Here is a 227,355-nt window from a genome sequence, read left to right as displayed (position 1 = left end):
GAGACCCAAAAGAGTCTTAAAAAGCATGCACATATTTTTATTATTTACCCCTTTATAATTCTATACCCTTTAATTTATCATTTTGCATAATAACCAGAATGTATTGAAATACTACTGTATAATAGGAAAGGCAGCATATCTCATAAAATGCAGGCATGTAATATATATAACCGCAACAAAAAGTAAGGGTCCAAACAGCCTTTCAATATGTTTCTAAAAATGTAATGTTTAACCCCCCAAACCCCAATACATACCTGAAATCTACTTTGTTGTTTATGCATTAAAAGAAATAATTTTGCAATCAAAGATTAATTAGCAGCCAATTTATCAGCAGAATCAGAATTATTGATGTTTTTAATTAGCATATATAAAGAACATGGGCTGGAATGGACAGCTGATAAAAATATATTGAAGTATTCTCAAAGTATAGCCAATGAAAATCCAATGCCTTGAGGTTTTCATGATAACACAACAAAAACACCAGCATCTGACATCTTTAAGATATGTTGAATATATTGATTTAATTAACCATAATTAACCAAAAAATCTCAAGCTTTCAAAGTCTGAACAAAGCCTTTAATGTTTTATATGAAACAGATACGTGTACCAGTATTCAATCAAAATACCTGCTTAATCTATATCAATCTAAAGTTCATCAAAAGCTCTTAGAGGATTTAATTATAAAATTGGAGGTTAAAAACATTTCATACATACTGTGAGGTAGAGAAATAACTAATCTATCAAAATATCCAATTTGGGGTGGGTAGGTGGACCCAGTATTAGAGAAGAAGAATCAAGTGTGAAAATTGAAAAACAAGACTGGAATGCCTGTACCATAATACAGATTCTCACTTGAACAATCTTCAAAGTACAATGATGGAAATCATCAGATAGGCAGAATCCTCTGTTGTTACTCAAACTACATATGATCAAGAGTTATTGCTCACATGGGTCTCTGAAAGAATAAGAAAGTTATCATCATGAGGAGTGCAAGATTTCCATCTGTAAGTACCACGACATATAAATCATAAAAGAAGAATAACAGACATTCACAGGAATATATGAAAGAACATCTAAATACTGTGAAATCATGAATTTTCCTGGGAGGTTAATTTTTGTTGTTTTCAAGGTATGGAGAGACCCACGAATTTACGACCACCACGAAATGTAAAAATTTTACATGCATTATCGCTTAACATTCTCCAACCAGGAAATCAAATCTTCACAAACCAATATTTTATCCTCAAACCTGGAAAATTTGACCCCACAAAAATACATACATATTTTACAGTTAACGTCAGAAAGAAATGCATGCTGAATGTTTACGTGTTTTTGCAAAGCCATGTCTCAAGCCACTGTCTGTAGTCTGCATGTACCCTCGTCACAATGGAAAAGGATCATACATTTAGTGTTGTGAGTTGCATTGACATTGATTATAAATATAGAGAAGATATATTTTAAGTGCACATAAATACAGTATAACATGCTTATAAAGAAATGCCAAGAATGGGCAATTTAATGTTTCGTTATGAATGTTTTTCATTAATTCTGTTCTAAATATACATGTATAGAGAATATTACATACATGTACTAAAATCCATACGATACGTCATATCAGCCCGAGTGGCGCCATATCAGCCCAAGGGCCGAAGGCCCAAGGGTTGATATGGTGCCCGAGGTCTGATATGACATATGATATGGATTTTAGTATGTAGTATTCAATTTATCATATATTTAAAATACTTAATATGCGAGTTCACATCGAAGAATAGAAGAATATTTCGTAGATGTTTGATCTTCTTCTTTAAAATTCAATAGAGACAATTTTAGGTAATTGAAAAAAAATTAAATTCCACAAATGTTATTAAAGAATTATTTTTTATGTATATATTTGAATAAAATCAATTTAATTAACCTTTAAACTTTATACAAGCATTACTTCCGGTCTGATATGTGATATGGATTTTCGGACCAGTCCAGGATATGGGGTATTGTGATGTCACCGGTTTCACATCGTGCAGAATCGGTGTATTTACTACTAAGTATATAAATATTTTTAAGACATTGGCAATTCATAATACATGGGGTCATAATCATAAGCAATGTTTTGTAACTGCTCTTTGCCAGTGGACAATGCAATATCCTGTTTTGTTTTTTTTTTGTTTATCTTTTTTGTTTTTCGAATGGGAAAGACAACTTTATAATCGTATTTTGTGATATAGCCTTTGAAAAAAAAAAAAAAAAAATTCTAACACTTCCTAGGAAACTTTTACCATTTTTCTATTTCTGGCCTAATAATTTCATAAAGATCTAATTTTTTTCTCCCCATCCCCTTCTTTGGAAAAGGAGAATTAATCTTCACTTTCACAAATTTTCATGTGTTCATTCAGGAAGAAAAAGATATTAAGTAAACATTTATGACATGTTAAATAGGTGACACAATTTTAATGTAAATTCCATTCCTATTACAGGAATGTAGAGTACTTGGTCATTGTGTCACTGTGTACGGTCGGTAGACCTGAATTATAGGAGGTAATTTGTACAGTGTCATCTTACTCTCACTACTACCTCTCCTCACTGTAATGGAGTCATGGGAGAACTTCTAAAAAGCCTTATAAAATACATTTGCTGCCATGTAAAGTCACAGATGGTTATAAAAGAGACTTAATACTTTTGGGCTGTCAAACTAATTACAAGAACTACAACCAACTAGAACCTGGATAAATTTTTTTTTTAAGTTTGTTTTTCAGTGTTAAGTCAGCTGACACCTTGTGAATATCTCAAAAATGTGGAAAATTTGATATCATAAAGTTTCTGAGAATGCCCATTAATAAAAACACAAGAGGAACATGGGCCACGATGCTCACCGGTGAGAGGAATTTTGGCCATGCTGACCTAAAACCATTTTTTTTCCCCAATAAACATACTTGTGAAAAAGATTTTTTAACTTTTCTGGATTATCTCCCCTTGGAAGGAAAATTGACCTTTATTTTAACAACAGACTGTCCTTAACCCAGGAATGTTTAATTTACCAACTTTGAGTAACATTGGCCCAGCATGTGGTTCTGCAATCTTGAGAAGTTAAAAAATGTTAAAAGTTTACCAACAAACAGACAGACAGACAAGGGGATGGCACTGAACAACTGTGATCAAAAAAGAATGATTGAGCTTTCAGTCTAAGGCTGCAAAACCATGAACTGAAAACAAACTTAAGTCAAAATTTTAAATCAAAATAACCTTTGAAATGTTAAATGGTTATGAAACCAAAAATTCCTTCATATGTTAGGTTTAAATGCTATACAAAACTGCATATGTTTTAACAAATACATTAAGTAAAACTTATGATATTGAAAATTAAAAAAAAAATGATACAAGTCTGTTCTCATTTTATGGTCTTATTATTCTGTCATAAAAACAGTGAATTGATCGTGCACTGTTGTAAGATTGATAAATCTGATATTGAAAATTGATGGCTTACATTATAAATTTAAAATAACATAGAAAATTTAAACCTTGATTTGTCTATTTCACCAATACACAGAGTTTAAGGGTTTAATGAAAATCTCAATCTGTATTTAATGCAAATGTAATCAAATGTAACTCTTTTTATTTTTAGTATTTTAATCCATATAATTACAAATTTTAGGTTCAGTGCTGAATTTCAATAACAACCTATCCTTTAAATCTTAATTACACCAACTAGCCCTTGTTAAAATGTTAATTTTATTCATAGACATGTATTGAGTGGTGTGTAATTCTATCTTTTTTCAGGAAAACTATTTGTAACACAGGTGTAACATCTTACAGAAAAAGAGGTCAACACATGAAATAATCAACTAGGTAAAATTGTATTCCATGAGGGATAAATCTGAAAACCATTACAGAAATCAAAATTATTTAAAATAATGATTTTGTAAATTTCAATTCACATAGCAGTGTTATAAAATACTTGCATATCACATGACACTTGATGAATAAGGCAGAACTGTACATTTACAAGTCTTTGATGCCTTCCTTTATCACATTAGGGTTAAAAACAAATTGAGTGAAAAACAAAAATTATCATATGCAGATTATGAAGATGAGGCCCATTGGCAATAAGGCTCACCTGAGTATCAGGTACTTTAGTTCTCTTTAGGTCCTGTATGTATAAAAAAACAAAAACAAAAAACAATGTTGCTCATATGATGCAACCCTATGGTAAATTGTTTTATGTATTAAAAAAATAAAACAAAACTTTTAAACAACTCAAAAACTCATTACCACGTCTGATATATCCCTTGATCATATTTCACTGCTGCTGTGAAAGATTTTGTGTCACAAACTTTGTATGTGTCAGTATCTAATTTTCCTCCATTATGTAGTTAGCAGCAAGTTAAAATGTGTGAAACATGTAAATTTGCAGACATATTCACTATGATTCATCAATGACAACTGCAGGTCACTAATAATGTCTGTGGGGTGATTGCATGGGTACAAGCATATATAATAAAAAAATCTTGAAAAAAAAATCCCTGGCACCAATTTTTCAAAAGCTATGGACAAAGTTAGTTTTTAAAAAGTAGGTCAACCTCTAAAGTCATATTGCCAATCAGAAAATACACTGGTACCCAGAGGTTTGTCCCAAGAAATATACAAGTACTTGTGAAATAAGAAAACCACAGCTGCAACAAGTCAAAAGTTACTGGCAAGGTTAAAAATCTAGTGTACAAACAGACAGATGGACAGGACAACTATATGCCCTCTAAAAAATATTTTAAAAATGTTTACAAATGACTGTTGACATCCGCTACATGCAAGACACTCACTAGAAAAACTCTCTTGAGCATCAAACTAGAAAAACTCTCTTGAGCATCAACTCAGGTGACCATTGGTACCTGTTTAACTTAAAACTTTCAAATTACAGAGAGACCTTTTTGGAGAAAAAATAAACAATGTACACTAACATTTCACTTATTGTTGATCAATGATAACTTCCTCCGATCATAATCAAGTGAGTTCTTTTCCGTTATCTACATGGATCCACTCTAAATCCCTGGAAAATTTGAGAAAATGACAAGTCATGATTAATGTTTGGTAGGATACAATAGAACCAATGTCTTTCCGAACTTCAAATTAAGGTATAAACTCCACTGGCTAGTAAAATACTTGATGAAAAAATAAATAGATATTTCAATCAGCTTACAGACTTCAATAGTGAATACAACAGTCAAGGTCATCGGTAATAAATCAATATGTAAGACAATATAAACAGCTGATTCTTGAATGGGTAAATTAGTCTAAGAACATACTATAGGAAACTGTGAACATGTTAAGAAAGTCTAGCTATAACAGTATTTGCCTATTTATGATATTTTCTTTAGGTGAAAAAAATCCCCTTCAACAAAATATGCTGTACAAAATATGTCAATCTGAAAAAAAAGTCTTTCCACAAAAAACTAAGAGAAGGAGAGAGGAAGTTTTAATTTGATGAATTTCTGACAGGTGCTTAAAATAATGACTTTCCATACTACAACACTATCGTAATTCAAAATCTGGGAATTAATCAAGACTAAGTTTATATTCATGGACTCAGGTGTGGAAAAAAACCTGTCGTTACAAAACCAAGTATACACAGTTACTTTATACAAACCAACAGAGAATGAAAACAAAGCATTCAAAATCACTTTTCTGCTTCAATTTTATTTTTCTTAACGAAATAATGGTTTTGAAAACAGAAATCAACAAAGCGAGGCTATGAAAAGCTGCATAAAATGGTTCAAGGCATATCACCTCTGTCTGAGGACATTAGGACAGTGTAAATATCAAGCATGGTTTGGTATATAATAAAACTAAACTCTTGTATATAGATAAAATTGAGTTCTACAAAACTATACCAACAATCAAGATCTCTACTGTAAAATTACAAAAGAATACTGTATACAACAAAATTTTCGCGCCTGTTTTATTTTCACCCCTTTCACCATGATCTAGGTTAAGGCGAATGTAAAAGGGGCAAATTCAAAGAATATAGTATAATTTATTAAACAGATCTGTGACTGGGCAAATTTAAAATGGGTCAAAATTGTTTGCAAGTGTGAAAGGGCGAATATAAAGCGGGGCGAAAATAACCCTGTATACAGTATATATACATCAACATTTATTAATCAGGACTGTGATTTAACATAATCAGTCCTTGGTATATATCATCCCAGGGTACAGAATTCATCCTAAACCATAACAGATATTTTTAAATTCAAAAATATAACCCTTCTTGTTCTAAAACCACTATTTCTTTGTTAAAAGTAAAAAGTTTACCCTATTATGCCACCTAAAATCTAAGTAATTTCTAATGAAAAGAAATGTTTATTATGTCTTTTAACAATTTGTCACATCATTAACTTATTTCATTATTCAGTAAATGAAGCCAATTGAGTATAATTTTTGAAATTCTTCCAAGTTCATAAAACTATAAAGTGTAGCAGGAGGGAAGATTCTTAAACTAACTACATGTACTGTACATGTATGATTTGTAGCTTATGTTAAAATTAACGTAAAGAAAATGGAGGGGCAACAAGAAGAGTGATTCAGAATTCATTTTTAGTACCTAAATTTAGATTGTTCCAGAATATGTAAAAACATTACCACTTCCACTACCTAAAATAGGTCACAAAATAGGTCACCAATTCTTTTGCCATTTTTCAAGTAAAAATGTAAAATAAAAAACAAAAACTCAAACAAAGATATTAACAACAAGGTGAGCTTCTTCTTTGCATCCACAAGAAACAATGCACCAAAGTCAACAAATCCAGACAAACTTAACAGGTTCACTAACAAAGACCATTAATTATCCTAGTATTTATACAAGTGTATACATATATATACATTTATACACTAACAATATGGAAAAATTCTTCACAAGCTTGTATAAAAAAAACTGACATATTTGTCCACATTTTAAAATAAATGTGAAACTAGCTTCACTTTCTTTATATTTTTTTTTCTGAAACTCGTGATTTTGAGCAATGCAGTGACAAGATAGATGTACAAAGAACACAGTCCCCTAGGCTATACGTCATTATAAGCGACCCTCCCCCTAATTTCTCCAGCTTAAGAAAAACACAATAAGCTTAGGCAGTAGGAAAGGCTGAGATCACAGTGAGATTTAGAACCGTAAGACAGAACCCCTATCTCAGCACATTTGTTCCACAACTAGTGAATACATGTATATTTTCTTGAATTGAAAGGCAACGGGTCGCCACATAAAGTGTGAAATTTTTCTACATAAAACATCACAAGAAAACAAGCCATAAAACTAAATATAAATATATATATACATATATATCTATAATATTTACAAGGTTATAACACTATACAGAATCTTGAATATTTATAGAAGGCAGACACTTTGTATTCATGTGACGATAGCTGAAAGAGAGTACATGTAGTAAGTTTTAAAATAGTGTATAATAACTAGGTGCTCCATTGCAGTACCCCATTTACATGCTGTCAAGTGTCAAGGCATATAAAAGAAACAAAGAAGCAACTTTTAACAAAAAAGGTTTCTAAAAATAGACAATTCTAGTTTATATTAACAGACAAAATAAAATGGTTCACAAACAGTCACAACTTAAAATCTTTTGTAGCAACATACATGGAATGTGAACTGTACATAAACCAATGGGCATCTGTTACCAAGCAATATTTGTATTACCAAGCCGTTAACTACACATACCAAACCACACATATCAAGCTCTCTCGTTTTCTTTTCCTGATGACCAAAAATTACAAGTACTAGTAACAAATGTACACCAGAAATAGTTGAATTGTTTAAAAATTTTATGGCACAAACGTAATTTCATAAGAACAACACATTTCTGGCCTCCCCACTTTGTGGCAGTGTTACATGTAGAGGTGTGGAGATCATTCCGACTTGAATAATAAATATGTCATTCCATGTACTGACCATAAAAATATCATACTGAATTTGACATATCCAAGGTATACATATTTACATATTCCAATGCATGATCTCTATAATTGATGCTGACAAAGAAAAATTGCATTCAGGGAGTTTTGGCAGAACCTGGTCACAACAGAATGAAGTCCCAGTGGTAGCATTGACATACTGAGAACTGATTAAGCTGAGGTGACAGACCACTGCAGTGAGTTTGTGTATTCACTAGGAACCACCAGACAAGTGAGCAAAATTCCCATCAGTTGATGCAGACTTAATTCTTCTCAGAAGTTCCACAAAACATATTCTCTCACTCACTTTTAACTGGAAAAGAGGAATCATTTACAATTAACATGTCATATCTCTTCTTTTCTTTTGAAAGTAATATTCCAATTTGTATCATGTGTAAATGATATCATAATACTGCAGCATGCCAATATCTGTCTGACTGGGGACCTACCTTAAAACATTCCTTAAGTAGTGCTAACAGCGATGTGTCTTTGATTTTAACTTCCTCTGAGGTGAAAGGGGAGCAGCCTGATCTAACCTACAATGTTAAGCAATTGTCAAAATCTCTGACAAAGAACGTTCTCAAAAAGTATTTTAAACGAGAGGCCCCTGGGCAACAATGCTCACTGGAGTCAATGTAGCCCTGCTGTTTTATCGACAGAAGATTTTTTATTATTACATACAATCATAACCTGACATTATAATGTACTTGTTCACCTATTAGTCGCTAACTTACCTTTTCCCACAATTCCTCTCTGGAGTCATGACGATGACTGTACCAGATCTGATGACCTGATAACAGGTGAACCATAACGCATGCCGCGCCCCAGCAGTCACTGTCATGGGTCAACGATTCACCCTCAAACATCTGAATTAAAAAGCAATTTGTTTTATATTTAGTCTCAAGTTTTACACCTTTGATATCAAGATATGACTCCGAGCTGTGCTTTTTCAATGATGCATTTTTAATACTTTTTGAAGAAAGTGCTGCAATTTGAGAGGCAGCTTTAAAATTCACGCAATTTGAATCTCTGTCCTTTATTTTCAATAAGCCATATGTCAAAGATAAAGGACTGATTTAATTCATTTCTTTTTGTTGTTTTCTCTGAACTATATATTTACTCTTGAGTTTGAAACTATCATATATTACCAGTTATATGAAAATTCATATTGAAGGTTAAGTATAAGCAACTCCTGTTCCAAATAACAGTATGTTAAAGAAGTGTGAGGTTTATCACTTTCAGTTTTCCTCTCAGGTGGTATCACCCTAGGTGTGTCTAAAGCCATTATTGGCATTTGGTGACTACAATGTCACAAGAAAAAGAGACAAAAAGGAATCTACAGAGAATTGACTACAAGCATGTGAGTATTACCTCTGGAGGGACCAGACTTGGGGGTAGGGACTGTTTGGTGTACCCCTCATCATAAAGTCCATCATCAGTCACGGACAGGGTCAGGTTGTTAATGATGAGTCGTCTGTGTAAACTGTCCAGTAAAATGTTACCCACTGAAATAAAGACATCAGAATTTTGTTGTACCTATCATGACTGTTTAAAAGAGGTCAAATTAAAATGCCCACAATTTCACATATTGTGGGAAAACAATTTAACAAAAGTGGGCCTTTAACTTGAAAATTTCTTAAAAGAATAAAGCATCCTAATCAGAGTTTTCTCCCTTGACATTCATAGGGGGAGCCATAATAATTTGAGAAATATCATTCAAGGTATTTTTTTTATCAAGTGTCTTAATTTGTCTCTGATTATCTGTGAAGCATAATGATTAATTTATTAATATAAGACTTACATGACCAGTAGAGGTAGATAATTCCATTCCTATGGAGGAAATCCACAGCGTCTAACACTTCTCTCATCATCTGTAGAACCATGTGTGGGGCGAATAACATACGTCGCTGTAGTTCGGTCTCCAGTGTATCACCTGTAAAACACCGAATTATTACATAATACTGTAAACTAACTTTTATTCGTGTGTGAGAAATTTTCATGAAGTTCGTGAGAGCCTTAACATCACGAATATATCTCGCTGTGAACTGGTCCTTAAAGTCTCTGTGTCCATTAATAACAGATCCAAAATCGGCTGGATCACAAAAATTAATCATTGCGTATTAGTTTACCCCTGGTAAATAGTGAAATAAAGTCATCGCAAATAAAAGTTGGTTTACAGTATTCTGTAAACCAACTTTTACTGTCGCATCAGAAAATAGCAATGATCACACTGAGTTAAGATTCTACTGTTACGTTAGAAAATAGCATAATATGTAAATAAACCCTTTTCTTTTTAATGACCGAAAACCTAATCCACAGAAACCTGGTGCCCCTCATACCAAAGAACGACAACTAAGAATGAAATTTAACTATGCTTTTTAATATCTAATTTAATTTAAAGATGGCTTTATCTCATAATGAAGAATTTACAATTAATTTTTATGCTAGTATTTTGAAACAGAATCATTAAACTGAAGTTTTTGATCTTAGTCATTAGTTCTTTTGTAAAATGGGTTCTTTAGTTTTAACAATGTTTCACTTTTTTTCATGCAAAACCAATTGATTTTTTTACCGACTGCAGCAGGCATTATTTTGTGTATGAGCAAGACTGTGAATTCTTAAATTATCAATACTGTTGAAGTACTTTTTTCCGTGTGGTATTAATTTACGCTATGTACACCGTCACAAATTTTCCACGGAAATTTGTCCAAGCATACTTAATATAAATGTAAGGCATATAGTGACAATCTAGAAAATCCGCGTAATTTTCTTTCTGTGGATTAAACCAATTGATTTTTTAGATTCCACAGAATTATTTTGTGTGGAAAAAAGTATGTCTAAAGTAACTTACAGGGTAACCAAACAATTGGGTGAATAAATGGGGATAAAATTAGCCTACCTTGTATGTACTGTAGACAGATGTTGGTGTGACTTTGATAGACAGCAATCCAGTAGTGGTGAATCAAATTGGGGTGTTCTAGATCTCTCAGTCTCTCAAATACCCGTGTTTCATCAGTATCAGATTCATCATTACTGATCTACAAAATATAAAAAACAGGCGACTCTAAATTATGTTTAAAGATACATACCACCAATGAATTTTCTAATCTCCCAAACAGACTTTTGTACTTTTCACCAAATTATGTGGCTTTGCCGTACATAAAGATGACAATGTTTAACAAAGCAAATACCACTTCTCAAGTGAGAAAGGCATATATTCCAGCAAAGATATTTGAAATTTGCAAGCAGAGTGTTTGTGTTGTTTATCCTTATTCAGTGATTTTCATCCTTCAGTGATCCAATAATTCAGACCTACTTGTTTTACACCATAATTAATAACAGTGATCAGTACTTCAGTGATGATGTGACACCTACTTGTTTTATTACGTAGAGGGGGTCAGTTGTGGACATCTCGGAATCAAACGAGGCCAGAGGAGGGGTCACCTCGGACACCAGGGCCACATTTCCGTAGTGACCAGGCAGTTCAATCCGAGATATGACCTCAAACGACGTCGAATCCGTGTGGTGATGTGAAGACTGAAGCTAAAAGAGAAACGACAGGAAGATTTTATAATTGCGCCTCAACAATAAGTCTGTTGAATCATGTTATAGCTCTACTCCCATTTCATAGGATGATAACTGACAAATACCACTTGCTATAATAAAGAAAGATGTTACCTTAAGATATCACTACTGTAGATTGGAAAATAATCATGATGGTTTTAATTTCACTATATTTAGCGATTTATCATTTTCCTGCGAAATTAAACCCATCATGAATGCTTTTATTAGTTTTTAAAAATGTTTTAATGCTTACACAAAATTTGAATTAATTTCTTGCAGTGTGAAATTAAAATCATCGCAATGGGTACTTTTTGAGATATCGTGAAATTTTAACCTTGTGGAATTTAAACGACTTACAGTATAATCCTATATTGTTTTACCTTAATGAACTGTTCTAGATCCTCTTCAGGAAAGATGTCCTCATCACAGACCGGCGTGTCAAACTGACGCTTAATCCAGAAAAACGCAGCATAACTTGTGACACCCTCCTCCTCAGAAAATCTATAAAGTAGGCCAAATACACTTTTGCATAGATGATAATGGTTTTCCAAGTGAAATCTTAATTATGATAAAAGTTTATATCATTTCATTTTCAGCATTCTTTGCAGTAAATTATAATTTATTTGCAAACACATTCAGCATACCCTGTACCGTTATACCCTTTGATTTTGTTACACTCGAAAGCACACTAGAAACTTGTGGCCAAGGTATAGTATTTCTTTCCTGGTCTTATATTTTGTACGTATATTCCTTGTTTTTATGATTGTAAATTATGTATTGACTTGTATTTTTCCTGGCTCAGAAAAAGTTTTTAAAATTTGATAATTTCATTGCAAACGAGTAAAACAGTACTGTAAGACATGCATCTATACTCGTCAGACCACTACAACAAAACACATGTACCTTGAACACTTAAGAGGCCTGCAGCTTATATAGGGGTTGTAAGAGATAGCAGTAATGAACAAGAAATACAATGGACAATGCTTTTCACTAGTAGTGATCTGTTTTAAATCCTAAAAAAAGAAGTTTGATTAGGGCATTGTGTACCTCAATTGTTATCTAAGGAGTTGCTTGCATGGCACAATGGTTAGAGCATTGGCTCTAGAGTCGGGGAGTAAGAAAGTTGAACTAAATGTCGTGAAATGGGACGTGAAGACTGGTCCTTCAGATGAGACCATATAAACAGAGGTCCCGTTTTGCAGTAAGAGATCCCTCATTATTTAATGGGCCAGAGTGCTGAGTATAGAGTATAAATTTGCAGCCCTCCACCGATAATTGGTAGCATCTTCATATTTGGTTAAAAATTCCCAAGAGGGACGTTAAACAACAAACCAACCCACCTTCTGAGGAGGTAACACCAGGGTATAGTGCACCTAACGGGCGGCTCCTCGCAGTTTTTGGCATGTTCGTAGAGTCGGAGACACAGATTTTGGACGTCCGGGGAGGCCGAAATCTCCAGGAACCCGTCCAAGGTGTGCTGTAGACCAATCAGGGCTGCCTTCATCTGGAAACATTACAAATAAAATCAGATGTAAAAGGTTCTCTGTCAGGGACTGTTATTTTGACTTACAATCTGTTAATTAATTTTCTTGTCTTACCATTTGACACTTGCGTAGTGAGCAGTCTCTATCTTTGCATCGTGACGCGATCTCTACACAAGGCACAGAGACATCAGAGGCAAGGGAGCCCTCTACAAAAAATTAAACAACATGATACATTACTAATATCTTAGAAATATGAAACAACATTAAACCAAAATATTGTACAACTCTTAATAGTACAGTTATTGACCTCTAATTTTAGTCTACTCGGTCTGATCCCTAATTTTGATGTTGGTGTTTCCAAAAGCCTTCATTAAAATCCATCATGCTGTTCCCAATAGCCTTAAAAATCACCCTCTGATCTGTAGTCCTGAGGCCTGTTCAACAGAGTGAATGCTGGCAAGCCCTCGGGAACATTTCTGTTGGAGTAGAAATGAATTTGGCAAGTTCTTGCGAACATTTGCTCTGTTGACCAGGCCTCTGATGTTTGGTGTTCCCACCACTTACCTCTGATCCCAATTCCTGACGTTGGTGTTCCAATGATCCGTAAAATGTTCTGTAGATTTTCTACTTCAAAATTAAATATCTGTGGATTCTTAAGAAAAGCACTGGTGATATTGGAAATTCCATAGCTGGAGTGTCCGGTGGAGGGGGGTTGTCTGGGGAGAGGGACATCGGGGGTGGCCGGGAGTCGGTCCGGGATTTGTAGATTTACTGGTACCCCTGCTGACGAGGGCAAGGACGGCTGACGAGCATTACCATACTGAGCCAGAATTTTTATCGCCTCCTCCTTGGACAATCTGAGACTGGGTGAAACAATGTTAGCAATGTCTGGAGTTTTTGGATCTAAAATTTGTTCAAAATCAGGCAGCTGGACAGAACTATCATGATGGCTCAGATCATCAGCACCACCTCCTTCTGTTGGAGAACTGTTTGATCCACCCTCTTGGCTGCTGGCATTTGGATCCACTCCCCCATGTGACAAATTGCTGGATCCTTCCTCCTGGTTTGGTATAGGAGAATCCTCAACATTTGATGGTTGCATTATGCTGAGAAGTGGTAAGAGGTCATTTGGTGGTGTGTCCTCTATAGAGGGTTGGTTAAGTATAGAAGTCACAACCTCTGGAATAAGGTTTGATATCTGTGTGGTCTGGTCTTCTTCATCTCTTGAAGTAAAGCTGAAACACACACTCAAAATCAAAAGTGATCCTTATATTTACATCTTCTTTTCATTTCTGACTTTGTCAAACATTCTTTCATTTTACAATCCATGCAGTCTAAAATATGCAGGGTATTTAAATTGAAATCAGGGAAAAAAACTGGTTGGCTGTTTACAAAAATGAAAGTAGAAAAGGTGTTTCCTGTAGTTACAATACTAAGTACTGAAAAACAATCTGGTTTTCCCCAAGATTTCAAGTACTAAGGTATAGAATCTAACAGTCTTTTGTCAAAGATCTACAGAATGATAATCAATGATTTGTATTAAAGGGCAGACCGCAAAGACAGAGATATTGTCCTTATATATACCTCCGGGTTTAAATCAAAATCTGAGCTTTGTTTAAGGAATGTGAATTAAAGGATATAATTTCAGTGTGTTACATAATGAAACTGATATGTGTTTACAATTTCCTTCATGTATAGTGTGACTATTTCTGAACTCCGTAAATAATCTACGCTCTGCTGGGTCATTTTGTGGTAACAAGGATGTTAAATATAAAACATGTAAACAAGGATGTTGATTAAACCAGGTAAATGAGATCAAAGGGACTTTTAACTTAATATATTGTTATAAATAAAAGTACTAGTATGAACAACAGTCAGTCCGGCAATTCAAAAGTATATAAAGAGGCATTAAAAGAGATCCATGCAGGGCAGGAATAGCTGCAGAACTGTAGCTCTCCAAATAAATATAGACAGACCGCAGAGCTACAGTGTTAAGGATCCGTCATAAAACTGTATATATTTTATTGCACACAACAAGTTGCAATAAGCTGAGTTAGTTCTGGATTAATTCTTCCAAATTCTTACCTCAATTGCAAAAAAAGATAGATTAAAAAAAAATCTTTACTCCTCTATCTATCAAGTACTCTCATGGTTGACATCTGCACTTAGTGCGTTGGACAGAATTATCTTGCAAACCAAAAAGGCAGTATAAATAGACAAAGTTTTCGATGATCTTAATTTCTGGGCCAGCTATTAACAACAATTTTAAGGAATGTTTTGCTTGTGGAAACAATGAAAAAAATATGCACACAGTTAGTAATATTTTGAGATGACAGTTTAAAAACGTGGAGAAATAAATCGAGAAAAGCATACTTTTTTATGCGCAATAAATATACAGTTTTTTTTAGGGATGTCAACGAGTACCCGGTTAACCGGGTACTCGATCGAACGTCCGAGTATCGAATACTAATATCGGTACTCGGTTACTCGGATGTATATTTTTGAATATTCTCAAGCTTAATTATTAATGCATTAAACAATCTGTTTTAAAATGTAAAATACTCATTGCACTTGTACATACAGTAATTAGGGTTTCCTACTCCTCTAAATGACCGTTATCGCCTGTGGCAGTGTTTATACAGTAATTATCGTGACCAAGCACCTGTTACCTGGCTTTTCTCACCTTCGGCTGTCTTCTACCCTTATTTTTTGATTTTCTTTAATTATTTGTTTTCACTGAACATCTTTTAATGTCTGTTATGATTAAATAAATTAGATAATTTTGTCATTTCTCTGAGAAGCCGTGAATTCTCGGGAATAGAGACAGATGATATTACATGCGCAACTGTTAATATGGTTGTGTTTCATTACATGCCAATACATGTACAAATAGTTGACGGCAAAGGCTTAAAAAAATGATGTCAATCATAGCACCAAACTACAAAATACCGTCCCGTGATACTACAAAATCTAGGATCGAAAAGTATACGAAAATGGTAAATCGGCTCTGTTAGAACTTGATCAAGTTCAAGTCAAACTGTACGACTGTCTGATATATACCTTGACGTCAAATGCAACAAAGAGTTACATTACAATTACGTAGTGGATTATTTTTTTTTTAACAAAAACACCATGAACCACTTACGATTTTATTTCTTGTGTTTATCTGATAAATAAATTGAAAGTAAATAAAGGTTGTATAAAATTTCATCGGGCACGAAGTTCTAATCATTGTTACAACAGAAATGCATTAATTTTACGTTTAAACCTCCTATCAGAGCAAGTGGTTTTATTTATACGTCAAGTGCATGTTTACAATGTTTTACATTCATCAATTTACTTGTTCATATTTATTTACACTTTTACCGAGTACCCGGGTACTCGATCGGAAAAACGTCCGAGTAACCGAGTATCAAAAATTGACCGATTTGACATCCCTAGTTTTTTTCAATGGGTGGCACTGTCGCTCTCCAGTCTGTCAATATATATTTTTCGGAGAGCTACAGTTCTGAAGCTATTGCGGAAATAACACAGCAGTACTTAATGTGTGCATGTTGAATTATTAGATGAAGAACTGCAAACTTAGGTCTTTTAAAATCATCATTGTGATAAATTAACAAATAAATAAAGAATTGAAAAATAATCAAACACAAGTCCAGAAACTATAGGTATGAATCACAATGATTTAAGGTAAAACTGCTATATGTTTTTCATATTGATATTTACAGTATAATCATGGTAATTATTGTCTGGAATTCCTAAGTTGTTTTTTACTTTAATTACACTTAAAAACTAAACTTGAAAATTTGCAGAAAATCTTATTTAGATCAACAAAGAATTTTGTACATTTTTACATTGGCTATTTAAAAAGAGGTTTGCTAAAAGACACTAGAGGATTGTATTTAAATGCAGATTCTTTCTGTGCTTAAAAATCTATTTATTATATAATGCCAGAATGGAAAAAAAAAACTCCAAAAACAAATGATCACAAGTTGCAACAAGTGCATGCAAAACTTTTTGCCTTCTCTGGTCTACTGGGTATGTCTTTTTTTCAAACACCAGTGGTAACCCTTTGAGACATCACACATTATTTAGCATCAATGAACATAGAAAAAATTCCAAGAAATGTACTTAGTTACCATGATTATAGATTATAATTCCTGTATATACCAGCTATGATATCTTATAACAGCTGAAGTAAACACGATAGTGAAAAAAGAATTAGTATAGAAATATGCTCCAAAATTTTTTACAAATACTGTAAATAACTTTTTATTTGCGAAAAGTTTTCGCATAATTGCACAAGACAGTGTGCTCGCAGAATTTGATTCTTGCATAAATAAGTATTTCTTAAGATTATATAGAGCAAAGTCCACATTTTATGAAACTTTTGTCTCACTAATAAAGAACTAATGACTTTCCCATGAAAATAAGGGGTCACGAAAATTAGATGATCTAAAGTATACCGTATAATCCCTATTAACCACCCCTGCCCTTATAAATGCCCCCTTAGGTCTTTTTCAATTGTCAGGAAATAAGGGCCCCCTGTACAGTGATTAAAATCAAGAAGAATCGTATCAAAAAATCAAACAAAGTGAAAATGAAACGTGTCTATATTATCTTATTTTGCAGTGGAAAATGAATAATTTATAGGGATGTCAACGAGTACCCGGTTAAGCGTACTTGATAGAACGTCCGAGTATCGAATACTAAAATCGGTACTTTGTTACTCGAATGTATATTTTTGAATATTTCTAAGCTTACTTTTAATGCATTAAAACATTGATTTTAAAACGTAAAATGTTCATTTCACTTATACATACAGTAATTAGGGTTTCCTATGCCTCTAAATGATCGTTATCGCCTCTGGCAGCATTTATATGTACAGTAATTATCGTGACCAAGCACCTGTTACCTGGCTTTTCTCACCTTCGGTGTTTTCTACCCTTATTTTTGCTTTGATTTATTGATTTGTTTTAAAATTTTACTGAAAATTGTTTATTGTTTATAGTTTATCTTGCTTAATAGATCGCACAGACTAGATAAAATGCCACCTGAAGATTCAAAATATGTAAAATGTCAGCTGTGCGAAGTCAACTTATCCTGTACGATGGAGCGACAAACATGTTATATCACATTCGTCTTAAACATAAGGAGGAATTCGACAGGCCAGAAATTTCAGAAAAACAACCGACTTTGTCAATTTTCTCTGTTAATTCTCGGGCAACGAGACAGATGATTGTTGATATGGTTGAGTTGATTACATACCAATACAAAGGGTACTACTAAACAGAGTACGCTAGAGTACGATAGAGTAGTAAGAGTACTTTAGAGTACGCTAGAAAAATTGTGCAATTCAATATAATTAGACTGTTTACTTATGAATATACAACTTGATTAAACAGTATTTTAAAATAATATTGCAATATTTGTCTCAAATTTTTGTTTTTTTAGCGATAGTTTGACAAGAAAGCAACATTAATGATTCAATGCATTAAAGGTTATTAACACCCCGATCTTAACTACTATTTTGTTGCACACTTATGAATTTCAACTTAATTTTATGTATTAAAAATTAAATTAATTATATTACGTAAACTTCAATATTTTTCACATTAACCATGTGTTAACAATGAAACATTTCAAGTTAAATAAGATCGGGAACGGGATCAAACGATAAACCGTAACATGAAATCAACAAGAGGCCCATGGGCCTTATAGGTCATCTGAGCATCATGCAACATCTTTACAACGATTGACTTTGGTTCATGTTTTAAACTAGATGTCATGGCATTCACAATTTTGAAAGAGGCACCATTGCTAATCATAACTATACACTTAGCATGTTTAGTTTGGTTACTTAATACCCATAGGCAGGGTAGGGGAACAAAAAAATGCATTTCAACTAATCAGTATCATTCAGCAATAATCAGTAAAGTGCCCCTACCACACATGAACCCCTTGGCCCACACATATCACTATTTTGGAAAAGGCACCCTTGCTTATCAAAAATATTTGATTAATACAAAGGAGAAGATTTCAATCAATTAATTCATTTCCAGTATATAAGTAGAGCCCCCCCCCCCCCTATGGTACCCCTGACCTAGGGGCATTGAAATTCACAATTCAGGAAGAATGGCCCTTGCTCATCATAGCTATATAGGTAGTTCATCTGCTTAATACCCAGGAGCAGACAAGAAGTTTTTAAACAATTTCTGCATTTTCTATATAACCAATAGAGCCCCGCCCTAACAACAGAACCCCTGACCCTGGGGTCATAAAAATCACAAAGGTATTCTTCCACATCATAACTTTGTACTTAGTTTATTTAATACCCAGGAACAGAGAAGAAGATTTTTAAAGAAATAATCTATTTTCACTATATAAACAATAGAGCCCCGCCCTAACACCAGAACCCCTGACCCTGGGGTCATAAAATTCACAAGGGTATTCTTCCACATCATAATTATGTGCTTAGTTTATTTAATACCCAGGAACAGAGAAGAAGATTTTTAAAGAAATAATCTATTTTCACTATATAATCAATAGAGCCCCGCCCTAACACCAGAACCCCTGACCCTGGGGCCATAAAAATTCACAATTTTGGAAGAAGCATTCTTGCTCATCATAGGTATATACTTACTAGTTAGTTAATTTAATACTCAGTAGCAGAGAAGAAGATTTTCAAAGAATTAATGTATTTTCACTATATAATCAATAGAGCCCCACCCTAACACCAAAACCCCTGACCCTGGGGCCATAAAATTCACAATTTTGGAAAAGGCATTCTTGCTCATCATAACTATATACTTAGTTCATTCGTTGAATATCCAGGAGCAGAGAAGAAGATTTTCAAACAATTTCTGCATTTTCTCTGTATAATCAAACACCAGAACCCCTGACTCTGGGGTTATAAAATTCACAATTTTGGAAAAGGCATTCTTGCTCATCATAACTATATACTTAGTTCATTAGTTGAATACCCCTTTTCAAACAATTTCTGCATTTTCTCTGGGGTTATAAAAATTCACAATTTTGGAAAAGGCATTTTTCTTCTGCATTTTCATATAATCATAACTATTTTGCATGCATTTTCACTATATAATCAATATAGCCCCACCCTAGCACTAGAACCCCTGACCCTGGGGCCATGATTTTCAAAATTTTGGTAGAGGACTCAATTGTCATTACATTCATTCTAACAGTTTGACTGCTTGATGTCCAGGAGTAAAGAAGAAGATTTTTAAAGATTGCACTAATTTTAGTGGTTTTGGCCCCACCCCTCAGGCCCCAGGGGGGCAGGGACCATGAAAATCAGAATTTTTGTTCCCCTTCATCCATAGATGCTTTATGGCAAAATTGGTTGAAATTGGTTGAGTGGTTGCAGAGAAGAAGCTGAAAATGTTCAAATGTTAACACACGACGAACGACGACGGACGAAAACAGATAGCAATAGGTCACCTGAGTTTACTCAGGTGACTTAAAAATTAAAATAACTTCTAATATAAGGAAAACATACAAATTTCCTTTTAGATATATTTTTATTGCGTTAAACTAATGTAGAAAAAAAAGTAGTTTTATTTCATTAAATTATAAAATTTTATAAGCGTACTCTAAAGTACTCTATCGTACTAGCGTACTCTGTTTAGTAGGACTGCCAATACAAATGGTTGAAGGCAAAGGCTTAAAAAAAACTGATGTCCATCGTTGCACCAAACTACAATATACCATCCGTAAAACTATGAAATCTAGGATTGAAAAAGTGTACGACCAAGGAAGGTCCTAAATCCGCTCTGTTAATAGGAGAACTTGATAAATTTGATATAGTAACTGTAGATCTGACGACTGATACTTGGACATCAAACGCAACAAAAAGATACAATTACGAAGCTGAATATTTTTCAAACAAAACACTGAACCCTTTATGATTTTATTTCTTGTGTTGTGGGGGGGGGGGGGGGGGGAGCATGTGGTTTTATTTCTACAAAAGTTTTACAATGTTTAACATTTATCAATGTACTTGTTATATTTTTGTACACTTTTAACGAGTACCCGGGTACTCGATCGGAAAAATGTCCGAGTAACCGAGTATTAAAAAATGACTAATTTGACATCTCTAATAATTTAGCATACCGTAATTTGGGTGGATTGTCTTCACTTTAAGCATGTTCAGTAAAGTTAGACATTTAATTTTAAGTTAATTTAGTGGTTCCTTGTATTTATTTTTTTTCAAAAGATTTTTGAGGTTAAAATTTGACATTAAATATCACAAAGAGAATACCAAAATAACCGCCCCCTTTTTGCAATTTTCTAAGCGCCCGGGGCAGTTAATAGGGATTATACGGTTTATCAGAAAATATGCATTTATGTGCGACTTCACACTTAAAAAACATGTTAACTGAATTCTACATTTCAAAGAGCTATTTCAAGCTCATATTATTATCATTGTGGACATTTGAGTCAAAGTCATATAAATGCTTGACTTACCAATCATCAACATTGTCTGGAGACTGAAAGTTTCTGACAGGTGACACTATGCCATCTGGCTGGGGTCCTCTTCTGGAAATAATTCTAACCCCGGTCTTATCCCCCTCATACATTAATGGTAACACAGATCCCCTAGATTCAATCCTCTTGCTCATTTCTATCAGCTCACCATTCCTGCTTATTCCTGAAGGTTCTAATTTCTTAGCTAGGACTACAGGATCTAAGCCCTTGCCTATTAATACAAAGGGATTATTTAACTCTGTCATTTTCTGAGAAGCCTTAGGTTGGACGTCCATCTTTGACCCTTGACTAGGATCCAGGCTCTTGTCTGTTGATACAGCGGGATTATTTAACTCTGTCAGCTTCTGAGTACCCTGTTGTTGGACGTCTCCCTCGGTGTCTTGACTCGTGTTCGACATGTTACTCATCTGAGACTGCAGCGACGTATTACTCCCACCTGTGCCATATCCACTCGACTTCCGATATTCTTTCCTCCGACTTTCAGTGTCCATGTTTGATTTGCTGTCTTTTCTATCTTTAACTTGGTCTTGAAAACTTACAGATCTCCTGAACTTTGGTGAGGACTTGTCTTTTGTTGCTGGCAGAGGGCCTACAATACTCTGATTCTCTTCCCCCTGGCTTCCGTCCTTAGTTTCCCCATCCCGCCCAGACCCTGCCGGTGAGATTTTTCTTATCACCACGTCTGGAGACTCTTCAGAGTTAAGCCTCGCCTCTTTGTTCCCTTCTGACTGAGTACTAGCACTGCTCAGGACAAGATCGGGGAGATTCGAGTCACTCTTACTCCTCTCCGTTCTCACCTCGGTTGGGATCTGCACGCCGACAAACACGTCATCGTCGTTCTCTCTGTCAGAGTCCTCCTCAAACTCTTTGTCATTTTTGGAGGTCCGGAATTCTTGTTGTCTTTTCTTGCCTTCTCGGCTGATTGTACGCCGCAGCTGTTCTTTAAGCCCTGTGTCAGGTTCCTCGGGACCATTTCCAAACAGCTCCTCGTCAGTGACCGAGGGCCTGGTTCTGATCTCTGTCGCCATTGTCAGCTTACTCTCAAATCATTCTTTTTCTTGCATTTTATTTCCAGGATGATCACAATTTTCCCTACTGTAACAAAAAAAATTACATTTTTTTCCATAAAAAAATACTTCATAAACATTTCATATAAAGATTTCTATTTTAAATGAAATTAAGCAAAGAGGCCCTGAGGCCTTGATTGTGCTTCTGTTTTAAACTTAGCATGAGTAATCATGCCTTTGCTGAGGATGCTTCAATATAAATATAAATGCATTTGCAGTTCTTGATAAGAGATGTTTCTTTTGCTTATTAAAACTCTGACTGCCCATTGTGGGCAATTTATGGCCCTGTCTAACCAAAATGGCTCCTAATTTGAACAGATTTGAACATACTGAGGATGCTTCCATATCATTGTGACTAATCATGACTTTGCTCCTCTAGATAGGAAAATTTTTCGGATCTTCCCTTTATTCCTATGTAAAACTTTGATTGCCTTATCTCCATTTGCCCTGATTTGAAAAGATTTGAACCTGTACACTACCTGATAATGCTTCCATGTGGCAATAAACATGCAATCATTGCTTATGTTCTGGATAAGATGATTTTCAAAGATTTTCCGTAAGTAAAGCAGAAAGTAGGTAAAAATAGCTACTTTGGGTAGGTTTAAAAACCTACGTAGCTATTAATAGCTACGTAGGTAGAAATAGTCTTTACCAGGTCCAGCACAATCGCTTGATTAAGCTATATAGCTTGATTTAGCTATAAAGCTTTATTAAGCTATTCAGAATAGCTTGATATCTTATCAGACTTTTTTCTCAAATGTGCTATTTTTTCAATGTGTGTAAAAAGTTGCATCATGGTGCAGTAGAAATATTAAACTTTGAACTCTTCTGAATACAATGCATGTAAAAATCACTCACTAAATTGCGTCTCCTTGAGAGACTTTGTACTCAAAGTTTTGGGGCTGTTGATGAGTGACCACACAGTTATTTCTTGAATGAAATTATAAAGGAGGTCAGTTATGGTCAACAGGATAATTGATTGGTAACAGTTCAGCACAATGAGAAGCAAACATACTTATCCACGCCTCATTGCACCCAAAGTAATATACAGATACTCAAACAATGGAAATTCATATTTTGCTTTAAAGTATTCAACATCAGTAATGTTAGAATTTCTATGATTAGGTTGTATTTTTGACAGTCCATAGTACATATATGAATAGTCAAATACTTGCGACTTTTTGTTTATTTCTTGCAAAAAATGTTTTTTGTGTTCAAAAACAGCATATAAATAACTTTATCAAGCTATTTTGAATAGCTTAATAAAGCTATATAGCTTTTTAAAGCTATATAGCTTAATGAAGAGATTGTGCTGGACCTGTTTACCATGTTTACTGGACCTGTTTATTCTAAAAAAATGTGATGGGTAAATTTTGGACCTACACTGCCTTGGAAGGACTCATGAAGACCCCTTTTTTTGTTGGTCCTTTGGTCCCATAGGAAATAATTTTGAATTTTGAACACTGACCGAGTGGTCCTTCTCTGAACCATTTCGATTTGCAATTGGTGATCGCTTACAAAAAACAATTTAGTTTTAAATTTGCTAAGAACATGCGCACCACACCAGCCATGATAATCAGTTCGTTGATTGTGGACAGTAACTGGCAGATGCAGCAATTTAGATTGAATCATCGTCAAAGAAAATTTAGTCTAAAGTAGTGTATTCTTAAACTTAAAGTGAAAGTGCACAGTGAACATCGTGAACGTATTTCAAATCTCTTAAATGAGTTGGCTCGGTTCTCGACACAGCAGGAAATAACGTAGTGTGATAATTGTGGACAAAAATGATTGACATCTACTGCTGACAAACCTATCCTATAAAATGAGGATGTAAACATACCATATCTTCAATTCCAAGAATTTCTAGCCATTTTTTTTCCCAACATTCGGTGTTACAGAAATGCTTGACGCTCGATACGCATAAATCATTGACCCAAACGTTAAAATGACCAAGAAAAATACAACGGTGCTTTTACAATTCAATCCTGATGCTTTTCGGTCCTCATCATTATTTTCTTTCCTGAATAAAGTTACACTGTACTGAAAAAAAAGGAAAGAAAGAAAAATTAATCTTAATGTCACATTAACCAATTATTTACAATGTTGTTTTCTGCAAATAAACAACTTTGTCTATTTTACATGTGTAACAGGAGAGAAAATGCAGCAGACCAGACCAGGATTCAAACCGGGCCCCCAGAAACTCTGGTCAGGTGCTCTACCAACTGAACTATCTGGCCATCGGCGATAGAACCCGGCTGACCACTACATTCCTCCCTCCTTAAAGGTCTTTGACCCTGAAACTATGGTCAGGTGCTCTACTAACTGAGCTATCTGGCCACCGGCTATTAGAACCCAGCTGACCACCTCAATCCTCCTTCCTTAAAGGTCTTTGACCCTCCAAAGACCCCAACCCAGGCTCATACCTGGCAGGTCTCTCATCTATCAGTTCCAGGGCATGACACTGCATGGACAATGTAACAGGAGAGGAGAAAATGCAGTGGACCTGACCAGGATTCGAACCCAGGCCCCCTGAAACTCCTTTCAGGTGCTCTACCAACTGAGCTATCTGCCACTGGCGATCGAACCTGGCTGACTGCCACACATGTATGTCCAACTCATAAAAAGAGACAGTAACATGTCATTGCATCCCCCTGTGTGGTGCACCACTATGTAAATTGTTGCAGGTTAATCCCAGCATAATTTGATGTAGTTCTTAAATTGTTACCCAGAAAACAACCACAAATTGTACTGGGTGTCAATTTTGATTTAAATTATTTTTTGGGAATTGAAAGAATAAAATACATACATTGTAGTTTATTATTATTCTTGATTAAGGTTCAGTTTAGCTGGATATTTGGACTGACACTTTTGGTGAAAGTCTAAATATCCAGCTAAGCTAAACTGAACTCAGTAGACTGAAATTTAATGTATACCCTGGTGTATAGCCTGCACTTCAATAAAGTTTCAGTGAAATCTGTACCAGCCTGCAGGAGAAATTGTTACAGAAATTGGAGGTTTTGCTATCACATAGATATTTCAAGTACACAAACAGTCCTTCTCCTTATATGTTTTCAAACAAGGACAACCTTGTAAAAAAATACTGACTTGAATTTCTTTGATGAGTTTTATTTCTGGTTGATTTATAACCAATGAAATTAAACATAAATGTTTACATCCCATTACTCGTTCAGTTCAGATATATGTGAAAAAAGCTGACTTCTTAAACAAAATATATATTAATTCTTAATCAGCCTTTACATGTACATGTACTCAAAAGCAAAACTGTATGAAATTATTGACATATCCAAACAATTAATCTTTCCCTATTCAGTAAACTAAAGCTCCTCCACAAATTCTGCATATAGACAGTTTAATACCAGTCAAGAGTGTATAATCCTACAGTGTAGGTAACCAATTAAATGAAGGTAAATTAATTATTATTATCTAAGGCATGTCTAAAAAATCTATAAGAAAAGTATATACATGTATATGTACAATGTAACTCATGACAGCAAATTAAGTTTTGATATAATATGATGTGTTAGGATACTTAACATGTTATAAACAAAGTTTCTGGTACTTGTTATATTCTAGTCCCATATTCATGATCGGTGGTATAAAATATACCTGGTATGTGGTATTGCAACAACCATCTGCAAACCATTTGCAGGAATTTGAATGGAGTGAATAAAATATATATACATTTCAGCACTACGACAAGTTTCTCTATTGTGTATGAATGATTACACAGTTGAAAATGATCTCAATACATTGGCTCTCTTTCATAATTCATCTTTTAGATGAATTTCTGACCTATGTAACAAAATAAAGCAATATAATTAAAAAGCATAGTTAGAATTTCCAAACATAAGCTCTATTACAATAAGTTATTAAACAATGAATAAAATACACAAGAAAATAACAAATAGCCTGATGAATAACAATGTTTAGTGTGAACACTAAGATTATTATATGTATGAGGTGAGATAGCACACTTGCTGCATGATAAACTCAATACATGTACAATTATATATACATGGCAAGCTGGGGGACGGGGGCACACTCCCTTTGCCCCTCCAGTTTTAACAGTGGACTTAAAGCTATCCAATAAGCATCAGGTAAATACAGGCATAGACTGGACTCTTCTTCTGGACCTCCTAATATAGCTCCACATCATGGTGAGAAATCACACATAAAAGACTACAGGAACATGGCTTCAAAATGACTCAACATGCTCAATGACTTGTGACTTGATGACTTGTGACTGGGCCTCTGACTTGCTGAGATCTTCAGTTTATTATCAATTATACACAGAATCATGGGTTAATGCACCTCAGAGTGAGTGAAGATATTCATGTTTTAACAGTTCCTCTATGCTTGGTCTCTCCTTTGGATCACGGTTAAGACATTTCTGAAAGTAAAAGATTATAAAAATCAAGAGATCCTTTTGTCAATGGATTATATGTGATCAAAATAACACAGTAAATTTTTATTTCATTTAAGACAAGATTTTTAAATAAGATTTTTAAGATTTCAGTGTGTTTCAAATCTCAGTAAATTTATTTTTTCTATCTGGAAAATGTGTCAAACAACCTAAGATACAAAATATGGCTTGTTATTCTTTTAAAATTGCACAGCAGAGCAAGGCAAATTTATCCAAGGATTCAGACTCTTGACTCCATAAAATCAATGCATCCTGATACAGTGAAACTTGTCTAGTCAAAACACCACTGGTTGCAAAAAGAAATTGGCCTGATTAGACAAAATTTTAAACAAATGAATTTACTGAAAGGGACTTAAAATTTACATCGTACTAGGCAAGACTTTGGAATAATTAAAATCTGGATAAGACAAGTTCCACTGTACTTCTCTATAACAACAATTCCCTAACAGAGTCATGCCTTACCTTCATGACATCCATTAATTTCTTGTCCTGAATCTCGGGGAACTTGATTTCGTACTCCGGGTTGATGATTGCGTGGAGTTTAGCGATCTGCCGAACCACTTTCTGAAAAGGTGTGTGTCCGTACACCATACAGTAAAGAATACAACCCAGGGACCAGACATCAGACTTCACGTTGATCTAAAGATTAAAACACAGTTCAAACTATAGGTACCATGGTCATACATTATATAGCTTTTTTTTCTGTCTGACATACTGTATAATGGGTATTTTTTTTATGTGCCGCTTATTTTTACTAATTTTTACAAGCTTTATAAACCCTTAAAATTTCACAGAAGTAAAAAAAATGCCTGGCCTAAATTGTCAACATCTTATGAGAGCATTGGCTATAATTGTCATTTAGCACTTTTAAAGTGATCATCAATTAGGATCAAACAAGTTAATCTTAATTAACGCATAAGGTATACAAACAAGTCAATTACCTGGTTACTTTTACAAGAGCATAATTTCTGATAATGATTTAATTATTACAGATTTTCAAATTATACCTGTTTTTCAACGTCGTTGAACCTTCCTTCTGTTTGATTGCATTCAATAAAAACGTGACTTTTTAACACTCTGTAATAGTGTCAAGTAAATCATGGTTTGAGTTGTCTCTCTATATATTTCGGGTAAAATGAAGATGGGCATGTCATGCTCATCAATAATGATACTTAGCAAAATGTGTTTTAATAAAAAAAAAAAAAAAAACCCAGAAATCTAAGAAGGGCACATGATATATAAGGGTAATTCAATGAACAAACATATCATAATTTAATAAATCAACATTTAATATCACGGAAATAATTTCATTTTGATTTTTACAACAGTTTTTTTTTCAGATGCATTAGGCCTATTTGTATGTAAACGCATTCAAAATGCAAAAACAATGATCTGTATTTCACCTCCGATGATTTTAATTTTTATGGACATGTTCAATTTGTAAAAAATTAAGGAGTAAAAATTTAAATCACCTTATTTCAGCCAAATTCGTAAAAATTTACAGCAGTAAAAATAACCCATTATACAGTATCAATTTATTTTTTTTTTTGGAAAATATTTCAACAACTTTTCCTCTCTCTATGACAGAATCAGTGAACAGAATAATGCTGTACCTTGAAGACTGGCTTGTGCGAGTCATCGTCCGTGTACCCACAATGCTCTCTGATACTCTCTGGGGACATGTAGTTGAGGGTCCCCACCTGTGTGTCTGTGATTATACTGGTCTTATCCTGCTGGATGGCCTTAGATATCCCAAAGTCTATCAGCTTCAAGTTACCATGGCGAAGGAGAAAATTAGAGGGCTTAAGATCAGAATGAATAATTCCTACAAAATAAAACACAAATAAACATAATGAACAGAATAATGACAAGGAAATAGGTATGTTTTTCTTTTAGACTTTGAATCCAAGACAAAAACATAACATATACACAAAGAGTTTTTTTTTATCCTTGTAAATATATTGACAGAAACAGTTTCTCTGAAACCCATCAAGAAAGGTATACTTTGAACACTTTTTATTTTATTTTTTTCATTTAGCAATGGATGATTAAAGTTCCTAGTTCACTTGGGGTTCTATTAATATCATACATTAATTCCCTGGTAATAACATATTAAATGGTAAACGTACTATACAATGCATTGTTTATGTGTCTGTCATGCTAAACAAGACTGCATTGGACAAAGGATAAAAATCTCCACTTATCTTTAGCTCATCTTATCAGGACTAAAAGCTACACTTTATATACATGTACAACTTGCCATGTTTACATCATGGTATATCAGACTTTTATCCTCACTGTCTGTACAAGGTAATCATTTATTCATTACATCTTTAATTTCAGCATTATTACCCAGCATCCATTTGATGCAACCTTTCTTACCTTCTTTATGAAGAGCTCCTACTGCCTGCAGCATGGAGTGCCAGTAGAACTTGATGTACAGAGGTGACAGGTGTCCCTCCTGTTTGATGGTGTCTTTCAGATATTTATCAAAGTCCAGCTCCCCACACTCCATCAAGATGTACAGCAGATCCTCAGACTCTTTATACTCACTGTAAATACAAAGGTTAAGTCAGCTGCTCTTCAAACTTAGTATGTTTTAGTAGATATTTGAATTTTTAACTAAATGCTATACATTGTATTTCTAAAAGGTGTTTAATGCCCTTGTCACATGTCTGACTCATTCCATTTGACAATTAATGAAAACAATAATTATTTAAGACTGAGATCTTACAAGTCATGTAGAGTGATAACTTTTGGGCAGTACTGTAGTCGTTTGAGGAGCTGGATCTCATTCTTGTAGCCCTCGATGATTTGTTTGTTCTGGTCTTCCAGTCTGACGACCTTGAGGGCGAGGATCTGAGGATTCTGTCCAGAGTGGTCAATCACTGTGTACACCTGAAAACCAATGTACAGTTAACATTAAAATCCAGGGAAGGACTGATACCTAAAATGTAGCTACGAGTCAAGCTGTGAAGAGACCCGCTGAGATTTTTATGAAGTAATGTCCAGGGTTCTCCACAAGGGGTTTTACCATGGCGGCCCGCCATGGTTAAATTTATCTGCGCCATGATTAAACGAGCTGCGCTATGGTTAAAATCGGCATGATTAAATTTTATTGCATTTCAGTCCTAACACCTACTTTTTTAATTACTTGAGTAGTTAATTGTGTTTAGACTACGACTGTCATGCACCCCGCATGCCTCGAAGGAAAGCGGACTGTGCTAAATAAACACGTTGTTAATTAGTGACTATGGAGTGAAGCGTGACAATAAATGGAGAGTCAATCAGCTGATCAGATGATCAATATTTTGAGAGTTTATTATCTTGTACACATGTAAATAATTTTGGGAAACTTCAACATGTTCCTTAAATTAGATATATAACAGGTTTATAAAAGAAATTACGATCATGATAATAGTCATTGCATGCGATTCAGGTTTCTGTGCAAGAAAAAAATACTTTGTAAAAATTTCATATTCCTCTGTATTTAATCAATTTCCCGTGCTCTGTTTTTAAAGCTTTAACTTTATTATCTATCTGATCAAATGTGCATAGGGCCTACTTCTCAATCACCGTCTTAGTCTTAGTTTTAGAGTTACTTCCCGTTGTGATAAAATGTCGCGTGGCACTATTTTTAGCACTGGGTCACATGGAGAAGTAAACAAAACTTGGTGAAAAATGCAGTATCTAGAAAAATAAAACGTTTAGAAAAAAGGAATCTAGTCCAAATGTTCCTTTGTGTGTTAACTTTAAAAATACTACCCATTCATCGGTTTTAGTCATATTGAAACAAAGCATTTCATACAACAGGCTATAATTCTTGTAATTATTAATTTCTGAAAAATATTGCCATGGTTACTGACTTACTGTTTCAACAACTTTTCTTTAAATTCCTTTAGAAGGTAACTACAGTTCTGGACAAATTTTGGTACTATTGTGAAGTAAGAAATTGGATAAATCCTTTTCAATTTAATTATTATTTTTTTATCTTTAAAAAGTGTAGTTATTCCATTGTTTTATGTTGCAGTGGTTAAGTTTAAAAATTGTAAAACCAATCATTGATTAATGAAGATTAGAAATGTCTTGCATGTACATGTATGTTAGACACGTTTTCAGCTACAGTTCGCCTTCGCGCAGCTTCCTCCATGGTTAAATTTTCAAATGTGGAGAACCCTGAATGTCACAAGCATGATACAATTTTTTTTACTACCAAATTTTGTCTCAAAAGTTGATGAGAGTTGCATTACACATGAAAATAGGAAAAAATATCACAACCCTTCTTTCAGAGCAATTCTTTCTGAAGCATTTGGTTTTTGTCTTGCCAAAGTAGAGAACATCAACCATTTTCTGCTAAGACACATTTTAAGAAAACCATTTGTAATCAATAAAGGAAAAACTTCCAGTCCATATAAATTATGATTTTATACTATATAATGAAAAAGCTTGATTTCATTGTCTCTATTCTTGACCATTTTTATCCTTTTTTTAATTTAAAATTTGATTCATATAATGACAAGTAATCAAAGATTTTGATAATTACCTCAAGAATATATTGCTTTAAAATTATTCCATTTGCTTTGAATTTGGAGAGGAAAAGATTTGGGGTGCTTATCATATAATTTTAGGGTGTTTTGCACAAAAAAGGGGCACAAATCTTGCACAGTGTGCAATTCAGTCACAGCAAAAAAATGCAATCTTTTCAAACATACACCGTACCTAAAATTCAGGTGAACAATCTAAGAAAGATAATAACAAAAACCGCTGAAACAAATCTTACCTTGCTGGAGCCGCCGTGACCCACACATTGTAACACCTGGTACAGCTTCCCATTCACATACATAGTCTCCATAGTGGGTACCTAAAACCAATGTAGAACAAATTAAATCAATTGTAAAACCATATTGCCATAATGAAAAACGATTTCTAAATTAGAGCTATGTTGAAAAGTGCAAAATTACTGCAACATCGTATTTGTTGAATACAATGACATTTTTACTGAAACAAAATGTATAGAAATTGGATAAATACTTCATAACATTCGAATACATTTTCAGGATCTTATAATTATCAAAGGAATACTTCCACTGACAGAATTTAAATACAGAAATGTTTTATGTCTGTTTTAATTAGAATTTCAAAATGTGTCTTAGGTAGCAAATCAAACCTTTGGTGAAGTCTTTTTGACAGTTTCTTGTCCAATTGGATTATTCCTGAAAAAATGAGGGGAAAATAAACATTCATTCTGAAAGAATTGAAATCTGAATGATTTACACTTTACATATTGCAATCCAACAACACAATTCACTTCACTGATTTATTTTTCTCACTCTTTTCCTTATTATAGCATTCTATTCATTTCATGTTACCTACAGGGAACTTGTAAACATTAAACAAGTCACACTGTTCCTGCTACAGTAAAACTCGTTTAGTATGAAGACGGATAATGTGAATTCATGGATATAGTGAAGTTATCTTGGATCCCCAGCTAATTAAATTTAACGAGTTCCTTATACTGATATAACGAATTACGGATATAGCGAAGTAATTTCATAGGTCCCAGTAACTTTGTTATAACCGAGTTTTACTGTACTCACCTAAGACTTTCGTTCTCAGTCTGGGATGGCTTCACTTCTGTAACTTTTTTCAGTGGTTCCACAGTGGGTGACTTTTGTTTTGGAGGGATCACATTTTTAGGTGGCTCTGTCACTAATGGTTTTACAGGTGGCGTCACAGATTTTGGTGAGGGCACAGTCAGGGGTGGCCCCTTTTCCTCTGAAGTTTTTACCACCGGATCCATTTCCATGTTAGGTCTTGGCTCATTCTGAATAGGTTTGAGTGGCTCCCTATGAGGTACCTCCTTGAGGGGGGAGACATCCTTTCTGTGGGGTGTGGTGTAAGAGTTTGTCATGGTCATGTAACCAGAAGTGTGGGCCTGGGACCCCATCAAACCTTGAAACAGATACATTCGTAAAGGTAAACACTATACATTCCTTCCCCTCAGCAAATATTTATCTGTCATTAATTCTGCCAATCTTGAGACAAGGTAAATTCTAAAAGTCCAGAGCACAATTTGACTATTATTAGTATTATGTTTAGACTATATTTTTTGTGCCCTGGTGATATTCAGGTTTATATTATCACTGTCGACCTGTACCAGTGAAGGAGTGTCCGTCGAGCGGGGTAAAACTAGGAAACCCGTTTTCTGCATCCTCATCCTCCTCTTTCTCTGACAACTCACTGAACGGAAGATTGAGCTTCTTTACCCGCTGTGGCAGCAGACAGGTCTTTGGCCTGGAAAACAATTACTTTACGATAATTAAATTCTAGTTCTCATTTCTTTTTAGTGAAATACTAAATATGTAGCAAATGCTAGCAAAATTTGACAAAGCCAATTTTTTAAAAAATATGTAGCAAATGCTAGCAGTGCAAAATTAATATTGCCAAATTTTATTCTTGAAATTCAGCTTTCTCTTTTTGAGAGATTTGTAAAATATTTGACATATAATAACACAAGCTAATAAAGTCTCTGCACTTGAATGTAACATTGACAATAAAACGTTACTTTAACATGGCTTTGGAGGAGGAAGCCCCTCGTAGTTCTGGGGTGCTGTGAGCTTTCCGCATGGCTGGTTTGCTGACATGGACAGTTTGGAGGGGTAGGGGTGGGAGGTTAGTCGGTGACTGATGGGGGCTGTATCCATCTCCACCTCATGGTCCATTGGAATACATTCAGGCTTCCTGTGTAGTGAAGTCAAATGATATCATACAGCTTTAAAATGTAGCTAAACAAAAGGAAAAGATGATGCAAATAATAGTTGGGTTACAGTATCCTTATATAGAACCATTTAAGACTTACTTGAAGTTGTGTGGGTGGCAGACAGGTGTCTCTGTGTCTGTCCGGGAGACAGCGGGTGTGGAGAGGGAGAGGTCGGCCTTACTCCCCACATGACTGGGTCTGAACACGCCCCCGGTCAGGTTGGAGCTGGTCAGTCCCCCTGTGAGGCTACTACTGGTCAGGTTACCTGTCAGGTTACGAAGGTCCCCTGTCGACTCCGTACTGCTGGTGCTGCTCTTGTTACCAGAAACTGGACAAAAATGAACACTTCAAATTAGCCTTAATTCAGTTTTTGCAATGAATTGATAATAAAGCTTTCATTGTGGTACTTATCCTATCCCATAACCAGACCACAATCATGAAAAGGAAAATTTCATATAGGAAAACAGTATACTCCTTACAAACTACAGTATGTCAAAGAGATGTAAAAGTTAATTTTCTAAAATATAGTTTAAAAAATATATAATAATAAGTATTGGACTTTTTATGTTTAGTAAAGTAAATACAGTAAAACTCAGTTATAACGAAGTCATTGGGACCAAAGAAATTACTTCGCTATATCTGTAATTCGTTTTATCCTTATAAGAAATACATTAGATTTATATAGTTGGGGATCAAAAATGACTTTGCTATATCCGTGAATTCGCAACATCCGTGTTGTACTAACCGAGTTTTACTGTACACATCTTTCTGTATATAAAATTTTCCAATCTCTAGCCATATTTAAGTTTGTAAATTATTCTTTGATTTTGCGTACCTGTAGCACACTCAGCCAAGATACTTGAGGTCTGTAAGTTTGTCTGGCCGGCGTCCAGTCTCTGGAAAGCTTCCGTCAGAAGATGATCAGGTTCGGCTTCAAACTGCCGTGCCTTCTCCAGAATCTTACGACTCTTACCCACATTACCTGGAACAACATAAATTACATTACCAGGTATACATGTACCAAAACTTTGTCCTCTTTGAAAACAATGAAACATGGACCTGTATTAATTGAAACAAATAATTAAATACATATGTTTATTCTTAAGCAGTTCAATGCCAACAATGGAGGTCTACTTACTTTCATTATTTATGAAAATATTGTAATTAATTTTTCTTAATTTTACAACCTTTTTTTGTAAAATGTATATACACCGTAATAGAATTTTCCATGAACTGTTCAGATATATTACTGCTTGATAACTATAACATGTATAAAGTCACTTACAATGTGAGCCGTTTAGTTACTTGTACAGACCCTTTGATATGTGGTATAGACTTTTAGATAACTCATACTCTATATTAGCTATACACATATTTAAAATGTCAGACCTTTAGATAACTTGAACAGAATTTTAGATATGTTCAAATTTTGAACAGGTACACACAAAATGCGTCATCAACAGAAATAAATAAAGTATTTAAATCATGAAAGTTTTTAAAGAATACTGTAAAATCACATATTTTCGAGGGTCAAATTTTCATGGTTTGAGTAAAAACTCGTGGGGATTTGAACTGGTGGATAAAAATTGCTGAGTAGTTATGTATGTAACATTTTACATTTCGTGGTGGACATAAATTCGTGGGTCTCTTCATACCTCGAAAACAACGAAAATTAAACCCCCATGAAAATTTGTGATTTCACAGTAATTTACAAGAAGGTATCAATTTTTCATTTGTTATTTAATGTGCAAATCTACATCTTCCACATAGATTCTAAATTTCTAATTCAAATTTTGCACATACATCTTAAGATTTTGGATGACACCATATCTCTTCAAAGAAAAGCATATAATCATTGTTTACTTGCGTTATTCATTTGCGAGAGTGAATAGTAAAAATATTTCCCAAACACAGATATGCTCTGCATGAGCTATATGTACAATGTCATACCTTTAGATAACTCGTACTCGGCATGAGCTATATGTACAATAGCTAACTTCCTAACAACTCTTCTGGCACAGTTAAAAAGATCATCAGCTTCATCGGGCTGAAACTTGCTAAATAAAGAAGAACAACACAAATTATAGACTCTACATGTAGTTACTTCAGATGAATTTCTGTTTCTTGCTAACTCATATGCCAAACACAGGGAATATATATCAAAAGGAGTCTATGGTCCCCAATCTTAGTCTAATATAAATTTGAGTCTCAACTTTATCTTGAAATCATTAAAACTGCCATTTAATCATGGCCCCACACAGGTCCAAAATATTGCATTTTGAACGTTTTAAAATGACTTTTTAAAAAAAATATTTGACAGTATAAAAGAAAATCAATAATAGAACAATATAATTTCAGTTAAATACCACAAAAAAATGTTCCTAAACCCATGTCTTTCAAACTCTCATGAGAATTACATTTAATAGTTGATTTACAGTATTATCAGTTCAAGAAACATTACCTTTTCATTTGTGCAAACTCCACAAAGAGAGCGCCATAGAAAATATTTCCCTTGTTTCCATCCCTTGGAATTTTCTGAAATAGTGAAATAAAATGAGAATGTGTGATTTACCATAAATTACTTACGTTGTTGTTAAAAATCACTTTATTTCATATTATAAGCCATTTTAGTTAAAACTTTATAAATTTCTAAAACTTTCATAGAAAATAAGGCATTGATGCTCCACTCTAGTCCATATAGGACAAAAGCAGGCTCACTGCTTTTGAGTCTCGTTTTTTTCTCTTATATTCTCTCTCTTACTTTCTTCTTTTGGAAAGTTTAGGAACCCTTTCTAATGATATTGAACATAACCTGATCCCAGGAACCAAAATTTGAATCAATATATTGTAAGTTTGGAACAACAATAAAAAATATTAATAATTGCCACCTGAATTTTGCTATCTTCTTACTTAGCTCCTTTGAAAGGAGAAAGGTCTTTCATCCAATGACCAATGTCTACAGGCACAAGATGTGAAAAATTTACAGAGAGCAGATGCCAGACAAACTAATAAGAACAGCTTGGTTGTTTTAGGCTTGATCATGTAATCAGTATGGATTATACCTTATTATTCACTATGTAACATAATGTAATAGGCTTGGAAAATAAAGTTTTTTGATTGTTTATACAGGTACAAGAAACAACCTCTTTTTTCTGGTTCCAAACAAAACATTCAATTCAGTTAACATGTTTCTAGACATCATTACAATCCTAGATCAGAAAAACTCAATATATTTTTTGCTTTTGACAGATAAATAATAAAAGACTTACATCAAATGCTGTCTCGTACAAATCTGACAAGTAATTATGATGTTTGAACTCGTCAGAAGAATGGGCCTTTGTTGTCATATACCGCATGAAATCCAACCAGTCTTTTGGCTTGTTACCTCGACTTTGAATCAAGTCAATCCATTCTTTGGGATCTGTGTAAAGAACAGAATTCAGTCTTTTATGTGCTCAGGGCTCAAATAAGAAACAAATCTACATTGGTTGTGACAGTACTCTAACTTAATGTTAAAAATCAAGTCTCAACGGGAACCCAAACCCAGGGCCTTGGTGCACCATGTCAGTGCTCTAACCACTGAGTAATGTATTGAGAAATGGACATATAGATTAGCTTTCACACATACTGGTGAACCTGTTGCCATTAACTTGAAGCTGAACACTTCTAATAAAAAGGCGCCACCAGACAGGTATATAAACTTTTTGATTTTTGTTACACCTAATTGCACACTTGAAACTTGTGGTCGTCATGTAGTTTTACTTTCATAGTCTTTGATTTTTTGCGTTTTTTTCTTGTTTTTATGTGCATTTTCTGTTTGTAAATTATGTATTTACTTGTATTTTTCATGATACTGTTCTTCTGTTTTGGATAAACAGCGTAAAATTTGATAATTTCACTGCAACCGAGTAGCAGAGCAGTGTGAGATGCATGTCTACATTCGTTGGACGGTCTGACCTCTACAGCGAAATAAATTTAACTGTTAAGAGATCTGCTCCTTATATAGGGGTTGTAGGGGATATCGTCGATGAATGGGAAATATGTCAGACTATGCTTTTTACAAGTAGTGTTCAACTATTATCACATGGCATAACAACAACCTACGTACGTTTCATGTTCATGATTACATACCTTTTATTTCCAATGTTCCAGTATCCGAATTACCCAGTCTATTGAGTTTATTCCGTAAACTCTGGATATTTACTTTACTCATTCTAGAAGAAAAAAATGACTCATAAAATAAATGGTGTTGTTGCTTATTCAAGGGGGGCTGGTATCATACAGATACTCAAAACAGTTTAACACTGTGACAAAATAAAAAATGACAAACTTTCAAGATCTAACAAATTTCATAAAAAAGGAATAGCTTATTTCTAATAAGAAAAAAAAACATATGCAATTACTCTGCTCATAGTGTATAGGCCTACTGTATCTAGATAAACATTGAAATGGTGTACATGTGTAACGTCGCGTCCCTGCTGTTGTTATCATCAAAGTTGATGAATTGTCGATCATCAAATACTATGAAAAAAAACGAGGGGCTATAAAGCTTAGATATTTTTGAATCAATATGAAATAACTGTGCCAAATCCCGCAGACCTACGTTATTTTCTCCCCTGATCTTCCACACAACAGCGGTGACCATTCATTTGTTTTTGAGTTTGCCGGCTATCTAAGAAAGAACGATTTTGATTGGACGAGGAATATGATTACTAAAATTGTTTAGAAAAATAGTAATGATCGACATTATTATTTCCGGATATTAATTCTCAGTTCATTCCAACTATTTATCAAGAAAACAATTAAAATGGTCAAATTTACTGCAATCTACACTTTTATATCTATCCAACATATACAGTCCTAATTTTTGTTTTGCAAAACTTTTGATTCCAAAATATCTTAAACATTTTAAAGCTGAGTTGCCTTTTTTGATGATTTAAGCCTACTGTCTACTCTCTGAGAATTTTTGAACATATTTTTTATTGACAATCAAAAGATTCTAACAACTTTCTAGTGAAAGTTAAAGTTAAAACGAGTCATCAACTTCTCAGAATAAATAACACATAAATTTTGTTCAATGGTCATGTCGATTTTTATAATTTTATAAAAGTCTAGATCAAAAGCCGATATATGGAAACTATATGGTCAACAGAGTTTAACATCAATTGCTCAAATCAATGGGAAAAAGTACTGATGAGGAAAACAAATTAAAATATTCTTTATAAAAATGTTGCTCAGTTTAATAATAAATTATTACATAACTTGTTACCGAATAATAATAATTATACATAATATACAATAAAAAAACGAACACATTTTTAGCAATATATTATCTTCTAGTCCGAAATATCTAAGGTTTTCTCACAATTTTGATGTACGTGCCTGGCACGTATGATATCAGATATGAGTTTTTACATAGAAGAAAACCGTGGGACATTTTTTAGCATTAAGTACCCATGGGACACAACAAATAACAAAATATAACTAGAGCCGAGCTCGTTGCAAAGCAACGAATAGGTCTTCCGTTGGAGCTACGGATAAGAAGACGTAACCTTGAGTCTAGGTCAAAAGCCTAAAGTTGTACAAGTGAAAATTTAAACCTTGTAAGAGAAGCAACTTGCAATGTTTAGCTAGGAAAAGACTGTAAAGGAATATATGTGACCTTGAACTTTCCAAGTGACCTTGAACTCTCCAAATGACCTTGATCTAAGCAATGACTAACTCTCGTTATAAAAATATTATCCATGTGTTACCGTCTGGAAAATTTCAAACATTTTATTTAGATATTCTTTCTGTCCATGCATCCAACCAAAACATCTTATCCTTGGTGACTTTGAACTCGAGTCAAGGTCACGTCCCACCCTGCATTATATCAGCAATATTTCACTAGGAGAAAAATGGTAGCGAATTTACAGTTTCACTGTCACTAATCTTGACTCGTCCAAATGACTGGATATGTTCAGGCATGAGTTTTTTTCTGACTATAATCGAGGCAAAATGATTCATTGGGTTCAACACAATGTCGAGACTTTAGCTCTACTTGTTTGTACTTATAACAAAGGAAGAGAAAACTAGCCATTGCCATCAGACCAAAACTGTAGAAGGAGTAGCGTTTTAAAGGAATTTCACATAAATTTCTATTTTTTGTAATCATGACAACACCGTTCATCGAAATCAAAAAACGATGCACTTAATTATGTATCACATTGAAGTCTACTTGTGTGTCAAGTTATATTGAAATCAAACTAAAACTGTAGGAGGAGTAGCATTTTTAAGGAATTATATACAGAAATTTCTATTTTTAGTAACCATGGCAACATCGTTCAACGAAATCAAAAACGGATGCACGATATTTTGTATCTTAGTGAAGACTACTTATGTGCCAAGCAATACTGAATTCAGACAAAAGCTGTTGAAGAAGTCGCATTTTAAAGCATTCAAAAACCGATGCACTATATTATGTATCTTAGAGAAGTGTACTTGTGTGCCAAGTTATATTGAAATCAGACCAAAACGGTAGGAAGAGTAGTATTTTGAAAAATTGTTTACAGACAGACAGACAGCTAGACAGACGAACGGACGGCAGACACTTTACTATCGCATCCCACAGACTGGTGGGACAGATATTTATATATCGAGAATAACCAAATGAAATAAAGACATCATTTTTAAAGCATCAAATCGTAGCAAAAAAGAAAATATCAATGGATGCGACACTTTTCAGACGAGGGAAGAGATATGAACCTCTCATAAATACGGTACACATGTATCAGATCATTGCACGTCGGCAATCTAAAATGACACATATTAATTTTTTTCCTTATAACTTAAAAAAAACCCTAATTTCTTAGAAAATGTTTGTACAATCAAGAAAATCGGTTACTTTTCATAATGACTACGACGTTTCTTTCATTTTCAAGAACCGTATAATAGCGAGCGCAGCGAGCTCAATAGAATAACGTGTAAGAAAAGAAGTTCGGAATTGTACACACGTCAAGCAAATTTTGTTGTGCAACATTCCCAGAGCTCCTTTACTACCCAATGTCCTTTGCACGAATAAATAAACAAATAATAACACAAGTAACAGCTTTTTAAAAAGCTTGGCTGACTAATGTCATCAATATCTATAGAATCTATGAGCATGATAAACTATAAACGTTTACATTGGGGGGGGGGGGTGTTAAATTATTTCACTGGAGTAAATTATGGAGATGTTGCACAAAACATCATGCATTCATTTTAAGTTGTAAGATACTCATCAGAGCAATGGAAAAAGAACACATTTTATATAAACCATATATATTGTTTGTATCTCAAATAAAAAATGAAATCATGATCATGTCCCGCTATAGATTCGAACCCGGGACGTAAAGATGAACACCTCCGTCCGCAAGTCTAAAATGGTTTTAGAGGATGACGTAAATAAGGAAAAACATTTAATTAATGCTTGAAAGCATGGCTACAAAAAAAGGTGACAGCTGAAAATATGATAACTACAAGAAATTGGGGATCTAACAATTATGACTGACGTGCAGAATATGATTAATAGTTTCTTGGGTATGCCAAAGTATCAAAGATTGTTGGAAACGTGAGAAAAATAATTAAAGCTTTAAATGACCCAACAAACTTGACGGCGATATATGAATGCCATGGTGCGGATTCAGGAAGTTTTTCCCAGGGATGAGGGGTCAACATCAAATGTTTTATTACTTTAAATAATGTAACTTCTAACTCACTTCACAATGTCACCGAATTGTTTGTTTGTTTTTTTTCCAAAGCTCGACCAGGATTCCGACAGAAAAGAACAGACTTTACATAATTCATGCAGTTTTCATTTTCATTCAATAGAATAGTCCAGAAAAAGGGTGCAAAAACCTACACGTGACATTTTGGCGCGAAATAATAGTGTCACCCCTTACCTAGAAGACAAATGGACTAATCCAGTAGTATAGAAACGCAGAAAAAAGGTCAAACGGACATACGAGTATATCCGTATAAGAACTCGCATGAAATTAATAGATGCTAGCAAAAAGCTAAAGAAAATAAATACATCAATGTATTTTATTAGCAATATGTTTATTTTTCTGCTAACAGAATAGATAAATGCATGTAACAAATCCGATGATCATAATCAGCATGCACAAAATTTTGCTGGCTAACTGTGACCTCTTCGAACTCAGGAAATATTGATCCTTAGCGTGACGTCAGGCAATAAAAGGCTTTCAGTTTGTAGAAATATTTCAAACACTTTTTCGCAATAAATATACAGTTATTACTAGCTTACTCTAAAGTCTTCTATCGTACATATGTACTAGCGTACTCTAGGACCGGTTTTTTCAGTGGGTGGCTCAGTACAACTCTCCTGTCTCTCATTTTTTTTCTGCAGCTATACTGTGTATGAAGTTTGATTATTTTTAAAAATATCTTGGTTAGTTTGTTTGAAACTGAGCTTGAACTTAGCTAAAGGCAAAGTGTGACGGAAGGAGATAAGGCAGGATTGAAGACGTCCGACATGACAAACATTATATCCCAAGCCATATTCATGGCGGGGCATAGACATGTCGTGTATGATTATTGGTTTACATGAAAAAATAGGTTGTGACTTTCTTTCGGAATTCAACACCAGCCTTAACCTGCATGTATATACGCATGTACAAAAACAAATCAACCAACTAACATTCTCGGCTCAGAAGGAAGACAAATTGTATTCATTTTAAACATGTTAAAGGGGGGGGGGGGTACTTATAGTGATGAGAGGAAATTTAACCACGTGTCGGTCCATGAAACATGAAAGATTATTTTTGGAATGTTTGTATACAACAGCGTGGCTTTCTTTGAACTAAATTAGAATTTATTGAAATATTTAAAAAAAAAATAATTCTTTCAGGGACGTCGTGATATATTTGGTAGTCTGTGTAATAACTGTTCGGATATAGTGTCTTTTGAAGGTACAACACCTTTCTTTTAATATTACCAAAGGATTTGCTGATCCTTTTTTTCCGTATAGTCGAAATGCATGGGAGAAGGAAAAAACCGTATGTGGATTGATCAAATACAAATTGATGCGTTTTGTTTTTAATCTAAATAGACACGTTTTTTTCTTCTCGTTTTCCTTTTTTGTAAAATGCCGTTTGCTTTGTTTAAAAGCTTGTTCATACGCGTTACCAGTGTGAGAAGAGAAAGCAAGACGTCCTCAAACAATTTATTTCTAATGAAATTTCTAGTGAAAACACCGAATGACGATGAGGATAATTAAGGTGAAATTATTTACTGAGACCCTAGTATCTACATTTGATGTCACCAACATTAACAATGACTGACCGGGGGGACGTTTGGTAAAGAATTAAAATTTATATTTTATCGTCGAGATACTGGTTAATGATAAATAGCATTAACGAATTTTCAATTTTTAAAAAATCGTATTCTAAAACTCTGGATGTATATATTTTGGCCGTTATTCTATGCAAAAGTGCATTCTTACATCGCCTGTGCATGTACAAGCATGTAAAATCGTGCAATGTTAAGATATTCTGTTTATTCAACAAAAAAGTATATTATTTTGTACAATAACATTTTAAGATTAGTAGCAAATAACTGCATACTCAAAAGTGCTTAATTTAGCGTTGGATGTTTTCCCGTGAATTAGAAACGTCACCTCCACTTACAACTACCATGCATGCGTACATGTAAGTTTAATATTCATAAAACAACATCCACCTCGATAAAAACAGGGGGGGGGGGGGTATTGCAAACCCAGCTAGTGTTTATTCGGCTATCAAAATACATAAAACTTACAATGAATAAATGTACAAGCGATTACGATTGATTTAAACAAGCTGAAATAGAGTGAAATTAAATGATATGAAAGAAATGACATATTTCAAACCCAATTTTCCATTTGTAACTATCGGAGTACACAATGGATTTTCATATATACCCACTGTTCTCTGCAACCACGTGCTTGTAAACGAGGACCGGGCAACACAACTTTAGACACAAAGCGACAAAGCTGGATATAACCTGTTTGCTATACCGGTATTACAAATACGTGAATAATAGTATATTATAAAGTACTTTTTATGTTCAATGTTTATTTAATCTTTAAAAAAATGATACCCCGATAAATGGAGAAACAAAAGAGTGATCATGGTAAAAATAAAACATACATATACAATATTACCTATCACTATCCATCACTAATTATAATTATTTGCCGAAGCCCCTTCTCAATTACAATTGAAATAAAATACATTAACACAGAATAAAGTTATATTTTTTTTTATATTTTGCGAGAACAGGCCAAAGAAAGCGAACACAGTTCAAAATGATTTTATGCACCAGTGTTTGGAATTACGATTAAATATGAAAGATGGGTAAAATAATCTTATTGAATCGCGATGTAATTAAAAACACAGTTTTCTATTAATTGTTAGGTTTTTCTACACAATGGTCTAATACAATCACAAACACTTGCTTTGTTTATGTCCACAGGTGCCTGGTACACTCGTGACCTAGATCGACAGCGTGGGATTCGCGGCTTTGATTACATAACTGTAAAACATCTCGATGAACATGGGGATCGTAAAATGTATACAACTAATGATCGTGAATTATTCAATGTATAAAGTTTAAGATTAATTATATAGTTTGTTACAATGATAAACGTAGAAAGATTTTATATCTTCCGCTTTTAAAGACGTGTTCACTATAAAACTAATTAAATAAAGAAAAATAGAAAAACTAGTTGTAATAAATGATTTAATAGTTAATCATAAAACACGTTTAAAACCTTATTTTGAAGAAAATCAACATAAAATACCGTAGGGTATATTATTTACAGCAAGTTATACACATGATGAGGTCAGATTTACTTGCCGAATAAAAACGCTACATGTTTACCTGACCTGCTTTCGACTGCATATTATGCAATAAGCCCGGTATATTCGAACAAATAAACATTCTCATCAGATCAAAAAGGTGTTAAAGAACAATTTTGCTCGTAAGATCTAGATCGAAATATTTACCGTTTTTGAGTTATAAAGCAAAAACTTTCAAGCTCCAGAGATCCCTAATTTTAGGGGCCAGCCCCTTTTCTATAGTATTAAATGAAAGCCATTGCAATTATGCATAACTTTTGTTCAACATGTCTTAACAAAATATTTTTAGTTTTCAAGATAAAAAGGAAAACATGTGTAAATTTTCGCTCTTTTAGGCGTTCTATTTTTTGACCCCTGTATAGCGCCATTTTGAATAGAGAAATCGAAAAACAAAAACCGATGTGCACAACTTCAATCCTTCTGTTATCTAAAACCAGTAAAATTTCTGCTCCAGCTCTAGTGGTCTCTGAGCCTTTGTCTGGAAATGAAAGCCTATAATTTTTTGTTTAAAGGGAAATAACTCAAAACCGGAAGTGACTTTTTGAAATTATCGACAACATTCTGATAGAGTTTATTACCATCTATAATGTCTGAAAATTTGAGCAAAATCCATTGAGAAATGAGTGAGATATGAGGCTTCAAAGTTGGCGTCTAGGAAGAAAACAAAAAAAAGAATAATAAGAATAATCTTAATCTTCAGAATCAGTAGAAGGTCTTCCGTTGGAAACGGAAGACCTTAATTAAGATTTAATAATCAATTTTTTGGATGTGGCTGTGGGCCCCTACCCCGACCCCAGACAGATCTGTCCCCTCTTTTCAAGATTTATGGATCCGCCACTGCAACCCCTCACAAATAATTAAGGTATCTAAACCATCCTTTTCTGCCCCCTATCATCCTGCTACTGCCCCTAACAATACCTTTAGCCACTTTTAGGGTTTTTTCCTTAAAGATCATCAATTCCGTACCTCCGTACATAACAAAATTGAATTTCGACTGTAAAAATTGGTGCATCTCTCAAAAGACCCATATTTGTAGAGTAAACTTAAATCTACATTAAGCAAATATTTTTTTTTTCCGTGAAGTAATAAGATAAGCAACCCAACGCATTCCTGCCTTTTCCTGACCATTTCAATAAAAAAAAAAGAAAAAAGGCAGATTCAAGCCAAAGAAGAAATAAAAAGTTGAATCAGGTCACAAAATAATTGAGAGATAAAAACTGTATTGTTTTTCGCTGTCACAGCAATAATCGTCTTTATATATAACATAATATGTAAGACTCATTTAGTATGTTTTATTATATTTATAATACAAGTTAACGTTGAATTTTCTCAGAATTTATTTTAATATATGTTGATGTTTTAAAGGTACGTGTTTTCTCTGCTACTGATTTTTATTGTTTGAATGGACTTTCGATCTTGGATATTGATCGTTATCTTTATATTTCATTAGAGAGAAATGCAAGACCAAAAGAGATCAATGCGACGTTCAAAACCCTGAAAAGGAAATCGCAGGAAAATCTAAACGAGAACGATAGAAAATCTTTCTATTTTAATTTTGTCCTTTTGAAATATATTACCCCTCTTCGTTTAGAAATTACTCTAAGTAGAGTTGGAAATTTGAAAAATCCACAAGACTCTACAGACTTCTGAGAGATATTGAATAGACCATGTTTCTGCGCCATTGAATCACATCTATCGAATATTTTTTTTTATGGTGGTCCATAAAAAAAATGAGAGATGTGATTCAATGGAGCAGCAACCTTTACTACATATTTGATAAGCGTATCTAACACTGAAGAATTGTGGATGTCCCCGTTTAATAACTTTATTTTTATTTACAAAAGAATTAGGTTTTGGTTTTAGACGCAATCAATAATCTTAACTTAGGAAGCCTGTTCTAACGATCTTCTCTGGTATTTACATTTTCCAGCGTTTTTATTAGGAATAAGTTAAAAAAAAAGATTATGTTAGACGAAATACATATAAATGCAATAACTTCTACATGAGAAGAAAACGCTTGATGTGACCATTAACTAGAAATTTATATCGATGACGCATCATTAAATTAACAATAGCTTCTTCAAAACATACATATATGAGAAGAATAAATTATTTTCTGACCTTCAACTCAACATATAGATATTTCGACGACGCATTAACAATCAAGTTACTTCCATTCATATGTCGACACCATCTATCCCAGAGAGCTTGAAATAAAAGATACCATGGAGTATGGTACATTTGTTTCATATTTGGATATTTTATTAGTTAATTGCAATCTAACAACAAAGTTTTATGATAAACGCAATGACTTTATTTTTGAATCATCAACTCCTTACTTATGCAGTAATATTATCATCATTTGCATATGGGGTTTATATCTCTCCGTTGAAAAAAAGTTGATGAAACAAGAATATCAACAACGACATGCTTTACGTATAGAACATTTCACACTTAAACGAGATAAATTAATCTCTTCTCTGATTTTTTGAAAAAAAAGTTGATGATCAACATATAGGCTCACAGTGGATGTGGCCAGTCAACAGAGGATGTTTACTCCTCCTGATCCCACCTCTAGAACTTCCAGGAGTTCGTGTTTATGCCCTGTTGTTAAATTTAAATTGTACAGCATATAGAATTATAGAGATCGATCACTGTTCGTTATGTTCACCCTCTTCATCTACAGGTTTATACTTTAAAAAATATGTACAAAACTGTATACATGTATTTTCAAATCACAGGAAAATAATCTTAATAGTGTCACAATGAAAGAAAAAGAAAAAATTACTAAAATGAAATCTTGAGTAGACTTATCACAATGTTTTTAACGTACATTGGAAGATATTAATTAAAACAATGTTTTATTGTTTAATTTTATAGTTAACGATTTCAAGTTCTGTCCGAAATAATTCGAAAACCACCGCAACACCCATCTTTTTTTCACTTTCACTAAGTTGCACTGTTAAAGTTGAGCCTTTAGAGGTAACAAATTTCAGTAATCCATTCATAGACACACAAACTTGGATCTTTCCAATACATTCTAACTCTTCTAATTTCCTTTTTATGAGCCACGAACGTGATGCGGAAGTGAATGGTTGATCGTCATGTAGGGACCCGTTATGGAGTCCGTCTGCACTGATGCCTATAAGAATGTAGCATGGAATGGCATGAACATTGGTAGGTTTCTCTTGTCTAATGAATAGAGTGACCTCCTCACCATAATGGATTCGCCTGCTCAGACGACACACGGATTGCGAATTGACATGTTTTAGACAGAGCAGACGTTTGTTTCCTCCAGTTGCCTGTACATTGCTTCCCATGACGTCATGAAACTTCATTGCATGATTTGCTGATGAGTCTAAAATAATTAAAGTTTATAGTATATTAAAAAAGTCATTTGAATTAAGCGTTGCCAACTTAAGCTAAAGAACTGAATAAAATTTTAATTAACTGATAGTATTTGGTTTCAAATAATCTTTCTAACAAGCACCTTTTTTGGTTCAAATTTTACTCACGTAGTTCAATCTTCACATCTCCAAATCGTAGGCAAAACACAAGCCACACCCTTTTCCCTTGCTCAATGTATAACACATATCGTTGCTTGTCACAATAAATCACTAACTCGTCAACATCCCGAACCATCTTTACTAGGCTCGAGGACTCGAATGTTTTCACTACAATGGCAGTCTTAAACTCGGGACATGCAGAAAAAGAAGATAACCGTTGCCTTTGAATCATCGGATCACTTTCCAATACACCAACAGCAACCTCCCCACTCCCCATGATTTCAAGATGCGCATGCTCTAAGTGATTCATCGCTCTACTACTGAATGTCACACCTTCCGATTCTATAAAGTTCCATACTGCATGTCGGCGATCGTTGGACAATATGATGTTTTTACCGCACGATATGAATCCTAAATTTGAATTTGTCTTTGGTCCTAAAACATATGTTTGAAACATAAATGTGTATTGAATGAAATTACTAAAAACACATTTATTCATTAACCACTTGACTTACTTAGAGGGTCTGCAGCCCACAATTCTTCGAGCCAGATCTCAGTCTGTTCTTGAACCAAGAGCCTAGATTTTATCAGCTTTTTCATCCAAGGACTGGAGAAAGTTTTGATAAGGTCCATGGTCTTCCCATTATGCAACAGGAATTTAGAATTCTGCATTTCCTATAGCAATATTGAAGTTAGTACATAAATGAAAATAAAAGTACCTGCGACATGATTATGACCCAATAGTTTGGCAAACACCAACGAATCCTCAAAAGTAAATGGTATGAGATGACAGATACATGCTTTGGGGTGGAAATAATTTTAAAGCAATATCGCTAGGAAAGCAATACCTTAAGAGCAGGGTTAGAAAGTCCAAATGTTGAACAGACTACTTCTAAACCAAAGTTCAGCATTGGTAAAAGTTCACCTTGACGCCTGTCGCTCAGCAATCTCTGTGCATGTTCCAAGTCCTGAAAAATATATAGTGTAATTTGACAATTATCCAATTTCTGGTAGTATTTTCTTTTTTATTACTTGGAGGGAGTTTAAACATGTGTTTCATGCAGTATGTAGCATTACCTTTAGAAATGCCAACTCTCTTTGGTTACCGTGACGTATTGTGGTAATGACAACCATGGCTGAATATAGATGAAGAGGTTCATCCTTTAGAACCCGGATGTTTTCAACTGTTTGCTTAAGAAATTGATCAGAAATTTCTTTGGCAATTTTCGTTATAGAGGGATTAGCTCTATTCCAGAACAAAGTGAACTCATCTTCTGTAAAACTCATTGTGGAACCTTTGGCAACTATCTCATTTCTAAGTCTCCGTAGCTCAGAGATCGCCTCAATGACGTCATCATCAAAGTGAAAACATTCCAAATTAAGGAGAAGCATAGACGTTACAATGATATCAAGACTTTTGGCGGTTATGCCATTTATAACTTCATACCGACAGCTGCACAGGCCATGTACAGATGTCTTAATATTTCTACAGTCGCGATCATGCTTTGGAACAAAATCAAACAAATCTTCGTATTGTTGTTTTAGTAAAAAGCCAGAAAAGTAAGAGGCCTTTTGGGTTGGGCAAGCACAACAAGGACTTTTCTGCCATGAGTGAAAAAGTTCATGGTGATATTGAGATAGAAGTTCCCCGAGAGAGACATGCATTTGATGAAGCTGAAGATCGAGAAGCATCTGCAGCAGTGATGTTCCTTGTTTGAGAACGAGGATTCCTGCCCTGAAGAAGCGCTGACAGTCCTTTTTTAAAATCGACCTCGACATCCTCCCTGAATACAAAAAATCTGGATCAGCACTCAAAGTCATACGCAACGTAGTTTGAACTTTATTGTCTTTTTCCATGGGGCTGAAGAGTTCTAATTCTTCAAGGAACTGTGTGTTATATTTTGATTTCAACGTTATGGTATTGTACACATATTCAAAAACAATTTTGGACAAAAGAAACATCTATAATATATGTGTAGTATTCTTTACATATTTTTCTTTGTATAATCCAAAACTTTTCATTAATTTTTATCTTTCAAAAACACCTGGTAATGCATGCTGATTTTTTGTCTTTGAACATCTGATATCACTATAACCTTAAATTAAGAATACCTTGAAAAATTATCAGTAGGTAAGGTACGTTGCGTATGTCCTTAATCTATCAGAGAGAGAGAGAGAGAGAGAGAGAGAGAGAGAGAGAGAGAGAGAGAGAGAGAGAGAGATCCTTACCTTTTTGCCACCATTGGATGTTAAGGCGATAGATTTTTTAAATTATCAGTAATGGCATCCGATTTTATTTTGGCATTCAAACTGTTGCACAATCAATAATCTCTTTCGCATATCTTTACACAATTTATGTCAATAAAAAAGGTATGCCGTATTTATTCAACATTTCCCAGGTTTTGTTCCCCTAAGTTCCATTACCTTTTGCAGTGTAAATACACACTAAATTTCATGGTAGGAAATTATCACTGCTAAGGTATACCCCATATGAATAATGCCGATAGGAAAATAATCGTGTTGTGTATAACAGAGGGATAAGGAGTGTTTATTTATCCGAGGAACAGTCGGAGATTGAATTAAAATTAAGTGAGTGTGACGAACCATTTTACAGTATAAAAATGGGAATTGCTGGATTTTTTTGTTAACATTTGTAGACAATAGTTAAAGCTTGGTGGAGACAATACCAGATATATTCACGCCTAATACATCAGATATAAAAGGCATTGTCAAAATTTAAACAAACTTATATTTAAACAAGTTCTTTTAAATTGATTGAATTTGCAAAATAGATTTATCTGCAGACACAAATTGCATATTCACACACCAAGTGTTGATTGAAAATATAGATTGTGAAAAGTAAAAAAAATCTAGACTCTTTAAAACCGACTTGTTTATCTATCAATCAATAGTTTGCGTACTATGGAATGGGGTGAAAAATAATCAAATCCGCTTAGCAGGAATTTTACGTAACAAAAGCTTGTTAGCAACTTAATGACTTTTAAACAGAATTTGATTGCACAACAGTTGAAATGGGGCTTAATCAAAACAAGTCAAAAGTAATAAACCAATATTCAGGTGGTCTGAAAAGGGTTAAAAAAAAGAGAACACGGAAATCTGTTTGGAAGAAACAGGCTTACATTTTGTATTTGAAGATTCCAAAAAGATTTATCAAGTATCATAGATAACAAGATTTCACTTTCTCAAGACCCTTTTTGTGGTACTAACACTCAGAAAATTTGACTTTGTAGTTGTCACATATGCAAAATTTAATCCTGCCCATCATTTTTGAATGATTGGTCTTGTGCTTTTATGGTCATTAATCATTTACAGTTCAGAAGTAATGTTGGTGGCGTCATGACATTGAAAAGGAGCTAGACAGCTAATCGGCTAAAGCATTTTAACATAGAGTCTATAAAGAGTCCCTGTATACCAGTAATCTATATAAAGGCAAGCAGTTCCTAACACTACATATTCACTGGATTATAATTAGAAGACATTCATGTATGTATTCATCGGAGAGTCAGTGTGCGTGCAGAGGCATTATGACGTCACAATATCTCACAAACGTTGTTTGTTCAATGAAACATATGGAAATAACGCCAGTATATTTTTAGTTTCTAAAAGCTTAATAAAATTCAATACAAAATAGGAGCAGAGCAAACACGGACCTCCAAAACATCAGAGGTATGATCAGGTGCCTTGGAAAATTTAGCATCCCCTGCCAATCGGTCACACCCGCCGTGTGCTTCTTGTCATGATCGGGAAATAACGGAAAATCCGTCGTCAATCTCAGTCAGAAGAGCACATGACTGGAGATGCAGGGTCCCGAAAAAGTTTCAAATTGCTTCACATAATCAATTATTTGACCTTCCTGCACGGTATTATTAATTCAAATTCTGACTTGATTTATAATAAAATTAACAATCATGGACTCTGCCGATGCTGAAAATGGTTTGTTATCACCAAAAATATCAATATTTACCAAAACCATAATTGTAAAGAGCTACTAATATATTTGAATGTCTTTCAGTTATTTTGGCAAAACACTCTTCATTACTCCAGCAAAACCTATAGATCCTGCCGTGTCAGTGAAAATGTTCATTTCTTCCACTATTTTATCCAATCTTATAAACGATTATTGACAAGCAAGTTGATGAAACAAGAGTATCAGCAGTCCCATTTAACGGCATCATTTCGTAAGTTCTATGGTCGATATAATGACATTGTCAGCAAATACAATTTATCATTGAATCAAATGCTGACTGACGTTTTTCATACTAATTGTTACGGATTTTTGCGTTATTTCCCGATCATGACAAGGAGCACACGGCGGGTGTGACCGGTCAGCAGGGGATGCTCACTCTTCCATGGCACCTCTGATGTTTCCGAGGTCCGTGTTTGCTCTGCTCCTATTTTGTATTGTTTTATGGACTTTGACATTGAATACCGATCGTTATCTCCATATCCTTCTACGTTAGTAAAAATGTAACAACATAGGGCAGCGGGAAATTCAAACATTGAGTATATTTTTGGTGCTTTTAGACATGTCAAATGTAAATGTAAGGAATGTTATAAAGTTTTGTGTGAAGTATTAGTTTGTGAATCACACAAGACTTGCACGTAGGCATATTTTTCAAGAAGCACTACAGCACTTTATGAAATATGCCTACGCGACAAGTCTGTAAAACTGTGAAACATTCCTTAAATAAGAATGAAACAAACGATAATCAAGTCCAAAATTCCATTGAAACAGCAGAAAAATGGGAGCAGAATAAACACGGACCTCAAATCACCAGAGGTGGCATCAGGTGCTACGAGGAGAAGGCATACAATGTCGACTGGTCACACCCGTAGTGCTTCTTATCATTAAACGGAATAATTCATGAAGAAATTCAGTGTGTTAATAAAGACCTCACAATTAATATGAAAAACGTGTCAACAAACAACTTAATGATAGATAGTACTTGTTAACGTATTTGCTGACAAGATCATTGTATCGACTATACAACCTACAAAAACCATAGAGGAAACGCAAGCACCAAATTTTGCAAACATTATTCTCTCTAAAGGATGCTAAAAGATTCAAAACTGTACAATAGATAACAAAAATGCAGGTTTTGTTTATGCCGATAAAATAATTACGAACCATCCAATATTCGATGCATTTTCTGAACGCAATCAAAATTACCATGAGGACAAAACATTGGTTTTCCGGAGCTCCATATTTTTTGCCGTTGCAGAAATTGACAATTTTGACTGGAATTTTTCAGATAGATCATTGCACGTTATCCTGAGCAATTTCATCTATGCAGAGGATGTGAGTAAAGTATTTCACTCTTTTCTTTCTTCTACATTGTCAAATATGATCGTTGGAAACTTACGATGTGTAGCACTTTGTACTGAAATTTTTGGTTTATTTGAATATCGATAACACACTTTTTAATTCAAAAAATCATATGCTAGTCATTTGAAAGTACGAATGAAATAAACACCTATATAGAACAATATTGCTTTCTGAAACTAGTTGAATTTTTTGTTACAATTATTTGATTGTGCAGAGCACCTCATAGTCCTTTGTGTTATGTTCTTTCCCGCCATAACTCATGTAAGCACATTTATGTTGGTACCCTGTAGCAATCTTACACGGAATAAGGCTCCCCGAATGGTGAGCCCGACCAATATAAGTCTCCTTGTCAGTCTTGAACGCAGTATCAGGAACATTTCCGCCGGAAGCACGCTGCCAATCAAAAAAGCCCGAGGCGTTTGTCGGATGGACCAACACCTCGTACTGGCTAATAATCCTCTCTTTACATCCGTACGGAATATGGGCTCCCGGTAAGTGATAGCCACATTTACCAGGCGTCATGATGCCTTCAATTTGCGCCAGGGCAATAAAAAGTGGCCGACCGTCTGCCTCGTACCCTGCTCGTATCGCTCCTTCAGGAATGTGACATCCGGTGGTGGTTACCCAGACTGCCATTCTGTTCAAGCACAGCAGTATAATTATAACAAGAGGCCCATGTTTGCTCATGCTCTTATTTTGTAACTTGTTTTATGGACTTCTTTACCCGATTTACCCTCTTGCTATACCTATCATCCCCCCTATCCCCTTCATGATTTTAATACTGTAAATCTACATAGCAAGAAATTGCTTTCACATAAGTTTCAGCTTTTGACCAAGTGTTTTTGTAAATGTAAGGAATGTTATAAATTTTTGTGTGAATTTTAGTCTATGTAAAACTTGGATTCCCATATTTTGGCAAGAAGCCTACCCTTTATGATAAAATTGAATATTCCTAAATAAGGATGCTTACACATAATCAAGTCAAAATTTCCTTGAAACAGCAGAAAAACTGAGAAAAAAATTCCTAAAACATTTTTCCTAAATATATCTATGTAAAGAATTGGCATACCATTGTGGCCCCGGTCACACCCGTAGTGTTATTTCATAAAATTTAATATTACTGAACAAATTCAGTGTGTTAATAATATAACAGTTTATTTCCTGTCCCAGTGGTTCTTGAGAAGATATTTTTAAAGATTTGATCAATATATTTCTATGTAAAACTTAAAAAACCATAAAGGAAACGCAAGCACCAATTTTTGCAACAATTATTCTACACTACCCCAGAATGCTTCCAAGATTTTTACTTTGCTAAAAAAAATGCCCAGTGGTTTATGCCAATAAGATAATTAAAATTTGTATCTATACATTTCTATGTAAAACTTGAATTCCCTATTGTGGCCACGCAACCCCGGAGCTCCATGGTTTTAACAATTTAAAATTGACAATACCCAAGGAATTTTTCCACATAAGTTTCAGCAATTTCATCTGGCCCTGTGGTTCTTGAGAAGAAGATTTTTAAAGATTTGTTCTTTACATTCTATGTAAAACTTGGAATTCCTATGAAATGTGGCCACTTTGTACCCCCGAAATTTTTGGTTTTAACAATTTAATATCTAACACACTTTTTATTCAAGGATTTTATCCACAAGAAATAATATGCAGTCATTTGAAAGCCCAGTGAAATAAACTTACAGAAGAAGATTTTTAAAAATTTGTTCTATAAATTTCTATGTGAAATTTGGATTTCCTATTGTTGCCCCGCCCTGCCCCCGAGGGGTCATGATTTTAACAATTTAATATCTATACTATCCAAAGATGCTTCCATATAAGTTTCAGCTTTCCTGGCCCAGTGGTTCTTGAGAAGAAGATTTTTAAATGACCCCACCCAATTTTTGTCTTTTGTAGATTATCTCAACACCTTGTACTGGCTGATCAGCCCTCTCTTTACATTTAAACTCCCCTTCCCCTAAGGATATCTTTGTACCAAGTTTGATGCCTTCAATTTGCGCCCATTGGTTCTTGAGAAGAAAGTGGCGAAAATGTGAAAAGTTTACGGACGGACAGACGGACGGACGACGGACAAAATGGTGATTACAGAAAAGCTCACTTGAGCCTTCAAGCTCAGGTATAATTATGAAAACGTTAATATTTAGAGTAGTCTTTATATTAACTAAATAATAAAATAAAATATTATTCTATGCTTAATTTATATAGCGAAAAAAAAAATATGAAAATTTAAATATTACTGATAATTTTACAAACAGGATTTTGCTGTATCCTGTACAATTATGGCTGAGCTATAGTTTCCTCTTTTGTAGTATTTATATAACAGGAAGATACTAGTAGTTCACGTGAATGTGTAAATTTATGATAAAATAATAACTTGCTAATGTAACACTATATTAAAAATTTATCTTTCTACATCCCGAATATATAATTCCAGTTTATCTTTTTAAAAACTGAACCTTAAGAAGAGTTCTGCTTAATATTGTTAATAGGTGGAACATTAATTTCAAGAGGAAAAAATATTTTAATATCCATACATTCAATCGCTAGCATTGATCATTACTGAATAATTATGTACTGTGAGCTAATTTTTCAAGTTCCTCCATCAAGAAGTATAGAAGTTAAAAATAAGTACACTTCCATCAAACTTAAATATTATGGAATCGTGCGCCATAATAATGGCTTCTTCTGCTAATTTTATGGTATTTGTGAGTTAATCATAATGATAAAAAATTGTATGTAAATACGACACTAAGATACGTAGATCCTTGTTCACCTCTGTTTGGTGTTAATCAAAATAAAAAAAAATACATACCTATCGATGGACAAGGGTTTGTACAAAACAAGCGCGAAAAAAAATATGTAGGAATGTTAATTTAAAATCACTAGTTTTGAGTGTCAATGTTAAATGGAATTTATGATATTTCCTCCTATACCGAAATAATAAAGATATATACCAGTATTTTTTTTACACGATTTTAATCACTGAAGGAAATAATATATTAGATTTAGACAGAAGTAGAGACAAATTTAGCAAAATGTACTTAAAATATATCGTTTCAATAATCTCTGATCCAAAATTTCCAATATTGTATTCCCTGTTCTAAATTAGCGATAAGGAAACAGGGGAAATTTAAATATATATATAGCTGCATTGAAATTGATTTTTCAGACTGAATTCCCACTCAATATATTGAAGATTGATATGGACTGTGACGTAGAATTTACAGATCAGTTACTCGATCATGACAAGGAGACACAGGCGCTTGACGTTTTAACCTTTCTTTTCATAAATAAAAATATCCCCATATACTATTATTATAGTACAAGGGATATTTTTATTTATGAAAGGAAAAGGTTAAAAACGTCAAGTGCCTGTGCAAGGAGTTTAAAGTGGGTGAGACCGGTCAATAGGGGATGTTTTTTCTCCATGACACCTGATCCTGCCTCAGGTTTATTTGGAAATCCGTGTTTTTTCTGCTCCTTATTTGTATTGTTTTAATTTTACAGTGTATTTCCTTCTTTTCACTTCACATTTTTAATCATATCATTCAATAAAGTGTATACTCTATCATAATTCCTCCTATGACATCAGATGCTCTTTCAGTCATTTTCAGGGTAAATGGGAAAAAAACGATTTTTGAACATTATGTTGCTTATTGAAAGAACTTTGTAAGTAACAGTTGCCCTCACACCATGACCTTGAACTTGAGATTTTATTCACTTTTAAATCTACTTTAAAACAATATGTATTGTTTTTTCTCTTTTCACGAACAGAAATGGTTTGGAAGATATGTTGCACGTAGTAATAACTCTATCATGAGGGCCTCTGATTCACTAACTTTCTATTCCATCTTTGTACTTATATTAAGAAAGGTTATAATGACAAAAAGAAGATAAACATCATCTTTCTTTCACTTTTCCAGAACCTAAAAACTTCAAGTTAAAATGGAAAAAATCTATAAACTTTTATCTACATTAGTGTTTTTGCTTATTTCAAATTCAAAGCTTAAATTTTATAAAAACTTGATTCTTTTTATAATGTACAAGAATTTTTACTATGTATTATTTTTACTCTGCTTTTCAATAGATATCAAGTTCATTTTTATTCCTTCGAAATTTATTTTTATACTTTCACGAAATCAGAATATTGTTCCCAAATTATTTCATCTGACACAGAACCTCACATTCCTTTACACTGATTTCTTGGCCCCCGTGACCGATGTATGCACACTTGTGAGGCTCAGAAGAAGCAACTTTCCCTGGCACTAAACTCCCCTGGTAGAAAGCTCTCCCAACATACGTATCATTGTCGGTCCTATAGGCATTCGGTGGCACGTTGCCGTTAGAAACCTTCTGCCAATCTAAAAATCCAGGATTACCCGAGGGATGAACCAACACTTCGTACTGTTTGAAGATTTGTTCCTTCATGCCATATGGAATATGAGCTCCAGGAAGGTGATTTCCACATTTTCCAGGCGTCATGACGCCTTCAATTTGTGCTCGGGCAATAAAAAGTGGTTTCCCATCCGCCTCATATCCACCCCTTATTGCCCCCTCTGGTATGTTTGACCCGGTTGTTGTAACCCAAACTGCCATACTGAAATTTGAAAAAAAAAATAATATACTAACAATAGAAGTATATAAATTGAGAATGTCAAATGGACATCAGTTAAATTGCTAGCAGCATGTCTGTGGTAGAATTTAATTTTTCAAGAACTATAGCCGTGTGTTTGCGGGAGGGGGTCAAATGTACGAAAATAGGGGAAATATTTCAAAATTTACAAAAGTACAGGACCATGTGTACAAAACTTAAAATGAAAGCACCATTAGTAATAAAGATTTTCTTCCAAACTTGGATTAAAAGTTGGAAACCTAGAAAAGTTGGATGGTACTTGGGGTAACTTGATCTGATACTATGGGTTAAATTTATTTCCGAAAAAAGTGCCTGTTAAGAATACATAGAAATGAACGAACAACAAGTGTACACATTATAATTATGAATTGAAACTTTGTACACACAAAACAATTTTTAAGTAAAGTATAGATATTATAAATGTGAGTAATTAATTAAAATAAATTCAGTAAATGAGATTGCCACTATGAATTTTATGAGTATCGTTTTGTACTTTAACTTTTGGTAAACTAGGGTATTCTAATACGCGGTTAAAATAAGACATTAAAAATTCAAAACTTTCAAGAAAAAAAATCAAAATCTCAAAAGAAAATGATACAGACCTTCAAATGACCAGTGTATGAACAGATGCAGAAAATTTTAAGATTGCAAATAAAAAGTTGCATATTTTTATAATTTGGGTTATTTCCTTCTTTTACAAATGATTTATTGATAAACAACAAATGTCTTTGAGTTTTCCAGAGACAAAATAGCAAAATAATTCAAAAATATCATGCTTTTTATAGCATTAAAGGAAATTCCTAGTTATATGTTCCCTGTTTTGTGCTTGAATACAAGAGGAGGAATTATTATTTCATGTATCTAATGGATAAAGATTCAAGCAATTACAGTGTATCAATGTTCAACTTCATTTGTTCAAGTTCGTGTTCATTTTATTCACCCAAACCACGATTGATAAATGGGGTTCAAATAACAAAATTATATACATTATATATACAACTGGTCAGAGGTATATAATTTATATGTAACATAAAGATGATATATGAATGAAATAGGAAAGAGTTGGATAAAAAAGAAAGGGAAAATATATCAAGTAGGAGAGAAAACATCGTAATTTTTAAATCTGTAATTCAACATATTTCAATTATAATTTGATGATTTGGTCCGTTCAAAACTATGCATTTCGGGAAGGGAAAACATAAAATAACAAAGCAGGTGTGGGTCATTTGAAAAGCACATTTCTTTCTCTCTTTTTTTTTTAATTTTTATATTTTCATTTAATTATAGTAATATATTTCTAATGATTTTCTCATTTCTGTCATGAGGCCTGAAAATAAATTTGTATAAATGGATAACTGCATCTTTTCAGACGTACACAAAATGCAAATATTTACTAAATCTAGAAACAATTTACAGTCTGAACCTAATTCCTTGTTAAAATTTATCAATTATCATGAAATTCAAAGTTTCATGTCAAAAAGATTTTCAAAGCTTGTGTTTGAAACAGAGACATTTCTTTCGTGTACAGGGCATTCCTACTTATTTTCAGTACAAGGTACCACCAAACTCAATTTCAGCCACACCCACTCCAAGCCAGTATTTTTATCAATTCATCATTCATTAACTGCTTCAATAAGATATATCTCACTTCTAGAGACTTCCCTCTTTTCTAACATATCGTTCAAGACGTCTTTGATCAATTCTCTTCATTGTAAAACACTTATTTATTCCTCGAAAATTACCTTACGACATGATAAAACTTTAGACATGTCAGATGGGACAGACAGTAGAACTTCCGGTTATTTATAGATAGTGCATGGTTAAACCAGGGACTTCTGATTTTGTGAAGCACCTGGTTTCATCCTACACTACACCAATAACCGGAAGTTCTTGTATCCAATCTAAATTCTTAAAATTTAAAGGAATAAACTGCTAGAAGCGAAGATGTCTTATTAAAGCAGGGTTAATTGATCGATGTATTGATAAAGTACTGGCTTGAAGTGGGTTTGGCTTAAATTGAATCAGGTACCGTTTGGTAAAAATAAGTAGGGTTCATCTGAATACCAAACAAGCGCCTGTTTTAAAACATCTATTTTCTTTTCTTTTTTTTCTTTTCTTTTCTTTTTTTTTTTTTAGAAAAAAGACATACTAGGTGTTCATTTAAGCATTGAATTCATATTTTTGGATGTCTTCGGTCCTATAACACACCTGGCCGTGCCGATAAATTGAATACCGCGCGTTAGCATCCAAAAATATGAATTCAATGCTTATATTTACATTCTCTAATTTTCCTTCTTCATAATTGCTTATTTCGTTAATCTTAAATGTGAATTTAGCGCCCTTCAAAACTGCCGTGGGAAATAGGTGTAAGAGTCGTGTGTGACGTCAAATGACGTTAAATGACGTTGCAAAGTTAAATAACGCAAACATTACGAGGAAAAAGTGACAAATTAATTTCTAACGCACATTACGTTAATTTTACGTTAATTTTTCAGGGGTGTAGTTTTTCATTAAATTGAAATAAAACATTTTACATTTTGGTGTTCCGAGAGTATTGAAAATGCATATAGTTCCTACTGTGTATTCTAACGCGCGCTGACAAGGTTTCCCTTTGTGATATAGAAATTTGAACGTCGTAGATTTCTTACGGATTTCATAAGGAAAATTAGACTGAATGTAAACATTTAGAAATAAAAAGAAGGAAAGAGCAAAAAAGATTAATTTTGTTGAGATCAATCTGCATAGAATTCACACTAAACAGGTGTAAGGATAGATATGGCACAAGTTATCTCTACGAATTTCCGCCAAGGAAAGAGGACTTAGTCAATAGCGATGATCTTCAACTCGATTTCTAGGTGTTCGAAGACGACGTATAATCTATTAACAATAGTTATTTTCACTCGTACGTTGACACTATATATCCCCGTGAACTTGAATTAAAACCGACACATAGTTATGTGCATCATATCTGGATATTTTACTATGAAAAGACGTTAATGATAACCTAGCAATCAAGTTTTCTGATAAATATAATGACTTCAACTTTTCAATCGTCAACTTCCCTTAGATATGTAGCAATATACCCTAATAATCTAAATTCGGGGTAATTATTTCTCAATTGTTTGATATATACAAGAGCATGTTCAACTCACGAACATTTTTAAACGAGGTAAGTAAATGACAAACAAATTTATGGAACAAGAATATGAACAGACTCGTTTAAAGTAATCATTTTGCAAATTCTATGGTCTATGCAATGACCTTTTCAGCAAATATCTATCATTAAGCCCAATGCTAATGGATGTTTTTCATACTACATTGTAATTGTTAGGCTATAATTTACAAACTGAATTGTTTAGGGATTTTCCTATTCACAGGAGCACCGACGGGTGTGACTGGATGATGAGGTTTAAAGCTGAAAGTCCATTTCAAAAATACAAATTTGGAGCAGAGCAAACAAGAACAAAAAGACCAGAGGTGGGATAAGATTTAATCAGGTGCCATGGATCGAGTAGTGTACCGTGAGCTTATAATTCGGGGAACGGGAAAATCTGTAGAAATTTCAGTGTGTACATAATGACGTGGCAATAACAAAATAACAAATCATCATTCAGCATTTGACCCAGTAACAGATTGTGTTTCTTCATTGGGTCATTTCGTCTATAATAGAACTGGTATAATGAATTCGTAAAAAATACTGTTGAGATCTTTGCCTATATATTTTTTAAAGGATCTGATAAGATAAAGAGGTTAAACTTCAATTATATATATTTTTTCAGTGAAATATCTTAAAAAGTTCAAGAAATTTGATGAGAGAACAGCTATAATAGGATAAGGAGGACATACTAACTGAACCAGTAAGAAGATGGGCGCATTTGGCGAGTGATCTGCAGGAATCATTTGTACGAAACATTTATGGTTTAAATGTCCATGATTTGGTTGGCTGAACATAGCTGGTCAGATTTTACGAACACGTCCATAGGTTTTTTCATTTAGTTTGAAAGACCTTGTGAAATTTTAACATTTATGTCCGTTTTTCCTAGGGGTTACAATAACATTAGTAATGTTTCACAAAAAATAAACACCTAAAATATTTAATGCATAGATGCATAATACTTGTTCATGTACATTATAGATTAGAAGATTAAAATTGATTTTGCTCGAGAACCAAACTGAACCAAAATTTATCTAATTCAAAATTTTAATACATCAGTACATAAAACGAAACAGACAAAATAAATGGTTGTTTGCATGAAAAAAATAACGCCCTTTGCCAGGCTCGAACCAAAAACTTTCCGCTTCGAGTGTACTGAACATGGGCCCAACTTACTGAGCTATCACCGCTACATGAATAGAGTTGATTTTAAAAGGACAAAGAAGCACCACATTCACACATTTGGATTTTTTGGAAAAAGTTAATTTTTCGTGGTCTCTGGGTCTTCTCTCCATTTTTTAAAAAAGTGTATTCGTTTCTTTGAATTAAAATACACAAAAATAACGTTTCAAAATCATGGAGAGAAGACCCAGAGATAGAAAAATTTAAGAAAAACGTGTTCAAAAATGTACCATTTTGTACCAAATGTCTGATTTGGCCAATTTTCAAGTTATTTTTTTAGCAAACGAAAGCTTAATTTCGGGAAAATATTTTCCTTTCCTGTTGCACAGGAATCCGATAAATTAAAAAAATTATAAAATTTCATGTGACATGTCAATAAAATTTTCACTTTTCAATTACGCCCAGATTCCTGCCAAATGCCAATCAAAAGCGCCCTCGTTCTTTATAAACTATGGGAAATATTTATTGTCCATTTTTTTTCCTCATCTTACTGGCTCTTCCTCCTTAAACGATGCTTAAAAACTAACTGCATTTCAATTATGAGGAAACTGTGAAATCACAAATTTTTTAGGAGTTCAATTATTAATGTTTTCATGAAAAAATCCTGGAATTTATAAGAAATATTAAAATTTCAAAATACAATTTAGTTGTTCTTAAACCACAATATCAAATACCCTCGAGGCAAATATTTTTTCCTTCCACTAAAAATACCCCTCAATTTAAATAATTTCACAGAAACTGGTGTTGTTGTCTACACAACATTAATTCTTTTACAAATATCAATTCATGAAAGCGTTCATAAATTTTCGCACAGTTTTATTTTAACTGACAAAGAACCTCATAATCCTTCGTACTAATTTCATTCCCTCTATAACCAATGTATGCACACCAGTGAGGATGTCCCGTGGCAATTTTCCCTGGCAATAGATTTCCTTGGTAGAAAGCTCTACCAATATACGTGTCTTTGTCCGTCTTGTAAGCATTTGGCGGCACCTTGCCTTCGGAAGCCCTCTGCCAGTCGAAAAAATCGCGACTTCTTGTTGGATGGACCAGCACCTCGTACATATAGGAAGATTGTTCTGTCATGCCGAATGGGAACAGCGCTCCAGGAAGGTGAAATCCACATTTTCCGGGCGTCATGATTCCTTCAATCTGTGCCCGAGCGATAAAGAGAGGTCGACCATCAGCCTCAAATCCACCTCTCATTGCTCCTTCTGGTATGTGCGACCCAAATGTTGTTACCCAAACTGCCATTCTGATTGAGAAAAACAATTTGATGTAGCATGGCTTTGCACTTAAATGTTAAGATGATTAGGAATAAATAATCTATTCAATTATATGCTGTGAAATATTGTGGCAGGTCATGTGCATACAGTAGGGTGTGTGTGTGTGTGTGTGTGTGTGTGTGTGGAGGGGGGAGGGTTGTTAAAAATTTCTTTAAAAGCAAAAAAGTAATATACAGTGTAAGTCACATAAGGAATCCTATCTATACTGTTCTGACACATATCGTTGAGGGACTAACATTATTTTCTACATATCTTCATAATTAACATTCAAATATTACAACATTAGAATGCGAGTGGTGAAAAGACATGCCTTTGAGAGAATTGGAGAGATAAATTTTGTACTTACACTAGGTTCTGCAATACTGACAGTGGGAGCTATTATTAATATGACAAGATACCACCACAAAAAGGAAAAAAAATCGAAACTTCTTCCTCCTTTTGTATTTACTTGTAGACCGTTAAGAACACGCACTTGTTATTCATAGATTATCTTGCTTTCAGGAAACTGGGGAATTTTAGAAGTATTTAATATTTCTAAATTTTACATGATGTGAATCATGGGTTTTATATTGATATTGAAAACTGTATGCTAATGAAATCGATTTGGTAAAAGGAACAAATTAGGGTGTATTTATTAAACATGATACTTGTTCAGCCCCAAGAAGGAATTAATAATACCCAAGATTGGAAGAAGGGAGAGAATTTGTGTTATATGTCTAAATGAAGTTTATAAAACCCACCGTAAATTTACCAAAGTAACACAAATTATTGAGACAATGACATTTTTAATAATTTCATAAAATTCAAACATTGTATAAAGAAAGTATAAAATAATTATGCAAAATTTCATATAAATATAAAAGTTTCGAAATTGATAAACATGCATATGTCATCGACCCGGAGCAGCATCGCTAATTTAACGTAGTAAATGGTTTTGCATGTAAAACGATGCAAAGTTTAATTTTTTTCTTTGTTAACATATAACTTTACATCAACCAGTATCTTGTAAACTATTCAAACTTGAATGGCATTGCAAAAATTTTCATTTGTGGGAAAGGATGACTTATAGAATCATGCAGTGCCGATTTAAACGCGGGTCAACGAAATACCGTAACGATTTAATAAAAAACTGATGGTTGTCTGGAGCTTTTGATTTTACTATTAATTTTTTTATATCAATATTTCTAAATTTTACATGATGTGAATCATGGGATACACAAAATTTTATATTGATATTTGAAAACTTTTTTCGCATGCTAATTTTTTAAATCGCTATTGGAAAAATTCTAACAAATTAGGGTGTATTTCTTAAAACTGATTATTTTCGTTTAGCCCACAAGAAGGAATTAATATTTTCGATACCCAAGATTGGAAGATGCAGGTAGAGAGAATTTGTATTATATTTCTTTTAAATTCTAAGTTTATAAAGCCCACCGTAAATTTACCAATGTAACGTTATCTATAAAAAATATGTTTGCAAAGCTCCTATATTCGTAGGTTGTATAGAACTTGTAACTAGGAAATGGTATTCACACAACCAAACATAGGCGTCAGTACCAAATGAAAAAAGAATTTAATTAGGAAATTGAAATAGAAGTGTGGTATCTATAATTATAGTTCTTCAGTACATCGTCTGAGGCCTTCAGATACTGTATCAGATATTCCAAAAAAACCCTTTTTAACATAAACTTCCGATGCGACCCTGAGAAAAAACAGCAAGGAAGAATTTCTTAATGCTGTTTATGAATTTTTTTTTTTACAATAAAATTGATCAACATCAGTTATCAACACTATAAATGGTAAACAATGGGGAGAATTTCTTGATCTTTTCTTTAAAACAAAAGGGAATATTAAAATTGTAAAGTTGTGTGCCTGTTCAATTTAAAAGGGCTCATGCGCCACAACGTTCACCCATGCCCCTCTCTTCTTTATGGGCTTTCTAAAACTTAATATGAAATATGTGGAGTTAACGAACAGCATTCGAGCTCAGAAGTCCATTAAACAATACAAAATAGGAGCGAAACAACCACGGACCTTTAAAACACAGAGGTGGGATCAGGTGTCATGGAGGAGTAAGCATCCCCTGCCGACCTGTCACGTACGCCATGTGATCCTTGTTATGTTCGGGAAAAAAGGAAAAATCAACTCAGTTTGTAAATAATGGACTAACAATCAGTATGAAAATAGTCAGTCACCATTTAACTCAATGATAAATTGTATTTGTTGACAAGGTCATCTTTTCCTAACAATGTTCCATCTTAATTTTAAGTGGTTTCTGAATAGACATCATTGGAATGCTTAAATATCAATATGAGTAATATGGACTTGCAGTTAGAAAGCAACATAGAACAGAGAATTGTTTTCCTGTATACAGGCGTGATATATATAATTAAATCCTTGAATTCAGTCAACTCTTATCCGAAGTCCATAATGAAAAAAAAACACCACTCATTGTTATATTTTCAAAAAAATCATTGGTTCTTTAGTTCTTTGGATATTTCTCTACTCCTTTCGTTTTTTATACATAATTTAACTTTTTTAGGAAGCATCCACGTATGAATACCTTTTCTGGCGCAATGGTTCTTAAAATTTTTTTTTAATAACCCCATCTTATTTTTATCTTTTCTTGATCAACTATGACATCAAATAGAATAAAATGTAATATGCACTGTGCAATATCATTTTTAATAAATTCAAGTATTTTAAACAATATATTTTACCACAATAAAGTATTTTAAAACTATATTTGCATTTTATTTTCGAGATTCCTCATCTGACTTACCAAAACAGATTTTCTTTCTTATTACTTCATTGTCTGAATATTTTTCTCGGATAAAACGACACACTCCCTATATATACATTGATTAATTTGTTAAAAATTTTTTATGAATTATAGTTAAACAAGCTTTTTTTTTTCAAATTATGATGTATTCTATTAAAAAATATCAGATGAAATATTAGTAATATTTTGTCGTAAATTTAGTTACAATTTTTATACATGTTTACAAGCATAATAGAAAAGGAATAAATAATGAGGAAATTAGACAGAGATCAGGTGCTACGGAGGAGTGAACATCTCAAGCTGACCGGTCACACTTGCCGTTTGCTCCTTTTTATGTTCGAGAAAAAAAACGGAAAAAATATGTGGACAACTCAGTGTGTTAATAATGACCTAACAATCAGTATTAGAAATTCAGACAGCATTTGACTCAATGATAAACTGTTTTGGTTGACAAGGTTATTATATCAACCATCTTTTCCCATTAAAATGTGACCACCTACCATGTTTCATCTTAATTTTAGGTGATTTCTGAATGTATACATTGTCGGGATGCTTAAATATCAATTATAACTGATATGGCTTTGTAGTTAGAAATAAAAAAAGAGGGGAAAAATCTTTTTTCTTTATACAGGCGTCATATATAATTTGATACACATATTTTATATGTTGACAAATAATTGGTTTTTTAATTATTTTAATAATTCTGGATTCCTTTCCTTTTTTAAAAATATATTTTAGCTTATTTTTCAGGAAGTGCCCGCGTATGTTTCATCTTTTAATTTCTGGCGCAATAGTTCTTAAGAATTTTTTTTTTTTAAATAACCCATCTTATGTATATCTTTTCTTGATCAACTATGGATTGACATCAAATAGAATAAATTGTAATATGCAATATACGACATACTTTTAATAAATTCAAATATTTTAAACTTTATATTATACCATGATAAAGTATATTTTAAACATTATATTATACCGTGATAAAGTATCATTTTAAACTAAATTTGCATTTTATTTACCAAAACCAATTTTGTTTTTCATTACTTCATTAACTTGAAATATTTTTCATAAATAAAACGGCACGCTCCCTATATTAACATTAAGAACTACGAATTCCCGCCTACATTTTGCATTAAATTTTAATGGCAATCTGGCCATTAAATCTTTGTTTAATACAAAGAACAGTTCTATGGTAATTGATTAATCATTCTAATTCCAGTGCTAGATAGTAAATTATCATTAATTCCAGTTCTTGAAAAAAAGGGGGGTAGACGATATTTTCTAGTGAAATCGAACTTTCAAGGATCACCATATTTTGAAATAGTTTTAAATATGATAAAATGTATCTAATATCTTTTCTTATGTTTTACGCAAATAATTAAAACATATATTAATTAATAAAATACAATTATTTAGTTGTAAATAGCTTTAAAATTGGTGAAAAATCCGCATTTTTTTCGTTTTTTGTCTATAAACATATGTTCCCCCCCGTGAAACACCAAAAGCTTTGGCATAAATTTGTAAAATGAGAGTCCATATTACCTGTAAAATGGAATTTTTGTTTCATGGGGAGGAAAGATGTTTTAAAAATATTTTCCGTTTTCCGTTGATTTCTATAGTAAAAAACACAAGTTTTGCCAAAATTATAGATTTATCTCTCTTTGATATCCCAAATAAGTAACGTTTTATGAAAATTCATATAATTATCTATAAAAATTTTGAAAATCATTCTTATTTGTTAACTTTTGAAAATTGACTTAGAGGTAGGCGGGAGAACAATACTATCGTTCGTGGTTCTTTATTTGTTTCAAAATATAAACTTTTTATGAATTATAGTTAAACAAGCTTTGTTTGTCTGAAATTATGATGTATTCAATTAAAAAATAGCAGTTGAAATATTGGTAATATTTTGTCGTAAATAATTTAGTAACATTTTGATTTTAATACATGTGTACAAGCATGTGGAATTTGACTTTGAAACTGCATGAAGATAAAGATACATTCACTTGAAACAAATCTTGAATGGGCTGCTTTCTAAGCTTTTCCTTTGTGCCAAATTATAACAAATCTTAAATTGAGTTATTTTTCTTGCCTAACTAAAGTGTTCAGAGTAATAAATTGAAATTTGTATCCTTGTAAGCAAAATTTACACGAGTATGGATTTTCCCTGAATGTTTTTCTTAGAAGTAATTATATGCAGTTGAGAGAGGCAGAAGTGCCAATTGATTTTAGGAAATCCTTTCATCAAGTCTCTTTATACTGAACCAAAGCTGATATTTCATATTAAAAAGATTATCAGTTTTTGTGCATAACTTAAAATAGAAAGTGTTAAATTGTCAGTTGTTGCAATCTTCGATCGTTTCCATTTGTATTTTATAATTTTCAATTTTGCATTCTACATTTTGACTAATGAAATCCTTCGTAAAGAAATAAAGAAGCATGTTAAGTGTAAAATAAATTGACACTCTTTTTTACTTTGACATGCAAATAAAATATTTATATCTAGTAAAATATTGAATTAAGAAGCAAGTGTCATTACATCTATCTTTTTCTATATTTTCGTGTATGTCGTCGGTAGTCTATTATATATAACTATTTTTATACTCTATTTTCTATGTTTTCAGTTTGCCCAATCATGATAAGGAACATACGATGTAAGTGACATTTCGTCAGGAAATGCTTACACCTGATCCGACTGGTGTTTTCACTTTGTTTTGGTTTCAATGAACATTTAAGATAATATTTTTTGCTCGTTATGTTTAGATTTCATGAAGAAAAATTATTTATTCCATTATGAAAGTATGGGATATATCTCAATTTCGAATGAATTAAAGATCAAAGGAAAAGTAAGTCTAATATGTTTCTACATTGTGTTCCTAGTTTGCCAAAATGAACCTAAAGAAAAAGTATACAATATTTAACTGCACAACTGTAGTAAGAACACGCTCGAGAAAATAGAAATAGAAAGTAATCACTATAAGTTTATCAATTTTCTATAATAAAAGTTTCAATTTATTACTCAACTTATGTATCAAACAGTATTGCAGACATTTTAAAAATTAACCTAATACATGTATGCTATCTATCTTTTTTCATTTACAATATATATTTGAACTTTAAGCACTTGGTAGAGACGTTTTATTCAACTAGGATTTCGCTCGATATTAAAATATTGTATATCATTTATATTCTAAATTAAAAAAAAAACCACTGACGGAACAATTCCAGTAATAAACAGGATCTTCTAGCAACTATTGACAGGTGATAAAAAAATTAACAGGAAAAAAATTACTTTGGTCAAAATCTTGCGGTAGCTATGGGTACGGGAGTGGTATATTCTCCATCCTTTTTTACGCGTGAAATTCTCCATTTTACTGAATTAAAGTCAGTTTTTCTCATCTTATGAGTGATAAGTTGACACATGCTTAAGTCCCTGTAACGACTGTTTTTGAAAGATTGTCAAATATTCGCTTCAAATTTGTCACGCTGCTTTTATTTACGGCCTTTGGACTAAGATTGTCCATTAACCTCTATACGCCTTTATATTCCTCATACGATGCTACAAATCAAATTCATTTCAATCTTTACTGTTAGCGCTTTCAGTCGATAACCCTTTTCGATTTCTCTCTGCTGTCTACAAATCCGACATGAATGAAAACGCTAGCAGAGAAGATTTTATTTAATCTGAACTGTAGCATTCTGCTTAAATTAAATTAATTTAATTTTTTAAAGAAATTTACGTGTTGCTTGCTGTACCATAAATGTACATGTACGAAGAATTTACATTTGAAAAAAAGAGAGACCAAAATATGCAAGATGAATAAAATCTTTATTGCTTTTACTTTGAGAGAAGAAAATAAAAAAAAAATGAAGAGAACATGCAGATAATATTGATAGATGTTATTCTGAGGTACAAAAACAAGACCGATAAGCTGGATTTCATTTCAGAATTGTTTTAATCGTCGTAGAAACTTCATTTGACCTCCGTGAGCACCTCGTAATCTTTAATAGCGTGTTCATCTCCCCCATAACTGACGTAGGCAGTTTTGTGAGAAACGTGGATTTTCCCTGGCACTAGGCTCCCTTCATGGTACGCTCTACCGACATAGATCCCGTCGTCCGTCTTGAAAGCGTTGTCTGGCACGTAGCCGTTAGAACATTTCTGCCAATCTAAAAACCCATTACTAATTGAAGGAAAAACTAGAACTTCATAACAATTAACGATGTGCTCACTCGAGGCATATGGAATACGGGCTCCATCAAGATGATACCCGCATTTCCCGGGTGTCATGGTGCCACTCATGATAGCCCTTGCAATAAAAAGTGGTCTTCCGTCAGCCTCATATCCAGCTCTTACTGCCTCGGGTGGTATGCTTGACCCGCTTGTTGATACCCAGCTCGCCATTCTGTAAACAAGGCAAACACATAATGTATAACCATGCTTGTACGCATTGTTTTAACAAGAGGGCGACAAGTAAGATTTTAATATAAAATTACGAGCATATTGTTTTATTAAGAGGGCGACAATACAAGTAAGATTTAATATAAAATTCTAAGCACTGTAGATACAGCAGTTGAAATATAGCTAATTACCATCATGGAAGAACACTTGAACCTTATAAAACATCCGGTCATATATTAATTCTGATCAATAAACCATGCAGTTATTTATCTGCAATAACGATTAAGCGATCTCCTTATCACTTTGGCTGGTGGGGCCAAATTAAAATTTACATAAATTGTCAAATTTCAGTATAAAACCGTGAGCCTCATTTAGCTTCAGTTTATTGTTATTCAAAACTGTTTAAACTACTGTGTATGTGTCCTAATAATAAGTTTGACAGTTATTTACAATTTTGAAGGAAGACAATTTTGAAAGAGGAATGCCGGATTGTTTGTTCCCAAGCATTGCCGTTTATATTTAGTATTTAATTATTCTGAGCTCATTCTGAAGGTAAAATTGTAAGAATAAATCACATTAACTGAGACAAAAGCAATGCTGTTGGTTCAAACTGTATTCAACAGGCTTTGAGAACGGATTGTTATATTTATTATACATGTTGTACCAAACTCCATACAGTATTAACTCTCCGGGACTACTTGGTATGAGGTGTAACGGAACGTAATACTGAGCTGTCTGGAGCTTGATGTTATACGTGAAGATTTTAAGTAAAAAATGCAGTGCCTTATAATAATTCTTAAAGCTTACGCTTTCATATAATATATGTTTTAGGTATTTGAAACCCTCAAAAACATTTAGGAAAAAAAATTAACATTTGATGTTAACTTACCTTGGAAGGCTGAGGTTTTAGGGTGTCAGCTCTGTTTTTATATGTAAATGCACAGCTTATTCTTTGATTTGGGGGCTCCTTTTTATATAACCCCCCTCTTTCTGGAGGATATTACGCTTGAGGCGATTGACCAATTGCGTTTATGGTAATCTAACAAGAAAAAAAACCCATTGATAACATATCTAATGTCAGAATCTATGTGTATGTCCTTGATTTAAAAAATTAAAGAAAAGTTTTCAGATCATGCATTACTATGATGATAACTTTATTACTAACTAACGACAACTGAAACTTTTAGATCAAACGATCGCTTCAGTTTTTATAATGCAGAAATCTTATGAATTACAAAATACAATGAATAATTGTTGTATGCATTAAAGTTTATTCTATATTCTTTATGTTGAAAATACTGTAAGTTAACACAATTGATATTTGCTCCTCCGATAAAATATTGAAGAGCAGTAAGTTTTTATCCTTGAACAGCAATAAAAATTAACTTTCATTAAGTGTGATAAGTGAATTGGTTTTTTTTTGTGACTTAATGATACCGTAGCAGCTTTCAAAACCAAATATGACAATAAAAAAAACACTTAAAACACTTTTAGTACAAATAAGAAGATCAAAGTGGAAATAATATACAAATATGGACTGTAGTTGAATAACAACTGATTGGGATATTGGTCAACATCGGTAGTCTTGAAATTGACTACTAAACATGAAGGAATGATTATAAAACACATAGTGATACAAAGTGATCGCTTAAAAATGCTGTTGATTTTGACTTTGCCAAATTAAACGATATATTTCTAAATTTGTTTAGTATTTCAAAAATTTCAAGATTGTTTCTGCTCATGGTACGTTTTATGTTCTTCATAATTTGTCTATATATTTTTTCTTGGCCTTTTGGACGCACCTCCCCGCCTAAATTGACACGGGAAAAATATTATTGAAAACAAATATTTACTAATTTCTGTCCAATCATTGAAGAGAATCACAATTAAAGAAAAAAAACACAAGATAAAAATTATCAAAATTCATCATCTTAAAATCATGATAAAGAAAGGGAAATCAAAGGGAAGTAAAAGGGCAAAACAATAATATCTTGCATCGGTACATGCGATATTGAAACAAAATAAAGATTGGGAAGTTAAAGGAAGGAAGAAAAGTTTGTCAAATAAAATCAAAAATGAAAATAAAGATTCATGCGATAGATACGAGGGGATATCAAAAGTTCGTGGACTGAGGCTATAAAATTAACACTATGTAGTCTGTGCTTTCAACATTTATATGGAACATAAAAACAACAACAACAACAAAAAAATGTTGAAAATTTTAGCTTGATGCGTACATTATTTACCAAATTATTATAAAAGCAAAACGACATTTTATGATCACCCGGCGCTGTCGCCGTTTAGTTTCATGACGTCTGACAACGTCTTTGTTTTTCAATGTCCGCTTCCTCTACCTCATACACTTATTTTGATGAGATTCCCCGGAGCTGAGTAAGGACTTAAGGACCAAAATTTCTAACCTTAAATATCAATTGTTTGTAAAATATCCTGATATTATTTTAAAGCATTTTAGAGTAGAAAGGGATTTACCAAGAGAAATTTTCAAAAATTTTATTACCTAAGCAGAAATAAATTATTGAAAATTGCATTGAAGTCTATGGAAGGAAGTAAGTTTTTTAAGATAAAAAAATAAATACTTCAAATATTCAAAAAATGATGTAATGAAAAGATGTATTTGATAATTGGGAAGAAAAACAATTCGAAATATTTTCTTTTACCAGACAGATTTTTTAAAAATAATTTTTATTGACTAAAATTAAAGGGAGAGAACTCGTCAAGGGCAGGAAAAGGTCATAAATTAGGACATGTCCCATCCTTACATTTTTATACTGAAAGATGAAAATTAGTTCTAACTACACTGAGTAATGTACGTATCTATTATGCATTCAATTCCATTGAATCTGAGGCTAATATGGATCGGATACCTTAAACCTGCCTTGTTAATATGACTTTACAAGTTCATGAACAGCGGCTTTCAATGAATATAACATTCCAAATGGATTTATACATTGGGAGAGATCCTCGCTTGATTGTGTTAGCATATTTTGCTTTTGGGAGTTCAATATCTACAACACATAATCAACATCATTTTTGACATGATTGATTTTTCATATCTTGACTACAACTCGATATTAACTATTCATCCCTTTTCTCACTGAATCTTGATCTGTTTTGACATTAAATAACAAGTACCCTAGATGCATATTATTTCTCTGAAACCAGTTTACATTTCTTACCAAATTTTGTCAGGGGCAAAACTTTTTTAAATTCAAAATTTCATTTATTATGGAACAGTTATGTCCCAACAAATACCCGAATGAACAGGACTTTTGGATATCAAATTTTCATATCAAAAGAGTTTTTCTCTGTTAGACATAGGTCGCAAAAACGTCGTGTTCGAGGTTGCGCCGCCTGGACAAACCGTTGCTTACAAAAACATTACTAATTTATTAAAAAATAAAATCTATGATTTATGGTTTATTCTTTAGATAGAAAAAATGACGCTAAATATATACATGTATTTTAAAATTCATTGATGTACTTAAAGCTGTTTTAATTTGATGGCGCTAGTCCACGAACTTTTTGATAACCCCTTGTACATGTAATAAAAATGCAGGGCAAGTGAAACTAAGCAACTGATCTTGAGAAAGATTGGAAATTTATCATATATGAAAAAAAATACTAGATAGTACCGGACAGGTTAGCACGGTAGTGTGTATCTATCAAACTCTCCAAAGGTTTATCTTCTTAAATGTAAATCTTTACTTCCAATAATTTTTTATTCATAAACTATTTAATTTTAACAGTGTACATGCATTGATGATATAATTTTTGGCGGGATTGAAAAAAAAAATGTTTTAATATTGTGTATGTTACCTGTTACTAAATGCTTTAATAGTATCCACACGCACTTTTCGCAGCAAAGTTTTTCAATCTAAAATTTGCTGCCATTTAGATGAAAAATTTCGTATTATTTCAAAAAAATATACCCGATATATTATATTTTTAAATTAATTTATCGTAAATTTACTAACCTCGTAATTGGTCATTTGCAAAATTATTTTGTTAAAACAGATTCTGATTGCACACATAAGTACTCTGAAGTTGACATCAAGAAGATGCTTGAGTTTCTGATTGACAATATCTATGTGGTTTTCGGAAACCAGGTATTCCAACAATCTATTGGAATTCCCATGGGTACCATTAATAGCAGACTTATTTTTTTATTCATATGAAGCAGAATTTATGCAAAATCTTATGCTTGAAAAGAAGAAAACACTTGCTGTGGCCTTCAACTCGACATTCAGATATATCGACGGCGTATTGTCAATTAATAATGGTAATTTCCATTCCAACGTCGATACGATACATGTATGTCCTGGTGAGCTTGAGATAAAAGATACTACAGAGTCCGACACTTCTGTTTCATACTTGGATATTTTACTTGAAAAAGACATTAATGGTAATCTAACAACCAAGCTATATGATAAACGTGATGACTTTAACTTTTCTATCGTCAATGTCCCTTACTTATGCAGCAATGTACCGTCATCACCTGCATACGGAGTATATATATCTCAGTTGATTCGATACGCAAGAGCATGCTCTACGTAAGAACAATTTCTAAAACGAGGTAAATTATTGACAAGCAAGTTGATGAAACAAGAATATCAGCAGTTTCGTTTAAAGTCTTTTTTTTTTTTTATATAATTCTATTTTCATTTCAAAATACCAACAAACAGTGAAATATATATAACAGGGAAATTACATTACAAACACAAGACAATGTGACAATATTACCTTACAGTTAAAACATGTTATCAGAAAGAGTAATATTTTGTGCAAAATTTTTAAAAAGTCTGTAGTCTACAAGAGTGTTTAAATTTTTCATAATGGAGGCATAGAAAAAAATTGAAGATTTAACATGATTAAAAATGTTATAGCTAGTTTCATCCAAGGAATGTAGTCGACAATACATTTTATATTTGTAAATTCTATAGGCAACATAAGAGATGAGTGTGTTTAGTGATACAATTTTTCTATTGCGCTCAGAGCTAAATCCAATTACAAGATGTTTCCATTTGATATCTATTTTAAGGTAAAACTTAATCTGTTCCATATTTCAATAACATTTCTACATTCAAAAATAAGATGTTTTGAAGTTTCGTTCACGTGGCATGATTTGCAATGACTACTCGTTTCTTTCTTCAATTTACTGAGGTAGAAATTATTACAAAGAATATTGTTTAAAAGTTTATAGTTGAATTCTGTAATGTGTCTATCGGGTATGTCATATAATTTACATTGATATATATTTTTCCATTCTGAGGATTCAACACTGAACTCTTTGCTTAAAACTGTTTGATAACATGGTTTACAAAATTTTCTGTGTACAAGGTTTTCATAGAAAAAACTACATCTTTGATCTATGACATTAACATATCCTGTGTAGAAAAGAAAATGGTTTCTGTATCGTATGTTAACAAACCAACAATTTGAAAAATCATACTTAAGTAGTAAGGGTTTGAAAACAGAAGTAAGAATTTTAAATTCGCACAACCAGTTTGACTTGTTTTTTATACAATTCGTAAAATCTAACAATGATTTGAATTTACCATCATCGTTAAATAAATCTTTAACATGTAAAATGCCACTGGCTATCCAGTTTTTAAAAAATAGAGTATTACCTTTATATACAAAGTTACAATTGTTCCATATCGGCTGTTGAAGAACATTATCGGAAGACATTTTGTTCAAAAAACAGGGCTTACATTCATTAAAGCAACATAACATTTGTTGATAAAAAATAGGTAGTTTCTCTATTTTTGCCATATTTTCTATCTTTCTATCGGAAAAACCTAACACATAAAAAGCATCAAAATTTGATTTTTTACAATAGCCATCAAAAATATTGTACAAAATGCCTTTGTTCTTTAACAATCTAGGTACCCAAGCCGCTTTTAAAGCTTTTAATTTACATTCAATATCAACAATTGATAGTCCACCTTTTGAAATTCTACCTATAAGCGTGTTTCGTTTAATTCTTTCATTTTTATCCCAAATAAAGTTATAAATTAGACGTTGTAATTTTTTTGTGAAAGCAATATCAGGAAGACTAAGAATTGAAGCAACATATGTAAGTTTAGATAAAGCAAGTGTCTTTACTATACATGATTTACCAAATAATGTAATTTTCTTCTTTTCCAGGATTCAAAAAGTTTTTCAATATCATGATAAATTTTCATCCAGTTTTTAGTGTAGCATTCTTCCTTATCATGTCCAATGAATATTCCCAAGCATCTTACTGCTTTATTCGTAATCTTAATACCGTAGAGTTCATTATACAAATTTTTTAGTTCCCCCAACAAAATGCATTCTGTTTTATGTATGTTTATATCCCGCGTGTTTACAAAATTCTTGTAATTTATCCAAAGTTCGCTTCATTGATATTTCATCTTTTAAAGCTACAGTCAAATCGTCTGCATGCTGGATGTTTTTAATTTCGTGATTATTAATTGTTATGCCTTTGATATCAGTATCACATTTTATCTTAATAGCTAAAATTTCTGCTACAAAGAGGTACAAGAGAGCAGAAATAGGACATCTTTGCCTAATGCCTCGTGTCATTTCGCTGGTTTTAGAAAGCCAGCCGTTGTTTTTCATTTTAAACATTGGATTTGTATATAAAATTTTTGCCCACTTTATAAAACTATTGCCAATATTAAATTTTTGCAAGACTTGGAAAAGAAAATTCCATTCAACCGAGTCAAAAGCTTTTTCAAAGTCTAAGAAAAGTAAAATACCATCTGAATTTTCTCTTTCACAGTATTCAAATACGTCTAGTACCAATCTAGCATTTTCGCCGATATATCTTCCTTTTATGTATGCAGTTTGATTTTCGTTAATTAACTTAAATAATATATTTTGTAATCTTTTTGCGAAGACAAAGGCAATTATTTTGTAATTTTGTGTTCGTTAGACTTATCGGTCTATAATTTTTTAGATTATTTTTTTCACCCTTTTTGTAAATCAGTGATATAACAGACAGTTTCTGTGTGTAAGACAATTCACCTTTATCAAAAATATCATTTAGGGCTTTGTAAAAGTAGGGTCCAAGTTTATCCCAAAAACATTGATAAAATTCACTAGGAATGCCATCTAGTCCAGGTGATTTTTCTTTTTTCATGCTATCAACAGCTTCCTTACACTCATCATATGTTGGAAATTTTTCTAGCAATATCTTATCTTCTTCACTTAATTTAGGGATATCATCAATCTCAGATAAATATTTTTCAATTTGTTCGTTTGAAATGTTTTTACTCGTATATAGATCGCTATAGAAAGAATGCATTTCACCTAAAATGGCATTAGTTTTACTGATTTTATTCCCTTCTTTTGTTTTTACTTCTTTAATTATGTTTGAGGATTGATTGCGCTTTTCTAAATTTAAAAAATATTTTGAATTTTTCTCCCCCTCCTCAATCCATTTAATTTTAGATCTTATCTGCGCACCTTTAGATTTTTTGTCGTATATAGCGTCTAGTTCCGCTTCTAAAGTTTTCATTCTTTTGTAATCAAAATTTTCTACATTTCCGTCTTCCATATCTTCTATTTCGCGTTCTATAGTTCTTATCTTTTGTTTAATTGATTTTTGTTCATTTTTTGCAAAATAAATAGAGAAATCTTTAACCTGTAATTATAGGACTTAAAGAGGAATCTATACTCTGAATAATGTCTAAGATACCATTTTTGTATTTATCATTATCGAGATAGGAAACATTAAGTTTCCAATATCCGGGACCTTTTTTTGTTTTATCAATATCAAAACTAAATTTTAAGTATCTATGGTCACTCATTCGACTTCCGTTTGAATGGGTACCTGGAATTTTTCTAACCTTAATATCTGCTATGCTATAATAAAAAGAATCATTAAGTTTCGTTTAAAGTCATCATTTCGTAAGTTCTATGGTCGATACAATGACCTTGTCAGCAAATACAATTTATCAACAATCATACAAGTCATTTTTCTCACATGTGTTTTAAATGCTAATTATGACGTCATAAACATGTGCATTTCCCCGTAATTTCTTAAAAATTTGCAGAAGACACCAATTTTCAATGGAATTCTCTTTCAGATAACATTGTCCACAGGCATCGCCTACAAAGATCTTGAGATATGTGATTTGTTATTAAATTTTGCACAAAATATCAAAAAATTAACATGGGCGACGGCTGTGGACACTGTTCTTTAAAGGAAAATCACCCTTTAAATGTGCCATTTTGTGGCTTTTCCTGTTGAAAATAGAGAAATTCTATACATTAATGACGTCATATTTGCAGAATGGTAAACTTTCATGCCATATTATTTCCTGATTTATCAGAGTCATTTATTTAACTAATATTTAAGCCAGTTTCAAAACTTTTTGATGTCATTACATTTTTAGGGCGCAATAAAGCTAAAACCATACCTTCTTCTTTGATCAAGTTTGTATTCTGGGAACAAACAATCATATTGAGTTAATAGTAACTGAAAAGAGAAGGTGCAATTTCTTCATTTACATTCAAAAAGCTTAAGGAAAAGCGACCACAATTCACTTATAGTATATCTAGGTTCAAGTCCTAGTCTAGATAATATAAAAAAAATTCCCCCTTTTCTCTAATATTAAAAAGAAATAACATTTGGAAACAAACACAGAATGCGAATTAACATAACATTCTTGTAGGACTGTAGGAGTGAAGTAAATGTGAATGTGCAAAATATTTCATAAAAGAAAATATTGTGACGATATATATATATATATATATATATATATATATATATATATATATATATATATATATATATATATATATATATATATATATATATATATATATATATATATATATATATATATATTTATTTATTCAGACTAGTGTTAAACAAGAAAATTTCATTATGAAACATTTTCATCAAATGGTTTTGATGAGAATTTTATCATTTAATCCAGTATTTTACAAGCGTATAACAAATAACACTGATAATTTTGCACAGTTTAACTTAATCATATTTTAATCAGTAAGTCCATTTAAAACTATACTCTTTGATAACAAGGAGAGAATCAAAATTGATGTTAACGCTTTAGTATTGAAATATATGATCATGTTGTATAAATCAGTAACAAAAGCTGTGAGAAAGGAAAGGACAAAAACTTTCACAACTTACAGGAAAATTATGCTAAGCATTTACTTGATCCGAAGAGGCATAAAATACCTGGCTGAAAAAAAGCGAGGACGAGGAATTCATTATAAGCATATTTTTAAAATGAAATTATAAGAATCGATGTCTATAAATTAATTTGTTCATCGAGGAATGAAGCTAAAAAACGAATTGCACACTTTGGTTTTCATCCTGTTATAATTTCTGAGCTTTAATAGAAAATGCAATAAATAAATAGATCAAAATAAAATAAAAATGTAACGAAGTTAATACTCTTGTTAGCATTGTTCAAAATACAAAGTATTGAAGCACTATGGTGAAATCTTATGAGCTGTTTCTTTACTTCCTAATGTTATAATTTATTATCTTTTAAAATCGTTTATTTTAACCTAATTTAATCTCACAGAAGACATCGTAATTCTGAATCCTGATTTCTTCCCCTCCATAGCTTATGTATGCACTCCTACAAGAATCAACTTTCCCTGGCACTAAACCTCCTCGGTAGAACGCTCTAACCACATATATCCCATCATCCATTCTGAACGCATGTGATGGGACATTGCCGAAAGAACCACTTTGCCAATCAAAATATCCAGGAGTTTTTGAAGTAATCAAAACATTGTACTCTTCAACAATTCGTTCTTCAGACCTGTATGGAATATGAGCTCCAGGAAGGTGATAGCCACATTTTCCAGGCGTCATGACACCTTCAATTTGTGCCCGGGCAAGAAAAAGTGGTCTCCCATTCGCCTTATACCCACCCTCTATTGACCCCTGTGATATACTGGACCCAGTTATTATTATCCATCGTACCATTCTGTAATGCTGATAAAATATAATATACTGTCCTTAAAGTCTCTCTGTCTATTAACAACAGATCAAAAAGGCTTTGATCGCTAAAATTAATCGTTGCGAACTAATTTAACCCCGGTAAATCGTGAAATAAAGTCGTCGCGAATAAAAGTTGGTTTGCAGTATTTAAACTGTATTTTTAATAAGAAGAAGACAAACCATTCATTCTATTGTTCATTAATTTTCACTGCTGCACTCCGGAATTCTGAGAACCTTTTGATGAAGAAAACCGGAGTCACGCCAACGATTTCTGTGATGATATCAACATGAAGCACAAACTGCTTTGAAAAGACAAAAAAATATGTGGTAGGCGTTCAGGGTTATCCATGGACTGTTTACTGTGTTGGTCCTGACAAAGTAAGATCTATGATAATCAGAAAATCCAAACATATAAATTCTCTCTAACTGAAACTTGAATCAAAAAATGCCTACGTCTTTTAATTCTAAGAGGTAGGGCACTTAATTTGGCTTCACCTTGCATAACCAATTATCTCCTAGTCCATCGCCGGACTTTACGCTTGAAGGAACAAAGACAAATGATTTGTGTTCACACTTCCATGTAACAGATAATTGATAGATACATTAAAAATATATTGTATTATTTTAAAAAATATTTAAATATGTATTTTCTATAGAGCCACGGTTCTAGAATTATGTTGGCACTGTAAGGCAAACATTGCATCGTACATATTTTATATGTTGACAAATAATTGATTCATTGATTATCTTCATAATTCTGAATTCCTTTCTTTTTTTCTATGTAATTTAGCTTATTTTTCAGGACGTGCCGGCGTATGTTTTATCTTTTAATTTCTAGCGCATTAGTTCTTAAGGGGATGAAGGACCTTTAGCTGAAAAAATACCTGTCATTTAATTTTTTTCATTTTTTGTATATATCTTATTTAGTATGTCCCACATACTATAAAGCAGACATATCTATAGGTTTCTAGACTTATATCTGAGAAATTGAGTGACAAATACCATACCCCACAGTGTCTGAGCGGAGTTTTGATTCTCTGTGTTTCTGGGTCCATTACTCGGTCGATAATTGAATTTTTTCAGCATAGATAAAAAATATGCCAGCGGAAATGTGTCTTTTAAAATATGTTAGAGTATGAATAGAGTTAAAAATTCGAAAAAGCAAGATTCTTTTGTAACACCACATCTGGAGACGGAAACTTACGTACTTTTTAAGACAACTTAAACATTAAAAAAATTAATTTGCAAAAAATCCTATCATTTAATATTTGAAAATTTACGTCGAAGTGTAAGTTTGTCATTGTATTGATTAACTGTAAAAATATCGATTGGTGAAGCTGAGCTAAATATTGCACGGGGCATGGTTAAACGAGTCATGATCATGAGAAAAACGTGTCATGTTTACATTTCTCGAATATGACGTCACACATTTCTGAAATAAGCGAAATAAGACAGTCCCATAGAACATTTTCGTTAACAACCATGTAAAAATATTTTTTGCGTTCTGCAATTCACAAAATACCCCACCATGTACATATTATGACCCGTTTTTATGATTTTATACTATCCGTTTTTACCATGCATGATCTTACTGTACTGAGAGATCCACTATGACGTCAACGACGCGCTGGACGCGCGGTGTAGGGAAACGGCAGAGTGGATTAATCTATTCCGTAATTTGATAATATTTGCAAGAAATTTTAAAAGTTTTCAGATATTTTTATACTAGACGGTGAACGCAAACAAACAGTCAAAATATCATACAAGTACTGTGGTTTCAATCTCGTTTTGTACATATTTTATCACAGATTGTGACGTAAATCAACTGAGTCACGTGACCATACATCCTTCGTCCCCTTAAGATTTTTTTTAATTAACCCATCTCATTTATATCTTTTCTTGATCAACGATGGATTGACATCAAATAGAATAAATTGTAATATGAACTATATGATATTATTTTAATAAATTCAAATATTTTAAACATAAAATTATTCCTTGATAAAGTATTTTAAAACTAAAATTGCATTATATTTTACTCATTTGAGTTATCAAAACCAATTTTCCATATTATAACTTCATTATCTTTATATTATTTTTCATAAATAAAACGGAACATTAATCTATTTGTTTCAAAATATAAACTTTTTATGAATTATAGTTAAACAGGCTTCATTTGTCTGAAATTATGATGTATTGAATTAAAGATAGTAGTTGAAATATTGGTAATATTTTGTCGTAAATATTTTAGTAACATTTTGATTTTAATACATGTGTACAAACATGTGGAATTTGACTTTGCATGAAGATAAAGATACATTCACTTGAAACAAATCTTAAATATGCTGCTTTCTTTGCTTTTTCTTTGTGCCAAATTATAACAAATCTTAAATTGAGTTATTTTTCTAACCTTACTAATGTGTTCAGAGTAATAAATTGAAATTTGTATCCTTGTAAGCAAAATTTACACGAATATGAATTCCTCCTAAATGTTTTTTTTTTTTTTGCTCGTTAATTTTATATTTCATGAAGATCAAAGGAAAAGGCTATTTTATTTTTGCTTCTTCATTGTTCCGAGTTAGTCAAAATTAACCTAAAAGAAAAATATACAATAGGTAACTGCACAACTGTAGTAAGAATCACACTGGAGAAAATAGAAATTTCAAATTTAAAGTAATCACTATTAGTTTTTCAATTTTCTATAATAAAAGTTTCAATTTATTACACAACTTAGTTATCAAACAGTATAGCAGACATTTTAAAAAATTAACCTAATACGTGTATGCCATCTATCTATTTCTTGTATTTACAACATTTGAACTTTAAGCACTTGGTAGAAACGTTTTCTTCAACTAGGATTTCACTCGATATTAAAATATTATATATCATTTAATACCCTATATTTAAAAAAAACCTACTAATCTTTCCAGTCCGCAGTGTAATAATGTAAATGTGATGTGACTTTTTAACCATACTCAGAGACGTAAGCGTAGTCATGGGCATCGTTCGTACAATAAACCTGCAATACACGACGTCTCTTTTGATTCATTACTACCTTATGTAAATCAACAGCTAGATCTACATCATATTCGAACAAAAATTTACTCTGTCTCTTTGAAACTTTTGAATAGTCTTCTTGAAAAGGCCAAGGAACATCCAATTTTAGATTCCTCGTCACCTGAATATAGACTCGGATCTGTGATTATGGATATTGCATGTCATAGGCTCTTTAAACCCGCACGCTTCACGGAAGAAAATGCAGCTAAAACAATCCGTTTTTTCCTTAAACTTCAATATGCCAATAAAGGAATATAAGTAATATTCTTAATCACAAAAGGGTCCAGTGTTGTATTTCAAATTCATTTTGGCTCTGTGGAATATTAAAAGTATTCAAAATTGACAGGTATTTTTGAAGAATTTCTTCCTTATAATATATAAGTAGGATTACCACTTGCAGAATTAAAACCAAGTTCTTCTAGAATGCAAGTCATATAATGAGCCTTACAAACGAAGACAATGTTATTACCTGCTTTGTCGGCAGGAACCAGTACGTACTGATCGTGAAATCTATCTAACTCCTTTTTCACTTCTGGTTTATTGAACACAGAAGGATATATGGTTTTCATATTGCCCCTCAATCTTTTAATACGGGACTTTAACATGAATCTGATACATTTAATCCATTCTGACAAGGTGTCAACGTCTTCTTTTTCATATCTTGCCCATTGTCTGGCGTAATTTTTCCACAGAATCCATAATATTTATGAAATTCCGACGCCAGTTGAAGGATCGGGGTTCCCTATATTTAGGACCTCTTAAAATAAGTGATCTAAGGTCCTCATTACGAACTATATTTACGTCACCTGTAATAACGTGTCCAGCAGGACTATAGTTATAGGGCGAAGAAGAACATGAACACGAAGGAGGATTATGTTTCAGATAGTCGGTATCCAGGCCATGTTAAGTGTTTTTGTAATTGAAAAGTTTGGAAACAATGGTCGATGTATATTTGTAGGAAATACAAGGTGTAGGCTTTAACTTGAAATATGGTGAACTACCTTATATATATTGGATTCCAAAACTTCATAAGAATCCTCACAAACAAAGATACATTGCAGGTTCCAGTAAATGTTTAACCAAGCCTCTTTCGTTACTCCCCTCTAAGATATTGACAGAAGTGAAGGAAAAACTTCAAGAGCACTGTGCAACTATATATTCAAGAAGTGGTGTGAAGAGTCCGACACTTCTGTTTCATACTTGGATATTTTACTTGAAAAAGACACTAATGGTAATCTAACAACCAAGCTTTATGATAAACGTGATGACTTTAACTTTTCTATCGTCAACTTCCCTTACTTATGCAGCAATATACCTTCATCACCTGCATACGGAGTATTTATATCTCAGTTGATTCGATACGCAAGAGCATGCTCTACGTATGAACAATTTTTAAAACGATGTAAATTATTGACAAGCAAGTTGACTAAACAAGAATATCAGCAGTTTCATTTAAAGTCATCATTTCGTAAGTTCTATGGTCGATACAATGACCTTGTCATAAAATACAGTTTATCATTGAGTCAAATGCTGACTGACGTTTCTCATACCAATTGTTAGTCCATTATTTATACACTGAATTGACGACGGATTTTTTCCGTTATTTCCTGATCATGACAAGGGGCACACGGCGAGTGTGACCGGTCGGCAGGGGATGCTCACCCCTCCATGGCACCTGATCCCACCTCTGATGTTTCGGGGGTCCGTGTTTGCTCTGCTCTTATTTTGTATTGTTTTATGGACTTTGAGATTGAATACTGTTCGTTATCTCCATATTTTTCATTCAATGAATGATCACTGTACGACATTTCTAAGAATATTAATCGTGTTTTTTAAAAAAATATATAAATAATCAATTTTCATATAATAAACCAAAAGAAATCCTGCGCATGTTTTTCCACTGACGGAACAATTCCAGTAATAAATAGGATCTTCTAGAAACTATTGACAGTTGATGACAAAAATTTAACAGGAAAAAAATTACTTTGGTCAACATCTTGCGGTAGCTTTAGGTACTGGAGTTATATCTTCCCCATCCTTTTTTACGTTTGAAATTCTTCATTTCACTAAATTAAAGTCATTTTTTCTCATCTTATGAGTGATAAGTTGACACATACTTAAGTCCCTGTAACGACCGTGTTTGAAAGATTGTTAAGTATTTGCTTCAAATTTTGTCACGCTGCTTTTATTTACGGCCTTTGGACTAAGATTTCAAGTAGCCTTTATGTTGTTTATACGATGCTACAAAACAAATTTATTTCAATCTTTACTGTTAGCGCTTTCAGTCTGTAATCCTTTGCGATTTCTCTCTGCTGTCTAAAAATCAGACATGAATGAAAACGCTAGCAGTGAGGAATTTATTTAATCTGAACTGTAGCAGTCTGCTTCAATTAATTGATTTTTTTAAAAAAATTACGTGTTGCTTGCTGTACCATAAATGTGCATGTACGAAGAATGTACACTTGGCAAAAAAGAAGAAAAGAGAAAAAAAATATGCAAGCTGAATAAAATCTTTATTGCTTTTATTTTGAGAGAAGAAAAAATTGAATACAGATATATAAATAGATATTATTATAAGGTACAAAAATAAGTCAGATAAGCTGGATATTCATTTCAGTATAGTTCGTTTCATAAATTGCTCCAATCGTCGTACAGGTTTCATTTGACCTCCGTGAGCACCTCGTAATTTTTAATTCTGTGCTCGTCCCACTCGTAACAGACATAGGAAGTGCTGTGAGAAACGAGGATTTTCCCTGGCACTAAGCTCCCTTTATGGTACGCTCTACCAACATAGATTCCTTCGTCCGTCTTAATGGCATTCGGTGGCACGTAGCCGTTAGAACATCTCTGCCAATCTAAAAAACCATTACTTTTTGAAGGCAAAATAAAACTTCGTAAGATTGAACGACTTCCTCTTTCGTATCATATGGAATATGGGCTCCATTAAGATGAAACCCGCATTTCCCAGGTGTCATGGTGCCGTCCATTCTAGCCCTTGCAATAAAAAGTGGTTTTCCAGCTCTTATTGCATCGTTTGGTACTATTGCACCGAATGATAGATTTATCTTCTACTTCAATACTGATGTGCATTACTGCCGTGCATGTGTACAAAATATTCTATTGTTAATGTAAATTGTGAACAATGGTGCATTTATTTATTACATTTTTACCCGTGAGATACTGTAATTTATTCATTGAATAAAAATGATATCCTGTCACAGTGTGAAAGGATATCAAAATGATATCCTGTCACGGTGTGACAAATATCAGAAGTGCGGGAAAACTCTCGAATTCCCTTCCCATAACGAAGATTGCTGTAAAAAAAAACTTCCTTGACATAATATAAGATAGACGGAAATAAATAAACCATTCTGAGAGCGAATAAAACTGTCAAAATTACCAAAAATATGTTGCTAAATCGTTTTCACCTCACATAGCTATGACGTCTCAACCGCTCAACTATGACGTCACGAGCCTATTACTGTATTATACAAAGACAGAGGCAAGGGCAGAATTTTTTTTAAAAATGTAATAAACAGAAAATTCAATGTTTTGTAGTTGAATATGGAATTTATTTCACTCGTGAGACAGGATTTTTTGATATTTTGATATGCTTAGCACTCGTGAAAATATCAAAAATCCTGTCCCACTCGTGAAATAAATTCCATATTCAACTACAAAACATTGAATATCCTCTATATACACCTCGAAGATAAAGGTACCCAAAACTAGGTCAAACATGTAGAATGATACAGCTATAGGTAAACAACAACATGCATAAAACATACTTATCGAGATAAACAATTTTATCCCATGTTTAACCCTTTATCCCGTTGATATAGCTCATGTGATATCGTTTTCATATCACACAGTGACGCCACAATGTATTTTGCGTTAGAGTGATGATGTAATGTGAAATTGAGTCCTATATTAAAACAGTGTCAAACATTGTTCGTGGTGTAAAAAACATGGGATAAAAAGAATCTCACATGATTTGTAGTTGGATATGATTTTAATCCAACTCGTGTGTTTTTATCCCCTCGCCAAGGCTGGGGGATAAAATCCACACAACTCGTTGGATAAAAATACTATCCAACAACAAATCATGTGAGGTCCTATATCTACAAACCTACATGGATATTATGCAACACTGTAAGGATTTCTAAAAGTAAAAGAATAAAGTGTCAAAACAACTACTCGTAATACTGTGTGGCACATGTTCACAACCCCTGTAAACAGCATGTTTATATTCACAAACCGAAAGTACAAAATAGAGCTCTAGTACCTATTGCGTCTGGCAAAATCAATAAGAATCAAACAAAAATCAATTACCTGTCAGTTAGCAATGAACTATAAGGTGTTTGTTTAAATGTCTATTAACTAAGATGATCGCTCTGATGTGAATACAGTATGGGCTTTTTTGTTTTCCTGCTTCCCGGTTTACAAAATAAAAACAAAACCGAAACTACTAAGAAAAGATACAATAATTCAGGAATACATTTATACATATGAAGGTGACTTGCTAACACATAATTTAACAAGAGAGCGAAAAGTAAGATTGTTATATAAAATTTCGAGCACAATGTTTTATCAAGAGGGGGATAAGACAAGTAAGATCTGTTATATAAAATTCTAAGCACTGTAGATACAGCTGTTGAAATATTGCTAAATTGCGTACAAGGATTTGCATTATGGAAGAACACTTGAACATTTTAAAACATCCGGTTAGATATTAATTCTGATCAATAAACCATGCAATATGCCACAAAGTTCACATGGACAATTTGCAGGCTATTTGTCACCAATACCAAACCAATCGAACACTGTCCCTCAAAGTATTGATATGCGCGAAACTCTACCAGTGATATGTAACAAGCTTAAATATGTGTCACCAAAGCTAAATACAATACCCTGGATCAAATAGATAAAAGGTTAAATGACCTTGAACGTAATGTAAGCAATGTAAACCAGGAACTGAAAGAATTGAAAACTATGAAAGTAAAAGTTGAAGACATTGAGAAGTGCATGAGTCAAATCTCACTGCAGTACGACGAACAACAAAAGGTTGTCAAAGAAATAGAACGGAGAGTGAAAGCTAAAGACAAAAAGTCGACATCATCACCGAAAGGAAATGAAACGATATGTGAAGAACTCCAGGCAGTACGGTTAGACTTAAAGAACGTCAACTAGATTAACAGACAAGGTCAATGAGAGATAATTCCCCTTTTTCTAATATTAAACAAAACATAACATTTGGAAACAAACACAGATTGAGAATTAACATAACATTCTTGTAGGACTGTAGGAGTGAATTAAATGTGAATGTGCAAAATATTTCATAAAAGAAAATATTGGAACATTACAAAGACATACAAAAAGAGAATAAGATGTGGAAATAAACGAGTATATTAACATATTTATTCAGGCTAGTATTAAACAAGAAAATTTCATTATGAAACATTTTTATCACATGGTTTTGATGAGAATTTTATTATTTAATCATATTTTTACAAGCTTATAACAAATAACGCTGATAATTTTGCACAATTTAACTTAATCATATTTTAATCAGTAATTCCAATTAAAACTATAAAACTATGATTACAAGGAAAGAATCAAAATTGATTGATTGAAATAAATGATCATGTTGTATAATTAAGTAATAAAAGCTGTAAGAAAGGAAAGGACAAAAACTTTTCACAACTTACAGGAAAATTATTCAAAGCATTTACTTGATCCGAATAGGCATAACATACATGAAATAATGACGACGAGGAATACATTATAAGCATATTTTTAAAAAACAAAATGAAATTATAGGAATAAATGATTATAAATTAATTTGTTCATCGAGGAATGAAGCTAAAAAACAAATTGAACAGTTCGGCTTTCATCCTATTATGATTTCTGAGCTTTAATAGAAAATGCAATAAATAAATAGATCAAAATAAAATAAAAATGTAAAGAAGTTAATACTCTTGTTAGCATTGTTCAAAATACAAAGTATACATAGTATTGAAGCACTATGGTGAAATCTTATGAGCTATTTCGTTACTTCCTAATATTATAATTTTTAATCTTTCAAAATCGTTTTATTTCATCCTAATTTAATCTCACAGAAGACATCGTAATTCTGAATCCTGATTTCTTCCCCTCCATAGCTTATGTATGCACTCCTCCTAGAAGAATCAACTTTCCCTGGCACCAAACCTCCTTGGTAGAACGCTCTACCCACATATATCCCATCATCTATTCTGAAAGCATGTGATGGGACATTGCCGAATGAACCGCTTTGCCAATCAAAATATCCAGGAGTTTTTGAAGTAATCAACACGTCATACTCTTTAACAATTCGTTCTTCAGACCTGTATGGAATATGAGCTCCAGGAAGGTGGTTTCCACATTTTCCAGGTATCATGACGCCTTCAATTTGTGCTCGGGCAATAAAAAGTGGTCTCCCATTCGCCTCATATCCACCTTCTATTGCCCACTCGGGTATATTGGACCCCGTCGTTTTTACCCATCGTACCATTCTGAAATGCTAATAAAATATTATTATATATTTAAACTATATTTTTAATAACAAGAAGACAGACCATTAAATTCATTTTACTTGCTCATTTATTTTCACTGCTACACTCCGGAATTCTCAGAACCTTTTGATGGAGAAAACCAGAGTCACACCGACAATTTCTGTGATGATATCAACAAGAAGCGCAAACTGCTTTTGGGAGACAAAAAATCTGTGGAAGGAGATAAAAGACGAGGAAGAAATAATATCCTTTTGACGACAGTGAAGTAATAAACTATATACAAAAAAATTGGTTCATGTAGCAAAGATTGTTTTACGTAGATAGAATATAGAATTCAAACTTTTGCAGCCGAGGATGATTCATCGTAGTACGGTCAGAATCTCTGCTAAAAATTCTTAAATTCAATATCATCCCAGAATTTTACGGGAAAATAGAAAAAATAAGGATATTTTCATGGACTCCATTAATATTTAAATAAGTGCAGGTATAAACATACTTTTAGTTTAATTAACGTGATATTATGTTGCATTAATGTATTTTGTATTTAAAGACATTTAGATGTACATATCCGATGCTCTGTTAACAAGTTGGAACACTAAGATTCTTGAATTTTTATAGAACTATTACTGTTTAGTAATTCTAACCCTATTATCTATGCAAAAATATATTGTGTTCAAGTATGTCACAGCGATTGTTTTACAGAATATCATAAGCGTACTTTTACATTTTAGAATGCCTCCCTTTATTAACGCTTGGAAAAAGGCGTTTTTACCCCTGTGTAAAAACAGTTCCTCATGTGATAATGAAATGATTGTTCAGTCATAAACGATCTACCCAATTTGTAAGTGACGTCATAAGTGATCGACACATTCAACAAATTTAATTTAAACCGTTAAGGTTTGAACGATTAAAATAATTTTATTGGTTTAAAACTATTAGACCCAGTTCTATGTAAAAAAAAAAATCAGGCACAGTGGTAATATTTTGAATTAAGGTATCGTTTAAAACGTTTATCAGATGTAAATACCGGTCGGTAAGTGATCAAATCTACCATAAAGCCTGAAGATCTGTACGTACTTTGCACCTAATTTGTATCGTTTGAATGAACTTTTGAGCTAAAAAATGCTGTTGTGTATTCCATGAAATTCTTTTTACTTGAAAAAGACGTTAATGGTAACCGAACAATCAAATATGATAAACGTGACGACTTAAACTTTTCTATCGTCAACTTCCCTTACTTATGCAGCAATATACCTTCATCACCTGCATACGGAGTGAATATATCGCAGTTGATTCCATACGCAAGAGCATGCCCTACGTATGAACAATTTCTAAAACATGGTAAATGATTGACAAGCAAGTTTATGAAAGAAGAATTTCAGCAGTCTCGCTTAAAATCATCATTTCGTGTAAGTTCTATGGTCGATACAATGACCTTGTCAGCAAATACAATTTATCGTTGAGTCAAATGCTGACTGACGTTTTTCATACCAATTGTTAGTCCATTATTTATACACCGAATCTTCGAATTTTTCCGTTATTTCACGATCATGACAATGAGCTCACTCCTCCATGGCACCTGATCCCACCTCTGATGTTTCGGAAGTCCGTGTTTGCTCTGCTCCTGTTTTGTATTGTTTTATGGACTATGATATCGAATACTGTTCGTTATCTCCATATCCTTCTTTTAGAAAAACACCTTTTCTAGAACAATTGTGTCTACTTGTCCGTCAACTTTCCTAACACCAGTTTTTATTTTTTTATAATGTGTTCATAGAGCATTACTGTACCCGGTAAAATATCTTTGTTTGTAAGGATTTATTAAAGTTAATGTATCAAGATAATGTAGGGTAGTTCGACCACACTTTCTTTGACTAAAATGTCGAAAGCTAAAATTAATGGACTTTGATTTTGAGGAATTTCCTCCAAAAAAGTGAACTGTGAATTTTTTTGTATGTATTACAGGTATACGATATAATGAACCTAACAATAAAGACGAAATATTGTGACAAGCCTGTTGTTTTGAGTTGTGCTCTAGAAAGATGAATTCAAGATATATTTTTGACAAATAAGTCGATGATACATGGTGAAACACTGATGTCTTATTGGATTTTCTTGAATTTTACGTCAATAAACAATTAGGTTTTCACTACGTTCGCACTAACCTTTTTTCAATACCCTTAAATTTTTCAATTGGCCTTTAAAATAAATTTTCTTTCTAAGTATTAGCTTATAAATAACCTTTGTCAAAATGATATTACAGTAGGATAGATCTTTTTAAAAACATTCAAATTTTAAATTAATATAGAATAAGGTCAGTAAAAAGAATTGCTATGAAAAATGAAAGAAATAAAGCAGTTGCAGGTATAATGAGAAGAGTAATAATATAGATAAGACAGAAGACCACTAAGCACTATGGAAAAGGATGAACAGAACTGGAAACACTATCCTTATCTTACACACTTGACTTGTTAAAAACACCAGTCGTTTGTGAAAATAAGCCCTGTACGTCTAAAAGATAGAAAGAGTAAATAAAACGTCTTAAATGTAATAGGCTGTTAAAATCATTGTTTCCACTCTTGCAATTCCTTAGTTAACGCGTCTGAACCGTTCAACTACGACGTCACAGGTTATTACACCGTGTTACAAAACGACAGAGGCAACTGAAAAAAGTAATTAATTGAAACAAATTTTTTTTTTATTTGAGTATGTTATATTTATTTCATTCTTGAGACATGATTTTTTTTAACATTATTATCAGTCATTTTTCAAATTTGAAGATACAAATTTAACCACATTTCTCCTAGTTCTTCGTCTTAAGGTATTTTTGTGAATCGAGACTCAGACTTAGTGGGGATCTATGTGTTACTCTTAGAGACAATTATAAACACAGTAGAAGATCTTTATCTTTTTATTTTGTAAGATTAGAAAATAAAAAAGAGAATGAACAGAGTATACAGATCGAGCTATTGATATATGTTAGTGTTATAGAAAAGATAAAGTTTTCCTTGCACATCAGATGGCCTTCCTTGATATTCATTTTAGCCACACTCACTTAATAAAAAAATTCACATTCTGTTCAGGTATTTATTTGACCTGACACAGGACCTCATATTCTTTGATACTGATTTCATTCCCTCCATATCCGATGTATGCACACTTATGACGAGGAGCAGTAGCAATTTTCCCTGGGATCAAATTTCCTTGATACAGCACTCTTCCAACATAGATATCATTATCCGTCTTAAAGGCATTGGGTGGCACGTTGCCGTTAGAAGCCTTCTGCTACTCCAAATAGCCTGAACTTCTTAAGGGATAAACCAACACCTCGTACAGATCTATGATTTTATCTTTCGTGGCATATGGAATATGGGCTCCCTATGAAGGTGAAATCCGCATTTCCCAGGTGTCATGACGCCCTCCATTTTTGCCTGGGCAATAAAAAACGGCCTCCCATTTGAGTCGTATCCAGCTCTTATTGCTCCCTCTGGTATGTTTGAACCGCTAGATGCTACCCAAATTGACATTCTAGAATTTAGAAAAATATTTGTTACAGCAATTTATATCTGAATACAGGTGGGCAGCAATCGACCAGTTTTTATGCAGGAATCAAAAAAACAATATTGTCCTCATGCTGATAAATTAATATAAAATTATCTCTTAGTATGCATGCAGTAGAGATTCATGTCTCTATTATCACTGCCTTCTGGCTATGTGGAACATCAAATAAGTTTGCAAACATAGTCTTTTTTTTGCAAAATTGTTTACTTTATAATTGTGTTAAGGATATATTTTAATAAGTCTTTGACATGAACTTTGTCGATCTTTTTAACTTTTCCGAAGATGAAAATTGAACGCAGGTAAACACTGAACCCCATGTGGCTTTGTTTATAAGAGTTTACTTTTATTTATGAAGTCTTTTAAGGTCATTAAAGTAGTATCATCTTCTTCAGTTTTGGGGGAAAGAAATGTTAGAACCTCTAGCATCAATTTATCAATTGAAGTTAAATTTTAAAACATATTTGAATAAAACAATGTAAATTGTACAACATTCGATTAGAAATCTAAAAATCTTTTTAAAAAATCTAGAAAAAAATCGACCCCCAAAAAAAAGAGAAGATTCTTGAGGGACTATGTCTTTGGCGGAAGAATATTCTGTAGAAAATTCTCAAGGTGTAAAAAATAAATTAACCCTAATGTTAGAATTTTGACCACAGATATTTTTTGATCACAGAAAGTTTTCACATTATTTTATATTGGAAAATATAATATTAAGATTTCAAATATTGAAAAGGGTATTTTTTTTTTTGCTTTACTGTATTTGAGCCAAATCTCAAAATTTACATCATGAACACTTTTTATTGTAATCTATGCTTTGAATACAATACTTCTTTGCCCAAAAATTAATACAAAGAAGTTTTTTTAAAATAAAAAATATATTAATGAGTGCTCGATTACTATATAATAATTCATTTGTACAAAAGATTGTCAGGTGTTATACACCGATTGGCAGTGCAAAAATACTTCAAAAAAATGTAAAATAAAAATATTATATAAAATAGTGTTTAAGGTACTGCGATCCTTAGCCAGAGAGGATAATTTCTTAATTTATAATTTAATTCAAAAAGTCTCAAAATGAAGCTTGAAAAAATTCTTTTCATGCAACAATTTTCATTTTATACCAAGGTTCTTTTAAGTTCTCAGAATGGTTTTATAAAAAGTCAAAATTTTTACCCCCTAAAAGTATTTTAAAATTTCATATTATAAGAAATTGAGGTTCATTTTTATCTTACCATGTTTATCAAAATGATATGAAATTAGAAGAAACATATGGTGTTTTGCAATGATAGGAAAATGCATCGTAAAATGATCGAAGTACATATAATTAAAACACGTTACTCTGAGAATTCAGAGACATTTTTGTTAACATTTCAATTAGACAATGCCTGATTTTCCGCTAAGGATCCGAGTACTTTAATTTGTTTCAATTTTATGATATGCCATGTGTATTTAAAATTTAAATGTACTGACAAATCACTCACAATAAGAAAAGTATATAAGATACTTTCAGTTTTGTTTCGTTATTAAATATATTTGCAGTTTTAGAATTTGAAATACATAAAATAATTTCTTTTACAGATCTTACATGTGAATATTTGTTTTGAAATATTTTTTTCTTGGGACAACTTGTAATTCATGACTTACCCCAATTTTTTATGACAGTGATCAGTTGTAAGTCTATGCATTACATGTAAATTAAGTGTGTATATTGCAGTGGAAAATTCAATTTCCTGCATGTACATATTCTCAGTTGACATTTTTAAGAAACAGAAAGTTTTTTTTAAATATATAATTAAATTTTCCTACATGCTGACTTACCTTGCAATGCTTTTTACTAGGTTTACTCTTACAGGTTTGCTTTTTATGACAATTGTGCAGCCAACACTGCGACTATCATGGTCTCTTGTATTTATATTCCTTCCCCTTCTGGGGGAGGTCTTTTCGAAGACGACGACTAATCATTTATATTTCAGAAAATCTAACAGGAATAAACAGGTTTAGGTTAAAAAACATTGAAACAACCAATCAATTGATATAATAACCCGGATAGACAAAATTTCTTTGAATTCAAATTATGTCAAAAAATTTATTTAAGTTCCTTGTTTATGAATTTCACAAACTAATATACCAAATATAAGTATTGGTAAATTCAATGAATAAAACGGCACAAGTATTTAATCCGGAAAATGTAAATAAAATGCTGCTTAATTACCTAAATAAGTCGAATTTAGCATAAGAACTGGTTAGGTGAGCAAAATGTTCATCATTTATAGAAAGAATTTTCTGATTTACCGTATGCAGTATGTGCCTGTTTTTCCTAAGAACCCAAATTGAAGTAAAACACTACACTAGATATATCAGATCACAAACGAGTAATCTGTTTTTAAACAACAAAAGAAAACAATTCGCTTTGATTTGTTACTGTAAAGTCCTGCATATTTTATATTGTCTATGTTAATTTCAAATATATTTCAATAGAATAAAACATTTGAAAAAAAAAATCTTATTCTGTCTTTCTTTAGAATAATGCCTATTTGCTCTTTCAAGACTCATGGGAAAAATATGGTCGAAATTATTTAATGAAAAATTTAAACTAAAATAGTCAGTGATAGGATTATAAAGTCATGAATTAATTAAGAAATAATTGTTTCCTGTAGGATTTAAAAATCGTGTGAGATCATTCCGTCAGTCAATAATGAGATTTTTTTTTAAAACATGGACTTGTTGAATGTAACTTATGATAGCCATTATGTATGTACATGTATTTTTGCAATCGTTTTGGACAATATGAAATCACTAGATTTTACCGAAATCAACAGCTTAAAAACTTTCGACTTTTCAACTTTATACACAACCATTCCCCATGAGAAATGAATCAAGGCTTTTTGATATCATTGACAGCTGCTTTTTTTAAATAAAAAAAACTTGTAAATTAACTTACCTTGTCATTGTTCATTTGCAAAATTATTTTGTTAAAAACATTCTGATTGTACTCACAAGTACTCTGAAGTCGACGTCAAAAAGATGCGTGAGTTTCTGATTGACAATATCTATGTTGTTTTTTGAACCCAGGTCTCCCAAAAATCTTTTGGAAATCCATGGGTATCAATTGTGCTCCGTTATTAGCAAACCTTTGTTTGTTTTCAGATTAAGCAGAATTTATGCAAAATCTTATGTGTGAAAAGAAGAAAACACTTGCTGTGGCCTTCAACTCGAAAACTAGATATATTGACGACGTATTTTCAATCAACAATGGTAATTTCTATTCTTGTGTTGATACGATATATCCTGGTGGCTTTTAGATAATAGATCCTTTAAAGGCTTACCGGTATAGGCCGATGTGGACCCATGTTCGGGCATTGTTTACACCACGGATTACCACCGATTAAAACCAGTGTGTGACTCATATTTGGATATTTAAACTTGAAAAGATGTATATATGGTAATCTTACAAGTAAAGCATGCTATGATAAACTACGCCATTTTTATCAAAAAAACAAAAATATCAGGATTGGTTGCCCATCGCAAGTTTTATGATCCATACAGTAACCTTGTACAATGTGATTGATCCTTTCAAAAAGGCTTACCGGTATTAGGCCGATGTGGACAGATGTTACAAACAATTTTTTTCTTACACCAAGATTACCATGTCACATTAAAAAAAGGATAATTCGGCCACCGGCAGGGAAATGTGACTAAGCCATTAGTTATGCAACAATATACCTTCATTAACTGCGTACGGAGTTTATATATCTCAGTTGAATTTTATAAAGAACAAAATGACAAAAAATTAGCAATATTACATAGGCTGATTTTCACGTTTTCCTACGTATGAACAGATTTTTTTAGAACGAGGTGAAATTATTTTCACAAACAAGATGATGAAAAAAAATATTTTCCAGGAGTCTTGTTGAAAGTCATCCATCCACTTCTAAATCTGTGACATGATAAGTTTTATGATTTGTTTGTATACAGTAACCATTGTAAAATTGGAAAAATTCATTGTAAATTGTTAATTGATAATACCTCATCGATATTTCTAAACGTCACAGCAAGTGTTTTATTCTTTTCACGTTTGATATGAATTAAGAAAATAAGAATGCGTATAACGGGGCGATATTAGTACCCATAATCGTTCCAATAGATTTGTTAAAATACCTGGTCGCCAAAAAACTTCAGAGATATTGTCAACTTATGGATTTTTTAATTTCAACTTTTGTGCATAATCAGACTGTTTAACAAAATAATTTTGAAAATGACCAAAGGATAATTCTTTCCCTTTCATTGAAAAAACATATTTTCTTAAAAAGCCTAAGAACTTGAGAGAAAGTATTAACAATAAAAGTATTTCATTTTGGTTATATTTTTTGAAAAATTTTCACATATATAGACAAATTTTCACATTTTGTCATATATTGTTGTAAAGGTTTACAGTTAATATTTGTGATCTTTTAAACAAATTTCAAAAAATATATTCATTGTTAATTGAATATACGTCGTCGATTTATCTAATTATCTTGTTCAAGGCCACGGCAAATGTTTTCTTTTTTTCGAGTATTAGACTTTGGACAAATCCTGCTTCATAGGAATACAAAATACATGTGATCTGTTATTAAACTGAAATTCTTAAAATTCTTAATTAAAAAAAATAATATTTCTTACAGAATACACGCATATATATATAAAACACCCGGAACCTGTGCAAGGGTAAATTTATAGATGATTATTGATAATATCATTTATTTTCTTTATCCCTATTCAATTCTTAACTCTAACGCCATTGCTTAGCTATTTCAAACAGACAATACTGGGACCAATTTCTTCTTATAATCAAGATTGGCATCTATGAATGATAAATTCATTTTGTTCACGTTTATCGTAAATTCTATGGGCTTTTATTGCAACGTTTCTTCCTTCAATACACCAAATTCTTCTTGTGTTTGCGATAATTTGGCCATGAGAAGTTACTACAAGATATTTGAAAAGTCAATATTTAAGGGTTAATGATCACAAATGGAAGGACATGTCAGTAATTTTTCTTCACCATAACCCAAAATGGACTGATTCTTAAATTTAAAAAAAGCAACATAAAAAATAAATAAATAAAAATAAAAATATTTTTACACCTGTAAGATGACTTTTCCAGAATAAAGTTTAAATACGCAAAAGTGTTTGAAAATTAAAAAAAAAATGTTTAAAATTATATCCTCAAAGTTTTTATTTTCTTTTAGTTTTTCATTTTTTCAAATACTATGAATGTTTTAATTTTCTTCTATTTACAGTTCTGACTTCCTTTTTTAAAACGCGTGTACGCATATACTCATTCATTTTGTTTTTTGAAATCTTTTTTGTAAACTAATATTTCAAAACTTTAATTAAATTGGTTGTTATTCACAATTTTTTTTTGTAATTTTGTCATATCCGTACAATTATCTTAGTGCGTAATTTGTTTTTTAAGTATATTACGATTTAATTATTGTAGGAGAAAAAACAAATCTGTGCGATTTAATTCGATCTTTAATGTTATTCGCACACACATCACCATAGATGTTCATGATATAAATGGTTTTACTGAGTTTCTTAGCTTATACTTTGTATGAATGCAGTATGTTAAATTGTTTTACAATTTCACCCACTATCAAAGCGTTTGGTCCATAAATTAAAAAAAAGTGAAACAATATAGCTTGTGAAGACTCCTATGATATGAGCTCCTTTGATTTTGCATTATGTTGGGATGCTAACGTTTAACCCGCTGTTCTGGAGAAAGAAAAAAAATATTTCCTGTTCTTATTTTAAACCTTGATCTTCTATTGCTCTCCGAAAAATAATTTGATTTGTGATACATATAAAAGTTACATTATGAGTCAAAATCATGTTTATCTTTTAAAGTAATTGAATCACAAACAAATGATTATTGTGAAATATGAATATAGCACCATTTTGAAATTTCAACTTGGATTTATAAACATGTATACTGGAAATATAAAAATTGAATAATTTTAATGTGAGCATATTTGTTAACTTTAGAGAAAGAACTTTAAAAAAAATTTAATTAAAAAAATATCATTGTTGTTCATTTTATTCCTATAGCGACAATAGATAATTCTAGCTCAAAGCTAATTTGATCAAAGTAACCGGATGCAGAGAAAAGAAAAACACAAAATGATATCAAAGGCGGGATCAAGTACCATAAAGAAGTAAGCATCCTCGATCGATTGGTCATACCCGTCGTTTGTCTTTATCGGATAAAAAAACATCCAAATATGTTTTAGTGTATAAAAATGGTCTCATAATTAATATAAAAAAGTCAACCAACATTTGAACAGATGACAGATTTTATTTTTTGATAAAAGCAATTTATCAACCAAAGAAGTTGCCAAATGATAACTGCAGACAAAACTTATTTGTTAATAACGTGCCTAGCTTTAAAAATTGATATAATATAGAACTTTGTCTATATAAATATGTGTAAATATATTATATAAATAGAAGTAACCATTGTTAATTGATAATTCGAAGTCGACATATCTAAGTATCAAGACAAAACCTTTAAGGCCAAAGCAAATGTTCTCTTCTTCCCATATAGAAGGTGTGAAGAAAGTGTGAAGACAATCTTATTTTCGCAATTATTTTCTGATATTAAATTTCCGTATGGAATATTATTAATAATCTGAAATTAAATATTTGAGAAAGAGAATATACAAAGTTTTCTAATTGACAAACAAAATCTTATCTTGTTCGGAAAAAAATCGTCGCTTTGAAATTTGCAATTAGAAAGCTAATTTTACATAAGTTTTTTAACTTGATGTTGATGGATCATATTGGCAACCAAAAAAATAACAAACAACATTACTTAATCAAGATAACAAATATTCATTTTTTGTTTACATTTCTTAATAGTTTAAGCACATCTGTCAAAGAAAGATGGAGTCTATAATTCAGTGTAAAGTTAAAACAAAATTGACGTCATTTTCTCTTGAAGGGAATTTTTAAAAAATATATTTCTTTTCAAATCTGTTAATAAACTTTTTAGGAAAATCCAAAATGGTTTATTACAGTATTTATTTCTCTCAGCATGTTTAATCCTGTTATATTTACTAAAACACCAATGGTCAGTCGTCTTCTTCGTAACAGCCTACATTTAGAGGGAAGGAATATAAATACAAGAGAGCGCATGAGATTCGTAGTCTTGGCTGCATAAATACCAGAAAGAGCAAGTCTGAGATCCATGAACAACAATATACAGGTAAACTTCGTTATCTCGACATCGACGGGACAATCAGAAAATGTCGAGATATCCGAGGTGTCGAGATATCAGAGACTCGACGTCCTTAACTTTACTGCTTAGTAAACCATAGACCTCAACTGAACAGACGTGTAACTACCTACATGTCTTCAATGGACTGTTGCTGTTTGTTGTAGCCATCACTCTATATTTATTAGAAAATCTATGAAGTTATTCACAATATAATACATGAAATGCTTTGAATTCTTTTTTACCGAAATCTTGTCATTTTACTAAAACAATTTTCCATCCAGCATTCGATCCGCGTGCAACTAGCTCTATCAGAATAGGATACAAAATGCGCTCTATAAACTCCAAACCGGAATGGTACAAAGTCGACATCCGTGATACGGAAGAAATAATGCGTATATATTTGTTAATTTGTTCATTTCACTTCATTTTTATTTCATAACTATTCATCATTATTTTTCATTTTATTTTTAAACCAAAATTTAATATGGAATTGCGAATTTAACAAACTTAATTATGTTACACATGCATTCATAATACGGCTGATGCAATAGTAGCGCATGTCGTAGATTTGATTGTTTCCAGTTGAATGCGTTTTTACTACAATTTTTAAGTTAAATTGAATTCAATGTGTTAATTGTTCATTGTTATACAGTAACTTTCTTTTTTTCAAAATGTTTAAATTTTGTTAGATTTTTACATAAATAAACGGTGTTACATTTACGCAGAATCGAGAAGATTTATCAATGATATGATATTACCCAAGCTGAACATTTAACAATTAACGTCTCAGAGACGCCTAGGGGGCTTGGGATTCCTTTACAAACACATTTCTACAAAGCAGTATGTAGTTAAACATTGGTGTGAAAAGTGTGAATTTCTGACGATGTCGAGGTACACGGAGTTGTCCGTGCGTGACGAGCGACCAGCAGACAAGCAATTAGGTTAAGTAGAGCAGAAAATTGCCCCGATGTCGACATATACCAGGTAAATTTTGCTCTTGGGGCTGTGAAATACGTCGAGATAAGCGGGGTAGTCGACATTACCGAGGTCGATGTATCAGAGTTTTTGCAAATCATTTATATAGTAAATAATGCCGGGACCGCGGACGAACGTCGACATATCCCAGGTTGTCGACATATCCGATGTCGAGATACCGACGTTTACCTGTATCAAGGTATGTGAACATGAAATTAAAAACAGAAGTATTTTAATTAAATACTTCTATCTGATTGCCAAAAGTTGTCAAGTGGAAAAATATATATATACAGGAAAAGCGCTGTAGTTGTTTCATTAGTAAAATATATGGCAGCACCATATCTGAATTAATAGGATTTATTTTTACATTTTTGAATCACAATGATTTTGATTAAAAATGTATAAATTTTCATAAAACTGATTTGAATTGGTGATTGTTTTAATGAACTTGAAATCATTTTAATACTAAAAGGACGCAAACATGCACACACCTTCACATGAAATATACAATGACGTATACATGTATATCACTAAATCCTACATTAATTGATTATTAGTACAGATATAAATAAAACAATAAAAGTCTTTCTTCGTTTATTAGTACTGCGACAATAGTTCCTGTATGTTATGCTAAGTCTTTTTTTTACAGAAATGTGTGCTTTTCTATAATCATTCGTTGTTGCTTCATCATATCACAAGGACAATTACGATTGATTTAAATCGAATCTGTTTTATATGATAAGGGAATCTTGCATATTAATTTGAAGGAGTATTGGCCGTGTTTTTATTTTTGCATTTAAAGATGATTGGTTATTGCTCCCTTTTTGAGAAAAACACACACACACATAGTATGATATCAGAAATATTTGTTTTACAGAATGGCAGTTTGGGTAGCAACTACCGGTTCAAAAATTCCAGAGGATGCAATAAGAGCAGGGTACGAGACAGATGGGCGACCACTTTTTATTGCCCGAGCAAAGATTCATGGTATCATGACGTCTGGAAAATGCGGTTTTCACCTTCCTGGAGCCCATATCCCATATGGAAGGAAAGAAGAAATCATCAATCAGTACGAGGTGTTGGTTTTGCCCTTGAGAAAACCTGGTTTTTTAGATTGGCAGAAGGCTTGTTTACGGCCCCTCAAAAAGGAAGCCGTGGTGATAACACATGAATTAAATCTACGCTATATGAAAGAGTGCAGAAATTGTTTTGATCAAAATATAAATACTTTGTATCAAACTGAAGAAAGTGATAAGAACTTTTTACTAAATCAAATTAATGAAGCATTTACTAAATGTAAACTCAAAATATTAATTGTAAAACACACTAGAAAATCTCCTGCATGCGTATTATTACAAGTGTGCATACATTAGCTATTGTGGAGCTTCGAAATTCAAAAAGGTTTCTAGACTTAGCAATTATTGAAATTTCTACTTCAAATTAAATGAAAAATGCAAATTTATATTATTCACAGTTTTGTTTTTAGTTTGTTAATAAAAAAAATTATCAAAACTCGTTAAAAAAATCACATTTGTGAAATCTCAAAAATTATATATTTTATATATTTGAAAAGAAGGCTAATCCACCAAACGCCTTGGATTTTATGTTGGTATATATTTTGATAACTGTGCATACATTAGCTATTGTGGAGCTGAATTCAGTTACAAGGATTATGAGGCCCTGTGTACAAAGCATTTCGAATGAAATCGACGTGGAAAGAATCAGATACATTCAAATCTATATTTTATATATTAAAATAATCATTAGTAGATATATTTTGATAACTCTATTTTCTTGGACTCTTTTCCTTTTCTGTTGAATCAAAGTGAAATAAAAAGAATAGTATGTATATTTCTAATTTTTAATTTTTAAAATGTTAACAAATTCATCTGAAGTGATTTTTTTGTCTTCGTTGCTAAATTTTAACTTGTTCGCAAGTGTGTCTTCAACTTTATAAAGCTCTTTCTCGTAGAAAAAAAAATCAAAATAGGTTTTCTGTAGGAAAGATTGTTTCACAGTGACCAGAGTTTAACAAACATTTCATTAAAAATGTAGAGCGGGCATAATTTGTGCCCCAAAATATGGTCAAATATTTTTCATCTTTAGAGCTGTTATGGAATAAAGATAGTGCACCGCAGAAATTATCAAAATTTTTCAATTAGAAGCACCATGAATTTTAAAGTTTAAGGGAGTGCTCAATTAAGATACTGTAAGAAGTAACTTAAACTTCATATAATTCTCCTGAAGAAATAAGCATACAGTACCCAGTAAATTCTTTTCTTTATTAATGAAATGTATGGAGATATCGAGAAGGATTCAAGCTCAAAGTCCATTAAACAATACAAAATAGGAACAGAGCAAACACGGACCTCCAAAACATCACAGGTGGGATCAGGTGCCATGAAGAAGGGAGCATCCCCTGCCGACCGGTCACACCCGCTGTGTACTCCTTGTCATGATGGGGTGTAATAACGGAAAAATCAGTCGACAATGCTGTGTGTATATAATAACCTAAAAATTAGGATGAAAAAATATCAATCAGCATTTGATTTAATTCTGAATTGTACTTGCTGACAGGGTCGTTTTATCGACCCTAGAACTTACCAAATAATGGCTTTAAACGAAGATGCTGATATTCTTGTTTCAGCAACTTGTTTGTCAATAATTCAACTCGTTTTTGCGTGTATGTGCGTGTACATAATTTGGCATATTTAAAATTCCGCGCATTTACTTGGTATGGAGTTGTTGGCGCTATCATAAATTAGCGCTACATTAGCGCTTCACTTGTACGTTCAGTGTATTGTATACAGAAATGATTTCTTAGCGGTATTCATGGATAGCTCATTGTTGTCTGCGCCAAAGCCATTAAAATATGTAGCCTGCTTTTTAAAGTACGCATACAGTATTTGTATGTTGTTAACACCACCCCGTCAGCGGTTTCTTTTTTCAATCATATGGAGACATCACCACTTGATTTTTTTTTCAGTCATATGGAGACATTACCACTTGCCGGCGGAGAGCTGCAAATTTTGTCCTGTTATCTGCACTTTCGGCCGTTGGGCAGGGAGGAATCTTTTCTTGCCAGCACCTACGGAGTCTCGATTTATACAGTCTCGTACGAAAGATCTTTATGCAAGAGAATGCTCTACGTATGAACAATTTCTTAAACGGGAGGAGTCGATGTAATGGCCTTGTCGGCAAATACAATGTACTTATATCATAAAGTCAAATGCTGTTTGGCTTTTTCGTACTTAATGTTAGACCATTATTTTAACGCTTAGAATAGTCGACGGATTTTTCTGTTATATCTCCAAATATTTTCCATTAAAAAGTTGGTTATGTTCATTACATATATCTATTTAACCTTTGGAGACCAGGTCTTCCAAAAATCTGTTGAAATTCAAAGGAACACTATTCTATGTGATTTAGAATAACAGACCTGTTTTTGTATATTTCTATGGAGTCTTTTATTTCGAATACACGAAGATATATCAATGAACACTGAAATAACAATTACTATTGTTTATTGACAAAATGTCGCAGATTTATCTTAATGTCAAGGTTATGACCATACCAAGAGCCCTTTATCAATTGCATACGGGATTCATTTATTTACATAGGCAATTTAGCCACATATGATCTACATATGCATTGCCTTTCATATGAGGATCATATGTGGATCATATGAGAATCATATGTATATACAATCATATGAGAATCATATGTGGCTAAGTTGCCTGTGTAGAAGTTGTAAATAAATTCAGCTCCGTTAGAGATTTTGCTACACTCGATTACTTTTATTTTTTATTAGTTTAATTTTTAATTTTTTTTGTCCGTCACTGTCTGTCTGTCTGTAAACAATTTTTCAAAATGCTACTCCTCCTACAGTTTTGGTCTGATTCCAATATAACTTGGCACACAAGTAGACTACAATAAGATACATAATTCTGTGTATCGGTTTTTGATTTCGATGAACGGTGTTGCCGTGGTTACTAAAAATAGAAATTTCTGTCAAATTCTTTCCAAATGCTACTCCTCCTACAGTTTTGGTCTGATTTCAATATAACTTGGCACACAAGTAGACTACACTAAAATACATAATTCTGTGTATCGGTTTTTGATTTCGATAAACGGTGTTGCCGTGGTTACTAAAAATAGAAATTTCTGTCAAATTCTTTCAAAATGCTGCTGCTCCTACAGTTTTGGTCTGATTTCAATATAACTTGGCACACAAGTAGACTACACTAAGATACATAATTCTGTGTATCGGTTTTTGATTTCGATGAACGGTGTTGCTGTTGTTACTAAGAATAGAAATTTCTTTGAAATGCTTTCAAAATGCTACACCTACTACAGTTTTGGTCTTATTTCAATATAACTTGGCACACAAGTAGACTACACTAAGATACATAATTCTGTGTATCGGTTTTGATTTCGATAAACGGTGTTGCCGTGGTTACTAAAAATAGAAATTTCTGTCAAATTCTTTCAAAATGCTACTGCTCCTACAGTTTTGGTCTGATTTCAATATTACTTGGCACACAAGTAGACTACACTAAGATACATAATTCTGTGTATCGGTTTTTGATTTCGATGAACGGTGTTGCTGTTGTTACTAAGAATAGAAATTTCTGTGAAATGCTTTCAAAATGCTACACCTACTACAGTTTTGGTCTGATTTCAATATAACTTGGCACACAAGTAGACTACACTAAGGTACATAATTCTGTATGTCATTTTTTCACTTCAATGAATGGTGTTGCCATGGTTACTAAAAATAGAAATTTCTGTTAAATACTCTCAAAATGCTACTCCAAATACAGTTTTAGTCTAATTATAATATAATGTGGCATGCAAGTAGACTACACTAAGAACATAAAGAGACTTAATCAAGAATCATTATTCTATTTATTGCTGTTGAAAAGTTTCAATTTCCAACTGCCTAAGTACTTTTCTCTTCCTTTTCTATAAGCGCAAACCAGTAGAGCTTCAGTCTCGACAGAGACTTCTGGTTTTTGCACAAAGAAGGACAATAATGTATATTACACTATCAAATGGGGAGTCATATTTTCGTTGTTTAAAATTTACAACTGTGTGTAAATGTTTGCATTACGAAGTTTTAACATCATGAAAAATATGGAAATAACAAACAGTATTCAAATATTTTTAATTGTTTATCTCATACATGTGGAGGATACTACCCACGAAATAACCCTATCCATTATTTATGGGCGGGTAAGAGCTCGAGATTATCAACAGCACTTGTTTTTTGCCTTAAAAAGTGAATGATTAAATAGTTTTCATGAGAAACTTTAGGCCTAGCAGTTTTGTTGATGATGCAAGATTCTTTTGACGGTTGTTGCAGACCAACTTTCAACAACGCTTTTTTACATTATAACAGTACAATTTACCATGGGTGAAAATGTAGGGCTAGCTACATTTCGTCTAGTACAAGTAAGCACTATCACAGTACAGAAAACGCCTTCAGCATCAGAGTTGAATCCAAGATCCCCGAGTCCTTACAACTTTCAATAAAAAGTTCGAATAAAATAAATCTGCAAGAAATTGTCACAAATGTTTTAAAATAATTCATATTTTGAACATGATTTAACTTTTTACGGCATGACAACGTTAACAGCCAAACTTCATCAAGATATGCCTCGTGAATTTTAATAGAAATCATTCATAGTTCTTTTCAGTTCTTTTTAGTTATATTTCCTAAAAAGAAAAATCTCATGAGATAAAAGAACATCTAAGTTTTATAATTGTCTGATTTAATATTTCCTTTATCTATTTTTTTTTTTATCTATTTCCCGTTGAGTTGGTGTATATTTTCTCGACAAGCCTGGTGAATATGCATCTCTATTCGTTGGATAGAGCAATATAGACATATACAAATTCTATTTCTCTTTTTAAAGAGAAAAGGATGTCTATGGATGCTTGATAATCTGAGTGTTTAATGGTATGCTAAAAATACTGTGCCTTCATTTCACATAGTGATGATTAGTTCATTCAACTTCGAGCTTGATACACTAGTGGTAGACCAGTCCTGCAACGTGCTTTTAAAGCGAAGATAGTAATTTCAAACTTAAAGAGTTCTCAAAGTTATGAACACAACTGAAGGTGTTTCATTTTTCAGTCCTGTATTTGTTAAAGAGATATATGATGGCTAAGAGAGAAAGTCTTTTAATTTCCTGCGTGTATAATATGTTGTTGAAAACATGCAAGTAGAGCAATTGCTATTCACAACTTTATCAACAAGCATGGTTTTACTGTACTTAATGCATGCTCCATGTTTTACAAAGAATATTGAAAATACATGTAAAACAATTGCACGAAAATATATATATTATATAACAGTTTGTCTCGAATAATTTCTTTTGGAGCCATAACCACATGTCTCCTAGTTCTTCGTCATAAGGTAGTTTTGTAAATCGAGCCCCTGGTTCAGTCTAAGTATATTTAACAGATTCTACTTAGCGATAAGCAATGATACAATCTGTAGATAATATTTATCTTTTTATTTTGTAAGATTAGAAAATAGAACACATAATGAAAGTATACATAGCTATTAATATATGTCGGTATTATATAAAAGATAACTTTTCTTTGCATATGACCTTATTATTCATTGTAGCCACCGTCAATTAATGGAGCATTTCAAATTCTGTTCAGGTTTTATTTGATCTGACACAGGACCTCATAATCCTTGATGCTGATTTCGTTCCCTCCATAGCCTATGTAAGCACACTTGTGAGGGTGAGAAGTGGCAATTTTCCCCGGGACTAAACTCCCCTGGTAGTAAGCTCTCCCGACATAAGTATCATTGTCGGTCCTGTAGGCATTTGGTGGCACGTTGCCATGAGAAGCCCTCTGCCAATCTAAAAAGCCAGGACTTCTGGAGGGATGAACCAACACCTCATACTGATTGATGATTTGTTCCTTCATGCCATATGGAATATGAGCTCCAGGAATGTGGTATCCACATTTTCCAGGCGTCATGATGCCTTCAATTCGTGCCCGGGCAACAAAAAGAGGATTCCCATCCGCTTCATATCCACCCCTTACTGCCCCCTCTGGTATGTTTGATCCAGTTGTTGTAACCCAAACTGCCATTCTGAAATTTAAACAGTCAGAATTGATACTAACTTAAATTACTTTTAATTCTTATTTGAGTTGAGGGGGAAAAGGGTCATTAAAAAATATTGCAATCAAAAACACGTACTGTAGATATAAGTTCAATTATTGCGCCATGATTGGATCTTATAAAGATAAAAAATATAGATATTTTGCTGGTCCTTACCTTATAAACTGTAGAAAATCAACTATAAAGTCAGCGTTATGAGCTAGTGCGCAGTTGTAAATATTATGTATATTCAGAATGAAAATCGCAGTGTAGCAAAGCTGTACTGTTATTTTGCATAACAGAAAACCAAATCAAACCAAAATCTGTCACCGTAAGATGACACTGCACACTGCACACCTTTAAAGTTTTTTTTTAATATCCTGTTGTGTTTGTTATGCAGACTAGAAAAAAATTTACCTGGTGTATTGTTCACGTACCTTGAAATGTTGCTTTTAGAAATTGGGTTTCTTTTTCCTGGAAAAATGTGTCTTCAACACTAGCACAATTATGGCGGCCTTATGATATTGATTCCTCCCCCTCTCTAGAAAAGATTAGGCGAAGGGCTACTGACCGGTGATGCTTAAGTAGACCGAACTAGAATAAACATGCCGTATTAAGATAATCAATGTGTGTCAAGTGGCAGAGCAATCGTACATGCATTAAAATAAGAAATATTTTTGTATGTAAACTAAACTATGGCGTAAAATATTCCCACTGAGCAGAGCTTTATGCTCAAAATTTAAAAAAAATGAAAGATTCCTACACATATGGAAACGTGTTATAAGTATCCACTCTAGTATTAATACGTGTCTTTTAATCCAAGAAATTAAAACGAAAATAACGTCAATTTAAAAATACAATGAATACAAAACAAATATATTGGAAATACATTTTTTTGCGAAAAAAAATCATCATACTTACATCAATACGGAAAGAGGAAGAAATATAAGGTATGACAGTCCACTAGGGTAATAAATACAAAGGATAAGGAAAAGATAAATTTGAAATTCCATTGGATTGCTTCCTCTTTTAACATTTACATGAAGTTCATAACTAACATGCACAATAGTTCTTAAATTATCTTGCTTACAATAATTTCATATTCAAAAGTTCATTGCAGTGATACTAAATACTCTTTATTTAAATATCGCAAGTATAGCAAACACACTTTTGGAAAACCAACATTATTTCGAAAAGATTATCTCTGTTATCTTGAAATAAACGATTATTAAGGTATTCCGATCCACAGCCAGGATGGATAATTATACCCCCCGCTTGAAAAGTGGGAGGGTATATAGTAATCGGTATTTCCGTTCGTCTGTACGTCCGTCCGTCCGTCTAGTACGCTTTATCTCTTATCCGCAACTCCTCTTATACTACTGAGTGAAATTTAATGAAACTTTCATAGAATCTTTAATACATAGTGCTATTGTGCACCTTCTATTTTACTTTTTTATTCGACACGTATTTTAAGTTTCCCATAGCAAAACATGGACATTGCCATTATATGTTTACCTATGACGTCATATATAGAAGCTTCTGGATAACATTTGATAGGACGAGTTTACACATTACCGTAAAACAATATAGCAACACATAGACATTATGGGAGGCGGGGGGTATCATTTAGTGAGCTCATTGCTCACAGTACCTCTAGTTTAATTTATAATTTAATTTAAAAGGTCTCAAAATCAAGCATGAAATGAAGGTTATTGAGATATATATTATGATTAACTTTTAAGATGAAGTTTGAATAATTATTGTGGATAAAAACACATTACTTTGAGAATTCAGAGACTTTTCTTATTTTATGAGATTGTAGCAAGTATAAAATAGAAGGAAATTGGCATTTAATTGAAGATTAAATGATTTTTTTTTAAGTGCATGAAAATGTATGATTGCGGGGAAACGGTATATGTGTGATTTTGCGTTAGAAATATACTTATAGAAAATGGTATATGCGTTAAAATGCGTGACTGCGGGGAAGGGGGTTAATTTGACCATGTTCAGCAGTTTTCTGATGAGTTTAAAGTAATACATGAAAATCAAACAGGTTTTAGAAAAGGTTATTCAACAATTGATAATTTATTCTCAATACATATTTTATTTGAGCTTCTTAAAACAAAAAAGAAAAAACTATTTTGTTTGTTTGTAGATTTTGAGAAAGCTTTTGATAACGTATGGAGGAAAGCATTGTGGTTTAAACTTTTATCTTACAATATTAACGGCAAAATGTATGACATTATTTTGAATATGTACAGTCAGATAAAATCCAGAATTGTCTATAATCAAGAACAGTCAGATTTTTTTCAATGTGCAAATGGTGTTAGACAGGGTGAAAATATGTCATCGTTTTTATTTTCTATGTATCTTAACGATTTACACGATTTCCTGAATGCATCCAATATTGAAGGTTTATCAACTATATCAGAGATGTTTGAAAACAAACTAAATATATTTTTTAAATTATTTGCAATCTTATACGCAGATGACACTGTATTGGTTGCAGAATCTTCTGAAGAGCTACGAAAACAACTAGATAGCTTCTGTAAATATTGTAAAAAATGGAATTTAAAGATAAATATCGACAAATCAAAAATATTAATATTCAGTAAAAGTAGACGTGAAGAAAATATACAGATGCAGTATGATGATAAGAAAATAGATGTAGTAACAGAATTTAACTATTTGGGAGTTATATTATGTAAATCTGGCTCATTTAAAACGGCAAAAAAGAAAATAGCTGAAAAGGCAACAAAAGCACTATACGAAGTATTAAAAAAAGGAAGATTACATAACCTATCAATACAGTGTCAGCTAGATCTATTTGATAAAATTGTGCAACCTATTTTGTTATATGGATGTGAAGTTTGGGGATTTTCAAATAATGCAATAATAGAAAGGGTTCACCTAAAATTTTGTAAACTTCTACTCCATTTAAAAGATTCAACCCCAGATTTTATGATATATGGCAAACTTGGCCGACACCCCATGGAAATCCAAATAAAAACGCGCATGATATCTTATTGGTCAAAATTAATCACTGGAAAGGAAATTAAAATTGCAAATTTATGTTATAAATTAGGCTTCATTATAAATCAAGAAATAGGAGGGAAAATTGTTTGGCTTGAAAATATTAGAAATATCTTAAATAACTGTGGACTCTCAAATGTATGGCTTGAACAAAACCCAATTAATATTAAATGGTTAAAGGCGAAAGTTAAACTCACATTATTGGATCAATTCAAACAAAGTTGGCAATCAATCCTTCAAACCTCACCCAAAGCTTTAAATTATAGAATATACAAAGACGAACTAAAATTTGAAAACTATTTTAATATTTTATCAAAAAAGGACTTAATAACATTTTGTAGATTTCGAACGTGTAATCATCATTTACCAATTGAAAGTGGACGCTGGCTTAATATACCAAGACAAGATAGAATTTGTCCCCATTGTAATCTAAAAGAACTCGGAGATGAGTTTCATTACATTTTAAAGTGCAACTCGCTACAAACAGAAAGAAAACTTTGCTTAACAGAAAAACACATAAAATTCCAGAATATAATTAGTTTTAAAAACATTATGAACAACAATAAACACTGCTTTCTAAGAAAATTGTGCTCCTTTGTAAAGAAAATAAATAAAATATGCTCCCCGGCCTAAATTCCCATCCTTCACATTTATAGTAACCTACAATTTTTTTGTTTTTGTTAAGTTTCTTACTCACGCATGCCTTTCTAGACCTATTGTTGTATATAAAATCACCTATATGTTTTTTGTAGTCTCTGTACGCTATTGTAAAATGTTGATGAGATTCAAATAAATGATTGATTGCAGTTTTTAAAACAAGTACCCTAAAAGTATCCCTATGCATTTTGAATTGATTGTGGCAGTAATTGGTGGGATGTTATGCTATGTATACTATGTGGTGCCGTGGGGTGCTAAAGAACTGAAAGTTAGTGATATTTGATTTTTTTTGTGACTGACATGAAGAAAACCTTGCAGTCGATTTAAATTGTAATTTATCATAATTATATATGACCAAAAATGTATTTATACCCCCGCTTGAAAAGCGGGAGGGTATATAGTAATCGTTATGTCCGTCCGTCCGTCTAACTGTCTGAACATCCGTCTCTTACGCTTTGGGGTACCCATCTCTTATCCGCAACTCCTCTCATACCACTGATTGAAATTGGATGAAACTTTCACAGTATCTTTATTACCTATTGCCATTGTGAACCTCCTATTTTACTTTTTGATCCGACACATATTTTGGGTTTCCCATAACAAAACATGGACAATGTCATTATATTCATATGGAAGGCGTGGGTGCCATTTAGTGAGCTCATACCTGACAGTACCTCAAGTTCTAATTAAAATTCTTTAATCTTTAATCTTCATAAAACCTATAAAATATTCAGTGAAGTTTTGATATGAATTGGTTTATTATCATCATTATCATAATTCTTAAGTAAAATTTTGAAGATTACTTATTACTGCGTTATAAAGATATGAACTGTTGATTAAACTTATTGAAACCAAATAAAATTATTTAAATTTTCAACTCCTACTTTATTGGTGTAAATTAAGTTCATCACTCAGTGACCATTGTCTGTAATTATCTAGTGCTTATCTCAACATTCAGATGTTATATTAAACGAAATTTATATTAATTACAAATTTTGCAAATCTTGACAATTACGTGCACTGATAAAAAGTCTGCTGTTTGTGCCTAAATTTCCAATTTCTATTAAAAAAAATTCTGCTGGTGCAAATGAGACTTATGATTTGTTGAGATATTAAACAAATATATTGTTATGTGTTTTGAATTTAAACACTTGTTTTTAATGTGTTTAAATATGTTAAATTTCTAAGCTCACAAGTGTTTAGATCATAAACTTTCTCTTACTTGATTAGAAAGTTTACATGTTCAAGAATTTAATATAAATAAAGAAGTGACAACAAAGTATCCTCGTATAGTGTGTGGACTCTACATTTCTTACAGTGTAGATAATAATGCTTTTGCAATATATTGATTAGATATGAGTACATGTAAATAATCAAATAAAAGTTTTATCTCTTTAGATGGTTACATAACAGATAGAACATGCTATCGATATCGAAGTCTAGTCTGCTGTTAAATTTGATATACAAATCAATGTCATTCTTATTTAATTTTGATATGGATAGTATTTAGCTGTAATCTTCTTATTTTTTTTATAGATGATTTAAATAAATACATCGATAAAATGACTGCAATTTGATAATTTTTGGATAAGGAAATGAACAAGAATTCCAAGACAACCGTGCATTCTTTATAAAACCTAAGTTAATTTTCCATTTACTTCTATACACGTCTAAAGAGTTGTCTCTCTTTGACCTGAAATGATTTATAAAGAGGTGTATACAACGAATAGTGATTGACATGTATATATGTACATAATATAGTTTTCTTTCAAAAGTCAAGGCTTTTTGATATTATAAACAGCTGTGTTTTTCAAGAAAAACAGAACTCGTAAATACCGGGTATACTTACCTTGTCATCGGTCATCATCTTCGCTAGCCAAGGGTTCCCGATCCGAAATATACTCTACAACAAAGAAGATTTCAGATCAAAAACCCTTGGCTAGCGAAGATGCACCTGCGTACGGGGTTTATATATCTCAGTTTATTCGATACGCAATATACAAAAGCATGCTCTACAAATGTACAATTTCGAAAAGGAGGTAAATTATTGATGAAAATAATGTGGAAACAAGAATATCAGTTTAAAGTTATCATTTCGTACGATCTATGGCCGATGCAATGACATTGTCAGCAAATACAATTTATCATTGAGTCAAGTACTGACTGACGTTTTCGAGGCCATTTTATACATACTGAATTGTCGACGGATTCTGGCGATCATGACAAGGAGCACACGGTGGGTGTGACTGATCGGCAGGGAATGCTCACTCCTCCATGGCACTCTGATGTGTTTGCTATGCTTCTATTTTGTATTGTTTCATGGACTATTAAGCTTGTATACTGTTTGTTATATCCATATATTTCTTTTTATTCATTTTTTTTCTCGATTGCCTTGTTATCATTGAAAAATCCCCTATGATTTTTTGTAAAATAATCATAGTTATGATTTTGAAGCAAGTACAGGCCAAAGTATAACTTAATGTGGGGGTTGGGGGCATAAGTCTTTTACACACATCTTTTGTTATTAATTTTTGTTTGATTTCTTACTTTAAATTAAACATCTTTATGTGAGGCGTCTAAAGTTATGCACTAACTTATAAATTTAGGAAATATAACGAAGTTAATTTCATGTTAGTTTCAACATGTAGTCATCTTTAAAATATGTTTGTTTGAATTACTTTACCGTTTCATTTCCCTTTTACGTTCTCTGATGATTATAAATCCCTGAAGATCAAGCTCTTTGACTTTGCCTAAAATAAATGAAAACATATGAAGACATGGTGCACAGCACTCCCAAAGTGTCTCCTTCCGTGCTGTAAATATTGACAGGGGAGGGGTAAAGACAGGAGCCTGGATTAATATTACTTGAATTTTTCTTGTATTTTTGTAAATCGTCCTTTTCTATACATTTTACATAATTATTCTTGATCGACCTCAAAGGATACATGACCAAAAAAAAAACAAAAAAAAAAAAAAAAAAAAAAAAAAAAAAAAAAAAAAAAAAAAACAAAAAAAAAAAAAAAAAAAACAAAAAAAAAAAAAAAAAAAAAAAAAAAAAAAAAAAAAAAAAAAAAAAAAACAAAAAAAAAAAAAAAAAAAAAAAAAAACACCATGAAACGGATTGCTGTTTGGCAGTTGTTGATTGGACATTATATTATGTGGTGTTTTGGGTGCTTTAGAACTGAAAGTTAATCAAATTTGATATTTTGTGACTGGCAAAGGAAATCATCAGGGTTTCCTACATTTAATTCCTTTTGAAATAAGTGAATCAAGGTTTTCATTATTTGTTATAATTACTTCACTAATAATGAAGTGTCCAGAAAGACTATATTTATAAGGTGAAAAGGAATATGAACACGAAAAAGTAGGTTCAAGATGTTCGACAATCAGGCAATATGAAGTTTGTAATGAATGCCTTGGAAGGAATTGTCGATGAATTTCAATAGCATGTAATTTGAGGAAACCCGTGTTGGCTTTAACAATTCGACATAGAAATGAATGGCTGTATATAATTAAAAAAAAATATCTGACATTTCTGTGTTATTGATTTTGATTATTTCAAATTTTCAAAAGTTCTTTAGAGTTTTTAAGTGTCCACTTCTAAAAACCTGCTTAATCAAATGAAAGTACGACATGTTTTTTGCTTGGTCACTATATAAAAAAGTAATAGAAGAAGTACTAATATCATACATTTCATAAAGAAGGTACAAGATGATTGCACATTCTTCTCAATTCAGATTTTATCAGTCCTTAAGAGGGAATCAGGAAATATACCGAGCAATGCGAATTATAGCCATTTGGATGAAGAGAAAAGACTATTTTGATATGGATAAGGAAGATTAAGAGTATAGCAGTAATTGAGCCATTGCGAATTTCTTGTAAGAATGGCGAGTGTGTAAAAATTTTTCCTGACACTTGACATTCAATTGAAGTATTTTCATTTCCTTTGTCCTCATGAAGCACTAATTAAAGAGTATTCCTTTCATAAGGAGACAATTAGATACTAGTATTACGTGTCAACGTTACATTGTACATGTATCTCTAGCAAATCATTTTGAAGTCTATTATTTTACTTATTTTATATACGTTTTTATGGTTCTCCGATCCTCAATCAGGAAGAATAACTCATAAATTTATAATTTATTTCAAAAAGTCCAAAAATTAAAGTTTGAAAATTGAACCTTTGTATGTAACAATATTCATTGTTTGCCTCTCAATGTGCTTCGTGGTTCCTTGAAGTTCTCGGAAAGGTCTCATAAATACTTGACATTCAATTGAAGTATTTTTATTTCCTTTGTCCTCATAAAGTACTAATTAAAGAGTAATCCTTTCATAAGGAGACAATTAGATACTAGTATCACGTGTCAACGTTACATTGTACATGTATCTCTAGCAAATCATTTTGAAGTCTATTATCTTACTTATTTTATATACGTTTTTATGGTTCTCCGATCCTCAATCAGGAAGAATAACTCATAAATTTATAATTTATTTCAAAAAGTCCAAAAATTAAAGTTTGAAAATTGAACCTTTGTATGTAACAATATTCATTGTTTGCCTCTCAGTGTGCTTCGTGGTTCCTTGAAGTTCTCGGAAAGGTCTCATAAATACTTGACATTCAATTGAAGTATTTTTATTTCCTTTGTCCTCATAAAGTACTAATTAAAGAGTAATCCTTTCATAAGGAGACAATTAGATACTAGTATCACGTGTCAACGTTACATTGTACATGTATCTCTAGCAAATCATTTTGAAGTCTATTATCTTACTTATTTTATATACGTTTTTATGGTTCTCCGATCCTCAATCAGGAAGAATAACTCATAAATTTATAATTTATTTCAAAAAGTCCAAAAATTAAAGTTTGAAAATTGAACCTTTGTATGTAACAATATTCATTGCTTGCCTCTCAATGTGCTTCGTGGTTCCTTGAAGTTCTCGGAAAGGTCTCATAAATACGAGGGACGTTCAATAAATAATGTCATTAGCTCGATGACATACAACATAGAAACCATATGACATTAAGCTAGACTTTCTCTCATTATTGAATCTTGAATGAATTGATAACAGTTTATGTGACCACTTTTCATCACATGGTTTAATCGTTAGAAGCTGGGAAACAAGGGCTATTCGAGACACTGCATTATAAATGAATGGTAAAGAATCAGTAAACTAGAGTGAAAATAAAAGCTTCATTAAAGCTGCTGTAAAACGTGTTAAAAATCCCAAAGAAATTTTCACTGAAATATGTGACATTTACAGCAACCAATGCCTGTTTTATAGACAAATGAGCAGGTGGACTTCAATGATAAAAAATTATACAATGGGCATCAAAAATGGTTACCGTCCTTGCCAACAAAAATTATAACAACTTATGTACTATTTGCCCAATTTCAACAAATAATATCTGATGATGTATGACTGACTTTAAGACACATAGCAAATTTGATATACATCATATCGGGAGTAGTTTAAAATGTTTTTTAGAAACGTTTGACGGTAAAAAAGCTTGATACTCAAAGATCACCCTACATTTTGAGAAATGAGTGAAAACGACAGCGTGTAGGAATGTCTTAACAATTATTTTAAAATATCAGTAACTGTAGTTATCCAAGTTTGTTTCATATTCAAACAGATAATGGAACATGAATCTATTGCTTAAAACACTCAATACAAAATTTACCATAAGATGTACTTGATAAAAACAGCAATGGTCCGACAAGAGCAAAGGTATGCAAGAACACAGACAGATTTATATGCAATTTTCTTCAATATTAGTGGTACTGTTGTTCAATTTCGTATTCGGGGGGACAGTTTAATTTTTGGAGGAGTCTAGAAAGCAATCTTGTTGCAAATAAATCGAAAGGTTTATTAGAGGAAGGACCTAGAATCAGGAATCCACTACATTAAATTTCTTCATGACAGCGTCCAAACCCTGCACCTCTGAAGAGTAAAGGGGTTTTCGGTATAAAAAGAAAGTTAATATTTTCTCACATTAACAATATTCGCTAGATCTTTTACCTTTTAACTTGTTTCTATTTTCAAACTTGAAAAACCACCTTTCAGAAAGAAAAAAAAACAAGTCCAGGAAATCATTGGATCTGCTATTTTCCAGTATACTAAGGGTCATACCCAAAAATGTGTTCTAAATACTATCAGAAATTAAATAAAAACTTTAACGGACATCTATTTTAATCAAAAGAGATTTATAAGTAAAATCATGAAGACTAAATCATTAAAAAGCGTCTTTTGCTTCTTTCCGAGCCCCGATGACATTATTTATTGAACGTCCCTCGTAGTCATAATTTTTATCCAATGAAAGTGTTTTAAAATTACATACTGAACGAAATTGAGTATTTTTTAAAAATACAATCATAAATACCAATCTTTATTAAAATGATATGAAATAAGAAGTGATTTGTGGTGTTGTACAATGATAGGAAAGTCTTTGTACACTATGCATCGTAAAATGATCGAAGTAAATAAATAAAAAAAACTAAAGTATCTTATATGTATCAAAGTTATGCAATTTCTTCAAAAGCCTGGATATCTATGATTTTTAATTCTAAAACGTGTTTGTTGATAAAATCTGAATTGGAAAAATGCATATTAGGTGTTTTTATTCGCATTTCCTGAAAGTATATTTGAGATTTACTAAATTTCCCTGTATAATATGATTAACTTTAAAGATGAAGTTTGAAAAATTAACGTGGGTAAAAACACATAAATTTGAGAATTCAGAGACATTTTTGTGAGCATTTTCAGTTAGTCAGTGCCTGATTTTCAGAACCTGAGGATTGGAGTACCTTATATACATATTAACTTATACATTTGATTTAAATCTAATTTATTCGTTTGATTTTACGAACTACGACTACAATAATCCTACCGTACCCCATCTTCTATGGTTAAATCGTGTAAAAATTACTAATAAAAGTACTCTCTCAAAAAGTTTTGGTACAATGAGCAATTGTATTTAATGTAAATATGTTTACCATTAATATGGTTCTGAGTAAATAAATTGACCTGGATAATTGTAACTATACATGTACTCACAGTAAATAACATTTGCCTGAAACCAGTAAAACTTTGCAGAGCATAATGCTTGCCCCCCCCCCCCCCAAATAAATATGCAAGGATTTGCTTATAAATGATCCTAAAATTTTTTTTTTACTTAGATAAAACATGGTTCATGAAGCATAATACGTTTAACTTAGAGCGAGCACTTTCTGAAATTAAAAGTTGCTCAGTTGAGTCAAAGTGCATAAAGATTTATGCATTTACAAGATATTTCGAGTTTCGAGATACAATTTTTGTCTATTAGATGAAAAGTCTTGTCATTTTAATGAGCTAAAGGTGAATACATGTTTTGGGCCCATGTTTTTACAGAAGGTAATTTGGCAAACATTTGAATTTAATTGCAGGTGCTATGATTGCTTTATCTATGAAAGATGATCAATACATAAAAATGTCAAGATAGCAACGTTATGAAATAAAATAATTGTGTTTCACTCATTATAGTCATCTTAGGGGCATCGGCATTTTCTGCTTGTCTAGAGTTCTGACCCAGTTATTCTTGACAAGATTGTAACAGATTTTTCCTATCTATTTCATTGTAAATTGTGCTCCCATCCTACCATCGAGGGCCTTGATTTGAACAATTTAATTTGCACTACCCCAAATTTCAGCTTTTCTGGTCAAGTGGCTCTTGAGAAAATTTTAAAATGGTCCAGCTCTATTTTTGTCTATTCTTGATTATCTCTCCTTGTAAAGGGACTTTACGGTTCATTTTAACAATTTAGACCCTCCTTCTTCCAAGGATACTGCAAACCAACTTTTATTCGTGACGACTTTATTTCGCGATTCAGCATGGATAAACTAGTTTGCGACGATTAATTTTCGCGCTCAAGCCTTTTTGGATCTGTTATTTATAGACACATAAGACTCTAAGGGTCAGTTCGCGGCGAGAAATATTCGCGATGACGAGGCTCTCGCGAACTTCGCGAAAATTTCTCGCACGCGAATAAAAGTTGGTTTACAGTACTTTAAAAAACTTTTGGAGAAGTTAGTTTAAACTTTATTTCATTTAAATTAGACATCATATATACATACAGGATTCGGAAACAAGTTGTAACAACTTATATGAATCAGTTTTAAATTAACTTTCAACCATAAATAAACATTTGCCCTTGTTGAATGACAGGTATAATAGGAAAAATAACTGAAAAAAAATAAAGATGAAACAAAAATGAGAAAAAAAAACTTTTAAAGAGATATATCATAAAATGAATTAACATTAATAGAAAACAAATTTATTTTTTAAAAAGATAGGTGAGCTAGCGCCGTAGCAATTTTTAAACACAGAAAGGAAGGTCCATGATCAAGTGATTTGTTTTGCTGAATTTTTTAATGTTTTTGAGAAATGTATTTTATGGACACAAAGCTAGGTGAAAAAACGAGGGGGGGGGGGCAGTGAAGTGTTGTGTTGACCAGTTGGAGTTTCCAGAGAGTTCCGAATGAGAAGATGTGAAGTAGCTTGGCCCTTTGGGTCATCTTTGTCAAGGACCGTTGGGTTAAAAGCCATACAGAATATTTTTTTTATAAATAATGGATTTGCTCGTGATTTTTAGTGTAAATCCTTGTTAATGGACTTTTTTGCTTGGCCTACATTGTCATGATTGCGAGCATATAAAATATATTTTTACTGTGGTGAGGTTTTGAAAATATACGTGTAGAGTCCATCTTGTGCATAGAAGTAAATAAAACCCCCCTTGCTTTTGTTTAGAACAATCAGATTATGACTCGGGCTTTTGCGTCAGAAAAAAGAGAAAATTTGAAGTATTATAATTACGTAGATATTTTTAAAGTGTAAAATACACAATAAATAAACAGCTATTTAATGATACAACGAAGTTGTTATCGTACGGTCTATCTATAGTAGTTTTCAGTTTTCCCAGAATGCACGACCGTGCATAAAGCCGAGCAAGCGTATTCCAGGAATTTGGACTAACGTAGTTGCTAGCGCTCGAGAGAGCGCTAGCAATGAGGAATAAAAATAATACAATACAGTACAGGATCAAACAATAACAACAATACGACCACAAGTAATGTTCAAGTTACAAATCTTTTAGAGGCAGAAATAAATTGATGTACATGTTTAAATACGATGTTGGTATTGAAGGAATAATTCTTACTTGAATCTCCAAATAAGAGTATGTTTAAAGTGACTGGTCCTAATGGGTCAATGATTTTTTCCTTCAGTCAGTATATAGAAGACATTCTAATAAAAAGTGTTGTTGTTTCAATTTTTCCACAAGCACAATTAGGACTATCTATTATATGTTTTGCAAATAAATTGCCAACAAAACTTTTACTATTGAAAATGTTCATTAAAAGGCTGGTTGGCCCCCCACTTTATACTAAAGTAAAGTATCATGAAGGAAATATAGTACTGTAAGCTTAAAAATGGATATTAAAAGGAATTGGTAGTGGAAAAAGTTTGCCTTCATGTTTTTGTCTTCGATTGTGCAACGTATCCCACCCAACTTCTCATAAACTTACTAGTTTAGTCGCGCCTATGACTATGCGAGCAGCCTGTGTTAATTTTTTCGAGTTTATCAGCTAAATCATTTGGGATATTGTCCCAAACTACATCTGCATACTCAATAACGGGTCTTACAAATGAGAAATATAGTTTTTCTAAGGATTTTGTGTCTAATTAATATTTGAGTCGTCTTAGAATGTGTAACTAAGACGACGCTTTCGCCACGACAACATTAACATGATATGACCAATGACCGTTGTCTGAAAAATGTAATCCAAGGTGTTTATGATGTGACACTTCACTTATCTTTTGTCTATTCAAATACAAGTCTGGGTGTGAAGTTCGGTTATGTTTGGTACTGATTGCTAAGCTTTCAGTTTTGGAGAAGTTGAAAAGACTCAAGTGTAAAACAATAAAGCGTTGACTGGTCTTCCCTTTATTTAACAGAGGTCTTAAGTACATGGCACAATGTTTAAAAGATTATATTTATGAATTTAAGACGATGATTTTGAAGGAATATACATCATTTGCATGTATCCTTCCAATGCAAATAAAAACAACTGTGACTTCTGTTCTCTATAACTTTATTGACTTTGGACATGTTTTCAGTTATATTATTTTGAAATGATAAGGTTAATTCAATAAATACAAAAAATATTTGATATATATGAAATTCTCTTAAAGTTAAAACACATTTTATTTACTATTATGAAACTTTCTCGCAATAAGATACATGTATTAGCTTACAAAGACAAGCTTTGATTGTTTCTTTTGTAGAAAAATTAAAACAAATAAATTCCTACAATGCAGACCTCAATAAAATTTTACTTAGTTCTAAAATCTCTTATAAAATCTATATTCTTATGTTAAAATAGCACAATATACAACACACGTATCAAAATAATACACATTGCAAAATATACTGCATTTAGAACTATAGCACTGTAAAACACGACAGACAAACCTTTGTTCCCCACTCAACCTACAAATTTATTTAAGCAGATTATTTTCTATAAAGATGAAAAAAAATGTCGTCCCAGATTTCTTATTAACATTCAAATCAAGAGTTTTATTAAAAAAATCTTTCAAAATTTCAACATCCACTTGTGTTTATGTAGAAAGCTCTGCTAAGAGGGGGAGACTACTCTGACGAGGTTTGTCAACAACATTCACGGTTGGATAAACCGCAGTCATGTAGAACTAAACAAACGATCCTGATTCTGGTTTAAGCAATGTAATACTCTATAAATTTGTTTTGTCAAACGATATTTTCCTACAGCTAGCAATGACAAACAACACGTTTAATCCTTTAGGTTCTATACACTTAATGAATTGAAGAGGAATAAAAAAACGTGTCAATGATCTCCCTCTCCCTCTCTCTCTCTCTGTCTCTCTCTCTCTCTCAGTATTAATTCATCTAGCAAATGTTAAAAACCAGAATAATATTTGTAAGGTAAAAGGTAAAAATTTACACAGTAAAAATGACAAATTCAATAACTCAATATCATATATGAGTGCCGTGTTAATAAAATGAATAACATACGATGTATTGATAAAATAAAACAATGATTGAACACGAAAATATTTTTGAAGTTAAAAAATACCCTTTGCATACGTCATAAAATATTTTTGCTGATGCTGCATCTACACACTTGAAAGTCAATTACATTGTCACCTTTTCTTCATTCATATCATTACTTTTTTTTCTATCAATCACACCAGGAAACATAATATTATGCACGTTAAATATATGGATAAAAATTTAAATACTTAATACCCACAACATAAAACCCACAGTTAATATAAACACAGTTTCATCAGTTTGAGCTAAAATAATCTAAACTAGATGCTGTCATGAGACAGTAATACCCGCACTAAGGTGTTTGCCTCTAAATACACACTTCTACATATTGGCTTTCCAAGGAAAAAGTCAATATAATTCTATAATTTACACGGAACATGTATTCGTCAAATTGAGTATGAAATTCTCAGACCCTGTGACCTATGACTCAGAACCTCTTATATGTATTTTACATGCTTAATTCATTACCAGTTTGAATTTAATTAATGATGTAAATTAGATTTTGATAAATGTTTTGCTCATAATAGGACCTTTTTAAATTTACTAATCCCCCCCCCCTCGACATCACAAACACACAGCATATACTTTTTTTGGAATAGGTTAGATGGAAAAGTTTTGTTAAAACATCGTTTGTTATGAATTAATTTAAAATTTGTTCTTGTAATATACATGTTAACATGTAAACACCTTTTGGAAAATTTCTACATCACATTGGGTTGCGTCACCCATATTATCATATTTTTAGATTAAACATGTATTCACACCAAACAAATAAATTATCTGATAAGGTGACGGAATATGAAGGTTTGCCGATATCTCTGACAGAAAAAGCACATGCTGCAGTCTGGTGTGCATTGAATTAATTCATTTTGTGTTATAATTGGATTATATTTCATGAAGTTGACATGACCCATGACAGTCGGTAAGTACAATTTTAAGTATAGTGGGGGTAAAATAGATAAATATAATGCATGTATATTATTACCTGTGATAAGACCTTTCCAAATAAATCATGACTTTTAACTCTGTGACCATGACCTTGAAGCCTAACCTACTTTTCAAAAATGTTGCATTTGCTTATAACTTTTGATTGAGAAGAGATATGACTCTCACATTTGACATGTACATTAATTACTCATAAGAATTCAAGATGATTCCCAGCATGCGATGCTTTTTTACCCCTTGACGTTGATGTTTTACCTAATTTTCAATATATTTAACTCTCCCAAAAGATGATTAGGCTTCTGAGTAATATTGAGGGAATACAGGGTTTTTTGCATAAAAAACGTCATTTTTCCACCCCCATTTGATCCCCCGGGGCAAAATCAAAACTCCGATAACTTACTGCACATCTACATGACACCACCAACCATCTCCCAAAAGATGATTAGGCTACTGTGTAAAATGTAGGAGTTCAGGTAAGACGGGGCTTTTTGCATAAAAAACGTCATTTTTTGACCCTCATTTGATCCCCCAGGGAAAAATCAAAATTCCAAAACCTTACTGCACATCTACATGACACCACCAACCATCTCCCAAAAGGTGATTAAGGTACTGTGTAAAATGTAGGAGGAGTTAAGGGAAGACGGGGCTTTTGCATAAAAAACGTCATTTTTTGACCCCCATTTGACCCCCCTCCCCGGGGGGCAAAATCAAAATTCAAAAATCTTACTGCATATCTACATGACACCACAAACCATCTCCCAAAAGATGATTAGGCTACTGTGTAAAATGTAGGAGGAGTTCAGGGAAGACGGGGCTTTTGCATAAAAAACGTCATTTTTCGACCCCCATTTGACCCCCCTCCCCGGGGGGCAAAATCAAAATTCAAAAATCTTACTGCACATCTACATGACACCACAAACCATCTCCCAAAAGATGATTAGGCTACTATGTAAAATGTAGGAGAAGTACAGGGAAGTGTGACAGACGGACGGACGGACAGACGGACATGAGTAACAACAATATACCCGAACTTTCTTTAGAAAGTGCGGGTATAAATAGTCAAAATTCAGAGAGAGTAAAACTAGTACAAAATGTTTTTATTTTATACAGGGTGCGTTGTTCGGTAATTTGTCATGAGACTTACACCAAACTTCATTACGAACAAACACAACATCTAATGCAGTCCCGTCTTTAGGAGATGGTACGAGAGGTTCTAACTGGGAGTGTTCGGTGTAACCACCAAGATTCTGAAAATACTCACGTAAAAATTTCAAGTTTTTCACAGATTCTTCTATAACATTTCTATGTCCATCGTAAACTTTATATTCAATAGTCCATACATCAACAGTAAATACTTTCTTTTTCAGACTGTCTTGTAGGGCTAACAAGATGCTTTTTTCTGCGCCCTCAACATCTAGTGAAAAATAATCAATATGGTTGACTTTTATATGGGTTAAAATTTCTTCCAACCTAAAGCATGGTATGGGTACAAGATTTCTTCCCTTTATCCATTTAACATGATGTTTGTCAACCTCTTCCTGCACAGCACCAATAGCTTCGCCTTTGATAAATGTAACGTTCTTCGTTGAACTCGCAAGGCATGCGCAGAGTCTCCAAGCACGACGTTCAAACTTATCTATTCGTTTACAGAGATCCGGATTAGCTTCGATAAGCAGACCTGTCCAGTTGTGTTTTCGCTCTAGCCACACTGTGTTGGACAGACCCTCTCCATCATAAGCGCCAATTTCCAGGTAAAATCCTCCTTCCTTGTTAAGAATGTCATACACAACTTTATCCTGGCCCGCCTGTGAGTATCTTTTGTCCACATTTTCTCTTTTCTTATACGGAGAGGGTTCCTTTATGTAGTTTGTAAGACTGAAAGACTTAGTTGGTGTTGATTTCCCTGAACAGTCTTTTCCATTTGGCAGTTTTTCATGAGACTTACACCAAACTTCATTACGAACAAACACAACATCTAATGCAGTCCCATCTTTAGGAGATGGTACGAGAGGTTCTAACTGGGAGTGTTCGGTGTATCCACCGACATCCTGAAAATACTCACGTAAAAATTTCAAATTTTTCACAGATTCTTCTATGACATTTCTTTGTCCATCGTAAACTTTATATTCTATCGTCCACAAGTCAACAGTAAATACTTTCTTTTTCAGACTGTCTTGTAGGGCTAGCAAGATGCTTTTTTCTGCGCCCTCAACATCTAGTGAAAAATAATCAATATGATTGACTTTTATATATTTAAGAACATCTTCTAATCTGAAGCATGGAATAGGTACAAGGTTTTTTCCCTTTATCCATTTGACATGATGTTTATCAACCTCTTCCTGCACAGCACCAATAGCTTCGCCTTTGATAAATGTAACGTTCTTGGTTGAACTTGCAAGACAAGCACAGAGTCTCCAAGCTCGGCGTTCAACTTTATCTATTCGTTTACAGAGATCCGGATTAGCTTCGATAAGCAGACCTGTCCAGTTGTGCTTTCGCTCTAGCCACACTGTGTTAGACAGACCCTCTCCATCATAGGCGCCGATTTCCAGGTAAAAGCCTCCTTCCTTGTTAAGAATGTCATACACAACTTTATCCTGGCCCGCCTGTGAGTATCTTTTGTCCACATTGCTTCTTATCTTATAAGGAGAGGGTTCCTTTATGTAGTTTTTTATTTCAACGGTTTTACCAGGACAAGTGGTTCCGTCTGGTAGACTGACATGAGACTTACACCAGGCATCTTTACGAACAAACACCACATCTAATGCAGTGCCATCCTGCGGGGAAGGAACGAGAGGTTCCAACTGAGAGTGTTCGAAGTATCCACCGAGGGTCTGAAAGTAGGCTCTCAAAAACTGAAGATTTTTTCTAGATTCTTCAATTACATTTCTACTTCCATCATAAACTTTATACTCAATTGACCAAACATCAACAGTGAATAATTGAGATTCAAGCCCTTTTCGGAGTGACTGCAATACCATTTTTTCTGCGCCCTCTACATCCAACGAAAAAAAGTCAATGTGTTTTCGTTTAACGTGATTTAAAGCTTCTTCCAAACTAAAACATGGAACTGTCACTGTTTTACTTTTGTTTAAAAGCTTTGCATGATGTTCATTAACGAATTCTTTCGCACTACCGACCGCTTCTCCCTTTATAAAGGTTACTTGATTTGTTGCACTAGAAAGGCACGCGCACATTCTCCAAGCATGGCGCTGAACTTTATCTATTCTCTGACAGAGATCCGGATTAGCCTCGATAAGAAGTCCCGTCCAGTTGTGCTTACGTTCTAACCACAACGTATTGGAAAGGAATTGTCCGTCAAACGCACCAATCTCCACAAAAAATCCACCATCCTTTTTTAAAATATCGTACACAACTTGATCCTGCTTTGCTTGTGAATACATTTTGTCTATATTATCCACCTTTCTGATTGGATGTGGATCGCGTATGTGATCTTTGATGTTATATGATACTTTTGGAGTTGACGTTTTGTATGGGTCATACTTTACCGTCGGTATATGGAATTCGTGTACAGGGTAGTTAGAGTCTGATCTTTGCGGAGTATTTATATCGCCTTGGCCGTAGCTCATATTCCAGACGAGCGCCATGAAGCCTATGGCGGCGAGCCAGATAATGACACCCCGGAAAGTAACCTTCATCGTCCACCTACAAAAGAAAATCAATCTTTATTACCTCAAACAAAATAATCAGTTATAGGCATTATTTCATTTTTAAGAATATTTTGAGAGAAAAGAGCTGAATTGCTTTGTTGTATGGACTTTTGATCTTGAATACTGTTCGTTATCTTCATATATATATCATTGAAGAAATTATTAAGAACATTTCATTTTTCAGACAGTGTTTCCATTATATTGTTTTTTTTTACGTATCATTGGGATCAATATAAATTTTAATAAGGAAGAATATTTTGTATTCTATTAGTTAAAAAAGGTGACTGAAATTCTTATTTTTTCAAAAAATCTCAATCAGTCTAACCTTGCCATTCACACGATAAAATCTTTAAAATAAAAATTGCTGTTCTGTCATCTTTACATGCAGATCTTCTTCATTGCCTCCTGTAAGAAAATAGGCCAATTTAGCTGTCGGAGAAAAATGCTTACTGTTCTATAAATAAGGTGAAAGACGTCCCCATATTAGCTCAATTTTCTCACATATTGCATTTATAATAACACAAACAGAACTTCCTGTAAATTCTTCAAATTTGGCAACGTTACAGGTGTAAAAACTATATGAAATAACTTGCATATACCAAGAGGGCAATAAAAAATCTTGATAAAAAGACTAACAAGATCTTTCCTATATATTAAGTAGGTGCTTGCTACATTTTCTTTAGTATATCTTTTAAATGTGTTTAAAAATGTACGTATCTTTTTTTCAACAAAAAAGGAGCAAGGGCTCACTCTACCATAAAGATAAATTTTATGGCAAAAAACTCTTATCTTGTCGAGATAAAAATTGAAGTTAGCAGAAGTTTTTAAAGTTAAACGCGTTTTTTAAATAACATGTTTTAGCTAAATGGTGTAACTCATAAAGGTTTCAAAGGAAAAAGAATAAGTCAGTATTTCTATGGTTTGAGTTAAAATCGAAGAAATCCTTTTTTCTGCACAAATTTTGCAAAGACTCTTTTTTAGTAATTGATAAGCTTTCGTCTGTTATTATTTCATATACCTATCACCGATAACTTTGCTCTGATTGCATGTTGTAATATAAGTTCACAAACAGTACGAGATTTGCACAAAATGAAATCAGAAGTTATAACTGAATTCGCAGCCTTGTTTCCGAGTCTTCCTCACTTGAAAGCATTGATGAAGTCTTGGTACAGACAACCCCCCTTTTTCAATCTTTGAAATAAATGCATGGAGACATTTTATCTGTGGAATATGGAGTTTAACTTTATTCAATGTAATGCTATTACCTAAAATATACTAAAGAAGGGACTTTCCGACTACATTTGAATAAACAGGAAATGTATAAAATTTTAACATCCGGTGATGTTAATATATCCGACCCCTGACGGAATGACCCGAGATGATGCGATTGAGGTAGAGGCAGATTTAGTGCCACTGACAGACCAATACTCCGAGACGATCAAGCAAAGCTATTGATTATTGTCACAGAAAAACGTCAAGGTTTTTGTCCGTCCTACTGTCGTTTCAATAATGAAATATGATGCACTTATGTGTGTGCAAATGAGAAAAACGCTCAGGTTTCTTTTGAAATAACAGCGGTCATCCAGTAATAAATGATTCACGTACTTCCTCGTCATGTTATTCTGTACAATTACAAGAAATCTTCGAATGTATATTACAGGTATTTGTGTTAATAAAAAATCAATGATTTTTATGGCGGCATACTTCTGCCCTCTACATGCTAGACTTACAGTAATATACAACATATTTACGTAGACAGGCGACTTATTTATATCATTATGCAAAATGTTGACACGCAATTTTAAGTTGCCAAAATCTTAAGAGAATCTAATTTTAATGTTGGTAATCTTAGTTACTAACGCGATTGTATGACATCAAAGAAGAAAAATGCAACATTTCTATATTGACATGCATAAAGGAACAGGGGCCTGTTTTACAAAAAGGACTTACGACTTAAGACCAAATTTAATTCTTCATATAAGTTTTTAATTAACGTTATAACAAAAAATTAATTTAAACTTTTTAAAAGGAATGTGGTAAGATATCTTTTACACAAAAAATTTTAAAGAGAATTATTAATTTTGCAAGATTTTAAAATCTGAAGTTTTTGTCTTAAGTCGTCGCATAGAAGTGATATTTTTACAAACATCAGTCAACACTCACCAGTTACAAAAAAATGTTTTAATTTTATAGATATTCCTTAAACTAGAATCTGGTGACTGTGTAGAGGGGTGACCAATAAATGTGACAAAATACCCTCTAAAGTTCATAAATTTAAAATAAATCTTAACAATGTAAATCATTAGCAATGATTAATATTCAAATAACAGAAGCTACAAAAACTTACAATGTATTATAAACATACATGTTTTTAAAAAGTATAACTTCTAGACTTAAAATAAAGCTCAAATTTAGAAAATACAATAACAAAATTAGACTTATATGATGAATCATAACATTAAAAATATAACCAAAATGTAACATACCTGTAAATACAAAGGAAAAATAAGATTATAAAAAATTACAACTTTATTGTTCAAGGCATCGCATGGAAGTGACCAGGGTCCGTCAAATTTCCAGCGACACCAGATTGCCCTTGGATTACAGGTAATTAACAAATCAAATTCAAGAATAATTTTAGGGAAGTCGGAAAGGTGAGAAACTATACCATTTTTGGATTTGAACATGATAATTGAAATAACGTGACATGCACCGATGACCCTTGCGGCTGACCAGGCTCAAAGCACCTGTGCATGGCCTCAGGCCTAGATTCAATAAAGAACTGCTACTTCCTCAATATACAACAAAATACCTTCTTTTACATGTAAACTTTGACATATGAATGGCTAGTTCTGACATTTGAATGGATAAAAGAGCCTTCTTGAATATTACCAAAATAAAGTTCAAAATTATGATAAAAAAACATAATATTAAGTTTATGAAAGAAAATAATTTTTGAATAGAAAATGTTATGATAGACAATAATTCCAAAAGGTCATTTTTTATTTTAATACATCTGTCTTTCCACAAATTTTATTTAAAAGTAAGTTTTGTTTTTATGACTACTTTCTTCCCTACTTTAATTTCTTTCGACATCGAAAGCTCAAATTTAGGAAAATTAAACTAAAATTTGCATATGTTCAGATATAGTTTATTTAAAATATACCACACCATGATTCAATAAAAACAGTAAAAAAAAAACTTTGTACACATAACATGAGGAATTTTCAACCCATAACATGATGTTTTTGAAAGTCAAATGACAAAGTTATCATAATTGTAGAGACAGCTGGTTCCGAATAAGGCCAAAATAAAATTGTTTGTTTGGAATTGCCTCCCGCCTCATTGAAATGCCTCCTCCAGAAAAAAAAATTATTGACCAAAAGTAGGAAGATTTTTTTTATTTAATCAATTTTTTTCCTGTTATCGCATGCGCCATACAAAACACTAAAATGTAGGTCAGCTCTATGCAAAATTATTTTCTTTATTGATGGTATATATATTTTTTAAAGTCAGAAAATGTAATTACTGTTTACTGAGATTTTTATCAAAAATTTAAATTTTATCTTCAATTTTGAAAAAAAAAATTCCCTCCCTCCCTCCTGTGTCTGAAACCCTTCAGGTGGCAATTCCAAACAAACAATTTTTTAAGGATGGCCTAAAAGAAATATTTTTAAAAGACACTGACAAGGATATGGAGATAACGAACAGTATTCAAAATCAAAGTCCATAAAACAATACAAAATAGGAGCAGAGCAAACACGGACCTCCGAAACATCAGAGGTGGGATCAGGTTCCATGGAGGAGTGAGCATCCCCTGCTGACCGGTCACACCCGCCGTGTGCTCCTTGTCATGATCGAGAAATAACGGAAAAATACGCTGTCAATTCAGTGTATAAATAATGGACTAACAATTAGTGTGAAAAATGTCAGTCTGCAGTTGACTCAATGATAAATTGTATTTGCTGACAATGTCATTGTATCGACCATAGAACTTATGAAATGATGACTTTGAACGAGATTGCTGATATTCTTGTTTCATCAACTTGCTTGTCAATAATTTACCTCGTTTTAGAAATTGTTCATACGTAGAGCATGCTCTTGCGTATCGAATCAACTGAGATATATACACTTCGTATTAAACAATTTATGGATACATTTTATGGATGAGCTGCCTTGGCATGAAAATGAATAAAATTTGGTAATCAAGTTAAATGAAAAGCACAATTCTGATGAACCAAAACAACATAGGCACTAAAAGGTTGTCATAGAATTTTAGTAATTTTGTATCCAGTGAAAACATTAATACCAACAACTGTTGGAACTGAAATGGCTTTGTCAGTGTGCTTGTCTGTTACAATAAAATTAGACCAATTTGCATATAATTTACTATAAGGAAAATCCGAAATTGTAATTGTGCCGATATTTGTTTTTGAATGTTATAATAAGACGGACACAATGACAACCTGTAGTTAACTCTAATGCCAAAAATGTGAGGTTTTAGACTTTCAGTGAAAAAACCAAATTTGTGAGCTATGAAATCTTTATTCATGTACAAAATAAGACTTCCGCTTCTTCCCATAATCTTTATGCGAATACCAGAGGTAACAAAAAGTGAATAAGACCAGAGGTCACTTTATATTGTACATCTTTAGGGCGACCATAGGTCACCTTATATTGTACATCAAAAGGGAGACCAGATGTCATCTTCTGTTCTACAGCATATAGAGGACCAGAGGCCACCTTATTTTGTACATCAGTAGGGGGGCCAGTGGTAACCTTATTTTGTACATCAGTAGGGGGCCAGTGGTAACCTTATTTTGTACATCAGTAGGGGGACCAGAGGACACCTTATATTGTACATCAGTAGGGGGACCAGAGGTCACCTTATATTGTACATCAGTAGGGGGACCAGAGGTCATCTTATATTGTACATCAGTAGGGGGACCAGTGGACACCTTATTTTGTACATCAGAATGGGGACCAGGAGTCACCTTATATTGTACATCAATAGGGGGACAGAGCCTTCAGGTCAGTTTTAACGTTCGTCAGTAGGTGGACCGGAGGTAAACTAATATTGTACATGTACATCAGTAGGTTGATCAAAGGTCACCATATATTTTATTTCATTATGGAGACTAAAGGTCACCTTTATATTGTACAACAGAAAGGGGACCAGAGGTCACCTTATACTGTACAAGACCAGACGTCAGATTATATTGTACATCGTTACGGGAAACAGAGGTCACCTTGTACATCAATAGGGGGTCAAGGTTACCTTATGTTGTTGATCATTATGGGGACCTAAGGTCACTTTATATTTTACAACACAAGGGGGACCAAATGTCACCTTGTATTGTACATAAATAGAGAGACCAGTGGTCCCCTTTGTTGTACATTTTTAAGGAAACCAGACATAAAATTAAATTTATATAAATGCAGAGAAAAGGCATCAACGATTCTAGACCCGTCTTAACCAGGAGACATCTAAAAAGAAAATAAGGGCGGACTAGAGGTTACAGATAAAATGCATACTAGGGGTTCTCTTATAAGAACACGACAAGAGGCCTATGGGTCTTATAGGTCATCTGAACATCACGTAAAATCTTTAAAATAATTGAATTTGGTTCACGCTTTGAAACAGAGGCCATGACATTCGCAATTTTGAAAAAAAGCACCATTGCTCATCATAACTACATATATACTTAGCATGCTTAGTTTGGCTACTTAATACCTACAACGTATATAGAGCGTAGGGGAACCAACGGTTCAAACTCTGGTGGAAGGCAAATTGTCAGTCAAAAGAACAAAGTTTATTCTTCAATAACATTTTTGGAAAGACAGTAAGTTCTTTTGTAAAACATGCCCCAGACTCCGAAATGATTGACTGGTACATGTTTGTAAAGGATCTTTGAAATATTCTCTATTGAATATACTTTTGTAGGCTATTTGAAGAAAATCTTCAAATTATTTTCAATAAGAATTATTTTGAGTAACTTGCAAAAAGGCACTTTTAAACTTCAATATTTGGTGTATAATAACATTTATTACAGGTACTAAGAATAAACGTGTCAGGGAGAGTCATGTGTTGTAATCAGAATAAGAATCATAATATAGCTTTTACATAGTGCATCGAAACATAAAGTACTGATATCAGCAAACTTTTTTTTTCATTAGTTTAAAAATTTATTGTAGATTCTATTTGATTTATGACACTTTAATAGATGAATACCAGAATTCGTTAAAATGCCTTCTAAGGTACCTGTAAATAGAATGCCTAAATTAAAAAAATTTGTTTTATAAAAATTTATCCATTCAAGATGAGAAACACCGTAACCTGTAAGAACTTGTTCGAATCTAAATACAAACGTTGTTTAAAGTAATGGAAGGACAAAGGTATAGGCCCAATAAATATTACATTTTTTTTTAAATCGCAAGTCATAACCCGCATTAAGAATTTTTTTTTTCGAACCTGTTCGAAAATCAGATATGTTCAATTACTTGAGAATTTTTATCTTTAAATATTATATATATATTTCTCTCGGACATTTTCATCAATGTTTTGAGCGCATTTTGTAGGGATAAACTTCCTTTGTGTAAGAATTAGGGATACTCTAGTTATCTACATACATGTACAAGGAAATAGTAAAAATTATTAGAAATAGTAAAAATGAAATATGCAACGCTCAGCATACATTTACACTTGAACGCGTTATAAGACCTTTATCTCACTCAGATCTCCACCTCAAGGTCATTCATACATCCTGCCACGAAGTGTCCCGACTACGTAAATCCGGGATCTTGCATGTAAAACTGACAAGGCATAGATTAAACTAGAATTCACTAAATTCAAGATAGCTAGAAAATTTTCAATTCAATTTCCTAGATGGCTTTTAGCAATATTTTGGGGCTGAGCTTTAAAAATGATTATTTTTCTACAAAAGAAAAAAAAAATATAAATCATAGGATATAAGAAGTGCTGAATTTACTTTTCTTATTGCATTTAACTTGAGTGGAATTTTGAAATCGAATAATTCACTCGTACGTGTCAGTCTCTGTAAGTGGTATTATAAGAAATCCTAGTGTCCTTTCTGACATAATTTATTCTATCAAATAAACTAGTCATATTGCACAGTTTATTTGATAAAATAAATTATGTCAGAAAGGACACTAGTATTCATATAGTGCTTATCTTTAATTTCATTTTTCACCTTTTTTAAAAAAAGAAAATGTACCTGAATAAAATAATTAAAAAGAGTTTAAAGAATTTTCTTCTTTCTTATCGGTCTCTTTCATTCGTTTGTATATGTACATTTTGGACCTTTGTTATTAATTTATATTCATATAATGCCTATGGATATACAATGTATAGTCCAATTCAAAAAAGATTTTCGGATCAAACGCTGTTGTAAGTAATGCAAGGACAACGATATTTTTTTTAATCGCAAGTCATAACCCACATTAAGAACTTGTTTCTTTAAAAAAATCATTCAAGTGGCAGTTGCAAACATAAGAAGGATTTAAACAGAGATTTTCTAAAAATAAATGGCTAGACTTTTAAAAAAAAGTTTTAAAGGTCAGATGATATGTTATTTTACTCCCTTGGTCTACACGTCAACAAAGTTTGCTATTTGACAATTTTGGACAATTTTTGTTTTCTATCAAAGACCCTCAGGGTGGAAAATGAGCTCGATAAGACGTCTCTGACAACGTCATATTAAAATGAAGGGGTAAAGATTTGCATTGTGGTTTTAACTAAATTAATGAATACGTATTGTATATACAGCAAGAAACACAGTTGTAACATGTATGTACATATATATTACTGTCTGATATCCTAAAGCGGTATATTCTATTAAAAAAAAAAAAACCTTTGCCAGATATTACTTTGACTTGTTGACACAAGCATATTGAGTTCTGTTGATTATTTAATCTTGTTAAGGGATATTTCTATAGTCTTTTATAATATACAAATCACTGTTCATGCAAAGACGAGCGAATTTTGGTAACATTTGATCAGAGGATTAATTTTTCTTTCTGCATGATTTAGTTTATATACACTGACCTATGGTAATGGTACTCGTACACGTACATCCTCTAGTAAGATAGATATTTTGGTCCACATTTGCATGACTGACCTTTATCATAATGTATATTTAATTAAATATATCATTTCCGTTTGTTTTAGGACGCCTAACTATCAAACAATATACCTTTTGTGACAGTCATAAAAATAAACAAAACTGTCACAATACTGAGTATACGCTGTTCCGCTTGTATATTACACTTGTCGCGTCTTTAGTACAATAATTTTGATTACACACGGGAAGTTAAGACTTAGTTTTTTAAAAAAAAAATGAGCATATAAAATGAAACCAGTGGAGTGAGCAATCTTAAACATCACACATCAAATATTTATCAGACAACGGGGCTTGTTTTGCAAAAAAAAAAAAAAAAAGAAAAAAAAAAAGGTGGATTTAGAATATAGGTATGATGTGTTGTAAATACAGAAAGTATTGATTGGGGGAAAAATATAGCATTGAATTCAAACTATGTGGGAAATAAAGACTGGTATGTGGCATGCATGTCAACAGTAACAAAAGTATCATATCTACTGTTAACAAGGTTAATGAAATAACTTCACTATAGACAACAACTATACATTACTCCCAAGTAAATGTAAAAATACCCCTTTACAATTCAACACTGTGATGTCATGATTCTCTCTGTAAACCCATGTGATATTATCGTCTTAGCATTGTTGAACACTATTTTTCAGCAATGAAATAAAAGATCATAACAATATATATTTATACTGACCAGATAATTTGCTAACAATCCGGGAAGGTGTTCTTGGCTGCCAAAGATCTAAAATGGCTACGATTTCCCAATGCTCGCTTTCCGAGTGTGGAGTCACGCGTGACCGTTTGTCTTTGTACCCATTTAACAGGACATGGTTTATAAACAAACTGTGTTAAAGAGCGTCAAACCTCCATTAAAATAAATACTATCAGTTCGATATATTTCTGTACACAAGATCTTGTCTGTTAACGAAAAAAAATCCTATACTCTAGGAAATAAACATATATATGAAAATCCTATACTCTATGAAATATACATATTATTATAAAAATCATTAACACAAATACGACATGGAAAAAATAAATAATGAAATGCGTTTCATATAAAGTGCCCCATATTCGGACGGAATAAAAATAAAATTTGCTCACCAGCCAAAGATATTACAGGAATAATTTTTTTTTAAATTCATGGATACTTTATATTCCAATTTGAAAGCGATGGCATCTAATTCATTTCATTTAATAAATAATTTCGACTTTTGTGACTTTTAATGGTGTTCAGCTGTTGTAAAAAAATATCTATGGATTGGGAATGGGGTAAATCATATAAAAATTTTCCTTTTTTACTTTTAATATGAAACATAACTGGACCATTTTTTCAGACGATACTCCGAGACAAAAGTGTACATTCTACTGTGAATTATATTGATATGATAAGAAAATATTTACATTTTTTTAATTATTTTATAGTTGTAGTGTTAAAGTAAGGACTTACAGTCAGACAGATCTGTATGAGATAAAAAAAATACTACTTGTAATCAGCAAAAATTGTAAGCTATACCATGCTTTATAGGTATACAATGTACGTAAAATATCAGATCCTTATATCAATATCATAACAAAAGCTGGATCCGCACCAACCCTATTAAGGTTATAAACATTTTACTTTGTTTTGTACATGTAACACCCCCCCCCCCCCCGATTCCAACGACCATGTCATAGTATTACTGGAAGCATTAATTTCGACTTTTCTGATTTCAGATTCATTTTTTAACTAAAAGAATTATCATTTTTCAGTCTTTTGCACATCTTAAAAAATGAAATTATTACAGCAATACAAAATGTCCCTTCCTAAAAATTTTGAATAAATCAATAACTATTTTGTCAAGACACATTACATATCCATATATTAGATCAAAGAAAATACAACATGAAAGAACACGTGCCTCCTACAAAATAAATCCAGATCTGTAAACATGATTATATCGATCAGAGTGCACTATTATACATGTACTAACATTGTATCATACATTTTGAAATTTAAGAACAATCACAGCTGGAAGACTACATTCAGCCTATATCGATTTATCCACGTGTTGTAATTAAATTCACGGCGCTTGTTACCTGGAGCTTATAAAGCCGTTAACAAAGGTTGCCAGGGGTAGCTAAGGTATACGCCACAGCGACTATGTGTTTTCATTGACCGTAGAATCTTCTATAAATTATTCAAAGGAATGGCTGTTACACATGATTGAATTGCAAGCTTTGTTGTAATAGTGTGCAATATCAAGGACCGGGAAAGAAAATGGCCACGTTGGCACTTGTAGTCAGAGGCATACATCTACTCTTATAGTCACTCAGAGACAAGCGTCTGTCATCATATGTCTATACTTGTAGTCAGAGGCATACTTCTGTCAATATATGTCTACACATATAGTTACATGTACCAAGAGGCATACGTCCGTCATAATATGTGTACATTGTAACCACTCTGTGTCATATGTCTACACATGACATAGTAACCAAGAGACATACGTCCGTCATAGGTCTACATCTGTAGTCAGAGGCATACGTCTGTCAATATATGTCTACATCTGTAGTCAGAGGCATACGTCTGTCAATATATGTCTACATCTGTAGTCAGAGGCATACGTCTGTCAATATATGTCTACAACTGTAGTCAGAGGCATACGTCTGTCATAATATGTCTACAACTGTAGTCAGAGGCATACGTCTGTCATCATATGTCTACACTTGTAGTCAGAGAAATACGGTCGTCATAATATTCTTTACTTGCAGTCGATTCGAATCATGATGGAATATCCACAAAAAAGAGAATATTCTGTGATCAAATCAAGTCCAGAACAATTTTTTGATTTTGCTTTAAATTGTTACATAGCTTAATTAAAATAGATCAAATTTATGCGAAAGAGACAAAAAGTCGTAAATACATGTACATGACTTTGCAAAATTGTATTTATTCTGGTAAAACAAAGTATTGCAAATAAAAGATACAGTTTGAATATCTAAACACTAAATTGGAAGCAAATGATGTACCCTTCAATTTCATAGGTTGGATAACTACTGGTATACATACCTTGTACGAGGTGAGACATGTACACGTATATATAAGTACACGTTTGTTTACCCTGCATAGTGTAAGATTACGGCCAATCAATCGTCTTGCTGACCAAACTTGACCAGCTGTAATTTCCTTAAAGAAGTCATCCAATTGCTTTATGTAGCCCCCAAACATTTACAATATCAACAGCAATGTCGTTCGAGTAAACATTTTCTCGTGAATTTCTTTTTAGAACAATAGAAAGTTAAATACTACTAGTATAACTACGTCTGTGACTTTTTTTTTAAGATGCTGAAAATTGTAAATTCAGAGAGATATGACAAAATTGCTCAATCAAGCTACTATAGAATAGCTTAATAAATCTATAATTAAATATAGGTAAATGAAGAGAGTGCTGGACCTTACAAATAGATATCCCTAAAAAGCTTGTAATTATTATATCAAATTACAGTTCCCTGAAAACTTAAAGATGTTCGTTGACTCCTTGCATCATTCGTTTGTCTAGGAACCTAGTTACAAAAATATATATTAAAAAGAGAGAAACGTTGCACTTATTATAACAAGAATTTAATGTCTGAAACAAGTAATTTTTTTTCCAATAAATTATAAAATTACAGGGTAAAAATTCACAAATCCTCAATACATCAGTAATATTTTATAAATTGGAATTTTTTAAACCTGGAAATTGCAATCGAAAGAAAGTTATAACATTGCACACTTACGTACCAACGCATTACACACACGCCCTCTTTAACACATCGTCCACACACATACAAGCACATATCACACAAATTGTCGAATTTTAACAATTTTTAGATCATTTGCTCTCTCTCCCCTTGGATACTGTAAAAAATGGTTGCTATATTTCGATTATATGTTACTTATGGTCTACTGCAGATTTCTAAATTTCGAAATATGTGTGTAGGTTGGGTGAGGGGGGTGTTAAGCCACACCATCATTAAAGATACAACCGCCACTGGCCACAAACAAACGACATTCAAGTCGAACTTTGATTTTCAAAAGTTTCAGCTGTGGCTTTTTTTATATTTATTAGTTGATAATTTCAAACTTAAATATACATTATAAGCTAATTCATATATCCTGGATATCCATGTATATCACCGTAACATTTATTGTGTCATTAGCCATTAGTACATACCACGCTCATCAATATACACCAAGTATACAAGTTATTGAGATATGCACAATTTATGTTCATTTTATTTCTACACTGCATGATATGGAAAAATCTCATTTCAATTCTTAACACGAAACAAAACTTTTGCAAAAACATTCAACAAGACGTTCATATTATTTTAATGATTCTCATAGAAAAATACTCAATATCAAAACGGATGTGTTTGAGATTCTTTGTTTTCAAGTACTCTCCTTGAGAGTCACTTGCGTTATTTCGCACAAGGATTACCATCTGGTAATTTGTCATGAGTCCTACACCACATTTCGTTACGTACAAACACAACGTCTAACGCATATCCATCTTTAAAATTCCCATCATTAGAAAGCTGAGAATGTTCACTGTATCCACCAATATTTTGGAAATATTTTCTTAATGCATTCAAATTTTCTAAAGCTTTCTCCACAACCACTTTCTGTCCGTCCCACACTCTGTACTCAATCGCCCAAACATCCACAGTAAAACGCTTCGATTTCAGTCCGTCTTTTAGAGACTCCAATATTGCCATTTCTGCGCCTTCAACGTCTAGTGAATAGAAATCAATATGGCTGACTTTGATTTTATTTAAAGCATCTTCCAAACTAAAACAGGGTACCACTATTTTATTTTGTTTGTTCAACATTTTGATATGATGTTGGTCAATGTGCTCCTCGACGCCCCCTACCCCGTCCCCCTTAATGAAGGACACGGTCTTCTGCGTGCTGGACAGACAAGCACACATTCTCCAGGCGTGGCGCTTCAGCTGATCTATTCGCCGACAGAGGTCAGGGTTGGCTTCGATCAGAAGACCTGTCCAGTTGTGTTTTCTCTCCAACCACAGCGTGTTGGATAGGAACTGTCCGTCGTGCGCACCAATGTCAACGAAGAATCCGCCATCTTTTTTAACAATGTCGTAAACCACTTTGTCCTGCTCGGCCTGGGAATACATTTTGTCTGCATTCTCCACTCTTCTAATAGGGTGAGGGGCCATGAGATAGTCTTCTATATGAAACACTTTCTCCTTTCCCGGGCAGCTTGTCCCGTTAGGAAAACTTTCTCGGGTTTTACACCATGTTGCTGTACGAACAAACACTACATCCAGAGCATAACCATCCTTGTTGTTTTCATCCGTTGACAACTGTGAATGTTCAAAATATCCTCCTATTTCTTTAAAGTAGTTTCTTAAGGCCATCAGATTCTTTATGGATTCGTCCACTACTATTTTTTGGCCATCCCACACTCTATACTCAATGGACCAAACATCAACCGTGAAGGCGCCCGACACTAGTCCAGGCTTCAAGGATTCTAGAATGGCCATCTCTGCTCCTTCAACATCTAGTGAATAAAAATCAATATGGTGAATTCCAATAGAATCCAGAATCTGCTCCAGACTGTAGCAGGGTACAGTTATTTTGTTTTTCTGGTCCAGCATTTTCATGTGGTGCTCATCGATGTGAGTTGCGATCCCTCCCACACCACCCCCTTTGATAAAGGAGACGCTTTTCTGAGTTCTTGACAAACACGCACATAGTCTCCAGGCATTCCGTTTTAACTGATCTATTTTTTCACAGAGTTCCGGATTGGCCTCGATCAGAAGCCCGGTCCATTCGTGTTTTCTCTCCAGCCAGAGAGTGTTCGACAAAAACTGACCATCGTGAGCACCAATGTCAAGAAAAAATCCTCCTTCTTTTTTCAGAATTTCGTACACCACTTCGTCCTGCTTGACTTGTGAGTAGCGTTTGTCCCTGTTTTCCACGTTTTCCACCCCAGCCTGCGGATGTAACAAATACTGTTTGTTCACGGTCCTTGTCACTTCAAATTCATCAACAAACTTCTTTGACCTCTTTGAACTGAAAATTTGGCTAGAGAAAATCCAAGCAGTTACACTGATAAAAGCCAAGCCAAGGCATATAGTGTTTGTACGCCACTGTCTCCTCATTCTAGATCTGAAAAAGAAAAAGAAATCCAAGTCAGTTGATGTAAATAAATTATCAGAGCTATTATTATATGTTTGTATTTTATGTGCCTTTCACGTATGAGATACGATAGACCTACTCCCAAGATGATGCGATTGCACTTTATAGTTCGTGTTGATCAGATTTTAGGATAAGATTTTAGTCAGGGAAAAATATCACAAGTGAAAAGAGATCGAATTTATATAGTATCTGCGTGGTTGAAGGGATGGGATGGTAACTATAGTATTCTATCGCTGTTCATGAAGAATAACTGAAATTTGTCTTCTTCTCATAAACAAAATATTTTCTGCGGTTGTTTAATTTGTGACCAATTTTAATTGATTATTTTAGTATTTATTATCTCAAATCTAAACAAAATAATCTGAAAGACCAGAAAACATTTTTTATGTGTACATTGTACTACGTTCTTGGTCACGGACCCGGAGAAAGGCCATCCCCTATTCACATTGAAATTTAGGCATTTGCATTGTTTTTGAAGGTTGCGGGGGGGGGGGGGGGGGCAGAAAAAATTGACATGACCCTTGTCTAAAATTTCTTGGAAAACAGACATTACTGCCAAATCCAATTTGGCCATTTTTAATGTCCCACCCTGCCCACAAATTATGTACATTTTGAGGAATGTACCTGTTTATAATTATACACCTACAAGAATTTTTTCCTCTTGGTCCCCCTTTCCTCTCCACGTTTTTGAAAAAGATAAATCCATTATGATAACATCTATACTTCCCCGACTTTAAGAGGAGTCAGCATGAAAGGAAAAGGGTCCCGCGAAGTAATGAAGTATGGACGCTTCTTTTCCTTTATCAGTTTATAAGTACTGAATGGGGACAATTTATAATGTCTTTTTAAAGAATTTGAACAGCAACTAAATTTAAGATCTCTGTGCAGTTTTAAGTATTTAACATATTCGAGTGCGTTTAAATTCATGTATACTTTCAATTTCACCAGACCATGTCAAAATAATAAGGATGTTTTTATTTATTGCTTGAAGGTCGCCAACAGTACACACTGTAATAGGGGTAAATGGTCCGTAACAGTGTTACATTTCGATGAAAAAATACCTGGTAGGCAGGTATAATTTCCCATAAAATAAAAAAAAACCCTTCAAGTTGATTCTTTAAATTGAAAAGAAAAATATCGACACTAAAATTTCATGGATAAAAGAGTTACTCGATAATAAAATAAAGCAGTGTGATGTAGAATCCAGTCATATACTGGTTAAATGTCTTAGCTAGAGAGGACAACGCCCCTTACAGAAAGTCATCCAGGTATGTTAGACCGAATACACAATACCAAAGACATGAGAGTTGTTTAACAAGTTTCACTTTATTATATACTTCAGTAAGTTTATCGTTAACAGTAGCGTTTTCACCATTTTGAAAGCCTGGATGGGGCTGTCCCATATTCCAACTTGAGAGAGGTTTTTTCAGATAAAAAATAAATACAATGAAAAATAAAATAACAAAAATTAAAACGGACAAAGGCAATCCTAAAGATCAAAACTCAACAAAAAAAAAAAAAAAAAGCGAGGGAAGGGGAAAAGACAGTGAGACAAGTGTCTCTGTTTTGAGCGTAAGCTTTCTCTTCACACAGAGAGAAATAAAACACATTCCTGGAAGCTCATTGTTAAAAAAAACAAAAACAAAATGTAAACGTTGATTTTAATGACAACGAGAAGTTGACAATTTTTATATGTACACTGTTTATTTTTTTATTTATTATTATTTTTTTTTTTTGGTGCCATTTTTATAGCACTTGGGAAAAGATCAGAATATATAGACAACTTTGCAACTTCTTCATGGCATTAAATTTGCAAGGACAACTTTAAAAAAAAAAGATTTAACTTCTGCATTTTTTCTTAAGTTACATCGTGTTCTAAAGTCTCCCCCTTCCTGTTTTTTAGCACTTTCTTCCGTTGTAGTATCCTATCTCGATTTTTAAAAAAGATTTAATCTTTTACCTTCCGTTTGAGGATTTCCCTTTTAATTAGTTTTCCATAAATCATTATTTCTAAAAAAAAATTGGATTTTAGCATTAATAAAAAATGTTATGAAAAGATTAAGACTAGAGGGCAATAGAATAAGTACATGTACTTGAAATTAAGTATTCTTCATAAACAAGTCTGAGTCAAATAGCAATAGAAAATTGATTAATAAATGTATGTTTTTTATAGAGGGATTTAGAGTGCTGTATATATGATAGAATATGATGGGTCAATAATAGTGTATACGTATTGATTCTGTATTTAGGGGCTATATACTTGCCATGGAAACGATAAATATTGAACAAATCTCATGTATAGAGAATGCTCTATTTTAAATACTAATTGATTCCATCTTGAAAATTCAATTCAATTCAATTTATTCTCTCAAAACCATGTAAATGGTACATGAGGTACAAAATCATATAAAACATATATACATATAATACAGTGGGTCAAGCAGAAGGTGATAATTAAGGACAGACAATACTATTAATTTTAGAAATAAATGTACATAATTGTTTCAAAGAATCAATATCATTTTGGCACATGATTTCACAAAACTTGATGATATTTGGGTTAGAACAAAAATTTTGGTTCAAATAAACTTTTCTTAGTTGGTTCAAAGCACTGCATTCTAATATATAATGATACTCATCTCCTATCTGGTTACTACTGCATAAGCTACAAACTCTTTCATTTCTTTGAGTACCATTCCATCTACCTGTTTCAATTGGGAGGTGGTGATTTGTGGTTCTAAACTTAACAAAAGTTTTTCTAAATTTAAATGATAACAGTGTTAAATATTTTTTAAATTTTTTTTTGAAAAAGAACACTGGAATTACATACATCGTGTTTGCATTAAATGATTTTCTGTGTAGCATTATTTAAGCCATACCAGCCAAAATTCTGTTAATTAGTCAAACAAATTAGAGGTTAGAATCTTGTTTTAAAATTTTCTTCATCTATAAACTTGAATTATTTTGTTTTCATTTTGTAAAATGCAGTAGTGTGGGTCATTTTCAAATGAGGCATAAATTGATTCCCAAAAGAAAAAAAAGTTTTAACAGCAAATATAAAACTGACGGTATTAATTCAATTCAAATTCCCTTCTTTTGACTGGTGTTTTGTAAACGACACATTGGGTTGTATATCGCCATAAAATTTTATATCACCCATCCATAAAATTTTATAACATGAGAAATAAAAATTTATTACCAGGTAGGATGCATTTATGATTCACAAATTTAAGAGAATATCTGCAGGTGGAAATGTGCAAAAATAGTAAAACGTCTCCTAAAATACTGCGGGGAGACGTACTAACAAGGTCAGCAGAAGGCTATGGTGCAACAAATATGACGCGTAAAATCTGTTAAAACACATTTTTCTTAAATATTCTTTTAACATCAACGTATGCTTTAGTTAGAATCTCCTTTATGTCTCATGAAATTTGAATTTGTCAATAAAATAGCATATATACACAATAAAAGGGCAAAACAATCATTTCCTCTTACGGTATAGTGGATGTCGTAAACGTAAAAACATAAATATATGGTACAAAATAAAATTGTGCAAACAAGATATGATTGTGAAACACTGATGCCCCCGTGTGGCAGCTTCTAGTAAGGGTTGAAGTTTTTCAAACGTAGGTCAAACTTCAATATCAATGTCAAAATTGCTGGTATTCAAAAGAAAGGTCTTGTCATAAGGAAATTCAATACTCTAGTAACTTGTTAAATATAACAGCCCTAGTACTGTGTTCAAAAGATATACTATATTAGCATACTCATGCACAAACTGCTTAAAAGTTATGGCTTAGGCTAAAGTTTAGATTTTTTTTTTGGTAAAAGTGGGTCAAACTCCAAAGTCAAGGTCAAGTTTTAAATTCGGTGGTACCCAAAGAAAGTTCTTGTCACAAGATATATACCTGTAAAACATGAAAGCCGTAGCACCACCGAATTTTTTTCTTCATTTATATCATTCATTTTTAAGGAAAGAATTTTTACAAATTTGAAATTTCGATAAATTCAAATCTTGAAGGGAGAGATTGTCAAATTGTCTCAAAACCGGAAGTGCTATTAATAAAGCAGCTACCCGTGGATAGAGCATATGTCCATCTCAGATTGTATCATCCACATTATGAGATAAATTTTCATAACCCAATTTCTTATCTTTTAATGAGAATTTTTCTCTATATATCAAGATTTCATAAACTTCAGTTCTATCACATTTTTCCTTTTGAAGCTACAGCATCTTCACGCCATAATCTCCCAATACTTTAAGAATTTAAGCAAATTTATAAAATGTTAGGATCTAGGATTTTCTCTTAAAATGGGGGAAGGGTGCACGGTATAGAAAAGGTGGATTTTCAAGTCTTTATGAAGTGATACGTTATGTTTATACATGTAAGATGCATTCTTCTAAAAAAAGTTCGAGTTCTTGGCATTTTCAGTAAAGTTTAGGTAAAACTTTGGCACTCCATACATTGCCATCTACAAAGATTTAGAATTTTTCAATTTAATTCTATTTTTTGTAGAGGACTGTACAGCCAACGGTCCTGCCAGATTAACCAGTTGTAACACAATATTACACATACCGTATTATACCTATTAATCATTAAATGTATCACAACACATAACTGAAGACATACTTCCTTATAAGTTAATTAATTAATCCTCCATTATAAAAATATATAGGTTTGAGGTTCTTCACTCTCTGTATTTGATTCGAAGGTTCCTACAATTTACAAGTTTTCCATTGAACTACATGTACCTTGTAATAATTATCACGGTGAACATGTTTTTTTGTGATTTGACGCAAGATTAATTAACAATAGTAAAAAAAGATCGCAAGTCGATCGTCAGATCATTTAATCCCACAAAAACCAGAATGAAATAAAGACATTTTGTCTAGTCACCTCTAAAAAAAGCAAGACGCACTGAGTTACTTTAAACTTTTTTTCTGCAAAATGATCAAAATTAAATTTTTACACACCATTTTCACGTAGTCCAAAAACATGAAAAATGTGTTATAATGTAGTCACTTAGGTTTTTTATCATTCAGTTTGAAACTGTAAAGAAATAAACTTCTAGCTGTGTTAAATCCATTACTCCCACCTGCAATGTTTGGGGAGAAACGAAAAGGCCTTTCCTTATTTAATAGTTTTGGGTAAAGTATCAGAAATGGACTTATATACAATGATATAATTAAAAATTAAGAATAATAAATGTAAAATGTATGCATAAAACTGGAAAATTTACCTAATACAGAAATACATCCTTTTCACGCTTAAATAAAGACATACCTGGACCGGCTATTAAAGTTTGGCTGTTCTAATTCACTCCCTTTGCTCCAAGTATTTCCTGTCCGTCCGTTAAGCACTAGTTTTTTTTTTTTTTTTTTTTTTCTTTTTTTTTTTTTTTTTTAAATTTCAGATTTGTATCCCTCTGTTTGTCCATAAGATTATTGTGCAATGATACAAAGCATATATTAAGTAATCGTAGTTAACAGATTAATGAGTAAAGGACACTTGCTTAGTTTTCCTGACCAAACACGAATTTTGACAATTGCATTCGCCATAACAAGCGACTTTAAAATGCAGAAGAGGGAGGGGGCATGAGCTTGGATATTAGAAACCACGCCTTGGACATTGGTTCTCTCTCTCTCTCTCTCTCTCTCTCTGTGTTCCAAAGTTTCTACTTTTAGTTTAGACCCGCCTGTATAATTTTCCCCACGTGTTTCATTTAGTACCAGTGTCCATTTGTATTTCTACAATACTGAAATTTAAATTAAATGTAATATTCGTCTTCAGTTTCGACAATTCTGTCAACTGTTTTAAAAACACTTAACAGTCCATTTCGACAGTTCTATCTATCGGTTTATGATTTGCAGTGACAATTTAAATTGACTATGAAGTGAAACCACTGGATCGTACAGGGTTGACATTTTATTACACTTGGTCGTCTAGATCATTGTGTAATAATACGTAGGGCTATCTCGGGGGGTCATTTTACATGGACGTATAACTTTGAGAGGTGGTGAAGGCAAAGCCTCACATGTACAGGCCATAAATACACGATACCTTTAAATCAAACAATTAAAGCTGTATTTGGTTTCAAAAGACGACCTGAACCGTGAATTTGAACTTTTAAGCTTAAAAAAATAAATGAATAAAAATAAACAGCAGTGTGGACACTTCTGATCTATTAAAAACATTGTTGTTGTAGATATTTACACGGCATTCTCTCGCTCATTCCTCTTTTAAAAGCCGTTATGTTTGTACAAAGGAATATGTGCAAATTGCAAAACAAGACCTTTTCATTGGACTCTAAACCTTCATATCAGAGAGAAAAACGTTGGGAAATGTGCACAGAGTGCATATGTATTTGACACGCCGAATAACTATCACACCCCTACCTTCCCCGACATGTTGCGATGTCAAAACTCTGCGAAGAATCGTTCTATAGATGTATATATTATATATATATATAGCAATATTCCTAAATACAGTTTTAAATGTTATTATTCTTAGACGTTGTGCGTGCCTCCACGTTACATAATCTTTAAAAGAATTCAATCAGAATAAATTTCAATAAATTAAAGAGATACTGACCATAATCTGACATCCGGGTACGGATCAAATTGACTGACGTATCCAAGACATGTCATACCTTGATCTATATAGGTATTGATTTTTAATACTGCTGAACCGGCATGTCACGGATGGCTGAAGCCAGCGGCCATTATTCATCAGGATTTTACCTTACAAAGCGGAGGAATCGGTAATCATTAATCCTTACAAGACGTTCCCAGTGTGAACCCGACACCTTAATTTCCATGCACTAATTATGACGTATTGTAAAAAAAATAATTAATGAAATATACAATGAATTATGCTAATTAGACAGAGATTCAGGAAACTAAATGTATGTGATTCAAGTATATGTTGGTAAACTTTTCCCGAGTACCATGAGATTTGGTGCCGAGCGAAGCGAGGGACCAAATCGAATGGCGAGGGAAAAGTTTAACAACATACTTAGTACATGCTTCACACGAGAAATTAAGTCCTTTGTGTCTCTGTCTATTTAATTACAAATCTTTGTGTGTTTCTTATTATTTAATCAAGATAACGATAGTTTAACCCTGACTGTTTTGTGTACAGGCCCAGATGTGATAATTACACCCTCGGGGTAATATCTACATGTCAGGTGACGGTCTACAGTGAGTAGTTTTCAAACACAATACAGGTTTACATCTATAGATTCAAATATCTCTGTATGAAGATAGTCATGTCATTTAAATGGATTTAAATAAGGAGCATTTTAGTTTTGTGGACACATGCATTATTAAACATTTGTTTTTGGTGGTAAAATTGATAAATTTCTCCTGGAAGACAATGAATTCCACAGAAAATGAAAAGCAGGAAAAGAAAGGTTTACGGTCGGATATACATGTACACTACTTGAGCAATATAGGACGGTTCCTGCGTATTTGAAACTCTTTAAAAAAATCATATTTAGACTTTTTGTTGTGTCCCAATCAGTCCATATCTGTATATTGATTCGAAAAAAAAAAAATAAATAGTAAGTAAAATTTTATTGTTTCTCACTTCTCGATGCGATAATTGTGATTAAAGTACCTATGTAAACGGTAAATCCTAAGTATTCAATCAATAGACATTTCTTAAATTTCTCTTTAACTTGTGATTTTAATATCAATTTTTATTTATTTTTTCATATTTTAATTTTAACTATAAAGTTTAATTCAGGAAGAAAGACAGGGGAAGAGAAAGAGATCTTTCTTCCTGTACTAATTTATGTAACTATGTAGATTTTTTTGACTATATAGCATATCAGGGTCCATTATTCATTGTCTGGTAACCTTGTCTTGTGTCCATGATCGTAACCTACCATTGGTAATGATTTGCTCAATAATTATGCACACAATGGCAGAGTCACCCAACCACGAAGCTTGGGCTTGGGGTGTACCAAGTGATTTGGTAGCAGCAAAAACCCTTTGTTCAAGGTGTGAAACATGTACTAATTCAAGATACAAAATATCTTTATTTACCAATCAAGGTTCTGAAAAGCAATTCTACGTCATATAAAAATGCGAAATTTAAACATATTTTACAATACAAAATTGCTTTTTAACAGTTATATAAATAATCAAGTTACATTACATGTGTATTAAGTGCCAATAATCATAGACAATTCAAGTATCCAGAAAAAAATATGAATGATTGCAAGACAACATAAAAATCTTATGCTAAACATGATCATACGCTTATTTATACATTTCAATGGCTTTGTAATATAATTGTAGTATAATGTAGAGTCCCCCAAACAAATAAATAAATAAAAAATAAATAAACGAAGGGAAAAAAAACTTGCATATCCATCATGACATTTATATTGAATACGTTGGTTCCTTTACCATTTTATATTGAATACGTTGGTTCCTTTACCATTTTGTATTTATTATACATTGGTTCTTTTACCTTTTCGTAAGCATGAAATTCCTTAAACTTCAAAATCCATATGGGTTTCTCAACAGGTGTCATAGAACAGAATTTTGGGCTGATTTTGAAAATTCTTTTCATGAATTGCAACCTCATTCCTTGTTATGTTTTGCATTTATTAAATGAGCATTTAATATGTTATTCATCTTCAACTTCCTGCATATAAAATTGAGAACACTTCCAAGATTCAGGAAAATCCTACATATCTTCCCCTTTCAATATTTCATTGATGTGCAGAAATGCGGAGTTAAGTTGTATATTTCCTCTGATAAAAGTTATCGACAATGTTGATATAGTACACATGTACATGTAAATAAATGGAAATAATAATGCTTGCCGCAGGAAAACACTGGATAGTTGTCATACACGTACATGTAGTTAGCATTTAAAAAGAAAATGTACATGCATGTCAAAGGCGGACATCCAAAAGGGGGGGGGGGGGGGTCGGACCACCAGTTGCTTTCGTTGTTATAAAAAAGCTAAAATATTACGAAAGTCAAACAAGATTAGGAAACAAGCTGTTACATCTTATTCTAATCCGCTTCTTATATTAACTATCAACACAGATATACTTTTACCCTTGATACATGAAAAATGTTAGAGAAATAAATCATTTATTGGGGAAAAAAATAAATGAAAACAAGAATTTCGTGATACACAACGCTCAGGGATGCTTTGTGGCAAGTTTTGTTGAAAGTGTCCCAGCGGTTCTTTAGAAGTCGAAAATGTGAAAAGTTTACAGACGGGCAGATAGACGGACAGCTTGACAGACAGGGGGATACCGGACAAAATGTGATCAGAAAAGCTCACTTATGATAGTAAATAAGCAAATATTAGGAGAGATATTATACAAGAGATTCACCCTCTCAAACACAATTTATAATAATATATTTTAATAATATAATGGTCTAAAAAGGAACAAAAATAGCTCATTCCAAAATTTGATAATTAAATACAACGACAACAAGGAAGAAAACTTCTATGAGATTGAAGTTACACATCTGTTACAACTATCCTCTTTGACATGCACGTGTATATTCAGTCACTTTGCTTATTGTCCCCCGCTTGAAAAGTGGGGGATATTAATTTGGGTTTGTCCGTCCGTCCGTCCGTCTGTCCGTCCGTCCGTCTTTCTGTCTGTCTGTAACGCTTTCGTTTCCACACATATCTCAAGAACCCTTTGAGCTTTTGCAATGAAATTTAGCATAGCAACTCCCTATGGACTAAAGAAGACCCCTATTGATTTTGAGGTCAAAAGGTCAAAGGTCAAGGTCATAAATAAGCAAATTCTGTCTGTTAAAACACTTTCGTTTCCACACGATATCTCTAGCTTGTTTTACAACCATTTGAGCTATTGCAATGAAATTTTACATGACAACTCCCTGTGGCCTAGAGAAGACCCCTATTGATTTTGAGGTTAAAAGGTCAAAGTTCAAGGTCGTAAATTTATACATTCTGTCTGTGTGTAACACTATCATTTCCGGGCGATATTTCAGGAAGATTTTGAGCTTATGCAATGTAATTTTATACCAAAACTCCCTAGGACGTCTCTCATCCCTCTCAAAGTGCCCCGCCCCGTTTGTTTTATTAGTATTTATAGTATTACGTCGCTATTTTTAGCGCAGGAGCATGAGGAGAGTTATTGCGTATAAAACAGGTTCTCACGGATATATGTTCTTATTACATCTATTAGAACTGTTTAATAAAGGCTAAATAAATCAAACACCATGGATTGTGTAAAATTTTGAGAATACCGAACATGAAAACATGAATTATATACATGTATGTGACTTCAGTTCTGCATATACTTCACTCCCAGTAAAGCGACTCTGTGTCTAGTGGTTATGTCTCTCGCTTCAAATGTGAGAAAAATGGGAAAAGTCTCGGGTGCATCGTTCTTTTTTTTTTTTTTTTTTTTTTTAAATACTTTTTTTTTTTTACTAAATGATAGTATTCAGCATGTGAAATGAAAAATTTAAGAGGTTATAAAATCATCATTACAGTGTGATAAATATTCCATATGAAAAAATCTTCTATACACATTATAAAGAATAAGCAATCAAATCTTTATATGCATATTGACATACATGTATTTTATTTCCTTCAGTATACATGTATACATTTAATAATTCTACAAATTCAGTCAGGGGGAGCCGACTTTTTCCCTAAGCGGGGGACACGAATTCTCTGAATTAGCTTGTTTTTCCATTGATTCCTTTATGAATTGTAATGATATTTAATTTATATATATACATATGTACTCCCCAGTAAACTAATGAAATCTCCTGAAAAAGGGGGAATAAAGAAAGAATAAAGGACAAGGTTACTGGTATATATGGTCGCCATTGAATCTGGCTTTGAATTTGATGTAAAAATCAGAACACAGTTAAAACTGCGATAGTTTGTACTAAAATTGATGCTTGTTTTAAAACCAGCATTAATTTTAATTCAAAGCTTACATGAAGGCCACAAGAGGGTGCAGAAATAAGACAATTCCCGAATTTTCTCAAATTTGGTGGAATTTTATCATATTTGAGATTCTTTTCACTTCTGAAAACATAAAACAGAAGCTTGCCTATCTGGGGTTTATACACAAAAGATGCATCTGATACTATAGCTGCAGTAATGTAGCCCTCTCCGATTTTTTTTTTTAATAAAAGAAATATTTTTTCCATGACTTTTTTTTCTCTCAGAAAAGATTTGTTTCGTATAATTCCATATATATTTCTATAATGAGAACTTATTTTAAATACTATATGATTTCTTTATATCTGAAGCTATAGGCATTCGGCACGTCTTGTTCCCAATCTTCTTTGGTAGATAGGCAAGCTTGTGCTCTATGTATTTTTGAAAGAAAATATGCTGTAAAATTGATTAAAATTTGCATAAAAATGGTAAAATTTAGAAATCGACATATTTTCCGACCTTTCGGATGCTATACATTTGTTTCATTGTTTTTAAAGAAATTGAAGAAGAAAAATAATCTTGGGTACCTGTTTATAATAGGAAATTTGATTATTTTGTGTTTTTGTCTTCTATTATGGAGATTATCTCATCCAACTATGAACTTGCCGATAATGATCATTTGAGATTATATACGAGCTGTCTTTTTATTAGAATACCCTTTTTAGCTCACCTGAGTGAGCCGAAGGCTCAAATGAGCTTTTCTGATCAAAATTTGTCCGTCGTCTGTCGTCGTTGTAAACTTTTCACATTTTCATCTTCTTCTCAAGACCAAAGTTTTACATAGGAATATATAGGGAAACCTTTTAAAATCTTCTTTTCAAGTACTTCAAAGCCATGATTAGTAATATTTATATGGAATCATCTTCAGGTAATGTAGATTCTAGTTCTTTCATATCATGATCCCTTGGGGAGGTTAAAATTAAAGCCCCCCCCCCCCCGCCCCACCTCAGTAAACTTTTAGTTCTAATGTAGATCTGATATGTGCTTTTTCCTAGCCGGTGTGCTCAGGTGAGCGCTGTGGCCCCTGGGCCTCTTGTTCGAGTTTATCAATTAAATCGTTCTGAAAGTACCGTGACGTCTTTGTATTCAATAACTCGCCCTAAATATGAAAAGGGGATTCTTGTCGAAGGATTTTCTGATGAATGAAAATCCAAGTGATCTAAGAATTTATAATCTAGTAATCTAGGTGATGCTTTCGCCTCAAGTCATGATATTTAGAGATGTACGCCCCCAAGAAACAGCCCCCCTCCCCTTCCCTCGAAAATTGCATAAATGTACATAAACAAAGAATGATAACTCTTGAAGTAACATGTAACATTAATGGCAATTCTAAAACTATACATTCTATATATACAATGAAGCGCATTGAAGTGGTAAAATTCTCCGTTTGGATAAAAAGTTCTGAGTCATGTTTTGAAGGTCAATTGTAACATAATGACACGCCCATATTTTTAGAAACGAGAAAGTAATATTCGTCGTAGTTTTAGGACATCCCATTCTTCGCGACAAGCATCATGAGTTACACTGAAATGGAGCTTTAAAAAAATTAGAAGAGGGAGTTAGAGACTCCCCGCTTCTGTTAAACACAAATTGCAACGAATATGTACATATTTTTGAACTTATCATGTCTATTGAAGTTACCACAACACATGTTTCGGTCGAACACGTGTTTACTCGGTGTTTATTTAGATCCTCAATTTGATTGGCTATTATATTTATGGAAAACCTGTTCTACAGGTATTTGAAGAAACAACTTGACCGTTTTATCAATTTCTAAAGAAATGGGCGTGTCAAAAGATGACTATAAACACTCTAAATATAGCTCAAAACGTTCCATTCGAACGGAAAATTTTACCACTTCAATGCGCTTCATTGTATATGTAATCTTTTATTATGCAGGTAAAAACATAAAAGCCCTACAAATAAATGGGTGACAAAAACATTGATTTCTTTGTTTTCCAAAGTCGGACATGCTGAGATATGACTGGAAAAGTATGTTAGTATAGTAAATAAAATGCAAGTTTGAAAGAAAGATTTAGTTGCACGAGTACGCATTTTTACACTGCGCCAATTTATGAACATGAAATAAAAGGCACTAAAACCCGTAAACACACTTTGAAATTATTATCATTTGAATGGAACAAAACAATCAGCGTCTTTGATTTGCAGGTTTTATGCAGACTTTGATGCATGTCGAGAAAACGCGTCGAACGCTGTAAACGTACCCATACCTGGTACTAAGATCACTGCATCGGTTCGAAGATGTGCACAAGTCAAGTGATACAATGAAGTGCATTGAAGTGGTAAAATTTTCACTGTCGTGATCCCGTGCCGGATTGGACAAAACAAGATGGCGGCGGGAACAAATCGAAAAAGGTAGGTACTTGAGATTTCGGTAAATATCCCCCGTTAACCGTCAGATATGCTTGATTTGAAGACACTGTCGAATTCCTAGTAAAATGTTTAATAGTGTGTTTAATTGCTACTTTTCCTATCGTTTCTTAAACTTGAACATTTAACGATTGAAGACTGCAGAATTTCTCCGATTAAGTTTGAAGCGGCATGGAGTTGTTTTTTTCTTCGATTTTGACAGTTTTATGCATCCAGCAGCAGGAGAGTAGCTAACAAATGATACTTTGGACTAATTCTAACCTTGTGTTATATGTTTATTTTTTATAACCCATTTTATTACAAAAATATTTCGATTTAAAAATGTTGACATGTGCTGGATTGGAATCGGTTAATTTTAATGGAAATTGTGCCGGATTAGACTGCATTTTTGGTGCCGGATTGGATGATGTTCATAATAGTCATTTATGTAATAATTTCTTTTCTCTTTAATTTTTAAGATGTGGATGCATCGTTTAATAAAATATACGAGAAGGAGGAATTTAAATAATATAGCTTATCTTACCGAAGTAAGATTGTTATCAGTTACAGTATGGTCACCCCCCCCCCCCCCCCGATTAAAAATCTTTTTTTTTCCTGTTTCTTTTTATCTCAAATTTTATTGTACCCATATTTCTTTTACAGAGACCACTGTTTTGGTAAACTTCAAAGAGCTCGTGGGGCCAGAAAAAAGGAAAGAGGAACCGTTAGTAAGCCAGAGGAATCGTCCGCAAAACCCTTAACTTAAGCATTATGTTACTTAGTAGGGCCTTTCCGTCAGAGGTCAGAAAACAGCCTCGAATGTATCATTATCAACGAGTGTTAAAAAATTATACATTTCCTGTTTACATGTATTTGAATATAGGATTGAAGGGTTTAGAAGTCCCTTCTCTTGTATATTTTAGGTAATATCATTGCAGTCAATAAAGTTAAACTTCATACTCCACAGATAAGAGGTCTTCCAACATTTATTTCCAAGGTTTTTGAAAAGGGGGGGGGATTGTCATGGAAAATTTTATAATTTAATGCAAATAAACTGCTTTTTGTATGTTTTTTCTAAATTAGTTTAACATAATAAATATATCATTTAAATAAAATGTGTATGTGTTCTTTATTTTCGAAGTTAGGCCTATTTTAATTTTTTGATTTCAGATAACAGTTTAACGCTTGATCCCGATATCGATGTAATTTAACTTCAAATGTTTCGTTGTTAATGTGTAAAATATTACATTTTAAGTAATGCAATTAATTTAATTTTTGATGAATTAAAATTAAGTTGAAATTAATAAGTCTGAAACAACATTACTTATGTTATAGTAAATGTTCATGGAAGGGCTGGATGGCCCCCAACTTTTTGTGATATAAGGTAAATGTAGTATTAAAAAATGTTACTGAAAGAAGTTGGCTTTGAAATTGAAATTTCTCTGGCTGCCCCCCCCCCCTTTAAAAACGATGCTACGTGGATGTACTGTACAAAACCATTAACATGATCGAGTAGAATACTAGAATTTCACATTTGGTTGTATTTCAGAAGACAAAATCAAAATGTTTCTTCTGTTATACGGCAAATTAAATGAACTTACCGTAAAATTGTTTACAATAAATTTTGGTAAAATAGTAACTTGCTAGAAAATAGTGTCAATGAAGACAAAGGCATTCCTTAATCTACTACGGGGAAGAGATATTCAAAAAAGACGAAGTAAATTTCGGACATTTTTTGTTAAAATTTAATGAAATAACAGTCAAGAACATTTTTTATATCTAACGATAACAAATAAAAAAGTAAAATGCGTGCAAGAAAAATAATATAAAAAAATCTTTGAAACAATATGAATGAGAGAAATCAGTGCAATTGTTTTGAATTTGAAATTTTCACAGATATACATTTGCACGGTCTATCTAAGATCCTAAAAATATTTTGGTCAGTGTCTGTTCCTCAGACTTTCTGAATTTCTCTATGCCTGTTCTTGATGTACATGTACCGTCGTAGGTTGTACTTCCACCTGTAGCAGCTGCCTTAGATAATGCATCGATACCTCTCTCCTGCTTCATGGTCAATTCTTATGTGCTTGTCAGGTGTCATCTCTACAAAACTCCTGAGTGCAGATGCTTAGATAAGCTTTATTAAATTCCTCCTGGTATTTCATTGAACTATGCATCCATAGCTTAAAAAATAAAAGAGAAAAAAGTTATTACATAAATGACTATCATGAACATCATCCAATCCAGCACCAAAAATGCAGTCTAATCCGGCACAATTTCCATTAAAATTAACCGATTCCAATCCAGCACTTGTCAACATTTTTAAATCGAAATATTTTTGTAATAGAATGGGTTATAACAAATAAACATATAACAACGGTTCAGCATTTATCCAAATTATCATTTGTTAGCCACTCTCCTGCTGCTGGATGCACAAAACTTTCAAAATCGAAGAAAAAAACAACTCCATGCCGCTTCAAACTCATCGGAGAAATTCTGCAGTCTTCAGTCGTTAAATGTTCAAGTTTAAGAGATAATAGGAAGAGTAGCAATTAAACACACTGATAAGCATTTTACTAGCAATTCGACAGTATCTTCGAATCAAGCATATCTGACGGTTAACGGGGGATATTTACCGAAATCTCAGGTACCTACCTTTTTCGATTTGTTCCCGCCGCCATCTTGTTTTGTCCAATCCGGCACGGGATCACGACAGTGATTTTCCGTTTGGACAAAACGTTCTGAGTCATGTTTTGAACGTCAATTACAATATAATGACACGCCCATATTTTTAGAAACGAGAAAGAAATCTTCGTCGTAATGTTTTAGGACACCCCAATCTTCGCGAAAAGCAATGTGAGTTACACTGAAATGGAGCTTTAAAAAAAGTAGAAGAGAGAGTTAGAGACTCCCCGCTTCTGTAAAACACAAATTGCATCGAATATGTACATATTTTTGAACTTATCATGTCTATTGAAGTTACCACAACACATGTTTCGGTCGAACACGTGTTTACTCGGTGTTTATTTAGACCGTCAATTTCATTGGCTATTATATTTATGGAAAACCTGTTCTACAGGTATTCGAACAAAAAAATTGACCGTTTTATCCATTTCTAAAGAAATGGGCGTGTTATAAGATGACAGTAAACGTTCTAAAGATAGCTCAAAACGTTCCATTCGAACGGAAAATTTTACCACTTCAATGCGCTTCATTGTATACACCCTGAATTCCATTTATTGAAATATGCATCACAAAAAGGAAATAAACTCCATAAAAACTAAAAAGTAAACAACTTACTCTGTTACTACTTCGTTCAGCCTAGCACATCGAAACACTTAGTCCGTGCTGATCAGATTTTGGTCAGGGAAAATATCACAAGTGGAAAAGAGAAGTTATTTGGTATTTGCGCGGCTGAAAGTGGAGGGGGGGGGGGGGGTAAACTATAGTTATAACGGCTTTATAAGGTACAATGAAGCGCATTGAAGTGGTAAAATTTTCCGTTTGACTGGAACGTTTTGAGCTATCTTTAGAACGATGATTGTCATACAATGACACGCCCATTTCTTTAGAAAGGAAAAATCGGTCAGATGGTTCATTTGAATACCTGTTGAACAGGTATTCAATAAATATAATAGCCAATCAAACTGGCGGTCTACATATAAACACCGAGTAAGCACGTGTTCGATCGATACTTGTGTAATGGTAACTCCAATGAACATGATAAATTCATAATTATGGACAAATTCGTTGCAATATGTGTTTTACAGAAGCAGGAACTTTCAAACTTTCTCTCCTATGATATAAAAATCTCCATTTCGGCGTAACTCATGTTGCTTGTCACGAAGAGTAGGGTGTCCTTAAACATTACGACGAATGTTTCTTTTTCGTTTCTAAAGAAATGGGCGTGTCTTAAGAGGCAGTCCACCGAAAAACCAGGCAATGGGTGGCACATCGCATGTCATGGATTTTAATTATTTTTGGCATGTAGACTAATTAAAGCAAGTGTTTACACATGACAACACCAAAAATATTTTTAGTAGTCCTCTAGTCCTAATTTTGGTAAATGCCTAATTTTAAGTGCAAAAAGGTCAAAATGAGGGTAAAAAAATACTACTTTTTTTATTTTGTTTTATATGAAACAGATACTCAAAAGCTGGATGTGTCAATCAATATCATTTATAGCATAGACACTTATCTTTTATTTTATGATAAATAAGACTCCAAATTCTATTTCTTTAGAAAAAAATTATGTGGTCCAAAATTGAGTTTAGCAAGTGACTTTTGAATTCTGTATCCAATTTTCGATACGTTATAAAATCCAATACATTATTATGACAGATTTTTTTCCTCATGTTATTATGAATACAAAGTACAATCTTTTGAGTCAATTAATAAAATTGGTGGGAAAAGGTATATTGAGAGAAATAAAACGAGTCAAATTTACCTATTATTTATGATTTTTCCCAAATTAAACCGATCCCGATCGGAATTATATAAAGAAGAAAATACTATTATTGTATTGTTAAGTTTGGCTCTTTTGTTGAAATATAGTTAAAGAATTACTTTATTTATTTTTATACATGTCCTATAGATGGCAGTTGCCTTTAGTTTGATAACTTTATAAAGTTTGCATTATTTTCGATCGGGATCGGTTTTATTTCAATCGGGATTGGTTTTTACCTTGAAATTATAAATATTTCCTAAAACTGGCTCCTCATTTTAATTAATCAGAAAAATATGCCTATCTTTCATTTCTTTTCATTCAGTCAAATACTTGTAAATGATTTTCCAGAGATCGAAATGTTTACATTTAAATCGCCAATGTCTTTACTTACATGAAGATTACATGTAAAACATCAGTTCGATTTCTTCATACTCGGGTATTTAAAAAAAAGAATATTGTACATGCATTATGCAACAACTATATAAGAGCAAACAGCCTATAGCTTCATTAATATTCTTATTTCCAAGTAATTTTTTTAATTATTTTCTCAGGAATTAAAAAGTAAATTCTGTCAGTGGAAAAATTATTCTTGCACGTACCTGTAGCTAAATACAGAAAATGTTTTATATGTGTACAGTCTCGATCGGCTTTATCCAAGTTTTTTAACCTGTCATCTGTAAAGCCTTTCTTCTATATTTTCCTATTTTACAAAATTTAATTTTATATGAATAAAAAAATGTTCTTTCATGAACAGCCTAATTATTTAAGAGCCCATAAGCAGAAGGGGGGGGGGGGGGGGGCAAGGCGGCATCGTGGCATCATAACAAAAACTGGTTTTTATAAATATGAAAACATTTTATAATTGGTCAAAATAGTCACATGCTCTTACTCCAATATTAAATGTAAGTATGTGATTGTTTCAATCGCCAAATTATAGATAAAGAAATTGAATAAAAGTATAAAAGATGAAAAATTATCTTCCGTTTTAGTGCCTAATTGAAGTGGGGAGTTCAGCAGTTATTTTCCTCCATACATGTATATATTTTGATAACTTTTTTTCAGGTTTTTTAATTATAGCGAATTGTTTATTTTTGATTTGACAGCATATGTATAGATCATGTATATATTCAAGTTTTTACAAATATCATGAAGTAAACATCTCAACTTCGTTGAATTAAATGTTGCTTAAATCCAAAATATTCAACATTCCTGGATATTCTGAGGAAAAAAATCTCTTCACATCCAATTTTATAAGAAATGTTCATTATAAACACTTTATTATTTTTACGCATATCCTATAGTTAATCAGTTAAAAAAATAAGTTCTTAGACATATATAAAATTACTTCTCCAAACGGACTTGTTTTAATACATCTACCTTTTTCCTTGCACTTTTACGCAAAGAATTTACAAACTTCTCTAGAAAACTTGTACACATGTAACTATTTAATTGTGACGCAACATTAGTCAAGTAGGCCTATATGCCGTCACTGATACATCAATGGAAACGTGGATTCAACCTGAATAATAGAGCCAATTTTAATCTAAATATTACATCTAGAGGCGAAAATGAATTCTATTTTGAAAATAAAATAGTCATTTTTTGTTTGATAATTTTATTTTAGTGTATCGATTCTAAATATTTCATCAGGATTCCGATAGTAAGGTGTTTAGCAGATTTACCGATGCCACGGGAGATAACTCTTGCATGGCAAAATTTCATAAAAACGTCTATATATTTTGCCAGAAAACTACTATCAAAAGTGTTTTTCCCACGTGATTTTATTTTTGAAACAGAGAGATGAACTATTTCTAGATTTAGTTAGAAGTAAAATATAGTCCTGTTAAAAATGTATTGGAAATTACAGTTCTTTGTTTCTGACCCACTTTCAATGGTTTATATAGGGGAATTCAAGAACACGAAACACAAGCTAATTCAGAGAATTCGTGTCCCCCGCTTAGGGAAAAAGTCGGCTCCCCTTGACTGAATTTGTAGAATTATTAAATGTATACATGTATACTGAAGGAAATAAAATACATGTATGTCAATATGCATATAAAGATTTGATTGCTTATTCTTTATTATGTGTATAGAAGATTTTTTTATATGGAATATTTATCACACTGTAATGATGATTTTATAACCTCATAAATTTTTCATTTCACATGCTGAATACTATCATTTAGTAAAAAAAAAAAGTATTTAAAAAAAAAAAAAAGAAAGGTTCGACCGAGATTTGATCCCGGGACCTCTCACATTTGAAGCGAGAGACATAACCACTAGACCACGGAGTCGCTTTACATGGAGTGAAGTATATGCAGAACTGAAGTCACATACATGTATATATTCATGTTTTCATGTTCGGTATTCTCAAAATTTTACACAATCCATGGTGTTTGATTTATTTAGCCTTTATTAAACAGTTATAATAGATGTAATAAGAACATAAAGTCCGCCGAGAACCTGTTTTATACGCAATAACTCTCCTCATGCCCCTGCGCTAAAAATAGCGACATGTAATACTATAAATACTAATAAAACAAACGGGGCGGGGCACTTTGAGAGGGGCGAGAGACGTCCTAGGGAGTTTTGGTATAAAATTACATTGCATAAGCTCAAAATCTTCTTGAAATATCGCCCGGAAATGATAGTGTTACACACAGACAGAATGTATAAATTTACGACCTTGAACTTTGACCTTTTGACCTCAAAATCAATAGGGTTCTTCTTTAGGCCACAGGGAGTTGTTATGTAAAATTTCATTGCGATAGCTCAAATGGTTCTAGAGATATCGTGTGGAAACGAAAGTGTTTTAACAGACAGAATTTGCTTATTTATGACCTTGACCTTTGACCTTTTGACCTCAAAATCAATAGGGGTCTTCTTTAGTCCATAGGGAGTTGCTATGCTAAATTTCATTGCAAAAGCTCAAAGGGTTCTCGAGATATCGTGTGGAAACGAAAGCGTTACAGACAGACAGAAAGACGGACGGACGGACAAACCCAAATTAATATCCCCCACTTTTCAAGCGGGGGACAAAAAGGATATTTTACGAAATAAGAATTTTCAAATAAATCTTCAATTACATTATTCGTTTTGGACTACATTGATATTGTTTTCAATAAAATATCAAATATTCGTCACATTCGATGTGCCGCCTATCAATACAATACTGCCTGGTTTTTCGGTGGACAGCCTCTTAATGTTATAATTGACGTTCAAAACATGACTCAGAACGTTTCATCCAAACGGAAAATTTTACCACTTTAATGCGCTTCATTGTATAACTGAAAATTGCCTGTCTAATTGTAATAAATATTCTATTTATAGTCTGCAGTTATTTTGCATTTTACCAGAATACAAAATTTTATGTGTACATCTGTACGTTCTTTAACACACACGCAAAAAAAAAAATCCCCTGTTTACATTGACATTCAGGCATTTGAATTTTTAACGGGGGTGGGGGGATATTTGACATGACCGTTACCTAAATATTCTTATTCTTGGAAGACAGACATTTCTACGAAAGCCGGATAGGCTCATTTCTGAAAAGATAAAAAAAAATATTTAACTCGTTATAACGAGTTAATTATCTCGTTATAACGACTTAGTATCTCGTTATAACGACTTTGTATCTCGTTATAACGAGTTAATTATCTCGTTATAACGAGTTAATTATGTCGTTATAACGATTTAGTTTTATCTCGTTATTACGAATTACTTATCTCGTTATAACGAATTAATTATCTCGTTATAACGAGTTAATGATCTCGTTATGACGAGTTAGTTATCTCATTATAACGAGTTAATGATCTCGTTATAACGAGTTAGTTATCTCGTTATAACGAATTAATTATCTCGTTATAACGAATTAATGATCTCGTTATAACGATTTAGTTATCTCGTTATAACGACTTAGTTATCTCGTTATAACGAGTTAATTATCTCGTAATAACGAATTAATTATCTCGTTATAACGAGTTAATGATCTCGTTATAACGAGCTAATGATCTCGTTATAACGAGTTAGTTATCTCGTTATAACGAATTAATCATCTCGTTATAACGAGTTAATGATCTCATTATAACGACTTAGTTATCTCGTTATAACGAATTAGTTTTCTCGTTATAACGAGTTAATTATCTCGTTATAGCGAAATAATAAGTTGCCCTTTTATTTCCAAATTAATAGCAATATAGGAATTAAAAATGGCTGTAGTTTTAATGCCATTGAAGTTTAGTTGATAGTTATCAGTCGTACTTAACTTTAAAATTGATAAAGAGATGCAAATATAATTTGCAATATGGTTTTAATATATTAATCCTGTTCGAACTACAAGTATCTTGCCGTCAATAATCACAATTTGATAAAAATAGCAATCTTTTAATCGAACACATTTACACATTTATACGTGAACGTCTCTAAGTACACACTATTAAAAATATATGGCCAAATGTACTTGCTTCAAAGTTTTGCAATTTAAGTATAACAACTTTCTCCGATAAAACACACTATTTTTTTTTTTATATATGTTTAACTTTTGGATGACCTTATAGCTTCGATTCCATAATCAATGTCTAATTTCTTAATTAATGCATTATAATGGCAAGCTAAGGCAGGCGTTAGTTACACAACATATCTTATATACACTTACAGTGTGATATATATTATTTTTAGAGTCAGAAATGTTTTGAAGAAGGGGGGTATGGAGACATCAGCAATTAGGTCTTGGGCCCGCGTAAAATTCGAGGGCTACTGTCCACTCATAACACAACATCACGAGGCAGTCGTAAGGTTCCGTATACACGTACACGTATTTGTCTTTGGTTTTTTTGAGTAAAACAATACAAATCAACTGCATCGTTTATAATTAAACGAACTACAATCACAGACACAACCCCTCGAGAAAACCAGAAGTCTCTGTCGAGACTGAAGCTCTACTGGTTTGAACTTATAGCAAAGGAAGAGAAAAGTACTTAAGCAGCTGGGATTTGAAACTAAATAGAATAATGATCGTTGATAAAGTCTCTTTATGTTCTTAGTGTAGTCTACTTGTGTGCCAAGTTATACTGAAATCAGACCAAAACTGTAGGAGGAGTAGCATTTTGAAACAATTTTACAGACATTTCTATTTTTAGTAACCACAGCAACACCGTTCATCAAAATTAAAATTCGATACACAGAATTATGTATCTTAGTGTATTCTACTTATGTGCCAAGTTATATTGAAATCAGACCAAAACTGTAGGAGGAGTAGCATTTTGAAACAATTTTACAGATATTTTTATTTTTAGTAACCACGGCAACACCGTTCATCGAAATCAAAAACCGATAAATAGAATTATGTATCTTAGTGTATTCTACTTGTGTGCCAAGTTATACTGAAATCAGACCAAAACTGTAGGAGGAGTAGCATTTTGAAAGAATTTCACAGAAATTTCTATTTTTAGTAACCACGGCAATACCGTTCATCAAAATCAAAAACCGATAACACAGAATTATGTATCTTAGTGTATTCTACTTGTTTGCCAAGTAATACTGAAATCAGACCAAAACTGTAGGAGGAGTAGCATTTTGAAAGAATTTCACAGAAATTTCTATTTTTAGTAACCACGGCAACACCGTTCATCGAAATCAAAAACCGATACACAGAATTATGTATCTTAGTGTAGTCTACTTGTGTGCCAAGTTATACTGAAATCAAACCAAAACTGTAGGAGGAGTAGCATTTTGAAAGAATTTCACAGAAATTTCTATTTTTAGTAACCACGGCAACACCGTTCATCAAAATCAAAAACCGATAAACAGAATTATGTATCTTAGTGTAGTCTACTTGTGTGCCAAGTTATATTGAAATTAGACCAAAACTGTAGGAGGAGTAGCATTTTGAAAAATTGTTTACAGACAGACGGACAGACGGACAGACAGACAGACAGACGGACAGACGGCCGGACGCCGGACGCATTACTATCGCATAAGCTCTTCTGGTCTCTGACCAGTAGAGCTAAAAACAAAACAAAACTAGTTTGCTGTTTTTCAATGAAATATTTAAACAAACTTGATCGACTCGATTTTATATGCAATACTTCCTATTACTTACATATATATACTTTAGAGTTTTTAACTCGTTATAACGAGAAAAAGTAACTCGTTATAACGAGATAATTAACTCGTTATAACGAGATAACTAAGTCGTTATAACGAGATAATTAACTCGATATAACGAGACTAACTCGTTATAACGAGATAATTAACTCGTTATAACGAGTTAATTTTTTTTTATCTTCTCAGAAATGAGCCTATCCGGCTTTCGTACATTTCTGCCAAATCAATTTTTGAGATTTTTTATTGTCTCACTCCGAATACAAAGTATGTACATTTTTGCGGAATATGGCTGTTTTAAAATTATTACAGGAAGTCTTTCGAGATTTCAGTATCCCTGTCTAACAGTCTAGCTTTTTTTTTAAAAAAATAAAATTAATTTCTGTTGCAATATTTGGAGATATTTTTAAAAAAAAAAACTAGGGTAGGGATACTTGAAACCTGGTTGAATACAGATAATTTTTAATTACTCTTTTATTCATTGAACTCTCTCTCTCTCTCTCTCTCTCTCTCTCTCCTGTAAAATCCGTAAGCGCAATAATAGATCTATATAAAATCATATGAATTTTGTGTTGTACAGACCCTGAGACGTGCTACTACCCACACGCTCGCTGCACGAACGGTACACGAACGCTACACGGTTTGCACGAAACGCTGCACGGTTTACACGAAACGCTACACGGTTTGCACGAAACGCTACACGGTTTACACGAAACGCTTTGCACGAAAGGCTGCACGGTTTACACGAAAGGCTGCACGAAACGCTTTGTACACGTTTCTCACACGCTTTGTACACGATTCTCGCACGTTTTGCCCTCGGTTTGGATTTTCTACTCGGAATATCTCGGACATTATTACGGTTTTATCAATAATGAAATGGAAATTTTTCACAAAACCCCATTTAGCAGCTGTTTAAATATTAAATATCAGTACACTAGTATTATATAAACCGATAGAAATATTTAATATTCTGACAGTTGTAATTAATTAATAAATAATTTTCATTTCGTATTTATTTATTTATCAAAATGTTTGAAAACGAAATGCCGATATCATGAATGACTGCTTAATAAAATACAATTTTTTATATATTAGTCATTCATTATAATGTAATTTTTTTACGAGTATAATTTTATAAATTAAACAAAAATTCGATTTCTTACTGCAGGAATATGAACTCATTGATTTTAAATAATATTGAATATATTGTGTTTGATTTCAGTAGGCGAATTATTTTTCTTGACTTTGATCTAGTAATAAAATTTGCCTATATACTCTACTAACGATTATTGATACATTTTTAAAGAATTTTTTTATCTTACGTAAGCATTATTTGTAGGAGGGAAATCGGTAAGGAGGGGGATGTGATTTCTTAATCTATTTTTATTCTCTTTCTCTTTTTACATGAAGCTTTTCAAATAACATCATTATACCCATCATACTGTACAATTATTTCAAAACCCGACTATAAAATAGACGTATGTATATATATGTGTACATTAATTAATAGTCGCGGCATTTGACTATACATTGTACATACAATGTAGATCGATCTTTACACCGGCATTCAGGTATATCTTAGATGAAATAAAAAGTACGTGATTTATAAAACAAAAAATATACAATTATTCATAACTTTCTCCTAAGCTTTTCTTACATGATATTCATGCAAAGACTACCGAATCAGTTCTGTTTATTTTACTGTTTACGGTTAGATATTCGGATTTACAAATAAAAGATAAAATCCGCTGATATATAAGTTGTACCCATTAAATATTTATAGAACCATTTTAAAAAAAAAAAAAAACCAAGTCGTATATTTCAGGTGTCATTAAGCAGTGAACTCAACATGTACATATAGCAAAACAGGTTTTCAGTTGCCATGCACTCGGAGCCCTTGATCGCTGTTGTAAATGATCTTGCAATTGATCACAGTTGAAAGGCGGAAAGAAGATTCCAATACATTTTTAAGGGGTGTATCTGCGCACACATTTAATAAAGGATTTTAAAAAAGAATAGAAAATTAAGCATTTATTTAAAGTAACATTAGATTGAAAGTTACAACAAAAAATGAAAGGCTGTACTAGTAATTCAATTTAACACCCCCTCCCCCTGTTTCTAAACATGTGGTCGTCAGTGCATGTGAATTAACATTGTAAAATCCATTTATTTGACAATAATGAGCAACAAGTTTTATGTATTAAAAAGTATTAAACGACACATCGTTTCAAAACTTTCTTTCACGTACTTTAAATGTAAAGACAAAAGCGGAGCCGTGATACATTTTTGCTTTAAATTAAAAAAAAAATAATACCGGGATTTTTCTTTCTTTCTTTGAGAAAAAATATTTAAGAAGCTATGATCGCGTTGATAGTATATTGAATTCAATGTCTTAAAAATTGTTGTATATAGTTGATTAATTTGAACACATTTTCTTTAGAAGGAAAAGAAAACAAACAAATATATATTATACATTACCGTGTAATTTCATTTTTTTGTTTTTATTCCTAAAATATCACAAGCATAACTAATTCAATAATTATATACTAATTTGACATCCTGACCCATCGATAGCCATATTTAAAATGAAATGACTTCCGAATGAATCTTACACGATTCTTGCACGAAAGTCACACGTTTCTCACACGGTTCTTACACGAAAGTCGCACGTTTCTCACACTCTTCTCGCACGCTCGCTACACGGTTTGCACGAAACGCTTTGCAACTTACACGAAACGCTGCACGGTTTACACGAAACGCTAGACGGTTTGCACGAAACGCTGCACGGTTTACACGAAACGCTACACGGTTTGCACGAAAGTCACACGAAAGTCGCACGCTTTTTTGGGGTAGTAGCACGTCTCAGGGTCTGTACCATTTATTAGATCTTGGGACAGATCAAGGATTTTTTTTTTCAGGTGAGGATGTCGAAACGGTGAAACCCCTTCCTATATGCTCCGACATACTAGAAAAGACCTCGTAATTACGAGTTAATCATCTCGTTATCAGTTTTACCTTTTAAACTTGCTAAAATTCATTTGAAAGAAAACCCGGCATAATATAATATAATTTATTTATACGGGTGGAATATATTACCAAGTCAGCCTTAAACGATAACTAATTATCAATCGATCAATATTTATTTAAAAACTTAAGTATAATTATACGAACAATTTTGCCTGTTTATTCAAATATAGGATAGACGGAGTTAGAAGTCCCTTCTATAGTATCATTACATTGAATAAAGTTAAACTCAATATTCCACAGATAAAAGGTCCCCATGATTTTATTTCAAAGCTCGTGAAAAGGGAGGGTTGTCATGGCGTCTACCAATGTATACATTCGAGGTCGTTTTTCCGCTAGTCGGAAAGGCCCGGAAAGTTGGCGTAAGGGAATGTAGTAAGTCGTACAAAGATGAAAAATGGTGCCTTTTTAAGAGTTCATGTCTGCTTTAAGATTTGAAACAAAAAAAAAAATATGTCAGTCGAGAAAACCTAGACGACCGTCTGTTACTTATCCAATTTTATCACACAGGGCTATGTTTTAAAATATATACACATGTATAAGTTTGACACTTCAACCGCGTTTCACTCAAAGTCCTGTACATATTCAGCTGTAAACTGCAAAAGAAAGAATCGAAAAATAACGAATAAATGTGAAGTTATTAATCAATTAATTAGTTCTGGATTTTTTGTAATATCCAGGGCCCCCCATTTTCTCAAGCCACGGTCCGGAGTCCGCATATAAAGCTCTCTCCTACCAGATGGGAGAGGAGCGTACATTTTGGCCGTGGTTTGCGACGATGAGGGCCCCCGGGATAATTAATAATAATCTAACACGTACAGTGTATGAATGAAATGAAAAAAAAAATCATCGAAAAAATTAAAACATAATTTATAAAAAGTTTCCGTCGTAAAACATTTGTTTGTATTTGTATGCTCATATTTATTTTCCAAAACGGCATTATAAATAACCTGTTATAATTTTACTCGAGATCACCCCCCCTTCTTTCTCTCTCTATAAGATAAATCTTACTTTCATCAGTTTTACCTTTTAAACTTGCTAAAATTCATTTGAAAGAAAACCCGGCATAATATAATTTATTTATACGGGTGGAATATATTACCAAGTCAGCCTTAAACGATAACTAATTATCAATCGATCAATATTTATTTAAAAACTTAAGTATAATTATACGAACAATCAAAGAAAAAATAAATAAGAACAAGTCAAAGAATGAATAAGGTCAGAGAATAGATTATATTTAGAAGGATGACGACAATATTACAACGCACTTTGAAATTAGGCACTTCAACAATTTTTTTAAAAGTGCGTAAAATTTGGGACATAAAGGGTAGTTAACGCACTATAAAAAAAAATCCTTTCAAAGCCCATTTATATCGACCATATAAACGCACTTTGAAAAAAATGGCAAAGATAAGTCAATATTCTAGCAAATGCATGATATTATTCTTTTGCAAAAAAAGTTTGGGGAAGGGGCTAAGCCCCACTAGCCCCCCCGTTCCAACGAATTATGTAAGTATGGCGGTGATGGCATTGAACATTGTTAGAAGAAAATCAATGCATTAAGGACTTCCCTATACTTTTAAAATTTTCCGGTTTTTCCAAATATTACCTTCTAAGCTACCTAAATGCAACAATTTAGGTCTAAGTTTGTACGCTTGTAAAAAAATATTTTTCCGCATTGATAAAACGAATTTTTCTTCACTACTACGATTACCAAATTTATATTGCGGTGCTTTGTCTACTTTTTGAACTTAGAACGAATTGTTTGTAAAATTAGTATACCCCCTGCTTGCAAAGTGGGAGGGTATATATAGTAATCAGGATGTCAGCTTTGGGGTACCCTATCTCTTATCCGCAACTCCTCTTATACCGCTGAATGAAATTTGACTTTTAGAGAATCTTTATTACATAATGCCATTGTGACCTCCTATTTTACTTTTTGATCCGACACATATTTTGGGTTTCCAATAGCAAAATATGGACACTGCCATTTCTATTGGAGGCGGGGGAGGGGTGTTCATTTAGTGAGACATTAATTCCCGTACTTACGACCAAAGGAAGCATCTTTTGATTAACTTACATCTGTGGCGATCTATACATTTTATAGCCATAAGTTAATATACATCATAGACCTAAAGCGAATTAGGTCTATGTATACATGTATATTTAGGAAAAATGTTTTTTCTACTTTGAATCCATAAAATTGTGAGGATATAAATACCTTAAAACATAGGCATATAAGCTATAATTTAAATTAATAAATGATGCGTTTGCTTGTAAAACATAACAAAGCTTCAATAGAGATGCTGGCATGGGATATTTTCAATTCAAGCCAATCGTGCATTATCCCTAAAAAACCCAACGATGTTCCTATTAATATCAAATCAAATATTGTCCATGCTATCTTATGAAATTTTTCATTCAATAAGATAAGTGTGATTGAAAGTATATCTTATATGCATATTTTTTTCAAAATGCTGTCTGCTACAAAAATTGTCTACCTTTTGTTTTTGGATCCGGTGCAAAGAGGAGGAGTTTGAGATATTCCGATCCCGATCTAATTTATTTTCTAGCTAAGTTTGATCAGAAATGTGTTTTCCTCATAAAATAAGAGCATATTATATTCCTTCAATTTATAGATGGATTAGTTATCAGTTAAGGACTAACTGATGTTAAAATATATGCATTAAAGCAAGACTCCAGGGCCATTGAACTTAGCAATACCCATTTTTGATCTAAGACTCGCAATTACAAAAGGAGTTTATTTTTTAAAAATAGGACTGAAATTTAAAGAAGAAAAATGAAACATCAGGCCGAATTTACTCTAATATATTTGTTTTGCAGAAAAAAATTGAATTTGTAAAAAGATACCAGAGTCTTGCACATCTATTTCATATTTTGATGTTTTTAGAAAAAGACGTTAATGGTAACATAACAACAAATCTTTATGCTATTTAAATTAAATGTGATGAGTTTAACTTTTCTATCGTCAACTTTTTTGACTTATGTGGCAATACATCCTTTTCACCTGCATACTGCATGGATATATGATTCTCAGTTGGTTAGATACGCGTAAGAACATATTCTGCTTATGAATATTTTTTTCAAAGAAACAAACTATTGACAAACAAGTTGATGAAACAAGGATATCTACAGTCTGTTTTGAAGTCATCATGCATTTCACAAGATTTTTGGTCGATACAATGAGAACGTCAGCAATATAAACTATTATTTAGTAAAATCCTCACGTTTTTCATACTAATTGTTTGAAAATTATTTACAAACCAAATTGTCTATATGAATTTTTCAGTTTTTCCCTCGTCATGACAAGACGCACAAGACTAGGTGACCGGTCGGAGGGGGGTACTCAATTCTCCATGACACCTGATCCCTCCTCTTTTGAATAAGGAAAGGTAAGAAATTCATCGTTTTCTTGTCAGTGCGTTTCTGGCCTTACCTTAACCTTAATTAACTTTTACCTAATTTATAAAAATTTAAAATTGTAACATTGACGATGACTTTTGAATGAGAAAAGATAGGACGTTCTTATTTGACATGTACTACATCTGTTTCCGAATGTGTTATGATATAGTGCCAGTGACCTTGACCTTTCATTTTGACTAAAAACTAACATTGCTCAAAACCTTTTGAAAAGAGAAGATAACTGAAGGCATTCATAATTAATTTGTGCATTTCCACATGTACTACGATTTTTAATCCCATTACCTTGATCTTAAAATTTGAGCTAATTTTCATATTAAAAAAAGTATATCAACTTCCGAATGAGAGAAGATGGGAAATTTATGTTTGACATTTGCATTTCAATATATAATAGATGCTATGAATAATTTCTTCCCAATCACTAAGACACTCAAAGGGGGGGGGGGGGCAAAATTCTTTATATTACATGTAATTTGCTTGTTGGGACTATTTGATATCGGTAATAAATAACACTTTAATAACTAAACATTTCGTTTATAAAGGATAATTATGATAAAATCTATACTTCATTATCCATGTCTTAATTTTTTCCACAGTTTTATACATGCCCTTAAAATCGAAGACTTGTGACAGTGCTAACTTATAATTAAAGAGAAAATCCACCGTCCTATATTGGGACCAATGCCTTTGTTATCAGCTAAGTTTTAATCTTGTGCCCGAATCGCAATTCTGATTCGTTTTGTGCAACTTAGGGACAAGTTATTAATTTCCAAATTTCTAAAGAAATGTTACATTTTCTTGTTTTTGGGGTGGTAGCCATTTTACTGTGGTATCTGTATAATGCACGTGTCTCCGGAACACAAAGAATTACAGTCAGGGGTCAGGGAGTTTTGATCACCGGATGTGATACTGGTAAGTAGTAATCTTTTGACAAAACTGATGGTTATAGTTGTAAACTTTTGTGCATCCTTTTATTTTTCTATGCTCTTTGTCTGATTTTACTCCACCATAGTGTTTTATCAAAATGACTTTTGTCAATCAATGTCGGAATTTTTTTGAACATGGCTTTTAATGGCAGGACCTGAAGACACACACTTATTTCTAATGCTGGTAACTTTGAAAATCTGACACATTATTAAATCTAAATAGAAAACTTCAAAAATCGTTAAATTTTATTATTGCAAATTTGGAGTGAAACACAGTTAAAGCAATTATTATTCTTAAATTTTCCATCTTCGCTAGCATAGTTTTTTTTTTTGGCTTCGTATGCTGTACAAATCTTGACAGTTTACGTTACAAAGGTATTTTGAGCTTTTTATTTTATTTCATCTATTTTATTCGTAACCCCCCGTTCACACATAGACTCCGTTTCTACTGCGATTAAAGCGTGGCCAAAAACGTGGCCGATCGCAGGAAAAAAACGTAGTGGGATCTTCATAAGCGCAGTATGATCGCGGTATGGTCTTCATGATCGGCTAGCTGCAATAATGTAGCCCTCTCCGATTTTTTTTTATCTTATTTCGGAGAGGGCTACATTATTGCAGCTAATGATCGGCGAGCTCTGCGCTCTCGCCACGCTTATTTTCAACAATTTTGAACAAGCTCAAAACAAGAATTGGGGTAAAATCGTAAAAAGAGCGTAATAAAAGCGCTGTAATCGTACAAGCAGCGCGGAAGCATCGTGGAGAGATCTCCGTGATCGTAGTAAAAGCGCAGTAAAAGCGTAGGAACTTGTGTAGTCCGCTCCTACAACGCTCACACTACGTTCTTACTACGTTCCCACTACGAATTCTCTGTCGATCCTACGAAGACCTACAATGACCTTACGCCGATCATACCACGACCTATCAGGCAGCAGTTTGTTTTTATAGCCTATCATCATCAGTCAACTACTACTGTAAAGGGTAACACTATTCTTGACGATCATTTGCAGTTGAGTCTTCGAACTTTTCACATCTTGTTACAGTTTCAATTGAAAATGCCCCGTAAAGCACGTGGTAAAGGCCATGAAAAATCATATATACAAAATCCTACCAGAAAAATCCGCCGTTGCAAGATACATGTATATATATATATATACATCATCGCCAAAATCGTACCAGGAGCGTCATACAATCGTAATATGATCGGCACCACCGTCGCGATATCGTTGTAAAGTCATCTATGATCTTGTATGTCGTAGTGGCAGCGTAGCGTAAACGCCGTAAACACGCCCGCTGGTCGGCAACAGTCCGCGTAATATTCGTATTAGAAGCGTGATAGGAGCGCGTTTGATGAAGGGGCTTTGTAGTGCGGTCGTAATGAAGACCATACTTTGCCAAGTTGCTCGAAGTAGACACCGATCGGCTCCGATCCGCCTCGATCCAAAACTTTTTAACATCGTGGCTTGAACAGGATGATCGTCGTAAAGTCGCAGCTCCGTGTGAACGGGAAGTAAGGCACGTTATATTACGGATTTTTCGCTTATGTTTTGAAACTGTATCCCGTTCAGAGATATCATATACAAAATCAATCGCTGATTGGTCGAACAATATCATTTACTCCAATCACACACTCTGAATGTCAATCATAGCTCAAAAAAAAAATCTGGACTTTCGATAGCACCTTCCACAGTCCAATGGTTTGGGAGGATATATATCAGGAGATTAGAGACCCTTGATTAGCAAAAATGAAATTTTTCTCAAAATTACGTTTATTGTTTCTTTGGAAACCACAGCCATTTTGGAAAAAATGCTTCACTCACCATCGTAAAGTGTATCATTACTGCTAAGATTCATTATCAAAGTACTCAGAAGTACAGAGAACCGGGCTCATTTACAGAGTAGAATGAATTTCTTACATGAATCACGTTTATTTAAACAATAAAATTCTTTCTTTGTTTGTTATTACTGGAATTAACGGAAGCAGCTGTTGCAGAAAAAATACATAACCCGCGTAAGCGGGTTATGTAATTTTTTTCTGCAATAGCTGCGACCGTTAATTCCAGTAATATCAAACGAAGAAAACATTTTATTGTTTATATTTAAATCTGTTTAAATAATCATTTAAAGTAGGATTAAAAAGATTAATTATTGTATTAATGATGCGAACGTCTTTATACGTTTCATTGATGGAACAGCCACTGATCAAGAAATCTGTACCGGCGCCATGCCTAATGTAGTTTATGCAGTGATAAACGCAATGGGTTTTCTTAAGAAATAAAGTAGAAAATATTCAGTGGATGTAAATATATTCTGATGAAAAATTATTTTAATACTATCAATATAAATGATAAGACACTGACAGTGAGTTTTCCAATCCTAATACCACGGTCCGATTTTGTCAGAATCAGAATTAATCTGGTACCGTAGCTGAGTGTAAACAAACAGGTCAGTCTGGTTTCCCTCTCCTGATTTACGTCGTATGTGTAGAGAACTACGATAACCCTGATTATCAAAAATCCTTACGCAAATGAACTATGTTCTTTGACTTAGGACTGAAGTTTTCAAAGTCATTACTACTAATGTTTATTTATATAGATAAAACTTCGTTTTATTTTTGTTGCTTTATTTAGCGTTTGTATTATCTCAAAAGCGGTTGAGAGTAAGAACTATATTTTTGCACGTAACTTTTAAATTGCGACTATGGGGTTGACTTCCTGCCTTGAACAGGATGACATTAGCCGGCAATTGCTCTTTGAGCAATAAGCCTGGCTAAAAATTATATTGTTCAAGCCAACTGTAAGAACTCTTTGGGACAAATTACATGTAGATGTCTCTCAATTTCGATCAAGATGACTTGATGAGGTACCAGTTCTAAATAAATTCCAAACCCTAAATATTCTGTTAAATTAGTTAATTTTTTTTCTCAAGATTTGGACAAGGCATTCAAAGTGGCCGGATTAGATGTACAGTTCCTTTTTTTCAGGATTTGGACATGACCTGGCTAAGCGCCTGGATAAGATGGGGTTCCATGTGTTTGCTGGCTGTCTGTCGGGAGATGGAACTGAGGCAGCAGAATTAACAAAGTCTTGTTCTAAACGTCTTCATGTCGTACAGCTGGACGTCACAAAAGAGGAACAAATCAGAGCTGCCAAAAGTTACGTGGAGGCGGTGCACGAACAAACTGGGTGTGGTTTGTAAATTACTATATTTTTTTCTATAGTATATAAAATTCATTAATTTTCCTTTCTGAAGAAATTTAGCACATCATGAAAAAGTTTTTTTTTTTTTTTTTTTTTTAATATTTTCGTTTAATATTATTATTTTTTACAGGATGAAAGTTAACCTTATCAGCATATTTTTACTCACTTATTAACCGCTTCAATATTAATTATTTTATCAAGGAAATTTTTGTCACAACTTTATCTTCTTATCTAAAAAAGTAATCACATGTAATTTTCTTTAGGTCTGTGGGCTGTGATCAACAATGCAGGGATTGACTTTTATGGAGACATAGAATTCTGTACAATAGATATGTATAGACGTGTGGCGGAAGTGAATCTTTTCGGCATGATAAACGTCACAAAAGTTTTCTTACCCATGATTAGAAAATCTCAAGGTATTAAGCATGATAAGAAATTATGAATATAATATCATATATATTGAATTATTTGAAGAAAAGATTATTTTAAAGAAAGAAGAACAAAATTTGTGAATTGGACATATAACACAATAATTTGGTGAAAACACTTGTAAATATTCAGAAGTTTAGAATATATAAAGGTCATACTACTATGAATGACATTTTCAAAAAATCTGCAAAAAAATTAAAACAAATCTCAGTGTACTTTATCAGTGTGCCTACATCTATTCGTGATCATTCTTCGCGTCTATCTTATAAGAATGAATTTTTTTTCTAATTTTGATATTTTTATATTTTAAAATCCTGCAACATATAAACGTTATCCTTTATAATAGGTCGAATTGTGAACAACACGAGTGTAAAAGGCCTCGTGTCACTTCCTAGAATATCGGTCTATGGAATCACTAAGTTTGGCGTGGAAAATTTCTCAGACTGTCTAAGACTTGAAATGAGGAAGTTTGGAGTAAAAGTTGTCATTGTTGAGCCAGGGAATTTTGGAGGGGTAACAGGAATTCGTATAGGTAGCAATGTATGATTTTTAATCCTGATTTTTGTTTACCTAGAACTAAGGATAGGAAACTCATCTGCTAAAAGAGAATTGTTTATTTTTTCCTTATTTACAATTAAATCAAGTCATTTTTAGAGTTTTGCAATAAAAAAAAACCTCTGCAGTTTATGTCGTACTTGTATTTAAGAACTATGAAATTATAAATATGACGACTTATTTTTCCGACTTAAACTTTAAATAGAATATTCTTTTCTTTTTTATTTTTTTTATTTTTGCATGCTTTGTTATTTAAAAGATGTATTAAAAATTCATGATACTTTAAGCACATTTGAATTGTTTCAAAAGAAAATAATGTATATTACATTTACATCTTAGCTTTTTTCCGAATATACTTAGACAAAATTGTAATTTTGTAAATTTTTTTTAAACGATTTCATACAATAATAAATAACATGAAATTCTCCTATAGCCATAAAAATCTGGTGTTGCATGCTCTTGGAATAAACAAGAGAGTATAACAGGTTTACTTCAATTTATTTTAGTTTGAACGTTTAAAACGTGATAAAGAGGAAATGTGGGATAAAGCTGATACTGAAGTGAGACTTTACATATTTGATATGCATACTTTTCCGGACTAATTATGGCTCTTTTAAATGACACCAAGGTCAATGACGCGTTTGTTGACGCTTTGACGCTAGAAAATCCCAGAAGTAGATACCTAGTGGATGGTGGATCGGGACTGATTGATTTCTGTAATGTATGTTACATTTCATTCCTTTAAGGAAGGATGTTGGGGTTTTTCATTGCAAGTTTAGGTTAAATACATACACATGGCTGGTGTTATCAAAAAGATGATTCAGAAGATATTTGAAAAAAAATATGTATTTTGGTTCTGGGTGAGAGCAGCTTGCTTTGACTTAGAAATGTTTGCCCTAAAAAGTAAATATATAATATACGACTTTCTTTCACACAATTTTGCACTGTGTATATCTATAAATCTGACATAAATTAGGCATAATCAAATTATCATTTGAATAAAATATGAAGACTAAGATTAATTAATCATCTGGAAAATAAATATGCTTGCTGATAATACATTTACTAAAATATGACGGTACTGTAATTAATTGTTTAATGTTAATTTCTAATTATTTTCAGTGTATGCTAAATAAAAAGCTTTTTTTTGGATTTTATAATTGATAGATGGGTCAACTCTTCTGGAGAATCACATTTTGGAACCTGATGGCATGAATCCGTTATTCATAAAGTTACCGTTGATTTTTTGGTTTGCATTAAGATACATAAAAATAATAAAATGATTCAAAGAAAAAGCATTTTTGGAGCAAAGAAATTTGCAAATAGTGATTTTGTTTTGCTAATAGACACAAATATGAAACCAAGATCCAGCAGTATATTGTAAAATGCATATTGTTTAAGGACATACTTTCTTGCTAAGAAATAGCTCCTCTTCAATGCCACCAGAAGAAATTGAAAAGGAAATCAATTTCTTAACAAATCCCTTGAAACCCGCAAATAAAGGTCTACCATAGTGTGGAGGCGTAAAAAAGAAAACAAGAGATAACAATTTAGACTAAAAAAACCAAAAACAAATGATCAACACATTAATTTCAAGATACAGGGTGTTGAAATTAACAATGAAAATATTGCTTCAAGTTCCATGATACGATTTTAGTCGAATAATATGCAGAACGTCTGTTAGCATTTTGATTAATGATAGTTTACGTATATTTGCTGACGGGGTCATTGCATCGACAATACGAGGGCTGTGCAATAAATAATGTCCTGAACTGTATGGCATACAATACAGATATCATATGACATTAAACTTGACTTTCTCTCATAATTGAATCTTTAATGAATTTATAACAGTTTATGTGACCACTTTTCATCACATAGTTTCATTGTGAGAAGCTGTGGAAAACAAGGGCTATTCGAGACACTGCATCATAAATGAGTTGTAAAGAATCAGTAAACTAGAGTGAAAATAAAAGCATCATTAAAGCTGCTGTAAAACTTGTTAAAAATCCCTAAGAAATATTCACTGAAATATGTGACATTTACAGCAACCAATGCCTGTTTTATAGACAAATTAGCAGGTTGATTTCCATGATAAAAAATTATATAATGGGCATCAAAAATGGGTACCATCATTGCCAACAAAAATTATAACAACTTATGTACCGTTTGCCAAATTTCAACAAAAATGACTTTAGGACACATAGCAAATTTGATAATCACCATATCGGGAGTAGTTTAGACTGTTTTTAAGAAACGCTTGACCGTAAAAAAGCTTGGTACTCAAACGTCACCCTATATTTTGAAAAACGAGTGAAAATGACAGCGTGTACGAATGTCTTAACAATTATTTTAAAGTATCAGTAAATGTAATTATCCACGTTTGTTTGATATTCAAACAGATATAGCAACATGAATTTATTGCTTAAAACCCTCAAAACAAAATTTACAAGAAGATGTACTTGATAAAAACAGCGAAGGTCTGACAAGAGCAAAGGTATGAAAGAGCACGAAGACAGATTTATATGCAATTTTCTCATGTTTGATATTCAAACAGATATAGCAACATGAATCTATTGCTTAAAACCCTCAAAACAAAATTTACAAGAAGATGTACTTGATAAAAACAGCGAAGGTCTGACAAGAGCAAAGGTATGAAAGAGCACAAAGACAGATTTATATGCAATTTTCTCAAATATTAGTAGTTTTGTTGTTCACATTCGTACTCGGGGAGACAGTTTAATTTCTGGAGGAGTCTAGAAAGTTTTTTTTGCAAAACAAATCGAAAGGTTTATTAGAGGAAGGACCTAGAATCAGGAATCCACTACATTAAATTTCTTCATGACAGCATCCAAACCCGCACGCCCCGAAGAGTAAAGGGGTTTTAGGGATAAACAGAAAGTTAATGTTTTTTTCACATTTACAATATTCGCCAGATCTATGATTTTTTGACTTGTTTCTATTTCTAAACTTGAAAAAAACACCTTTCAGAAGGAAAAAACAAGTCCAGGAAATCATTGGATCTGCCATTTTCCAGTATACTAAGGGTCATACCCAAAATTGAGTTCTAAAAACAATCAGAAATTGGATAAAAAATGTTACGGACATGTGTTTTAATTAAAAGAGATTAATAAGTAAAATCATGAAGACTAAATCATTGAAAAGCGTCTTTTGCTTCTTTCCGAGCACCGAGGACATTATGTATTGAACAGCCCTTGTAGAATGACATTGGACGTTATTTATCTTGTTTACCAATAGACTAAAACGAATAGAGTTAGAGACATAAACACCTTATGAAGGTTTAAATGGTATATTGTTAGAAAAGTTAGGGAAATTGACGAAATTGAATTCATCACGTTTATCATAAAGTGTAGATGTTTGGTGTTTTTTTAATATTAAAAATACTACTCTGTAGCATATTTTATTTTAAGCTCACTGGTATATATATCGAATCTACGTATGAATTGAAGTATCTATTTGATAATACATGTCCGTTGTCGATATACCTAAATGTAGAATATAAAGTCCACAAAGAGTGTTTTCTTCACATGCTTGAGATTTTAAATAAGTTCTACATCATATCAAGACAAAAAAGGTTTTGCTAATATATGAGCACATGATTGATATCCATCTCCTTCATGTGGGAAGACTGCTCTGCAAGAACTCATTGATATTGTCAATCAGAAACAGTATCTCTTTATCATCAGCTTAAAAATACTTCAAGTTGTTTGTACAGAGTGTTTTTAAACAAAAATGGCAAGTGATTTATAACGAGTTTCATTACTAGTCCAAAAAAGCCTGGACTTAATCAAATCGTAGGGAAAAGTTGTGAAAAAAGTTTAGAAAAATCGTACGTTCTGATAATTTCTATGTTAGTAAAATTGTGTGATTTCAAATTGTGTTAAAGTGCCTTGGATTTTTGAGCGTCCATATTTTATTTTTGCCACCTTGACTATTTTAGTAAACAGTTCTCCTTAAGTTTTTCCATTCACCATGGTTTAATATTCTAATGAGGAGTAAAGAAAAAGGCTTGGTAGAACATTTGCTGCAACCCGTTATATATTTCTTTGTAAGGATTTGTAAAGTTTAGGAACCCTTTATAGGTATTTTAACTTAAACCCATCTTGCTTATTGCAAATTTTAAAAATATTTAAAACTAACGTTGAGGTTATAAAAATGTCCCTTTGTCCTGGGGCCATGGCTTAACATTAATCATACACGATTCAAGAATGTCAGAAATTAAGAGTATCTTCTTCTCCACTGTTTTTAATTACATGTATATTTAAAAAAGAGAATGATATAGCCCAAACTTGACATTCATTTCACTACCTACAAAAAGTACATGCATTTACTTTGAAATAAAGATTGTGGTCTGATTTAAGAAAATTGTAATACTTGTTTTTGCATTCTCCTTTGAAATTTTTTGAATACATTCCTTACTTTTACTATATATATATATATATATATATATATATATATATATATATATATATATATATATATATATATAGGATTATATATATATATATATATATATATATATATATATATATATATATATATATATATATATATATATATATATAAAGGATTTGCCTGTTAATTAGGAATGTCATTGTGTTTAGCCATTTTGCTATATACATTTCACTCATTTCAATAGATTAAAAAAAGAAGCTCTATGTGCTAAGTTTGTTGAAAAAAGGTATGGAAAGTTTTGATTTTTGGGAGTTGAACTATGTTCAATTTCCCATGGTCATCACGCATTTAACATGCGCAGTAATTTGTGTTGATTATAAAGAACCGAAAGCGAGGCTACTGTGTAACAATTTACTCCGATGATATTCAAAAAAACATGCATAACCATCCGCCACAAATAGTTCATGTCATTTTCAAATTGATCTAATTTTCATAATATAAGTATACGTAATGTTAAAGTAATCTTATTTTGAATATTATTTCGTTCAAAGTAAAACTAAATCATAAAGAACCTCAAAAGTTTTTCGTAATGGAACATTTGTAGTGTAGCGTCATACACTGAAAGAGATACGAATATTTGCTGACGGCAAGCGTTAAATTGCATCGATGCCCGACGGTACCGGATATTTAGCAATTTCTTTTTTACCAGTGCACATAATTTATTCAAACTTTTCATGAACATCTTCTTGGTTTAAATAAATTCATTAATGCATAAAAACTTTAGGAAACATGCGTATTTATTACTAAATCAGCAGTATCACCTGCCAAAAGCGGTAAATCTAGTACTCTGTTATAAATGTTAAAACCCAAAACGGACACCGATGTTTTCGTAAAATCGCGATTAAGAACAACAAAATGAAGTATATTTTTTTAATAAAAAAAACAAACATACCAGATAATTTGTACGCACACAAACTCTCACATATACCACTGTTTTTATGTTTGGTCATAAAATATTTGTTTTTAACTTGGTATTGCTTTTTAGCTCACCTGAGCCGAAGGCTCAAGTGAGCTTTTCTGATCACATTTTGTTCCGTCTGATAATCTGTCCATCTGTCTGTCCGATATATCTGTCTGTCTGTCTGTCTGTCTGTAAACTTTTCACATTTTCGACTTCTTCTCAGAACCGCATGGGAGTTTCAACCAAACTTGCCACAAAGCATCCTTGGGTGAAGGGGAAAAGGTTGTTCAAATGAAGGGCCATGCCCTGATTCAAGGGGAGATAATTGGCAATTAATGAAAATTTGGTGGCATGTTTTAAAAATCTTCTTCTCAAGAACCACTGTGCCAGGAATGATGAAACTTATGAAATCTCTCAGGTAGTGTAGATTCAAGTTTGTTCAAAAATGGCATGACTAATAACGGGGGTTCATTATGGGGCCAAAATGGCCGACCAAAGTTTTACAATGAAATATATAGGTTCTTTAAAAATCTTCTTCTCAAAATGACCAAGCCATAATTCATAATTTTTATATGGAAAATTGTGTGATTTCAAATTTGTTAAAGTGCATGACCCCCAGGGGTAGGGCGGGGCCACAATGGCCGACCAAAGTTTTACATAGAAATATGTAGGAAAATTCTTGTAAAATCTTCTCAAGAATAGCAAAGGCATGAATGATTATATTTATATGGAAGCATCCTCAGGTAGTGTAGATTCAAATTTCTTCAAATCATTTGACCCCCGGGGGTAATATATTTCCTTGTAAAGTTTTACATAGAAATATATAGGAAAATTCTTTAAAAATCATCTTCTCATAGAAAATCCATGGTTGTTCATGGGACTACTTTTGGATTTTACCTTTTCAATAATAAACCAATTTATACTTTTACTAGCCACAGTGTTCAGGTGAGCGATGTGGTCCATGGGCCTCTTGTTTTCTTCACAATATTAAAAAAAGATTAAGTTCTGACGTACACCATGTATAATGTTCGTGTAATTGAAATACATTTACATTCACAGAGAAGTTTTATATAACAAACCTGTTAGCTCTTAAAAGGATGCTGTGTGTTAAAATCCACATTTTATCAACATTGATATTATTCCTGCGAAACTGAAAATTCAGAACACATGGGAAAAGGTGCCAAGGAAAAATATATTACAAATTTGAAGACTGTGAGCGGTGAATTATATAAATGATCAACCGCCTCTAATATGAATATATTGGCAGTGTCCATGTTTTGCAATGGGAAACCCAAAATATGTATAGGATGAAAATTAAAGTAATAGAAGGTGTACAATATATATATATATATATATATATATATATATATATATATATATATATATATATATATATATATATATATATATATATATATATATATATAATATTAATTAATAATTTTCAAGCAGGGTATATTTTAAAAAGGACTAATGTAGGCAGGCAAGCATTATGACCCATTCATTTTTTTGCTATTTAATGTCTCTGAATGTCTTTCTCAAGATTGTTGCAACTCAAGAAATCTGAAACAGTTGTCTGCATTTGAAATAATAATATAGTTCACTCACTTAACCTCCCGATCAAAGATTTTATTTTACACCATGTTCAACCCCCATAAGTGCTTTCAGTACTTTGAACGTTCAAACATGTATACAAAACTAAGATATCCTGATCCGGTGAATTCTCTTGTGTTGAGGAATTCTATGACCTACATTTCTACCTATATCTTTGTTATCAATTGTTCAGAAGAGAGCGCCATTTACTGTTCCAGGTAGGGTACTAGTATTTGATAATATGTAAATAGTTTGTGTCCACACACCAGGATTTTACTTTGCATAAAAAGTACATATTTCAGTTCATGTGTGCATTTAAGTACCATCTCTCGTATTTTTTGCATTATTGCTTTAGGTATGTGGCAGGTAGTTCTTTTGGTGGTTTTGGTTATCGTGTGGTATCTGTGGTATAATGCACGTGCCTCCGGTATACAGAGGATTACAGTCAGGGGTCAGGGAGTACTGATTACAGGATGTGATACCGGTAAGTGTGCAAAGGAAGTCATTTTTGTATACCTTTCGCAATGGGTATGCAAACATTTATGCAAGGTGGCAAGAACCTGAAGCATAGTGAAGTGTTGCAAGAAATTTAGGCATATATATTGACCTGAATAAAGGAAGAATGTTGAATTCAGCTTATATAAAATTGTGGTTGCTGTAAAACTGTTTGATTGATATAAATTTGATTTGATTGAAACTTGGATTGATTTTTCTTTAAATGAAGTGTTTGAAAAATATTTAAATTATAAAGTGAAAAAAGTGCAAAAATAATCAAGAAAGTTGCATATATGTGAAATATATTTAAGATTTAAAAAAAACCCTCTTCACCATGCCTCACAAAGATATTTTATTATCATATTCTATATTTAAACCAGTAATGGCGGGCTTTCTACTCTAAGATGAGTTTACTGTAGCATCAATTTTACTGACTGTTGCGTTTGTTTTCAGGAATTGGACATGACCTAGCTAGACGCCTAGATGACATGGGGTTCCATGTGTTTGCTGGCTGTCTGGTGGGAGATGGGCCTGAGGCATCAGAATTAACAAAATCATGTTCTAACCGTCTTCATGTCATACAGCTGGACGTCACGAAAGAGAAACAAATCAGAGCTGCCAAAAGTTATGTGGAGACACTGCACAAACAAACTGGGTGTGGTAAATACATTCTATGTAAAAAAGAAACGGCTTTTTATTTGATTCTAAATAGTTATTATTAGTGTCCTTAACTCTATTAATGGTGCAAGAAATGAATTAAAATTTCTTCATCGCGCATCTTTCTTTTTTTACATTATCAATCCCTTTTTCGGATATATTTATCGAATGTTGTCTTAATTATGCGTGTTTCTTAATGTTCAAGTGCAACTTTAATTTGTAGGTCTCTGGGCTGTTGTTAATAACGCTGGTATAGACTGTTGGGGCGACATAGAATTTTGTACAATGGATATGTACAGACGTATAGCGGAAGTAAATCTTTTTGGCTTGATAAACGTTACGAAGACATTTCTACCCATGATTAGAAAATCCAAAGGTATCTTAAAGTACAATAATGATTGTATAGACTTTCTTAATATAAAATATATATGTGTCTGTATGTCTTAGAGTATCGAATTCATTAGACTGTATCTAAGTAATTGAAGTTTGAATGAAGGACATATGATACAAACGATTTGTTTTCTTTGGAGGAGACCTAATATCATCTCACAGGCTTAGAAAAATGGATCATTTTTTGAATTTCACCTTAGTCTTGAATATGAAATAGATTTGGAAAATGTTAGTTAATACAGCTAATTTTTAATTAAATAACAAATATTAACAAATCATTCTTAGTAAAGGTTTATAGATGAAAACAAACTTCAGAATATGTTAGCTTAGAGCTAATATAATGCTAATAAGTTTACATTTATATACCAAACCTGGTAAATTTTATGAGGAAAACAAAATGGTGAAAAATCACGTAGTCTGATTTTGACCATTTTGCTTTTCCTCATACAATTCAACTGGCTTTGGTATATTTTTTTTTAAAGTAAATTATATTGTTACATTGTTTATAACTATTTTAGATCGCTCTGTTTTCCTTATCAACATTTTACAATAATTTTAATACCTAATAGGTCGAATTATAAATAACACGAGTGTAAAAGGCAGAGTGTCACTTCCCAGAATATCGGTCTATGGAATCACTAAATATGGCGGGGAGAACTTCTCCGACTGTCTTAGACTTGAAATGAGGAAGTTTGGGGTAAAAGTTGTCATTGTTGAACCAGGGGAGTTTGGAGGAGTTACTGGAATTCTCAGAGGCAACAATGTAAGGCCATCGTCTTAGACTGAGCTAATCTGAGAATGTTATCTATGTAGTAAAATCTTGTTCCACTACCCAAAGCTAAATTCTGCAGTACAACTACTTTTTACTTCGCAGTTTTTGTTTACAATTAACAGTTGTGTAATTGATCTGTTAATAATAAACTAGTATTTTATTCCACAGAAAGTGATGAAGTGTTGTCATGCATGCACATACATTTAAAAATTGTGCAATAACATGTAATGTGGTTTTTGTTAGATGAATGAGTATATGTAAAGCCTTATTTCACAGAATCTTCATCTAGATGTTCATTTATTTCACAGGATCCTTATCTAAATGTTAATTCATTGATCTTCTCTAAAGATTTCTCAGAAAATTGAAAATTCCCGCACAATCATTTTCATGTTGCTGGTTTTTTTCTTGACCAATAATTTTATGGCAACACAACAAACTTGGTCTGACATTTCTTTTTTGATTTCCATCCATTAACTAATGTCGCGAAGGCACGTTCCAAGTCAAAAGAAATAATTGTTCCAATTTTCCAGTGGAAAATTTTCACATAATTTTCAGTTTAAACGTCTGAAAAGAGATGTAGATGAGATGTGGAACAATGCTGACTCAGAAGTGAGAAAAGTTTTATGTAGCCGGAATTTAAATTTTGACGAGGAACACGTGCTGTCAAGCAAAACTTTGTTTTCTTGGACGTTGAATATGTATCCATGCTGCTTGTTTACAACTGACAAAACTGATTCCAAAAAGAATTGAACCTGTCATTTACCATTTTTTCAAGTTAAAGCACCTTTTCTTTAAGACCTTATAGACCTTTTCCTTTAAACACATTACTTGTTATAAAACTTAGTGGATAACACTTGTGTCAAAAGGACTTATTGATTACTATTGTGTATGTACAGTTTTTTTTCTATAGATGAAGTTTTATGTGTTTTTAAAAAATTTGCTGGCGTTTGAATTCTTAATGCAGGCAGAAGAGTGTTTTTAGCAATGGAATGAAGGCGACTTGCAATACTTGTATTTTAGAGATTTGTTCTCTTTTGAAGGAAAACCTTTCAATTTTGAGGTCTTTGAAAAATTTCTATTCCTAAATTGCAGCACACAAGTACAGTTTATATGTGTTTCAGTGTTATATCATTTATAGAATTATTCAAGTTATACAAGAATTCATATAATTAAAATAAACATTTTTATTTGTTTCAATTAAAACTTTTAATGAAGGAAATTTAAAAACTATATGGTTATTGAAAATAAAAGAAATGTTATGGAGAAAATATTATTTTTAATTATATATTATTATCATTTTGAATTTTTCAGTTTTACGCTCGGTTGAATAGCTACCTCCCCACCGCTTGGATGGATTTTCTAGTCGATAGATGGTTCAACTCTTTTGGATTATCAAATTTTGGAACATAATATCATGATGCCTTGTTATAAATAAAAAAAAAAACAATTGTAAGATTATATTTAAACAGTAGAATTAAAAACACAGGCTTTTTACTGTTGTTTAACTGGTCAATTTGTATATTTAATACCACAGAAAGTGATGTACTGTCTTTATGTAAACATATTTAATAATTGTACAGTAACATGTAATGTGGTATTTGGTAAATAAATGAGTACAGTATAAGGAACGTCATATTTCACAGAATAACTTCAACTAAGTGTTTATTTAATTTACAACATCCTTATCTAAATGTTAATTGACTTTCACTTTTGTTGAATTTGTTGGTCGTCTTTAATCAATGCTTCAAAAAAGGTAGTTTCATTGAAAAGATGTTTTATATATGTTCTTTCTTCTAATTCCCGCACAATTTTTTCAATAGTTGATGTTAAGGAATCGGTGTCTTTTTCTTGGCCAATAACAAATATTTTTCGTTGTTTTTTCTCTGTGTAGCAAACTGTATTTTCAGGATTGGGAATCCATATAGTACATGTAACTCTCTTATAGCACTTTTCACAAAGAAAGGCAGGTACAGAAATGTTTTTTAATCACACCAATCATTAAGAAAGTCTGTCAATAAATCTGAAATAATTTTTTTCCAAGCATCGTTCATATGTGATGCTGCATTTGTACTTTCTATACACAGATATGCCCGTTCGTCAAAGACTTTGCTTTCTGCCCAAATTGGTCTGGCATTTTTTTTAATTTCAATTCAATAAATGTAAACTGCTCAACCTTTTCACAAAAAACTTCGCCTTTTAAGAGAAAATTTTGTTTAGGATGTAGTTGAATCAAGCATCTCACTTGTGATAAAGAAACTCTGTCGTTGTGCAAAACGTTATCTTCATGGACGTTGAATAAGTTTCCATGTTGTTGGTTAACAACTGACATAACTGAGTTTAACCCAAAAAAAAGAAGATATAATTATTTATATGGATCAAATGAAAGATTTTTTTTAAACTTCAAGAAACGTAAATTTAATTTTTTTCAATAGAATCATACTTTCTTAAAGACTCTTTGTCTTTTTTAAGCATAATGAGACAAATATTACAAATCTCATTTATGATTGATCTCATTCAATTTTTATATAAATCATATAATTCTACTTCTTACTTTCCTTTGATGTTCTCATCTTTGAGAGACTTGCAAATTCGACAGGCCAAATAAATGACTTGAAATTTCCAAAAACATTTTTGAGGTCAGATGGTATTTCAGCAGGCATAAATTTAAAAACACAGGGTTTTCTCAGTGTAGGTATTTTACTGAGTTGGTCTAGCTTAGACTGAAATTTGACTAGAAGTTTCGGGTTTTCTGACGCTTGTATGTCCTCGTATTTCTTGATGGATTCGCTTATCTCCTGAATCTTACTTTCCATTAGAGCCTTTTCCTCATTCAAAATTTTCAAAGCCTTGTCCTCTGCATCTTTTAGTTCTTTTTCAAGCGATTCTTCAAGAGACGTTATTTCCTGGTGCCATTTTTCACCCCAGAGTTTGAGTTTTTGTCTGACCCGTACAAAATGCTTAGATACCATAGAAACATTGCTGTTGATATCTTGAATACGCTGTTCAAAGTTGCCTTTCACTTTTGTTTGTAATTCAATAATTTCTTCTTTCATCAATGCTTCGAAAAAGGAACTTATTACAGACATTGATGAAAGATCGTGTTGTTTATGCTCATTTGTAGAGACACATTCACTGCACACAGGAACACAGCAGGACTTACAGTAGACGTCACATGTAGAATTAAGGTGAATGTCACACTGTTGTGTCAAAGAACGGGAATATTCCCGGAGTTCATGTCCACGTTTTGATTTCGTGCGCATGTGTTTCAAAGAGCATTCTCCACAGAGTTTTATTCCACACGGAATACATGTAAACTCTACAGGCCGTTGGCACTTTTCACACGTTATGAAATGTTGTGCTCGGTCGTTCGTAGCCATTTTGTTTTTTATCACACCTATAGATCATCAAACTGTAAAACAAAATAATTTGAAGTTTAAGATTTATGCCCCATATGATAGGTAAAATTGGAGTGATTTTGCAAAATATCTTTGTAGTTAACTGACCTTAATCATAAATCTTTGCCTTGCAAAAAATACTACTTTCTCTTTCGTCGATGAAATGTAAACAATTTTTAACGTGTTGGTATATGTAACTATCCGCGTCAGGTAAACTGGTCACCCGGAACCAGTACAGGTATTTTTTCATCAATTGTCATTGATATAAGACATTCATTTAAATTGCACAATGCACCGTTTAAGATAGATTTCAATTAAACTTTCATCATCGTAAATTTACACTGAGGACATTTTAGTTAAGAGTACACTGTACATGGATGACTTAGAGATACTTTGATGAATCTTATGATTAGGAAGATTATATTGAATACACAAGACAGAGATAGCAGGAATTCTGATAAGGCTATCAAAATGGTGACCCTGCACTGTAAGTATGAATACCTTAATAATATTTAAAGAAAGGAAGTCAAATCATCATGGACGGAAAAGTATATATGAAGAGTACCTGAACAAAGTCACTCAGAATTTTTTCTCTTATACAAGTAAACTTAGTATAAATTTTAACCTTTATAAGACAGGAACAGAAAAAACATCAATAAACTCATAAAATCAAATTATTTTGGTGTACCACTTTTAATATAGCAGAGTTTCAACATGAATATTATAAATATGCATAACAATATTATAATATATATAGATATATATTAGGTGTATTGTATTTTATGCTTTTTTGAGGAACTTTTGACTTGATTACTGTTCATTATGCTAATAATAAACATATGGAGATAAGTAGTAGTATTCAAGATCAAAAGTCAATAAAACAATATTAAATAGGTGCAGAGCAAACACAGACCTCTAAAACATCAGGTGCCATAGAGGAGCGAGTATCCCCTGCTGACCTGTCACATCCGCCGTGTGTTCCGTGTCATGATCGGGGAATAACGGGAAAATTCGTCTACAATTCAGTGTATAAATAATGGACTAACAATTAGTATGAAAAATTTCAGTTAGCATTTGACTCAATGCATATTTCCCAACACGATCATTGTATATTACATGAATATAGGTAAACGTCCATCTAAGCAGTGGTGGACATTCTTAGTGCCAGATCAGTAGGCTGTTGACTATTTATAGAAGAACTTGTGTCATATTTCAAATTATTTTTTTAGTGTGTCTCATTTTGATGAGCATGTGGACAAAAGGTGGGTCTATTTTGTATTTTTTACCGGAATTTAAAAATTCGTTTCAGCCATCCCTACATTAACATGTTCAAATCCTGAAAAATAAACATAAAAACTATTTTGTTTTTTTTGTATTTTGATCCATTGTAAAACTATATATTACATTTTGAAACACTAGAACTTATTTTTTATGAAGAGAAATATTTTTATCTTCTAAGATGCTCTCCAGAATGCACTTTTCAAATATTTTTATTTTAGTGTTAAAATAATAAAATCGTGATTTTCACTTTAGGTTCAGCAATCATTTGCTATAACTGCATTTTTGTGGACAACCCTCTCCATTGTAATATCACTAAACAATGTTTACTAAACGAGGTATTTATTGTCATTTACTTTAGAATAATAGTATCGATTTCATGTATCGTCAAAATGAAGACTTTGCAAACGTTTTGATATATTTTTTTTATTATATTCAAATGCTCATTATTGAAATAAATTATATTCTTTATTATTTCATATGTCTTAAACAAGGTTGCAAACATTATTTTGATTTTGAAATAACGTTCCATTCCCATATCTATTTTATAACTAATTATAATTCCTAATCTTTGTCAGTGTATATATTCATTTTATTTCGTAAGAATACTTATTGTATAGGTGTGTACAGTAACAGAAACAATAGATGACAGTTTTAGCTTTAAGTACCGACTAGGCTGTGTCAATCCCATGGTAGGTATAATTAATAGTTCATTTATATGCATAATGTACGAAACTATTAAGAAAAGCAAATGTAATTTGCTAAAATTTTGTATGTATGACGAAAAGAATATTTACTCCTTGGTATTTCTTAACCCCTTTTCTAGTTTAATTTTTATTTTTGATAAAAATGTGCTCATGTTTAAGAGAGAGAGAGAGAGAGAGAGAGGTCATCAAGTTTTTTTTTACAGAATTGTGATGCAGTGGTCCAGAATGGCAAACGAAGTCTTTCTCAGCAATGTTGTGCAAGAGACAATTGTAATCGAGGCTTCCCAGGTTCACTAACAACCAAAGTCACAGCAGCAGCCACATCACCAACAACATCAACTGTGCCGACATCAAGAGAAACTACTACAACTAAATTAACAACCACCACAGCTTCACAACCCATAGTAACAAGTCATTTGACAAAAGCTCCCACTAGTCATCATCATCACCATCACAAACATTCGACGACAGTAACAACAACAACGATTACTCCCTCTTCAACTGACCACACAACACACCAACATAACCAACACAACCAAAACAATCACAACAACGGTTGGTAACAGACAGCCATTCGATTTTTTTTACATTCCAACTTAAAGATTGTTACATGTACCATGCTAGTTTTTGAGTTAATGGGATCCTTTGTAATTGGATTTAAGGAAAAAATTATTTCTGCCTTCGAAGGAAAACCTGTATTCCTGTCTTTCATTTAAATGTCATTCTCTTGGAAATATCATACTCCAAGAATTGCTCTTGAGCAGATGGAGCCTGTAATCAGGAAAATTTGGTCAAATATCACCACCATTTATACTATTCCTCGGAGTTACACGGGCGTCAAAGATTAACCAAACAGGAAGCTAGGGTCAGTTTCTTAAATTCCTACCTTTTGAGACGGATTCACTTTTAAACTCAAGTTTACAACTTTTTTCGTAGGATGATGATTTTCAATTTTTAAGAATTTTTTCTTTGCAAAAAGTACCATCATCTAGGATAAGCGATTTTAAACTACATGTTTATCAAACTGTGAAGAGTAGCTAGAATACAGTAAAATAATTAATCATAATTTAAGTTGCCGAATTTCATTGTGAATAAATTGTTTCAGGAAGCTTGTAAAATGTGTCATATGGAACTCGTCAGTATACATTCAGGAGACGAACTGACATTCGTCCACAGCCATCTAGCCAATAAAAGTAGGTTCAGAACTAAAGAGAGAAAAAGAGGGGGTAGATGAACGAATCTCAGAGTTAAAGACACAAAACTCAAACTTTCGTGTTTTTTACCTCTTTTAGCAGCAATATATACTGAAAGGAAAAAGAAACGCAGGGTAAACTTAGGAGGTGATTTAAATTTATTTTTCTTTTATATTTTTTTTTTAAAACTATCAATATAAATCCTATCTAACTTTTAAAATCATCTTACCGCAGATAAATTTAAACAAACAAGCCAGTCTGGTTCCCTCTCCTGCTTTACCTCGTATGTGTAGAGAACAAAACCAAAATCCCATTTTTCAAAGATTTTGTTTAATAATTAATGAGTTATTAAAGCTTGAGAGTAAGAACATATTTAAAATGGCGACTATTGGGTTAACATCCTGCCTTGAACAGGATCACATAAGCCGGCAATTGCTCTTTAAGCAATAAGTAAAAATCAAAAACTCATTATCTTTAATGTCTTTCCCTCGCATCTGTCATGAGCCTTATTTATCCTTTGCATGGAATTCATTAGAGTGTTTATCTTTCAATCCCTGGTTATATTGGGCATTGTAAACAACGCCAAAAAATTAGTCATGCGACGCGCGCATGCGCCAGTGAGAGGAACACAACAGTTAGTTGACCGGTTCAAAAATCAAATTGCAAAATTGTTTTCTTTCATTTTTTGTGTGAATGTAATGATTACAATAGTCTTTTGTATAAAAGGCGGTTTTTGGGGTAGCAAGGTGCCGATTAAAGAGATGACAGGACGGATAACCCGTTCGTAACATGACCCTGTTTCGCATTAACGTCATCGTCACGGTTGATTGAAAACCATTCCATGCTCTCTCTGACAACGGGTAAAAAGTTTAAGTGGAAAATTTAATTTTTTCATTAATTAGGCAATTCGAAAACCAAACCCCATGGAACTTCTGTAAACTGTACCAAGATTGCAAGAAATTCATATCGTCTCTAAATATTGAAAAACAATGTGTATACCTCAGGTGCATCAAATGGTGCAACAAGATTTGTTGACAAACTCGTCGTCATCAAATCGCATGTGTTTTGAGCTTTTTTAGCGTTTTCCCTACGGTTGAGTAATTCTGAACACTAATTTTGGTGCACAGTAGCTAAATTTCTCACCTGACCAATTTTCGTGATTTTTGGTCATGCGGTCAATTTTTTTTTCGAATATTATGCAGCCCTGCGTTTCTATTTTCTTCTAAGATTTGTTGATAATTTTAAAGTTAAAGATATTCAATTTATTTTTGAATTTAATTTTTTTCATTCCTAAGCTTTAATATATGTGTATCTTCAATCAAATTCAATATTCTAATATTCCATTATGATTTGTTGATCAGACGAGATTTGGATTGGGCTGGAGCATGGTGCGTGGACAGATGGAAGTCGACATAATTTTTTCTATTGGAGGCATCCTGAGGATGCTAACGAGCCCTGTATTGTCATGGATACCAACAGTAGCTGGCAAGCTGATAACTGCTACAGGACACATCTGTATGTTTGTAAAAGCAAAAGGTATTATCCTTTACTTGTACGACAATTTTCAAGTCAAACACAATGTTCGACTTAATATTATTATTAAAAAAACAACAAAATTATACTTTAAATGCGATAAAAAACTTTTTAAAAAATTTTTTGATGAAATATTTTTATATTTTCAGATGAAGTGGTCAGTGTGGTTAGTGAAAATGAGATATATCGTTTATGACTCGAAATAAAGAAAGACATAGCTGTTTTATGTCTGTTGAACAAGATTATGAATAACAGCGCTTAGATAAATACCTTTCTTAAAATACTTTTTCCTTTCGAATGATCAATTCAAACTATATAATGTGGCTTTCATTTTATCCCTATAAAATAAGAACGTGCATTCATATAGCATAAAGAAATCATCGTTTTATGCTAAGGGCAAAAATTTAATGCCTTTAAAATTCAAAATAGACATAAAAATCACACGTCAAGGGACTTCATTCCTAAAATGAGGTAGACAACCGTAATTGATGCAATCACTTCCTGATATGGTCTTCTTACGACTTTCATATTCATGTATTTTGAATATTATAATCATATGATGGAATAATCCTGAAATATTTATACTGATAAAAAAGATAAACATTTGAAATTGGAAATTCTATCTTTTAATCTTTATTACATATAGAATAAAGTAACAGATTTGAATGCACCAAAAAGAACAAGTTCTAAGTAAAAAAAGGACTCAATTTTAAAAGTTTGGAGTTCATGATATTGATAGAACATAAATACCCTGTATACGTGCAGGACAATTTTACACCAAATATATCTAGTTTCATAAGATATTAAACATTTTAAAAATATCATAAATGTGCGTAACTATTCAAATGTTATGAAGGTGATTTTAAGATTAATATACACTACCAATATCAAGAGTATTTCACTGACATAATAAGCAGCTCAACAACCAAAATACAGACGACGACACACATTCCTCTATGAATATACATAAATCTTTAAAATTTTGTTAAAGTAAATATGCAACTAATATTGCTGTGTTACGAACATGACATTATCTTTCATAGGATAACTGAACATTCGATTTTATTAATTACTGGGTTTTTGGCCTCATCAATCTTAATTTTCACTGTCTGATCAAAGATGCCCAAATGTTTGAACACACACACATATTGCAATGGAATAAAATATCCACGTATTATAGAAGCAAAGTTAAAAATCAAACAGGGAAACACTATATCAACTGTATGTTTTGTAACTCAGTAATCCATTAAATTCTTATTACCTCCAATGAGTATTTCATATACATAATGATCAGTTTCTACACAGCAATTATATAAAACACTTCCTAAAACCATATATTTTTTAATATCTTTATATACGAGATGTTTTGCATTAACAATAAATACTTTTGGCATAGATACAATAAGAATGAAATATACAACACTGTATTGCATGTATAACCATGAAAATTATGCTGTTTGAGTAAGTGAGTAAGCAGTAAACTTTGACTGCCACATAAATACTGCCATTAAAGATTCAGATATAAGATATATAAACAAGTTTATACATAGTCATAAAACATTTTATTCCGTCATTTGTTTGACTGTAGGAAGCAATATCAGTAATGCCTTAGTTTTTGCACCATGTTATCAAAACATCGACTAAGGGATGGCAAGCAATCTAAATATATACTACATGTACTAAAATCTAAGAACACAAATAAGACTAAAATTAAAATTGATATTATTTTTATGGCACGCCAAATTCACAAAAATGAGCAAATCATAGTTTCACAATCGATAAACTAGGTTTATCGGTTGTAAACTATAGTTTACGGACTGTAAACTATAGTTAACAACGTTAATGTATATTTTACATCTGTAAACTATAGTTAACGCGATAATCTATGTTTCACAACCGTAAACTATACTTAACACTGAAAACAATCATTTGCGATTGCAAAACATAGATTATCTGATAAATACAGTTTCACGATTTGTAAACTATAGTTTACAAACCGTTAACTATAGTTAACGATCTGATAAATATAGTTTCACGATTTGTGAAACTATGATTAACAACTCTTAACTATAGTTATATATACAGTTTACGAACGTATATGTTTATCAACAAAATCTATTGTTAACGCTTACAAATAAGTAAACTATAGTTAACAACCGTTAAATATAGTTTTACTGATAAAACTTATACTTAACGAATCGTTAACTATACTTAACGAATCCTTAACTATAGTTTAAAACTATAGTTTACATGTAAACCTAGTTTATCAAATGTGAAACTAGGTTTATCTCATTTTTGTGAATTTGGCGTGCCATATATTTTTCCTTTTGAATTCGTTCACATGTAAAAAAAAAAAAATTAAGAGGATTCATAAATATAAAATACTGATGTTCTAAGACTCTACAAAACATTAAATAAAAAATAAAAAGGACGGTAAATATAGGATTGAGAGGGAATAAAAAATTAGTACACAAACACTATCACACGACACAACTGCACAGCCATGTATTCTAATTTACATTGTATAATAAAGTCACAAGGAATGAAAATCATTTCGCTATCAGCGTCAAGTCATCATGTATTTATTGTAAATGTAAATAGGAGATCCAAGAATCCATGTAACTGCAACTTTGGAATAAGGAATATAGCAAATTTTTACAGAAGAGTGCAGTTATATGTAGAAAATGATTTTTTTTGGTTGTATGAAAAATGTTGATCCATGATCATTTTTTCAGGATCAATTCATTTAAACAAGACAGTGATATAATAATTTACAAGCATTTTGTGAAGTGAACTAACATTCAAATAAAATGATACATAATTGATTACTTGTCATATAAACATATATATTTGTACTTGCATATTTACATTCCATAGTAAATATGGACAACATCAATTAATTCCAATTTTGAATCATCAATAAAGAAATTGCCGCAACAGCAAAGGCATATAGAGAATCATTAGAAAAAAAAACCTTTTTTGTAATTTGCTATTTTTAACGTTTATAAGATACATTTGCTTTGAAGGTAAAATTAAGATCTACAGTGATACACTGTACAATGTATGGTCATGTCCAAGTTAAATGATGGGTCAGAATAAACTGTACAATCACTTATTTTCTTAAGGTCAAATTTTACAAATATATATTGTTTCATGATAATTAAATTTCGTCATTAAAGAATTGCTAAGTTGTCATATGCATATACTAAATTTATTTTAATTTGTAGATAAACATAAATTCATGCGTGTTTTCATACAATAAAAATAACGACAATTGCCCTTTCGAGAAAATAAACAATTTCATAGTATATACCTGTATATTGAACTATGTACGTTTATAAGGTGTAATGACCGTGTTGAATGGTAGGTCAGGACATATGTAGATGCAGTGAACTTCTTCGTCATCCTCTTCATCTTTTAGACCATTGTATTTTAAGTCTTCTACCACACTTGGCAAGGTTTCATACATTTTGCCAAAAAACTTCAGATGACAATTCAAAGAAGTACTTTTACTTGAGGCCTCAGGGTCTCCCTTCAAATAAAAACATTTACATTGAAGTACTGATATACTTATGTTTGAAATTAAATAAACCAACACAATACTAGTTTTTTCATTTAAACAATGCTAATGATATGAAAAGTTATTAAAATACTACTATAATGCAACACAGAGATCATCGCGTGTAATTGGAACAATATTGGTTTTAGTTTTAATAAAAATTTCTATAATTAAAAACATTTATTAAAGTACTATAAAAATGAAAAAACACAATGCTTGATAATTCTGAATTGTAAATTATGATATTTTGAGACGTTAAATATATTTACTTACTTCAATTTCAAAATGATGTACTGCATCTTTATCCTTTACAGATACCACAAAGTTTCCTTCGTCTGATCCACTCTGACTCATTCTAAAGGTCAAACAAACGAATAAAAACTCGCTCAAACATATAGTATTGCAAAGAGTCACATGAACATTTAAGAAATATCACCAAAACGGAAAAGACTCATCTACTGTGAATAGCTCTGCTGAATAATATTTTTCTCTAAAAATTGTTTTTGAATCACTGCAAATTCTCCAAACACTGAATACTAACATAACATATTTAAAAAGAACCTGAATTCTTTACCTTAAAAGATAGGTCTTGTTTTTCTGTTTCTCTAGAATTTTCTCCGCATCCTCTCGAGTCATGTCACCAGCAAACCAACTATTATATATGAATGATTTGACAACTTAAATTCATGAATTGAAAAGTACTTTTAAATCTCTAGTTTTCGTGGAGAGTTTATTTCCTTTGTTTAAAGTGTACGGAAATATACAGGATTTTATGGTTTACCAGTTTAGAAATGAGAAAAAATTAAAAGTATGGTATCACTGTCTTCTTAAACTACGAAATTTAATCCGTACACATTTTTCCCAAACAACGGAAATTTGTCCCCATGAAAATAAATGATAATAAAGTAATTGGATAAGTACTTGTAAATATCGAAAGAAAAACAGCACTGTAAGACCTGATGCTTTCTAGAAAACGAAAGATATACATCACTGAAATTTACCTTATTTTCTTCTTGTCTGCTGATTTTACGAGGGATCTTTTCACTATATCGTTCAGCTGAAAAAAACCCGATTGAGAATAAATAAAAGTATTAACTGTCAAAGTGTATTTAAAATTTGAAAATGTATTTTGTCTAACAATTAATATATAAATAATCAAAGTAATTTTTTACTTTTTACTTACATGATCGATTATGATGCAGTTTTCGCCATCCTTTTTAAATGGACCAAAGAATCGTATTAGTTTAACCAAATTCGTGAGTGTAATTTCTCCATCATCTAAAAGTGTGTATAACAAATGAAGTTTTAATGTGTATTATTACATGGAATGCCCTAAATAACATTATATCAAACCTCCTGCTGGTAAGTGAATATTGTATTAACTTCCTGTGCTTAAGTACCTGTTCAAGTAATAATCTAATTGCTTTATTTTCAATATTTAATTTATAAGATTAATTAAACGATATTTTACTTCCAAGTAATTTTGGATAAAAACAGAGGGATAAGGAAAAACTATGTATTGCTTCACGAAGTTCATCTAATCTTACCCGCATTTGGCACGTTCAACAACGTCTTGAGAAAATTCACTGCCTGTTTACTGTTTAGTCCCTTTTCATTTGGAAATTTCTCTTTAAGCTTTGCAAAGAAATAGCTCCAGAACTGAAATGAGAGCAGTTTAATTTCTTTTAAGTCATATCAACTCTTCAAAAAGTTTTCACTGAATTGGAACTTAACTGAAATAATTTATTATAGAATTTTCAAATCTAAAATGATGAGTAGCTAGCTTACAAAGTTGATACAATGTCTTTTTCTCAGTAAAAGAATTTTTTTTTTACATGACATGAATTATAAGGAAATGAAACCGAGTCTATAAAATTAATGAAAGACATTAACAAACCTACCTTACTATGGCATTTGGTTTTATCGTCATCTCCGCACATTTCGACGTCATCCCAGAATTCAATTGATTCTTTAGAAGGACACTTTTCTCTTAACAACTTGCACTTATCACCTGCGGGCAATACAACCCCAAAATCAGAATTTACGTTTTTTTTTTCAAATATGTTTTAAAAGGGAACTTTGCATAGAAATTGTACAAATTTGCCTTAAGTGTTAACCTTACATCCAGATATATGAAGTCCTTGTTCAAAGAGTCGTCTCGCTTCTTCAGACGTTAGGCTACTGCTTAAACTTCCGCTGGACGTCCTTTGAATAAAAGCTTGTCGCATTACTAATGGGTCATGGGGAGCTGTATTTTCGCCATGAAAATTCTCAACAGATCCTGAATATCCCGAACTCCTTGATGATGTACGAGAAAGAAGAGCTCTTTCTCTCTGGGGGTCGTTCGTATTCCCTTTTTCTTCATTTTCAACCGGTTCATGAACAGAAAAACCCTGGGAAGATGTGGACAAGTTCAGGTCTGCTGCATACGTTTGCTGTGGAAGAGAAGCAGTAGGTTGATGACCTGACTGAGCTTCTAGGTTTACAGCACCACCATCACTGCAAGTTGGAGTTGCAGTGAATAAATTCTCTTTGATTTCGCTGATGCTTTTGGGTTCACCCAATATCTCTCCTGGCCCCTGTGTGTCTTTCTGTGGTACTGACTCATGAACCACCTTGGCACCATTGTTTTCACGTGGATCACACATTTTAGAAGAACAGGTGAAGGCAAAGATGAAAAAAATTAGTTTGTTTAATTGATCGTCGCACTTCTGAAAAATAAATTTTGTTTTAAAGTATAATTAAATTTTAATTTTTACACAAATAACATACACAAAAACACTTTTACAGTGATAAATTATTCTAAAAACTATAAAATACACGTATACATTTCAGAATAAAATAAGATTACATGTACTTGTTTGTCTAATTCACAAAATACAAATGAAATAAGTACCTTAAAGTCATTTAAAAGCTGAAAATTTTAGAAGAAAAGTTAATGTACGTATTCTGTCATTTTAAGAAATACAAATAAACTATTATTCAAGGATTATATGATTTATGCTAGATTTAAAAAAAGGAGCTTCCAGGAAGCATTCTTACCATCTGTCTAACTAACTGAAATATTAAAAATAATATTCCAGTGTATATTATTAATATGATTAACATTTATAATTAAGAACGCATTCCCTTTGAGTAACTGTGGAACATGAAAAAGCAATGGCACCGTGGGTAAAACAGCAGGGACTATATTTCTGTTGCAAGAGCAGGTATGTAAAATATCAGAAACTTTCCAATGTTTTGTTTTATAAATTTATAAGTTTAGAATTGTGCATTTCGTTTCATGCAATCAAACTACTGAAAGACTTACTGAAATGACTGAAATTCAGTCCTAGGTATTTAAATTCTGGAATATATTTGAAGAATAATCTTTTCAAACAATCGTATTTATAATTTTGGATCTGTCAATGGAAAAATCAGTCAATGCTGTTAACATTGTCTCTTTTAATTGAAAATAGTTCTTTTGGCATTTATTTAATTTTGTATCAGCATATGAAATCTTCATCATATACTAACAATGTTCCTTTCTTTTTCACTAAATTGAAAGTGATAAAAGAATAGGAAAGACATGTAGATAATATGCTATGGTGTCAGCACACAATTCACTCTGCTCAAGACTGTATCGCCTATCTTTAAAACTGTATTTTAAATGTTAAAGTTTAAATTCTTCACCTGAAAATCCAACTTTTATCACAGTTCACTTCTAAGGATGTAATTCATCAAATCCATCTTCCAATTTTTTAAAGTCAACCAATATTAGTTTTATTTGTTTGTTAGTTTGAGATTCCTCAAAGTTATTCAAAAGAAACTTTAAAAGCAGGAACATTGCCGGGGTCAGCAAAGGCTTTATCAAGCACATATCTTTACTCTCCAAATAAAAATAAACTGTTTGTAAAAAAGAAACTCAGAGCACTCTGTTTAAGCATAATCTACAAGGAGCGTAAATCAGATGTAGATTCTCCAGAGTCTTATGAAATTTTAAAATCAACATTCTTTTCATTAGCGTCAAAATATCTAATTTTTTAAAATTCTATTCTTTACGATCAATAATGTAGTGGACGGTTTGATATCATAGACATTAGACAACACCTCCCTCAATAAATAATAAAAGAAACCTTGGAATTTTAAATCTTGTGATTGGTCATCTACAAAATAGCTATATTAAAAATAACTCTTATTCTACAAAAAGTACACTGAAATCGATGTTTAAAAGAATGCTGGAGTTCCTCCTTTACAAGATCTACGTGGTCTTTGGTCTTCCAAAAAAAGAAATCTTAGAATCTGATCGGAAACATTTCATCTCTTTTATTCGATATTCCTATGAAGCAGACTGAATTCATCCAAAATATCCTAAATGAGAAGATTGAAATACTTTATGTGGTTTTATCTTTACATTTAAATATATTTCAATATGTAATCAATATAATAGTTACTTCCATATAGTGCCCTTCATATGTTGACTCCATATTCACATTTCCCTTTAAGCTCGAAATAAAAGACATCACAGAGTCTAACGCATATTTGAATGTTATGCTGACTTTAGATGATAAGGACCAACATACAAATTAATGTGATAATGATATTATACGAGATAATTTCAGCTTTTTCATCATCATCATCTTTCCTTACTTTTGTATAAATATAATAATATTCATTTACCTGCATATGGTGTTTACATCTCCTATCTTATTCAATGCTCAAGAACATGTCCTGAAAATGACCATTTTTTTAAACAAAGAAGACAATTTATAGATAAGTTGATGTTACGGGGATTTCGTAAACTTCTCTTAAAATCAATATTCGGGTAATTCTATTGTCGTTATATTAAATTTATTGGCAAACACATAATAACAATGGGTCGCATTTTGGTGATATGTTACATACCAAATGTTAGGATTATATAAAGTGAATTTGTCTATGGAATCTCTTGTTTAACTGATTAATATCTCGAGGTTGCAGACGGGATAACTGATTCACGGCAACGCATACGCCCTTTACCTCCTATTGCCACCTCCCACGTCTAGAATTTTCCAAGGAATGCGTTTTATTCCAAGTAAACTTATTTGTACACTTCGTATATTTTTTAAGATTGATTAGTGTTCGTTATCTTCACCTATGCCTTTTACAATAGGAAATTAGACAAAAATGTACACGAAGGGCATAGAAAACAATGAATTGACTCTTATATTCTATTTAAAGGAAATTATTTTATACTTTAGATTCAATACGGTATGAATGTTGATACATGGAAATAGAAGAGGCTCCCCATGATTTGCGACAGCAATTTTTATCCCTAGATGCACTATGACTTTGACCTGACCTTTTCATTGGTATAAGAAGTTAATTTTAACCAAGTTTACTGAATGAGATAATCACTTGATGATATTTTCTTCAAAATAGTGTCAAAATGTTAATTTTTTTAAAAATAAACAACAAATATGAAAAAAATCTCCATTATCAAATTTACTTTCATTTTGTTCTCCATCCTGTTTAATGACCTGATATAAAATCATACTTACAACATCGAAAAATTATATATATCGTACTGCGCTTGATATCCCTACATATTTACATACAATTTCATTTATTTTCTAGAAATGCTTCATGCAAGTTCAAATTCTCTCACAGGAATAAGAACCGATAAGAAGGAATACCGAATTATTAGTAATATTTTTTTTTAGCAAAACCCATTTGACCATTTTCCGTGGATATTAAAAGAAATGAATAGAAAAAATTATTAATAATCTTAATTAACAATTTCACAATTACAGCAGTTTGTCTAGTACATTGTAGTTTTAACCAAGGTCTATATTTCATAAAAAGTTGCTTCATGAAATAAGTAAAAAATATGTCATATCTCAAAAAAATATTTTAAAAATAACTTTTTAAATCCCCACTGTGATTCTCACAAAAATTGATTACCCTTCCCTTCTGGACAAATACAATTTTTAACATCTGTTTTTTTTTTTTAAGGAAGAAAGGTCATGCAGATTTTCATACCATTACCTATATGCCATTACCTATATGCTGAAATATGCTGAAATCTTAATAAAGACACATTGATTGGTTTCGTTTTCGTGCACCACATATACATGTAGTCATTTTTCAAACTGCAAAATCTATTTAAACCAAAAGGAGAAGTAATTGACCCGTGTTAACCTATGCTTTTCAGAAAAAAAAATTGTTAAGAAGGAAATCCATTTTACTAGTTATAATGCAATTACAGAACCTGTTCACTGCAATCAATATCCTTGTTTACAGATGTATACTATATAATGATTATGAAGTTGGCACAATGCCAATGTTTTTAATCTTTTTTTTTTAATACATGTAGCATTTATAAATGCAATATAGTAAAAGATATGAAGTCTTTGTGTTTATTCAAGATGTGGCTCTTTTTTTTTTTTACATTGTTTGTTGTTTTTTAACATTACCTCTGCAAACGCAAAGTGAATACATTTTTCTTTCGCACTTTGGTTTTCATGATCAGTGTTTTGTCTTCAGTTGCATTACATATGCTGAACTCAGTATGTAAATATATATTTCGAAATATATGTCGACATTGGTCTAAAACACAACTCAAGTTTTAAAGCCTTCTGTAGTTTCTCTTTGTATATCTTCGTATATATGATTTAATTTAATAAGATAGTTATTTATCTTTATGAATAAATACTTCTTCTCAGACATTTATACCCAGTCAAGAGGACAGATAGCAGATCTAGATAGAGTTGGCCATACTATGAGAAAAAATCATAGCGAACTTTTGTCGATTAAAGTTTTTTTCAATCTTTAATTAATTAAAGACGGGACTAAACACCAATAAACATATAACTAAAGGCTTATTCTTTTTTGTGTGTTAGTGAACAAATTGCTTTAAACTGTACATATACACGAACACGTATGTGTCTTCTTTATAAGCGTCGAAAACATTCAATTTTCAAATATTTCATAAATGTAGAATATTGGATATAAAGACCGGAAAGTGTATTCATACAACTTCGACCAAAATGAAGTAAATTTTTTTTTCCATAAAAGGGGATTCAAACACCTCGATACGACTAAAATAAAAGGTTTATAAAATCATCAAAGGAGTGTGTTATTTACTAAATTACGTTTCAGGATACAAACAGGAAAATCTATATACTTTAAAGAAACTATTCATCCTCACTAAAATGAATTATAAGTCTATTTATGCTCGTGTAAATAAACATGATAAACGTATTTTGTGCTCAGTGTCATATTAGTAAAATTGTGACAATACAAACAAGCACGTATACATAAATGCATGCATATATTAAATAAATATAAAGCACAAACAACCAGTCACCCCCTTTTATTCTTATGTGTTAGTCATACAAACATATATAAATTATGTAGATGTTTACAATATTTTGCATGTATAATATACATCCATACTAAAAGGTAATAAAACGGTAATGGTACATATTTTGTGTCATTTTCAATTATACAAATACAGACGCATAGAGACATGATACATAAAGCTGAAAATAGAAAACACTTACATTTTAAAACTGTCATTAAAGTGGCATTTTGCAAGATTCATCCATTGATGACAATTCCTAAATCCATGTCATTATGAGTAAAAGCTTTCAAACATCTCGTAAAAATAATCAAAACAAACAAAATCAATGATCATTCATCGAAAATTAACATCAATTTTAGGAAATTATTCTTAAATTATCACTGGAAAAACCATCCAATTCAACAACAAACTTACAAAGCATTCGAAACTGAAACTAAAATTGTGTAATTTCAAAACCAATAATGGAAATCGTATTAAGATCCGGAAAAAGCTTCTCTCTTGTTTAAATCTATGAAAAGCTTGCATGCAGTAACTGTTTTAAAAGTGTTATAGAACGCCACTTTCTTTATTTCTACATACACGTAGGTGTACACATGCAAATACTGAAATAGTTTAACGAGATTTTAGCCCATGTGCACGAACTTTAATGATTTTAATTATTTATGAACTCCCAAAAGCATAATCTTAAAGTACGTGTCTCAAAATATATATACACATATAATGTGTTTGCTTCTTTTTTAAAAGAATTTAATTGAAAAATAGGAGAAATACAGTACGTCATTTCAATATAAGCCTACAGAACGTAATTAACTAAAACTATAGTTTTTAACTTTTAGTAATTAACTATAAAATACTATAGTTTAACTATACTTAACCAAAGTTAATTTTTAACAAAGAAATCATTATGTTGAGGCTCAATACCGAAGAAAGGTTATATAACTTCTAGGTTATTGTGAAAACAAGGGCTATTCGGAATATTGAGACATAAAAGAAAGAAACCAATTCATTGAAATTCGAAAGCATTTTATCTAGAACAAATAATTAAAACAAATTAAAAGTCCAAAATACAGTCAACAGTACAATTAACATTAACCAAAGTTCAATTAAACAACAGTTCTCATTGCTTTGCCTTTGTTCTTTTGTACCCTGTAATGGCGGAATTTAGCGGAAGTCCCGGACAGATGGCGCTGCACCACACCTCTGTTTCCTCTGATCCATCCTCCTCTCCAGTAACCGTTATCGAGTCATATTTTAGTTCCTCAACTAGGTCTATTAGTGAAGAGTATTCTTTCTCTCTAAATAACAAACAACTTGAAAAGGGCTGTTGAGCAAAGGCTTTCAATGGTTGTCCCTAAAAAAGAAGCAAATTACGACTATAAAACAGTGACAAGATTAAGACCACACATAAGTTTTACATGACTGTTTATAAATTAATATATATTGAAAAGAGTGAGGAGTTGGCATCTCCTGTCGGGGGTTGAAAACCCTGCAATATCAACTTATCTATTTGCAGCCCGTCGCGGTTTTGAAAGTGATCGTTTTTTAGACCATTCTCTTTATTATCAAATAAGAGAGGAGACAAAAACACTATATGCCGGTGATAGCGGGATATTGCCACATAAATTAGAAAAGTTGACGATTAAAAAGTTGAAGTCATCTCGATTGTCAATCAGTTTAACTGTGTATGAGTACTAGTATTTGTTGTTATTATCTTAGGTGGATGAAACGTCATTGATATATATCTGAATGACAATTTGAAGGCCGTAAGTATTTTCTAAAAATTATTTGTAATTTTTGAGAATCCACATTTGATTTACATCACTTCTAGAATATATTATAGAATACTCAGTATGCACAAGTACTTTTTAAAAGTTATTGTAGCATAATCAGTATGTACTTTACTTTAAAGTTACTTTTACAGTTATTATGTTTGTGATGAGAGAAGCCGGTTGCATGGTAAAAAGTCCTTATTAGAACCAACAAAGTAACTTTGTAAGGATTTTATGACGCATACCTAGGGTAGAACGAACTCATCTTCCTTGACTGGAATGTTCAAAACGTTAAAGATTAAAATATGTTTTTTTAATAATCCCTTAGTGAACTGTGAATGTAAGTATGATTTTCAGACGTACAATTTAAATCATTTTCTTAAAAAATTAAGTTATAATAATGAGTCTTATATATAAACGATATTATTACAAGTCTCAGATAGAACCTTTTACCATATTGTTCAGAAAGTCTATTTATTTTATCACCTTGTAATCGAGTGAAAACGGAAGAATAGACAGTATATTGGATTTTAAGAAGTATTTTGCTTAATAATCTTCGTCAGAATTCATGAATAAATGATTCACTCGGTGTGTACGGACTGACAATTGTATTATCTTGTGAAGAGCTAGAGCAACATATAATTCATGCTAATATACAGAAAACTTGAGAAAATATTCACTTCAAATCTGTGTCTTAGCCCCTTAAAAGTATGTATGGACTTCACTCCCTTCAAAGAGTCCATTGAAACCTTTCAAGAAAACCGAGTAAAGTTTCATGTCTACGTAAGAGCAACAGATCTACGTGCTGCAAAGGCATACATGTACATGTATTTAATTGTATTTCATAAATACTTAACTATCGCTTATTTTCTCAATAATTGATTTCTTATCACTACTTATAGTTATCACTTACTTTGATCTCAATATGATGGACAGTATCGCCTTGTTTAACAGACAAAACAAAATCTCCATGTTCAGAGTTGTTTTGACTCATTCTGATAAAAAGACAAAGGAAAGTGAGATTTATGATATAAAATGATTTATTTTAAAGAACTAAGTCATGTCTTATTTAAGCTATAGACAAAATATCTCTTTTAAATTTTATAATTTATTCAAAATATACGAAAATGTGGGGTTTTAAAATACTTTTTACTCATCTACTAGTATTTGATAATTTATTTACTTCATTGTTTTCATATTAAGTCGGTAGATAAATTAAAAAGCAAAACACTTCTGGCATTGAATATACAATGTATAATATGTAATTTATACTTAAAGCAAATTACTTCCGTTTAAAGACAAGCTCAATGCGTTAGGAAAAAAAATGAGCCTTTAAGATTTTTAGAAAATATATAAATATTTACCTGATAAGAAAAGTTCCATTAGGTTCTGGGTCTAACTTGCTTTCTGCTTGTTGTCTTGACATATCGCCAGCAAACCAACTAAGTATACATTGATATTCAGGAAAATGTATTAATTACACTTATCAAAAGCACTTACTTCAAACTCCAAAACACAAAGTTTTGTGAATATATACAGTGAATATATTTTCAAATAACGGAAATGTATATAATTTTTTCAAGTGGATGTAATTAATTGTAATGTTTTTATGTTTGAAATATTTAAAAATATCACACCAATTCCTCGCACAAAATAAAAAAAATATATATTTGAATTTACCTTATTTTCTCTTTTCGTTGATTGTTTTTCAATGATTTATCTATTAAAAGCTGCAACTAAATAAAAAAACAACAACAACAGATGTTTGAGTGATTTATTCGTCATATAACAAATACATGAAAAAGGTGTCAATCATTTGTGTACTTCATACTATGTACAAGTGTACCTACTTGTTCTAGTAGAATACATCTCTGTCCAGAAAGCTTCACTGGCCCAAAGAATTTAAGGACTCTGACAAATTTGTCAAAATGAACCTCAACTGTGTCATCTTCAATAAGAGAAACATTAACAATACTTATACTCTAAACTTTAACCCATATCTATTCCCTCTATGTGTTAACTTTAACCGATACCTATTCTTTTTATGTGTGATCTTTAAACGATCCTTTCACTCCACTTGGTGCTCTTTAACTAGTATATTTCCTTTATGAGTGCTTTATAAGTAGAACCTATTCCCTCTATGTATAATCTTTAACTAATGCCTATTCCCTGTTTGTGTAATCTTTAACCATCACCTATTCCCTCTATGTGCGATATTAAACCAATAACTATTCCCTCTACGTTCTTTATCTAGTACCTATTCCCTCTATGTGTAATCTTTAACCAATACCTATTCCCTCAATGTTATTTAACTATTACTCATTCATCTATGTGTGATCTTTAACCAATACCTTTTCCCTATATGTGTTATGTTTAACAAATACCTATCCCCTTTATGTGTGATCTTTAACCAATACCGATCTTTAAGCAATACCTATTCCCTCTGTGTGATCTTTAACTAGTACCTATTCCCCCTTTGTGTGCTTTTTAATCAATACCTATTCCCTCCACTGTAGCCTAGTGGTAGTGCGTTCGCTTCGTGATCGGGAGGCCCGGGTTCGATTCTCGTTCAAGGCGCCGCGTCATACCTTAGACGTAAACATAGGTAGTGACTGTTCCTTCGCTAAGCGCTCGGCACTAGAAGTGAAAGTCACGAATCTTTCGGATATGACCTTAAAAACGTAGGTCCCATATCACGGTAGGCGTTGGCACGATAAAGAACCCTCACTGCTCAATGACCCTGAGTGCCGAGTATAGGTCTAAATTTGAAGCCCTTCACCGGCATCGATGACGTCTCCATATGAGTGAAAAATTCTCGAGAGGGACGTTAAACAATATACAATCAATCAATCAATCTTTAACTACATGTTGTACCAGTTCTCTCTACATGTGTGTATAACCTTAACTTGCAGTGTTCTTTCTATGTATGCTTTATAACTATCGACAGTACCTGTTCCCTCTATATGTAGTAAATTTTTCAGAAGATTCATTGTTCGCTTGTTTCTTAAAGTGGTCTCCTCCGGAAAAACTTCCCGGAATCTCTGGATAAGTCTTTTATAGAACTACAAACAAACCCAAATAAACATTACCATCAGTTGAATTGTCAGTTGTGAATACGATTTAGTAAAGTGGACTACCATGTTACAAAATATGCAAATAATTCCATAACATGCACAGTTGACTAGTGTAATACAATTTAGCGTTACAAGTGTATCGATTTCTTAAAAGAACTTTTATTCTCACTTCGTTACCATGACATTGTGCTTTTAAAACAAGACTTAAATTGCTAAATCTTATTATTTTAAATGATTAAAGAAAAGAAAAACACCATGGAACCACCTTATAATACAGATTTATTCTTTTAACTTATTTTGAATTTTAAATATTTTAATAATATGATATGTCGTTGCATAATCTCTTTTCCTGATCATATCGCGTGTAGGATCGAATGATCTGTGTACTAGTCTACCAAAGGCCATGATACTACGTGGGTCTTCTTCCTCCAATGGACCACGGGGAAACAATACATTCTTGGAATCTTATTAAAAATAGATTTGTTATTCGCGAGAAAGAAAACAGAATGGTACAAAACTCCAACCTTTTTGTGACATCGTGTACGGATGTCTGAGCATTCTTCAACACTCCTCCAGAACTCAATAGACTCATGATGTGGATAACTCTTTTCACAGACATCGCAAACATCACCTACAACATGAACTAGCTTTTATATGGCATGTATAGAGTGTTTTTAAAACTGAGTTGTACGAGGAAAGAAAGTCTCTTTAAAAAATTACATAAACTGGTTGTTCTTTTATACTTTTTGACTTATGCTATAGGAAGAAACGGTTTTCTAGGTTTCTTTAGATATAAAAACTCAGAACTTAAGATTTATCGTTAAAACATAAAATTCAAGGACATGTTTCAATTTTTTATACTTTTCTTTAATTTTTGGTGGACATATTCTAGTTTACTAGGGATGCAGAAGGCTAAGTATGTACACTTCCCTAAAGAAAAAGACTATTACACGAAGGGATACCTGAAATCAACAATAATCTGGGGGATTAAATTTGTTTTCATGGGATGAAGAGTCCCATGAAATTAAATTGCAGAATGATTTTTCTTTTACAACGAAATAGAATCGGGTTATATAGCAATCTTTATATATTTCAACTACGAATATATGCGCCCCAAAAATTATTGAGTTACAATATCAAATACAATGTTATATACACCAAAGCATGTTCAAACATATAAATATTAATACGATAATGATAGTTTACTTACATGGTGGTATTGCAGACACTGCCTGTTGGATCCACTCCTCTGTCGATGTCTCAGAAATCGCAAAAGCATTTTTCAGTCTTCTTTGTCCCTGCGTTTCTCCCACAGCAGGGACAGGGGAAGTTACTCCGGCACACTCCTCTATCGCATCCCATCCCATCGACTCTGTATGATCTGAAGACAGCGAAATCAGAGGAGAGGTATCATCTATAGAGTCATTGCCGTCTTCGGGGGGCGTGGACTTTTGATGAATGCGTCTCTCTTCTTCAATTTCTTCCATTCTTTTAGCAGAGATCTTCTCCTCTAGCTACTCAGCGCTGTTGCTGTTATTTCTTTTATTTACCATTCTTATAGGGAAATAAAATATTGGATAGCCTACTTTCAGTTTGAAGCAGATGGTGTTAAAGCCAATAGGGAAATTCCGCTTAAATGACCATGCATATATATGCATTATATTTAATATCAAAGAGTTATTTATCTTTTAAATATAACACATTGTTATCGAGGAAATAAATGAAGCGCTGAAAATTTGCATCGTTTGTAAAAATTGTCTTCTCTTTTTCATTTCTTATTCATTCACGCCTGGATAAATCGACAAAAAAATAATAAGGATAATTGTCTTTACGCCTTATCATTAACATTCTCATTCAGAAGGGCGGATAATGCTTCCCTGTTAGTATTTTCGCAGCTGATATTATGATTGTCATACATTTATTCTCTTCCTCGTGCTTAATATACGACCGTCCAAGTTCATATAGGAAGAAATTTCAGTTGGGGGAGTGGTGAAAACAAAAAGAAACTATACAAATTCTCTAAGACAGGCAAAAGAAATAAGTAATAAGATATATTGCGTGGAGTAGGGCAGCACAACTGTGTATAACCTTTGTTTTTGATCTTGCTATATTGTTTACCACTTAAAAGTTTCTTTTTTTCTACAAAAATCCAATTTAGTATTAAATTATTTATTTAGTACGCTACAAGTGTAGATTTCCATCTTGTTAATAAAAATTAATGTCTGTTTTTTCACACAACAGAATATTTCATAGAATGCGTTTGTATTTTTTTTTTATATTTACCTAAATATTTTCTCTTTTTTCTGGTCCTGATCATGGTCGCAAACCACGGCCATAATGTACGATCCTCTCCCATTTTGGTAGGAGAGAGCTATATATGCGGACTGCGGACCGTGGCTTGAGACGATGGGTCCTGATAAGAATCAAGGATTCTTCAGTTATTGCAAGAGGGCATAAATATTATAATGTGCAAAAACTGATCAAAAATATTTGGTTTCTGCAAGGAATGAAGTTTCTTCCCCATCTTTTTGTGTACCATTCTGATAGATTGGTAATCCAACTTATACTCATAGTTCCCTTTCTAAGAAAGAAATTCTTCAAAATCATATGTCAGTTTTGAATATTTTTAATATCCCGAAGAACCAAAATGATTTTGAACTAACATATATTTATATATACCGGTATTGGATTCCAAAACTTCATAAGAATCCTTACAAACAAAGATACATATTGCGGGTTCCAGTAAATTTTCAACCAAGCCTCTTTCGTTACTCCTCACTAAGGTATTGAAAGTAGTGAAGGAAAAAACTTCAAGAGTATACTATGCAACAATATATTCAAGAAGTGGTGTGAATCAGATGTGGATACTCAAAAATTCCAAAGTGCTCTTGGACAATTTGAAACACAAGATGTTACCAAAATCAACAGCTTAAAAACTTATGACTTTTCAACTTTATACACAACTATTCCCCGCGATAAATTTGAGTACAGGCCTTTTGATATAATTGACAGCTGCTTTTTCAATAAAAATGGAACTCGTAAATTTACTTACCAGGTAATTGGTCATTTGCAAAATTATTTTGTTAAAACACATTCTGGTTGCAGACACAAGTACTCTGAAGTTGACAACAAAAAGATGCTTGAGTTTTTTGATTGACAATATCTATGTGGTTTTTGGAGACCATGTCTTCCAACAATCTATTAGAATTCCCATGAGTACCAATTGCGCTCCGTTATTAGCAGACCTATTTTTGTATTCATATGAAGCAGTATTTGTGTAAAATCTTATGCGTGAAAAAAAGAAAAAACTTGCTGTAGCCTTCAACTCAACATTTAGATGTGTTGACGACGTATTCTGTCAATTAACAATGGTTATTTCCATTTCTATGTCGATACAATATATCCTGGTGAACTTGAAATAAAAGATACCATAGAGTCTGACACATATGTTTTATACTTGGATATTTTACTTGAAAAAGACGTTATAATTAATGGTAATCTAACAACCAAGCTCTATGATAAACATAATCACTTTTACTTTCCATCGTCAATTTACTTATGCAGCAATATATATACCTTCATGACCTGCATATGGCGTTTATATATCTCAGTTGATTCGATACGCAAGAGCATGATCTATGTATGAACAATTTCTAAAACGAAGTTAATTATTGACAAACAAGTTGATGAAACAAGAATATCAACAGTCTCGTTTAAGATCATCATTTCATAAGTTCTTTGGTCAATACAATTACCTTGTCAGAAAATTCAATTTATCATTGAGTCAAATGCTGTCTGACGTTTTTCATACTTATTGTTGGTCCATTATTTGTACCTGAATTGACGACGGATTTTCCGTTATTTCCCGATCATGAAAAGGAGCACAAGGCGGGTGTGACCGGTCAGCAGGGATACTCACTCCTCCGTGCATGGCACCTGATCCCACCTCTGATGTTTTGGAGGTCGGTGTTTGCTCTGCTCCTATTTTGTATTGTTTTATGGACTTTGATATTGAACACTGTTCGTTATCTCCATATCCTTCATTGGAAGATACAACGTATAAACAAATATAACCTCAAAATTTTCATGAACTAAAACATGTTAACTGGCAGTAAAAATCTTTGGACTTCATTGCACACACCCTTTAAATCCGCCAGTGGTAGATGATACATATCAATTACATAGGAGAGTAACTATAAAAGGGTAGAAGGGTAGAACAGAGTTTTAACAGCCCACGTCCTTTGAATAGTTTTGGAATGGGCGTTGATGTACAGAATGGTGAGAATGCATCACCTTTTTCAAGAAGCAAAGTTCGCTATATGAGGCACCAATTTACTTTTTTATGATATCAGAAAATTAATTCTTAGTAGGAACAATGCGAATTTTGGCTATAATTTAAAAAATGATATCAAGAAAAAGTTCTTAATCTATCAAGAATTAAAATTTTTGATATCAGAAAATCAATTTCTGAATTCGATCTAAGTATAGATAGAGTTTTAACCTTCTCTAAAGTGAATTATATATATGTCAATTTATAAGACTCCCTCATATGAAGTCTTATCAATTCCCAGTTAAGTTACGAAGCCTATAACTTAGACTTATATTAATCTGTACGTGTATCCTAAAACTATTTTTGGGATGTTAACACCCAACCTTGGTGCAGCAGGCAGAACATTCGCCTAGAGAGAAGCAATCAAATGTTCCAATATTTGGCGGCTCAGAATGCGTAAACAAATAATGAAGAGGCCTAATTAACGATTCAGATGTACATGTACCTTTATATGTGAACTGTTATTTGAAATTTTATGTTTAAACACTGGTTTGTTTGTTTTATTTAATATTGATTTCACAAATCATTCTTAGAAGCAGAAGCTATTTGGTGGAATATCCAAGTACAATAACATGTAAGTCCAAGACCTTTTCTCAAATAAAAAAAAAAAAAAAGTACAATGCCCCCCCCCCCCCCCGACACACACACACACCCTGACAGAGTCGGACAGACATACAGACAGACAGAGAACAAGAAAGGCATTGAACTTTTTTGTTTAAAAGGTAGATTTTTTTTTGGATTAGGAACATGCAACGACCGGGAAAATTACCTTTGATGGTGCAATACAGGAACTGGTCAAATGCATTTTAAGAAATGACGTAAATGTGGTAAAAATTAATTCGCCGCCGATAGGGAATTTCAAAACAAGAATTTATCTTTAAATGATTGATTGCAATCTTGAACCTTCTTCAAGATATCATTTTACAACTTTTTTGTTAATAATTGTTCCATAAGACATTGACTATGAACGAATTTTATATCTGTTATTCTAGGACTATTTTCTCTATCTAAAAGCGGAAGTTATGAGGATAGGGATTTTCCCGTTTTGTTTACATCGTCATCTTTAAAAATGTATTTCTGCTGATGTGCATTTGAAGGAACGTAAAATATCCACATATAATAGTTTAAATCTGGTAAATACATTTATAATTTTGTGTAAATGTAAAGTAAATTTGTGACTCTTGATATTCGCTTCATTCTACTTTCATTTTTACAGACTAATTCGCAATGAATTTTGCGTCGGACAAGGTATTCCTGTACGATGTGCCTGAGTTTGAGGTGGTATCCGATGAGGAGTATGACCATGGGATGAGTGTCAGGTAAGTTATATACACAGGTAGCCCCAAGTTCTGTTTCATTTCCAGCAAATGCAGTAGTAAAAGATTTAGAAGTTGAATAGAATATATGTGTCATTTGAAATGACCTAACCATGTAGCCTAATGAAAGCCTTAATCCTGGAGCCCTAATTATTGTCCTAATTATGGAGCTTAATATATGCCCTAAATGCATTACAATTGTAAGTTTTGTAGGTGTCTTGATACCCAATGATGGAGCAGAAGGCCCAAATACTTGGAGTCTAATGGAATATAATACACTGAACAGGTGCCCTAACTATATGAGACCTAGGACCCTAACAGGCACCATTATTATCGAACCTAATGCCCTAACAGATGTCCTAACTATGGAACTTAATATCCTAACAAGTGCCCCCATTATGGGACCTAAGCCTAATGCCCTAACAGGTGCCCTAACTATGGACCCTAATGCCATATCAGGGAGGCCTAATGGTGTAAGGCATTAGATCATTAGGGATTAGATAGAGTATACATGTATAAGAACAGAGAGATAATGAAAGGGAAGGGGAGCAGGAGGAATAGCCTACAAGTACTGATTTTGTAAACGCAGTGATTGGATACTGATATTTTACTCATATATCAACACATAATTTGAGATTCCTCTGCATGACTCTGACCCCCTGCTTTTTATACTGTTTATACAAGAAGGGGCATTCTTTCCTGCACATGTCGCAATAATTAAAAGCAGAGGTTAGAGTCAGAGGAATCTTAGATTAGGTGTCGTAACAAATATTATTTTATTTTCAACTAGTTCCTCCATCCCCAACGCACCCTTACTTTTAATGTTATTATTAATGGTGCTTAAACAGCACAACATGCATTTCAGCAGACAAATTCCAGCTACAATTTATCTCCTCTTTCTTTACTGTCATGTTTTACATGTTGTATTGTTGTTGTACATTTTATATATTGATTAAGATCCTTGTTTCTTTTCACAGTAATTCCAGCAGTGATGAAGAAGTTGAAGATTGCCTTGTACAAAGAGGAGGTAGTTTGTGTGTATAGTCACTATACTAGGCCATCATTAAAAAATTGTTTGTTTGGAATTGCCGCCTGAAGGGTCTCAGACACAGGAGGGAGGGAGGGAAATTATTTTTTTTTTTAATTGAAAAGCTAATTTTACATAGATCTGACACTTTATTTCAGTGTTTTGTATGGTGCATGTGATACATGTAATGGGCAAAAAAAAATTGATTAAATTAAAAAAAAATCTTCCTACTTTTGGTCAATAAAATTTTTTCAGGAGGGGGCATTTCAATGAGGCGGGAGGCAATTCCAAACAAACTATAATTTTATTTTGGCCCTATTAATCAGAGATTCAAGACTGTTAAATGTCTCACGCGATCTTGTGTTCCCTATTTTTTAATTTTTCAAATTTCGTGCGACTGAAATCACATAAACCTTTAAAATTATCAAAGACTACATGGTAATTTTTTAAAATTTATATTAACAAATTATTCACGATATTATTTTTTCATAAGTTTGTTTATGTAACACAATAAAAAAAATGGGAAATCCGAAATTACAACTGGTGATTCTTGGTCAGCCATATTGCCGCAATTTGCTGACTGTTGATCATTAACCTCTTTTATTTGCCTAGTTTGCTTTTAAAATTCATTAAGGCTTAACAAATTATACATCCAAATATGGTATAATTAATATTAATTTTACTTTAGAATGAAATACGAGACATAAAAAGAGTAATTCTTAGGATAGTAACAGGAAACAGGACGGTCAATTACATGTATTTCGGTAAACAAACATGCTAATTGCGAAGTTGCGAATCTCTGTTATTTATGTCTCTGTATTAATACATTAAATGAATGTTAAAGTATCTTGAATGGTTTTGTTATATTAGTCAGATATAAACACTCTAGCTTCCTCAAATGATAATGATTAATTAAATAACATAATTATGTTTTTGTGCTTACTGCTGATGAAGTAAATAAAACATAATCAAAAGGGCAGCTGAAAGATTATAATTATTTAAACAGTTGAGCATGAACTCAGCATAAAGATGATAAAATAAATATCTGACATAATTTTCAATAAAAATTATATAAGGCTGTATTTTTCAATAAAGAAGATTATATATCATGTTTAATTTAGATACATTACCATTTTTTTGTTTTTCACTATGAATCTTGAATTAATCATCCTATCAATAAAAGTTTAAATTCTTATAAAGTGGTAAATTGCATTTGAAAATTGTATTTGTTGATTCTACAAAGTTTTGTTTTTCTGTTACATAGGCTCTCCCCCTACACTGGGAGCTGGCCCCTCCTCGACCCCTTCTTCTCCCCCAGCCCCTACCCCTCCCCCACCCCCTAAGGCTCCAAGACCTGGATTATTTGCCGGACTTTTTGGGGCAAGGTCTGCAAAATCAACACCCCCTGCTGCTGAAAAATCAAAGAAATTAAAAAGAAGAGGAAAGAAAGTTGGGAAATGGAGAGACACTCTGGAGAGTTGTAAGTATGAATATCATAAACTTAGTTTACTTGATAGTTTAGACTTTTTCAGATAAAACTGTTATGTTCATTGCTTTTTTATCCAATTGCTAAACTTTTAAAGATTTTGGAATTTGTATCAATACCGTTGTTTTTTTTTTTTTTTGGAAAAACCTAATAAGTAATACATTATTTAACTCATGAATTATTTACAATCACCATCAGATAAATAAGATTTTTATTGACCTTGAATGCATCATGATTTACACAAACCAAACTGTACTATTTGTTAAATATATATACTTGATCATATAGATGCTACAGACAAACCAGAAAGTGAGCAGCAAGGAAAACGTCATCGCCGTGCAGATACAAACATAATCTCCATCGATTTTCAAAAGATCATCGCCCCTAGCAACATGCACACTGGTGACCCCGTACATTGCACTTCCTGTGATGTCATTCTGTCCAGTCTGAGTAAAATTACCTCCAAGGAAAATAAAAAGGTTGGAAAGTAAAAACTAATTACAATTGTCCCAATCAAAAGTTTGAATATTGATGAAATATATAAAAAGATCCAAAACAAAGATATGTACATGTTTGTATGTACAAGTACAGTTAAAGATGCAGTGTTCATTCTTTTGAATATGAATTGGGATAAGTGAAGATAAAATTCAGTATGGCTGGTAAGATATTCTTATCAATATTTATATCAGTCATATTTTAACTTAAAGAAGTGAACAAAATACCCAGAAAGGAAAGTAATATTTTCTTTTAACAATGCTTTCTTAATTATCACTAATTTATATTTCAGATCTGGGTCTGTGAGTTTTGTGGTACGGAGAATGAGTTAGATATTGAGGAGGAGGAAATCCCGGGCTCTAACGACGTGACCTACATGTTAGAGCCGGCTCCGTCCACCGCGTCCAGCAGTCTGTCCGGGAAAGATGAGTCGCTGGTCATTTTCTGTGTGGACATCTCAGGAAGCATGTGTGTCACATCCACAGTAAGCTTTCTAAAAATCTCCTCAGATTTCATCTTTAACTTTGTTAAAACCTGATATCTTGTTCTTGTTTTATTATTGATTTTAGATCTTGAAAATAATATTAATATTGCATACGATAATATATGTAAATGGAATTTCCTTTTTTTTAAAAATAGAATATTTATTTTTTAAATTTGGACAGAGGCTTTTACTCTCAGTTTGAGACATAGACTATTCTCAAAGTGCCAAAATGTAATTTCTTTTATAGTAATATTATAAACATGTTTATCTGAGTTAATACTCTAACTTATCGGCATCTTTCCAGGTTCCAGGTAGAATCAATCTTCGAGGATCAGTGGCCAGACTTCAGTCTCTCAATACTGACCGATCGGACCAGCACCTGCCTAACGAGCGACGCAATGTGACGTACGTGTCGCGTCTCCAGGCGGTCCAGGCGGCCGTCGACCACCAGCTGGAGGAAATGCGAAAACAACACCCCAACAGACGAGTGGCTCTCATCACCTTCAACAATGAGGTCAAGGACTAATTATTTATTGTAACACACTTAGATTGTGTTGTGATTCAAGTGATTGATATTTTAGTTAGTTTCTTTTAAAGTTTGGAAACGTGATTGTGAAATGGAAACCATATTACAGTGTATTTCCAATTGTGCTGTTTCATGACAGTAATTGTGAAGATTTTTGTATACTTTACTAGTAACTTTTGGGTTTTGCAGACAGTAGATTTGTAAGTGACCTTGGTATACCTGTTGTAGGTAACAATTATTGGAGATGGGAGTGAGACACCTGTCACTGTGGCTGGGGACAAACTGACCAAACCTAATGACCTCAAGGAGAAAGGGTCAGAGATCAAGATGCCAGGGGCTATCAAGGGATCCAGGGGTACTCTAGGGGATAAACTTTTTGGGTATGCAAAACAACATTTTAAATAACTGAGAAGTGCTATATTCATGTAAATTATATGAAATACTGTAAACCCAACATTTTTTCGCGACGACTTTATTTCGTATTTACCACGGATAAACTAGATCGCAACTATTTATTTTCGCGATCAAGCCTTTTTGGATCTGTTGTTAATAGACACATACACTTAAAGGACCAGTTCACGGCGAGAAATGATGACTAGGCTTTCGCAAAATTTGCGAAAATTTCTCGCACGCGAATAAAAGTTGGTTTACAGTAGTTCATTGAATAAAAATTAAAGTTTTATTACAGTTAGATTACTGTTATATTTTCCTCTTACCAATAGATATGAGTAAGGCTTTCAGTGTTTGTAATTGTTCTGCAAACTCCTTGTTAATGCACCTGAAACTTTCATATTTACATTAAGTTCCTTTCATGACATAGCTTTTTAAAGTATAGGTAATTTTACTTTGATGTATTGATTAAATAAAAATGATAACTTCAAAGAAAATGATTAGAAAAATTAAGTATGTTACAAAACTATACTTATGAAAGTACATACTGTTGAATTTCTATTGCTTTGACAGCCTGGAAGAGGGAGGAGCTACAGCATTAGGCCCCGCCTTACTGATAGCGACAACAATGGCAGGACAACACCCAGGGTCAAAGGTCATCATCTGTACTGACGGTAAAGCCAATGTAGGTCTAGGTCGTCTGGACGTTGACGGAGAAGAGATGGATAACGAGGCCCAGTTTTATGAAGGGATTGGACAGGAGGCAGCAGACAAGGGGTAGGTATTACTCTCAACTCTGTATTTTAATATTATCCTAGAAATAAAGAATTAAACAAACACTAAACTTTAGATCATGTAAGGATCTGTACTTATCATTAATTTTTTTTTTAGATAATACAGATTGTATTTATTTATGATTGTTGTTTTCAATGTCATGAATGTTTTGTTTTTCAGTGTTGCTGTGTCAGTTATCAGTATCAAAGGTACTGACTGTAAAATGGTTCACCTGGGAAAGATAGCTGATATGACAGGGGGGCAGGTACTCATCTCTAATTAGTAAAACGCATGATTTAAGTTACTCTCAATTTTAAAAGTTATTAGATATGCATATTGTAATTTTGAATATTTGTACATTTTAGGTGAACATAGTTGACCCATTAAAATTGACTCAGGAATTTTCTACCATTCTGGCGGACCAGATCATTGCTACAAATGTGGTAGCTACCTGCCATCTCCATAAACGACTGTAAGAATTAAGTTATATGTTTCTACCCTTTTATTTAATCACTTTATTTATACTTGTAATGTAATTGAATGTATTTTTTTTTTTTAGCTTTTTCTATTATGAAGAAACAGAGGCAAGCAAGGTTGTAAGAAATGTTGGGAACGTGACGGCTAGCACTGAGGTTACATTCGAGTACGGAGTCCGCTGTCAGTCTGACACAAATCAGGGAAAAGCCCCGGTTATCCCAGAGGAATCAGGACAGGGGGAGCAAGGTAGGAAGTCTAATGCTACAAATTGTTACAAAACGTATATGCTTACACAAACACATGTTTATGTCATTTGAAAATGAGGTTTCCATACTGAAACATTGCCTGAAATTCAGTGACCTCTAAATTTTTTAAATTGTATAGTTTGCCAAACAAAGAAGCTGAGATTCTAAAAATAGACAAATACTGGCATTATTGCAAGATTGAATTTTAATGTCATTCAAATAATGCATTTTTTTTTCTTTAAACATGTTGCACATTTGGGTTATGGTGCATCTCAAAAAGAAAGTCACAATCTAGAAACAAATAGATATTAAGTTACACTAAGCATTGAGAAACTGAATTTTCTGAGTTTTTGAACTTTGATGATTAGCCTTATGATGTTTTATTGAAGCTAGTGGAGGTGAGAAGAAACCACAGGCAGAAGGAGGGAGACAAGAGGAAGCCATGGAGACAAACCAGGACGATCTTAAGGAGTTACCTTTCCAGCTGGTGGTCAAATACACGGACACCGAGGGTGCCACAGCTCTCAGGGTGCTGACACAGAGTCGTCCGATTACGTATGACAGACGGGAGGCAGAGAGAAGTAAGATACAGGGATAATCAATATCAAAATAATCTATACAGAACATAGTGTTATGGCTTTAGTGCAAGATGGCTATTAATTTTTTTATGGCGTCGGGCTTGCCCGATCGTCATCTAGGGATCAGTCAGGTTTACGCGACCGCACGTGTCAGTGGATGCATCCGCAATAGAAAATCACAACAGCTGTAATCCAATTTCTTTTAAAACGTTCACAATGAATAATAGCTTGAATATAAAATCAAATCAATTGTATTTTCAATTAATACTACTACAAAACAACGATATTATGTTTAATTTTTACGCAAGAAAAACGTTATGGTTCTTGCGGATGAATTTCTAGAGGGTGCGTCGAATGACATGAATCACATTTTGGGAACGATTACTATAATACAAACAATCTTAAATACGGTAAAATAATTACAAAATAAACACGAATACAACACGACTATAAAGAATGAATTTCTTAATCTTAGCTTTACTTTTAGGATCGTCAATCCAATTTTAGCCGAACAACGTACGATATTGACCAGTAATGCCAGTATTACTGTATTTATCCATTTCCTCCATTTGTTTACCGCGCCCTATCGTAAGTCGATCGTACTTGTAACATTAGAGTCGTGGTTGTAGTTAAGATGCAATCACTATACAACAGAACAACACTCTGACAATGGCAATTAATTAAAATAATTTATGAAACTCTTCGTATGTCTTCGATTGACTGAAAAGAAATTAGATTGATATAGAGGATGGACATTTCTGACGATGTCTGGTCAATTCGAACCCTGACTCATTCGGACCAGGACACAACGTTATCAGGCCCTATACTGTATTTGTGTTAGATTTTATTATTATGTTACCGGAGTCACTCACTTGACCTATTTGCAGATCTTTTGAAATTGTTTTCCTTGTTCGACGCCATTGAAGCCTTTCAGGCTTTTGATTTTATGTATTGTAGCAATTTTCTCCATCATTTTAATAGAATGTGCAATAAAACATGGATATTTTCCAGTACTTTAAGATTCTGATTGAAACTTAAATTTGAGAAAAGGAGTCAAAGAAACATAGTGTTACAATTGTATAATATAACAAGTGTAAGTTCTGGGGAAAGAAGATCAAAAGAACAGTCTGGAAAGTTCCATTTGGAAATTATGACAAACATATCCTTTCTACTCTTCAAAGAAAGAGTAAACAGTGTGAAAAATAAGAGTTGATTGAATGAATGTAAAATGCACTCTTCTTGTGTCAACTGTAAATGTACCTCCACTATATCTGTAGCAAACATCTTAATTAGAGATGTTCTGTTTATAAAAAAAATAATATAATATGGCTTTAATGTTACAGTGTAAATGTTTTTTTTTTCTTTTCTAGATATGAACTTAAAAGTGTTGGGATCCCACACAGCCCAGACGACCTCTGCCCTTGCCCTGGGGGGTCAGTACACAGAGTCCAGGGGTAGAGCTCTGATGAACCAAAGACTAGCCTGGAGGTTTACTAAGTGAGTCAGAAAAATTTAATTTTGATTGTTCTGCCATGTGTTGTTCTTATCTTTAAGTGTCACAGTACTTGAGAGGAGATATCCACATTTTTAAGTATCTCAGTTTTTGAGATGAGATGTTTTCATTTTTGATTATCATATTGTGAATGAGATGATTTAATCTTTGATTATCACTTTTTTTAAAATGATATGTTTTTAATTTTTTAAGCGTCTCAGAGGAGGGAAAGCATCAAAAGAAAGCCTACAAAAAAATGTTTGGGAAAATCAAATCAATGGATCACTACATCAACGCAAGGCAGCAGGCAAGTTTTTCCATTCTGTGACATTTATTTTGAAACTAAGACTAGCTGTTATTTTGGAAGCAATATTAATTTAAACAAGCTAATTCAGAGAATTTGTGTCCCCCGCTTAGGGAAAAAGTAAACAATGCACAGTTTGGGGGTCGGGGGTTGGGTGGGGAGGGGGGGTGGGGTCGGATCCTCTTGACTGAATTTGTAGAATTATTAAATGTATACTGAAGCAAATAAAATATGCCAATATGGATATAAAGGTTTGATTGATTATTCTTAATTACATGTAAGTGTGTAGAAGATTCTTTTTATATGGAATATTTATCACACTGTAAAGATGATTTTATGAGTTTGTACAAGCCAGACCTCAAAGATTTCCCATGCTGAATACTATCATTTAGTAAAAAAAAAAGTATTTCCCCCCCCCCCCCCCCAAAAAAAATTGGAATTTCCGGGATGCGAACCCTGACCCTCTCCCTTGTGAAGCAAGAGACATACCACTAGACCACGGAGCCGCTTTAACATGGCAAAAATTATATACAAATATTAAGTCACATACATGTATATATTCACGTTCGATATATTGTCAAAATTTTACACAATGCATGGTGTCTAATTTAATCTTTTTTAAACAGTTCTAATGTAATAAGAATATAAAGTCTGCCAAGAACCTGTTTTATACATAATAACTCTCCTTCATGCCCCTGTGCTAAAAATAGCGACATGTAATACAATAAATACTAATAAAACAAACGGGGCGGGACACTTTGGGAGGGGTGAGAGAGGTCCTAGGGACTTTTGGTATAACATTATAGTGCAAAAGCTCAAAATCCTCTTGAAATATCGCCCGAAAACGATAGTATTACACACAAACAGAATGTATACATTTATGACCTTGAATTTTGACCTTTTGACCTCAAATCAATAGGGGTCTTCCTTAAGCCACAGGGATTGTTATGTAAAATTTCATTACAAAAGTTTAAAGGGTTCTCGAGATATCGTGCGGAAACGAAAGTGTTATAACAGAGAGAAATTGCGAATTAATGACCTTGACCTTTGACCTTTTGACCTCAAAATTAATAGGGGTCTTCTCTAGTCCATAGGGAGTTGCTATGCAAAATTTCATTGCAAAAGCTTAAAGGGTTCTCGAGATATCGTGTGGAAACAAAAACGTTACAGACAGACAGAAAGACGGATGGACAGACGGATGGACAGACCCAAATTAATATCCCCCACTTTTCAAGCGGGGGACAAAAATCATAGAATATATATCTGTTTTAATACTAGTAAATTGAATTTCATGTAATACAAAATTTTTTAGATTTCATATGTTAAAAAATTTACCTGGTATGCTAAATAGTTTCTGTTTACTTGTCATGCTTGTGTTGAGAATCCATGATAATAATTGGGTGAAACTTGTGTGTTTATAAAGTACCTTGGATTATTATACTGTAGATTCCTTATTTTTCGTGAGTACTTTTTATCGGGAACTGGCTTTTAAACGTCAAATCCCAGGAATTATAATTGTGAATGGATGGTTGATCAACAGATTTTAGTTTTTACATTGATTTCAGCCCCATAAAAATAAAAGCGAGTGATATTTTTTCGCAAGTGATGCTTCTAGCGAAATTACGAAATCTACAGTACCCCTGCCATTGAACA

At 32.6% G+C, this 227,355-nt stretch overlaps 19 protein-coding genes and 2 pseudogenes across 25 annotated transcripts in view; 5 read left to right on the top strand and 16 right to left on the bottom strand.

The window, feature by feature from the left end:
* Positions 1–5,662: 5,662 nt before the first annotated feature.
* LOC134228985 (uncharacterized) lies at positions 5,663–24,514 on the bottom strand. The gene is made up of 13 exons (XM_062710690.1): positions 24,411–24,514; positions 21,483–22,598; positions 13,560–14,230; positions 13,110–13,201; positions 12,852–13,015; positions 11,892–12,012; positions 11,323–11,490; positions 10,847–10,985; positions 9,749–9,880; positions 9,319–9,452; positions 8,682–8,813; positions 8,397–8,483; positions 5,663–8,260 (listed from the first exon to the last, which is right to left on the bottom strand). Exons 2-13 carry the CDS (start codon positions 22,529–22,531, stop codon positions 8,162–8,164), a joined length of 2,988 nt encoding a protein of 995 aa, XP_062566674.1. The 5' UTR covers positions 22,532–22,598; positions 24,411–24,514; the 3' UTR covers positions 5,663–8,161.
* A 1,166-nt stretch (positions 24,515–25,680) lies between these two features.
* Positions 25,681–38,403, bottom strand: LOC134228984 (dual specificity protein kinase Ttk-like). The gene is given in 18 exon segments (XM_062710689.1): positions 25,681–26,981; positions 27,477–27,653; positions 28,628–28,839; positions 29,397–29,566; positions 29,749–29,912; positions 31,795–31,875; positions 32,182–32,227; positions 32,612–32,966; positions 33,172–33,308; positions 33,580–33,652; positions 33,655–33,755; positions 33,874–34,102; positions 34,610–34,756; positions 35,725–35,831; positions 36,236–36,309; positions 37,044–37,195; positions 37,906–37,988; positions 38,378–38,403. Coding segments are annotated over 17 exon segments (2,385 nt in total). The 5' UTR covers position 37,988; positions 38,378–38,403; the 3' UTR covers positions 25,681–26,903.
* A 9,013-nt stretch (positions 38,404–47,416) lies between these two features.
* On the bottom strand, positions 47,417–50,616 carry LOC134228967 (uncharacterized). Of its 2 annotated transcripts, XM_062710668.1 has the most exons (6): positions 50,387–50,616; positions 49,235–49,941; positions 49,006–49,125; positions 48,673–48,832; positions 48,167–48,592; positions 47,417–48,009 (listed from the first exon to the last, which is right to left on the bottom strand). In XM_062710668.1, the coding sequence occupies exons 2-6, from the start codon at positions 49,934–49,936 to the stop codon at positions 47,513–47,515; spliced, it is 1,905 nt and encodes a 634-aa protein (XP_062566652.1). In that variant the 5' UTR covers positions 49,937–49,941; positions 50,387–50,616; the 3' UTR covers positions 47,417–47,512. The 2 variants fall into 2 exon arrangements, with proteins under 2 accessions (XP_062566652.1, XP_062566651.1); XM_062710667.1 differs by lacking the exon at positions 50,387–50,616 and having other exon boundaries at positions 49,235–50,003.
* Positions 50,617–53,553: 2,937 nt separating this feature from the next.
* On the bottom strand, positions 53,554–56,458 carry LOC134228966 (uncharacterized). Its single transcript, XM_062710666.1, has 2 exons — positions 56,329–56,458; positions 53,554–54,141 (listed from the first exon to the last, which is right to left on the bottom strand). The coding sequence occupies exon 2, from the start codon at positions 54,138–54,140 to the stop codon at positions 53,703–53,705; it is 438 nt and encodes a 145-aa protein (XP_062566650.1). The 5' UTR covers position 54,141; positions 56,329–56,458; the 3' UTR covers positions 53,554–53,702.
* Positions 56,459–57,631: 1,173 nt separating this feature from the next.
* LOC134228965 (uncharacterized) lies at positions 57,632–58,888 on the bottom strand. The gene is made up of 2 exons (XM_062710665.1): positions 58,752–58,888; positions 57,632–58,113 (listed from the first exon to the last, which is right to left on the bottom strand). Exon 2 carries the CDS (start codon positions 58,110–58,112, stop codon positions 57,675–57,677), a length of 438 nt encoding a protein of 145 aa, XP_062566649.1. The 5' UTR covers position 58,113; positions 58,752–58,888; the 3' UTR covers positions 57,632–57,674.
* A 4,400-nt stretch (positions 58,889–63,288) lies between these two features.
* Positions 63,289–64,168, bottom strand: LOC134228983 (uncharacterized). Its single transcript, XM_062710688.1, has 2 exons — positions 64,118–64,168; positions 63,289–63,740 (listed from the first exon to the last, which is right to left on the bottom strand). Exon 2 carries the CDS (start codon positions 63,737–63,739, stop codon positions 63,302–63,304), a length of 438 nt encoding a protein of 145 aa, XP_062566672.1. The 5' UTR covers position 63,740; positions 64,118–64,168; the 3' UTR covers positions 63,289–63,301.
* Positions 64,169–70,363: 6,195 nt separating this feature from the next.
* On the bottom strand, positions 70,364–88,456 carry LOC134228981 (natterin-3-like). The gene is made up of 2 exons (XM_062710685.1): positions 88,336–88,456; positions 70,364–70,959 (listed from the first exon to the last, which is right to left on the bottom strand). The coding sequence occupies exon 2, from the start codon at positions 70,956–70,958 to the stop codon at positions 70,527–70,529; it is 432 nt and encodes a 143-aa protein (XP_062566669.1). The 5' UTR covers position 70,959; positions 88,336–88,456; the 3' UTR covers positions 70,364–70,526.
* LOC134228972 (uncharacterized) lies at positions 80,500–80,931 on the bottom strand. Its single transcript, XM_062710673.1, has one exon. The coding sequence runs from the start codon at positions 80,929–80,931 to the stop codon at positions 80,500–80,502; it is 432 nt and encodes a 143-aa protein (XP_062566657.1).
* On the bottom strand, positions 86,506–90,553 carry LOC134228971 (uncharacterized). Its single transcript, XM_062710671.1, has 2 exons — positions 90,103–90,553; positions 86,506–86,924 (listed from the first exon to the last, which is right to left on the bottom strand). Exons 1-2 carry the CDS (start codon positions 90,533–90,535, stop codon positions 86,662–86,664), a joined length of 696 nt encoding a protein of 231 aa, XP_062566655.1. The 5' UTR covers positions 90,536–90,553; the 3' UTR covers positions 86,506–86,661.
* Positions 90,554–93,549: 2,996 nt separating this feature from the next.
* On the bottom strand, positions 93,550–94,072 carry LOC134228964 (uncharacterized; annotated as a pseudogene).
* Positions 94,073–103,208: 9,136 nt separating this feature from the next.
* Positions 103,209–104,034, top strand: LOC134228970 (uncharacterized). Its single transcript, XM_062710670.1, has 2 exons — positions 103,209–103,487; positions 103,948–104,034. Exons 1-2 carry the CDS (start codon positions 103,209–103,211, stop codon positions 104,032–104,034), a joined length of 366 nt encoding a protein of 121 aa, XP_062566654.1.
* Positions 104,035–108,836: 4,802 nt separating this feature from the next.
* On the bottom strand, positions 108,837–115,852 carry LOC134228980 (uncharacterized). Of its 3 annotated transcripts, XM_062710681.1 has the most exons (3): positions 115,830–115,852; positions 110,378–110,419; positions 108,837–109,447 (listed from the first exon to the last, which is right to left on the bottom strand). In XM_062710681.1, the coding sequence occupies exons 1-3, from the start codon at positions 115,835–115,837 to the stop codon at positions 109,009–109,011; spliced, it is 489 nt and encodes a 162-aa protein (XP_062566665.1). In that variant the 5' UTR covers positions 115,838–115,852; the 3' UTR covers positions 108,837–109,008. The 3 variants fall into 3 exon arrangements, with proteins under 3 accessions (XP_062566665.1, XP_062566666.1, XP_062566668.1); XM_062710682.1 differs by lacking the exons at positions 110,378–110,419; positions 115,830–115,852 and adding an exon at positions 109,894–110,068; XM_062710684.1 differs by lacking the exons at positions 110,378–110,419; positions 115,830–115,852 and adding an exon at positions 109,634–109,752.
* A 10,328-nt stretch (positions 115,853–126,180) lies between these two features.
* On the bottom strand, positions 126,181–137,933 carry LOC134228979 (uncharacterized). Its single transcript, XM_062710680.1, has 2 exons — positions 137,709–137,933; positions 126,181–128,883 (listed from the first exon to the last, which is right to left on the bottom strand). The coding sequence occupies exon 2, from the start codon at positions 128,874–128,876 to the stop codon at positions 126,315–126,317; it is 2,562 nt and encodes an 853-aa protein (XP_062566664.1). The 5' UTR covers positions 128,877–128,883; positions 137,709–137,933; the 3' UTR covers positions 126,181–126,314.
* Positions 137,934–141,165: 3,232 nt separating this feature from the next.
* Positions 141,166–150,044, bottom strand: LOC134228977 (uncharacterized). 3 transcript variants are annotated; one of them, XM_062710678.1, is made up of 2 exons: positions 149,795–150,044; positions 141,166–143,171 (listed from the first exon to the last, which is right to left on the bottom strand). In XM_062710678.1, exon 2 carries the CDS (start codon positions 143,162–143,164, stop codon positions 141,458–141,460), a length of 1,707 nt encoding a protein of 568 aa, XP_062566662.1. In that variant the 5' UTR covers positions 143,165–143,171; positions 149,795–150,044; the 3' UTR covers positions 141,166–141,457. The 3 variants fall into 3 exon arrangements, with proteins under 3 accessions (XP_062566662.1, XP_062566661.1, XP_062566663.1); XM_062710677.1 differs by lacking the exon at positions 149,795–150,044 and adding an exon at positions 148,443–148,562; XM_062710679.1 differs by lacking the exon at positions 149,795–150,044 and adding an exon at positions 148,487–148,562.
* A 24,243-nt stretch (positions 150,045–174,287) lies between these two features.
* Positions 174,288–189,574, top strand: LOC134228976 (D-beta-hydroxybutyrate dehydrogenase, mitochondrial-like; annotated as a pseudogene).
* LOC134228975 (estradiol 17-beta-dehydrogenase 2-like) lies at positions 185,864–187,153 on the top strand. The gene is made up of 3 exons (XM_062710676.1): positions 185,864–186,116; positions 186,581–186,782; positions 187,008–187,153. The coding sequence occupies exons 1-3, from the start codon at positions 185,990–185,992 to the stop codon at positions 187,024–187,026; spliced, it is 348 nt and encodes a 115-aa protein (XP_062566660.1). The 5' UTR covers positions 185,864–185,989; the 3' UTR covers positions 187,027–187,153.
* Positions 189,575–190,020: 446 nt separating the features above from the next.
* On the bottom strand, positions 190,021–191,559 carry LOC134228969 (E3 ubiquitin-protein ligase TRIM45-like). The gene is made up of 3 exons (XM_062710669.1): positions 191,450–191,559; positions 190,498–191,355; positions 190,021–190,277 (listed from the first exon to the last, which is right to left on the bottom strand). The coding sequence occupies exons 2-3, from the start codon at positions 191,321–191,323 to the stop codon at positions 190,021–190,023; spliced, it is 1,083 nt and encodes a 360-aa protein (XP_062566653.1). The 5' UTR covers positions 191,324–191,355; positions 191,450–191,559.
* Positions 191,560–191,795: 236 nt separating this feature from the next.
* LOC134228974 (lymphocyte antigen 75-like) lies at positions 191,796–196,329 on the top strand. The gene is made up of 9 exons (XM_062710675.1): positions 191,796–191,828; positions 192,571–192,603; positions 192,875–192,957; positions 193,240–193,311; positions 193,530–193,881; positions 194,091–194,191; positions 194,432–194,519; positions 195,881–196,055; positions 196,202–196,329. Exons 1-9 carry the CDS (start codon positions 191,813–191,815, stop codon positions 196,203–196,205), a joined length of 924 nt encoding a protein of 307 aa, XP_062566659.1. The 5' UTR covers positions 191,796–191,812; the 3' UTR covers positions 196,206–196,329.
* A 3,030-nt stretch (positions 196,330–199,359) lies between these two features.
* Positions 199,360–207,396, bottom strand: LOC134228982 (uncharacterized). Of its 2 annotated transcripts, none has more exons than XM_062710686.1 (9): positions 204,271–204,291; positions 201,734–202,322; positions 201,513–201,622; positions 201,159–201,270; positions 200,795–200,889; positions 200,613–200,668; positions 200,186–200,263; positions 199,885–199,966; positions 199,360–199,584 (listed from the first exon to the last, which is right to left on the bottom strand). In XM_062710686.1, exons 1-9 carry the CDS (start codon positions 204,274–204,276, stop codon positions 199,378–199,380), a joined length of 1,335 nt encoding a protein of 444 aa, XP_062566670.1. In that variant the 5' UTR covers positions 204,277–204,291; the 3' UTR covers positions 199,360–199,377. The 2 variants fall into 2 exon arrangements, with proteins under 2 accessions (XP_062566670.1, XP_062566671.1); XM_062710687.1 differs by lacking the exon at positions 204,271–204,291 and adding an exon at positions 207,135–207,396 and having other exon boundaries at positions 199,361–199,584.
* Positions 207,397–207,971: 575 nt separating this feature from the next.
* LOC134228963 (uncharacterized) lies at positions 207,972–213,431 on the bottom strand. Its single transcript, XM_062710664.1, has 8 exons — positions 212,989–213,431; positions 212,303–212,409; positions 211,655–211,766; positions 210,555–210,652; positions 210,385–210,440; positions 210,069–210,146; positions 209,618–209,699; positions 207,972–208,286 (listed from the first exon to the last, which is right to left on the bottom strand). Exons 1-8 carry the CDS (start codon positions 213,263–213,265, stop codon positions 208,053–208,055), a joined length of 1,044 nt encoding a protein of 347 aa, XP_062566648.1. The 5' UTR covers positions 213,266–213,431; the 3' UTR covers positions 207,972–208,052.
* A 3,893-nt stretch (positions 213,432–217,324) lies between these two features.
* LOC134228973 (circularly permutated Ras protein 1-like) overlaps positions 217,325–227,355 on the top strand; it is an 11,911-nt gene continuing 1,880 nt past the window's right edge. Inside the window, exons 1-14 of the mRNA XM_062710674.1 lie at positions 217,325–217,427; positions 218,402–218,451; positions 219,716–219,931; positions 220,226–220,416; positions 220,725–220,916; positions 221,221–221,430; positions 221,671–221,822; positions 222,406–222,609; positions 222,787–222,871; positions 222,972–223,078; positions 223,166–223,329; positions 223,718–223,909; positions 225,277–225,403; positions 225,612–225,709. Of these exons, the coding sequence (XP_062566658.1) occupies positions 217,336–217,427; positions 218,402–218,451; positions 219,716–219,931; positions 220,226–220,416; positions 220,725–220,916; positions 221,221–221,430; positions 221,671–221,822; positions 222,406–222,609; positions 222,787–222,871; positions 222,972–223,078; positions 223,166–223,329; positions 223,718–223,909; positions 225,277–225,403; positions 225,612–225,709 (2,080 nt within the window). The 5' untranslated portion in view covers positions 217,325–217,335. The remainder of the gene's footprint in view (positions 217,428–218,401; positions 218,452–219,715; positions 219,932–220,225; positions 220,417–220,724; positions 220,917–221,220; positions 221,431–221,670; positions 221,823–222,405; positions 222,610–222,786; positions 222,872–222,971; positions 223,079–223,165; positions 223,330–223,717; positions 223,910–225,276; positions 225,404–225,611; positions 225,710–227,355) is intronic.

The sequence above is a fragment of the Saccostrea cucullata genome, unplaced genomic scaffold (assembly GCF_032062105.1).
Source record: "Saccostrea cucullata isolate Sc308-1 unplaced genomic scaffold, CSIRO_AGI_Scuc_v1 ctg59, whole genome shotgun sequence".
Taxonomy (NCBI): domain Eukaryota; kingdom Metazoa; phylum Mollusca; class Bivalvia; order Ostreida; family Ostreidae; genus Saccostrea; species Saccostrea cuccullata.
Note: the sequence above shows the minus strand (reverse complement) of the source record. Positions and strands in the feature narration are given on the sequence as shown.

Bases quoted from the DNA above. Each gene is read 5' to 3' on its own strand.
- LOC134228985 (XM_062710690.1), bottom strand. From the start codon at position 22,531: ATGGCGACAGAGATCAGAACCAGGCCCTCGGTCACTGACGAGGAGCTG. The intron at 14,231-21,482 runs GTAAGTCAAGCA...TGTGTGTTTCAG, and splicing joins CCAGACAATGTTGATGATTG to CTTTACTTCAAGAGATGAAG. The intron at 9,881-10,846 runs GTAGGCTAATTT...GGTGTTTTACAG, and splicing joins CTGTCTACAGTACATACAAG to GTGATACACTGGAGACCGAA.
- LOC134228967 (XM_062710667.1), bottom strand. From the start codon at position 49,978: ATGACTTTGAGTGCTGATCCAGATTTTTTGTATTCAGGGAGGATGTCG. The intron at 48,593-48,672 runs GTAAGTCAAGTG...CATATGTTTTAG, and splicing joins GTGGGCTGCAGACCCTCTAA to GACCAAAGACAAATTCAAAT. The intron at 48,010-48,166 runs GTGAGTAAAATT...TAATTATTTTAG, and splicing joins AGATGTGAAGATTGAACTAC to ACTCATCAGCAAATCATGCA.
- LOC134228966 (XM_062710666.1), bottom strand. From the start codon at position 54,140: ATGGCAGTCTGGGTAACCACCACCGGATGTCACATTCCTGAAGGAGCG.
- LOC134228965 (XM_062710665.1), bottom strand. From the start codon at position 58,112: ATGGCAGTTTGGGTTACAACAACCGGGTCAAACATACCAGAGGGGGCA.
- LOC134228983 (XM_062710688.1), bottom strand. From the start codon at position 63,739: ATGGCAGTTTGGGTAACAACATTTGGGTCGCACATACCAGAAGGAGCA.
- LOC134228981 (XM_062710685.1), bottom strand. From the start codon at position 70,958: ATGGCGAGCTGGGTATCAACAAGCGGGTCAAGCATACCACCCGAGGCA.
- LOC134228972 (XM_062710673.1), bottom strand. From the start codon at position 80,931: ATGGTACGATGGATAATAATAACTGGGTCCAGTATATCACAGGGGTCA.
- LOC134228971 (XM_062710671.1), bottom strand. From the start codon at position 90,535: ATGGTACGATGGGTAAAAACGACGGGGTCCAATATACCCGAGTGGGCA. The intron at 86,925-90,102 runs GAAATAAAACGA...ATTCCATATGAT, and splicing joins CTGTGAGATTAAATTAGGAT to ACGAAAGAGGAAGTCGTTCA.
- LOC134228970 (XM_062710670.1), top strand. From the start codon at position 103,209: ATGGCAGTTTGGGTAGCAACTACCGGTTCAAAAATTCCAGAGGATGCA. The intron at 103,488-103,947 runs GTGATAACACAT...GTTGGTATATAT, and splicing joins CCCTCAAAAAGGAAGCCGTG to TTTGATAACTGTGCATACAT.
- LOC134228980 (XM_062710681.1), bottom strand. The intron at 109,448-110,377 runs GTAAGTATGATG...TTTAAATTTCAG, and splicing joins CTTCCTCTTTCCGTATTGAT to AATGGCAGTTTGGGTTACAA.
- LOC134228979 (XM_062710680.1), bottom strand. From the start codon at position 128,876: ATGAAGGTTACTTTCCGGGGTGTCATTATCTGGCTCGCCGCCATAGGC.
- LOC134228975 (XM_062710676.1), top strand. From the start codon at position 185,990: ATGTGGCAGGTAGTTCTTTTGGTGGTTTTGGTTATCGTGTGGTATCTG. The intron at 186,117-186,580 runs GTAAGTGTGCAA...GTTTGTTTTCAG, and splicing joins GATTACAGGATGTGATACCG to GAATTGGACATGACCTAGCT.
- LOC134228969 (XM_062710669.1), bottom strand. From the start codon at position 191,323: ATGGCTACGAACGACCGAGCACAACATTTCATAACGTGTGAAAAGTGC. The intron at 190,278-190,497 runs GTAAGAAGTAGA...GGTTAAACTCAG, and splicing joins GATGAGAACATCAAAGGAAA to TTATGTCAGTTGTTAACCAA.
- LOC134228974 (XM_062710675.1), top strand. The intron at 192,958-193,239 runs GTATTTATTGTC...CTTATTGTATAG, and splicing joins AACAATGTTTACTAAACGAG to GTGTGTACAGTAACAGAAAC. The intron at 194,520-195,880 runs GTAGGTTCAGAA...TTTGTTGATCAG, and splicing joins CAGCCATCTAGCCAATAAAA to ACGAGATTTGGATTGGGCTG.
- LOC134228982 (XM_062710686.1), bottom strand. The intron at 200,890-201,158 runs GTAAGATTAGAT...ACACACTTTTAG, and splicing joins GTTGAACGTGCCAAATGCGG to ATGATGGAGAAATTACACTC. The intron at 199,967-200,185 runs GTAAAGAATTCA...TTTGACCTTTAG, and splicing joins AACAAGACCTATCTTTTAAG to AATGAGTCAGAGTGGATCAG.
- LOC134228963 (XM_062710664.1), bottom strand. From the start codon at position 213,265: ATGGAAGAAATTGAAGAAGAGAGACGCATTCATCAAAAGTCCACGCCC. The intron at 211,767-212,302 runs GTTGGAGTTTTG...GTTTGTTTGTAG, and splicing joins GTACACGATGTCACAAAAAG to TTCTATAAAAGACTTATCCA. The intron at 210,653-211,654 runs GTACTGTCGATA...CTCTTATTGAAG, and splicing joins ACTACATATAGAGGGAACAG to ATGACACAGTTGAGGTTCAT.